This window comes from Moschus berezovskii, chromosome 9 (genome assembly GCF_049115385.1).
Source record: "Moschus berezovskii isolate FMDL1 chromosome 9, NW_MosBer_1.0, whole genome shotgun sequence".
NCBI lineage: Eukaryota > Metazoa > Chordata > Mammalia > Artiodactyla > Moschidae > Moschus > Moschus berezovskii.
In genome coordinates this window covers 98,814,395-99,050,567 of record NC_142468.1, presented here as the reverse complement: position 1 = coordinate 99,050,567, position 236,173 = coordinate 98,814,395, and the positions used below count along the sequence as shown (strand labels likewise).

The 236,173-nt window shown below is 40.8% G+C and overlaps 7 protein-coding genes, 2 non-coding genes and 1 pseudogene across 18 annotated transcripts in view; 2 read left to right on the top strand and 8 right to left on the bottom strand.

Annotated features, from left to right (window-relative positions):
* Positions 1–16,894: 16,894 nt before the first annotated feature.
* Positions 16,895–79,063, top strand: RPGRIP1 (RPGR interacting protein 1). Its single transcript, XM_088840020.1, has 24 exons — positions 16,895–16,931; positions 23,995–24,127; positions 26,761–27,038; positions 28,493–28,592; positions 29,100–29,231; positions 30,514–30,619; positions 34,192–34,215; positions 35,321–35,467; positions 36,545–36,618; positions 38,165–38,307; positions 40,288–40,448; positions 40,914–41,057; positions 41,516–41,633; positions 43,667–44,119; positions 44,273–44,424; positions 44,881–45,223; positions 46,435–46,616; positions 47,150–47,353; positions 47,873–48,011; positions 60,580–60,677; positions 72,181–72,373; positions 74,609–74,693; positions 77,783–77,913; positions 78,929–79,063. The coding sequence occupies exons 1-24, from the start codon at positions 16,913–16,915 to the stop codon at positions 79,039–79,041; spliced, it is 3,672 nt and encodes a 1,223-aa protein (XP_088696146.1). The 5' UTR covers positions 16,895–16,912; the 3' UTR covers positions 79,042–79,063.
* Positions 56,236–60,277, bottom strand: LOC148776639 (NACHT, LRR and PYD domains-containing protein 2 pseudogene; annotated as a pseudogene).
* Positions 79,064–79,306: 243 nt separating the features above from the next.
* Positions 79,307–117,009, bottom strand: SUPT16H (SPT16 homolog, facilitates chromatin remodeling subunit). The gene is made up of 26 exons (XM_055437498.2): positions 116,575–117,009; positions 101,718–101,810; positions 101,221–101,391; positions 100,440–100,592; positions 99,754–99,900; positions 99,199–99,350; positions 98,435–98,607; positions 97,308–97,398; positions 96,515–96,588; positions 96,269–96,381; positions 94,086–94,151; positions 93,881–93,976; positions 93,681–93,796; positions 93,437–93,590; positions 92,797–92,924; positions 92,144–92,279; positions 91,915–92,041; positions 91,545–91,663; positions 90,909–91,034; positions 90,286–90,398; positions 89,925–90,000; positions 89,342–89,511; positions 82,085–82,214; positions 81,480–81,609; positions 81,273–81,350; positions 79,307–80,634 (listed from the first exon to the last, which is right to left on the bottom strand). Exons 1-26 carry the CDS (start codon positions 116,638–116,640, stop codon positions 80,489–80,491), a joined length of 3,144 nt encoding a protein of 1,047 aa, XP_055293473.2. The 5' UTR covers positions 116,641–117,009; the 3' UTR covers positions 79,307–80,488.
* Positions 117,010–117,847: 838 nt separating this feature from the next.
* Positions 117,848–175,394, bottom strand: CHD8 (chromodomain helicase DNA binding protein 8). 8 transcript variants are annotated; one of them, XM_088840017.1, is made up of 39 exons: positions 175,280–175,394; positions 174,216–174,372; positions 153,787–154,844; positions 152,528–152,899; positions 151,407–151,792; positions 150,190–150,304; positions 144,545–144,727; positions 144,392–144,460; positions 143,966–144,021; positions 143,344–143,461; positions 140,527–140,610; positions 137,690–137,827; positions 137,160–137,281; positions 136,772–137,015; positions 135,672–135,848; positions 134,564–134,707; positions 134,164–134,419; positions 133,419–133,629; positions 132,974–133,169; positions 132,340–132,507; positions 131,969–132,148; positions 131,705–131,815; positions 131,166–131,362; positions 130,744–130,943; positions 130,483–130,663; positions 130,305–130,394; positions 129,748–129,851; positions 128,435–128,564; positions 127,427–127,502; positions 126,931–126,985; positions 126,557–126,764; positions 125,727–125,935; positions 124,915–125,634; positions 124,542–124,693; positions 123,253–123,555; positions 122,113–122,226; positions 121,746–121,925; positions 121,248–121,364; positions 117,848–118,827 (listed from the first exon to the last, which is right to left on the bottom strand). In XM_088840017.1, the coding sequence occupies exons 3-39, from the start codon at positions 154,627–154,629 to the stop codon at positions 118,261–118,263; spliced, it is 7,776 nt and encodes a 2,591-aa protein (XP_088696143.1). In that variant the 5' UTR covers positions 154,630–154,844; positions 174,216–174,372; positions 175,280–175,394; the 3' UTR covers positions 117,848–118,260. The 8 variants fall into 8 exon arrangements, with proteins under 8 accessions (XP_088696143.1, XP_055293467.1, XP_055293472.1 ...); XM_055437492.2 differs by having other exon boundaries at positions 130,483–130,639; XM_055437497.2 differs by having other exon boundaries at positions 154,797–154,844.
* LOC129563634 (small nucleolar RNA U6-53/MBII-28) lies at positions 122,424–122,532 on the bottom strand. Its single transcript, XR_008687377.1, has one exon. It is a non-coding gene; the product is annotated as a small nucleolar RNA U6-53/MBII-28 (small nucleolar RNA).
* LOC129563633 (small nucleolar RNA U6-53/MBII-28) lies at positions 127,868–127,977 on the bottom strand. Its single transcript, XR_008687376.1, has one exon. It is a non-coding gene; the product is annotated as a small nucleolar RNA U6-53/MBII-28 (small nucleolar RNA).
* A 2,173-nt stretch (positions 175,395–177,567) lies between the features above and the next one.
* Positions 177,568–192,702, bottom strand: RAB2B (RAB2B, member RAS oncogene family). Its single transcript, XM_055435484.2, has 8 exons — positions 192,401–192,702; positions 192,109–192,180; positions 189,023–189,090; positions 185,180–185,262; positions 184,876–184,968; positions 180,568–180,679; positions 179,895–179,963; positions 177,568–179,294 (listed from the first exon to the last, which is right to left on the bottom strand). The coding sequence occupies exons 1-8, from the start codon at positions 192,444–192,446 to the stop codon at positions 179,187–179,189; spliced, it is 651 nt and encodes a 216-aa protein (XP_055291459.1). The 5' UTR covers positions 192,447–192,702; the 3' UTR covers positions 177,568–179,186.
* A 27-nt stretch (positions 192,703–192,729) lies between these two features.
* TOX4 (TOX high mobility group box family member 4) lies at positions 192,730–208,629 on the top strand. The gene is made up of 9 exons (XM_055435482.2): positions 192,730–192,858; positions 193,056–193,124; positions 200,986–201,228; positions 202,073–202,333; positions 202,681–202,911; positions 204,329–204,409; positions 204,797–205,540; positions 206,690–206,853; positions 207,497–208,629. The coding sequence occupies exons 1-9, from the start codon at positions 192,853–192,855 to the stop codon at positions 207,555–207,557; spliced, it is 1,860 nt and encodes a 619-aa protein (XP_055291457.1). The 5' UTR covers positions 192,730–192,852; the 3' UTR covers positions 207,558–208,629.
* A 316-nt stretch (positions 208,630–208,945) lies between these two features.
* On the bottom strand, positions 208,946–221,737 carry METTL3 (methyltransferase 3, N6-adenosine-methyltransferase complex catalytic subunit). The gene is made up of 11 exons (XM_055435483.2): positions 221,496–221,737; positions 213,623–213,840; positions 213,127–213,531; positions 212,122–212,297; positions 211,350–211,566; positions 210,933–211,120; positions 210,526–210,564; positions 210,259–210,367; positions 210,055–210,120; positions 209,777–209,889; positions 208,946–209,169 (listed from the first exon to the last, which is right to left on the bottom strand). The coding sequence occupies exons 1-11, from the start codon at positions 221,593–221,595 to the stop codon at positions 209,058–209,060; spliced, it is 1,743 nt and encodes a 580-aa protein (XP_055291458.1). The 5' UTR covers positions 221,596–221,737; the 3' UTR covers positions 208,946–209,057.
* Positions 221,738–229,391: 7,654 nt separating this feature from the next.
* The window catches only part of SALL2 (spalt like transcription factor 2), a 13,903-nt gene continuing 7,121 nt past the window's right edge, over positions 229,392–236,173 (bottom strand). Inside the window, exons 1-3 of one of the 3 annotated variants that reach the window (XM_088840016.1) lie at positions 234,367–234,635; positions 231,184–233,992; positions 229,392–230,576 (exon numbers count right to left, since the gene is read on the bottom strand). In XM_088840016.1, coding sequence (XP_088696142.1) covers positions 230,330–230,576; positions 231,184–233,992; positions 234,367–234,433 — 3,123 coding nt within the window. In that variant the 5' untranslated portion in view covers positions 234,434–234,635 and the 3' untranslated portion in view covers positions 229,392–230,329. The other 2 variants (XM_055436983.2, XM_055436984.2) reach the window with 2 other exon arrangements.

The following is a 236,173-nucleotide window of genomic DNA, read 5'->3' as shown; positions in this document are numbered from 1 at the left end:
AGGCAAGAACACTGGAGTGGGTTGCCATTGCCTTCATCAAACACCCAACACTACTTTATGCTTTTTTACACTGATTGGGAGACCTTTCTGACTGTTGACAACCTATCTTCTACAGGCAACCATATTCTACCAGAAAAACGATATGGTATAGATATTACACAGCACTTTCAAGACCCTTAAACTTTGTATGTATCCTGTTTTACTATATTGAGTCTGTCCCCCAAGCTGATCCTGCAAACTGCTCTCATGATAATCATTTGAAAGCATTCACTTTTATTGTACCTCCCATACTAAAATCCTATAATAGCACTCTGTCCCAGTCCTATATTTTCATTGTTTCATTCACAGCTCTTTCCTGACTGCCCCTCATTACCTATCAGTTATCCCTTCCACAACGCCCTACGTCTGGCAGCCCCTGCTGTCCTCCAACAGGGCATAGATTCTCCAGAAAAGATGTTATACACTGCTAGTAATATTATTGGCTTATTGGTCACTTTGGTTGGATTATATATCCTTCTCAAGGTTTCTAGTGTTTTAGAGTTTTTTTCTATTTTTATTTTAAAGCTTTCCAAATGGAAATATCCTATTGTTTTTTTCTAATAATTCATGATTATTATAAAAAATTAAAATACAGAAAGAGTGAAAGCATCTATGTGCTCTTTCCTCCAAAAACATTCATTCTTAACTATTTGGTATAGATTTGACAGATTTTTAAAAAGATGTATATATGGATTTATTTTTACCTGAATATCCGGTAATCAGAGAACTTTCCAATCTTTTTCTAATAACCAAAACCTTGAGCTCAAAAATTTTTAAATAAGCAAAAAATCTTTATCCATAAAGCTTTAAAAAATTAGAAAGATTAAAGCAACTCAGAATCATGACATCTAGTGGTTTTGAGGTCAAGCAGTATCTGATTTTAAGTATTATTGGTCACATTATGTTAATAATAGGAAAAAAATCCCCATAACTTTTCTATAATTGTGTGTGAAGCACTTTTCATGTGGCAAGTTTATTATCCTCAGTTTAAAGATGAGGTAACTAAAACACAAAGAAATTATTTTTTTTTCTCCTCCTGCCCTCAATCTTTTATTTTTATTTTTATTGGTGGCCAATTATTTTACAATATTATATTGGTTGGTTTTGCCATACATTGACATGAGTCCACCCCGGGTGTACATGAGTTCCCCCTCCCGAATCCCCCTCCCACCTATCCTCCCTCTGGGTCATCCCCGCACACCAGCCCCGAGCATCCTGTAACATGCATCGACCCTGAACTGGTGATTCGTTTCACATATGATAATATACATGTTTCAATGCCATTCTCGGAAACCATCCCACCCTCACCTCTCCCACAGAGTCCCAAAGACTGTTCTATACATCTGTGTCTCTTTTGCTGTCTCATATACAGGGTTATCTTTTGCATCTTTCTAAATTCCATATATATGTGTTAGTATACTCTATTGGTGCGTTTCTTTCTGTCTTACTTCACTCTGTATAATAGGCTCCAGTTTCATCCACCTCATTAGAACTGATTCAAATGCATTCTTTTTAATGGCTGAGTAATACTCCATTGTGTATATGTACCAAAGCTTTCTTATCCATTCATCTGCAGATGGACATCTAGGTTGCTTCCATGTCCTGGCTATTATAAACAGTGCTGCAATGAACATTGGAGTACATGTGTCTCTTTCAATTCTGGTTTCCTCGGTGTGTATGCCCAGGAGTGCGATTGCTGGATCATATGGCAGTTCTATTTCCAGTTTTTTGAGGAATCTCCACACTGTTCTCCATAGTGGCTGTACTAGTTTGCATTCCCACCAACAGTGTAATAGAGTTCCTTTCTCTCCACACCCTCTCCAGCATTTATTGCATGTAGACTTTTGGATAGCAACCATTCTGACTGGTGTGAAATGGTATCTCATTGTGGTTTTGATTTGCATTTCTCTGATTATGAGGGATGTTGAGCATTTTTTCATGTGTTCGTTAGCCATCTTTATGTCTTCTTTGGAGAAATGTCTGTTTAGTTCTTTGGCCCATTTTTTGATTGGGTCATTTATTTTTCTGGAATTGAGCTGCAGGAGCTGCTTGTATATTTTGGAGATTAATCCTTTATCAGTTGCTTCATTTGCTATTATTTTCTCCCATTCTGAAGGCTGTCTTTTCACCTTGCTTATAGTTTCCTTTGCTGTGCAGAAGCTTTTGATTTTAATTAGGTCCCATTTGTTTATTTTTGCTTTTATTTCCAATATTCTGGGAGGTGGGTCTTGGAGGATCCTGCTGTGATTTATGTCGGAGAGTGTTTTGCCTACGTTCTCCTCGAGGAGTTTTATAGAATCTGGTCTTACATTTAGCTCTCTAATCCATTTTGAGTTTATTTTGGTGTATGGTGTTAGGAAGTGTTCTAGTTTCATTCTTTTACAAGTGGCTGACCAGTTTTCCCAGCGCCACTTGTTAAAGAGACTGTCTTTTCTCCATTTTATATTCTTGCCTCCTTTGTCAAAGATAAGGTGTCCATAGGTGCGAGGATTTATCTCTGGGCTTTCTATTTTGTTCCATTGATCTATATTTCTGTCTTTATGCCAGTACCATACTGTCTTGACTGTGGCTTTGTAGTAGAGCCTGAAGTCCGGCAGGTTAATTCCCCCAGTTCCATTCTTCTTCCCCAAGACTGCTTTGGCTATTCGAGGTTTTTTGTATTTCCATACAGATTGTGAGATTATTTGTTCTAGTTCTGTGAAGAATATCATTGGTAGCTTGATAGGGATTGCATTGAATGTATAAATTACTTTGGGTAGTATACTCATTTTTACAATATTCTTCCAATCCACGAACACGGTATATTTCTCCATCTATTAGTGTCCTCTTTGATCACTTTCACTAGTGTTTTACAGTTTTCTATGTACAAGTCTTTTAAAACACAAAGAAATTAAATCATTTGCCTAAAGTGGCACTTTCTGCCATAAGGGTGGTGTCATCTGCGTATCTGAGGTTATTGATATTTCTCCCAGCAATCTTGATTCCAGCCTGTGCTTCTTCCAGCCCAGCATTCCTCATGATGTACTCTGCATATAAGTTAAATAAGCAAGGTGACAATATACAACCTTGATGTACTCCTTTTCCTATTTGGAACCAGTCTGTTGTTCCATGTCCAGTTCTAACTGTTGCCTCCTGACCTGCATATAGGTTTCTCAAGAGGCAGGTCAGGTGGTCTGGGATTCCCACCTCTTTCAAAATTTTCCACAGTTTGTTGTGATCCACACAGTCAAAGGCTTTGGCATGAAGCAGAAATAGACGTTTTTCTGGAACGCTTGCTTTTTCCATGATCCAGTGGATGTTGGCAATTTGATCTCTGGTTCCTCTGCCTTTTCTAAAACCAGCTTGAACATCTGGAAGTTCATGGTTCACATATTGATGAAGCCTGGCTTGGAGAATTTTGAGCATGACTTTACTAACGTGTGAGATGAATGCAATTGTGGAAACAGTGTCAGACTTTATTTTTTTGGACTCCAAAATCACTGCAGATGCTGATTGCAGCCATGAAATTAAAAGACACTTACTCCTTGGAAGGAAAGTTATGACCAACTTAGATAGCATATTAAAAAGCAGAGACATTACTTTGCCAACCAAGGTCCATCTAGTCAAGGCTATGGTTTTTCCCGTGGTCATGGATGGATGTGAGAGTTGGACTGTGAAGAAAGCTGATCACTGAAGAATTGATGCTTTTGAACTGTGGTGCTGGAGAAGACTCTTGAGAGTCCCTTGGACTGCAAGGAGATCCAACCAGTCCATTCTAAAGGAGATCAGTCCTGGGTGTTCTTTGGAAGGACTGATGCTGAAGCTGAAACTCCAATACTTTGGCCACCTCATGCGAAGAGTTGACTCACTGGAAAAGACTGATGCTGGGAGGGATTGGGGGCGGGAGGAGAAGGGGACGACAGAGAATGAGACGGCTGGATGGCATCACCGACTCAATGGAGGTGGGTTTGAGTGAACTCTGGGAGTTGGTGATGGACAGGGAGGCCTGGCGTGCTGTGATTCATGGGGTCGCAAAGAGTCAGACACGACAGCGACTGAACTGAACTGAAAGTGGCACAGCTAGTTTTTGATGGAGCTAAGATTCTGACTCTAGGAAGTCTGATTCTAGAGTGTATATAACCATTACATAGTTATTAGTAATGTAAGATTTGCCACAGTTGAAATTTTACTTATTTATTGAACAAGTATTTATGAAGAAATACATGCTATGTAATAAGCAATTGTGCCAAGTACTGTAACAGGTCACAGGGACATAGAAGTAAACAAAATAGATGTAGTTCCTGATGTTTGGAACAGAGTCAAGTATTAATGAATAATTAGGCAATTGCTGATAATAAATTGCTACTAAATGTAAGTACATGATGCTGTGGAATCTATATAATATAGGCCCTAGCCCTTTCAAGGAAATGTTGTGAAAATAAATGACTTAAGAAGACTTATTTCCTCAGTTTCTTTTTTCCTGTTCCTACTAAATGTTTTTCTTCATTGTTTTCCTTTGTCTTCTTTGCTTCTTTTCTAATTTTCATCCCAGCAATGACCTAAATCTGGTCTCTTGCAGGTTAAGCCTTCTTTAACACTCTTGCCATCTGTTCTCCTTCTGGCTCTGCAGCACAAGATTTTATCCTCTGGTAGTTTTTCGTTAAGCTAATCTTTGTACAGCTTACAAAGTACTTTTCAGTTGACAAATCTTACATTTAACAATTAGCGCTTATTTTACCTATGATGGTAGAAATTGACCTTTTGAGAAAACATCTAAAGGTTATAAAAATACTATGTGAACTGACCCAAATCCTTTCAAGTCTGAAATTTTATTTCACAGTAATTGTTTCATGTGGTTGACCATTATAAAATTTACCCAGGAACTCTTTAAACATAATTTTGGAGAACTTTCTTCATGCCTGAGGAACATTACCATAGACTGATTCTTTTTTTAAATTTATTTTATTGATGTATAGTTGATTTGTAATGTGCTGATTTCTGCTGTACAGCAAAGTGATTCAGTAATACATATATTTATACTCTTTTTCATATTCTTTTCCATTATGGTTTATGACAGGATATTGAATAAAGTTCCCTGTGTTTTACAGTAGATCCTTGTTTATCCATTCTGTATATGATATGTTTGCATTTGCTGGTCCCAAACGCCCAGTTCATCCCTCCCTCATCCCTTCCACTTTGGCAACCACTGGTGTATTCTTTATGAATCTGTTTCTGTTTCATAGATAAGTTCATCTGTGTCATATTTTATATTCCACATATAAGTGATATCATATGATATTTGTCTTTCTGTTTCTGACTTACTTCACTTAGTATGATAATTTCTAGATCCATCCATGTTGCTGCAACTGACATTATTTCATTCTTTTTTATGATTGAGTAATATTCCACTGTGTATGTGTACCACATCTTTATCCATTCTCTGTCAGTAGACATTTAGGTTGTTTCCATGTCTTGGCTGTTTTAAATAGTACTGCTATGAACATAGGGGTTCATGTTTCTTTTCGAATTATAGTTTGTCCGGATATATGCCCAGGAGTGGTATTGCTGGATCATATGGCAACTCTTACTAGAGAAAGATTCTTACCTTTTATCACTGCCTATTGCACAACTCAACTCCCAGAACACTGCCTTCTTGTCATCCCAATTTATATTCAGATACCTAAATCCTAGGGCTTCCCTCATAACTCAGTTGGTCAACAGTCTGCCTACAATGCAGGAGACCCGGGTTCAGTTCCTGGGTTGGGAAGATCCCCTGGAGAAGGAAATGGCAACCCATTCCAGTATTCTTGCCTGGAGAATCCCATGGGCAGAGGAGCCTGGCAGTATATAGTCTATGGGGTCGCAAGAGTTGGACATGATTTAGCAACTAAACCACCACCACCACCACCTAAATCCTAGAACATACTCCCTTGCTCACTTTCTCATTGTTCAGAGAACCCTGACTACCATTTCCTTCTGGGGAGTGATAAAAACAGAATGCTGCTGCTGCTAAGTCATTTCAGTCGTGTCCGACTCTGTGCGACCCCATGGATGGCAGCCCACCAGGCTCGCCCGTCCCTGGGATTCTCCAGGCAAGAACACTGGAGTGGGTTGCCATTTCCTTCTCCAATACATGAAAGTGAAAAGTGAAAGTGAAGTCACTCAGTCTTGTCCAACTCTTAGCGACCCCATGGACTGCAGCCTACCAGGCTCTTCTGTCCATGGGATTTTCCAGGCAAGAGTAGTAGGGGTCAAAAAATGATATATTTGGGGAATTTGAAGAAATGCTGAATTAGGGGTAATATAGCACAAAGAAAGGTGGCATGCATTTGAATTGGTAGATCTGAGCAATAAAGGAAAGATCATTACTTTCCCTTTACCTGAGTACTGAAAAGCAAAAGAAAGGCTTGCTAACTTTGTGTAAGGTTTCTAATATCTAAATCAAGTGTCAGTTTTCAGTTTTAAATTTAAAATATATAACATTGGGGAATGAATATGTCCTGAAACTGATTTATGGTGATGGTTGCATTAGTCAGTGAAATTACTTTTAAAAAATCACTGTTTTACACCTGAAATGGGTATGTGAACAAGGAAACAAGGAGATAACACTAAAAACTCAGTCCTTTAGTCACACTAACTACATTTCAAATGCCTCATAACCACATGTGGCTAGTAGCTACCATTTTGAACACCATAGGTCTAATAGTATATAAAGCTTTTCCATGTTGTTGCAAATGATATTATTTAACTCTTTTGTCATTTTCAGTTTCAAAATACTTACCAGACATATAACAACCAAAATAGAAAACATGCAAAAAGTCTAATATCCTTAATACATCAGGGACTTGTAAAAGAAACATATAATGATAATAAATATTTTAAAAGTTCAAGGCAACTAGCAAGTAAAGAAATGTATTTTAAAAGGATAGTGAATTTGTATTTTTGACTATGAAATAGATTTTTTAAAAAAAGATACTCCTACTGTTAAGATGAGAAGAAATGGATACTGCTGACAGAAGTATAAACTAGTATAGCTTTTCTGAAAGTTGGTTAGACAATTTGGAAATATGGACTGAGGAGCCTGGTGGGTTACAGTCCAGGGTTCAAAAAGAGTCAGACATGACTGAGCAGTTAACACTCTCACATTCATCCAAGGCCTTAAAAATAGGCATTCAGTTTGACTCAGCAATTCTACTTTTAGTAATTCATCTTATAAAAATAAATATGGATGGAAGCAAGGATTTATCTATGAGGATTTTTAATGCAATATGGTTATAATGGCAAAAAAGCAAAAAAACAATCTAAATGCCCATCAATGGAGAATTGATTAAATTGATTATTATACATTTATAGACTATTGAACAGTCATTTCTAATTATACAATAGAATATTTAATAATATTTTTAATGTTCATTTTACATTATAATTAGTTATTAAAAAATGAAAATTTTAAAAAATAAATGACTCATAGAAACAACAAAGTAGAATGGTGGTTGCCAAGGGCTGGAGGGAGGGGAAAATGGGGCATTGTTAAATGGGTATAGAGTTTAGTTTTGTAAGATGAAAAGGTTCTGGAGATTGATTGTATAACTATGTGAATATACTGTTAAAAAAAAGACAACAGGCCCAAAATGGAGTTGCTTATCCTAAACCCCATGTCACCAAACCAAAACTTGACTTACAGTTTTGCCTCTTCCAAAAATGGGATCTTAAACTAGCCAGTCGGGAATTGCCTAATTCATACCCCTTAGGTAACCTGCCTGATAGACCCATCCCCGAAAGGATGCAATAACTAAGCCTCTATTCTGTCTAGTATAACTTCCTTGTTCCCATTGCCTTCTGCCTATAAAAGTCTCATTTTGTACAGCTCCTTGGAGCTCCTTTTTGTCTGCTAGATAGAATTCTGCCTAATTTGTAATTGTTGAAGAAAACCAATAAGATGTTTAAAATTTACTCAAGTTGAATTTTGTGTTTTAACAATACTTGACACTATTGAACTATACACTTAAAATTTTAAGATAATAAATTTTGTTATGAGTATTTTACTAAATTTTTAAGAATAAATTTAAAAAGAAATGATTCTATTTTTATTTTAATTATTATCTATGCCTTTATACGTGCATAAATCAAAATGATAATAGTAGTTATCTCTGGGTGTTACAATTACCAATACATTTAATTTTCTTCTTTTTATTTTTCTGTTTGTGTCTACCATGAACATGTGTTACTTTTATAATCAGAATCGTATTATTATATCTCCAACTTCTTGATGACTTAAATTTCTTTAACATGGAACAAAGCCTTATAGTCTACATTTAGAAGTATATTAAGCCTGGGGCTTCCCTGGTGACACAGTGGATAAGGATCTGCCTGCCAGTGCAGGGGACAGAGTTTCAATCCCTGGTCCAGGAAGATTCCACACGCCATGGAGCAACTAAGCCTGTGTACCACAACTACTGAGCCCGAACTCTAGAGCCTGTGCTCCACAGCAAGTGGCTGCAATGAAGCGCCCTCGTAGCACAACAAAGAGTAGCCCCCACTTGCCACAACTAGAGAAAGCCAGTGCAGCCAAAAATAAATAATTAAAATGATTGTTTTAAAAAAGCATATTAAGCCTAGTGAAAAAAATATCAAATAATATAATTTCATTCTAAACTGTAATGAGGATGTCAGGGGGAAAACAAGAGGTAACTTGTTATCCGAAAGGAGTAGGAGGAAACGTTTAAAAAATCAGAGATTCAGAAAAAAGAGAGCAAAATCACCAAACACAAACTTGGCTTACTTCAAAGTTTTGCCCAAACTAATTCTGGTTAGATAAGCCAAAAAAGGAGTGAAGACATATGATCCTTGAGAAATTGCTTGGGCAAGAAGTAATCTTGGGTGCCGAAAAAGCCAGTTTTTATAACTCTGACATTTAGACTTGGGGAAAATATTAAATTGGATTTTCTTGTTTTTCACTGGAACACTTACTGTGTTCTGAGTAATCTTTATACATCCTAATTGTCTCTCTTAGTTTATTCATAGGACATAGGGAAGTCACACAGGGTCCATTAAACATATGCTTACCCTCCTGGGAATCTCTTTTCAACATATATACTGAGTGTGCATAAGAAAGAACTTTGGGACTTCCCTGGTGGTCCAGTGGCTAAGACTCCAAGCTCCTAATGCAGGCAACCCAGGTTCGATTCCTGGTCAGGGAACTAGATCCCACCTACCACAACAAAACTGTCTGCATGCTGCAGTGAAGATCAGAGATCTCGCATGTAGCAATAAGACCCTGTGCAGCCAAATAAATAAATATTTTTTTATAAAAGAGAATTTCATATAACAGTTGAAACTAGATTTCACTTAATATATAGTATGAATGCGGTGACCAGCATGCAGAATTTCAAAGAACATCTAATTTTCAAATATCAAGTTCTATTGTTGCATAATTATATCCCAGTATTTGGTTTGAAAACTATGGTCACAATGATAAAATATATACATTCTTTTACTTGAGAGGGTCCTGGCACACATGGACTGAGTAGGCACATTTATCCCAACAATGGAGCAGAGTTTGTTACCTTCAAAGAAAGCTCAGGGCTCCAGAAAATCTTCCACTGTTGTTGCCCTTCAGGAAGTGATTCAAAGATCCTTCTCCCAACACCAACACATTTCTGTTAATCTCAGATCAAATAAATACTTTTCCAGCTTTAGCTTTAGTTGAGAAGTTGGTATGTTAAAGAATGTTTTAACTGCTCTTTCTCCAACCACAACAGAAACAGAAAAAATGCAGGACCTTCAAGCTCTGACCTGCAAAGAGTTAACATCTTAAGAGCTAACTGTATTAACTCCTCTCTTAACAAGCCAGGAAGACAAGAGGATTCTGCAGAACTGGAGGACACCAAAACAGTTAGAGAAAAGAATTAGAGAGAACTCTCTAGAGGAAGCAAGAACTGTAAGTTTGTATCGAATACATGTTTATAGTCTTCCATTTCTTTCCCTGGGGTTTTTGAGAGGAGTGAAAAAGGTTTATTCATTTTGTCTTGTGCCAGTCTCCCAGGCATCCAAACACAATGTCACTGGGCTTCCCTTGTGCTTCAGATGGTAAAGAATCTGCCTGCAGTGTGGGTCAGGAAGGTTTCCTGGAGAAGGGGATGGCTACTCACTCCAGTATTCTTACCTGGAGACCTCTGTATTTTTGTGCCAGTCTCCTAGACACAATATCACGAGGTCATCTTTAATCCTGTCACCTTCTTCACTCCATCCCACATCCAACTAGTTGGCAAGTATTTAGATTCTCCTTCCTCAGTGTCTTTGTAATCTATCCCAGTCTTCCATCTCCCTGCCACCATCCTTCCTAGTTCAAGGTCACTTTCCTGAACCACAGCAATATCCTAATGGTCCTCTCTGCCAGTCTCTTTAGCACACTTATTCCAGAGGAATCTACCTAAAGCCTTTCCACAGTCCTAACTCTATTGCTCTTGTGCTCAAAATGTGTAATTCTCCCCCATTCTCTGCAGAATGAATATAACTCCTCTAGTTTATATGCAAGGCCTTCCAACATAAGCTTCCTTTCCCTTGAATTCTCACAACTCTGTTTCTCAAAGTTGTCTGCCTACCTGCTTCTGTCGAAGACCACCCTGCTCTTTGCCCATCCCTGACTCTATTCAAACTCTCCTCTATCTGTATGAACGATTCTATATCTCCACCTGCAAAATCCCTCCAGACCCCAACAATCCTCCCTCTGTAAAGCTTTATCTGATCCTTCAAGTAAATGAGAATTTCAGTCTTCCTCTATACTCTCATTTTGCTTTGCTCTTTTCAAATTGACTTTTCCTTTATTTTTTTTCAGATTGACTTTTTATATTTCACCTTACAGCTAAGAATGTGCTTTTCTCATTCCTCCTCTCATCATTAATTATTCACTTCCTAAGAGCAAGGACTTTATTTTTCTTTCTTTTCTGTGGGAAACTACATGATTTTTTATTATTATAATTGACACTGTATAGCATAATGATTTTAATTACATACATTGTGAAATGATTACCACAGTTTAGTAAACACCCATCATCTTATATAGACACAAAATTAAAGAAATATAAATACAGTTTTTCTTGTGATGAGAACTCTTAAAATTTACTCTCTTAACAACTTTAACATATAACATACAGCAGTGTTAATTTTATTTGTCAAGTATATTACATCCCTGGCACTTACTTATTTTAGACATGTAACTGGAAGTTTGTACCTTTTGACTATCTTCATCCAATTCCCGTTCTGCTCACCCCCACCTCTGGTAACCACAAATCTGAGGGCTGTATTTTTTTCTCCATGTAGCAGCTGCACCAAATGGGCATTCAGTAACATTTGCCACATTAAGTTCAATCCAGATTCTAGGCGTTCCTGTCATCTTTTCAGAGCATTCACACAACTGACACGGCAGTTACAGAGCCTGTACTTTTCTCCAAAGCTTCTCTTTGTCTCTGCTCCAAGTTTCTTTTTCAATGCTTCCATCTCCCTTCTGTCCTCTTAAATAAGATCAGCTCCTCCTGAGTTCCCTCACTCGCTGTTAAATTATTTTCTCTAAGATCCATTCACAATTTGTCCCTTTCTTCCCCCAGATTTTCAGTTCGAAGGAGCCCAACTTTAGTGCCCCCTTTCAGGGACTTGTCTGTTTATCAGACCTGTTAAAGTTAACTTCTTATGCAATGGGAAGAGCTGAATTCCCAATCTATATTAAATTTTTTTTTCATGTTTATATGGTTTTTTTCCTTATTTTTTTTATTGGAGGCTAATTATTTTACAATATTATGTTGGTTGGTTTTGCCATACATTGACATGAATCCGCCCCGGGTGTACATGAGTTGCCCTTCCTGAACCGCCCTCCCACCTCCCTCCTCCCCTTATCCTCCCTCTGGGTCATCCCCGCACACCAGCCCCGAGTATCCTGTAACATGCATCGACCCTGAACTGGTGATTCATTTCACATATGACAACATACATGTTTCAATGCCATTCTCCCAAATCATCCCACCCTCACCTCTCCCACAGAGTCCCAAAGACTGTTCTATACATCTATGTCTCTTTTGCTGTCTCATATACAGGGTTATCTTTTGCATCTTTCTAAATTCCATATATATGTGTTAGTATACTCTATTGGTGTTTTTCTTTCTGGCTTACTTCACTCTGTATAATAGGCTCCAGTTTCATCCACCTCATTAGAACTGATTCAAATGCATTCTTTTTAATGGCTGAGTAATACTCCATTGTGTATATGTACCAAAGCTTTCTTATCCATTCGTCTGCAGATGGACATCTAGGTTGCTTCCATGTCCTGGCTATTATAAACAGTGCTGCAATGAACATTGGAGTACATGTGTCTCTTTCAATTCTGGTTTCCTCGGTGTGTATGCCCAGGAGTGCGATTGCTGGATCATATGGCAGTTCTATTTCCAGTGTTTTGAGGAATCTCCACACTGTTCTCCATAGTGGCTGTACTAGTTTGCATTCCCACCAACAGTGTAATAGAGTTCCTTTCTCTCCACACCCTCTCCAGCATTTATTGCATGTAGACTTTTGGATAGCAGCCATTCTGACTGGTTGAAATGGTATCTCATTGTGGTTTTGATTTGCATTTCTCTGATTATGAGGGATGTTGAGCATTTTTTCATGTGTTCGTTAGCCATCTTTATGTCTTCTTTGGAGAAATGTCTGTTTAGTTCTTTGGCCCATTTTTTGATTGGGTCATCTATTTTTCTGGAATTGAGCTGCAGGAGCTGCTTATATATTTTGGAGATTAATCCTCTATCAGTTGCTTCATTTGCTATTATTTTCTCCCATTCTGAAGGCTGTCTTTTCACCTTGCTATAGTTTCCTTTGCTGTGCAGAAGCTTTTGATTTTAATTAGGTCCCATTTGTTTATTTTTGCTTTTATTTCCAATATTCTGGGAGGTGGGTCTTGGAGGATCCTGCTGTGATTTATGTCGGAGAGTGTTTTGCCTACGTTCTCCTCTAGGAGTTTTATAGAATCTGGTCTTACATTTAGCTCTCTAATCCATTTTGAGTTTATTTTGGTGTATGGTGTTAGGAAGTGTTCTAGTTTCATTCTTTTACAAGTGGCTGACCAGTTTTCCCAGCGCCACTTGTTAAAGAGACTGTCTTTTCTCCATTTTATATTCTTGCCTCCTTTGTCAAAGATAAGGTGTCCATAGGTGCGAGGATTTATCTCTGGGCTTTCTATTTTGTTCCATTGATCTATATTTCTGTCTTATATTAAATTTAAAATAGTTAAAACACTACTTCTGTATTTGAACACATAGGTCCACTTAATCCATTAATTTTTAGAGGATGGAAGTATTTTTACATCATTTCCTATGCTCTTCTGAAATGCTACTGACAATCCTTTGAGCAGATTTCTCACCTGATTTTTACAGTTTTCTTCTTTTTTCTCTCTTCTGCTCATGTAAGTGACACCATTATGGCTCTCACTTCACTGTGTTCTTAGAGATGAGAAATAATTAATGCAAAACTTTGTAAAATTATTAAAAGCAACTCTAAAAAAGGAAAACAATTTCTATCACAACCCAATATAATAGTGATACATTAGTTGAAAAATTATGATGTATCTGCAGATACCAGGTACTCTGTTAGGAACAAAGATATCCTCAAAAGAACTGATAGGCTAGTAGAGAGACATGTGATGTTCCAATACTATAGAGAACTAACTTATACTAACCAACATATAAGAACATTACATATATATATCATAATATTAATCATTAACTTATACCAATAAATATAACTAGAATGATCAATTGACCAGAAATTAGTTCAGCAAAAACAACAAAAACAGCTAGCATTTAGCTAATATGGAGCCTATACTAAGTGCCAAGCATTATGCACACTTTTTATAAGCATTATTTCAGTTGACCCTAATCATAATCATATGAGATGAGTATTTCATCCCTATTTTATAGGTAAGGAAAATAAACAGAGTGGTTAAGTAACTTGTCCATGGTCACACAGCAAAAGAAAGATGTGAATCATGTCTTTCTTATTCCTAGGCTTTTGACCACATACAGTTCATTTTCTTCAACTTTAATCAGGGGTGAGTATAAAATCAGATTAAGCAGAGTTGGCTGTATAATTGTATGTCATCACACTGGTTTTATTCAGCAATAACTACGAATGAGTTATTCTTTGCCCTCACTCACCTACCCTTGCCCCAGGGCATTACAATTCTGAATGTCACTGCCACAAATTTATTTTTGTCTTTAATTCCATTGAGTGCAAAACAAGTGATAAAGTCTTTTTCTTTATATCTACTCTCCACTCTTTTTCTCCTGAGCTGTTAGATCTGATCACTTCATTGGACCTTCCCAGTCTCTCCTGAGTTTTCTTTTCTGGCATTCTGATAGCCTCCATTTCATTCTTAGAGCTTCTCTGACCACTTTTAGTGGTGCTTTTCAGTGGCTCCACTGTACTATACAGCTTTGGTGGTGTATTTTGGAGTGGCCATAAACCGGGACAATCTTCTCTGGGTCCAAATACTATTAAAGAAGCACAGAGTCTCTTCCTCTACTACCGCTTCATTTTTGTAAATGGCTTCAGGTGAGAGGGCAGGTCTCTGATGTAGTCAATCCTCCTTTCCTTTCACCCTGCTGCTGCTGCTGCTAAGTCGCTTCAGTCGTGTCCGACTCTGTGTGACCCCACAGACGGCAGCCCACCAGGCTCCCCTGTCCCTGGTGTTCTCCATTCCTTTTATCTTACTTTTCTACAATAGACTGGTTGAGAAAATGGGGTAATATAGAAGACATAAAAAAAGCTTTCAGTGTGAGGATTGACTTTAAAACAAAATGTTTTCCTTGGTTGCTTCCATTTTGTCCTTATCCTAGGACTACCGTCTAATGTGAAACTTTTGGGTGATTGTCAGCTTCCTTAATATAGAAATCTGTATAGATCCATTTAGAATTATGCCATTTGAAAGATATTCTCCACTTATTGTGGTTTAAAAAATGAAACATCACAGAACAGAATATGAATGATTCAATTCAAGTTAAATTGTCTGGAAAATAAATCACAAAATGTTAATGTTTTCTCCCAGTAATATAATTTCTCCATCATGCTTTCTACCTTCTTCTTTGTATTTCTCTGCTTGTTCAAAATAAGCTTATGACTAAGCTTCTTCAGTTGACAAGTCAAGCTAGTTTCAGCAAAAAGGGGAATTTGTTTTAAGGACATAATACTCTTGTGCAGAACCTAAGGGCAAAAACAGAGACAGGCGCTGGGGAAGACTAAAATCAGGGACAGGAAACTTTCAGTACCTTTTAACTCGATCACTCAGTGTTGGTCCATCTCTTGACTTGTTTACTCATTCACCTGTTCACTTACTCAGTATATATTTCTTAGGTACCTACTACATTCTAAGGACTTCCCAGGTGGTGCTAGTGGTAAAGAACTCACTGCCAACGCAAGAGACAAAAGAGACGCAGGTTCAATCCCTGGGTCAGCAAGAGGGCATGGCAACCCACTCCAGTATTCTTGCCTAGACAGAGGAACCTACATTCTAGGAGTTGTTCAAGTAAGAGGTTTTCTCTTAAAGCAGTATTCTGGTTTTGAAGCCCTTATGTTTTAGTAAGAGGATGCAATCAAGAAGTGTAAATAAATGAGGTAGCTTCTGGGTATGGTAAGTGTTACTAGTGAAATAAACAGGGCAACAGGATAGAGGAAGTAATCACTTTAGTTACAAAGTCAGAGAAAGTCCTCTTGGCAGATGAGAAGATGAGATAGAAAGGAACTAGCTGTGTGGAGAAAGGGAAAGATCATTCCAGCCAAGTACAAACGTTCTGAGGCAAATACTATATGTATATATAGTATTTAAAGCCAGGAGATTGGATATTACAATTCAGAAAAAGAGGTTTGAAGTGACTCTGCAGATGTAATTTCCACAGTTGTTTAGTCTACAGATCAGAATATGGCCATCCCAGAAATCCAGTTTACCTAATAGCTCTAGTCATCCACAGAGGCTAGATTTAAGTCTCTTAGTCCCATTTCCAAATGCCTGGAGAAAAGAATTTGATTGGCCCAGCTTAGGTCAGTTTGCTGCTGCTGCTGCTGCTAAGTCGCTTCAGTCGTGTCCGACTCTGTGCGACCCCATAGACGGCAGCCCACCAGGCTCCCCCGTCCCTGGGATTCTCCAGGCAAGAACACTGGAGTGGGTTGCCATTTCCTTCTCCAATGCGTGAAAGTGAAAAGTGAAAGTGAAGTTGCACAGTCGTGTCCAACTCTTAGCGACCCCATGGACTGGAGCCTACCAGGCTCCTCCGTCCATGGGATTTTCCAGGCAAGAGTACTGGAGTGGGGTGCCATCGCCTTCTCCAGGTCAGTTGTCTAATGAGCAATGACTGTAGGAACTGGATAATAGACTATAAATCGATTACTGATGTGTCAGTCCCTATCACCAATACATCCCTGTAATGGAGTAGTGAGGGGTTCAGAGGCTCATTTCCTTGAGAAGCGGGATGGTCAGTGGCTTCCAGGCTGAGCAGATACTTTAAGAATGATCCAAAATGATGTGGATCAATTCTATAATCAGAAAAATTGATTTCATTCTTAATAAATAACATCATTATTACTGAATGCTTGGTTTTATCCTTTAGTGTAGTGATTCACATCACTACAGAAAAGACTATGCCATGTTTTATACCATCATGAAAGTGTGGAGAAATTTCTGCTACCGCTTAAGTCTAGCCAGCAGAAGACATCCCCAGATTGCAAGTAATTGACTGAAGGTTTCCTTTATTTTAGTGTCCTGTGGTATCTCTCACAGCTTGGGAGATGATATGACATCTTAGCTTCTGGAGGACCATACAGCAAAGGACCTGACAGAGATATAGACTGGATACCTCTGATGAAACCAGCCTCGAGAGGTAAACTCGGTGCCTGAGGATGGATGCCTTTTAGAATGAAAATAACCCTCAGTTATTCTTGCCTAGAAAATCCCATGGATGAAGGAGCCTGGTAGGCTGCAGTCCGTGGGGTCGCTAAGGGTCGGACACGACTGAGCGACTTCACTTTCACTTTTCACTTTCACACATTGGAGAAGGAAATGGCAACTCACTCCAGTGTTCTTGCCTGGAGAATCCCAGGGACGGGGGAGCCTGGTGGGCTGCCGTCTATGGGGTCGCACAGAGTCGGACACGACTGAAGTGACTTAGCAGCAGCAGCAACCCTCAGTCTGTTATCGTGCGGCATCTTGCCAGTCTTCACAGTGACTGCTTTGCTCTCAGCCCTTTTCTTCAATCTTCTCAACGTTTTCTTCGTATGTTCTTATAATAAAAATTGTATTGTGTGGGTTTATGAGCACCACAAACACAAGCCAAGAACAAATGAGCGAGTCTCATTCATCCATGCATGTGATCAGCCCTTCACTCTCACTAAGCAGAGGTAGGCAATTTAAAAGAAAAGAGAGAGCACAGCCCCACTACCACTTCTTCCCCACTCACCTGAAGATATTTTTGTAACTTTGTTCACACACTCCCACTCCTCAGTCCTATTCATAGCTACTGTTAATTCTCTTTTCACCTGATTTCACTTCTGTAAGTTTTATTTCAAAGATAGGGCATTTTATGCACTGTTCATGGGTGTATAAATGGTGTGATCATTTTGGAATAAAAGCTTGGCATTATCTAGTAAAACTGAATATGCAGCTTTACTTCTGGGTATAAAATGGCAGAGGTTTTTGCATAGACAAGAGACGTAGATCAGAATATTTATAGCAGTATTGTTCAAGAGAGTAAAAAATGGAAACAGCATAAAAGTCCATTGATCAGAAAAATGAATATACATTGATATATAGTCCTACATTGAAATAATAAATTTGCTTTCTCTATAATAAATAATTTTAATTTTCCTTACAAAATTGTAAAGAAATACAAGGCAGTTATTAATACAACATTCAAGATAGTGGTCACTTATGGAGGAAGAAGGAAATAGTATGGGTGAAGAACTTACAGAGGGCATTAGTAATCTTTTGTTTCTTAATCTGGTATGTATTTTATGTGCACTTTATTATTACTATTTAAACTGTTCATGTGTTTTATTTCACAATTTATATGTGTGAGATAGATATAACATATAATAATATATGTATAATAAATGCTGTATATTATATATAATAGTTTTATTGGGATATAAATTACATACTATAAAGTTCACTCTTTTAAAATGTACAGTTCCTTACTTTTTACTATACTCACAGTTTTGCATTCATCTCTACTACCTAATTTTAGAACATATAATTACACCCCCCAAAAACACCCTTATAGCAGACATCCCCATCTCCCCACTCCCTGCTCCTGATAATCACTAATCTGCTTTAAGTCTCTATGGATTTGCCTATTCTCGACATTTGCTATAAATGTTATCATACAATATATGATTTTTTGTGTTTAGCTTCTTTCACTTAGCAAAATGTTTTCAAAGTTCATTCAAATTGTAGCATTTATCAATGCTTCATTCCTTTTTATTACTTTTATCACATTTTGTTTATACTTTCATCAGTTGATGGACATTTGAGTTGTTTTCACTTTTTGGCTTTTATAAATAATGCTGGTGTGAACATTCATGTACAGGTTTTATATACGCATATGTTTTCATTTCTCTTAGGTATATACCCAAGAGTGGGATTGCTGGGTCATATGGTAACTCTTTTGTTATTTCAAGGAACTGCCAGATTATTTCTGACAGCAGCTGCACATTTTTCCATCCCTACTAACAATGTATGAGAGTTCCAATTTCCTCATATCATCATATATAATACTACATGGTCCAAGATCACAACAGTTTACTTCCGTATTTTCTTCTAAGAATTTTGCAGTTTTAGCTCTTACACTTAGGGCTGTGATCCATTTTTAAGTTAATGTTTAATATGTGGTGTGTGGTAAGGATGTAACTTCATTCTTTGTTGTGTATGTAGATTACCTTGGGTAGTATGGTCACTTTAATAATATTCATGATAATGAATATTATGCTCATTCATGAATAATGTTCAGTTCATGAACACAATATATGTTTCTGTTTGTGTTGTCTTCAGTTTCTTTCATCAGTGTCTTATACTTTTCCAAGTACTGTCTTTTACCTCCTTAGACATGTTTATTCCTAGATATTTCATTCTTCTGATACAATGGTAAATAGGATTGCTCTCTTAATTTCTCTTTCTGATAGTTTATGATTATTGTATAGAAATTCAATAAATATCTGTATATTAATTTCATATCCTACAACTTTACTGAATTCATTGATGAGTTATAGTAGTTTTCCAGTGTTTTTAGGATTTTCTATGTAGAGTGTTAAGTCATCTGCAAACAGTAACAATTTTACTTCTTTCCCAATTTAGGTTCCCTTTATTTCTTTTTCTTCTCTGATTGCCATGGCTAGAACTTCCAAAACTATGTGGAATGAAAGTGACAAGAGTGGACATCTTTGTTTTGTTCCTGATCTTAGAGAAAATGTTCTCAGCTTTTTACTGTTGAGTATGATGTTAGCTGTAGGTTTGTCATGCTGCTGCTGCTAAGTCGCTTCAGTCATGTCCGACTCTGTGCGACCCCGCAGACGGAAGCCCACCAGGCTCCCCTGTCCCTGGGATTCTCCAGGCAAGAACACTGGAGTGGGTTGCCATTTCCTTCTCCAATGCATGAAAGAGAAAAGTGAAAGTGAAGGCGCTCAGTCGTGTCCGATATGACCATTATACGCAGGACCCTTGGGTTGGGAATCCTAATGTGGGTCTCAGACCTCTTACTCCTTTGTGAGAAGTGCATTTATCCTCCAGTTTGTGGGTTCCCCCTCTAGAAGTATGAGACTTGACAATACCTTGCCCCTACCTTGCCATCCCTGCTTTATCTCTTTGGTTGTAGGAGATCTTTTGTTGTTCTACAGATAGTTGTGATTTTGGTGTGACTGTAATAGGAGGTGAGCTCAGGCCCTTTCTACTCAGCCATCTTGGCCAGTCTCTGGGAGATATCTTTAAATGTCATCATTTTGAAGAAGAATTGAGACTTCAGAACTGGAACACAAATTCAGCAAAATTTTAAAGTGTGGTAGACTTGATGTAGACTCCATGAGGACAGGATTAGTATATACTTCCTGCTTAGCTTTCCATTGGTCCCAAAGATGAAAATATGCAGATCTTCCAAACCATCAGGTCCAGAAGCAGATGCCTGCAGGTTTGAAGAGAGGAGAAAGCTAGATCATAATATTTCAGTGAGAAATCTACTGTTTCTATTGTCCTTTAACAGTGCATAGTTGGAGATTTTGTGCTTCTTAAAGCTTTCATTGTTGCACGGATAAAGCACATGAAACATGAACTGGCTGAGATGGTTGTGAAAGTTGGAAAAGTCATGGAACTACTGACAGAAAACCCCTGTGCAGGAAATAATTACCTAGAGAATTCAGTCAGTTTGGAGACCATCCATACAACCAAAAATCTAAAAGAACTCAATATTTCTTCAGCACAGTAAAGGGAATATGGAAGAAGGTGCCAAAGTAAAGGTTTTACACTTTTGATTTATGGGAAAAGAAACATTCCTAGGTATCATTACAAATGGTGTCCAGTTTCCCTTCTGTTCTTTATAAAGCTAAATAGCTAAAAGTAAATCAAATAAAGTGTTTGCTATAAATGCAAGTTTCATAAAAGTTTCTGGTCATGTTACAAATTTTCCTCCTAGTGATCATACTTTCCTGTTAAGTGTCCCTAGCTATCAGCTGCATCATTTTTAACTTCATTGGTTTGGAAGTTGTATTTTTTTTTCATTCCAAGCAGTTTTGAATTTATCTTAGAAACTTTGCTTTGGAAGGAAAAAAAGTTTGATCACATACAAATAAAACCGCACTAATGGAATATCTTGTAGCATATATTTTAAAATTAATTTTTTAAAAGTTAATTTTAGGCACTTCCCTGGCAGTCCAGTGATTAAGACTTCGCCTTCCAATGCAGGGGGTGCAGGTTTAATCCCTGGTCAGGGAGCTAAGTTTGTATATGACTCACAGTTGAAAAACCGAAACATAAAACAGAAATGATTTCAGTAAAGACTTTAAAAAAATGGTCCACATCAAAAAAATAAATGCAACATATTAAAAAATTAATTTTAATATTTTTCTGATATGACCAATTCCAAAAGAAAATAAAAGTATTTATGGTACAGTTAAGCTGTACAACTAAAAATGTTGACATTATAATGTCAGCTACTTCCCTGGTGGTACAGTGGATAAGAATCCACTTGCCAATGCAGGGGACACAGGTTTGATCCCTAACACAGGTCCCGGAAGATTCCATGCACAACTAAGCCCATGTACTACAACCACTGAAGCCCTCGCACCCTAGGGCCTGACACTGAAACTACTGGGCCTGCATACTGCAACTACTGAAGCCTGTGTGCCTAGAGCCTGTGCTCCACAACAAGAGAAGCCATCGCACTGAGAAGCTCATGTGCCACAATGAAGAGTAGCTCACCGCAACTAGAGAAAGCCTGCACACGGCAATGAAGACCCAGTGCAGCCAAAAATAAATATATACATAAATAAATTCATTATAAAATTTAAAAGGAAAAGAATAGGACACAGTATAATATAAAAAATATTATTGGCTTGTACACTACCAGGGCTGGTGGGGTCAAAGTCTCTGCCATTGCAAACAGGTATGAATCAGTGGGTCACTCAGCTGGCAGAAGCCAGTGTGATTCAACAGTGCCATGGATAAAGACATAGCCCATGTAGTTGAGAGACTTGTTTCATTCAAGGGTATTGAGGACAATGGGAACTGATTTGTCACTGATTTATTCTGTGATTAAACCATGTGATTAAACAGAATAAACCATGTGATTTTGGATTTTATATGAAGGTATCAGAGTGCCCTCATAGTTTCTAGCACATAGAAATAGATATAGGTGTGTATGTGTGACTGTACACGTCTGTGTACATAGGGTCACACAGAGTCGGACACGACTGAAGCGACTTATCAGCATGCATGCACTTCCTGACTCTGTCAGCTGAGAGGACATAGCTATAAGAACACAAAATACCCAAATCTTGGTTTTTAAATACCTTCTCTGGTAACAGGTGCAAGAGGTTCTGGTAGGGAAAGCACAAGGTAAGCCTAGAATATCTTATTGTGCCAGAAAATAAGAAAGTTCTCAAAAAATCATGGCGATATTTTTAAAGGACATCAGAATCAGCTGGAAGTGCTCACACTGGCCAAATCTGGAAAAATTCGAGCATTAAAAGGAATGATATTGATGGATTATAACCCACTGAATAAAACAAATCTGTAAGATTACACAGATATAAATAAACAGATGAATTAATAAACACACTGAAGGAACATCTTTTATAGGAGAATGCAACTAACAAATGTAGAAGGAATAATGGAATGAAAAACTCACCATCTGGTGACCATGATAGTGGTAATTCAGGCAGGAATCATTAAACAATGCTAAAGCTAGTCGGTAAAAATTTCATAATGTCATATAACATGATGTCCTAATATACAGTGTCAAATTATTTCCCCAGAAGATAATTATTAATTAATGGGTTTTAAGAAGACTTCTCAATTAACTTCATGGTGACTCAGTGGTAAAGAATCCCCATGCCAGTGCAGGAGACACGGGTTTGATCTCTGGGTCAGAAGATGCAACCCACCCAGGTATTCTGTGCCTCCTGATACAATGCTTCAGTTCTGTGGGGTTTCTGTCCCAAATGAATAATCTGAACCCACTGTGAAGAAACATCAGTCAAACCCTGACTGAGGGGCATGCTGCAAAGGAAATGGCCTTTACTCTGTGTTCTTAAAATGACAAAGTCGTGAGAGACAAGGAAAGACTAAAGAACTGTTCTAGAGTGAAGGAGACTAAAGAGACATGGCAATCAAGTGAAACACATGATCCTGAATTTTGAAATTTGAATGGTCTATGGGTTAGATGGTAAAATTATATTAGAGCTAATTTCCTGATTTTGATGGATATACTGTATCCATCAAATATACCATGATTCTTTAGAAGTAAATGGACATCATATCTGTAATTTACTTTTAAGTGGTTCCAAAAAGTAATATGTAGAAAATACATGAAACAGATTCTGATGCTGGGAAAGGTTGGGGGCGGGAGGAGAAGGGGACGACAGAGAATGAGATGGCTGGATGGCATCACCGACTCTATGGACATGAGTTTGGGTGAACTCCGGGAGTTGGTGATGGACAGGGAGGCCTAGCGTGCTGTGATTCATGGGGTCGCAGAGAGTCGGACACGACTGAGTGACTGAACGGAACTGAACTGAACATATATCTGTAGAAAGAGAGAAAGAATAGGATAAGACAAATGAAGTAAAATTAACAATTATGAGCTTAAATTTTAAGCTCTGGGTTTTTCTACAAGATCAAAACTGATTCTAAACTAGTGAACACTAACACACTCATTATAGTGTACTGCAGTTTCCTCTGCTTAGGTCAAGCAGAGGCTCTATTCCAAGGAAGTAGATCTGGGGACAATTTCTCCATACCACAAAAACAAATGGTGACTCCTAGTACTCAAGAAAGGTTTCTATCCTTTTCCTTTGGGGGCTCTGAAGACAGTTAAGGGTACAATCCTTGTCTAAGTCCAAATTATCTAATTATTACGAGAAGGAAAAATAAAAGAGTGGATTAAAAATAAAAATTAAGTCGACTAAAAACTCTACATGCTACTTTTAGAAAGAGAATATACTTTCCTGATAAGAGGTTGAATCACATGCTGGAATGAAATGTAATGATTTTCCATATACGAGAATGACGTAGAATGATTAAGTGGTCCATTAGTGCACATTTCATATACTTCATGAATTTCCTTTTAAACACATGACTCAAAATAGATTCAAGCCCTCTGGACAAGATGCAGCCAGAGATATGATAGGTTAAAAACATTACATACAAGAATAATCTCTATTTACCCTCTCCCGGGGCTTTAGGTAAGAATATGAAAACTCAGCCACCTTTGAGCAGGATGACTCGGGATGAATTGGAGGACAGTTTGTTTCGTCTTCGAGAAGAGCACATGTTGGTGAAGGAGCTTTTTTGGAAGCAACAAGATGAGATCAAAAGGTACCCAGAGTTCTTACGTCTTTAAAAGCTGTGTCTACATCAGACCTTCACCGTAATAAACGAAAAAGAATGCATCTTCCTGAGATGTCTACACCAGAAAACAGTTCAAATGGCAAAGATGGTTAACTCCAAAAATTATTTTTGAAGAAATATTGCTTTATTTTGTTTTCTTGCCAAATGCATCAATAGTCTGTGGCCATTAGTCCATAAAGCATCATCAGAGCTATTCCAACCCAGAGAGCAAGAGACTGGGCAGGCTTCTGCCCTGGTCACAAAAGAGAGAATGGGGACAGGGGAATGGACAAAATTTCAAAAGACTGAAGACTACAGGGGCAAGTAAGAAAGGGGGTTTTTATTTATAAAACACAATTCAAAATTGCATTGATCATTTCTGATATGCAATCATGTAATATGTGCTTTATGTGTGTTAACTCATTTAATATAATGCAAGAAGCATTATCAAGAAGGAAAGGGAGCACAAAGAGGTTAAATAACTTGCCCAAGGTCATAGCTAACGAATGGCAGAGCTGAAAGCTCTTAACTCCAGAATATACCCTACACAGTGATTTTAGGGTACTGGCTTTCAAAAGTGTATCTTTTGGGTACAGACCTGGAAAGAAATCTGAGATGGAGAGTGGGTAGATAACTAGATGGGGAGAATAAGATGGGGAGTTCTGAATTTCTGGGGTTAATCTCTAGGACACATTTTAAAGATATTGGTGTCAATACCTCCCAGCCAAAGACCATTAGGAACACACCCATGGTTGAAGTTTGGTTTTTTTACTGTTGTAGCTAGAAAAAGTGCACACCATGGGCATCTCAGTAAGACTGTGTTAGAAAGAGTCTATCATAGGAATTGGGCTTCAGCTGGGTGATTTAGGGGAGGCTCCAAGGTAACAGAAATTTGCTCTAGACTTGGTACTGTCAGAAAGCAGGGACAATTCTGTTTTGATATCTCAGTAAGTCTTATCTACAGGGAGGCTAGACTAGAGTGAGGCTAAAGCTATAGTTGGGAAAGAAGCAGCAGTCACTCATGTTAGCCAGGAGAGAGTATGTTTGGTATTTTGTGGGTGAGACAGTGACCTTGTTTTTGTCTGAGCTGACACAGAAGTATGCAGGAGACTTCTTTGGTATCACTGTGTCATGGTCTCAGAGTGGCCATGTGTGATGTCGGTGTTCTGTGAGATTACGTCCAAAAGCACAATAACAGGGCCTAGCTGTGAATGTAGCTGTGAATGCCAGGCCACCTTCAAACAACACTAAGGACTAGCTACGTCACACCAGTTTCCCAATGTCAGAAGCAGCCTTTTGCTTTCTCGTCGGTAACCCCCAAGAGTGGTTCAGAGTTTTATTTAGAATTTACGAGATTGCAGATTTCTGCTGTATGCCATCACACTTCAGAGTTGGAGATTCTTTTATATTGTGGAGAACTTGAGAATCCCGTGAAGTCAGATGGTTACATGGACCAAAGAATCTTGTTTCTTGGTTGATAACCAAAAAGTACTTGAGGTTATAGATAGTAAGTGACTAAACTGGATACTATCCCCTCTGACTATGGGCAAGTTACCTAGCTGTTTAATGCCTTGATTTATTTATTTGGACATAATGATGCATAATAATAATAATTGCTAACTCCTCCAGGACTTCCCTGGTGGCTCAATAGTAAAGAATCTGATGGCCAATGCAGGAGATGAGGGTTTGATCCCTGGATCAGGAAGATATCCTGGAGAAGGAAATGGCAACCCACTCCAGTATTCTTGCCTGGGAAATCCCATGGACAGAGGAGTCTGGTGGGCTACAATCCATGGGGTTGCAAAAGAATGGGACACAACTTAGCAACTAAACAACAACCTACTCTGCTTACAGTGCACCATTGCTAAGTCCTTTATATATATTAACTTATTTAATCCTCATAAAAATACAGTGCATGCATGCGTGCTAAATTGCTTCAGTCATGTCCCACTCTTTGCAACCCTATGCACTGTAGCCTGCCAGGCTCCTCTGTCCATGGGATTCTCCAGGCAAGAATACTGGGGTAGGTTGCCATGCCCTTTTCCAAACAATCCAATGAGGCAGGTACCTGTATTTATAGATGAGGAAACTGAATACAAATGGTTAATGACATGCCGCAGGCAATGTAGTCAATGTCAGAACTGGCAGCTGGTGGGACCAGAGAATCTAATGGTAACATTTAAAAGTATGATTTCAGGTCAAGATAATAAATAGTGATTGACTATCCATTGTAGGTAATGCTCACTGTACCCAGGGGGACTAATACAGGAATAGTTTTTAGAGTGAGCACATATACAGGAATGTGTGAACATTTGGGACTGGAGAAGTAAATATTAAGATTTCTACTTATATTTAATTATCTCCTGTTAACTTAGTATTTTTGTTTATCGTTTATAATGACCATGATGCATTAATAGAGAAGACTCTACATATAATTTAAAAATAAATATACAAAAGTATATAGAGAGTCTTCTCTATTAATACATCATGGTCATTGGGGGCAAAAAATTAATTTTTATATCCGAGATCAATTCAGATTACTTGCCACCAAATAAACTGTAGAGATAATCGCTGTCATAGAAGAAGGAGGCACGATCGACCAGCATTCCTTTTGACCACAGGATGAGAACAGCCTTGCTCCGGTTAACCGCAGCAGGCCGGGGCCTGCGGGCCGAGGCGGCCGCGGCGGAGCCGCAGCTCCGGGAGCCCGCTAGACCGCAGCGGAACGCAGAGTGGCGGCAGCTCCCCCTCAAGCACCAGCGTCCCCCGCTGCACAGGCTCCAGCTGCACTTACAGCGCGTCGGCCCCCCTGCTCCCCGCCGCCCCCAGCCTCGCGTCCACGCGGGACACAGACAGCTCCACACCGCCGGGGCACCGGAGGCAGAGAAACCCAAGAGAGGTGAGGCTCGGGGCCAAATCCCTGACAGGGTCAAAACGCTGGAAGGACTGATTTGCCAGCCACATTTTCCTCCCACTGCTGTATTCCGCCCACCACCCCCAGTTTGCTCTTTTGTTCTCCTTCTCTATATTCTCCAAAATCTTTTTTTTTTCCTGAGTAGGATGTCAGGGCGGAGAAGGCAATGGCAAGCCAATCCAGTGCTCTTGCCTAGAAAATCCCATGGATGGAGGAGCCTGGTAGGCTGCAGTCCGTGGGGTCGCTAAGGGTCGGACACGACTGAGCGACTTCACTTTCACTTTTGACTTTCACACATTGGAGAAGGAAATGGCAACCCACTCCAGTGTTCTTGCCTGGAGAATCCCAGGGACAGGGGACCCTGGTGGGCTTCTGTCTATGGGGTCACACAGAGTCGGACACGACTGAAGTGACACAGCAGCAGCAGCAGCAGCAGCAGCAGCAGGATGTCAGGGTCAGAATTCTCACTTCACCATGCGGTTCTATTGAGAGGAGAATCAGACAATGGAAAAGGGAAAGTTGCTGGCCAAGTTTTGTAGGGATCAGAAAATAGATAACTTTCATGACCTGCTCAGGTGTGAGTGGCAGTGATCTAAAGACCTGCCCCTCTCCTGGGACTATGGGACTCTGGGCAGAGTGATTTATGCCTCTAAAATTGGGGTTCTTCATTTTTTTGGGGGGGGAATAGACTCCTTTGAAACCATGAGCAAAAGCTAGGCCTCCTCCCAAGAAAACTGCTCATACACATAGACAAACTTTGCATACAACTGCATGGGTTCAGAGATTCCCAAAGCCCATTCCTAAAGCCCAGGCCTAAAAGTCAGGCTGCTAATTGAGGAGCTGCAGTTTCTCCTCTTCCTGTATCCCAAGTGGCTAAGCATCTCTGACTGCTATGGAACCCAACATTGAATTAAACACAGTGCTATGTGTGCCTCCTTCACCTGGCTTACTCATCCCCTTTTTAGATTCATGGAAATAAGGTGTCTTGGCCCTGGGGACTCAGTGTTAGGTTTTGCTCAGCACAGTTCTATATTTTCAAGCTCCTTTCTTGAGCCAACAAAATCTTTGTGTAAACAGCTAAAAGGAGAAAAACTAAAAAATTTGTTTGAAGTTCAGCTCAGTTTAACTTCATACCAACTTAATACCAATTATATACTAGGCACTAGAAACAAAGATACATAAGAGTAGACATACAGTCCCTGCTCTTTCTGCTTCCCATTTATTCTTACTTACCCGAGAGCCTATAGTCCTGTTAACTTATTAAATCAGTAGTGCAAGAATAAAAACTGAGAACCCCCCTCTTCTGGGATCATTGGTCATATAAGGACATCCCCCAGGTCTCAAGTCTCCCTCCCTTCAGCACTTGGGATTCCATTTCTAGCCAGGGTTCTGGAGAAATCTCTTGCCAGAGGCTGCATCTTCTGTCTATAAACTTTCAGAGTCAAGGGACAGGCTGAGCTACACAGCCCCTCCCACATTCAAGGAACATGTGACAAATGAAAAAGCCAGAGGTGAAGTATCCCGTGAACCCAGCGAACTGTGAGTTCTCTTCTTTTATCCTGTGCTGTTACTCTTTCACCTTTAATTGGAAAAACCTCATTTGGGGAATAAGTGAACCCTGCCACTTTTGAGTCGTTCCAGCATTATCAGAGAAGATGAAAGTCATCCCTAGGTCAAATTCCAACTTCATTGCTTAAAAATGGAAAATAAGCACCTCTGTCTTCCAAGGAAAGGAAAATAAAGGCCCTTTCCTAAATTGAAGGTATTCCTCCTCCCTATATTTACCCCCTTAGGTCATAATTAACTTATATTTCTGTTTGACACTGGAAAGCTACACTTTGTAAGATTATCCTCCACACATGCCAAGATTACTAACCCCTCTAATTTTTAAAAAAATATATATGTGAGAACCTCGTTCTAAACCCCTATAACAGGGGTTTCTATTTATTCTTTTTGTGTTTAATGTTCCTAATTCTAACAGGAAAATCTCTTTTAGCAAAGTCGTATAATTATGACTAAGCTCATTGGTCTATGCATGCCTAACAGTGCCCACCTTATGACCAGCGATACTATGCAAGTGGAAGAACCACCCAAGTCTCCTGAAAAAATGTGGTCCAAAGATGAAAATTTTGAACAGAGAAGCTCTTTGGAGAGTACTCAGAAGGCCACAGAGCTGCGGTAAGAGTGTGGAATTCCATGTCCCAAATGAACCGAAAAAGATTCTTATTGGCATCTTTCACCCATCTCAGAGGAATAGAGAGAGAATGTTTGGGATTAAATTCACACTGAGAAGTAGACCTGGAGGCACAGGTGGATTACGGAATCGATTAACTTGAAAGAGATTTTTATGTATAATAAAAATTCTGCTGCTTCACTTTATAGAAGGAAAAACATTTCATCCTTATCACCAGATGGGGGTTCTCAGCCCCCATACTGCTTCAGCCCCTGAAAAGCTTAAAAAAATAGACTTAATTTTTCTAGAGCAGTTTAGGTTCACAACAGAGTTGAGTATAAAGTAGAGAGGTTTCCCATATACCTCCCTGTCTCACCTTCCCCTCCCTCCCCCACGCACCCAAACCTCCCTCATTGTCAACATCCCACAGCAGAGGGATACCTTTATTACAATGGATGAATCTACAGGGACACATCACAAAAATCACCGGAAGTCCATCACTTACCTTATGGTTACCCTTGGTGTTGTGCAGTCTATGGGTTTGGACAGATATTTAATCCTGTGTCCATTGTTACAGTATCGTACAGAGTAATTTCACTGCCCGAAAAATCCTCTGTGCTCTGCCTATTCATCCCTTCTTTCCCCCTTCCCCTGGTACCACTGCTCTTTTTACTGTCCTCATAGTTTTGCCTTTCCCAGAACTTCATCTAGTTGGAATCATACAGTATGTTGTTTTTTTTAGATTGGCTTCTTTCACTTAGCAATGTGCATTTAAGTTTCCTCCTTTTCATGGCTTGATAGTTCATTTCTTTTTAGCACTGAATCACATTTCATTGTCTGGATGTATCACAATTTAGCCACTCACCTATTGAAGAACATCTTGGTAGCTTCCATATTTTGACAGTTATGAGTGAAACTGTTGTAAAATCCACGTTCATGTTTCTGTATGGACATAAGTTTTAAACTTGAAGGCTTTTTAAAACCACAGATGCCTGAGTCCCACCCCAGAGACTCCCTTTCTATTAATTGGAAGTGGAGTTGAGGCAGTGTTAAGATTAAAGATTGCACCACATGATTCTAATAACCAGCTAGGCCTGGAAATCGCTGACACAGAGTCTAGTGAACCCAAATCCTCCCCCAGTGCCTTTCAAATAATAAAGAAAACATGGTCTCTTAGGTTCAGAAATAATGATCTTCCTTTGTGTCCCTGTCCATATCCATAGAGGGGAAAGGTCCTTAACTCTCTCCATTCACAGATGGTATTTGAGTACTGTCTTCTTTCTCCAGAGCTTCCATTAAAGAGAACATACAGCTGATTCGACTTAAGAAGCTCTTACATGAAAGGAATACCTCTTTGGCAGTGACAAAGGCACAATTAACAGAACTTCAGGCCGTGAGTTGCCATCTTCAGCTGTGCTTTTTGAGGGGTGAAATCAATTAGTTGAGAAAATTGTGTTAATTTCTCCATTTTACACATGGGAGACCAGAAAGGAAAGTAGCTGAGTTGCTTGTCAAAAGTCACGAATCTACAGGTGATGTTCAAATCCAAGCCTTACAACTCAAGCCCTGCCCACGAAGGTGGAATTAAGGGGGGACAACTTGTGTCAGATTAAGTTCCAAGCCAGAGACCACAACCAGAGTTTAACTAAACTTGGGAAGCCAAGAGCAGTCATAGGGGAGAGAAAGGAAACCAGGTTACTGAGCACATTCTGTGTGATGGACTCTGTCCTAGGTACTTAGAGTCATCTAAGTCGGACAACAACCATCAAGGTAAGTTTAACAGGTAACATTTAACAGGTGAGGGAACTGAGCCACAAAGGTAACGTTGAACAGGTGAGGGAACTGAGCTACAAAGAAGTTAAATAATTTCTCAAGTTATAAGTTAATAATAACTTATAACTTAATAACTTATAACTTGGTCAAGTTATAAAAATAGTAAGAGGAAGAGCAGAATTTGGGTCCAGGTTCATCTGGAATCAAGCTCACACTCTCCTCACTACCACGCAATAGAAACTTATATCTGAATGGTAGAAATAGGGCATGAAGAGTCTAAATAAAAAATTGACACCATTATTTTACTGAATGAACATTTATTGACTAGCAGGAACTATGCAAAGCACTGGATACAAAGGTTAAAAAGATAATACAACTCCTGCCTTCAAGGAATTTGTAAAAGTGAGAAACAAGATGTAGACAAGTACACTATCCCCAAGCAGGGCATGAGGGGAAGACAAAAGAGAGGGTTATTGGATCCACCAGAGGATGGGCTGCAGGATCTGAAGAGGATTCATAAGGGACTCTACTCCTGAGCTGAACCCTGACAGTTTAGCATGTGTTAATGAGTGTGCAAGAGAAAGAGAAGGGCTTTCCAGGGGTAGAGTGGTGTAGGCCAAGGCACAGAGGTGAGAAACATCGGAGAGCAGGTCATGGAGCTCTCAGCAGGAGTTTAGACTTTATCCTGTAGACAGTGGAGAGCTGCAGAAAGGTTTTAAGCAAGTTGATCATCAGTTTTTTCCCCCAAAGAGATCACCTTGCCTTTTTTTTAAATGTCCAAGATATTTTGAAATACATTTTAATAAAGAAATGATACTTTCAAAAAACCATTATAAAGTACTAATAATGATTAATTCTGAGCAGTGGGATTATCAGTTCAGTTCAGTTGCTCAGTCGTGTCCGACTCTCCGCGACCCCATGAATCACAGCACGCCAGGCCTCCCTGTCCATCACCAACTCCCGGAGTTCACTCAAACTCATGTCCACAGTACTTATACTTTTCTGAAATTTTGAACTTCTCAAAAATGACAAAACTACTTGGAAAGATGACCTGGCAGCAGGGTGAATGATAGGTTGGCTCATATAAGACTGAAGGCAAAGAAATCAGCAAAAAGATGAGTGCAGTCTTCCAGGGGATTCAGGATGAGCGTCCCAACCAAGGCAGTGAAAGAGGCTCACAGAGAAAGGATTGTGTTAGAGGTCCAGAACTAGAAGAATAGACTTTATCACCAAAGTAGAGTGGTGAGGGAAAAGGAGAAATAAGAGATAATTCCTGCATCTCTAGCTTGGGTGATTAAATGATGGTGGTGCCATTCAGTGAGATTAGCTACAGTTGGTTCTGCCCTTGGTATGTCTGTTTTGATGAGGACTAAAGGCATCTTTCCGGAGAAGGCAATGGCAAGCCACTCCAGTACTCTTGCCTAGAAAATCCCATGGATGGAGGAGCCTGGTAGGCTGCAGTCCGTGGGGTCGCTAAGGGTCGGACACGACTGAGCGACTTCACTTTCACTTTTCACTTTCACACATTGGAGAAGGAAATGGCGACCCACTCCAGTGTTCTTGCCTGGAGAATCCCAGGGACGGGGGAGCCTGATAGGCTTCCGTCTATGGGGTCACACAGAGTCGGACACGACTGAAGTGACTTAGTAGCAGCAGCAGCAGCAAAGGCATCTTTCAGAGAAGGCAATGGCAACCAACTCCAGTACTCTTGCCTGGAAAATCCCATGGACGGAGGAGCCTGGTAGGCTGCAGTCCATGGGGTCGCGAAGAGTCGGACACGACTGAGCGACTTCACTTTCACTTTTCACTTTCATGCATTGGAGAAGGAAGTGGCAACCCACTCCAGTGTTCTTGCCTGGAGAATTTCAAGGACGGCGGAGCCTGGTGGGCTGCCCTCTACGGGGTCACACAGAGTCGAACACGACTGAAGCGACTTAGCAGCAGCAGCAAAGGCATCTTTGGGGCTTCCCCAGTGTCTCAGCGGTAAAGAATCTGCCTGTAATGCAGGAAGCCCAGGTTTGATTCCTGGGTCGGGAAGATTCCCTGGAGGAGGGCATGGCAACCCACCGTAGTACTCTTGCCTAAGAATCCCATAGACAGAGAAGCCTGGCAGGCTGCAGTCCTTAGGGTCTCAGAGCTGGACACAGCTGAAGCAACTTCGCACAAAGGTATCTTTACAAGGTCAACCTCCAAAACTGCATTTTGTAAGAATGGTGCATATGCCTGTATTCTTTTTAGTTGAATGATTTTGGTAACACTGAAAGGATGGGAAATCTGGGAAGGAAGATATTTTATCATATGGGTAAATAGCTATATTTGTGGAATTATATATTTAAAAAATTCATTGCATTGAAGGAGAAAAGGGAGAAAGCCATTCTAAATTGAATGTCCTTACCCATATTAGTGGTAGTGTAAAGATGACCTAAAGTGGTGAATAATTTTTTTAAATGTAGGTTTTACAGTTTGTTTTTTAAAGCAGTTTTCATTTCTAGTCATATTTTATACTAAGATAAGTTTTCATCCTCTTAATCTCTGTCAGTGACTTGAGGTCAGTAGTGCAGACTCTGGAGTCAGGCTGAGGTATAGCTCTCCCTCAGTCTCTTGAAAGCTGTGTGATTCTGGGCAAGTGACTTAGCTCTCTGAACTTTGAGTTTCTCATTTTTAAAGTTTAGATAACAGTACCTCTCAGATTTGCTGTCAATATTAAATGACATAATATATGTGAATGAATTATGATGATCATAATATAAGAGATAATGAAACGCACGGTAACATGTAACACAGAGTAATTACTCAGCCAATAATAGTAGCTCTTGCTGTGAGTTTGGTTATTGTCGTTACTTCTGTTTCCAAAACAGTAAAGAGACCTTTCTGAAGCATGATGAGTAAAGAGATAGCACCTAGTTTGAAAATAAAAATACTTTTTCTTGGAAAATCTACCAGGTGCAATGCAAATTTGCATAACTGACCCTTGTAAAGAAACGGCATGATCTGTTATATTCACAGACTACCTGGCAAGCTAGATCAGGGAAAAGGAGCAACAGTTAGTAAACAGGCACACAGATTGATTTATGGGAAATGTTCATAACATCTTTTTAAATAAATTTTTCAACATTTGTATTACAGAGATAAACATGTAAATAAATATCAACTTGGTATATCAATAGAATAACATCTATTTCTTTCTTTCAGGCATATGAAACTCTGCTCCATAAGGTACTTAATAAAGATTCCTTAAATCTCAGTTTCTTGATAATCAGAGGAATGAAACTCAAATGAATCTTCATCTTCAAGTAACATAACACCAGAATTTAGCCAACTAAATCAAACATGTAATTTTTATTAAGACAAATGATACTGTCACTATTATCAGAAGATACAGATTGCATTGTTTTCACAAAAATTAAAATATAAGGTCTGAGTTAAGAAATATTTGAAACAGTATTTTTCAGCCTATTGCTACAGAAAATTTTAGCAGCGTGAGTTGGTGAGGAGAAGGCAATGGCAAGCCACTCCAGTACTCTTGCCTAGAAAATCCCATGGACGGAGGAGCCTGGTAGTCTGCAGTCCATGGGGTCGCTACGAGTCAGACATGACTGAGCGACTTCACTTTCACTTTTCACTTTCACACATTGGAGAAGGAAATGGCAACCCACTCCAGTGTTCTTGCCTGGAGAATCCCAGGGACGGGGGAGCCTGGTGGGCTTCTGTCTGTGGGGTCACACAGAGTCGGATACGACTGAAGTGACTTAGCAGCAGCAGCAGCAAAATTGTTGCAAACCTTCTCTGGTGTTATTAAATATTTGTACCTCTGTGAGCGGGGTGCAGGTGAAGCTAGGTAAATGTCCATGATTAAGAGTCACTAAGGTTGAGTTCCTTGCATGATCAACCACAGCTGTTCCTTTCAGAAGGATCCATCAGAAAAATGCATTTAACTTCTAGAGTTAACATGTCACTTTGCTAGGTGCACAAAGGGAAATATGTCATCATAAAAAGTATTTAAGTATCTTAGAAGATAAAGGCAATTGAGAAAGGTGGCACTTTACTTAGAATTAGGGTTGAGTTGGAACTTCAGGAAAATCAAAGCTCCAGTGATGAATTAGTTTCCCAGAGTGGAAAATCCTCACCAACAGGGAAATGATACTTTCTGAGAAATGCTAGGGTGAAAAAAGTTATTTTACAGTACAAAGGCACCATGCTTTAAATCAAAGCCCTTCTTTGAGACATCCATTAGGGAATGCTGATGCTGGGGTTGTTGGTTTCTTGAGACCCTCCTGCTGAGGGCTATAAACAATCCCAGAGAACTTTCCTTTTGCCCCAGAATCAGGGAATCCTGGGCGCAGCCCACGATGCCCTCCTCACCCAAGTGAATGAGCTCAGGGCAGAGCTCAAAGAGGAGAGCAAGAAGGCTGTGAGCTTGAAGAGCCAAATGGAAGATGTGTCCATCCTGCAGATAACCCTGAAGGAGGTAAATAACAATAATTGAAAGATACCATCAATTGTATGTTATATCCCAATTTCAAAGATGTTAAAAATGTATCTGAGCAAAAATATGGGTATTTTTATTTTTTTTCAAATGAGAAAAATGAGGTTCCAAGTGATTGAATAATTTGCTCAAGTTTACAGTATTGTAATGGTGTAAAACTAGAAAAAACTGGGATTTATGTTTACATCTGGCTTCCCTGGTGGCTTAGTGGTAAAGAAAACACCTGCCAGTGCAGGAGACACAGATTTGATCCGTGGGTTGGAAAGATCCTCTGGAGAAGGAAACGGCAACCCACTCCTGTTTTTCTGCCTGGGAAATCTTACGGACAGAGAAGCCTGGTAGGCTACAGTCTGTGCAGTCACGAAAGAGACGAACACAGCTTAGCGACTAAACAACCGTTCTCCAGAGTCTTTCCTCTGTTACAATGTTCTGCTGTTTCCCTAACAGTAGAAACCCAGATATCATGAAAATTTAATTCAATAGGAGGCCTCCCTCCTCATTCCCTGCCACAAGCAAATATCTCTTTATTTATCAGAGTTCTTATCCTGCCCTTCCCCAAGAGCTCACAGGACCGTGCTTGTTTTAGAAGCCCCATATGCACAGGTTTCCAATGACTCAGAATACTCTACTGCCTTTTATCTTTAAGAAAGGATTAAAAATACACTCCTGCTGTGCCCCACTTCCTTGCTTGCAACTCCTGCCTGTGTTTACATGGATCCCTAATCCTCAGAACCACTGTTGAGCTGGATAATACTGTCTTGTAAACCCCTGGGTAACTGTCAAGTCATGATGCAGGCTCAGGTTCTGTATAAAATGCAAAAGAAATGTTTATATTAACAATAAAAAAATTTAATTTGGGGAATCCTCATTAATTCCAATAATAATTTCTATCCCACCTTAAATTGCTTCAGGTCTTTCTAGTTGAATGGATCTTCACAGACATGGAGATGAACATTGAAAATCTCCCACACGAGTCCCACCCCACAACAGAAAAGGGAGAACTTGAGCAAGGCAATGGATTTTAAAATTTTATCTCAAGCATTCTATTATCATTCTTAGTTTCAGGAGAGAGTTGAAGATTTGGAAAAAGAACGAAAATTGCTGAATGACAATTATGACAAACTCTTAGAAAAGTAAGTACCAAATTTAGATCTCAGAACATTGTTTGTTATAAAAGACAGTTATAGAAAAGTGCAATCTGAATTTAAACAATAAAAATAATTCCTAGTCTCAATAAGGACACAGGGAAACTGGTACTCAACACAGTGAGAATATAAACTGACAGACTCTTTTAGGAAGAGAATTTGACCTTTATCTATCAAAACGTTAAAGGTACATCTCTTTTGTGCCAGATAACCCATTTTTTTGGAAACAAAAACTAAAGAAATCCTCTTGTGTATGTGCAAAGATACCTCTGTAGTAAGAATGTTAAATATTCCTGCATTGTTATTTTAATCTGTAAAAGTAAAAAAAAAAGGAAACAGTCAAAATTTCCTCTGAGAGGGAATGACTACATAAATCATGTTGCACCCCCACACTGAAATAGCATAAAGTTATTAGACCTATATGCCTAAGATATACTGTTAAAATACAAATTGCAAAATAACGTGTTGTGACTTAAACTATGTCATGTGTGTGGATCCACAAACTTTCAATGAGATGAAAGGACTGAAATAGGGCTTTTATTCTATATATATCTCTGAATCATTTTAATTTTTCACAACAAATATATATTCATTTATTTTGAAATTAAAAATACTATAAGTTTTAAAAAATTAAACGTTCCTTCTAACCTAAGGACAGCAGGGTATAGATTGGAGAGGTTGCATGGGAGCATCCTGGGAAGAACTGACACTCTTCAATTCAGTGAAATAAGATAGCGTCAGCCTTACCCACTTTGAAGACTCCCTGTGACAAACATTACTGTTGGCCTCTTCCCTTCATTATTCATAACATTATCTTCTCAGATCATCATGTAATGTATGGGCAGAAAGGGCCAAGAAATCTCAGTACTAGCTTAAACAAGTTGTTTTTAGACCGCATTTATTAAAATGATAAACAGGAAAAAGACATAAGTAGCAATAATTTCTTGATTACCAGTGTCAACTTCACTGTCTAAATAATCAGGAACTGTGTGTTTTACACTGAAGATGAGTCTGCCCTGTCATCTAGATATAGTGCTGTTCAGGATGCAGTCACTGAGAGTTTAGTTCCTGCCCTACAGTAGTAATTTACAGTCTAATTCAAAGGTGAGCGTACTCTAAACTAGCCACTGGTGAAGGTAGACAGAGGAGTAAGGGAAAAAGGAAATATTCTCTTCCTTATTTCTAATCTAACAGGCCTGAGAATGTCTTGGTACACAGTTCCCTGCCTAAAGCAAGCCTTCATGCTGGAGAAGTTCCCTGGGAAGTAGATAAGACTTGGGTTGTTTGCTCAGGGGGGTTATTTGAGACTTAAACAGAAGTGCTACTGAGCAGCTCAGTAGGACCTAAAAGTTCCAAGGCAGTTGGTAAATGACAGTTACAGAGAAAGCAGGAGCAGAAAAAAACATGCAGGGAAATGAATGATGAACTAGGCCCAGGAGATGCTGAAACTGTGTAATAAAGACGTCCTATCACCCAACTTTGAGAGTCCATCTGACAACTCTCCTCTCCCTCCTTGCTTGCTGCCCATTTTCAGCATGCTGGATAGCAGCAATCAGCCTCAGTGGAGCCGGGAGCTGGGAGAAGAGCTACAGCAGAAAGTCTCTCAGTTGCAGAATCAACTGGATGTTGAGATGAAGGAGAAGAGAGAAATCTTACTTCAGCTCTCACAAGAGAAAGGTAGGTCTCCCTCAAATGAGGCATCCTCTACATCTGGTAGGGGAGGAAGGAGCTTGGGCCAGCATTTCTCCAACCCCATCTCTTGATCTTATTTGTGTGTGGGGCGGGATACTTTATAACTAGACTAAGAACATTGGCAGTCAGATCAGATTCACAATCAAGAAAGCATGACACCTACCTCACATGTATACTTTCCCCTACATGATGACTTTCTGTGTGAGAGAATGCCACTTCTTAATTTGTAATGTTTTTAACTATTTATTGAAAGTATTGAAAATGAATTTTTCTGCCTTCTCATCTGTCACTTTTGGATGGTTGGAAAGTATTTTGTTTTCTTTTTTAGCATCTGATACCTGAGATTGAGAAGCGGATTATTGATCTTCATTACCACTTGCATTTCCCCCTGTCTTAATTCCTGGATCACAGTAGTTATTCTGAATATTTTTAAGTACTGTCAAAGAGACCTTTGTCTCCTCTCTTTTTGCTGGCCTGGACCTTGATATTTAGTCTTATCAAATTCATATTTCATCATATTCTAGTATATTCACATGACAGAGTGGAGGAAAAGAAATATGACATCAAGAAAAATAGAGGCAGGAACCATAAAAGAATAAAGCTTAGAAGTACATGCTAAGAAGCCTTGTAGTATGTATGAAGTATGAGTGAGGTCTTGTGGGTAATCTAATCTAACCTCCTCTCTAATGCCTGATAGTGAAATGATCAGTTTAAATGGTGATCACCTCCCTTCCCTGAAACACACATCAGTTCAGTTCAGTTCAGTTCAGTCGCTCAGTCGTGTCCGACTCTCCGCGACCCCATGAACCACAGCACGCCAGGCCTCCCTGTCCATCACCAACTCCCAGAGTACACTCAAATTCATGTCCACAGAGTCGGTGATGCCATCCAGCCATCTCATTCTCCGTCGTCCCCTTCTCCTCCTGCCCCCAACCTTTCCCAGCATCAGAGTCTTTTCCAGTGAGTCAACTCGTCGCATGAGGTGGCCAAAGTATTGCAGTTTCAGCTTTAGCATCAGTCCCTCCAATGAACACCCAGGACTGATCTCCTTTAGAATGGACTGGTTGGATCTCCTTGCAGTCCAAGGGGCTCTCAAGAGTCTTCTCCAACACCACAGTTCAAAAGCATCGATTCTTCGGCGATCAGCCTTCTTCACAGTCCAACTCTCACATCCATACATGACCACGGGAAAAACCATTGCCTTGACTAGACGGACCTTGGTTGGCAAAGTAATGTCTCTGCTTTTTAATATACTATCTAGGTTGGTCATAACTTTCCTTCCAAGGAGCAAGCGTCTTTTAATTTCATGGCTACAATCAGCATCTGCAGTGATTTTGGAGCCCAAAAAAATAAAGTCTGACACTGTTTCCACTGTTTTTCCATCTATTTCCCATGAAGTGATGGGACCAGATGCCATGATCTTTGTTTTCTGAATGTTGAGCTTCAAGCCAACCTTTTCACTCTCCTCTTTCACTTTCATCAAGAGGCTTTTTAGTTCCTCTTCACTTTCTGCCATAAGGGTGGTGTCATCTGCATATCTGAGGTTATTGATATTTCTCCCAGAAACACACATAGACATGTCCAAATGCCCAGAGTGGGTGCGGAGGTGGGTGTCACAGGGAGCCAACAGCATAGAAGTCAGACCGAGTTGGGGAAGCATTGAGGAGATACTGTCAAAAATTCTGGACTACCTAGTCAGTCAAGTGGCTCTGATTTTTGCTGTGGTGGTGGTAGTACTCCCTTCCGTATTCTGCTGATATTTTTTGTTGTTTTTGGAGTCCAGGTGTCAACTCAGGGTCAATAAGCTAGAATCCCTTTGTAGAAATCAGAGAAAATTACTTCTCTAAGGGCAAGTTTATAAAATGAATTAAAAATCAGTGGGAAAGTGTAATTCACATTTGGGCCAACTTTAGCGTGGTTGTTGGTAACACAGAGTTTCAGCTTTCTGTATTTTTTTTTCCTTAGCTCAAAACAAAGATCTGGAGCTTGAGGTCACCAACTTGCTTCAGAAGCATAAACAGGAAGTAGAGGATCTCCAAAATATAAGCACATTTTCCCAATCTCCTGACAGGCAATCTGCACCAGCCACTCACCCAGATCCATTTCAAGAGACCATTCAGATAGAGGTAAGAGCATTTTTAATCAAGCAAGTCTTCTCTACAGAGGGATCCCTGGCAAATATCTGCTAAAAAGATGAAGGGGCTAGAAAACTCACCGAATAACATTTTGTCCTGATTGAGGACACTGTTTAGAAGGGTATGAGAAGGTTGAGAGTAGAGACAGCCTCATGAACTGCACAGACTTTTCTCACACTGTACAGCTCATAAACTTTAGAATCTTTTCCAGATGAGGACTTGCAATGATCTGCTAAAGAGCAAACATCCATTGGAGATTGTATAACTTATTCACTGCTTCTGTTGAACATGAGTTCCTAGGGCAGAGAGCCTTGTGAAGTAACACAGGTTCTCCTCTACATTGTGAAATAGATTCTGCTGCTGGTACTTTATGATTACCAGCAGCTACTTTAGACAATAGTTATTACTATACCACCATATTTATACTCTGTTTTACCAATGCTTTTTCCTCTGTAGCCCTGTGAACCAAAAAACCAGGAAGAAAAAAAACTGTCCCAGATGTTAAGTGAGTTGCAAGTATTGCATGCAGAGACCACATTGGAACTAGAAAAGACCAGAGACATGCTTATTCTGCAGCGCAAAATCAACGTGTGTTATCAGGTGCAAGGAAAGATGGTACAGGAAGGGGATAGATAAATGGGCACACAGGAACTGCATACAAAACTGGGAGGGAAGCAAGACCCATGTTTCCAGGGCTGGTGCAAGGTGATATGCTGTCCTGTGCAAACACAAATGTGCTGTCTTTTGCACTTGAGGGCCTGCACGTGCCCATGGCACCTTGGCAATTGAAGCCAAAGGGGCCAGCTAATGAAAATGGCAAGTGGGAAGCTTCTGGGTTCAAATTTTGCCAGTCCCAGGAAAAATACTACCCCTTGGCACTAACAGCACAACTGGTCCTGGAGGGGTCTGTAAGGAACCCAAGCCTTTTTCTAGGGGATGAATCTGCCCTGCTAAGGAGGTAGTGGAGTCTCCTTTACCCACCAAGTGCCACCTTTCCATCTGGGCCCTTCGGTTCTGGGCCACTGAGACGGCAAAGTTCAGACATTGTTTCATTTCAGGAGGAACTGGAAGCGATGATGACGAAAGTCGATAATGAAAATAAAGATCACGAAGAAAAACTGGAGAGGCTGAATCAACTCCTAGACCTCAAGAACAAGCGTATCAATCAGCTGGAAGGTATTTTAAGAAGCCATGGCCTTCCAGTATCCGGCAAGTCTTAGTAGTTTGTTCATTTCATCTTAGGGTCTGTCACACGGCTGAATGCCTTTGCTGCCCTCTGCACCTGTCAAGAGGGCCCCCTCTGTGTCTCGGTATATGACTTACCCCTCCTGTTCTTTATCCTGTCATCTTTGTTATTTTAATACATGGCCAGCAGCTTCTTTTCCTGCATCATATCAGGGTATTTTCTCTGATTTCTCTGGAGATTTTCGACAGGGCCCAGAAATTGCTGAATCTACTCTGAAAATCAGTGTATCCCTGTTGGTCCTAAGGTGAGTGAGGGCCTTCTCTCAAGATTGCTTCTTGAAGCCAGGCCTAGATCACAGTGTTTGTGAGATAATAGAGCTTCATCACTCCTCTCTCATCATCTTTTTCTATGATTTCTCTCTGAAAGTTCTTGAATTATTTGTTGCAATCTGTGGATGTCTACAAAGCAGTGTAGGTGGCTGGACACGTATGCAAATTTTATAATGTGATGCTTTCTATGTTTAGTTCAGTTTACTGGCGACCAGGATCTGGTCTCCAGCCTTACACGTTGAGAAAATTGGCTTTGTTATTACACTCAGTGGTGAGATACCCGACTCATATTAACCAAATGTCCTAGAGACTGAGATTTACAGCAGAATGTTAATTTATTATTCTAGGACAGTGGCTTTTTCACTGCTGCCTTGAGAATAGCTCAGGGCAACCTTTTTCTGGGAAAGCAGAATCAATAAGGGTTCTGAGTGAGCGTGAACCAGAGCAAAGGGAGGAGGTGGGTCATTCGGCATGGTTCACGCTCAGCAGGGTAAGTCTGTAAAAGGTCTCTGCCGAGTAACAGAGGAAATCCTGTGGACTGACATTCTCCTGTCTTTCAGACTCAGGGTCTTTCTCCCAGGATAGTGCCGTGTAATACCCTTACCTACTTCTGAAGATTCATTTGCTTTAACTTATAGTTCCTTCATTACTGATAAGGCTAAAGAGTTTTTCATTTGTTTACCAGTTATTTGTATTACTTCTTTTGAGACTTGCCTGTTGCTGCCCTTAACCCTTTTCTTAATAGTGTATTATTAATTTTTAGAAGCTCTTGATATGCTAGAATTATTAACTTTGTATCATATAATGCAAATTTTTAATGGTTTATTTAGTTATATTAACCTTATCAATTAAGAAACTGCTTACCAGTGCCTGTATTCCACTTATTCTGGGCAGGAAGACGTTCTGAAGTACCCAAAATATCTTTCTTCTACTACTTTAACTCTCAAAAATAGGACCTTTATCATCAACACACTGTGACAACTCAGATACTCCAATTTGAAGCAGACTGTATATCATCTCAGGTTGGTTGGATATGGGAGGTAACGCACAGATTTAGTGGACTGTCTTGCATATCTTTATTTATATCCCATTGCCAATATTTTAAACCTCTTTCTAGTAAGTGCCTCCCTGATTTTTACTCTATTACTCTTTGATTTAAAGTGGATTTTTTGGCCTTCTTACAATGAAATCAAATTCTTAACAGAATGAAGAGTCTTGTGATTGATCTGACTGGAAAAAAGGAATCATATCGTAATGGAGCCCAGTGTAATGTAATAGACACTGACTGTAACTTGCTATTCTCTCCAGGGCCAATATCCCAATCTTTTGGAAACATCTGCATTTTGTGTTTCTCGTGCTTCTGTAATGAAATTATCAATTAATTCATAGGATCCTGCTGTAAGCCAAAACAATGTCATCTATGGATGAAATTGTGCCCCCAGTGTTAGCAGTGTAACCTCCTGAGGTTAGCATTTACTTTCCAATTTACTTAAAATAGGCATTGGATTATTTGGCCATCAGAATCCAAAGCACCCGGTTGTCATTCTGTTGCTTTTCTTTTAAAATCACATGGTTTCCTGAAATAGTCACAACCTGGACTTCCACCATGGTTTTTATTCTCTTTCTACCTTCCTTTACCTTAAGGAAGAAACTTCCTACCCTTTAACAGATAGGCAGTTTTCTTTCCCCTCTAGAACAGCTTAAAGACGTGGCTTATGGCACCCGACAATTGCCATTATGTCTGAAACCACTGCCAGCCCATGAAGACGAGGATAAAGTGGACATTTCTCCATGGCATCAGACTGAGAACCTTTTTGAACTGCACATCCATCAGGCGTTTCTGACCTCTGCTGCCCTGGCTCAGGCTGGAGACACTCAACCTACCACTTTCTGCACCTATTCCTTCTATGACTTTGAAACCCACTGTACCCCACTAGTTGTGGGGCCACAGCCCCTCTATGACTTCACCTCCCAGTACGTGGTGGAGACAGACTCCCTCTTCTTGCACTACCTTCAGGGGGCTTCAGCCCAGCTTGATCTACACCAGGCAATAGCCAGTGAGCACCACACCCTTGCAGCTGGATGGATTTGCTTTGACAGGGTTCTGGAGACTGTAGAGAGAGTGCACGGCTCTGCCACACTTACTGGTAAGTGCTGTCAACCTCCCACAGTTCACAGGATTAATGTGGCATTTCCCAAAGTGTATAGTTGATCTGGTTTCCCATTTTCCTCTCCCTTTATCCTTGATCCTTGCCACACCGTCTGTATCCTCTCTGCCTCTCATACTTTCTGCTACCCAGGAACTGGTGGAGAAGTCTTTGGGGTGCTAGAGTACTGGATGAGGCTGCGCTTCCCTATAAGATCCAGTCTACAAGCATACAATAAGCGAAAGAAAGCCCAGGCATACTTGGCAGCCAATGTACTTGGAGCCTGGGAGTCCCAGAAGGATGAGGTGAGAAAAAGGATGAACCTATGCATCTCAGAGGACACTCAGTCAAACAGCTCTTGGGAACAGCTCAGTCTTCCACTCTTGATAAGTACTTGTTGCGTGTGAATAAAAGACAAAAACTGTCACACCACAACTAGTCTAGATCCTTCCCTTGGTCAAGCTTGAGTTTGAAATGAAATCATACCCTTGGAGCTAGCTACATCTCCTTTCTATAAACAAAATGGCTTCTCTGTTCCCCTGTTTAAGATGAGGCCTGAGTGCCAGCATCTCCCCGAGAGGGTTATCTGCCAGAGCCAGTTTGAAGGCAGGTGAAAGTCATTGATTAGGCATCTCTGTTTCCCAATCAGGATCCAGCAGTTCTCTAGGTCATAGCTTTTCCTCATCAAGAGTTCTAGGCTTCACCTGCAATGAATCTCTCAGCCTGCCCTTTTCCTCAATCCAAGACCAACATCTTTTCAGTCCAGATCGGGGACCTGGAAGAATCAGAATGAGCTGCGGGTGGAAATCATTCGATGCCGTGGCCTCCGGAGCCGATCGCTGGGAGCCCAACCCAGTCCTTACGTCATGTATCGCTTCTTTACCTTTTCTGACCATGACACCACCATCATTCCGGCCAGTAACAATCCCTACTTCAGAGACCTGGCTCGATTCCCAGTGCTTGTGACTTCTGACCTGGATCAGTATCTGAGGCGGGAGGCCCTCTCTGTGTACGTTTTTGATGACGAAGACTCAGAGCCTGGCTCATACCTTGGCCGAGTCCAAGTGCCCTTGCTTCCTCTTGCACAAAACAAATCCATTCAAGGTGGGAGTTCAAGATTATTACATCTTTATGCTCTCTGCCCAGTGTTGTCTCCCTGTCCTAATTCTACTTTTCTTGCTTGGAATAGTCTCTCTTAAAACTCGCTGAAAGGATTTGAGAATACTGTGAAGAGCAGCAGAGTAGAAGGCTTAGAGCCTCACTGATCACATGGAAACACTGGCTTCTGCTGCTGCTCTTGAGCAACAGAAGGAAATTCCCTAGTGGGTAGACCCACCACTCTGCAGTCCGTACCTCTGTGTCTGAACCAACATTTTCCGTCTCTGTAGTGCTTTCCAGTATTTGTTTTTACTTAAGGTCTGTTATTTCTTGGCACATGGCTAGATATCAGATTTTAAGTTGTGTCTGTAACATTTCACCGTAATTCTCTTGCTTCCTTTAAACATTAAATCCAAATGAGTCTTCCATGCCACACCAGGACAAATTTCCTGGTTTCCCCCCCAACCCCAATATGAAGCTGAACTTCATGCTACCTTATCCTACATTCATACCCAGGGTTGTACAGGTTGTACAAGAAGGGTCAACTCTCTGATTGCAGTCTGTCTTCTCATTAGGAAGTGTGGATGGTTACGGCCAGTATTGACCATATTAAAAAAGCTTTGTTCCAGGAAGTATGTGAGGCCTCCCTTCTCCCAATATCACGAGTGCTTAAAAAAAGCTGACTCTTCTGCTCACAACTCATCCTTTGCCAAAGAGAGGCAATGTGAGCCATCTGTTAATCAGTGTTATAAAGCAGAAGTCTGACATTCAGAAAAAAGCCATTTTGCTTAAGTCTTCTTGGTTTTTGTTATTTCAGAAATAGGGGCCACGGGTGTAGATAATAGTTTTCTTAGTATGCCTCAGGTGTAGAAACTGTTTGGTGATAGTAGAATGTGCTCTTGTTTACTGACGGTGACTGACGATAAGCAAGCTATATCTCTCCATGCATCTTTGACTATCCCTTCCTGAACCTGGAGTTACCCATCTTCCCCAATAAATATTTTGAGTAGCAGAAGTAAATATTCTGAGTGATTATGGATATTCACTGATATTTTATGTTGCTTCTGAATGTATTGTCATCATGGTTATTTGATTGATGTTAATTACAAACAAAACGTGAAATTTAAACTGGGGAAGTTTATGGGTAAGGTTGTGATAAACACTCACGTGCCTACTTTCATGTGATCAGATTTTATTAATGTCTGTGTGTCTCTCAGGTGATTTTAACCTCACTGACCCTGTGGGGGAACCCAATGGATCTGTTCAGGTGCAACTGGATTGGGCGTCCTGCTACCTACCCCCGGAGAGCTTCCCAAAGCCAGAAGCTCAGAGTGAGGAGGACACCAGGGATGGTTTAGAGACGTCAATAGAAGAGAAAGAAGCTTCCTTTCCTCCCCAGGTAGCAGATCTCCCCCAATCCTGTGGGGAAGATTTGATTTGAGGAAGACAGTATTAAAACTGGGGTAAAAGAAATTCCTTCTGTGAATGCCATGCGTGCATGCTAAGTCGCTTCAGTTGTATCTGACTCTGCAACCTTTGGACTGTAGCCCTCCAGGCTCCTTTGACCGTGGGATTCTCCAGGCAAGCAAACTGAAGTGGGTTGCTGTGCCCTCCTCCAGGGAATCTTCTGACGCAGGGATTGAACCGGCGGTTCTTATGGCTCCTGCGTTGGCAGGCTGGTTCTTTAACACTAGCACCACCTAGGAAGCCCGTGAATGTCAGGCTCTGCAGATTTAATCGGCAGCATTCACAGTGCCATAAGGGTGTGAATGGAACAAAGTCCTGGGTTTTATTGCAGGGAGGGAAGAAATGGCATATCTCCACTCCACGGCAAGAGATAAATGAAGTCTAATGCTGGCTCACAAATCTCTTTCTTGGTTATCATGGCTGTTAAACTCATCTTGTAAATCTGTTTCTGATCCTTCTGTTTAGGACCAGATGATGTCTATTGATATTCCCAGTGAAGCTGGCCAATATCAAGCTAAAAGAAAACCTCCTCAGGTGGGAGAAAGAAAGGAAAGGGAACACCAGGTTGCCGGCTACTCAAGAAGAAAACATGGCAGAAAAACAGGCATCCAAGGAAAGAACAGAATGGAGTATCTTAGTCATAACCTCTTAAATGGAAATACACTACAGGTAAGGCCTTAGAAACCCCGAAGAACAAAAGTGTGGGTCGTAGTGTCCCCAGGTATATTATTCTCGGAGGTAGAAGCAGAAGCAGGCACACAAGATAAGTGATAATCACGGCTTTTTGTGGTGAGCATGTATTTCCACAAACATAAATAGTTTAATAAACCTCTGGAGTGTTCAGTTCTTTTCAATCTAATTTAACAGATTATACAGTCTGTAATTTATGCTTAGAGATATAGTACCACAGTCCTAACTAGGTCACTTCAACTGTAATCAAAATAAATTTTAAAACAAGTATTTATTGAATATATATGTGTTTGATTCTACCTCTTCTTCATAGGAAACTGAATTAAAGTTACTATGTGGTCTGAAATATATATAAACGTACATATATGAGGTTATAAATATATATTATATGACTATATATATTTATATTGTATGTTAATTATAATTACGCAATATTAAACATATTAAATTATTATAATTATATAGTACACTTATTTACAATTATAATTGTATCTGAAGCAGGTGAAGTACGTCGAATGGAAATTCTCAGGGCTTAAGATCTCCACAGATCATGTTTTAAAAAATCAGCAAAAGGAAGAGGAAATGAAATCATCCTATTCAGCACAGATACTAAAGGAAACCCCACATCCTGTGAATGGTATTGTCTTTTTAAAATATGACTTTCCTTTGTAATCACTGGATTATTTTATAAAGCTGGTTATTTACTTTCTTCTTTCATCTTCATTGCTAAACTTTTCATGATCAATTGTACTGGAGACCCTAGGCTCAGTTTTATGTTATAAGTGTGCTGGTTAGGCCAACCAAGCTGTCATTCTCAAAGAAAGTAGCTGTCTATGTATTTAAAACTAGCTAGCCAGTATAACTGGCTTCCCAGGTGGCTCAGTGACAAAGAATCCACCTGCCAAGTAGGAGCTGTGGGTTCACTCCCTGGAGAAGGAAATGGTAACCCACTCCAGTTTGCCTGTGTGGGAAATCCCATGGACTACAGTCCGTGGGGTCACAAAAGAGTTGGATATAACTTAGACAACAACAACAAGCCAGTTTAGCTAACTAGCAAGTATGAAATGTTAATTCACTCAAGTTTTGTAAATTATGGTTACAGAGAAATAGGAGAAGGGTGATCCGTTCATTTGTGATTTAAATCCAAATTTCTTTTAAAATAAAGCAAGACTTTTGGGTTACACAGAAAAGAAGGTTATGATTTCAGGTTATAATTATGCAAACTAGGTAATTCAGACCAACTTTCCCATTGATGACACCTAAAAAGTCAAAGTTAATATAGTTTTCTGGACTTCCCTGTTGGTCCAGTGATTAGGAATCTGCCTGCCAGTGCAAGGGACATGGGTTCGATCCCTGTTTCAGGAAGATTCCACATGCTAAGGGGCAACTAAGCCCATGCAGCACAACTACTGAAGCCCAAGTGTCCTAGAGCCCTTGCTCTGCAACAAGACAAGCCACCGCACTGAGAAGCCCATGCTCTCACAACTAGAGAACAGCCCCCACTCACCACAGCTAGAGAAAGCCCATGTGCAGCAACGAAGATCCAGCAACCGCCAAAAATAATAAATATAAATAAATTTTTTAAACGCATAAAAAGTTGAAGTTAATATATATATATTTTTAATTAATGTTTTTTAAAAGCATTAAAGGGCCAATAATTAGGGAGGGAAGAATCATTTAGTCTTGATCAGGGAGATGATTGGAGCTCAGAGAGGTGAGCTGGAATTAATACTCCAGCCCTGGGACATTGCTGGCCTGGAGGAAGCAGTGGAAAGACGGAACTGTGCTTTTGGTGGACTTTTGGGGTGGAGAAACAAGATACAGTCTGAGTCTCGTTTCTGTCCAGCATAGGCAAGTGTCTCCTCAGAGCAGAATTCCCGACTCTGGTCTTGCACCCTGATGGCAGCACTTTCTGAGTCTTTTATCCTCTGAGAGGCAGAACTGTGCTTTGGGCACTTTTAGGCTAGAGAGTCAGGAGCTGACCTGAAGGCCACCAGACACTGGAGTTATCAGATACAACCTGCATAACAACGTGCTTAGTACCTTCATGAAAGTGAATGCCGAACTTTAAAATTTTAGTAAGGAACTGGGACTGTGAAAATTGATATTTTAAGCTTTTTAACGGTTTTAAAATAATTTCAAACTAATATAAGAGCTACGTGAATAAGACAAAAAAGTTCACATGCAGATTCACCAAATTTTAACCCTTCTTCACATTTTGCTTTATCAATTTTTCCTTGGAGCAGTTGAGAATAATTTGCAAACATCCCTTTACTGCTATATATTTTAGTTAGAAAAAGGATATTATATAACCACAGTACAGTGATCAGGTTTGCAAGCTTGACACGGGTGCGTTATTACCCAATATCCAGTCCATTTGTCAGCTGTCTCAATAACGTTCCTTATAGCAGGCTGCCGGAGGCCGCCCCCCTTTAATCTGGGATTTTACATTGCATTCAGTGATGTCTCCTTAGTCTCCTTTAATCTGGAACAACCTCTTTCCTTTGTCTTTCATGATACTGACGTTTTTGAAGGATTTAGGTGAGCTGTTCTGTGGAGCATGCCTTAATTTGGATTTGTCTGAAGTTCCTTTGTTAGATTCAGGTTATTAATTTTTTTACAGGAATACCACAGAAGTGATATTCTATCCTTTTCACTGCGTCATGTTAGAAGGTACGGGATGTCAGTTTGTGCCGTTATTAGTGATGTTAACTTTGATCATTTGGCTAAGAAAACATTTTGCCACATGTTTTCATCATAAAGTTATCATTTTCCCCTTGGTAGTTACTAAGTAATCATGAGAAGGTATTTTGAGTCCATGTAAATATTCTTCATCAGATTTCACCTAATAATTTTGGCATTCATTTATGTGGATTTTTTTGCCTGAATCAAATTACAAAATGTTTGCAAAATATATTGCAAATTTGAAAATGAATCAATAGAAATTATAGAACTGCTAAATACAGAAATTTATGAGGAAAAGAGCTGGGTGTATCAGGTGAGTGTTTGCTCCCCGTTTTTTGTCTGATCGCAACAAAGATTTGGAGTGATGGACATTAAAGCCCCCTCAGCATGTCACAGCTCTCGGGTCTTGGACAGACCGTGTTTAGTTCTCAGGTCTCGAATGGACCGTGTTATAGCTCTTAGACAAATCAGTGTTACAGCTCAGTGTTACAGCTCTATTTTATTTAGAAGATAGCAGAAAAATCCATCTTCAAGGTGTGAGGGCACGTCGATCCAAAGACTCGAAGAGAAGGACGCCCCAGCACGCAGAAGAGAGAGAGAGAGAGCTAGCTTTGGCTCCTCTTTTTATATGCTTTTTTTCCCTGGGCCTGTCCTGTGTAAACTGGGCCAGCCAGGAGTGTTGTTTGTTTTACCTGAGGTCCGCACTCGGGTCCTCCGACCTTCCTTTGTTGTGTTTTAGCGGGCTTTTCCCTTCCTTGTCTTTTGGCCACTGCCATTTTGAACTCCTTTTCCCTACTCTACCTCCTTAACAGGTTGAAAGCAGATTAGACAGAATTTAGATGAGAATTGGTGAAATTATCCAGAAAAAAGCGAGAGACAACAAGATGGAAAATACTACAGAGGAGAAGAGAGAGCAAATGAGGTCTTAGCTGTACTTGGGTCTTCCCTGGGAGCTCAGTGGTAAAGAATTCGCCTACAAAGAAGGAGACACGGATTAAATCCCTGGGTGGGGGAGATCCCCTGGAGGAGGGCACAACAACCCACTCCAGTATTCTCGCCTGGCGAATCCCTGAAAGAAGAGCTTGGCAGGCTACAATCCATAGGGTTACAAAGAGTCAGACATGACTGAAGTGACTGAGCATGTGCGCATGCAAGCTATACTTAAATGGAAAAGAGAAAGAAGGGGGAACAAAGGCAATAAAGTGGTGATGACTTGGAATTTTCCAGAATTCATAAAAGGTATTAATATTCAATGAAATGAAACTCAAGCAGGATAAGTAAAAAATCAAAATCTAGACATATAGAGTAAGATTGTGGAAAATAAAATCAAAGAGAAAATACCAAAAGTATCCATTTAAAAGAAAAACAGCCATGGGTGCACTGTTGGTAAGAAGGACAATGACATCAAGAATGACATCCGTAGTCCCGCTTCTTATATTTCTCATAATATTTGCCTTTATATTTAGGTGCTCCTATTTGTATTTAGGTACATAAAGTGAAAGGAAAGTGAGGTCTCTCAGTCGTGTCCGACTCTTTGCGACCCCATGGACTGTAGCCTACCAGGCTACTCTGCCCATGGGATTTTCCAGGCAAGAGAAATGGAGTGGGGTGCCATTGCCTTCTCCAGGGGATCTTCCCAACCCAGGGATCGAACCCAGGTCTACCGCATTGCGGGCAGACGCTTTACCATCTGAGCCACATATCATTACAATTGTTATATCTTCTTGAATCGATCACTTAATCATTAGGTAGTTAATCTTTGTCTTTTGTAACAGTCCTTATTTTAAAATTTATTTTGTCTGATGTGAGTGATTTATTTATGTGATTTATTTTGCTACTCCAGCTTTCTTTTCTTTGTTTTAATATTTATTTATTTGGCTGCACTGGATCTCACTTGTAGCATGCAGAATCTTTAGTTGCAGCATGAGAACTGTTTCAACATGTGGGATATAGGTCCTTGAATAGATTGAACGCAGGCCTCTGCATTGGGAGCAGAGTCTTAACCACTGGACCACCAGGGAAGTCCCAACTCCAGCTTTCGTTTGATTTCCATTTCAATGGATTACCTTTTTTGATTCCAATGGAAAGACATTGAAATGGAAAGACACATTCCATTCCGATCTGCATGTGTGTCTCTAGATCTGAAGTGGGTCTCTTGTAGGCAGCATATATATGGGTCTTATTTTTGTGTACATTCAGCCAATGTATATCTTTTGGTTGGAGCCTTTAATCTATTTACTTTTTAAGTAATTGATTTGTAGTCATTGCTGTTTTGTTCATTATTTGGGGGTTGTTTTATAGCCTTTTTTTTTCTTTCCTTTTTTTTTGTTCTCTTCTTCTGTGATTGAATTAATATATTTAGTGTTATGTTTGGATTTCTTTTTCTTTCTTGTGCTTCTATCTATATAGATTTTTGATTTGTGGTTACAATGAGGTTTTTATATAGCAATATGTGTGTGTATGTGATTAAGTTGCTCATCTCTTAATTTCAAATGTATTTGTTCTCTCCTCCTCTTATTGTTTTTGGTATCATATTTTACATCTAATTGTTTTATATATACCTTAACTGCTTTGTTGTTCAGTTGCTAAGTTGTGTCTGACTCTCTGCAACCCCATGGACTGCAGCACACCAGTCTTCCCTGTTCTTCACTATCTACTGGAGTTTGCTCAAACTCATGTCCATTGAGTTGGTGATGCCATCCAACCATCTCATCCTCTGTCACCGTCTTTTCCTCCTGCCCTCAATCTTTCCCAGCATTGGGGTCTTTTCCAATGAATCTTGATTTCCTTTAGGATTGACTGGTTTGATGTCCTTGCTGTGCAAGGGGCTCTCAGGAGTCTTCTCCAGCACCACAGTTCAAAAGCACCAATTCTTCAGTGCTCAGCCTTCTTTATGGTCCAGCTCTCACATCCATACATGACTACTGGAAAAATCTTAGCTTTGATTAGACCTTTGTTGGCAAAGTGATGTCTCTGCTTTTTAATATGCTGTCTAGTTTTGTCAATAGGTTTTCTTCCAAGGAGCAAGTGTCTTTTAATTTAATGGCTGCAGTCGCCATCTGCAATGATTTTGGAGCCCAAGAAAATAAAATCTGCCATTGTTTCTATTTTTTTGACATCTATTTGCCGTGAAGTGATAGGGCCAGATGTCATGATCTTCATTTTTTGAATGTTGATTTTTAAGCCAGCTTTTTCACTCACCTCTTTTACCTTCATCAAGAGAGTCTTTAGTTCCTCTTAACTTTCTGCCATTAGGGTGGTGTCATCTGTATATCTGAGGTTGTTGATATTTCTTGTGGCAATTTTGATTCCAGCTTGTGATTCACCCAGTCTGGCCTTTCGCATTATGTACTCTGAATATAAGTTAAATAAGCAGGGTGGCAATATATAGTGTTGATGTATTCCTTTCCCAATTGTGGGTATATATGATTTTACTACTTCTGTTTTTAACCTTCCTACTAGTTTTGTGTATGGATGATTTCCTAACTTTACTGTGTATATTTTCCTTTACTGATGGAGGAGTTTTTCTTTTCATAATATTCATGTTTCTAGTTGTGGTCTTTTCTTTTTCACTTAAAGGAATTTCTTTACTCTTTCTTGTAAAGCTGGTTTGGTGGCACTGAACTCTTTGAGCTTTTGCTTATCTATAAAGCTTTTGATCTTTCCATCAAATCTGAATGAGAACCTTGCTGGATAAAACATTCTTGGTTATGTTTTTCTTGTTTGTCACGTTAAATATATCATGTCACTCTCTTCTGGCCTGCAGAGTTTCTGTTGAAAAGTCAACTGATAGCCTTATGGAACTTCCTTTGTATGTTATTTGTTGCTTTTCTCTTGCTGTTTTTATATTCTCTCTTTATCTTAAATTTTTCTAATTTTAATTACTCTCTATCTTGGTGTGTTTCTCTTTAGGTTCATCCTATGTAGAACTCTTTATATTTCCTGGCATTGGGTGACTATTTGCTTTCCCAAGCTAGGGAAATTTTCAGCTGTTGTTATTTCAGATATGTTCTCTGCCCCTTTGTCAGGCTCTTCTTCTGAAAGTGAAAGTCCCTCAGTTGTGTCTGACTCTGCAATCCCATGGACTATACAGTCCGTGGAATTCTCCAGGCCAGAATATTGGAGTGGGTCCCTTTTCCAGGGGATCTTCCCAATCCAGGGGTCGAACCGAGGTCTCCCACTCTTCTTCTGGGACCCCTATAAGGCAAATATTAGTGTGCTTGCTGTTGTCCCAGCTGCTGCTAAGTCACTTCAATCGTGTCCGACTCTTAGCGACCCCATGGACTGCAGCCCACCAGGCTCCTCCGTCTGTGGGATTTTCTAGGCAAGAGTACTGGAGTGGGCTGCCATTGCCTTCTCCGGTGTTGTCCCAGAGGTCTCTATAAATGTCCTTATTTCTTTTCCATGTTTTTTCTTGTTTCTGTTCAGTATCAGTGATTTCCACTACTGTAGCTCACTGATCCATTCCTAGGTATCATTTAGTTTACTGTTTATCCTTCTAGTATATTTTTCATTTCAGTCATTGTAGTCTTCATCTCTGAGGGGTGGTTCTTTACATAAATTCTCAGCCTACATTCATCCTCCTCCCAAGTTCTTTGATCATCTTTACAAGCCCTACCTAGAATTTCTTTTCATGTAGATCACTGATGTCTACTTCACTAACAACTTCTTCTGGGGTTTATCTTGTTCCTTTGTCTGAAACAAGTTCCGCTGTTGCCTCATTTTGCCCATGTTGCTGTATCTTGTAGATTGGCTATTCCATATTTACTGACCTTGGAGAAATGGCCTTTTGCAGTAGACATTGTATGCATCCCAGCAGCACACTCTGCTCTTGTCACTCAAGTGACACGCTCTAGGGTTTCCCCCTATGAGGGCTGCATGAGCCCTTCTGTTGTGGTGGGCTGACTATGTGGGCAATCTGGTGAGCTTGTTTTTCTCCTGGTCCACCTGCTTGCCCGGCTCTTCCTTTTGTGGAGGCTGCTGGCACCAGTTGGCAAGACCGAGTCACAGGGTGGCTGATTGTGGAACCCCAGAGGTCTTCAGGGCTACTGCTGGGCATAATCAGGGTCCAAAAGACTCCAGGGCTATAGCTTACTCACTGGTGGGTGAAGTCAGACTCTGGGGTTAGTGCTGGCCTACGGGCAGGCAGAGCCAGGTCCTGGAGTCTTACTGCAGGGCTTGGGTGTCCCAGAGCTGGTGTTAGATCACTGGTGGAGTGGGCCCGTTTCTGACACAGTTGTGTGTGGGGTCCCAGGTGTCCCAAAGCTTGTGTTGACCTGCTAGTGGGCATGGCCAGGGCCCAGCCAGTCCCGGGTCCGGGTTGGGCCTACTGCGTGATTGTGGTTTGCTTGTGTATGGTGTCTGCCCCCTGGTGGGTAAGGCTGGTCCGGAGGCTGGAGCAGGCTCTCTGAAGGGGTGGGCCGTGTCCAGAGTTGACTGTGGGCTCATGGAGTCTTGAGTCAGTCTGTCTGCTAATGGGTGGGGCTGTCTCCCCACCCAGTTAGTTGCTTGGCCGGAGACATCCCAGGACTGGCACCTACAGGCCGTTGGGCCAGTGTAGGGCTAGGTCCTGAGGCTACTAAATAGAGGGAAGATCCCACAGTGGTGCTTGCCAGCAGCAGTGTCTGGGTGGTAGAAGGAGCTCCCCAAGATGGCTGCTGTCAGTGTCCATGTCCCCAAGGTAAGCTGCACTTGCCTACAGTCTCTCTAGGAGATTCTTCAAGATCAGCAGGTGGGATTCCTATCAAGCTCCTCTCAGTTTATTGCTTCCTCCACGAGTCCTCCAGCATGGAAGATTTTATGTGCACACTTTAAACTGAAGTCTCTATTTCCCAGCCCCCTGGGATTCCTGATCGTAAATTTGTCTGGCCTTCAAAGTCAGATGTTCTGGGGGTGCGTCTTTCCAGTGCAGGGCCCCCAGGCTGAGGAACCAGTGTGTGGCTCAGATCTCCCTGTCCTCTGGGACAGCCTCTGCAGCTGTAATTATTCCCGTTTCTGGGTCACACACCGGAGGATATGGGACTTGACTGTATCCCAAGTCCACCCCCTACCCATCTTGTTGTGGTTCCTTCTGTATAGCTTTAGTTGAATTTTCTTTCTAGAAGGTTCTGGTTTTTTCCCTGATAGTTGTTCTGCCAAAAGTTGTGATTTTGGTGTGTTTGTGAGAGGAGATGAGCTCAGGGTCTTTCTGTTTCACCATCTTGGTTGATCTCCCACAGTGGTTTTTTCAAAGATTCACACAGAAACTTCAGTACAGTCAGTAATCCCTATGTAATTCAGCCCCAGATTCAAGTGTTCTGGGCTTGATTTTTATTAGAGAAGCTTTGAGAAACGATTGCAAACATCCCTGGTTATATTGCAGCACTGTAGCCTCAAGATCTAGGGTTTACACTGTGGGTAACTCAAGCCCTCGAACACAGAAGTTTCATCCTGTCATCCGTGAGGTCTTGCTTACCAAGAGCAATGAGTCGGCCTCTGATTGATGATCAAAGCAGAAGAGAGATCCTTGCAATAGGTTTTCTTAAGGTAACAATTTTCCAGTGTCAGCCTCTGGAGGAAGCACTTCAGGTTTCTCAAAGTTACATATAGCAACTTGACACTTTCATCCAGAAGCTCATTTTCTGTGAAGTTCGAGAATGCGAGTGAGTGCTTGGTTTCAAAGGGAGGAGGGAAGATGAACTCACTGATGAATGGTGACAGAACAAGATACCAGCATGAGACAGTACAGATTACATTTTGGGTGTCTCAAGGCCTCACACAATGGGGAAAGAACATAATTTTGGTCATTTCCTTTGAAGGCCAGATGCGTTGCCTTCTTATGCATTGCTACTTGTAGCCACCAAAAGTGAGGCAGAAGTTTCAATAAGCATCAGCTGAGGAAATAACTTTGAGAATCACTTTCTGCACGTGACAGGTAGAAGAGCCTAATTTCTCATAAAGAATCCTCACCAATGAAGTACTAAGAAATATCTGATGTCCAGAAATACTAGATTCTTGTTTGAGCCAAACATGGAACAAAGATCCATCCAGACAGGAAGCAATTATTGATCATTCTTGGACTGTCAATATCTGGTTTTGATACATTTTCATTCTCCAGAAATATCCCCTTTTGTAACTGTAGCAAACCTTTCTGAAAGTTTTGACAGTGCTTGAGGCAGAACAATTTGAGTTCATGATATCCATTTTATTTTTCAAATATTGGGACATCTCCGTATCATAGACCATTGCATCCTTCACAAGCTGCTCTTCCTGAGATTTGTAAAGATGGTACAAAACCACCTTTATGTTCATCGTTGAGGAAAAGGGTTTATTCTTTTCAGACTATGCTTTGTATTTCAATAAGTCCCATTTGATCTCTAATTGACACTTGGCAGTCAAAAATTCTCTCTGGTCTCCTGACTCTCTTTTCATTAGAGAGGCTGAATAAGTATGCTGCTTGGGTCAGTTGGGAGTTCTTCAGTCTTTTTTCCTCAAAAAGTAGCTTCTGCACATCCTCAGTGTCTTACCTGAGTCTATCCCTGTCTTCCTCGTCCTCGCTCTCCAAAATGTTGGATATAATGACAAGAAACTGCCAGCTACTGAGGTGGATGAAGAAGTAGCAGCCCTCACAGTCTGTGCCCCTTTGAAGGGTATCCCCATCCAGGAAAGGACAAAGATCAGACTCTTTTGACCAAAACCTCCTGAGGGCTTCTCCTTCAAACATAGATGTCTGCATCCACATGACCTCAGCACTAGGAGAAACAGAACCTTCATTAGAGCTTGGAGGTGTTGCCAGGCACCTGCGTGAACTGGTTGCAAATAAAACACAAGAACAGCAATGTGGTAGTTTGGCAAGCCAGGGCTGGGTCTTTCCTCTTCCTCCTCTCAGTTTCAGACAAGTGCAGACAATCCAGCACTCCTGTTTAACATTGTAGTGGAGGTTTTAATTATTGCAATAAGAAAAAAATTATTGCAATAAGGCAAGAAGAAGAGAAGTCGTACAGATGGGAAAGGAAGAAGTAGTGTTACCTTTATTTGCGATCAACATGATCCTCTATTTAGAAAATCATAAGAAACCAATAAAAATTTTTAAACAACTGAAACTAAGAGCACGTGAACAAGGTTGCAATATATAAATCAATATTTCAAAATTAATTGTATTTCCATATTTTATAAATGAACAATCTTGAAGAAAACAGTTACATTCACACTATCATCTAAACTTTAAAGAGGTTTAGGAATAAGTTTAATGGAAGAAAGGTAAGTCCTATATACTGAAATCTAAAAAAGTCTTTAAGAGAAGTTAAGGAAGATTCAAATAAATGAAGAAATGTACCATGTTTATGGATTGGACCACTCAAAATTATAAAAATGATGCAGTTCTACCCAAATTTTATATAGAAAAGCAAAGAATCTACCCGAAACAATTTAGTAAAAGAAAAAATTTGAAATTTTTGTACTATTTGATTTCAAATCTTACTATGAAGCTGCAGCAATTCAGACAGTGTTGCACTGTCAGTGTTAGCACAAAGATAGATTTATATATCAGTGGAACAGAATTGCTAATCCAGAAATAGATCCTTTTATTGTCAGTTGATTTTCCACAAAGGTTTCAAAGTCATTCAGTAGGGAAATCTAATCTTTCCAATAAATGGCTCTGGGACAATCTTATCCACATACAGAAAAAAAGAGAACTTAGACAAGACACCGTAAAACTTCTGTGCTTAGATGCAGAGTCATGTCCGACCCTGAGACCCCATCGACTGCAGTCCGCCAGTCTTCTCTGTCCATGGGGATTCTCCAGGCGAGATTACTGGAGTGGGTTGCCATGCCCTCCTCCAGGGGATCTTCCCAACCCAGGGATCAAACCCAGGTCTCCCACATTGCAGATCACAGACAAAACATTCTCTGACCTGAATTGTACCAATGTTTTCTTAGGTCAGTCTCCCAAAGCAATAGAATCAAAGCAAAAATAAACAAATGGGGCCTAATCAAACTTTACAAGTTTGTGCACAGCAAAGGAAACCATAAACAAAATGAAAACTAGAGAATGGGAGGAAAATATTTGCAAACAATGTGACCGACAAGGGCTTAATTTCCAAAGATACAAACAGCTCCAACAACTCAACAACAAGAAAAAAAAAACAAACACCCAATCAAAAAATGGGCAGAAGACCTAAATAGACATTGCCCCGAAGAAGACATACAGATGGCCAATAGGCACAAGGAAAGATGCTCAACATCACTAATTATCAGAGAAATGCAAATCAAAACTACAATGAGGTACCACTTCACACAGGTCAGAATGGCCATTATTAAAAAGTATACAAATAATAAATGTTGGAGGGTGTGTGGAGATACTCTTACAGTATTGATGGGAATGTAAATTGGTATAGCCATTATGGAAAACAGTATGGAGTTCCCTCAAAAAACTAAAAATAGAACTACCATTTGATCCTGCAATCCCACTCCTAGGCACATATCTGGGAAAATCATACTTCGAAAAGGTATGTGCACCCCAGTGTTCATTGAAGCAGTATTTTCAGTAGCCAAGACATGGAAGCAATCTAAATATCCAATGATAGATACATAGATTAAAAAGATGAGGTAATGGAATATTACTCAGCCATAAAAAGTGAAATAATGGCACTAGCAGCAACATGGATGGACTTAGAGATTATCCTACTAAGTGAAGCAATTCAAACAGAGAAAGACATAGAATATGATATCACTTATATGTGGAATCTAAAAAATTATACAAATGAAGTTATCTATTTACAAAACAGAAACAGACTCACAGACCTAGAAAACAGATTTATGGTTACCAAAGGGGAAAGCTGGAGGGGAGGGATAAATTAGAAGTTTGGGATTAACATGTATACACTGCTGTATATAAAATAGATAATCAACAAGGACCTATTGTATAGCACGGGAAACTCTACTCAATACTCTGTAATAACCTATATGGGAAAAGAATCTGAAAAATAAATACATGTATATGTACAACTAAATCATTTTGCCGTATATCTTATACTAACACAGCATTTGTAAGTCAACTATAATCTAATATAAAATGAACATTTAAAAATAAGTAAATAAAAATGCCTACCTTAAAAAAAGTTTTAAGTTTAAAGTTTTAAGTTTAAGTTTTAAGAGTATCAAGATCACACTGTAAGAAAGAGCATGTGGGATGAGAGACACTGTTTGATGCCAGTCTTTGTAAAATACAATCTGCTGCATCCTGATTATACTGTTTTTCCTCGCTTAGTAATTTTCTCCAGTCCCTGAAAGGACAAATTTTCTCTCTACCTACTATCTACCTTCCTTCCTTTTCTATTTTTCAGAAGTGAACCTTGTGTGTTTGGTAATCCTCTGAAGAAGTGAAACTTTAAAAAAAAGGGTTTGATTCTTAGTAACTACAAAATCTAGGTACTCAGAATTAATACCTAGATAGTAAATTGAAGATGTGGGTACTAAGTCTTTTCTGGGCTAGACAGCATGTTCCAAAACAGCTCTGTAACTCTAATTTTCTTCTCTGACAGATAAAGAATTCTGTGAACAAGCTTCTGAAGTCAGTGAATCACAAACTACAGACAGCGATGAGATAGTAACACCTGTATCTCAAAAATGTCCCAAGGCCGTAAGTACACTGGGGTAACCGCTGTGCATGAGCCAAGATCGTTAAGTAATGACAGTGTGCTTAATGGCCACGTGTGTGAAGTTCAAGTCCCGTTGTAATGAACCAGATGGGAAATTCAAATTATTTAGTTAAATTTACATTGCGATTGAATGGAAGTCTGTTGATACAGGCAGATGAAAGGATCATTTTCTTGATTTGGCATGAATACAGATGAGGACTGACTTCAACACTTGTCTCTCTTCTTTGGATCCCTTACCTACTTCCTTCATTGTAAATTGTGATTTACTCAGCCTGTGACACCCCTTTCTTTAAATCTACCTTAAGAGAGCAGGTTTACTTTGGGAGGTGGAGGCTGGACGAAAGGAAAGGATTCTTTCTGGGAGGGCTCAGAGAGATCCTTCAGTTTTTGAAGGTTTTTATTCAACCTTTAAAACCTGTAATTACAATTATATATTAAGCATTTTGGCCTCAAATCTCTTTTGGAACTAATTGAGGCTGCACACACACACACACACACACACACACACACACATACACGTGCTCACACACACACACATGAATAAATATTCACAGGTATATTCACAGTCATTTTACTGGAATATTGTGAAGTTATAAATGAGATAGAAGACAATCACTCTAGCTGCTAGAATGCTCTCTCGTACATTTGCAGGCAGTCAATAAGTATTTGTTGAACGAGTGAGTGAATGAAAGATTAAAATCTAGTTGAGAATTATGAACCTTATTAGAAACAATAAAGGGAAGCATAGGGCTATCTGGAATCAAGTGGGTAGATTATGTGATATAACTCTTTTAAGGTTTGTGAGAATTCCAAACAGGAAAATTACTGTTGCTCCTGTAGAGATCAGAAAACTCTTCCTTGGAAGTCAGAAATCGTACTGAGGTTTTATAGAAAAATGAAGAATATTGGAATGGGGAGAAACAATTCGAGTGCAGTAGACTCAGGCCGTTAAAATGGCAAATAGTTGAGTTTATTTTCTGAACTTTTATCTGTCACATCTTTTATAGACACTATGTAACTAATATCTTGAGAAATGTTTGTAAGACAGATCAGAGCCATAGAATTAGAACTAGACCATAACACCTTAGCCATCACAAGGTGAAGAAGACCAGGTGATGTGTCCAGGATTGTAGCAGTAGTTAATGAAAGAGGTGGAACTTCAGTCAAGTTTTCTAAACTGTGTACCTCTCAGATCAACCCAAAAAGCAGTCAGCTGATCAGCAGGTCAGACAGATGACATTAAAAATATTACCCTAGGACTTCCCTGGTGGTCCAGTGGTTAGGAACCCCCCTGCCAGCGCAGGGAGACAGGTTCGATCCCTGGTCCAGGAAGATTCCACATGCTGCAGAGCAACTAAGCCCATGTACCACAACTATTGAAGTCCATGCACCTAGAGCCTGTGCTCCTCAACAAGAGAAATCTCTGCAATGAGAAGCTGCACACTGCAACAAAGAGTAGCCCGTGCTCTCCACAACTAGAGAAAACCCACACACAGTAATGAAGACCAGTCAAAAATAAAAATAAAAATAAAGAATTAAAATAAAAATTACCCTAAATTAAATACTCTTAAATGAGGTCTGTTAGAAACCCTTTATGTACCCAAAAATGTTACTTGATAAACTAAACATGAAATCTGATCATATTTAGTAAAAATTAGTGTTGTTATCAAGTTAAACTTAAAACACAGATACACGTATACTTGATACCAGAAAAGCTTTATCCAAAGTCCATGTTTGGGAGTTCCCTGGTGGCCTCATGGTTAGGATTCCATGCTTTTACTGCCATGGCTTGGGTTCAATCCCTGATGGGGAAACTGAGATTCCACAAGCTACATGGGGCAGCCAATAGAAAAAAAAGTCCAGGCTCTTGTTCAACTCATCCATAAGAATTTAGATGGGTAACACAAAACACAAAGGGAAAAAAAAACAACAAACACCACACCAAGGGTAAGGATTAAAGAGAACAAAGGAGCAGGGGGAAATTTCTTAGTGGTCCAGAGGTTAGGATTAGCATTTTCACTGCTGTGGCCCCGATTCAATCTCTGGTCAGGGAACTAAGACCTCACAAGCTGTGCAGCATGGCCTGAATAAATAAATACAATTTGTTTTAAATAAAAAAGAAGAAGTTCATTGAGGCAGAAGTGAAAGTTACACACTCAGAGTGCAGGCCTCCTCAACAAGTGAGGGGCATGCCACAAGGTTTTTTGATCCCCCTTTTATCCTATTTTTAGCCCTTTGAATGGATGGGAGTATTTTTGATTAGGGGTGGAATATTCATTGAGGGAAGGGTTTAAGTATGGCCTGGATTGCCCCAGGTTGCATCACCTCTGGGTCTCATGCATTTATTTCCTGAAGACATTATACAAGTGCTCTAAGAACTGTTCTCCCGTACTAGTCAAACACCACAGGGGAAGGTCAAACAGGATTATCAGCAATCTGTACATTTTTACTCTGCATGTGCCATGGTTTTTGTGGTCAGTTTCTTGTTCAGATGCTAAAAGTTTCTGTTTTAGATGCCATTTCTCCATGTTCGTCATCTCATTAAGTGCAAAATAAAGAGGTATATAGGCTGTCTTTGGGCCCAGCCTTGTCTTTCCTGCCTCGTACTCAATCCTGTTTGTATTTCAGAATAGCTGGGCATGAAAGATGGAAGAGGTTGAAGGTCCAGAGACAGTGGTTGGTCTCTGTCCCTCTTCTGCCTGGAGTCAGGCACAGCAATGGAGGAGGCAAGAGAATGTAATGTTTAGGAACATGGAAATGTGGTTCAGACAAAAGTGGTTTAGATCCAGGCTCTGCTGTTAATATCTATACCATCTGGGGGGAGTCGTTTAACCTCTGTTGGGGTCTATTTTCTCATCTATAAAGTGGTAATATTTTTTAAATTGAAGTATAGTTTATTTACAGTGCTTCAGGTGTATAGCAGTGTGATTCAGTTATATATATTCTTTCTTAGATTCTTTTCCATTATAGGTTATTACAAGATATTGAATATAGTTCCCTGTCCTATATAGTAGGTCCTTGCTCTTTACTCACCACGTACTCCTAATTTATCTCTCCCTCCTTTCCCCTTTGGTAACCCTAGATTTGTTTTCTATGTCCAAGTCTATTTCTGTTTTGTAAATAAGTTCATTTGTATCATATTTGAGATTCCACATGTAAGTAATATCATATGACATTTGTCTGTTTCACTTCACTTTGTATGATAATCTCTAGGTCCACCCATGTTGTTGTAAATGACATTATTTCCTTTTTATGGCTGAGTAATAGGGGTCGGACACGACTGAGCGACTTCACTTTCACTTTTCACTTTCACACATTGGAGAAGGAAATGGCAACCCACTCCAGTGTTCTTGCCTGGAGAATCCCAGGGACGGGGGAGCCTGGTGGGCCTCCGTCTATGGGGTCACACAGAGTCGGACACGACTGAAGTGACTTAGCAGCAGCAGCAGCAGCAGCAATATTCCATGAGTTTGAGTGAACTCCGGGATTTGGTGATGGACAGGGAGGCCTGGCGTGCTGTGATTCATGGGGTCGCAAACAGTCGGACACAACCGAGCGACTGAACTGAACTGACTGAATATTCCATATTATATATATGTATGTGTTGTGCTGTGCTAAGTTGCTTCAGTCATGCCCAACTCTTCGCGACCCCATGGACTGCAGCCTGCCATGCTCCTCTATCCATGGGGTTCTCCAGGCAAGAATACTGGAGTGGTTGTCATGCCCTCCTCCAGGAGATCTTCCTGACCCAGGGATCGAACCTGTGTCTCTTGCATCTCCTGCATTGGCAAATGGGTTCTTTACCACTAGCTCCACCTGGGAAGCCCAGTGTGTGTATACACACACACAGACACACGATATCTTTATTCATCTGTTGATGGACATTTAGATTGCTTCCATGTGTCTTGGCTATTGTAAATAGTGCTGCTATGCATATTGAGATTGCAAAGTGGCGATATATATGCCCACTTTATAGCCATGTGGAAAGATTTAAGTAAGGTAATATGTGATAAGGGTTTAATATAGTGCTTGGGACAAATTAAGCACTAAATGATAGTGATGATGATGTTGATGGTGGCAGCAGTCTATCTCCTCTCTGAAATACTTTTGTTCCCCAATGCAAGCTTCTATGGTGTGGTAGTGGCCCCTACAAGGAAGGACAAAGCCCTAAGGGGAGGAGATCCAGACAGAGGGCTGTCATTTCCCTTCTAACTGCCAGGTCAGCTGTATAGGTTACAACTTTTAAGAACTTTCGCAAATGTCTTTCCCTTGTACTGATAAAAAGCAAAGCAGTTACAGTACATTTGGGTCTTTAATTCCCTCTCTTAAAGTCCAGAATTAAAAGAGTTCCTTTATCATAGGATGTTAGTAGGACCATTCCAGAGGAGGCTCTATTAATAACATAAGGTTCCTAAAGGTCTTCTGTACTTTCAAGAATCCCCAGGAAGGGATCTCAATCCAAACCTCATGGTTTCCTCCATATGAAGTTCTGTTCCTGATCTCAGGAGTCAGTCTCCTACTGAGTGGACCATATAATTAACCCCTGCCCCATCCTCTTATTAACATCTCCTAATGAGAAGGGAGCAATTATTTCCATTTGCTCTATGGCCTCAGATTACTGTCTCTTATCCATAGTGTATATAGGGTATATCAAGAACCAATAAAATAGAGGTTTATTCTATTTTCTTATACTCTTAAGTTCAGGAATTGAAGATTTCTTGACCCGTTATGTGTATTAATTAGTTTTAGGAACTCTGCCCTTCTCTCCCGTCAAAATTAGCTAGCACACCTGAATAAGCCAAAGGGAGCTATCTGTCTGTCACTAATGCTGAATAACTAACTGCTCTTAGGGGTTCTGCTCAGTTCAGTTCAGTTCAGTCTCTCAGTCGTGTCCGACTCTTTCTGATCCCATGAATCACAGCACGCCAGGCCTCGCTGTCCATCACCAACTCCTGGAGTCCACTCAAACCCACCTCTATCGAGTCGGTGATGCCATCCAGCCATCTCATTTTCTGTTGTCCCCTTCTCCTCCTGCCCCCAATCCCTCCCAGCATCAGAGTCTTTTCCAGTGAGTCAACTCTTTGCATGAGGTGGCCAAAGTATTGGAGTTTTAGCTTTAACATCAGTCCTCCAACACCCAGGACTGATCTACTTTAGAATGGACTGGTTGGATCTCCTTGCAGTCCAAGGGACTCTCAAGAGTCTTCTCCAATTAGCAAGTTCAAATGAGTTAATATATATTTCAGTTATTAATATGGTTAATACTACTAGTTACATATATAATATTACTAATTATATAAATGACATCAAACTATAGATCAACTGTACATATTATTCTTTTACAATGCTTTTTATCTTGAAATAATTATAGATTTGTAAACAGTTACAAAAAAAAAAAAATGTATGGAGAGGTACCATGTACTCATTTTTCCAAAACAGTTTTGGTCTGTATTATTCTGAAACATGCATTTTTCTTTTTTGAAAAAGTTTTTCTTTTTTAAAAAATAGCTCAGTTGGCAAAAAATCTGCCTGCAATGAAGAAGACCTGGGTTCGATTACTAGGTTGGGAAGATCCCCTGGAGGAGGACATGGCAACCCACTCCAGTATTCTTGCCTGGAGAATCCCATGGAGAGAGGAGCCTGGCGGGCTACAGTTCATGGGGTTGCAAGAGTCGGATATGGCTTAGTGACTAAATCACATCACCACAAGGTATAGCTGTATAATAGTATATATGTTTCAGGTGTACAACAGTGATTCACAATTTTTAAAGGTTATTATTCATTCATGATTATTATAAAATATTGGCTATATTCCTTGGCTTGTACAATATAATCCTTGCAGCTCATTTATTTTATACATAGTAGTTTTACGGCTTAATCCCCTACTCCTATCTTGCCCCTCCCTGCTTCCCCTCCCCACTGGTCACCACTAGGTTGTTCTGTATATCTGTGTGTCTCTTTCTTTTTCATATATTCACTAGTTTGTTTTGACTTTTATTTATTTATTTTTTAATTGAAGTGTAGTTGATTTACAATGTTGTGTTATTTTCTGTATAGAAAGTTATACATATATTCAGTTCTGTTCAGTTCAGTTGCTCAGTCGTGTCTGACCCTTTGCGACCCCGTGGACCGCAGCATGCCAGGCCTCCCTGTCCATCACTAACTCCCAGAGCTCACTCAAGCTCATGTTCGTTGAGTCAGTGATGCCATCCAGCCATCTTATCCTCTGTCGTCCCCTTCCCCTCCCATCTTCAATCATTCTCAGCAACAGGGTCTTTTCAAATGAATCAGTTCTTCACATCAGGTGGCCAAATATAAAAAAAGAATTAACTTATATGCAGAGTACATCATGAGGAACGCTGGGCTGGAAGAAGCACAAGCTGGAATCAAGATTGCCGGGAGAAATATCAATAACCTCAGATATGCAGATGACACCACCCTTATGGCAGAAAGTGAAGAGGAACTCAAAAGCCTCTTGATGAAAGTGAAAGAGGAGAGCGAAGAAGTTGGCTTGAAGCTCAACATTCAGAAAACAAAGATCATGTCATATGGTCCCATCACTTCATGGGAAATAGATGGGGAAACAGTGGCTGACTTTATTTTTTTGGGCTCCAAAATCACTACAGATGCTGATTGCAGCCATGAAATTAAAAGACTCTTACTCTTTGGAAGGAAAGTTATGACCAGCCTAGATAGCATATTAAAAAGCAGAGACATTACTTTGCCAACCAAAGTCCGTCTAGTCAAGGCTATGGTTTTTCCAGGGGTCATGTGTGGATGTGAGAGTTGGACTGTGAAGAACGCTGATCGCTGAAGAATTGATGCTTTTGAACTGTGGTGTTGGAGAAGACTCTTGAGAGTCCCTTGGACTGCAAGGAGATCCAACCAGTCCGTTCTAAAGGAGCTCAGTCCTGGGTGTTCATTGGAAGGACTGATGCTAAAGCTGAAACTCCAGTACTTTGGCCACCTCATGCGAAGAGTTGACTCACTGGAAAAGACTCTGATGCTGGGAGGGATTGGGGGCAGGAGGAGACGGGGATGACAGAGAATGAGATGGCTGGATGGCATCACTGACTCGATGGAGGTGGGTTTGAGTGAACTCTGGGAGTTGGTGATGGACAGGGAGGCCTGGCATGCTGTGATTCATGGGGTCGCTAAGAGTCGGACACGACTGAGCGACTGAACTGAACTGATACATACACATTCTTTTTTACATTCTTTTCCATTATGGTTTATCATAGGATATTAAATACAGTTCTCTGTGCTATGGCCTAGGACCTTTTTGTTTACCCTTTCTGTATGTAATAGCTTACATCTGGTAACCCCAATCTCTTACTCCATGGCTCCCCCGACCCTCTCCCCCTTGGCAACGTGAGTCTGTTCTCTATGTCTGTGAGTCTGTTTCTGTTTCCTAGATAGATTCATTTGTGTCATGTTTTAGATTCCACATGTAAGTGATATCACATGGTACTTGTCCTTCTCTTTCTGACTTACTTCACTTAGTATGATAGTCTCTAGTTGCATCCATGTAATCCTCACAGGACCCGTGTGAGTCCTTCAGCAAGTAATCATGGACTTAACCTGTCTTATTATTTGCCAGGCTCTGTGGTTACAATATGGTAAATAAGGTAGACTTAGTCCTTTCCTTTTTGAATCTTACGTTCTACTGAGTGAAAACAGATATAAATCACTGAACAAACAGATACTTGCTGATTCTAAATACTACAGAGAAAGCAAATTGGGTGATATAATAATAATGGGAAGAGTTGGGTTAAATGAGGTAGTAAGGAAAGAATTCTCTGAGGAGAGAACATTTCAGCTGAAATCTGAAGAATGAGAAAGGAATCCTTGGTGGGTAATTACTTCAGGTAGAGAAAATTCAAATGTAAATGCCCTGAGGTAGCAAATAGTTTGGTTCATCTTAGGCAGAGGTCTCCACCCTTTTTGGCAGCAGAAACTTGGTTTCGTGGAAAACAATTTTTCCACAGACTGGGGGTGGGAGTGGCATGGGGATGATTCAAGCACATTGCATTTATTGTACACTTTAATTCTATTATTATTACATCAGCTCCACCTCAGATCTTCAGGCTCTAGATCTCGGAGGTTGGGGACCCTTGATCTAAGGTACTGGAAAGCAAGGGAATGTTATATGTCAGTTTTATCTCAGTAAAGGTGGGTGGGGTGGAGTGCGGTTCCACTGTAAAATCTCATAGCCAGACTTTACAAATGAGCCTTGAGAGGAACAAATGTTTGGTGACTGCACCTAGCTTTTGCAGAGTTTGCCCTGTGTGCAGACCTTGTTTCTGTTTCTGTATAGCCAGGTATCTACAATGAAAGAAGGAAAGAGGGAGGAAATAATGCTGCAGTAACACCTTTGTTCACGTGTACTATTTTGTAAATGTCTTTGTGGAGTAGATTTCCTAGAAGTGGAACTGCTGGTTTCAAAAGGAACGTGCTCTTGAAATTTTGATGGATTCTACATTATCATCCCCCAAATGATACTAATTTACACTCTCACCCTGTAATGGCTTTTTTTTCCTCACAGTTTTATGAAAACTTTGCCCCCAAACATCCTCAGTTTAATGGAATGAGAACAACTGTGAGGGAAAGAGTCAAAAGTAATTTTTTAAAATTCAGATCTAGTTGACATGGAGAGAGAACAAAAGAAGTTAGTGGTATGTTAGATGCTAGGTCTAAAGGGGTTAGCAAAGCAGAGTTACGGTTCTAGAACCTGTGGAGCTTACAGTCTATGAAGTGCTGTCCAACAGAATTATAATGTGAGCCACCAATGTAATATAAAGTTTTCTAGTGTCCATGTTAAAAGTATAAAAAGAAAGAAGTGAAATTAATTTTAATAGTGTATTTTATTTAATCTCATATATCCAAAGAATCATCATTTCCACATGAAATCAATATGTAAAAATTATTGAGATATCTTATATTCCTTTTTAATGCAAAGTCTTCAAAACTGTGCATGAATTTTACACTTATAGCACATCTCAATTCAGATTAGCCACATTTCGAGTGCAGAGTGGCCACATGTGGCTAATGGCTATCATGTCATAACTGTGGTGCAGTGTTTTCCAACTGTGAGTTGACATCCTGTAGTGGAAAATGAAATAAAAATAGGGGATCCAGCCGACCCTGAAACAAATAAACCAAAAACTGAGATAGAATAGAATAAAAAATAATAGTTTGTATTGCATGTAGTAAGAGAGGACATTGGCCATGGCAGCAAGTCTGAAGCAGAGCTCAGAGAACTGGAGTGCAGGGTGGTCTGCTCTGTCTTGTACTTGGCAGGGTGTCGATGGGAGCCCAGGGAGCACTGGGCAGCCCTTTGCTTTAGTGGTTAAAACAGCCACTCAGTTGGCAGTTCTCTTAGGATCTAACTGTGGGAAAGAGCTGGATTGGTTTTTGTCAAGAAAGTTTAAGAAAACAATCTGTTTTCTCAGAAAGTTTCTTGATTCTTTCTGTCTGTGGTGATGGCTGAGAAAAGATGGTCTGGAGAAATGATTTTCTGGACTGGGAGACAGAGGACCTGGATTCTCTTTACCAGTTTCCCATGATTCAGTTCAGTTCAGTTCAATCACTCAGTAGTTTCCGACTCTCTGTGACCCCATGAATCACAGCACGCCAGGCCTCCCTGTCTATCACCAACTCCCGGAGTTCACTCAAACTCATGTCCACAGAGTCGGTGATGCCATCCAGCCATCTCATTCTCTGTCGTCCCCTTCTCCTCCCGCCCCCAACCTTTCCCAGCATCAGAGTCTTTTCCAGTGAGTCAACTCGTCGCATGAGGTGGCCAAAGTATTGCAGTTTCAGCTTTAGCATCAGTCCTTCCAATGAACACCCAGGCAATATTGATCTCGTTTAGAATGGACTGGTTGGATCTCCTTGCAGTCCAAGGGACTCGCAAGAGTCTTCTCCAGCACCACAGTTCAAAAGCATCAGTTCTTCGGCACTCAGCTTTCTTCACAGTCCAACTCTCACATCCATACATGACCACGGGAAAAACCATAGCCTTGACTAGACGGACCTTGGTTGGCAAACTGATGTCTCTGCTTTTTAATACGCTGTCTAGGTTGGTCATAACTTTCCTTCCAAGGAGTAAGCGTCTTTTAATTTCATGGCTGCAGTCAGCATCTGCAGTGATTTTGGAGCCCAAAAAATTAAAGTCTGACACTGTTTCCACTGTTTTTCCATCTATTTCCCATGAAGTGATGGGACCAGATGCCATGATCTTTGTTTTCTGAATGTTGAGCTTCAAGCCAACCTTTTCACTCTCCTCTTTCACTTTCATCAAGAGGCTTTTGAGTTCCTCTTCACTTTCTGCCATAAGGGTAGTGTCATCTGCGTATCTGAGGTTATTGATATTTCTCCCGGCAATCTTGATTTCAGCTTGTGCTTCTTCCAGCCCAGCATTCCTCATGATGTACTCTGCATATAAGTTAAATAAGCAAGGTGACAATATACAGCCTTGACATACTCCTTTTCCTATTTGGAACCAGTCTGTTGTTCCATGTCCAGTTCTGACTGTTGCTTCCTGACTTGCATACAGGTTTCTCAAGAGGCAGGTCAGGTGGTCTGGTATTCCCATCTCTTTCAGAATGTTCCACAGTTTATTGTGATCCACACAGTCAAAGGCTTTGGCATAGTCAATGAAGCAGAAATAGATGTTTTTCTGGAACTCTCTTGCTTTCTCCATGATCCAGCAGATGTTGGCAATTTGATCTCTGGTGCCTCTGCCTTTTCTAAAACCTGCTTGAACATCTGGGAGTTCACGGTTCACATATTGCTGAAGCCTGGCTTGGAGAATTTTGAGCATGACTTTACTAGCGTGTGAGATGAGTGCAATTGTGCGGTAGTTTGAGCATTCTTTGGCATTGCCTTTCTTTGGGATTGGAATGAAGACTGACCTTTTCCAGTCCTGTGGCCACTGCTGAGTTTTCCAAATTTGCTGGCATATTGAGTGCAGCACTTTCACAGCATCCTCTTTCAAGACTTGAAATAGCTCAACTGGAATTCCATCACCTCCACTAGCTTTGTTCGTAGTGATGCTTTCTAAGGCCCACTTGACTTCACATTCCAAGATGTCTGGCTCTAGGTCAGTGATCACGTTATCGTGACTATCTTGGTCTCGAAGATCTTTTTTGTACAGTTCTTCTGTGTATTCTTGCCACCTCTTCTTAATATCTTCTGCTTCTGTTAGGTCCATACCATTTCTGTCCTTTATTGAGCCCATCTTTGCATGAAATGTTCCCTTGGAATCTCTAATATTCTTGAAGAGGTCTCTTGTTTTTCCTATTGAGTGCCAATTCAGCCAAGTGGTCTCTTGGTGCCAGCTTTAGGTGCCTGTAAATTGATTCTCAAGGAGCAGTATGTTAGGTGGAGTGTGCCCGTGATTATAGAGAGTAATGTGTTCATTAAATGGGGTATAAACACTGCCACCACTAACTTACAGGAAATTAATATTTTCCCTGTCAGGTTTCAGAGAAGATGTGCATTGAAATCGTCTCCCTGGCCTTCTACCCAGAGGCCAAAGTGATGTGTGATGAGAACGTGGAACAGGTGTATGTGGAATACAAGTTCTACGATCTGCCCTTGTCAGAGACGGAGACTCCAGTATCCCTGAGGAAACCGAGAGCAGGAGAAGAGATCCACTTCCACTTCAGCAAGGGTGAGGTGTCCCTCCCGATCAGCGGGAGGGGAAGCTGACAGTTGTTTAGCCTGAGGGATCCGAACTGTTCTGGGCTTCTGCTGGGGTGGATCTAACTGTTTTCCTTTATTTATCAAAGTGATATACGCATATGGTTTTAAAATATAAAATAGGCCTAAAAAGCTTTTTGATTAAAATAAAGCAGTCCTTTGCTCCACTCATTCTCTGCAAATCTCTCCCCTCACCCCTCTCTGACCCCTGCCTCAGTCCAACACTCCACTTTTCACTTTTTCTGCTGTTTCTTCTTCCTTCTGTTATTTAACCCCATGTTTCTGAAGAAATGTTTCTTTTGCAGTTTCCTGATTCAGTAATTTTAGACCTTATCTGCTGACTTCCTATCTTGGCACATAAAATTTATCTGTTATATCACATCCACGTTCTCTTTCTTCCATACAGTTGGATCATAATTTTATTTATGTTTTAGGTAATTGTAATTGTTTCTATTATTGTGACAATGCAAATATTCTTACAGAGCCAAGTTGTACACCATGATATAATTTCTTTCTTGTATTATTGTGGTCTCAATTTTTCATTTTCTTTTTTTGGTTATACCTGTTGTGATTCTTTCTACATTCTCTAGCAGATTATTAATTTTTCAAATAAACAACCTATCATATAATTTATCTGTTTTTTTTTTTCTGAAGATCTCTCTTTATCTTCTTGTTCTTCTCCTCTGTTATCCCACTGCTGCCCCATTTGGAGAGTTTAATTTTCTTTTATTACTGTATTTCTTATCTCCTGGGCCCTATGTCACCCTCTATCTGATTTATTATATTCTAATGGATCATGTTTTTGAGTAGCTTTTAAAGAAAGAGTACATTGGAAGTAAATATTCTGAGACAGTCTTGCATGAAATCTCTATTCATGCAAATAAATCTATTCTCAAATAAATCCATATATTTATTTGATTGATGATTAGACCAAGTATAAAAATCTATGTTGAAAACATTTTTCAAAGCTGTTGGCCCATGATCTTCTAGGTCCAGACCTGGAGTCTAGCTCTTATATGAAAACTACCTCCTACCTCCCCAGAAGACTTTAATATTTTCTCTTTATTTTTAGTGTTCTTAAATTTCAGAATCATGTACATATATTTTCTTTAATTGTTCTGGCCATTCAGTGGGCTCTTTAAATCTGGAAGCTCATGGCTTTTAGTTCTAGGAAACTTGTTTTCCTTTCTCTGATAACTTTGTCCCCCTACATTTTCTCCTTTTCTTAGTAGAATTTTGGATCTTCCAAATTGATCCTCTAATTTTATCACTTTCCTCCTATAACTCTACCTCTGCTTTTTTCTTTCTCTTTTTTTTTGACAGGGTAGGAGATACTTCCTTAATTTTATCTTCCAGTCATTGACTAGGTTTTCTTTTCTTTTTAATTTCTAATAGCTGCTTCTCATTCCTTATTCTTCAACCCCTTATCCCACCCCCGACCTTTAAAAAAAGTGTATCCTATCCCTACATCATAGTTTGGCACATGACCCAAACTCCCATCTTGCCTTCCCTTCCCCCTTGAGTCCTTCTTTCATCCTTTCATTTGCCTCTCGGTCCTTAATAGCAGCTGCAGAAAGGAAGAATACCTCCAAGATTTCACATAGCCCAGTGGGCAGAACTCCATCATGTGGCCAAACCTAGCTAAACTAGAGATTAGAAAACATAGGCTAATTTATTTGAGGCTGCAATAGTCCTGTGTAAAAATGAGGAGGAAGAGGGGAATGGATGTTGAATCAGGCACCTTGAGTTGAACTTACCTCAAAACTCAAATTTCTAGGCAGCCCTAAAAAAAAAAAAAAAAATCAGTCTCCTAGAATTCTTCCAGTTGAAGAGTGGGGGAAGCACATTTATCTTGGTTTTTGGCAGAACAGCTTAAAACATGGATTGTAAGGCTTCCTTTCTATCAGGACTCAAAGCATTTACTTAAAGGGCCACATAGTAAATATTTTAGGCTTTGTGGGCCAAACAGTCTCTGTCACAACTCTTCAACTCTATCATTATAGTTGGAAAGCCACCACACAGGAAAGAGATGGCTGTGTCCAATAAAACTTTATTTATGAAAACAAGTAGCTGACTCCTGGGCACCCATGCTTGCCAGGTGTCTGGTTGAAATCACTGTTTTGCACATACCATTTATGAAAGTCTTAGTGCCCAAATAGCAAAAGTATATGATTCTTTCCTTTTTTCCCACTTACCCTTAATACAGTGATAGATCTGGACCCAGTGGAGCAAAAAGAACGGAGGCAGTTTCTGTTCACCATGCTGATTGGACAAGATCCTGAGCAAGGACAGTAAGCATCTGCTTCATATTTCTAAAGACAGGAGACATCACACAAGAATTCAGGAGTTTGAGTCTAGTTTTGTGCTGATGTGGAGTATTTTAATAACTTCTTTTATATTAATATTCTCCTAATGAATTTCCCATCAACTTGAGTAATTTATGCTTGTGACTGACTACCTGATAAATTATATAATCTCATAGGATTAGTTCATTTCTCACCTATGCCAGCCTCTGATAAGCACTTTTTTTTTGAGCAGCAATTGACATCAACACTCAGTGCCCCCTACAGAAAGGACACACTGCCTTGACTCTCTAGAATAATTTGATTCACTTCTTGCAAACACAGTACCATTGTTAGCTTACCAAATATTATGCCTTTATAATAACAACTTTGAGTTAAAAATGATTTCTCTACAGGAATACTTTGAAGTAAAATCTGAGTCTACTGTTAAGTATTAGGAAAGCCGACTGTCCTATTCCTATAATCTGAGGAGCCCTCCTTTTGGAGGTTCCAGAGGAAATGCATTGAATTTACATAGACTGAAAATTTTCTCATTGTCTAGCAGAATTTTGAAAGGCAAATTTATATGGACATCTATTTTTTGTTTGTTTTTGTCAGAGTCTGGCAACCTTACCTCCTTCCATGTGTGTAAGAACTAGTATGGAACTGGTGTTCTAATCCATTACTTTTCTAAAAGCCCAATGAAAGTGAAAGTTGCTCAGTCATCCAACCCTTTGTGACCCTATGGACTATACAGTCCATGGAATCCTCCAGGCTAGAACACTGGAGTGGGTAGTCTTTCTCTTCTCCAGGGGATCTTCCAAACCCAGGGATCAAACCCAGTTCTCCTGCATTGCAGGCTGATTCTTTACCAGCTGAGCCACAAGGGAAGTCCAAGAACACTGGAGTGGGTAGCCTATCCTTCTCCAGGGGTTCTTCCTGACCCAGGAATCAAACTGGGGTCTCCTGCATTGCAGGCAGATGCTTTACCAACTGAGCTATCAGGGAAGCCCATAGTGGATAGAATGTTGGTTGCCTTCGTAATCATACACACTTTGTTTTGAATCTTGACTCTTCCAGTTACTAGCTCTATTATGTTGAGATAATACTTAACTTGAAGGCTCCAGAGAGGATGCTGCAGAAATAATGTAGTTTCTCTAAGGCACTCGGTATTGCATGCAGCAAGTGGTGATGCGAGTTATCATCTGTTTCCTGGGAAAGCTGAGGTGGAGGAGTCAGCATTATCCCTTTGCATTGTTGAAGTTCTCAGTACTGATACAGAAACATAATTACAAATATATATTGCTTAGTAACCATAAATGCATCACTTTTGGAATTTCTTTTCAGCTTCTCATATTTAACTGTGATTTAAAATGCTTCAATTTTTGGTCCTATTCTTGTCCCTATAGAATATTTGCTTTTAAAAAATGAATAGGAATATAAAATATCCAGAAGAGGCAAATCCAGAGAGACCGAAAGATTAGTGGTCACCAGAACTGAGGGAGAGAATGGGGAGTGACTGGTTAAGGGTGTAGGTTTCGTGGTGGTGAACGTGATCTGGAATTAGATAGTGGTGATGTTTGTACATTATACTAAAAAACCCCACTGAATTGTACACTTTATAATGGTTAAAATAGTGATTTGTGTCATGTAAATTTTACCTAAAATTTTTAATAGGTCTCAGTTTCTGGAATTCAGTATCATTCTTTGCTAGACTAATACCGCCAGCCTCCTGTATCTGCAGGTTCCACATCCACGGGGTCAACTAACAATGGATGAAAAATATTTGAAAATATAATTCTAGATTCTAGGATGTTCCAAAAGGCAAAATTTAACTTCGCCATGTACTGGCAACTATTTACAACTATTTATAATAGCATTTACACTGTATTAGCCATTATAAGTAATCTTGCTGCTGCTGCTAAGTCACTTCAGTCGTGTCCGACTCTGTGTGACCCCATAGACGGAAGCCCACCAGGCTCCCCCGTCCCTGGGATTCTCCAGGCAAGAACACTGGAGTGGGTTGCCATTTCCTTCTCCAATGTGTGAAAGTGAAAAGGGAAAGTGAAGTCGCTCAGTTGTGTCCGACCCTTAGCGACCCCACGGACTGCAGCCTACCAGGCTCCTCCATCCATGGGATTTTCTAGGCAAGAGTATTGGAGTGACTTGCCATTGCCTTCTCCGATAAGTAATCTTGAGATGATTTAAATTATTTTCTATATGCAAATCCAACGGCATTTTATATAAAGGACTTGAGCATCTGTGGATTTTAGTATCTGAAGTGGGTTCTATAATTGTTAATTGCTCACTGCTTGGAAGGAACTGTGATATGTATGATCTTTACCGTATCATCTCCCAAGATTCACAACTCTTACTTTCTTATATTCATTTTGTAATTCTGTATTGTTTCCTTTACTCTGCTGAGGCTTGGTATAAAACTGTTATTTACAAATATAAAAATCTCTTCTAATTTCCATAATCTTTCTTGTGTGACACCTCCAACTGCCCATTTCTAATCTTTCAGCAAAGCTGTAAGCCATTTCACAAGGAAATGTATCTCTCAATAGTTTTGAGCCAATTTAACCAACTATCCAACCAGTCCATTCTAAGGGAGATCGATCCTGGGTGTTCATTGGAAGGACTGATGCTGAAGCTGAAACTCCAATACTTTGGCCACCTCATGTGACGAGTTGACTCACTGGAAAAGTCTCTGATGCTGGGAAAGGTTGGGGGTGGGAGGAGAAGGGGACGACAGAGAATGAGATGGCTGGATGGCATCACCGACTCTGTGGACATGAGTTTGAGTGAACTCCGGGAGTTGGTGATGGACAAGGAGGCCTGGCGTGCTGTGATTCATGGGGTCGCGGAGTCGGGACATGACTGAGCGACTGAACTGAACTGAACATGTCTTAGTTCCCTCCAAGCCTGTTACTTTTTAAGTCATACCAATTTCTCAGTCTTTTGCCATTGCATTCTTATAAGATGGAGGAAGAGTGATTCAGGAAATACAATGTATAATTTATGATTACTTTTATTCCTTTTTTTTTAAGCCTAAGTGTATCAGTAGTACTGAGTTAAATGGATATTTTCTCCTTTAGTTTAAAATTTACAGTAGTAAGTGATCCTATTGAGGAGGAAAAGAAAGAATGTCAAGAAGTAGGCTACGCATATCTGGAACTGTGGCCGATCCTGGAATCAGGAAGAGACATCCTAGAGCAAGATCTAGACAGTAAGTCATACATTTTGGTGGTCCTCAGTTCTACTTATGTCTAAGGGAATAATCCTAATAATGAATATTTTGGACCTTTAATACATAATTACTACATAGTTGATGAGACAATTTGGATTGAAACCCCTACTGCTGTTTTTCTAAATGATTCATCAGTTGTATATCTTATCCCATATACCTCCTGGCAACTAGCATCTATTATGAATCTCCAGTACTTGAGACAGGGAGGTTTTGAAGAGTTTTAATTTCAAGCAAATTTAAATATCAGCCTTTCTGACCTCCCTTAACCAATTTGTTCTGAAACTGTCTACCGTGCATTTCCCCTAACCCATCCAAAACGACCCTCTTTGATTCTAATGTCTTCAGTCCCAGTATTAAGTGAAATGAATCTGTCCCTACCTCCACTGTTGAAACTTCAGAATCCTTCTCTCCTGAATTACTGCAATAACCTCATTAACTACCTTCCCTGACTTACTCACGCCCGCTTAGAATATATTCCCCAGTGGAGTCACTTTTTTGGAACCCAAATAAAAAACTGTCATTTCTAGTACTTTCAGTTAAAACCACATTTTTTACAAGACAAATGGCCTGTTACGATCTAGATCCTGCTTATCAATATAGCTTCATTTCTGCCATCTCTTTTAGTTTTTCAAACTTGTTTTCAAATCTTGGTACATGCTGTACATGCTTAGAGTATCTTTTACTTTTTGAAGACAAAGGAATTGTCTCCAGAAGGCCTTTTCTGATTCTTCCATTCTGGATGAGGTGCCACGTCTGTGTTCCCAAAGCATCCTGAGTTTTCATCCCAGCGCCAGCTATACTATATTGTAATGATTGTTTTCCATCGTCTTCCATCAGATTGAGTCCCACTAAAATAGGAGGTAGTAACCTTGTGTAGTATCCCCAGCACCTAATGTGGAAAATATTTTAGTATTTAATATAAAATATTAAGTATTTAAGTATTTTTCAGTTGAATGATACAGATGTCTGGTGTTTCTTTTTCCTTTCCCAACAGTCGTTAGCCCTGAAGATCAGGCTACCCCCATAGGAAAGCTCAAGGTGTCCCTTCAAGCTGCTGCCGCCCTCCATGCTATTTACAAGGAGATGACTGAAGATTTGTGTTCATGATGGAACAAGTACTAGTCCATTCTAAACCCCTAGGGAACCATAGTAAAAAGTCTCTTATAAAGTAACTTGCTCTACCATGAATTTGGTTTACTGTAATGTCTCAACCTAATCGTGAAAGTTTAGCATGATAAAAGTTTCTTTTTGTGATACTAGCTGGATAAAGAGAATTATTCTCTGTCTTAGCACTTTTCTAGGAGAGAAGCGGGCTTGTTTTTAGGAACTGAACTGCAAAAGAACTGTCACAGAAGGTGAATTTATAAAAACAGAACAACAACAAAAAAAACCACAGTTTATTTATCTTTTAGTTTTTCCAAAATTGAAAATATCAAGTCCTACTGCTAAGGAGAAAATAAACAAACAAATGAACAAAAATCCGAGACCCCTCCCCCCTCTTCTCTTAAAGTCACAGAACACAGAAGGAACTGCAGTGGGACAGGTGGGTGCAGAGAACCAGGAGGGAGAGGATGGCAAGATAAACTCCCCCAATACTTAAAAAGCTTTTCAACAGAAACTGTGATAAATACAGGACAATGCAAGACAAGTAAAAACAAGGAGCAGCAGTGTGAGAGGCTGTGTTGTAGCTGCGGCCTCCCTTCCTCTTCTCTTCTCTCATCAGGGTATTCTAGACCCAGGGCATGACTTGCCCCTTCCAGATCTAAATGTGGACTCCTTTGAGCCTCCTCCTAGATTTCACTAGAAGCAGTACATGAGGCACAGCCATTCTTTCCTCATACATCAGAAAAGAAAACATTGGTAATTTTGCTTCCACCACTGTACCATGTGTGAATTTGTAAGGAAGATGAAACTGAGCCAGGGAGTATCACTGCTTCTGTCTTCCAAGGCAGTAGAAATACCTCAGAATCTGCCTGAGGCAAGAAAGCAGGAAAACTCAGACGGAGATACCAGCCTGATCAGCCTATCTCAAGTTGTATTGCTTACACCATTAGCAAATTCCAAGAACCTTTTCTTGAGTACTGCAAAGATGTCTCTTAAAGAGATGTGAGGAAGGTCATGGCAGGAGGGTAGGATGGAGGATCGAATCTGCTGGTCAAGAGCCATGGTACAGGCAGGCAAAGGTCACCCTGTACCAATGTCTTGGAAATATAGCTTTAAGACATCAAAGAATAAGATGTCAGAAGCCAACAATGTCCTGGCAGAAGGTGACAGGAAGAGAGAGGAATGAAACGGTATTTATTAACAGCGGAAGCCTCTGCCCTTCTTCAAGAACACCTCCTCCCTTGCCATCTGGATGGGGCCATTGGCACGTGTCCTGGTGGGCCTGGAATTCCCCGAGTAGCTTGGTCCACACAAATGGCCCCCTAAACCCATACACAAATGGCAAAACTTCAAAAGAAAAAAAAAAAGGAAAAAATACAGTTTCTATGTCATGTAAAATTTTCAGGGATTGGCTGTAGGAAGAATGGAGCTGAGGGCCAAAGTTCTGAAGTTACTTCCTCTTTTTCTTGGGAGGCGCAGAGCTGTGTCTGGAACCTCGGTTAGAGCCTCGGCCTGAACTGTGCACAGATGCCTTCCTCTTCCGGCTCATACTTCGACTCTGTTCTTCTTCTTCCTCATAGCGGCTTTCACGGTCGGCTAAACGGAAGAACGAGGCACTAGTTAGCTGGATGTTAGCTTTAGGTTTCTAATGCTACTGTACACAGCATGAAATAATGCAGAGAACGTACTCTGGAGTCAGACTTTTAATCTTTTCTCAGTTGCTTATTAGTTGTATGATCTTGGGCAAGTACTTAATCTTTCTGAGCCTTGATTTACTTATAAAATGGAAAACTGTTTTATGCTTAATCTATGCAAAGGACCTATCACCATGCTTGGGCTATATAGTACAGTAGTATTTAACTTACATTTGGTATTTGGTTTCAGAGTAGTTAAAACTAGTACTACAAAAACATTCTTAACCTGGAAGAGGGCCATAAAGCTAGACTACTATCTGACTTAGGTTTGGAAACCAAACAGCCTAATTTTGGAGTCTGACAAGACTATCCTGGCTAAGGACCCACTGGGGAGGCTGAGCAGATGAAAAAAGCCTCCAAGTCAGCAGAGTTGTGCCCCTTGGAGAGTATGGATGCACTCCAGACCTCATTTGCTCTTCTGGTCAATGAAGCTGTGGCTGTGACTCCACATCAGTTTTACACTGTTCTTATGTCACTTTTATCAGGCAAATAATATCTCAAAATACTGAAATTTATGCCTCAAAAAACAAAAAAATTTACCTTTTCGGGCTTCTTCCTCCAGTTCGTCCCAATCCTTTCCACTCTCTTCTTCACTGCCCAATGATTCCTTGGAATAATCTGGAATAATATTAAGCATGACTTACTAGACCGGAAATGGAACTGAATGATAAAATTATTCCCTTCAAAAGCCTGTTGAAATTGCCTAAGGTTGGGAAGTCATGAACACTTGTCCGTGTGAAGACTCACCTGATTCTTCAGCTTCTGATGAATAATCTTCATCACTGTCCTCCTCCTCTTCTTCATAGTCTTCCTCTGAAGGATTAAAAGTCTCATCTTCGATTTCAGACTCGGAATCCCCTTCCTCAGCATCACTCCCCTGGTGAGTTGGAGCATAATACTAAATACTGGGTGTTTTTTTTTTAATTTACTTCATTAATAACTTAAATCAATCCACTGAGTGCACCAGCATTATTTCTATTTTATATGAAAAATGAAATAAAAAAGACCTAAACCCCTGAGTAACCAAGAGATAAAGACTTAATTAAAATTACTAGTAAGGTATAATAATTAGACAACTTTTGCAAGACAATTTGAAGTATCTTCTCTGAAAACTAAGAAATTCATTCAAACAGTAGTTTTTGTAATTTCAAAGAAACCTTGTGAGTGGCTGCCAATGCCCAATTAATCTATCATTTACCTGTAAAACTAACTTGATGCAACAATACCAAGTTATGCTCAGAACTTATCCCATTTGATTGGTCCCTTATGTACTATTCATATAGCATTCTCCTAACTGCCCAAATGATAATGGGCAACACTATGCACAGAAAAGAAACCCCACACTCACGCACCTCACCCTCAGGTTCCAGGAAAGACCAGCCACCTTGTTCAAAGAAGCCCTCAGGGTCATCAACAATGGTCTTCATAATTTTAGTCCAGTTGAGGGACTGTACTCCTTCTGTGTATTTTAGGTCACAGGAACTAAAGAAAAATAACATGAAGTAAAAAAATCAATCCTCCATACTTGGCTTTTGGGTTTATTTTTTTTTTTGGTTTTGGCCATGACAAAAGAGCAGAGTCTTAGCCACGGGACCGCCAGGGAAATCCTACCTCTATACGTTGTGAGAACACCCAGTGTCATGCTGGTCATTAGCATTGTGGAAGAGCAGATACCCTTTTCATATGTGAGAGCAGGTACTCTGCACTATCCCACCAGAACATACCCCAAAACAGTTGATATCTGGTCTCCCAGAGCACTAGCCCTCACGACAGAACCCCATTTAAAAAAAAAAAAACAAAAACTACTTAACGTGCCTTGTGTTAAGAAATGTTCAAATGACATTTGTCCACTTCTGTTGAGGTGAACCATCAATACGGGTGGGGAAAAAAAAGAAAAGCAGAACACAGTAATGGTAAGGGCCATAAAAAGAAACCATTAGCATAAAACCTGAGTGTGTGCTTAGTCACTCAGTTGTGTTCGCCTCTTTGCAACCCCATGAACTATAGCCCCCTCCAGGCTCCTCCGTCTATGAGGATTCTCTAGGCAGGAATACTGGAGTGGGTTGCCATGCTCTCCTCCAAGGGATTTTCCCCAGGGATCAAACCCAGGTCTCCCATGGAGCAGGCAAATTCTTTACCATCTGTGCCACCAGGGAAGCCATAAAACCTGAGATTACAGCATAAATCCATTATGGGCACAATCATATACACTGAAGCTTTTGCTTCTAGCTATGATGGAAGTGACAAGGATTAGATTTACCTTTTCACCCAAACAAGCAGAAAACCGAACAAAGTATGGAACAACAGTTTTCAAACACTGGATAATAAGCAGCACTAGACTAAAATCCCTATGGAACTTCACAATGGAATGAACAGCAACGGGAATGGCTAAATATGTAAGACTTTCTCCTCATTTTGTAAATTAAGGAATAGCTGTTTTGAAGCTAAAATAATGACAACTGTGGAATTCACAACATATTAAAAGCAAAATGTATGGTAATAATAGCAGAAAGGATAGAAGAAGAGAAATGGAAGCATAAGAACCTTCCAACAGACATGGTATATTATCTGAACGCAGACTCTGACAAGTTAGAGGTGTAGCTAATCAGCCAACTAGGAAGAGGATCGTAAAGAATAATAAAATTAAAAGCAGGCATAAAAAGAAGAAAAGCTTATCTCTGACAAAGGAGGCAGAAATATACAATGGAGAAAGGACAATCTTTAACAAGTGGTGCTGGGAAAACTGGTCAACCACCTGTAAAAGAACGAAACTAGAACACTTTCTAACACCATACACAAAAATAAACTCAAAATGGATTAAAGATCTAACTATAAGACCAGAAACTATAAAACTCCTAGAGAAAAACATAGGCAGAACACTCTGAAATAAATCACAGTAAGATCCTCTATGAACCTCCTCCCAGAGTAATGGAAATAAAAGCAAAACTAAACAAATGGGACCTAACTAAACATAAAAGCTTTTGCATACGAAGGAAACTATAAGCAAGGTGAAAAGACAGCCTTCAGAATGGGAGAAAATAATAGCAAATGAAACAACCGACAAAGAATTAATCTCCAAAATATACAAGCAGCTCATGAAGCTCAATTCCAGAAAAATAAGCGACCCAATCAAAAAATGGACCAAAGAACTAAACAGACATTTCTCCAAAGACATACAGATGGCTAACAAACACATGAAAAGATGCTCAACGTCATTCATTATCAGGGAAATGCAAATCAAAAGCCCAATGAGGTACCATCTCACGCTGGTCAGAATAGCTGCTATCAAAAAGTCTACAAACAAAGGCTGGAGAGGGTGTGGAGGAAAGGGAACCCTCTTACACTGTTGGTGGGAATGCAAATTAGTACAGCCACTATGGAGAACAGTGTGGAGATTCCTTACAAAACTGGAAATAGAACTGCCCATATGACCCAGCAATCCCACTGCTGGGCATACACACCAAGGAAACCAGAACTGAAAGAGACACGTGTACCCCAATGTTCATTGCAGCACTGTTTATAACACCCAGGACATGGAAGCAACCTAGATGTTCATTGGCAGATGAATGGATAAGAAAATTGTGGTACATATACACAATGGAGTATTACTCAGCTATTAAAAAAGAACGCATCCAAGTCAGTTCTAATGAGGTGAATGAAACTGGAGCCTGTTATACAGAGTGAAGTAAGCCAGAAAGAAAAACACCAATACAGTATGTTAACACATATATATGGAATTTAGAAAGATAGTACTGACGACCCTATATGCAAGACAGCAAAGAGACAGATTAAAAGGCAGACATTCTCAGAATGGATTAAAAAAAAGCCAAGGCATGAAAGCAACCTCAATGTCCACCGACAGAGGAGTAGATAAAAGAAAATGTCTTACATATATACAATGGACTATCACTCAGCCATTAAAAAGAATGAAATAATGCTATCTGCAGCAACATGGATGCAACCAGAGACTGTCATACTGAGTGAAGCAAGTCAGAGAAAGCAATATCATATGACATCCCTTTATATGTGGAATCTAAAAAGACATGATACAGATGAACTTACAAAACAGACTCACAGATTTAAGAGAACAAATTTATGGCTGCCAGGGGGAAGGGATAGTTAGGGAGTTTGGGATGGACATGTACACACTGCTGTATTTAAAATGGATAACCAACAAGGACCTACTATGTAGCACATGGAACTCTGCCCAGCATTATAGGGCAGCCTGGATGGGAGGGGAGTTTGGGGGGCATGGATACATGCATAGATGGCTGAATCCCTTTGCTGTGCACCTGAAACTACCACAACACTGTAAAATGGCTACACCCCAATACAAAACAAAAATCAATAACGCTAGAGGTCTACAGTGGTATCATACTATGCAGAGTTCAAAACAAGGACCATTACCAGAAAAAGAAAGGACATTTCATAATGATGGAGAATAAAATTCAATAAAAATGGATAAACCTTTAGACAGACTGACCAACAAAAAGAGGAAACTATTAATATTAGGAATGAAAGGGGTAAAAGTATTGCACAAATACTAGAGTTGACAGCTTCGACTAAACCAGTTCATCGAAAGAAACAACTTTATGTAGAATAGTCAAAATAATAATAGCCAACTTTGAAAAGGAACAAAACGGGAGGACTTAACACTACTTGATTTCAAGATTCATTATAAAGCTACAATATTCACTACAGGATCAGTGTAAGAACACATACAGACCAACAGAACAGAAAACACTATCCAGAAATAAAGCTTCTCCTACACATTCTTTAAACAAACATGCCAAGTAATTCAATGGGTAAGGGATAATCTTTTCAACAAATGATAACTAGAATAACTGGCTACATATACACAAAGTACAAACCTTCATCCTTACACCACAGTAAAAAAAAAAATTAATTCAAAATGGATCACAGATACAAATATAAGACCTAAACCTATGGAACTCTAGAAAAGTTTTATGACTTTGGGTTAGACAAAATTTATTACATAAAGCTATAAAGAGCAGAAATTACAAAAGAAAAGTTGATTAAACATCTTACATGGAAAATTTACTTTTGATCTTCAAATGATATTTTAAGAAAACGAAAAGACATAGAAACTACTGGAAGAAAATATATGCAAAATGTATTTGATGAGGGACTTTATTTAGCCTAAAAAAGTCTTAAAATTCAGTAGTAAAGCAATATGATTCTTAACATGGGCAAAAAACATGAATATACTTCATCAAAGTATAGAATGACACACAGCATATGAAAAAATGCTCAAAATCATCGGTAATCTTGGAAATGCAAACTGAAACCACAATGAGAAAGCCACCCACCACAATGGCCAATAATGAAAAGACTGATAACACCAGTGTTGGTGAGGACGTGGAGCAACTACAATTCTCACATACTGCAGGTTTTCCAGCCACTCTGGCAAAGGATTTGGTAGTTTCTTACAAAGCTAAACATATACTTAACCATAAACCATATGACACAGCAATCCCACTCTTAGGTCATTTATCCAAGAGAAATGAAGACGTATGTCCATACAAAGACCTGTACATAGTGTGTACAGCAGCTATTCCTAAGAGCCCCCAAAGGGAAACAATCCTAATGTCTATTAACTGGTAGATGGATAAATAAAGCAGGGATTCTCCACTCAATGGGGTACTCCTCTAATAAAAAGGAGTATGCTAATGATATGCACAACATGAGTAAATTTCAAAAGCATTATGCCAAGTTTAAGATAGAAAAGATACAAAACACTACTTCAGATGAAGCAAACTGTACAGTGACAGAAACCAGTGACAAGGTTGAAGGCAGAGGACCGACTCTAAACGGGTAGGAGGACTTTGGGGAGTAAAGGAAACGTTCCATATCCCCATTATGATGGTAGATACAAGACTACATACATTTGTTGCTGCTACTGCTGCTGCTAAGTCACTTCAGTCGTGTCCAACTCTGTGTGACCCCATAGACGGAAGCCCACCAGGCTCCCCCGTCCCTGGGATTCTCCAGGCAAGAACTCTGGAGTGGGTTGCCATTTCCTTCTCCAATGTGTGAAAGTGAAGAGTGAAAGTGACGTTGCTCAGTCATGGCCGACTCTTCGCGACCCCATGGACTGCAGCCTACCAGGCTCCTCCGTCCATGGGATTTTCTAGGCAAGAGTACTGGAGAGGCTTGCCATTGCCTTCTCCGCATACATTTGTTACAATTCATCAAGTCATATACTTAAATTGATGAATTTTATTACATGGAAATTGTACCTCAATAGAGGATTTAAAAAAATCATACAGGGGCTTCCCTGGTGGCTCAGTGGTAAAGAATCTGCCTGCCAATGCAGGAGACAAGGGTTCAATCCCTCATCCGGAAGATCCCACATACTGTGGAGCAAGTAAGCCCATGCACTACAACTGCTGGGCCTGTACTCTACAGCATGGGAGCCACAACTACTGAGCTCACGTGCCGCAACTACTGAAGCCCAGGCGGGCTCCAGAATAAGAAAAGTCACCACAGTGAGACGGCTGCACACCTCAACCAGCGTAGTCTGCACTCTCTGAAACTAGAGAAACACCTGTGCAGTAACAAAGACCTAGCACAGTCAGAAACAGCCACACAAATCTATAAATATTTTTGGTACCATATTACTTACCTGCAAATGTTTTCAAGGAAAACCCTCATGGAAACTATAAAGTTGGATCTTTCTCACAGGCTATTTCTAAGCTCTCTCAACCATTTCTTAAAAGAAGTTTTATATCTGCAGTACCTCCCCCTACAGATAATTGGAAGGAGGAAGGAGGGCAGAGCAAACCGTACTCATGGACACACACGCCTCACACTTTTCCTATGAAGTGACATCTTCCTTTTTTGTTGGGGTTCTGGCATATCTATGAGGAATTCTTTTAGCTGAAGTGTAAGTATGTGAAAGGTAAAAGCTAAAATAAATATATATTCTCTCTCCTATTTTAGTAAAAATAGAGAACTAGTAAGAAATTTTATACATCCATCAAGTAGTCAAAAAAGATCTCAGATGCTGATTTTCAGTGGCGCTAGTGGTAATGAACCCACCTGCCAATGCAGGAGACCTAAGAGACACAGGTTCGATTCCTGGGTTGGAATGATCCCCTGGAGGAGGGCATGGCAACCCACTTCAGCATTCTTGCCTGGACCGTCCCATGAACAGAGGGGCCTGGTGGGCTATAGTCCATAGGATTGCAGAGTCACACATGACTGAAGCGACTTAGCATGAACGCACAGCCAGTGAAGATAATGCAGGGGCTAAAGCCACCCTTTGGCAGCCAATGACTTAAAAAGAGAGTGGTTGTTCAATTAATGCTAGTTCATTTGAAACTTAGTTGATCAACAACAGAGTTAAGCATATGCAAGGTCACATGCAGCCTCTTCTGTATCAAATGAACTTTCTGAGTACTCTCCATTTAAAGAAGGCAGTCTTAGGCAGAGACTTAGACTCTTAGTCCAGAGCAGAGCTAGGAGGAGAGCCCAGAGATCTTGCCCTTAATTCAGTGATTCTAATGCAGTGCAGAAAGTGAAGAACTAAAGAGCCTCTTGATGAAAGTTAGAGAGGAGAGTGAAAAAGTTGGCTTAAAACTCAACATTCAGAAAGCTAAGATCATGGCCTCTGGTCCCATCATTTCATGGCAAATAGATGGGAAACAATGGAAACAGTGACAGACTTTGTTTTCTTAGGTGCCAAAATCACTGCAGATGGTGACTGCAGCCATGAAATTAAAAGATGCTTACTTCCTGGAAGAAAAGCTATGACCAACCTAGACAGCATATTTAAAAGCAGAGACATTACTTTGTCAACAAAGGTCTGTATAGTCAAAGCTATGGTTTTTCTAGTAGTCATGTATGGATGTGAGAGTTGGACTATAAAGAAAGCTGAGTGCTGAAGACTTGATGCTTTAGAACTGTGGTGCTGGAGAAGACTCCTGAGAGTTCCTTGGACTACAAGCAGATCAAACCAGTCAATCCTAAAGGAAATCAACCCTGAATATTCATTGGAAGGATTAATGCAGAAGCTGAAACTCCAATACTCTGGCCACCTGATGCGAAGAACTGACTCACTGGAAAAGACTCTGATGCTGGGAAAGATTGAAGGCAGAAGGGGATGACAGAGGATGAGATGGCTGGATGGCATCACCGACTTGATGGACATGAGTTTGAGCAAGCTCTGGGAGTTGGTGATGGACAGGGAAGCCTGGCGTGCTACAGTCTGTGGGGACGCAGAGAGTCGGACACAACTGAGTGAGTGAACTGAACTGACTGAACCCACTGCCTTTGCTCCCCGCCCCGCCTCTGCTCCAAAGCTTGGTATGTGTGGTTTGTTTTTTTTTGATATGTGTTGAATACATGGGTTGCAAGGAGTCGGACATGACTGAAGTGACTTCATTTGCATGCATGCATGAACTACTGTTGGGTATTCAGGAAAAAGTGGCTCTATGTCTAACAGATCGCAAATTTTCAATTCCTGGTTGGTAACAACCCAAAGGCAGTTTCATTAAGTATACCAACAGATTTTACATATAACATTATCACACTCATTCTAGAAAACTGTGTTCATGGGACAGGAGATTGCTGGCAGGTGTACTTACTTTAACCATTCCTTGATGGGGTCAAGAGAGGCAACAGGAATCGCATTGATCATTGTCACTTTCTTGCTGTAGTCCTTGTAGACGATCACCATGTCAAAGTTCTTCAGGTGAAACTGGACTCGCTCAAAGTGAATCAGCTCCACTTCATCCAATGTTACCACAAAAGGTGGCTGTCAGGGAAGAAAGGAACTATTTTCATAAAAATATTTCCCACAAAACACTAGCATTTTCAAATGCTTTCAGGATCTATAAACTACCACACAAAGGATAACTAAACTTTTTTGTTTTTTGTGGCAAAGGCTAAAAGCGATAAAGCATACCAAGCAGCCCGGGGTTAAAGGATCTGCAAGATTGAAATCCTCCCTCAGGGAGAATTCATTTAAGGAAAACTATGCAAAGAAACTATCTCTAAAAGCTAAAGAGACTTTTAGAGAATCATTTGTTCAATTTTTATATCTAAGGTACGTAAATATAAAAAATTAAAATACTAAGATATAATAAGAACCTAGTTTTCAAAACATCTACCCTGTTGCTTTCTTTTCTCTAACAATTTTCTTCCTAGAAAGAGGTCAGAAGTACTCACCCATTCTGTAGCATTTACCAGCGCACTACTAGTAGGCTGAAGGAGGCAGGTACTCCTATAGGGAGCGCCATTAAATCTGAAAGACAGTAAGAGACTCGCATAAGATGGGGTTCACCACAAGAGAAACTGCTGCCGTCCCAACAGGCTTCTTTCCTTTCCCATTCCAAACAAAACTCCAGCACACTCGCTGGAGACTCATATCCAAAGGGAGCCTCTCAGTCTTAGCTATTCACCCAGCCCTTGAGCATTTCCAAGAGATAATGGATGTCCATAGGGAAAAGAACATGATATGTTATGCTAAGCTATTATTAAAGGAAGAATAACTAATTTTTCTGAAGGCAAAAAGAAGATGACACATTACCCCAAGTCCCTAAAAGGCACTTCAAATTCCAGTTCCTCCTTGGTTAGAGCCTCTACTTTTTCAATGAAATTTTTAAAGGCTGTTTTCAGTTTGTGCCTCATTTCTCTTTCCATCTGTAGAAGAAATACGAATTAACTATAGTTATCACTTTACTTATTAATAGTAATCCCTTCAAAAACCATGAAGTGCTTTTGTAGTCCTTAATTCTGTTAAGGACTTTATTACAGGCTGCTAAAATTAATTGTAGAGTTATGCCGACAAATTAAGTCTAATTCATAGTCAACATACTACAACATCCCAGCAGATACCTGAGAAGTTCTACATAGTTTCCGGAGTAGTTTATAAAATATAACAATTACTGAGCTCAGATCTGGGCTGAGTCCTAGCTCATGTTCAGTTGCTTCAGTCGTGTCTCTCTGCTTCTAAGCTCCTGTCCATGGGATTCTCCAGGCAAGAATACTGGAGTGGGTTGCCAGGCCCTTCTCCAGGGGATCTTCCTGACCCAGGGATCGAATTCACATCTCCGGTGTCTCTTGCTTTGCAGGAGGATTCCTTTACTGCTGAGACATCAGGGAAGCCTGAATCCCGCCTCCCTACCCTGCAAATAAAATACCAGATTTTACCTGCTCAGCATACAGGTCATCTCGGTCATGCATATGCTGATGTTTCCCCAAGTCTGTGGTGATCTCCCCTACTTCTGTGTAGAACTGCACATCTGTATGCCGCTTCTTGCCAAACATGATGGCATTCTAAAGACAGAAAGTAGAAAGAACAAGAAATTTTAAGACTTATTTCGCAAAGAAGTCTATTCAGGCAAAATAACAGCAAAACATGAAAATATTAAAATATCTATGCTAGAAATCATAGCATTTATGTAAGAATAGTTAAACCACTCCAGGTGTCATCATAAATAACGACATTTGGGAATATAAAAGAGTATAAAATTTTTAAAGTACTCCTACTTATTAGAATGGACTTTGGAGAGTACACTGATAATTGTCTAAAGCAAAAACTTTCTATTTCAGAAACAGGAATGTGGAACAGACCTATAGGTTTTGGAGATCATTATGTATCACACCAAGGAACAAACATGATTAGCATCTTTGAGATGTCAGGCACTGGGGGCTTTATAAGCATTTTATTCAGTGCCCTTAATGATCTTATGTGACAGGTGATATTTTTCATCATTATTTTAAAAGAAACACTGTGATAGTAAGATCTTGCCCAAGAGCTCACAGCTAGCGGATAGAAAGATATACCTTGAGGTGAAAGTGCAAGACAATAATCATTTCCCCATCACATGGCTGGAACAAAGCATGCTTGATGTTATTGTACAAAATATCCACTTTGTCTCCTCGGACAGACGTGAAACGAAAACCTGGGAGGCGGGGGGGGGGGGGAGGAAGCAGCTAAGTATCAAGGTACATCATCAGGTTAGCAAAGGTACTGCATCTTTTCTGGCTGATGTGAACAGGGTTGCCAACAAGGTACAGAGCTTTCCTTTCCTTCTGGCCACACAGCATGTCAGAGTAGACTCCTCCCAGCACTTCCTACTATGTTATCTGGTCTGTCATTACTAGAGATGTGCCTCCAAAGACAAAGCCCTGGCACATGAGCGATCATCCATACCATTGACATGGGCCTCCAGTGAGCCTTGCATCCTCTTTTGGGCAATGTTTGGGCGAATGTACAGATCTTTCAGTTTGGGATTACTCCGGTTTAGATTGATCACCAGTGAATCTTGTTTCACAATGCCCTAAGCAGAATGAAAATCAACGTGAATTCTCACATATCTTTCCATGTCCCCAAACCTTCATGTCCTTTTGCACAAAGGCACTTTGCAGTTGTTCAGGCTCACCTCCTTCTCCTTCTCTTCCGCTTCTCGAGTCTTATAACGCTTCTGCACTTCTTTTATAATTCGGAAAGCATTCTGAAGGTTCAAGGCTGGAACTGTCTGTTCTCCAGGTGCCTTCATATTTGAAGCTCGGTATGTACTACAGAAAAGGGGGAGCACTTATGTAATTTCTTTATCATGCCAGGTAACCCACACCCATTACTGTGTTTTACAACTGGCTTAATACCTTTTAGGAGAAAAAGGTGCCACTGAGTGGTGAAATAATGTCTGGAAAGATGAAAAAATCCTTCTCTCTTAAACAGATGATGTTATAAATAGCTAATCCACTGAGTGGGGGAGTCACACTTATGTTTCAAATCCTGCATAAACTTCCCCAAATGATCTTATTTCACTTCAAGAATAAACAGACTGCAGTGTGGCACACATCTGATATTTTATCAACAAATAATCAACAAAAACAAATCTTTATGAGGATTTAAATTAGGTTCCAACCTCAAAACAGTACAAGGTTAGTAAGGCGACCCTCCTAATCAAGTACCACTGAGGAAGGTGCTGCCATTCACTACGATATGGGAGAACACAGCACTCTCTGGGTTTCTGAGGGTACTGCTCCGGCCAGCAGGGATTTGAGGGTGGTTGTTTCCCTGGGAACTCACATTTCCTTGACAAAAGTGGCTTCTGGGTTGGGAAAGATGTTGCCCTCATTCCTGCCCAAAGCACTGCCTGGGCAATAGAAGTTGATTCTCAAGTAAGTATAATCTCCTTCCACAGACATACTTATATTCTGTTCAAAGAAAGGAAAAAGCATTAGCAAAGAAACCAAACAAATAGATTTCTTTCCTAGATGAAAGTAAGTAGCTACAGACATGCTAAAATTAAGTTAGTAGTTACAAACTGACAGCTAAACCTAGCCTGCAATCCTTACTCTAAAACTAATAAGCTACATAGTTTATTTTTTTATATGACCAAATGTGTGTTTCTAAAAGAATCACTGAGTTCCCAAAGTTCTTTTTCTGTGCCATGTTTATGACAACAGGTTAAAAAGTTCAAGTTCAAAGAGAAACAAGCAAAGTATGATTACTGAATAGATCATTTAACTTTCTCCAAAGTGCAAACAGGAAAGGAAGGAAAATGACAGCAGGAGATTAGGGAGCGGGGTGGGGGAGTCAGTACCATGGGAAAGGTAGAGTCAGTAGGAGCACAGAATAGGAGAGACATGCAGTCAGGACAGCCATCCATGGTAAGCACGATTATTTTAAGGAATTATTTGAATGAAACCTGATTCAGTGCCAGTACCTTGATTGTGGCAATGTGAAAAGGTGTCGCAATGCCAAACACAGGCATTATTACAGTCTCGTATTTTTTATCAATATAGATTTTCATTTCCCGAATGTGTGGCTCCTTAGGCATCAAAGATGGGTTTTTATAGGACACATTAGATTTACGAGCTCTGGAGTGGGAATAAAAAAATGTTCTTGAGAAATTTCTGCAAATCACATATAACCCTAAGTCAATCTCACTACTCCATGCAAACTCTTACTTCTGAATTTGCTGTTCCCCTTTCTGTTCAGTTAATCGCCTCTTTGCTTCCTCATTGAGTTGAGCTGCCAGTTCTTTTTGATGGGCTCTTCTCTTCTCTTCTGCAGTCATCTCATTCTAAAGAAGGGAAAACTGAAGTTAGCAGGACCTGTGAACCATGACAAACAGGAAATCAAAGTAGTTTTCAAATAGTAAACTTACTCGTGTTCTTTCTGTAAGTAAAGCTGCTCTGGAACCTCTTCCCAACAGGTCCTCAGCTTCATCTTTCTCCTCTTCCTCTTCTTCCTCATCCTCATTCTATAGAGAAAAATCATCATCAGAAATTCAAGTCTTAATTATTTTCACCATATTGTTTACTTCTTCATTGTATCTAACTTTTCACCACTCATTTTTATCTTCTTCCTACCTTTAGAAAAATCCCTACGTTCTTCACTTTCTTCTTCACAGAAGTGAGAACAGTAGCTGGGCCATCCTGGAATACAAAGAGGAAGTGAGACATCTCTAAGAGCATTTAAATGATATACTTTCACTTTCGAACCCAGTAACTAACTAGGCCACGCTTTGAATCTTCTGGCACTAAAAAAGTCTTTGACAACACATAAAACCAGTTATCTTGCCAAATGCACATTAGGAACTGCAATTTGGGAGGCAACAATGGGATAATGAGTAAGAATACTGGCTTGATTTGAAACCTGGCTCACTCGCTTTTGAGCTCTGTGACATCTGGCAAGGTACATATACTTTTTTATAACTCAGTTGCTTTATCTACATATTTGGATAAGAGTATCTACTTCATAGATATTATAAGGATTCAATGAATTAATATATAAATGTGTTCATATAGGAACACTGAAATATTTACTACCATTAAGAATCAACAGGGGCTCCGTGACGATATAGAAGGGTGGGATGGGGAAGCAGATGGGAGGTAGGTTTGGGAGGGAGGGGACCAGATGTACCTATGGCTGATTCTTGTTGATGCAAAGTTCTGTAAAGCAATTATCCTTCTATTTAAAAATAAAGTGGCAAAATAAAAATCTGCTCCTGCTAAGTTAAAGCAATCAGTCACAAAAAACCCACAAATGCTCAGAAAAGGCAAATCCTTAGAAAAAGACAAGTCACTGCCTAGGCCTGGAAGGGAAATGAGGAGTGACTGCTAATGGGCACAGGGTTTCTTTCTGAGGTGATGAAAATATTCTAAAACTAGACTATGGTGATAGTTGCATTAACTGAAAATAAATTAAAAAGTCACAATTGTACACTTTAATTGCATGGTATGTAAACTGTTAAAGCCATTACAAAAGAAAAAAAAATCAGCTCTGTTATAGAATCAGTTCCTGATATTATCATAATCAAGGTTCAAGTCACAATGTGATAATTTGTTTAAACAATCTGTATTCCTGGCTGTCAGGCTTTCGTAGGCATCTCTAATTCCCCTTAGATAGCATTTAACAAATGATAAAAAGAAAAAACACCACATTACATCAGTTCAGTTCAGTTGCTCAGTCGTGTCCGACTCTCTGCGACCCCGTGAATCACAGCACGCCAGGCCTCCCTGTCCATCACCAACTCCCGGAATACACTCAAACTCATGTCCACAGAGTCGGTGATGCCACCCAGCCATCTCATTCTCTGTCGTCCCCTTCTCCTCCCGCCCCCAACCTTTCCCAGCATCAGAGTCTTTTCCAGTGAGTCAACTCGTCGCATGAGGTGGCCAAAGTATTGCAGTTTCAGCTTTAGCATCAGTCCTTCCAATGAACACCCAGGATTGATCTCCTTTAGAATGGACATCAGTTCAGTTCAGTTCAGTTCAGTCGCTCAGTCGTGTCCAACTCTCCGCGACCCCATGAATCACAGCATGCCAGGCCTCCCTATCCATCACCAACTCCCGGAGTACATAGATAAGCAATAAATAGTAAATAAGTATTTACTATGTAGCACATGGAACTATACTCAGTATCTTTTAATAACTTAAAATGGAAAATAATATGAATATATATATATATATATAAAATGGGATCATTCTGCTATACACCTGAAACTAACATGATACTGTAAATCAACTATTTGTTGTTGTTCAGTCCTTCAGTCACGTCCGACTCTTTATGACTCCATGGGCGGCAGCACGCCAGGTTTCCCTGTCCTTCACCATCTCCCGGAGCTTGCTCAAACTCATATTCATTGAGTTGGTGATGCCATCCAACCAGCTCGTCCTCTGTCGTCTCCTTCTCTTCCTGCCTTCAATCTTTCCCAGCATCAGGGTCTTTTACAGTAAGTCGGATCTTTGCATCAGGTGGCCAAAGTATTGGAGCTTCAGCATTAGTCCTTCTAATGAATATTCAGGATTGATTTTCTTTAGAATTGACTGGTTTGATCTACTTGCAGTCCAAGGGACTCTCAAGGATCTTCAACACCACAGTGTGAAAGTATCAATTCTTCGGCGCTCAGCCTTTGTTATGACTCAACTCTCACATCCATACATGACTACTGGAAAAATCAACTATACTTTCATTAAAAAAAAAAGGGAGGAGGAACCACAGGGTTAAAAATGCACTTCAACATTCAGTTCATGAAAGAAGCAACATATACCTCATCCACAAGCACTGTGTCTCCAATGAACAGGGCATAGGTTTTCTCTTCTGGTTTCTTCCCTTCCTTGTTAGTCAAATCTGAGAATCCCAAATTGATGCTGAAAACCATCCCTAAACCAGCAAAACAGGAATCAGTGAATGACTGCGAAAGTTTGAAGTGTGATTTTATACAGAATAGAGGGAGATGAAACTAAGGGAAAGTATTTTAAAAGGTATTTTTCTAATGTATGAATGTAAAACTCACCTTTCTTTAGTTTGTACTGATTTTTACTATTAATTACTAAGGAACCTTCACGGAATTCAATGCCCATTCCAAACCTAAAAAAGAAATGAAGGAAACGTCAAAAATAGGCTAAAAGGCCTCTAACCTGAGTCAGGTACACTATATCCTATTTTAACTTTCCAGGTAAGGCAGGCAAACAAGCTGAGTAATTTGCCACTACTGATGAGTTATTAAAGGGCACCAAGAACGTATAGCAACTAGAATAAGAGATAATTTCTGGCAGAATGTTGATAACTGGATTTACTAAGTCTCCTAGGCCAAAACTCAGTATAGGTCAATGTATTTCCTCCATCACAGAAGTCCAGAAATAAACAATATATCCCAACTGGCTTCATCTAAGGAGCCTGCCTAGAGCTGTTGTTTCTCAAATGTCTTCGGTCCTATATGTTAGTAGTATATCTAGGTGTTCAATGATAAAGTACACTTGAGAAACACTAGAGTAAATAAAAAGTTTAAGAATTTAAATAGCTGGGTATCTCAGAGTGCTAATTTTGCAAATATGAATTGAGTTGTTCTAAGAGAGGAAATATTGTATGTAATGTCTCTTCACATTTGTAATTTAAGCCTGAAACATCTGCAACATTGGTCTGAAAAGATCTCCATGAACTTACATACATTCTCTGATAACATAATGTGTCTGGCACGCAGTTAGGTTGAATAGTCCACAAACACTGGTTGAATCATCTAAGAGTACTCTGCCTGACTGCCAGTCATGAAAATTGACACAGTGACAATGTATATCACAGCATCTTACCCTAGGTTTTTGGTAATTTTGTTCAACAGCTCTGGCTTCTGCTTTTTAACCACATCCATGACAGCATTATATACATCACATATCTTCACACCTAATGACAAGACAGATGGGACATTAAAGTATCTTTCAGGAAAAAACCACAAATCACATTTTTAAAATCAACATTATTTTTACTCGTTAAGTCACCTAAAGCAGGATTTCTCAAAACACACAATAAGGAATACAGTTGCAGGGCCGGTAGGGCTTAGAAATATACATTTTAAAAAACAATCCACCCAGACATTCTTTAGTTACATTGTTTGAGAATCACTCCAGGGGGACTGTGGAACCCTAGCTGGTCTCAGTGAAATAATTTAAGAGTTGATAAATGGCATTACATTAAACTTACTATATATTTTGAAGAACAAGACTACCGAACAGGTGAATTACTGTTGGAAAAATGTTGGACGTAACTTTTCAAGGTTTAGGATATGAAGATGTATTTCAAGCCAGAGTAGTTCAAATACTGTAGCCTCAGAGGAGTTTTTATTCATTGAACAACCTAGGACTATGGATTGCCAGTTGGATTTCTCAAGATTGACCTGAGGTATCAGGAGGGAATGGTGTCTGGAAGCTCTGAGAAACTTAAGTAGGTTTACAAAGTTGTTTAAAGGTGGTAAACATAAAGTCCCATTTAGCCAACTGGGAGTGAGGAGGTCTCAAGACAAAAAAGGTGCCAAATGCTCTCCTTTTAAGTAGGCAGTAGCTTGCTTAGCCGGGTTGCCATTAGTTCTGCTCTCAAACCAAGACTCCTGGTATTCATTCAATATAGGATTAACATTACATAGTCTGTTTGGAAGATACTACTTCTCAGAACTTTCTAAAGAAAAGTAGTAAGAGCATGAATTTTATGAAGATCTGAACACAGAGACCTAACCAGTCAGAGAGGTTTCTGTAAACATCAATAAAAAACCACAGCAACCATTCCTGCATAAAAGAAAAGTACATTGAAGAACTAAATGCTAGGATGATTGGAGGTTAGTAAAATCTATTTCTATTTACACTACAACAGCCTCAGGGATAAACAGTCCCATGGATGCTACATTTTTGTTACATAATTTCTAAACCTTATCTAAGGCACACATTACCGTGTCTTAGTTCCTTTAGCAGCTCCTCTTGCAGCTGAAGCAAAAAGTTGTAATTTTCTTGAACCTCCTGAGAAGGATCAACCATCAAAGTGCGAACTAGGTTGGAGCAGTAAGATTTGAAGCGAATACCCATGGCACAGGTAATGGCCCCAAAATGCATATGATTCTTGTCACTAGAGACCAAAGGGAGAAAGCATCTCATTACACAAACCTGTGAAGTCCTTGGCATACCTAGCATACACATCTGTAATCACAATTTTGACCCGCTATACCCTGAAGCTGAAGCAGAAAAAATGACCTAAACGTTTTGTTTTTTAAAAATCAAGTAGGTTTATAAAGGCTCTGGAAAGTTTTATCCGAAATATGCGAAAGTTATACTGAATTTTACGCATTATAATCTAACAGTATGATGGTAAGCCATCACCTTTCCACTACCGACAAATAGCATTCTTTACAGTATTTTTAAAAATTAGAAGGGGAATAATTATATCTAGCAAGATTATTTTTTTTAACATGTTTTGCATTTTTCTTGTCATTTTTAATCATCTGGAAAATGCTTACAATCAAATACTCAAGTAAGAAATGAATAGTGAAATAAAATTAATCTACACATAGAATAAGACAAGAAGATAATGCAGGACTGGCAGACTAATGGTTATTCTTTTTCTTCCTACTTTTTTGAATTCCAGAATGAGTCTCTAAGAAAAAACAGGCCAAAGGCTGAAGTGCTCTGACTGTTTATATTTTGAAATTCTCATACTCACCTCACCACACTGAACTTGAGGTTATAGTTGCCACCACTCTGAATGATAGGAGGGTAACACATTTCCACAGTAGAAGGGTCTGCCCCAGCTAGGTATTTTTTCTCTTCTATGGCCTTTTCCACAGACTCAGCCAGTTTGCTGTGTCGAACTTTCTATAAAAATACCCAATAAAATAAATAAAACAATATTTACTATAGGGTGGCAGAAGGGTACTGGGTTTTTGGACATGACCATTTGAAGACAACATATATCCTGATATCATATAGGATGCCAAAGAAGTCTTCTGAAGTGGTTTATGCACCAGATAACACACTGGTGTACACACAAAAGCAAATTTAGAGAACATGTAGAATTTGCAGCTATTCAAAGAATTCTCAAGTGACATACTGGGTAAGCTCCAGAAACTACAGTGGACATTTATAGTTATTCTCATAGAGAGCTGGCACAATTACACACCACCAACTTATCTACCAAAGGAAGCTGAACACAACCTAAAAAACACTGCATGAGAGGGACTTACTTCATTAAAACAGTAAAAAGACACTCCCAATTTACCTCATCTGCATCAACTATTTCCATGACTCTTTCCTTGAAGAATTTGTTGAAGACCTCAGAGGTGATGCTAGCTGCTTTCTTCATTAGATTGAGCTCTCCATCCTCCTTTACAGCAATGGTATAGGCCACAACTGCACTGATGTCTATCTGCAGTCAAAGGGATAAACAGTCCTAACATGCAGACACAGAATTGCTAAAGAAATCTCTCTCCCCCGGTTCAAATATTATCAGTAACTATGTCTGGTTATTTAGCAAACTACTCATCAGCAGTTTGCATAATATCTAAATATTCTCTTCTTGGATTGAAAAAACATCTGAAAGAACTCTTTACCAGGTCACTGGTGTATTCTAAGAGGCAATGAACTAACACATCATTTAAAGTGTAAATGTAAATGCCTCTCTTGAGGTTTCTGTAAAGGCTGAAGAAGGTAAACAGAAAAGAAAAAAATTTTTTTGGACAAGAGATTTTCCTCAATTTCCCTCTGGAGTAGCTGAACTGTCTCCTGAATGCCTCACTCCTAACTGAAAAGTGAATTGGTTTACCACTCAGCCACAGGAAATGAAAATGGAAATATGAATGAATATACAGCTTTCCCAAAACAAAGTCTCTGCACTATCAGTTGTGAAAGCCCCTCACAATTTTGTCTTCTCAACTCTCAATGTGCTTGTTTCCAGAATATTCTTACTTTGTCAAAGCCCTCTTTGTTGAGGCAGTCGTTCCAGCTTTTCATGAACTCTCCTGGAAATTTGTCTTTGCTGAACACTCCAATCTTCTTGCCATTCTTGCTTTCTTTAATGGCTTCAATCATTTTGTCGAAGCTGCTCTTGTTACTTTCATTCTGTCAGTGCCACAGGGAAATAAAAGGGGTTTAGTTTCAGAATTAGACATCTATGTTCTACTAGTACTAGGCAGAGAATATTCTAAACTATGGAAAGAAATAAATTCTATCTCCCCTTTCCTACCTATTTCTTTAGGGAAGACTGTAGTATACCAAAAGGTTACACAAAATTTCTTTGGATATATTTATATGCTTAAGTGAAGTGCCATATAAGCTGAGAAGACTATTCTTTACTTCAGGAAGAGCTAAGAAACTGAAATACAAAGGTGAACAACATTCTGAAAAGAAATCTTTGTCAGGTGGGCAATAAAAAAAAAATTACATTTGATAAAAATTGGAAATGAAGTATACCTTTCCTTAAGGATATTTAAAGATTTTTGTTCTAATTAAGATACTCAGAGAAGTATCCTCAAGAATGGATAAAGTTAGTATTCACCATAATTTCATTACCCATTTATGTTACTGCAAACTGATAGGATTATTGAACCCTTTTCTTTCTTTCTAACAAATGACAGTTGGCTAAAATCTTTTCCCCTTGTATTTTTGAATTCCTAGAAGGCTTTTCTGTTTACCATTTTTAAACATTCTTTCATATTTTTTTATGACAAATTCTTTTGTTAGTTCTGACCTTTTCTCGTACGAGTAGTGTGATGGCAGGGGCTCCGTTAGCATTCTCATTGCCCTTAGTGTTGGCAATCTGTTTCAAGAACTCCACTTTTTTCTTGCTGGCCATAAAGATGATTTTGTCATCGCAGAATACCATGATAGTATCAGTTAGTTCATAACCAAAAAGCCATGTCTATAGGAAAAGACAACAGTGTGAACAGACACAAAAAAATCAATGTACTTATGTATGAAATAAGGTATCTGGAATTAACTTCAAAATAATCTTGTAGTGTGAGAACCTGGAAATAGATTCCAATGAAATGAGATTAGTCAGTACTGTTCACTGAACTTTTTGTGAAAAAACTATTCCACACGTCCTCTGTTTAACATGATAGCCACTACAGAGTACCTGAGACTGAGGACTGAGGAGCTGAAAATTTAATGTGGCTAGTGGCTACCATACTGAACAGTAGCTGATTCAACGACTCTCAGGGCTAAACGCTGCTGTAAACTTCTTACCTGTAAGGCAGTTGATTTGGCATAAACAATTTCTTCATCAACACCCACTGATACAACAATGGCATCAACGTTGGCATACTCATCTTCTCCTTTCTGAAAGGCAGAGTAGATAATTTGGTCATTTTCTTTTCATACGAGCACAATAGGAATATACCCAAGATACATATAATTTTTTCCTAATGGAAATTCAAAGTTTAAGGTACATATATACTTGACAACCTTACAGTCATTACTTACTCTATTTTTAAAACAGCTTTCTGAGACAAAATTCATATACAATTCACCAACTTTAAGTGTAAAATTCAGTGGTTTTCAGTGTATTCAGTTACACAACCATCACAATCTAATTTTAGAACATTTTCATCTCTTCCCCCAAAACCCATTAGCAATAATTATCTACCTCCTCTCAGTCCTAGCAACCACTAATCTCATTTGTCCCTAAGTATTTGTCTATTATGGACACGTAATATAAATGGAATCATAATACATGGCATTTGTGTCTGGCTTCTTTCACATAATACTCTTTCATGGTTCATGTTTTAGTCTGTATCAATACCACATGCCATTTTATTGCTAAGTAATATTCCATTATGTGGATATACTACATTGTATCCATTCAACTGTTGGATATCTGAGTTGTTTCCATTTTTTGGCTATTACGAATAATGCTGCTATAAACATTAGTAAGTTTTTGTGTGCATGTATTTCTCGAGTATATATCTAGGTGAGGAACTGCTAGTTATATGGTAACTTATATTTAACTTTCTGAGGAAACATGACTGTTTTCTAAAGTGCCTGCACTATTTCACAAATTTCTTTCCCAAAAGTAACATGTGAGGGTTCCAATTTCTCCACATGCTGACCAACACTTAACTTTATTATAGCCATCCAATGGGTATGAAATATCTCACTGCAGTTTTAATTTGTATTTCCACAATGGTCAATGATCTTGACTGAGCTCCCAGTCACGTGATTCTGATGATTTGTATACCTATTTGGAGAAGTGTGTGTTCAGATCCTTTTCCCACTCTGGGTTATTATTACTAAGTCGTAAGAGTTCTTTTTTTTTTGTACAGTTCTTCTGTGTATTCCTGCCACCTCTTCTTAATATCTTCTGCTTCTGTTAGGTCCATACCATTTCTGTCCTTTATCGAGCCCATCTTTGCATGAAAAGTTCCCTTGGAATCTCTAATTTTCTTGAAGAGGTCTCTTGTTTTTCCTATTCTGTTGTTTTCCTCTATTTCTTTGCATTGATCACTGAGGAAGGCTTTCTTATCTCTCCTTGCTATTCTTTGGAACTCTGCATTCAGATGCTTATATCTTTCCTTTTCTCCTTTGCTTTTCGCCTCTCTTCTTTTTACAGCTATTTGTAAGGCCTCCTCAGACAGCCATTTCGCTCTTTTGCATTTCTTTTCCATGGGGATGGTCTTGGTCCCTGTCTCCTGTACAATGTCACGAACCTCCGTCCAGAGTTCATCAGGCACTCTATCAATCAGATCTAGTCCCTTAAATCTATTTCTCACTTCCACTGTATAATCATAAGGGATTTGATTGAGGTCATATCTGAATGGTCTAGTGGTTTTCCCTACTTTCTTCAATTTAAGTCTGAACTTCGCAATAAGGAGTTCATGATCTGAGCCACAGTCAGCTCCTGGTCTTGTTTTTGCTAACTGTATACAGCTTCTCCATCTTTGGTTGCAAAGAATATAATCAATCTGATTTCGGTGTTGACCATCTGGTGATGTCCATGTGTAGAGTCTTCTCTTGTGTTGTTGGAAGAGGGTGTTTGCTATGACCAGTGCATTCTCTTGACAAAACTCTATTAGCCTTTGCCCCGCTTCATTCCGTGCTCCAAGGCCAAATTTGCCAGTTACTCCAGGTGTTTCTTGACTTCCTACTTTTGCATTCCAGTCCCCTAGAATGAAAAGGACATCTTTTTTGGGTGTTAGTTCTAAAAGGTCTTGTAGGTCTTCATAGAACCGATTAACTTCGGCTTCTTCAGCATTACTGGTTGGGGCATAGGCCTGGATTACTGTAATATTGAATGGTTTGCCTTGGAAACGAACAGAAATCATCCTGTCATTTTTAAGATTGCATCCAAGTACTGCATTTCGGACTCTTTTGTTGACCATGATGGCTACTCCATTTCTTCTAAGGGATTCCTGCCCACAGTAGTAGATATAATGGTCATCCGAGTTAAATTCACCCATTCCAGTCCATTTTAATTCACTGATTCCTAGAATGTCGACGTTCACTCTTGCCATCTCCTGTTTGACCACTTCCAATTTGCCTTGATTCATGGACCTAACATTCCAGGTTCCTATGCAATATTCCCATCACTTCATGGGAAATAGATGGAAAAACAGTGGAAACAGTGTCAGACTTTGTTTTTTTGGGCTCCAAAATCACTGCAGATGCTGATTGCAGCCATGAAATTAAAAGACGCTTGCTCCTTGGAAGGAAAGTTATGACCAACCTTGATAGTATATTAAAAAGCAGAGACATTACTTTGCCGACCAAGGTCCGTCTAGTCAAGGCAATGGTTTTTCCCGTGGTCATGTATGGATGTGAGAGTTGGACTGTGAAGAAAGCTGATCGCCGAAGAATCGATGCTTTTGAACTGTGGTGTTGGAGAAGACTCTTGAGAGTCCCTTATACTGCAAGGAGATCCAACCAGTCCATTCTAAAGGAGATCAATCCTGGATGTTCATTGGAGGGACTGATGCTAAAGCTGAAACTCCAATACTTTGGCCACCTCATGAGACGAGTTGACTCACTGGAAAAGACTCTGATGCTGGGAAAGGTTGGGGGCGGGAGGAGAAGGGGACGACGGAGAATGAGATGGCTGGATGGCATCACCGATTCTGTGGACATGAGTTTGAGTGAACTCCGGGAGTTGGTGATGGACAGGGAGGCCTGGCGTGCTGTGATTCATGGGGTCGCGGAGAGTCGGACACGACTGAGCGACTGAACTGAACTGAAGAGTTCTTTTTATATGTAAAAGTCTCTTATCAGATACGATTTGCATTTTTCCCCTCCCGTTCAATAGAATTTCCTTTCACTTTTATAAACATGTTGTCTTCCGAGGCACAAAAGTTTTTTATTTTGAAGAAGTCCAAATTCTTTTCTTATGCTTTTGATGTCACGTGTAAGGTGGCTTTGCCTAACTCAAGGACACGAAGATAAAACTATACTTTCTTCTATAGAAGTTTTATAGTTTTAGCTCTTATATATTTATGCTTCATTGTGAGTAAAGTTTGTGTATGGTGTATGGAAGGGGCCTAACCTCATTTCCCGCCCCCAAATTGTCTTAGCACCACATCAAAAATCAAACGATGTAAATGTGAAGGTTTATTTCTGGATTCTCAATTCTATTCCACTGAGTTACATATCTGCCCTTACACTAGTACATTTCTTTGATTACTGCAGCTTTGTATTAAGTCCTGAAATTGAGATCTGTGAGTCCTCCAACCGTTAGCTACTCCTGAACTATTCTGTAAGACCAAAGCACTAGTAACTGTGCGCTATAAGGTCAAATCTCTGATTTCCCTATAAAGTCAAGAAAAATATCTACAGGGAATGCCCTGGTGGTACAGTGGTTAGGACTCTGAGCTTCCACTGTAGGGGCCTTGGTTCGATCCCTGGTTGGGGAACTAAGATCCTACAAGACACGTGGCATGGCCAAAACAAAACAGAATAAAATCTACATACATAATGCTATAAATCAATAATGTCTCAATTTTTAAAAAAATTATTTAAGATTCTTCCACATTTTAAGACTCATGGATGCCAATCTGGATCCAAATGAAATAGCAATTGAGGGTTCCGCTGCATTTCTCTAGCAAAACAAAATATATAACCCAAAACAAAGTATATAACAAAATATATAGCAACCTTATGCATTCCCTCACTGATTTTCACTGAGAAAATGTTTACCTTCAGGTTGGTAAGATTTTATCATTAGTTCCCACTGATGACGCAAAAGCAATGGTAATTAAAACTGCTAGTGCCTCAGCATAAATCCAGGTAGTGGCACCAAACTACGTTCATCACTACTACACACTCAATAGAAAGGAAAAAAAGCCAGTTTCACTTAACAAATGTCCTTGACGCAGAAAAATGACTAATATTATAAAATCCTAACCTTTGAGTATGTCTTTTTAATAGTCTGTGTAAAGAAATGGGAAGCACGTCCAAAGCACTTCTGTGTGTACACTGAAGTATGACAGCTGTCTCAAGGAAAAGCACCTGTATCAATTCAATTATTTCAGCAATAAATTAAACAAGCCATTTAGACAGACTCGGATATCTAGCATATACTTTCTTGAAAATGAATGAGGTGAGTCTATCACTTCAAGGAAAATGAAAGAAATGTGTTGTTAATGAAGAAATTTGAGCTTTCAAACAGAAATCAAAATTTGGAAAACCTTGTACTCACCATTGTGGAATGACAACTTCTCTATTTATTCAAGAACTTTTCTGATGATATCAGCAGAATATTAACATACACGATTCTCCAACATCATATAATGAAGCATGTATTTACCAGATGTATACAACTGAGGGAACAGTATTTTCCAAATAACCAGTGGATCATGTTACAAAATCGTAACTTGACTGTGAAAAGTTCACTGTTGTGGTTTTAAATTCCACGTTACAACTAACTTTCGAGAGAGAACCACTTCCAGGGAATTCCCTGGCGGTCCAGTGGTTAGGACTCAGCGCTTTTACTGCCAAGGGCTCAGGTTCAACCCCTGGTCAGAGAACTAAGATCCCATAAGCCGAGAGGCCAAAAAGGAAAAAAAGAGAGAGAATGATTAATCACTTCCAGAGTTCTAGTGCAGTAACAAAGAATATCCATAGTTATATGAAGAGTTTATTAAAATTTCTCCGTTTTTGAACTTTATGTATGTACGAAGCCAAATTTCTTTATATACTTGATCAAACCTATATAAAGATTTTGTGGGGAGCTGAATAATTTCAGACTGTAAAGGGGTCCTGTTATCGGAGTTCGGGACCACTGTCCTAGGATCCCTGACATGGATTAACACTAACTCTGGCATCAGGTCGTCTCTCCTCCCCGCTTTGCTAGGTACATTCCAATTCTTCAGTAAACATGGGACTCTGTGGCAACAGTATTACTAGCACCTTGATAACCCCCCAAAATTAGCAACAGGTACTCCCCTACATTTATGTGTTTTGGCTACCAATACATAAATTTTTTCCCTAAACACGTCTTCAAAAATACCACTGAAACTAACCAAAAAGTCCTTTTTAGTATTTTTTGATACTTAAAATCTTAGTCAAAATTTTTCCACATAGAAAAGGGTATCAACATGCACAAAAATTCAAAATGCACAGTAATAAATTTTTTAAAAGTTGTTGTTCAGTCACTAAGTTGTGTCTGACTCTTTACAATCCCATGGACTGCAGCACACCAGGCTCCTCTGGTCCACTATCTCCCAGACCTTGCTCAAATTCATGTCCATTGAGTTAGTGATATACAAAGAATATAATTACATAATTAATCATTAATAACATAGGAAAACCATAAAAAGTTATCTTAATATAACTGAAAATAGGAAGAGAGAAAAAAAGACTTATGTACTCAGCTTTTTTATGAGGATGTGGGAAACCAATCCATCAAATCTCAAGGATTTCCATTAATATAAAATGTCTGGTTTTCTATTATCCATCAAAAAGGTGAGAGGATGAATCCTAAGCTCTCTTGGAACCCAGCTGCTCTGACCACTTCATAGAATATTTTTGACTCATTCTTTATAAATAGCAGGAGAAATAAATGCAGAATATCTAAAGATAATAAATTTACATAAAGTTTTTTCTTAAAATGTGATTCAATGAAAAGGATTACAATAAAGTCAACAATTTTGACAGCAAAGCCTTGGACACGATTTTGTATTTTCAAATCTTATAAGGTGTATAAATACCTTATACAGAGTAAATGTGAAAACAGTCTTCAGAAACTGTGGGAGATTAATAATCCGCTTATAAAACTTCCATGATGGGAGTGGGGTTGGAGGGAGGCTCAAGGAGGGGTTATATATATACTTGTAGCTGATTCATTCATTGTACAGCTGAAACCAATGCAACATTACAAAGCAATTATCCTCCAATTAAACACAAATTAAAAATAACATGTTACCCACAGTAACATTTTAATAAATTATATTTTCAGATTAACTTATGCCTGGAATTTGTTTGTACTGGAATGGGAGACTTTCCTGGTGGTCCAGGGGGTAAGACTCCATGCTGCCACTGCAAGGAGCATGGGTTTGATTCCTGGTCAGGGTACTAAAATCCCACATGCTGCACAGTGTGGCCAAAAAATAAATGAATAAACACAAACAAATGAATAACAAGAAAATACTGGGAGGGGGTGGCAAAAAAAAAAAAAAAAAGACCACGAGGCTAGCTGCTGCTGCCCAGGACCTGTACAGTCAGTTCCAAGCACTGGCTATTCGAGACAGCTGGGGCTCAACTCTGCTGCTTAAACAGCCCCAGATTCCCACCTCACCTCTTCTGCTTGGGAGACGTTTAGGACTCAGACTTGGGCCCTTGTCAAATCTGGACTCAGGATTCCTGTGCTCACTTTTTGAGATGAACCATTTTTTAGCAGTGACTCCTGGTGTGCACACTCTCAACATCCACCCAATCCGCTCTGTCACCAAATTCTGCCACTTTCCAGGCTGTCTGGTCCACTTAACAGTCAAGTGTTGCTGAAACAGGTGTTTCGGATGGGAACAGTATTTACTGAGCAGGCACTTTCTGTATGTAATCTGTAAGCCTCATGATAAAACTTTAGCTGCAGTGTGCATCATCATATTCAAAACCCCCAATCAAGACCTAGCAAAACTCAAAACTCCCACACAAACACATAGGCAGGTCTCACACTAATGATGATTTAGGCTTTTAAAAAAAGAGGTTTTGAAAGTCTAATTAAAATACACAAACTAAGATGGATATTTTTCATTAGGATACAATTATTATAACAGTATAAAGATATACTTTTCTACCAGCTCTGTCTCTTTCAATTAAAATAACAGAGGCAAGAATACTTTCATTAGGGTCCTAAAAATAAAAATGAATTTCTTTGGGAAGTTCCTGATTTTTATCTACAAGGAGATCTAGGATCATTAGACTAACTTTCTGCCTTCTACATTTAGAGAGACAGTAAACCTACTGGGTGAGGGCTCACTCTGAAGCCAGAATGCCTGGGCTTGAAGCCATGACCTCACCCCTTATTGTGACCCAACCTTTCTGTATTCCAATTTCCTACATCTTCAAATCTATAAGTGTTGCCGTGAGAATTAACCTAGAAAATGTGTATGAAATACTTAGAACAGTGCCTAGCTCACAGTAACTACTATGTCTTTGCCATCATTATTATTAAAGACCAAAATGTAGAAGAAACACAGGCAAAACACTCTCACAGAAATTATAGCATTTTTTTTTTGGCTCTCTCTCCTAAAGCAAAGGAAACAAAAGCAAAAATAAACAAATGAGACCTAATTAAATTAAAAGCTTTTACACAGCAAACCAATGACAAATTGAAAATAAAACTCTTTAAATGGGAGAAACATTTACAAATGATATGATCAATATAAATATATATCCAAAATACATACACAGCTCACACAATTCAATATCAAAAAAAAACAAAACGACCCAATTAGAAAATGGGCAGAAGACCATTTTTCCAAAATAGACACACACATGGCCAACAGGCACATGAAAAAATTTTAACATCATTAATCATTAGAGAATTGCAAATCAAAACCACAATGAGATACTCTCACACCAGCCAGAATGGCTATCACCAAAAAGAACACAAATAACAACTGCTGGCAAGGATGTGGGAAAAAAGGAACCCTTGTGCAATCCATTGATGGGAATGTAAATTTGTTCAGCCACTGTACAGTATGGAGGTTCCCCAAAAAACAAAAATTAGAACTATCATATGATCAACAATTCTACTCCTGGGTATATAGCTGAAGAAAATAAAAATATTATTTGAAAAGATATATGTGCCCCAATGTTCACTGCAGAATTATTTACAACAGCCAAGCTATGGAAGCAACCTAAGTGTCTGTCAACAGATGAATAAAGATGTGGGGTGTATATATACACCCCATATACAATGAAATACTATACTCAGTCATTAAAAATGAATGAAAATTTTCCATCTCCAACAACACGGACAGACTTGGAAAGCATTATGTACTAAGGTTAGAGTTTTTTGTAAGAAGAGAGAGTGGTAAATGACTATGTTCCTGATAAGCCTTCTTAGCCAGAAGATACTGATGTTAAGTGTGTGTATCTCGTAAAGCCCTTATGGGCTCAGGACTCAGGAGGCACCCAGTATTAGAGAAGAGAAAAGGGACACAATGTACCTGGTAAGCTCAGGGCTACAAACAGAAGTCTGGTCAGCAAGCTTAAGTCCCTAGTTCATGGAAGCCCTGAGACAACTCCTAACCCTTCCATAACAATACTTAATACATTCTCTGAAGAAAGAGGCTCAAAAAGCTCTAGATACTAGGTCCAGCAGAAGGCAGTTAATAAATGCTGAGGAATTCAATGAAAGTCTGTTTTTTGTTTTGAGTCAATGATTTAATTGATTTTAATGTAAATTCTGTATTATCAAAACACAAATAGAGGTGGCTTCTGGTATTAAAACAGATAATAGCGAAATTCAAAATTATTAGGCTAGAACCTAATAATCATGTAGATATTGAGAATCATAGCAGAAATTAAATATTATTTTAGTTCTGAGACTCCCAGGAGACAAGACCAAAATGGAAGTAGTAGGTTAAATTGTTCTCTTAGTTTAATAGAAAGAATACAATTTTAATAGCAGAAAATTTTCTTGCATTGAATCCTAAGTGGACTTTTTAAATGTAGTTACTTTTAGAAATAAGAAGACAGAAGCTTAGTTCAAACACTGTTTGGTAGAAAATAGTCAATTGTCTTTCAATTGACCATTTCTTTCCCTCACCTTAATAAATGCCAAGAGCACATTTCCTGTGCATGCATGCAGTCATGTCTGCTTCTTTGAGATCCCTCCAGGCTCCTCTGTTCATGGCATTTTCCAGGCAAGAAAACTGGAGTGGGTTGCCATTTCCTCCTCCAGAAAGTCTCTTTTTTTGAATGACAATTGCTCCAAAGACAAGAAATGAGAGGGTTTTTCTTTGGTCACCACCAAATTCACAGAAAATATTTCAGGATACTGCCAGTATCTAGGCGGTTCTCCAAGGAATAAGCTAACCTATTTACTCCACCATAACCTCTACTAGTTGAGAGACCCTATTCAACGCAGAACTTCCCACCAGTTTCTTATTACCGTATTCTTAATACAAATGAGTAGCCAAGGCTCAATTTGATTTTTGTCAAGTGTTCAACACGTAAGAGAGAAAGCAAAGAAATCCAGAGGAAACAGACATGGCAGAGGACAGAAAGAAACACCCCCCCATACAAGAAATAAATATAGTATATCCATGAAACAAGAAAAAAATAGGGGATAAGAAAGAACTTAGGAAAAAAAATAATAAAATGTGATGAAGTTAAGAAACAGCATCTGGAAGTAGACAATAAAGAGATAGAAAATGAAATTAAAAAGAACAAATTTAAGCCAAAAGCTCTAAACCCCACTAAATAGGAATTTCTGGGGGGCAGGGGAGGAACAGATCACTGAGGAAATGGAGAGGAAAAATGATCAAAGAATGCAAAATTCCAGCACTGACAGATGTGAGTCTTCAGACTAAAATGGCCCCCCACTTTCCAACTCAATGCCAAGGGGTAAAAAAAAAAAGACTCATACCAATACCAAGGCAGTGAAATATCAAAACATGAGGAATAAAGAGATGTTTTACAGGGAACAATAGGCCATATATATTGGAACAGGAAGTAGAATCACATCACCGTTCTCAAAAGAAATACTGAATGCCTGAAGGCTGACAAATAGTTGACAAATTCTGAGCAGAATTCTCAGAGATTTTCAACCTTGAATTTTATACTAACTGAACTATTATTATTAACCAAAAGTAGAGACAGAATAAAACTTTTTAAGACACATAATGGCTCAAGAAACATCTATTCTCCATATCCTAAGACTCTCTTAGAGAAATGCTCTAACAAAACAAAGGAAAAAAAAAAAACAGAACAATCACGACATGGACTGCTGGATATAGGGGACACTGGAAGTTCCAAGGTTCAACAGACTGGAGAGCAACCTGCACAAACAGAGCAGAATAATGTAATAAGGTTGAGTGGATGGTGGTGGTTAGAAAACAAAAACAGAATAAAATATCTGTTGAGCATGAAAATTTTAGAATAAAAGACTGATGAGATTATGACAGATGTACAGGAAAAAATTAAGGCTAAGGACATTTAAAAGAGGAGAAAAACTGAAGTAATCATTAATGCCAGGAAAAATGAAAAAACTTAATAGGAACTTAATTATATCTCTATTACCTCACCCAGCAGTGAAAATAGTTACATGAGTATAACAATGTAAACTGATTTTACTAAAAACTGTGAAAAAAAAATCATGAGGGATGGATATGTGATAAAGTATGATAAAAATATTAATTGTATAAACTAGGTGGGGGGCACATGAGTTCTCACTGGAAATTTCTTTTACCTTTCTGTAGGTAGGCTGAAATATTTCATAACTATCTCAACAAAAAATTTACAGGAAGTATCAGGAGAAAGGGAAATTGAAATGTTATGGTATAAGTTAAATTTAAATCCTAATTCTACCGAAACAAGAGTTAATATCTAAAACTGATAAACCAAGAAATAATGATAGCAGTATATAGATATTACTTTAAAATATGAAAGGAAGTGAAGAACTGGAAAGTGGGTGCTTTTGTGGCAGGTGACAGTTTTTTTAGCTAAGGCTTTTAGAACTATTTAGTTTTTTAAAACATGTATGCATTACATGACTAAAATGGATTTTTTTTTTTAAAGAATGCAAGGTAAATAACAATTATGCAAGTGGTAAGGAATCAGCAAAAACTGTGACAGTAGTATCTGAATGATACAAGTTGGGAAAACACTGTAGCAGAGGAACAACTATCTTCCTTTGAAACCAAAAGGGTATTGCATTAAAAGAGGAAACATTTTTTAAGTCTCTAGTTACACCAAGGATACCAATCTAACTCATCACCCAAACTGATACAATTCTGAAAATAAAAAGGTATGCCATTAATTACACAGGGACAACAGGTAAAAAGTTTCAGAAAAGGCAAGACTTATGATCACACTAAGTACAGCCTCCATAAAAATCTCTTCAAACCAAGATGGGGATGCATGAAAGCTCAAAAATCAAATTATCAGCATTTAATGAGTGTCTACTACATGCCAGGCACTGCACTTGTAATAGTGGCAAAAAAAAATAAATAAAAATGAGTAAGAAAGAATAAACGAATCTCAACCTGCCCAGGCATTTACGTCTATCTAGCTTTCCTCTTTACTTAAGAAACCAAAGCACTATTTAAACCTTTCTCTAGTTCACTCCAGAGATAAGTGAGCAACCGAGATGGGTTAGAAGCAGACTGTCATCTAGTAGTATGAAAACTGCCCATATTTCAAAGAACCTTCCTAAGCCACAAAAGTCACTGCCTAGTCTTAGCAATCCAGAACAAGAAACTTGTCCACAAGAAAAATCAGCAAAGAGCCAGAAATCACCACTCAAGAGAAACATTGACATTATAGGTTATTAGTTTTCTCCATAGGCACAAACTTCCTTTTCAAGGCTGGGGCCACTCACCTCCCCAGTCCTGATGGGTAGTGTAGTGCCACATGAATGAATGCAATGGATCAGCATTCCACTGGAAAACAGCTACCATTCTGATTTTTTTTAATGGATTTCTTTTGGGTTAAAAGGCAGATAGATGACTGAAGTCAAGGTTCGCACACAGCAGCATGTCCCAACAGTTAGGTCTCAACTGAGTTACAGGTGTGCATGGATACAATCTCCCCTCAATTCTCAAAGCAGCTGGGATCCCAGGATGGTGGGTAACCTCCCCACTTGTATCCCCATGAAGTACTAACCTTATCACTTGGTTAAAAACAATCACAGTCATGAAAAGATTGGGAAGCTCTGAATAAGGGCCTGGAGAATCCCATGAACGGAGAAGCCTGGTAGGCTACAGTCTACGGGGTTGCAAACAGTCGGACACGACTGAGCGACGGAACGGAAGTATAAGACAGGGGAGAAGCTCATGCTCACGACCCAGTGTCACCACCTAGGGGTCTCTACTGCAGAGACAGAAAGGTGCTGCAAACTCTTCCTGCTGTAGCAGTTCTCATTAAAAAAAAAAAGAGAGAGAGAAAGCACCACTAACCTCAACCGTCCATAAGAAATACATTTCAGTCACGACGGGAGGTCTCCTGTTTCATTTCTGACTGAGCCCATTATCTTATCCCTAGAATGACACTATTCACTCAGGTATAAGGTTTGATGTTTGAGAAATTTCTACCCAAAAAAGGAAGTGTATGATAATCCAACTCTTTTGGGGACATAGTTATGAAAATTGTAATTAAGAGATATATCTTATTTACAAAATGTACCTTAAACTCAACTTGCAGATAAATGAAATAAGGAAACACATAATTTCCTACTCTTACTTTAAAAAAGAAAAAAAGCCTTTTCATGCTCTACAACGCTAGGTAGTTGTGAGAATAGCACTGGAGTGACCACAAGCAACCACACCATTCTCTAAGGCTAACACTTTAAGCGTATTTAAAACTCACAAGTGGGTATGGAGCCTAAGCCAGTTTTTTAGTTAATTTTTATCTTCTTTGAAGATGGGAGTGGACAACACAAGGTTTGGGATTTCTATAGTTAACTACAAGTTATTCTTATTTCAAGGCCAATTTTCTTACTCAAGAAAGGAATAAGTGTAGAAAAGCAAATATAGCTTGCACCTGTATATTTCACTATTTTTCCTGCTGCACCTAAGAGGATAAGCAACCAGAACTTATTCCGGAATCTACGATCGCTGGTTAAGCAGGTTGGAATGAAAAGTGCTGTAACCTGGAAAACACAATGCATAAAGCAATTCGACAGGTGGGGTCTAAGCACAGTTATTAAAACTTAGTTATAAAAAGGCAGGAAGTCTATTCAAATAAGATTTTTCATCATGACATGACAAATTCTGCTAAGTACATTTTTATATTGGCTTGTAATTTTGTAAGATCAGGATCTTATCATTTAACATGCTCCTTTCAAATGACAGAAGGGCCAAGATAAATTTTAGTATTTGAGAAACAAACGAAAAAATGGGACTAATAACTTAACTTTCATGGATTTAAAGACTGTCATCGACACTGAGTTTACCAGTGGGTCTTTAGGCCTCAAGTATTTCCCTAGTCTCATAGGTTGCATTTATCTGCCATGTATTGGAACTCTGAGCTCTAAATTAATTTTAGCATCAAGGAATGGTCTAGATAGGGTTATCTGATCAACTTCTGAATCACTGGAATTAGAAACAACCACTACAGCAAAGGTGTGTGACTTGGGGGCGTCTATGAGTGGAAGAGCAGGCATTTGATCATTACTCATATCATAGTACTCATTAATCTTCAGGAAATATCTGGGCATTTAGAAAAGTATTTCTAATATGGATCGTGTTCAAACTTTAAAACATGACAGAGAGAGAACTTACAAAAACATCTGGTAGAAATTAACCAATACGCTTTTTAAAAATAAATTTATGTTCAGCTTTTGTCTAGCACAGTCCTTAGTTGTGCTTATAAGATGCATAAAACCCATTTTATTTTCAACCATATAATGCATTTATGCTCAAAAGATAAAACTTGCACAGGAACCTTCAGTATAAATGGTAGGCAAATGATCAATTTTAATAGCTTAGTTTTAGGTAGATCAGTTGCAAAGGCAATTACAATGCTGAAGTCAGTACTGATTATTTTTGTCAGGACGCTCTTCAGGGTTTAAAAAGCCCTCTTTAGCTTTATCTTCTCTGAATGACAACAGTTCAGAGGTCATACTTCAGCTGGATAGCTCAAAAGACACCACAGGATGCAATCAAATGTTTGAACTGATAAATTACCATCACAAAAATAAAATTTTAATTGTGGACTTTTACAAGCAATCAAAAGTGCCCAATCCTGAGACTAGAAACGGTAACAGCTCTTTTTCTAAACACGTGCCCTGGATCCTCAACCACGGAGAAAACTAATAAGGTTTTAGGCATCACATCATTTTTCTGCATTACCAAAACCTGCAGGTTTTCAGCGTTAGATTTCTGTGTTACCCACGGCAGGGCCTAGAACAGGAGGCGGTTGCGCGTGAGCAGTATGTCTTTTTTTAACTCCAGCAAGAGCAACGCAAATGGTAAACGCCAAGAGCCCGATTCTCATCCTTCCGGCCCCTCCATCCATCCTTGACGAAATGGTTGTAATTCTGGCGGGACCTGGGGCACAACACTCTGGTTCTGGAAGGACAGAGCGAGTGCGTGGGTGTGTGTGAACACTGCAGGAGGGGGCAGCAAGACGTGATCACGGAGTGGGAGGGAAGAATGATGATGCCTCTTCTAGGGCGGGAAGAAACTACGAGAGGTGGCTGTTATGCATGACGGGGGCAGGCACGCGGGGAAGATGGTGGTGGCCGCAGGGTAAGGTGATTACGGGGGGGACTCCCTGCTACAGGGCGGCGCTTGGGGTCGCCTGCGGTGAATGATCCTGGAGCAACTAAATGGGCACGACCCCGAACCCGGGAATTCCTGACGGAAAGGGGAAAAAAGGCGCCGAGAAAGGGGGTTATTATGGGATGGCAAAGGGGGGCTCCCTGGGGAAATTACGGGATCTATCTCACCCTCCAATTGCTGTACAGTCTCTTCACTCGTCGATAATAAGCGTCTTTGTCGAGAGTTACAGCCATAGCCACAGACGCCGCTTCTCCTCGGGTTCCGAGAATCACGCGAGGTCCCGGCTCCGCCACCCTCTCTCGGCCCCGGAATCCCGCACTCTCCCAGTGACCCGGAAGTATCGAACTCAAAGATGCCCTTTCCGCTTCCGGGTCCCGGCAGCGAGCGGAATTCTTTTTTAAAAAAATCCTTCCTCCTGAGGTTAGCGGGAGGAGAGGAAGGAAGAGAGGGGAAAGCAACAAAACGTGTAACGCGGAGTCCAGATTTTCGCGGGGTTTTCTTGTCAACTTAGCAACAGCCGCACGCGAGTCGACGTCATCACGTGATGCTCTGCCCCCGCCCTTACTCTCCCCGGGGCCGAGGTCTCCAGGAGCTCCGATTCCGTGTCGAGGCGGCGGCGGCGGCGGCTGGACACTGAGCCGGCGGCGGGAGCCCTGACGTGCCGGCCCCGCCCCACACAAACTGCCGCGCGCGGGTGCAATGGCCCCACCCATAGGCAAAGGAAGGGGAAACGGAGAGCGAGATCTGGGGTGGGAGTGGGAAGCCTACAGCATAACTGGATTTCTCTCTCCTAGAAAATGTGGGCAAGCAAAAGCCTCTGCCGCTCCAGGCCTGGAAGGATCCTCCGTGCTAGGACGCTGGCTTTGGGGCTCCAGGCAGACAGGGAGCTCAAGCCGGTAAGAGGGAGCCCACCCTGCGGATAAATTGAACTTAAGCCGGCGCTACGGGGGAAGGACTTCGCCTTTGAAAGGGAAATTAAATGCCCAGGCTTCATTTGAGCGCTAGGACGGTAGGGGAGGGGTCATAGGAAACAAATACGACCCCAGGTCACGACAGCATCCTTCAAGTCAGCCAGTCCCCTTGCCACAGTTCATGAAGTGACACCATTTTTACGGCTTCCCCGAAACAATTTGAGTTAATTCAAAACAAAATGTACGTGGGTCTTGATGGAAATTTTTCTCATCTCTTCGAGAACTTGGGACTTTTGAATCTGGGAATATTTTGTCTACTATTTTAGCTTAGATCATTTGGCAAGGTGGAAAGCCTACGCTTATATATAAGCTTTTCACGGAGTACGGATGACTTGTCTGCCCTATCCAAGGTAAATTCACACATTAACAGTAAGGAACTTTAAGAAAGTGGTGTTAGAATTACATCATCAACATCAACTGGTAATATTTATATTGGGTTTGAGTAAATATAGAACGAGGGAAGAGTGGGAAAGGATTAACTTAAATTTATTAATGCCAAGGGGAAGGAAGGTAACAGTTCCTGACCCTCCAGCTGTATCCACAGTTCGGTCAGGAACAGGCTCTGCCAGAGGCTAGTGCCAGCGCTACATAGTCTGTGGTTAATGGAGGTGTCTAGGGAGGGGTGAGCACATTGGCTGCTCTAGTCTCCTTTCCTTCCCCAGAACCGAGGAAGTAATCATGTATTATTTTAGGAGTTCCCCTACCCACCCAATCCTCTCAAATTTGGAAGCAATCAGGTACAAGTGTTCTTTTTTTCCTTTTCACCTCCTGGAGTCCTGGGTCTCCCCACATCTCCCCTGCCCCTCCCACTTTTCCATAGTCCAAGGGCCAGAGTAAATGAAATACAGCAGCCACCCAAGCAATGGGGACCATGCTGGGTCTTCAGTCATCAGCATCTTCGCTGGAGTCTGAGTTGGCTGGCATCATAGGATCATCAATGAGTGAGAAGTCCCTTTCTGAGCTATCATAGCCCTGAGATAAATCATCATCATCATCTTCATCCTCATCGTCCTCATCCTCCTCAGGCTGCAGTGGTGGCAACCTCAAGGCAGTACCAGAGGTGGTAGTGGCTGGTGAAGAAGGGTAGCCAGTGGCTCTCAGGCCTGGATGGTGATGGTGGTGATGGTGGGGGTGGGGGTGGTGGTGGTGGTGATGAAGCATGGTGCTGGAGTCTACATGAGGGGATGATGCTGCACCACCCATCACAAACGGCATAAAAGGCAAAGATGCAGAAGTGGCACTGCTGTGACCCAGAGATGACACAGATTGCAGGCCACTACTGCTGTGTTGGAAGGTATTATGCAGAGACAGGGACCCAGTGCCTCCACCCTGCATCAGGGCCATCATCTTAGAAAGGTCTGGTCGCGTCCTACGGGCCCGCTTCTTGCTGCTGTCTGGTGCAATAGGCGCTGGCAAAACCCGATTCAACACAGTTTCAGCATGATGACCCTGGGAAGAAGGAACAGAAGATAGTAAAAGGAAGAAAAAACAAAATAGAAGGCAACAGAGTCCTAGCTTGCAAATGCTTTTTCACTATCTTTAGGAGGGGCAAAGTAAGTATAGTCCAACCAGACTTGATGGTAATGGGGATGAGGTAAAGCTGGATGGAGCAGGTTGGAACATTATGATGCTGAAGCTAAAAGCAAAGATTTGACACCGACACTCATCTGAACCAAAGCTTTGATTTTTTTCCCCACGACTACACTATACCTTTACTCTGGCCAACCATTTCAAAATTGCTTACTTTTGTTAATAAGAAGCCTGAGTAAGACAATGAATGAATCAGTACTTATACAGTATGCTCTCCTGATGGCAGACTGTTCATGTGATCTTACCATGTGAAGGACAGCACAACCATACTGACATATACAATATTATCCTTGATTATTGCATCAGAATGGGGTAAACTCAAGACAGACCAGATTAAGAGTCTGGATGTCTAGAACACCAAAAAGACTATGGGATAGCTCCTTAGCAAATTTACTAAAATAATTTTTTTCCGCACTATAATAAACTTACATATCCACTGAATTTTGAATTGCTTCATGTAAATGGGCTCACTATAAATTCTGGTTAAGTTCACTGAAGCTGGAACATTACTAGACCTAAGTACAATATTGAGTACACTGGAAATAAGCTCAGACAGTTACAAACATCTCAATACTTAATTTTTTAGGCTTTTAAAATGTAACTATAATAACTACCAGGGCTTCCCTGGTAGCTCAGATGGTAAATAATCTGCCTGCAATGCAGGAGACCCAGGTTCGATCCACTGGGTCAGGAAGAACCCTCGGAGAAGAGAGTGGCAACCCACTCCAGTGTTTTTGCCTGGAAAAACCCCATGGACAGAGGAGCCTGGCAGGCTAGTCCATGGGGTCAAAGAGAGTTGGACATGACTGAGCAACTAACACACTTTCACATAATAGCACCAAATCACAATAAGATGCAATAATAATACAATGCTAGATACATGATCAATTCTGCAATAAGAATATTGTACTAATCACATTATAATTTTCTGTGATTTGCTATGATCTTTTTCTTAGAGTTAACAAGTGATTATAAAGAAGAGCAAAAGTACTTGAGGTAAAAATAGGTAATCCTGGAGAAAAAGCCTTCTTTACAGGCTGCTCTATAATGTTAAATTCAACACATGGTATTGGCCTTCTTGCCATCAGCCTCCCATATCAGCCACTCTGCTTATTATACCCTTAGGCCCATGAAGGATAGGAGAGAAAAATAAAACATCCTTCCATGTTAACAATGTTTGTATGAAACAACTTTCACCCAGTATAAAAAACAATAAGCCTTATAAACTCACCTCACAAATAAATAAATACTATGGGCAAAATAATGTTCTCAGAATTTGTTAAATGCAAATGATATTTATTTTTCATTTGGAAATTTTGTTAAAAGATAAACCATGTGGTTTTATATGTGTGTGTATATATACACACACACCGCATACATATAAAGATGTATATAGAAGATCAAAAGGTGAATGATTAGATAAAGTGAGTATACAAAGTATTAATCCATTTAAATGTTTACCAAACGCTGATTTATATGTTTATATTTACACAACTATTGTCCAAAGTAAGGGAAACATAGCCAAGGGAAACTTTTGCAGTTATATTTTGATGGAAAGGATTATGGGTTCTTAATCCACCAAATCTATAACCATATAAAAGTATAAGTACACTTGAAAATCATGGAATAACATAATGACCAAAATTGTTGTTATAAATTATAGAACATGATTTCTCCTGCCTTTTTCCATTACTGACATGTTATTAATGATTCTCAACATCTTCTATGTTGAGAAGCCTATTAAAACATGGCTGTTTTAATAGGTTCCAGATCACTTCTTGAGGGGGGCTGTGCTGTGCAGCTTTGTAGGTTCCCCCATCAGGGATTGAACCCCAGGCCCTCAGCAGTGAAAGCGCAGAGTCCTAACCACTGAACTGCTAGAGAATTTCCCAAATCACTTCTAAAATATAAAACTTTTAAGAGATTATCAAACCTTCAATTTTTCAGGATATACAAATTGAAAAAGTTAAAAGGATTTGCCCAAAATCCCTTAGTCAGTAGAAAAGCAGGATAAAGCACTGAATTTTCTAACATGTCTTACTAATTCTTACATTTTAATATGCTTGAAGTGCTAAAGTTAGCTTTTAGAATTTCATGCTGTTCTAGAGATGAGGATACTACAGGACTATAGAAATATCAATAAAAATATTATGGCTTCTTTGTGAACTGAGGATAAATTTTCTCAAACATACAGGGGAAAAAAAGATAGACAATATTAAATAATTTCTCTAGTCATATCTAGTATGGGAACAGAGCAGTAATATCTCAGTTTCACTCACCTTTTTTCCATTCCTAGAGTTAGCTGTCTGTACTGGTTCTATTCCCAAACAGTTCAATTCTGCCTTATTATTTTTTTTATATCTCTGCCACTTCTGTTTTCTGCGATCCTCCATATACTATAAGAGAAAAGTTGCAGTTATCCTAAAAGAATAAAACTTCTCTGGAGTAATTATTAAGGTACTAGTGTCTATTCTGACCATAAATGCTTATTGTGTGAATAAAGGATTAATCCTAGTGGAAAACTGCCACTAAGTAGACTTTTCAAAAAAAAAATTAGGTGATTATATACTAGTTCAGTGCCTAGCATTTAGTTTAACAAGTACTGGAACATTATTTTGATCCTCACAACAACTCTGTGAAATAGGAAGACTGAGTATAATTACTCTTATTTTGCCGATGCAGAAACAATGACATGACATGGCATGCTTCTTCCCTCTCACACAGCTTAAATATCAAGGGAATGACTTTAAATTTTGCTGGATGGAACTGCCACTCACCGCTAGAAATCGGGGATCGACAGCAAACTCTGGATGACCCTGTAACCACATCTCCAGTTCAGCCCGGCGAGGGGCATCCTCACCCACGAGCAAAGTACCATCCACCTTATTGATGACAGGGATCCGGGTCTCCAGGTCCACATCAAGGTGATTAGGCTCTTCCATGCACTCCACCTCCAGCTGCAAACCCAGAATCCACCCCCATGAGCACATACTCTTCTTATGAGTAGGGAGGGAGGGGTAGCAGAGCCAATGGTAGCCATAAAATAGTATCTTCTACTCCCTCAATCCCAACTGCCTGCATCAATTACTGGGAACAGAAAGATTTTATCTAATCATCATGTTAAAGACTTTCTCTACCACTTACCTCAACTAGCTTCTTTCTGTTCCCTTTCTTCTTATGAAAAAGAGGATGTCCGTCTCCCATTACTCCGTTAGCCATCAACTTGTGCTTTTGGAATGTTAACTTCAATCCTTCCTCCTAGAAAGACACCCCACCCACCCAAGACGTCACATAGCATGTTTTTAAAATAAAGATTAACTTTAGAGGGAATTAAGTAAGGGTCATCCTCTGGTTCAATGATGGTGAGAAGGAAGGCCATCTGACTAATGGGTACAAACTAGAAATACAATAAGACATATATTTTTCCTTAGAAAGACTTCATTTCTTGACTCAGTGCCCCTCAGGTTGATTTAAGAGAAGTAGAATTTATCTCAGTAACACCCAACGCAGGGAAAAATCCCCTACCTGGTGTCTCAGAATTAGCATGGCAACTCATCACAGGGGCAAAATCTTGATATTCCTGTCACATAACTAAAACATTTTTCTTGTTGAATACTTAATGACCACCTGCTAGGGTTCATTAGGGAAGAGCATCAGGAAAAATAAAATTTTCCATCCATTTTCCAAACAATACTGATTTAATTTCAGTAGGAATAATTTCTTTTTAACTTAATAAGGCCCATAACACTTTAGTATCATTTTAATAGCTTTTCCACAATTTGATTTCAATTTTTAAAATCTAGGTTTCTAGGATCTACAAGCAAGCCACTCAAAAGAACCCTTTTAGTCTAGCCACTAGGAGGTACAAGGCCTTCCCTGGTAGCTCAGCTGGTAAAGAATCTGCCTGCAATGCAGGAGACCCCAGTTCGATTCCTGGGTTGGGAAGATCCCCTGGAGGAGGGCATGAAAACCCACCCAATATTCCTGCCTGGAGAATCCCCATGGACAGAAGAGCCTGGTGGGCTACAGTCTATGGGGTCACAAGGAGTCGGAGACGACTGAGTGACTAAGCACACACAGGAGATACAAGTCAACATAAAATCCCTTCCTTTACTTTAGTGACTTTTCCTCAACGGATCTTTGTGAGCTCTAATTTTTTTTTCTCTTCTGATTTTTAAGGTTAGCTGACCAAATGAGCTTAATATTAATGTTATGTTCATAAAACTAGTTAACAAGAATTACAGCCTCCTTCCTCACTTCCCAGTGCCTAAATGCTCAGCTTACATCTTTGATCTGAACAGTAAACTCCTTCTCATCCATGCCTCGGCGAAGTTTGGTGAACTGAGCTGCTGCTGTGGTGACTGCAGACACTTCCTCTTCTGCCATGGAAGCTGCGCTGCTACTTCGTGGTGTGGGGACTGGAGAGTCACCATATTCTCCTGGAGTCAATGAGGGACTGTCCAGCAAGTGGTTGCCTGGCCCCAAAATTCCTCCCGTTACCATTTCCTGGCTCCGGCGACTAGAAGGCCACTTCCCTGAGAGTACAGCCTGGCAGACGAGGTCAATACGGTTTATCAGGACACGATCCTGAGTGGGGCAAAAAGAAATCAATTAGTCATGTGATCCCGTGACAAGTAATATTGCCATCATTAAGATAAGTAAAAATTATATGTCAAAAATGAGGGAGGTAAGAGTATCAGATCCCAAAGTCGACTGGTAAGAGCTTCATGAAAAAACATGTACCACTAAACATAATCAAAGAAACGTAGAACCATCTACTTGTTCTCTGTATATGGCACTCTTTTTAGAATTTTATTTTTCATTGGAGGATAATTACTTTATAGTATTGTGACGGTTTCTGCCATATATCAACAAGAATCAGCCACAGGCATATGTCCCCTCCGTCTTAAATTGCCCTCCCACCTCCCTCCCCACTCTACCCCTCTAGGTTGTCACACAGCACTGGCTTTGGGTTTCCTGAATCATACAGCAAATTCCCACTGGCTTTCTATTTTATAGGAATGTACATTAACTAGTGTTTCAACACTAGTCTCTCAAGTCATCCCACTCTCTCCCTTCCTGACTGTGAGCAAAAGTCTGTTCTTCATGTCTGTGTCTCCACTGCTGCACTGGAAATCATTGGTTCCATCTTTCTAGACTCCAAATATATGTGTTAATATACAGTATTTGTCTTTCTCTTTCTGATTTAGTTCACTTTGTACAACAGGCTCTAGGTTCATCCACCTCATTAGAAATGACTCAACTCTTCCTTTTTATGGATGAGTAATATTACATTGTATATATGTAGCACAACTTCTTTATCCATTCATCTGTTGGTGGACATCTAGGTTGCTTCCATGTCCTAGCTATTGTAAACAGTGCTGCAATGAACACTGGGATACATGTGTCCTTTTTCAATTATGGTTTCCTAAGGGAATATGCCCAGTACTGGGATTGCTGGGTCATATGGTAGTTTTAATCCTAGTTTTTTAAAGAATCTCCATACTGTTCTCCATAGTAGCTATATCAAACCATATTTTCAGACTCAACATGTCCAGTAATGAGGCTGTTACCTTGGGCCACTCAGAAGCTCTCTGTCTTTCTTGTAGCAGCAGAAGCTCAGGGGTCATTTGTTCTCCATCTTCATTTGGGAATCCATCTTGGGACATAGGGAGGGACAGGAGACTCTCTTCATCATAGAGTTTTGAGTGGGACTGGTCAGCAGCTAGGGATCGATCACACAGAACATGTGAGCAAAGGTGGAAGAATAGAGTTTCATAGGAATGGTATTATATGGACTTTAAATAAAGGCCCTAAGAGTAACAGATCTCTTCTGATATTCTATCAAATTAAAATCTGAATCTTAGAAAATGCATTTAGGAAAGAAGGGAAACGCAGAGAGGGGGGAATGGGGAAGACGGCCAACAGCCTGTCACATGCACTCACTTAGCTTCTCTTCCTTCTCGTCCTCACTCTCATCAGTGCTGGAGCTGGAGCTGGATGAGGATGAGGAAGAAGAGGATGATGGTGACAGCTTGCTCAAGTCCAGCTCAGAGTCTGAATCATCCTCATCCTCCAGTTTGACTGGTGGAACACTTCGGGAGACCAGAGGGGTAGTATCAGAGGGGGCTACTCGCATCTCATAGTCTTGTGGGGTTGGTCGGCTCCTGGCCACCACCTCATGCTCTAGCTTTAAAGTCAGACTCTCCAGACTGGGGACCTGGGCAGCTGTCTCCTCAGGTGGCTTTTCAACAGGAGCATCTGGGCGCAGGGGCAGTGGTGAGGCAGTGCGCGAGGTGTACTGCTGGTGGAGCAGTGGCGTAGAGCAGCGTGACAGGGATGGAGCTGGTGCTCCTGCCTGATGGTTCTGCATGTAATTCATACGGGCAGCTAGGAAAGAAAAGTCTGGGTCCTGCATGATGTTGCAGTCTGTTTGGCTCACCCCGTGGCGGGCTGCCCCTCGTAGAAGCTCCCCGTCATGCCGAATGGGCTCCCACCACTTGGGCAATTCAGGACCTGGAGGTTGACATAATGCCAGCCGATCTTCCAAAAGAGGGTGGCATAAAACTTGTTCCCGTAAGCGCCTAAGCAATTCAATACGGTAGAGAGTCCGTGAGGCCCTTTCCTCAGTGATGGGCTCAATAAACAGATTAGGGTCCGGGGGTTCTGCAAGAGATAAGGGTAGAAGAAGAAATGAACCAAGAGTTGGTTCTGTCACAATCCATGCCCACTCACTCAAGATCTTCAGTCTTGCTTACCATCTCCAGCTGCTGGGGGAAGGCGGCACACTTGGCGGCACATGGCCACAAAGCCATGGAAATACTTGGTAAGGCTTTCATCTGTTTTTTTGTCCAATCGGGCAAAAGTACGGAAGCGATCCCAATGGAACTGCATGGTATCAGGGTCATACTCCACACCAAAAGTAGAAACCACTCGATAGAAATCAGTTTGCTCACGCCTTGTCCATCTACAAAGGGAAGACGAATAAGGCAATAGTGATCAGAACACAAGGACTGGTTACATCTTAGTATGGCTTAGAATATCTGAACACACAAAAAATGAAAGTTGGCGGGGGTGGGGCGGGGGGAGCCCCCAAAGAGCAGAAGAGGTAGTCTATAACAAGGAATAATTTAAGAATTAGCAAGCTAAGGGGGAAAATGATGCAAAAAACTCAATGAGGATGACTATGTATAAGACCTTCCCAGAAAATGGTTAAGTATGGTTTTATAGGGGTTAAGTATGGGTTGCAGGGGTAAAATAAAGGCAAAAGAAGTGGTCCCTCTGTGAAAAGTGAAAGTGTTAGTTGCTCAGTCATGTCCAACTCTTTGCGACCCCATAGACTGTAGCCCTCCATGCTCCTCTGTCCATGGAATTCTCCAGACAAGAATACTGGAGTGGGTAACCATTCCCTTCTCCAGGGGATCTTCCCGACCCAGGGATCAAACCCAGGTCTCCTGCATTGTAAGCAGATTCTTTACTGTCTGAGCCACCAGGGATGCCATAATCCTTCCTAAGATGCTTTTCAGTATAGTGCCCATAGTTGGAAGAGAAGTTTTCAACTTAGTTCAAATTCCCAGCCACGTTTTACCGTTGCTGTTTCTCCCGCCGTGCAATTTCTTTTAGCTTAAAGGCTGCCTCACAACGTCGCCTTCTCCGATCCCCACGCTCTGCAGCCTCGATCTTCATCTGTTCTCTCTTGTAGCTGCGCTGATAGGCTGTTACTAGGCGCCGAAGCCTAGCTGTCAAAGCAGAGCCTGGAGGCCAGAATAGATGGCCTGGCTGTTGGGTTACCTGGGCTGTGGGAAGCAAAGTAGAATAAACAGCAAGTACAGGAAAGATAGTAGAGATAACACTGGTATTTCAACCCACCCAAAGGCAAAGCTCTCAGAAATCCCAGTAAAGGAGAGAATTCAGTCAATTTCCCAATTCCACCAACCCGTACAATTTGACTTAGAAGTTTACCTTCATCGCCATCTATCACTGAGATCTCCTCATCCATCATCATCAAGGGATCACCCTAGAGAAGGAGATCCACCCCGCAGGATGGAGAGGGGAGGAAAAGGGGGTAAAATTGGCACTCTGAAATCATTCGTGTGTGTCCTTTTATGGCATCAAGATACTTTTTAATGAAAGGGACCCTCACAGAAAACTGAAAGCAATCAACTAAAAGAATAAGAAAATATAACCTGGAAAGTCAGTTCTTATCTATGTCTTGAAGACAGTGAGACTCAGAAATTAAATAGCCCAATAATATACTTCATTGTCCAGCTAAGTTCCCACCTCCTCCATAAAATCATCCCTGACGTCCCCTAGCTGGTGTTACAATCCTTTCCATTAATACTTTATATTCTAGAATGGTACTTTTCATTTTGCATCATCAGTTTACTTCATGATTCAGGGAATTGGAAAATACTGTTTGGTAATACAGAAAAGCTAGACTCAAACAAGAATTCCTCACCTCATCATCTTGGTCCTTTGGGGGACCTTGGAGTGGTTTGTATTCAGGATCTTCACAATCTTTATCAAAGTCAACCCTAAAATTATCCAGAAGTATGAGAAAATGACAAAATTGAGTTCTAAACTGCTTGACTTTAAAATGAAACACTCTGACCAGCACATTTCCTTTTTCTTAATAGCTTTTTATTATTTAACCCATTTTCCCCCTCTGTCCCAACTAGTATCTACTTTTATTATTTCATTGGAATGAATGATCTATGCCTGCTTATTTTTACTACTTTGCTCTACTGAGCAAAAGGATATTACATGATTTGCAATAAATAAATCTAATTTCCTCTGTGGGTCCTACACTAAGAAAATTGAGGTTGTGATCATCGAAGAAAAATCTTTCAATCATAAGGGACTGGGAGGGTATTCATGAATTAAGTCAAATATTTCACATGCCCCTCAGGTCTCCACATGAGAAGTTTTGTTAAACTCACTGGCACCCAAACCAGGGCAACACTGCCCTAGCTGGTGGCTCAGTATTAGCATGGCAACTCATCACTGAGGCATGCACTCAGGCAGGGTAAACACCTTTAAGTGTCAGCTGACACTGGAAGATGATAGACCAAGGCTAAAGTTTCCCAAGGCTCTATCACATAGGTGGCATGGGATTGCTGCATGGCTACTATCTTTCAGGAAAAGCAGTTATCCTCTCTGCTACTGTAGCTGAAAGCACTGCACAGAAAACTGAAGAGAACAATCAATAAGAACATCAAAAAAGCCATTTGGGGGTAATTTTCCCCCTTAGTTGCATTGTATGACAATGTATGGTTTTAGGCCAATTTATGGAGCCCTTTCTGCTGGTTGCACTGTTTGTTAAGAATTTATCATTTGTGAGTATAACCACCATTAGGAATCCCAATGGATTCAGTCAAGGCTAGAGTTATGTCATCTCTTAGCACAAGCAACAAATATCCTTTGTAATGTAGATACAGCTTTAAGAGAACTAAACATCAATGCTTACCCTTCCACTATGTCAGAAAAATTATCCAACACGCGATGTTCTGCTGCAATGGCTTTGTCATCTGGTCGGCCAGCCTTTTCCAGGAAGCATAAGGCTGGGTCTGCCCTCATAGTATTATATTTTTCATAGCCTTGAAGAAAAAGAACCATAATTTAAAGAAAATTAGAGACTCATTTTGCTTTTACGCTGACTTCATATGCTGCTGGAATAAAAATGTGGGCTACTTTGCTCATAGTGTAAAGTACTCTGAAAATGTTAATTTGGACAGCTATTGGATAATATTAAGATATTTAATATTTCCACTCCAATTTAGAGTCATAAAGAGTTTCATCACTGGTTACTGAAAATAGGAATTTAATCAGTGTGTATAGAGAATGGTGACAGATTTACATAGCCATTTAACCAGTAATTTATCATCATTCTTACTACACAGGTGAGGAAATTTTAAAAGTCCAATAATTTAGAGCTAGGTAATACACTTTCAAATAAAGGATAAGAAATTTGTACCTGCAAACAGGCACTCTGAATGGTGGATGAATGATGAATGTACTTCAGGATGTTTGGACTCTTCTGAAGCCTCTGCACCTCACAAGTAAATCTAAGACTACAAATGCTCACAGTTTTTCTCATCCAATTAAACTTGTCAAAATTGTGATTTAAGTGCCATTACTTTTATTTTATAGAAGTAAACAGAAAAGTATATTAAAAAAGAAATAATCTTCCAATTCACTAAGTCACTAGGCTGGAAATTAGCACTTATTGCTTTTTACGTGTGGAATTTGTGATGAGGCAAGACTGAAAAGGGAGTCTTCTCCCTTTTTTTACTCTACTTCAGGCCAGTTTTTCCCACTGGCCTAAAAAAAAAATTTTTTTTTTTAATTTTTCTTTCACTTAAGCATGGCTATTCACACCTACATAAGAGTGCTGAATATTTAGACAAACAAGATGCTATACAAGCAGAACATTTTCAGCAAGCCACAGGAGAGCTATGCAAAGTAAACATGTTTATTATTAACAAGAGCAGACATGCATCATCTCCCCTGATTTCAAACCTTAACTTGGACATCACTGCATACAGATTGGTAGTAACTGATTAATCACAGAACAGATGGGAGACACCCTACCTTGCAATTTAACTATCCATCTGGTCTTTCCTGACCATCTATTCATAGGAACTAACAGCTCTGCTCTATATTTCTGAGAAATAGTTTACCATTCAAATGTAATTATTGGTCTTGAGTACTTTGCAAAATATTCCCTCTGTGAACAAAACTCTGTAACAGGAAAAGAACAGACTAAGAGCAGACACCTACCATGCTTAAAGACTCCAATGAGCAGGGACTTATCAGCCTCACTGTCCCACCATGTTGTTGGAACCTCCAGCTGATCCACTACTGGGAACCATATGTCAATCTCACTGAAGGTGTAAGAGGCAGAGTCAGCACAGCAATGCAGGAAATAAAAGCAAACAATCTTTGGAAAGATTATTACAGGTATCTTCTTTTCTCTGTTAATTTACATAGTCCTACATCTGCCTATTTCCTTCCACTGGTATCAAGAACAGCTGTCCCCTGGAATCCGTAAGGGATTCGTTCCACCCCAGATACCAAAATCCACTGATGTTCAAGCCCCTTATATAAGATGGAATCATACAGTGAATACAGCTGGCCCTTGATATCCATGGATTTGATCAACTGTGGATCAAGAGGATGCAAAACCCAAGGGTACAAAAGGTCAACTGCATAGGATTGAAGACCTGATATACAGATTTTAATCATCAGGTATCCCAAGGATAGTTAAGAGTGAAATGAGTAAACCAATCTATTCTGGAATAAGGCATAGCATAAAGAAAAATAAAGCGCAACTTTACCTGGCAATTGCACCCCCTAACACCTTCTCTGCCTGGTCTCCAATAACCTCCTGTCTCAGATAATATAGCATTCGTACCCGCAACAGCACCCTAGAAGGGAGAGAAGAAGAACTGGCTCAGTAATAGTGCAGAAAGCTTGAGGTGGAAAATGCTTTAGTCTGCTGAATTCCATCCTTACTTGTTACACTGATGTTTCAAGTGCTTCTTATAACTTTCATCTTGAAACAGAGTATCAGGGTTATATTTCCGGATCCAATCTGCCTTATGGATATCAAAAGTGCTTTGTGACTTTACTTTTTTCCCCTTGCGTCCACGAGGCACAGGGATAGACAGACCTGGAGAAGGGGATACATCGAAGACTTGGATTGAGAAAAACCCTTGGACCTGAAAAGGATTAGGTAACCTACAGAAACACAAAAAGCGAAGACTTGATAATCACCTGAATGATTCTGCAATTCTTTTGTCTTGCCATTTTCAGCAGGGCTAATCAAGTCCCAAATGAAGCCTTTGATATTTTCATCCCCGCGATAGTGTAAGAGACAGTACACGAGGATGGCCCGGCAAATTGTTTCCACATCTCTTTCAGTCATCCGCCGCTTGAAGCGTCCATGAGACAGAATATCTCGCCATCGTCCCCAACTACAAAAAAAGAGCAATCATATGGATATTTTCCTAGGGACCCCAGTCCCTCAAATTCACACTTCCCAAATGGTGGGAGACAAAACGATCTTGGGAAAACATGGTAACAGAATAAATTTTTTCCCATTATCCCCTCTTTGATCATAGCTTCCAATTTAAAAAGCGAACGAGATGTCTATCAGGATGGAGATGCACTACCTCTGAGGCAAGGTGGGGTCTTACCCATATACCAGGAGGTGCTTTTCCACCCGGAAACAGTCAGTGCGCCCATAGGTATGATGACGGTCATGTCGGCGAGAGCGTGGTCGCTCATCATCTTCACTTTCCAAATCAGAGAATTCCACTAGGTCATCATCTTTCAGAGTGCTGAAGTGGCGGGTCTGTTTTCGTACTCTAGGTGTGTCAATCACCAAGTTATTCTATGCAGAGAACAGAGGGAGAAGTAACTCTTTTCACAATATAATCATGGGAAAGGAATTAAAGATAATCAGACTATAATAGCCTTGCATGTAATATTTGTAGATACTCAAAAGATAGATTCTTTTTTGGACATGCAAGATAATCTACAGGGACTCAGGAAGCAAACTTAAGTGACAGTTATCTAAGTATTTTTAGTGACCCTCTATGTAGAAAGCTTTTACAATGGCCTTTGATATACCATCATAAGCCAAGGTCAGCACTGAAGGATCAGACCAGTTGTAGACTCCAGAAAGTAACATGTTTCCTGCCATATTTCCTCCTTGAAGGAAAAGGAAGCTCACCTTGCTATTGAGTAGATCCATGTCCAGGTCAGCCTTTTTGGCCCACTTCTGCCAAAAGTTTGGGTCATCCAGTGAAATATCAGTCCTATTTTCAGAAGCCACAAAGCTTGCCTAATGAGGAACACAGAAATAGTAGGGTTGACTACACCACTTTTTTGAGTAAAGGGAAATCAGTGTATTTTAAAACTATATTTAAAAAAACTATTAAATTATAGAGATTCCTATCTCTCTGTGCTAAAAGCCTCTAGCACCGACAAAACATACCTTGGCAAAGGTAGAACCCTTCCCTTCAGATTCAATGGTGATAGTAGTGGTTCGTCTTAACAAGATCTGGTCAATGTCCTCTTCACAAAACTTGGAGCCCTCATCATCTTCCTCCATTATGGCTGCATACGCTCCTTTCCGTAAGAGGTCTTCAATCTCCTTCTTAGAGAACTGTTGGATCTACAAAATCCCACAGAAAGGTGAAAAAAAGTCAGAGAATATTATCTAACCATGTCATGACATTTTATTATATTTTAAAGAATAACCATTGAGAATCCAAACAAGGGGTCAGGTTCCTGTACAAAAAAATAGCTTTTGCCTCCCTTCATCACCATGACCTACTATAAATACAGCCAAAAATTAAGACTCACTCCAGTAATGTTGCCATCCCGACCACTCATGGACTGAAGCACAGCTTTATCCAATCCCAACTTGAGGCTAGCCTTATCAAACATCTCCCTCTCGTAAGAATTACGAGTGATGAGACGGTAGACCTTCACAGCTTTGCTCTGCCCAATTCGATGACAACGTGCTTGGGCCTGGTTTTAACAAATGGAAGGGCAAAGATAACAACATTAGAGGGGGTGGGAAGGAGAAGGATTCAAAATACCGATTTACATTTATAAAGCAGCCATGAGATCAACTCAAAATCAGAAAGTCAATTTCAAGATGAAATTACTGCCCCATCATCCAGACCAGGTGTCAGCAAATCTTGGTCATCTATTTCTAGAAATAAAGTTTTTGCTGAAACATAGCTCTACCCATTCATTTATATTTGCTTATAGATGTTTTTTGTAGTACAAGAGCAGAGGAGAACCATTACAACAGAGACTGGTTTGCACAGCCTAAAATATTAACTATCTGTCCTGGACAGAAAAAGTTTGATGACCTAACTACTTAAACAATTCCAGACTCTCGAAAAGATAAGACTTTCTAAGTGATCCTGATCCTGTTGCAAAACCTCTCAGGTTAGGTGATTAGTCCCTAAGACAATATTTCCTCTACCTGCAGGTCATTTTGTGGATTCCAGTCTGAATCAAAGATGATGCAAGTATCAGCAGCTGTGAGATTAATGCCAAGTCCACCAGCCCGGGTGCACAGCAGAAAGACAAATCGGTCCGAGTCAGGCTTGCTAAAACGGTCAATAGCAGCTTGCCGAAGGTTGCCTCTAACTCGCCCATCGATACGCTCATATAAGTACCTGCATGGGAGTTACAGGAAAAAGTTTAATCAGCTGAGCAAAAAAAGAGAATAAAAAAGCAGGCTGAGATCAATACCAGTACCCCTGTATTGCTAGTTCACCAAAAATTTTATCAGAAAGTTGAGAATGAGAGTCTTGAATACTTCTCTTCGCTCAGTCCTGGTCAACTTTAGTTAAACCCAGGCCTCCCACTCTTTGCAGCTTTATAAGTACAAAGTATACAGGCGAGGAATGATTTTTTTTTCTCACCTTCTCTGGATTAGATAATCCTCTAGTATATCTAGGCAGCGTACCATCTGGGAGAAGATCAGAACCTTATGGCCACCAGCTTTAAGTTTCGGAAGTAACTTGTCAATAAGAACCAATTTGCCAGCTGAACGAACCATGGCCTGCAAGTGGAAGTCATGAGGTATGATATGGCAAGCTTCTCGAAACTCTGTTAGGATTTTTTCTTCTGCACCTGCCAAAGAAAAATCAGACCTGATGGTGAGATCCAGAGAAACATACTAAGGCTGCAGTTTATTTAACTGAGATAAGGAAGCAAAGAAAATAACCTGACTTGATATCAATATTACTTGAAAACAGAATTTCAGCAACCCCCAAACCCTAAAATACCCTCAATTTTGTTAATACAAAATATTCCACGTAAGTCAGGCTTTAGAATTGGGTAAAATATGTAAATATGTGGACAAGGACTAGAATAGTACATGAAAACCACTATTACCACCAGACTGCCATCCAGAACAGAAACAGCAACATCGAGTATCAATGAAGACAGAACAGAATTCTTAACAGCTAATCCTTTTTAACTCTGGAGATTACGCAGAGTCAAAGGGTCAGAAAGAACTAGAAGATGTTCCACTTGAGAATGGTTTTAAAGAGAGAAATCCCCTCTATTTCCAAACTAGGATGGAGCAGCATCTATTGTTTCTGAGGACCACCACTTAGTAATCAAGGTAACACAGAAATGCAGGTGCTTCAGGAGTTCTCTCACCATTGATGAGATATGGGTGGTTGCAGCACTTGCGCAACTCCATCATCGTGTTGAGAAGATTTGGCATGTTAGTATGACCTGCCCCTTTGGAAAGAAAGGAGAAATTCTTCTCCAAAATAGCCCGGTAGTATTTCTTCTGAATGTTGGTTAGCTCTACTTCAATAATGGTCTCCTGTTTGGGTGCCAGGTTCTTTTCAACATCTTCTTTGAGTCTTCTCAGCATCATTGGTTTGAGAATGGCCTGTAGCTTTTGAACCTGTAACCAACACAGAGGAAAAAATAATAACATGAGGACAAACATTCTCACATTAGATGGAAACATGGATATCAATGACAGTAGCTATCTTCCTAGTACAAATTTTTTTATTCTGCATTAGTATCTCATCAGACAACTTCCTACCTGTTCTTCTGTTTTGAGATCCCCAAAGTCTTTGAGGAATTCTGATTCTGATGGAAACTGTGATGGTTCCAAGAAATGAAGCAGGCTAAACAGTTCCTCCACAGTATTTTGCAATGGTGTTCCTGTGAGCAGCACTTTGTGCTCCTAGAAATGGAGATCACAGAAGAATGATAAAACTCAAAAAGACTTCTGGAGTTTTCCATCAAGTATATAACTTTAGTTTCCATTTCTTTAACTGTAAAATTATGGAAATGGACCAGATTACTCTTACTTGCTGCCTCTTTTGATAAACAAAAAATACTCAAGAATATTCTTGATATTATTTAACATATTAATTTCTTAAATATTATAAGGCAATAAAGAAATATTCAGAACATGTTTTTTCCAATTAAATATGCCTCTCCACACTGAAGTCCCCACGGATATCCATTAATATGTCTCCCTCTAAGAAATGTACCTGTGTGGGATTAAATATGGCCATTGATTTTTGGTAGTTCCTCCTATCAAGATTCACCGCTTGAACATGGTCATGCCTTATAACTTGCTCTGACAATGAGAATGTAGCAGAAGTGGATACCATGTGAGTTTCAGAGGCTCAAAGGCCTTGCCTTCCACCTTTACCCTCTTGGAACACTACTCTGACTCTAGCAGGTACAGAAGCAGAGTCTGGCCCACAGAGGGGTGACAGACCACATGGAAGATGGCCTAGCCAACAACCAGTACCAATTGTCAGCTGCAGCTGTATTACTGACTCCGGGCAAGACCACCGAAAGAATGAGATCACTGAGCCCAGCCCAAGTTGCTGAGCTAAAGAGTCATGAGAAACACAGTTGTTTTAAGTCACTAGGTTTTTGGATATTTTGTTATGCAGAAATAGGTAACTAATTTAACATTCCACCGCTTCACCCAATTGAGAACCACTAACCCACAATCATCTTCTAAGTCTAAAATTTATATGAATTTTATGACTTTCAGGCTACCATTCTCATAGGCCATACCCACCACCCAGGACCAAGATTCTGATTCTTCTCTGTGAAATTAATTCACGTGGAATTAGGATTACTTAATTCTAGGTGTTTCTGGCCACAAGTCAGTGAGAGGAACTCACCAGGTCCATGTGCTTGAGACTATCAAGCAGTTTGCAATTACGGTTCTTTAGTCGATGGGCCTCATCAATGATGACACACCGCCATTCAATCTCACGAAGCTCAGGACAGTCTGACAAAATCATCTCAAAAGTGGTGATCAAGGCATCAAACTTGTATGCACCTGGGATGAGGCGCCCCTAAGCATGAAGGCAATAAAGTCAGAAAAGGCCTAAAATGTACCTAAATGAGAAGCTCTTCTGGACTACATAGTCTGCATTTTATATTTAGGCAGGCCTAATAGAAAACATAAATTGCACCACCACCCACCTCTGCCACTGTTCATATTCCTGATAAACAGTGTCAAATCATTGAATTACTGCCTTCTCAACACACTCAGCTTCTTGGGAAAATCACAGACCTTACTGAAAGAAGCTGGACATTCTTGACTTTGCTGCATGCCTACCTCATGTATTTCAGCCCTACATCTTCTGTTGGTAAACACTAAAATCCACAAATGTTGAGCACTGCTGAAACACACAAGATAAAACTAAAAGTGAAACAGCTAATGTAGTATGTGGTAATATCGGTTACTATCTAAAAATGGACAAAAGAATCCAATTATCTTAACAAAATTAAAAGCGACAAAATGACTTGAATAAACAGGTTTCGTAGAAATAAAAATGGGAAACTAATGGTATGAAAAAAACTCAAAATTCAAAGTTAAGAAACTTTTTCCAAACTTATACAGAAAAAAGAACTAATCTTGATGAAAACTTCAGCAGACTTAAAAAAAAAAGGAAGACATGTCTTATGTTCACCATTTTATGGATCAAAGAATTAAAAGTAACTAAATGAATTTCATTCTGGAAAATTATTTCTTGATGAAAACTAATCAATGCTGGTAAAACTCTATTTAAAACGTATATATTCATAAATAAAGTCAGAACTGCCACTGGATCAAAATAGCAAAGTTGAAAAAGTGTCCTACATAAAGTAGACAACAACGCCTTACATCACAGAGAGTCTCAATGAAAGTCTTTGACTCATATAAAAGCTTCTAAAATACCAGGAACTTTGGCCTACTCTCTAAGCCATAACATTTGCATTATACACAACTCACCCGTGAATCTTTGCAGTACATTTCATATTGCTGTATCATCTGCCGGCTGGCCAGACTGCCATGGTACACAATAGTGTTCATCTCTGTCCATGTGTTGAATTCCCGCTCCCAGTTAGTAATTGTGGACAGTGGGGCAATGACCAGGAAAGGGCCATGGATGCCCACATTATATACTTCCTGCAAGAAGGCAATGGACTGAATGGTTTTGCCCAATCCCATCTCATCAGCCAGGATGCAGTTCTGCCTGCCAATTCATCACAAAAAAAGAAAAGCATGTCAAAAGAGACCATCTTATAAAAAGTACATAAAATGAACCTGTTTCTACAGAAAATAAATAAAAATAACCCCAGACTAAGACTATATCTTGTGGTCCCACACTTTTCCTTACCTGTTATACCAATTAAAGAGCAGCCAGTTGACCCCTTCCAACTGATATTCCCGTAACTGGTTTCTGTTTTTATACTCATGTGACAATTCCAACTTCTTCCAGGCACTTGCCTGTGGACGATTCTAAAAAGTAAGAAATTTGAATAAATGGGGTAGAGGCACTAATGAAATTAGGTAAACTTACTAGGTAGTTCTAATAGGTGAAGTCAATTCAAAGACATTATTGCTTGGATTAAAAATGTTAAATATATTCAAATTCACGACTTCACAAAGACACTTTAATAACAAAAAGAGAGAGAGAGAGAGAGAGAGAGAGAAAACCCACTGAGCCACCAAGGAAGTCCAAGAATACTGGAGTGGGTAGCCTATCCCTTCTCCAGCGGATCTTCCCAACCCAGAATCAAACTGGGGTCTCCTGAATTGCAGGTGGATTCTTTACCAACTGAGCTATCAGGAAAGCCCAAACTCTATATGAGGAAAATTAAATCATTCCCTATATGGACTTTACACTCTAAATGCAGATGTACTTACCACCCTTTTGAGTTCTGGGTGCCTTGACTGGATACGTTTAAATTCTCGAATCTTGCCCTCATCAACATCCTCTTTGAGCTCCCACGTACTATCCTCGTAGGGCAGAGAGCACCATTTCACCAGGTAGTAAATTACAGGCTAGGGGAGAAGAAGTCAGAGCTCTAGTGAAATGATGCCGTGTTCTCTGCTGTGATTTGAAGATTAAGAATTTGACTAAGTGTCAATACCCAAAAAGGTGCCAAAAAAGTCAGGCTGAAAACACCAGCCATATAGGCTCACCTGCAGATGCATTGTACTATTTGTGCCTTTGATCATGCTTCCAGACAACTTATCAGAATCTAAAAGAGAAATTTCTACCCAGCACTATCTAGAACACTAATCACTGAAACATTAGGCTCACCAACCAATCAGATAAAAAAAAAAAATTCTATATTATGCTGAATTAGATTGAAATTAGAAGATATGGTAGCCCCATTCCATACTATCCTCCTGGCACCAAAGGCTGCTTTTAGAAGTGAGAAACAGGTTAAATCCATAGGAACAAAGCAGGGCTGAAACTACTGGGCTTCCAAGTTCCTGGAGCTCTGAATGCAGGTACTATTTCAAAGAGCAGTCACAGGAAAAAAAGAATAGTCATATGGTGGTAAAGAGATTTCCCTGTGAGTCCCAGGAAGCGAGGAGATAACTACAAGAGCTATCACTGAAGAGGGGCAGGAGTGAAAAAGGGATGCGGAGGCTCCAATCACACTGCTATGCTCTAAGCAGGCATTCCAGTGGTAATACTGCTCCTATTCTCAGTACTTAAGATGACTCCTGACTTGACTGCATTTTCATTTTCGGCTTATATGAAGCAAGAAGAATTAGACTAGGCCTAGGGTAATCACCAAGAAATCTCTAATAATCAACTGACAGAATACTCCTTAAAACAGCCAGCAAGAAGTGTGAAGATGCAAGTGTTTAAGAGACAGATCGTGGAAAAACTAGAATCGATGTAATTTCTCTTTAACCTTCTTCTTTATTGTAGTCACTCGGGTCACTTTCTACATAAAGACATTTGTCCAGGTCACACATTGCCAGCATTATAGCTTATTTTCCAAGGACTTTAATTAATATTTATTATAACACTTGTTTCCACTACTGTGTAATGTAATAAGGATGACAAATTAAGCTCATTTTGGGACGGGGGAAATGGGCAAAATTTCTCTCCAATATTAGAAGTGTAAATTAGGGTACTAAAACACTTTCATCTGTCATGCCAGGTCTAATATCATTCCAGAGGGGCCTAATCAAAATCTAATTACTTTTGGAAGATGAAAGTACAAGTATAGTGATAGACAGCATAACACTTCTAAGCCTAGGAAGGCTGAGAACCTGAAAGCCATGAGAATAATATAACAATGGCTAACCTGGCCTGACTGATAACTGGTCCATTCCACTCTCACACCCTACAAATGAACAATAAGCAGTAATTCCCACCCCTAATCGCAAAAGCAGAAATATGTGGTTTCTGAGGTATTCCTGTTAGGATTTAAAGACACTGTGTTATAATGACTTTGGATAGCTAAGGTTCTATCTGAGAAACCTTGAAAGCTTATTAAACAAACTTGGGCTTTAACAGATGGAAGACTTTGACTCTTAGGTTCTACAAGAATGACATATCGGAGCAAGTCACTTAGTTTGTGAGTGAAGCCAGTCTGCCATCTAGCAATGATGTCTTAACAAGGCTCTGCTGTTCCCTACTAGCCACTCTGTAAGCAAGAACTGTTTGAGTGATAAAATTTTGATGAAATGTGACCCTGTGATGTTAAACCAACAACTAAGACTAGAAGTGAGAAGAGTTCTAACAAAGTGCTGGTTCATGGTCCAAGTAAATCTGAATAAAAGACAGCAATGTCGAATTCACTGGTGGCGTAGATCTACATAACTCTTGGTTGGAAAATGAAAAAAAGTGATTAATGAAAAAGACATGTCACCAAATGTTTTAACATATGTAAAATCTGCTACCCAATCTAACGAAGCTTTAGTTCTGGGGTTCCTAAACCAAGCTATGCAGGAGAACCCCTTGAAGAACCAACTTAAAAATACAGATCTCTCGGTCCTACCCTAGATGTACTAAATCTGCACTTGTGGGAGCAAGATCCCACAGTCTGTATAAAAGTACTGATCCAAATGTAGTATACGTTTTAGTGAGAAATGAAAATGCATTTAACTGATGCTGTGCATGTGTGCTCAGTCGCTACAGTCATGTCTGACACTTTGCGACCTTATGGACTGTAGCCCGCCAGGATCCTCTGTTCATTGGATTTCCCAGGCAAGAATACTGGAGTGGATTGCCATTTTCTTCTCCAGGGGATCTTCCAGACCCAGGGATAGAACCCGAATCTCTTGCGGCTTCTGCACAGCAGATTCTTTACCACTGAGCCACTGGGGAAGCCCCAGTTCAGGAATAATTCTCAACATCATAGAGAAAGTCTATGCAAGTATTTTTATATTCATATATTTGGAAATCGATGAAGTATTCCTTTCGCTATCCCCACCTCTCACCCTCAACTGAATGTCAAGGGTCTCTCATATAAAATCTGACAGAAAATGAGACCAAGGTGAATGAGTCCTTGCAAATACAGCTTCCAGATATCTGACTTAAAGAGAATCTTTCTCTTTAGCCTCTCTCTGTACTCCTCTACCTTCCCAATTTCATTCTGAGGATGTCTCAGAAAAAATTCAAAAATACCTTTTCAATCCAAGAATTTTTCAGCTAGATCTGAAAAATAAAGGATGGGCAAGCAGACAGGCAGAAATCTTTAAGGCCTTTCATGTTCCTCCACATCCCAACTCACCTCCCCATTGTCCTTGTCAATACTGTGAGACTCATCCAGTATCCTATCCACCTCTACATAGTCTGGGTTGAAGGGCTCTTCATCCTAGAGGAATTATGAAACCAAACAATAAAACCAAAAAGATCACTGTCTAGGAAATTCACCCTTCCACCCAACCTTTAGTGGATATCCTTATTTCAAAATTTATTAAGAAAAAAGAAAGGATTCCCCATTTTCACCCTATCAAATCCTACACACTTACCTGTGTTTGTGCCTATCTTCTCATGTTACTAGATCAAGTGTCACTACTCCTAACAGTGGCTATTCCCTCCATATATGCTTTGGATTTCATTCCTTCCTACCTTCTTAGGAATCCCTCTCGAGTGCAACATTCCCATAATATACACACATGTTCTATTAGTTCACATCTTCAAAAGACCTCTCTGACTCAACATCCCCCTGCAACTATTCTTCTGTTCTGCTTTATACGTAAACTTTCCCAAGAGTTTTAAATACACAGTACACCTCCATGTCATTACTTCTTTATTTGTCCATCCATTCTACTCTTCTTTCTACTTCCATCACATAATGAAACCACTACTCAAGGTCATTCATGAAATTTCCAAATACAATGGAAACATTTCTGTACTCACCTTAATTTACAGCTACAAAGTATCGAACAATTCATCTTTCTCCCGAAAGCACTCTCTAGGCTTTTCTGAGACACCATATTCACTTTTGTAGCCTTATTTTGGTTTCACTTTTTATTTTGGTCAATTCTCAGTCACCTTCACTGGCTCTTTCTTTCCTAAGTCACTGGCATCTAACTTTGGGTGATATCCCAAGATAAATAACCCAAGGCTCCAAAGAGAGATCTCAAAGAAACCTTAGGGAAAAAAATTCTTCCTTCTTACAGCACTTTCCGACTGATTTTTGTGGCCTATCTTTTCCCTAATATTTCTCCTATCACTCTGGCATAGTTATTAAGGCTTTAATAACAATGTATATGCTGATACATTCCAAATTTTAACTGTAGCCTAAAAAAATTCAGTTTTGTACATCTATCTCCTTGCTAGACATGTTATGGAATTTTAAACTTAACATGGTCTAAACTAAAATCTTGATTTCCCCCAAATCAGTTGCTTCTAAGATCTTCCATTCCTTAATACCTGTCTATGTAAACTATATACCAATTGCTGTCAATCCTACTTTAAAGTATACTCAAATCTATCCCTTTTCTCCAACAACTGAAAGCACTGTGCTATAAAGCCGTGATAACTGCTCATCTAGAAAACTTCAATGGCCTCCTTACAGCTCATCCTGCTTTCATGCATACTCTTTTCCCATCCATTCTCCAAAGTCTAGATAATCTTTTAAAGGTGAAAACTGGTTTATGTCTCTGGCCTGTTTTAAATAGTCCAATGGTTTCCCCTTTTGCACTCAGAATAAAGACGAAACTAAAAGGCCTGTAAGCACCTGCTTCTATCGTGTATGAATACCACCGTGCTTTCAGTTCCTCATCCTTCCCAGGGCCTTCATATACTGCTACTTCCCGTGCCAGAGGTACTATTTACGGGTGCCTAGGGCCTTGCTAACTTCTCTTCATAATTCAATCCTCAGTGAAGGCTTCCCTGATTATCCAAAGCAGGCACTTTTTAATGTCTTCCTATGCTCCTTCTTTGCTGGTACTTATCACAATGTGAATTATTTTAAAATCTCTCTTTCCCTCCCCATTAGACAGTGAGCTATATGAGAACACGGACCATGTGTGATCTGTTAACCGCAGTAACTAGCACATAAAACAATGAATAAATGAGTGACTGATTTGGTTAAATGACCTACCTATAAAGGCAAATCTGACTGGCACACTGTCAGTTAGCAGAGCTTGGCTCAATGGCCACAAATTATGTATCCAGTATCAGCTGAAATGGGATTACAGTTTCACTGTACATTTCACAAATTAGGCTTTAAAAGAACATAGGCCAAAAAAAAAACAAACTCCACAACCCAATCATTATTTTATTTTCATATAAAAAGGAATCATAAAACCTACATGGTTCTACTTGCTCTCTCCAAGTGATGTGGAAAATAACTCACTTACTCACAAATCTGGTGATATAAAGTTAGCTTCATCAGATGTATTTGGCCACAACTGGCCTTTTTTTGCTGAAGCTACACATTCCTTCTTTCAGTCTTATTAGACCTCTTCCTTTTTAAGTCTTAAAAAACTTTGAAAAAGAATTCTTTTTCTCAAGGCACTTAGTATTATATATTAAATACAGATTTAAAAAATCCCATTTTGGAAAAGATACATGTACAAAAAGTTTTCAAAGAAAAATGGAGTGTTAAAATACAGCTCAAGAGATTCTCACAGATACTCCAGTACTTAACTAGTAGTAACACTGGATGTAAGATATTAAAGTTCCTTTATCACTATTTCTAGTTATACTGGATTAGAAATTTGAGAAAATAAATGTTCCCTCTTAATGATATGGTTGCTTATGTCTACAGATACCATCAGCTGCTAAAGACTGACAGTAGAGGGAGAAGAATGCCTGAAGTGGACCAGATAGTTAGTTTATCATCTGTTTTTAAAATACTTCATGAGTATCAAACAACTCAATTTCAGAACATTCTATAACTTATAAAAAGACCATATTTAGACCTGGTAAAACAAAGCACAGGCCAATTAAATAAGGAGAGTCCAATGATCAAAATGAAACTTATATACCCATATATATAAAGCAATTATAAGTCTTTTGAACAATCAGTCAGGGATAACCCCAGAAATTTATGCTTCTATGAAATAAATGATAAGCAATACCTATCCCTAATTACCTCATGGAAGAAGTGTCTCATCTGAGCCATTTTGGTTTTGAAGCGCTTTAGTTTTTGATGGATCCTCTTATCCTTCTCCAGTTGGGAGATGGTAGCCCATTCACAGTGCAGATAGGAGCTAAAGGAGATGGAAATAGTCAGCCATGATATGAGAAAGTGGAACTGGTACGCTAGTGTCTGAGATGAGAAGATTAGCCAAAAGCAGACCTAAGAGTATGTTGCTTCATCGGGGAGATAGTCTCTTCGATCAGTGTCTCTTAAACTTGATTTTGTATACCAACCACTTAGTCTAGGGTTGACTTGAAAGTTCACATTTCTAATAGACACCCAAATGATACTAATTCTGCTGGTCGATGGATCACAATGAGCAGCAGGTCTTAATGTCAGGGTTACAAGGGATTTTATCAGGAACTACCCTTACCCCACTTTTCTGTAGGCAAATATTAATCAGTCAATTTCTGAGCTTCTCTCTGAACAGACATTTTCCTCACTGGAAACAATCTGGGTGAGGAAAACTATTTAAAAAAAAGAGGAACACATTCCCAACCAGGACAGTACACAGGAGAACTTATTCCAGCCCTGTGGGACTTGGGGAGAAAAGCTGTTTGCACAGATCACGTACTAGTTCTTGTACTTGACAAAGAATTCTTCTGCTTCAGTATACTGTCCAGAAGGAAGCTGGGAAGAAAAAAATTACAGCTATTAATAACTCATTTGTCAAAGAGAGTCCTTAATTTTAACACATGTGGTAGACTTTCATACCAAGAATAAAATATATATCATCCAGGATATATCAGTGACTAAAGGACTGAAGAACTTAATCTGGCATTTCAATGCTAGAAGCCTAATAGCTGGAGAAAATAAGCCCTTTCTGGATTTAAACAGGTGAGTGAAAGAAGGGGCAATAACACAGTTTTTATTTTCCACCTAACTTTTCTCCACTATCTCGGTAACTACATTGTAGCGATACAGACTGAAATCCAAAGGTGCTCATTACATAAAGCCTGTAACTGTAGCATTATGGGCTAACATTGAAAATAGGCCTCACCTCCTTCTTCACAATACGCATTGAAAGCACTTTGTCTACAATGGCAGCATCTTCTTCACTGGGATTCTCCTGCAGGAAGAGATGCAGTCAGTCAAACAAAGAGATTGTGAGCAGCAAGACACACATCTCAAATTGCTTAAGTTCTCAGCTTACCACAAAGAACTGCATGGAAGGCAAAGTTTCGCCATCTGGTTCCTGCACTGGCTCAGGAAGGATAGGTTCAGTTTTGATTGGACCAGTTACATCCACTTCTTCTTCTTCTTCATCGTCTGTGATCTTTATATCCAGATCCTCTGTATATTTTTTCCGCTTAACTTGGCGGTTCGAGCGTCTCTTCTACAGGGGCAAAAACAGTCAAAATAACTGCTTAGGTCTCTCAAAGAGAAAACCTTTAAAACTATTTGCCTATAGTCACGTACTTAGATTTGACTCCAAATTCCCTAGAAAAAATCAAACCAAAAGATGATAAAGAGCTTATTTATCAAATTGTGTGATGTTAAACCATGTAACTTACTCTATGTACTGAGTAAATATTAATTTCCTGAATTCTTTCATTATAGTATCAGAATCCATCTGAAAGTAACCTGGGTACTATTGGCAAGAGGCTCTGAAAAACTGAAATAGAACTCTTTAAACTCTCTACCTGCAGGGTGCAAGGAACTTCAGACCAGGTGCAGCCCTGGAGTCCACTGGTACAAAAACATTGTTTCTAATTGTTAGTCTGTTTTAGTTCTAAAGTTTTGTTTGTTTAATAAATAGGATCACACTGCACATATTGTTCTGCTGCTTACTTTTTGTTAACATTTTTCTTAGAGATGTTTTCCATATCAGTGAATTTCAGATCTACCTCATTCTTTCAAGTGGTTGAGCGAAATTTAATTAAATAATCTCAGTAATAGGTGCAGCTCATGGTAAAAATTAGGAAGGATGGAGAGAAAAAATTATTTTTCAGTAATGATTATAACCCCTGGAAAATCCAAAATCAAATGAGTCATTTGCTTGAAGCAGAACTACTAAAATTGATTTGTAAACTCAATTTTAGTAGTAGTACAATTTAGTACAATCAATTGTACTAAAATTGATTTGATAAATTTGCATGGCATAAAGTTAAATCAACGGCATTCTTACACAGACTAAGCCAGAAAATACAATAAAAGAAAAGTCTTTCTATGAAAAAAGATCAAGTATTAAATTTAGTAAGAAATAATGAAATACATATATAACCTTCCCAATCACATAAATTTGAAAAACAAATTTAACAAAACTTTTAAATTAGATAAGTTGATTCTAAAATTCAACAGAGAACTAAACATCTAAGAATAACCATAAAAATATGAAAATGTATACTTGGCCTTATCAGATGTTAAAGCCAATATAAAGCTATACTGATTAATACAGCTTGGTACCTCTCCAAGGGGAGATAAACAGGTCAATGAAATAGTGTCCAAATATAGATTAAAATACTTAGGTGGATTTAGAACATGATAAAAATAGTACTTTTAATCAGTGAGGAAAAATTGGATTATTCTATAAATGGGATTGAAAACAAACCACTAGCCAAACAAAACAAATTTGTTTCTTATATCTAGAGGATATAAGAAACAAATTTATAAAAAGATTGAATAATTTCAAAGTTTAAAAAAAAGACAAAATTTCTAAAAGATGTGGAAGTATTTTTTCTTTAGATAATCCTGGAGTAGGAAAGGTGTTTCTGATAAAGTGACTGATCAATTTGATCTTATAACTAAGGAAAAAAAATCAATACAGTAGAAATATGAGCAAATAACATGAATAGACAATTTTTGTAGGAAAAAAACAAGAATGGTTTTCAACGTAAAATGATGCTCACGATCACAATAAAATTGTTACAACTGAAAACTAAACTGAGATACCTTTTTTTTTTTGCATCTAACTGAGAGGCAAAAATCTTGAGAGTTTGATCAAATATTTGAAATAGGAACTCATACACTGCTGGCATGAAGAAAATTTCTATAGAACAAAATTTGACAGTATCCACTGACCCAACAATTTCACTTCAAAGATATTATCCTACAGATAAATTTGTACATGTATACAAATCTCTGTGGGCTTCTCTGGTGGCTCAGTGGTTAAAGAACCTGCCTGCCAATGTAGGCGACGTGGGTTCAATCCCTGAGTTAGGAAGGTTCCCTGGAGAAGGAAACGTCAACCCACTTCAGTATTCTTGCCTGGGAAATCCCATGGACAGAGGAGCCTGGCAGTCCATGGGGCTGCAAAAGAGTCAAATACAACTTAGCAGCTAAACAACAACAACAAAGAACAACAAATCTCTGGCAGCATTATCTGTGGTAGTAAAAGACCAGAGAAAACCTAAATGCCCACCAACAGGGGTTGGAGTGAACAAATTATGCTATAGTCAAAAAATGGAATACTACAGAACTATGGCTCAGGGGGTAAAGAATACGCCTGCAATGCGGGAGACCCAGGTTCAATCCCTAGGTTGGGAAGATCCCCTGGAGAAGGAAAAGGCTACCCACTCCAGTATTCTGGCCTGGAGAATTCCATGGACTGTATAGCCCATGGGGTCGCAAAGAGTTGCACACGACTGAGTGACTTTCACTATTCACTATATAAAAAGAATGGGGTAGATGGACAAGAATGAACAGTAAAGATGTGGAGCTGGAACTCTCACTGCTGGTCGATGTGTAAAATGACAGTCACTTCAGAAGGCAGCAGATTCTTATAAGGTTAAAGGTCAAATGTTTAACTACCCCGTAGTCTATCAACTCCTGGCTATTTAACTACGAGAAATGAAAGCCTATGTCCACAAAGCATGTGCACTGACCGTTCACTGCATCCTTACTCAAAACAGCTCCAAACTGGAACAAACCAAATGTCTAACAGAATGAATAAAGACTGCAGTATATTCCTCAAGTAAAATGTTTCTCAAGAAAAAAAAAAAAAAAGGAATGAACTTCTGATACATCAACATGAATAATTCTGAATACCACTATGCTGAAAAAAGTGAGACCCAAGAGTATATACTATGTGATTCCATTTACATGCAGTTTAAGAACAGGCTAAGTTTAATCTATGGTTAACAGAAATGAGCACCATTGTTGCCTACGGGGAGGATTGCGGGAGGACGGTGAACTGACTGAAAACAGGGTACAAGGGAACCTTCTGGGATGATGGAACGTGGGCCCTCATTAAATAATTTCTCTACTTTGGTGGATATTTCAAATTTTTCACAACAAAAAAGAGTGTGAGGAAGAATGGGCTGGATCTATCTTTTCTAATAAAGAACTATATTCAAGATACACTGTTAGAGAAAAATGCACAGTACAGAAGAATCGGTATGGAACACTTATACTGAGTGGAAGTGGAATTAAGAGTGCTCGTGAAAGTAAAGAATATTTCTGGAAGGATACACAAAACTAATCACAGAAGTTACATCTGGGGAGGAGAACTGGGGGACTGTGAGGTCTCCACTGCCAAGACTGGTATTTGAGGAAACACAATTAGGTCAATTAATTGTGTTTCCTCAAATTCTTACTTAAAAAATCCTAACCCCCTAGTACCTCACAATGTGACTGTCTGGAGACAGAGCCTTAAAGAGGCGATTAAGTTAGGCTGGGCACTACTGGATCAGTGCCCTTAAAAGAGGAGGGAATCTGGCCACATGCAGAGACAACAGGGATATATGCACTGAGGAGAGACCATGTCGGGGCACAGTGAGGAGGTGGCCCTCTGCAAGCCACGGAGAGCGCCCTCAGAGGCAACCAGACCTCCTGATCTTGGACTTCTAGCTTTCAGAACTGAAAGAAAATAAATTTCTGTTCTCTAAACTGTCTGTGGTATTTTGTTATGGTAACCCTAGCAAATTAATATACCACTTTTTAAATTTTATTAATTCTTGTATGTCTTGTATTACAAAGATCTGCCTTCAGTTTGTGTTTTAATTTTATTTTAAATTGGAGGATAATTACAATACTGTGACAGTTTCTGCCATACTCACTTTGTGTTTTGATTATATAACACTTTATTTAACTGTTTATTTAACAAACATATATAACTCTTACTATGCTCTCTTACCTAAACACTGTTTTATGTGCTTTGTAAACATTTACATTTAACCTTAACAACCCTACTTAGCAGATACTACTATCTGTATTTTAGAGATGAAGAAATTGAGACACCACAAGGTTAAGTAAACTTGCCTGAAGCGACAATATTAGTAAATAATAAAGTTAACATGAGAACCCAAGAAATGGTCTTGGTCTTAAACACTATGCTATTTAGAGCATTTTTTGTTGTTGCTACATATGCATAGTTTTTATGTAGTAAATATATCAGTCTTTCCCTTTATGACTTGGAAATTTTAATACCCTCCTTAGAAAGATCTACCTGATTTTTTAATTATTTTAAAAAACTCATTCATGTTTTATAAAGGTCCATGATTTCAATTTTTACATTTTGACCTTTGATTAAACTAGAATTTGTTTTTCTTAAAGAGTAATGCAAGAAATCCAGTTTTATTTCTTCATAAATGAGTGGTCATCCTAACATAATGTGTTAAATAATCTTTCTTTCCACTGATTTTTCTTTTTTTTTTTTGCTGCACCATGTGGCTTGCAGTATCCTAGCTCCCTGACCAGGGATTGAGTCCTGGGCCCTCAGCAATAACAGTGCAGAGTCCTAACCACTGGACCACCAGGTAATTCTCTTCACTGATTTTAAATGGCCTTTTAACTCACATACTAACGTCTCAAAACAATCTGGATCTGTTTCTAGACTCTTGTTATTTTTCACTCTGATCTTTCTTCTTTAAACTCTTGGTAATTATAATTTCATAATATACTTTAATGTCTGTTAAATCTAGCTTTTGCATCACGCTCCTTTTCAAAAATGTCTTGGCTATCCTCACATGTTAATATCCCCCAGAAGAACCCAAGTCTCAGTTTGTCAATGCAGTGAATATATATTAAGGAAGAAGGGAGACATTTATAAAGTATTGATAGCTAGTGAGGCACCTGAGGTTTGTTTAGTCCAAACCTCCACTTTCAGGTAAGGAATTTAGATACAGCTAAGTAAACTAGCCAGTCCCATTAGAGCTACTCAGAAGTACTATGGGTATCCTGAATCATTAATAGCTGCTTCTTTCCATGGTTGGAAACTAGAGTCAAAGATGGTACCATAAGGCAAAAGAGAAAGAGGACTCAAGTTCTTTTGATACAGCTTTTTTAATTCTCTTCCCAATGTTTCTCATCTTTGCATGCTATGCTAAGTCACTTCAATCGTGTCCGACTCTGTGCGACCCCATAGACGGCAGCCCACCAGGCTCCTCTGTCCCTGGGATTTTCCAGGCAAGAACCCTGGAGTGGGTTGCCATTTCCTTCTCCATCTTTAAAAGGTAGCAAAAACACTGTGCCTTAAGCACCCCAGTTCACAGAGTCAAAACCGTAAAGTGTAGAAGAAGTAATGCACAAGGGACAGCTGGACTGTTCCAAGAAAGACCAAAGTACTAACAAACCCAAAACAACAACTGCAGCATAACTGCAAATCTGTTTAGTCTCCGAAACACTGAAATTTGAGAAAATGACTACTGTAGAGTAATATGCATTTTTAGAGTAATACACGTTTTGCCTAAAAAAAAATAAAACAAAATAAAATTTAAGACATGACCAGGTTTTGCCTCTTTTAGTTTTTAGGCCTACCTCTGGTTTAGAAAACCTGCTGAAATATGCATAGGCTTATGGTCTCTCACTTTCTATTCCTGGTCAGGATCTTTTCATGAAGCTTTTTAGGGATTCGTTTACCTGAATGCTGCTTTCTTCATCTTCCCGGGGTGATTGTGCAGGCATGACTTCTACATCTGAATTATCAGATGAGGTATTACGTTTTCTCTTCTTACCCACCACAGGAGTGATGGTGCTAAAAAGGAAAAACCAAATTCAGTTACAGTGAAGGCAAGGAAAATTTAGGAGCAGAAAATACAGTTAATCTAACCTATCACAAATGAAGCCTCCAGGCATGCTGCTGCTGCTGCTAAGTCGCTTCAGTCGTGTCCGACTCTGCAACCCCATAGATGGCAGCCCACCAGGCTCCGCCGTCGCTGGGATTCTCCAGGAAAGAACACTGGAGTGGGCTGCCATTGCCTTCTCCAATGCTCTAGATATTCAGTCTGGGGACACATAACTATTGAGTAGGGTGTTTGAAAAAAAAGAAGATATTGGGGTTTCTAAACTACCAGCTGGCTATTACACCAGATTTGACCAATTTTTGCTACCACTGTATTCACAAATACCTGAATGAAGGTAGCGTAACACAGCAGAACCAATTCCTGACTAAGAATTACAAGGCCTCATTTTAGTTCCAGTTCTGTCACTAGCTTGGCATTAGTTTTCTAACTAGCAAACACTGATGATAAAACCTAGCATGACAGCTGTTGAAGATCAAGTAAAATAACAGATATGAAACTTGCTTTTTTAAGCTAAAAAACCCTGTACAAATATAACGCATTATTATAATTACACCACAAAGCCTGAAGCATCTCCGGGAGTAGAAGCTAGAGAGAAAGGAGTAAAGCTACAAGACACGGAAGGGAGAGAGCATACTCAGTTGTGGCAAGTTATGTGGCAAGCCATGGTTCTGTCAAGACTGCTTAAGGCTGACAGTGGCTGCTGAAATCTTCTCCAGTTCACATATGGAATGCAAGAACAGGGCAGCGATGTCTGCAGCAGCTCTCTTTTACCGGCGTGGGTCGTAGAGGGCTAGGGAGAAGTCTTTCACACTACAGTGATACAAAATCAGGATGACTACAGCTTTTACACAAAAACCCTAACTCAAGACCGGCTGTCTTTCCCAGGCCTTGATGTTCACTTGGGACAGAGAAGAGAAAGGAGTTACTATTTTCTATGACAGAGCCCCTTGAACTCTGTAGCTGCTACATACAGCATGAATTTACAAACAGGAATTTAAACATGCATGCACTCTCCCCAAACATCCCATCAAAACAGCAAAGGGTAGCACTCACTTCAGCTTACTCTTGCCCTTGGTTTTGGAGGTACCAGATGTTTTGCTCTTCTTTGGCTTTTCTTCCTTGAGCCTCTCCCCACTGCTCTTCTTCCTGCGTTTCTTTTCACCTTCCTCCTCAGGCCTGACGCTAGGCAGCTCATCCTCATTCAGGACTCGAGGTATGTTCTGTTCGCCCCGAGCACGGGCCCTGGCAATGGCCTCTGCTACAATCCGATTTGCTTTCTCTTGCTTCTTTTGGTGTTCCAGCCTTCGGTTTTCCTCGATTCCTGTCTTGCCCCCAGTATGGGGAGCAGAACTTGCTGGTGAGGACAGAGCTGCCACTTCACTGGCACTGAGAACTTTAACTACGGAGAGCCCAGAAGAGGCCCCTTGGGAAGAGCCAGCCTATAGAAATAAAGACACTACAATTTCAACATGCTTATAGCTAAATAACCTGAATAAAACAGCTCTGAAGCACACAGGCTAGAAACGTTAGTTCTCTAATTCCTTAAGAATAAGGCTCATATCAAGTCTCACTGAACCGAGAGGCACGCTTTTTTTAAAAAAGTATTTTTTGGTGGGATGGGGATGAGAAAAGGCAATTGTGCCAAATTAACCTTCAATATTCTTTAGCCATGCTTCTAATGTCAATACTTATCTCCACAATTTCATAAAATTTCTAAACAATACAGACAACACTGGTATCTAGGCTAGTAAGAAAATTCAAATTCCGTTCTTGTCCTACCTTTATCTTCCTGGGGGGCGGTGAGGGGTAGGGTGGGGGTAGGGTGAGGAATGACAGATAAGCACTTGACCTCTTCAAGACTATTTATCTTTCAGATGAGGGGTTATTTTCAGTCATTTTCATTTCACAGGGATATCAGGAAAAGATTGTAAATAAAACAATTTAAAGACAAATACTAGAAAAATCATCCCTTATCCCAAACCCAACAATAACCCTCAAATCTTTTCATGACATAATTAAAATAAGTTCCCATGGGTGAAAGAAAGAAAAGCCTGCATCTCATTCAGAGATACGAATCTAGACTGGCCCCACGTTCAACAGAGAGTGGTTGCTGAGGATAATGTCACGGGACTAAGAGCGTGTTTGCCTTCTTAGCTTAACATGTTAAGTCTCACCTGTGGCTGAAGTACCACCTTGAGGGGTACTGAGAGTCTCTGTCCCGGGGCCTGTCCTGGTCCCATTATCTGAGCCTGCTGCACAGAGGATAGAGTCACTGGCTGGGTGGAGGGTGGCTGTTGGGGCTGTGGTTGCGATGATGGAGGCTGTGGTACAATCTGGATTTTCTGCTGTGGTTGCTGCACCTGCAGCTGTATAGTTACTACTTTGGCAGGCTGCCCCTGGGCATTCTTGGCTTGAGTCAGGGCTGCTAGCTGGTTGCCCTGTAACACTATCTTGCCTGGTAGACTCCCTAGCACGACATGCCGGTGTCCTTGGGGACCTCCAGACTGTGGCTGCTGGAGGACCAGTGTGATGCGTTTCGATTCACCCTAGAGTGAAGAGAGGAAATTGCAAGAGAGGTAGGACATTAAAGAAGGGTAGACCCCTTAACATTTACACCAGTTTTCCTCCTCCTAGAACTATAAAAACCGAGGATCAGAAAAGACAGTACAATCCCCTTTGTTCATCTTCCTATCTGTCCTGATAAATCTCTTCTATAACCTCTGCCAGTGGGTACCAAGTCTATTCTTGAAAAACTGCTGGAAGGCTTGCTATTTTTTAAGGCAGTCATTCCATTTTTTGGAAACCTATTAGAATAAAAGTCTTTACACTGAACTAAAATCCACCTCCTCAAAGCTTCTCTTCACCAGCCCTACTTATCTGAACACTGTCTTCCCCTCCTCCAATTCTTCTGGCCCTTGATTCAGAGGCTAGTCTTTATTTTCTTATAAAAGAAACAAGTCTTTTCACTGGGCAAAGTTGGAGGAGGACAATCTTAATAATAAGAACAGGAAAGATACACACAGTTTCTATAAGTCCTGCAAATATAAATACACATATTTTTCAAAAATGATTCTTTGTTCCCATTGCATCCTATAGTACTCGTATAACTTTATATCATCCACCACTGTGAGTTCTCGCTTAAGGTCTGTATTTCCTGGCAGATGGTGAGCTCTGTAAGGACAGAGACTGTGTCTATCTTGTTCAGCACCAGCTAGGCACAGTGTAAACATGTAGTAAGAGCTCAAGAAATGCATTACCACTAACTGCTTTCACCTCGTAAGTAACAAATAACGTGGCTATCAACACTAACTAATAAAAAGCAAAGATGGAATTTAAGCAGATTTCCTAGAGACAGCTCTTATGTGCTTGCTCTCACACAGTTGCCGGGCCCGCTACTAAACCAAAATTCACCTCCCCCTTTCACTCAAGTCACCTGGGTGGGTGTAGAGGTCAGTGTAACTGCAGGCTTCAGTGGGGGCCCTGTGGCCCCAGGGTTTCCAGCAGGAGCTGAACCCTTAACTGGCTGTAGGACCAGCTGCTTTACTGGTCGGCTGGGCTGGACAATGCGCTGAACTGTAGCCTGGTTCCCAGGAACCTTGGCGGCCAACACTGTATTACCAGAGACAATGGAAACACCAGGTCGAAGGGGAGTGCCAGTTAGCACTTTGGTAAAAGTGACTTTTCCACCATTGGCTGTGCCAGCCACGAGGGGCTGAGCTGTGCTGGTGATACCTTGGGCCTGAATTTGTGCCACATGGGCACCAGTGACTGAGGAGCTTGGTGGGGCTTTAAGGATAACAATCTTAGGGGCGGACTGAGGTGGTTGTCCTCCAGCACTACTGGAGGAGACAGCTGTGGCAGAGACACCCATGAAAGGATTCCCTTGGCTCAGGATCTCCTGGCTTTTGGAGACCTGCAAAAGTCCTGATGTTGGCGTTGGTGTCTGTAAGACAGGTTGGGCTGGCTGCTCTTGGCTGACGGGCTGAGTGGTATAATCATGCAAGGTTAAAGATTCTGGAGCTGGAGCTGTTGATTCTTTGGGAAGTTCTGTGGGGGCTGTTTCCTCTGGTGGGGGGACCAAGTCATTTGCTGATGAATTCGCCACATCACCACCTCCACCATCCTGGTTCATCTGATCCAAGGAGTCCAGAGAGCTTGGCAGTCCAAGGGCTTCTTCAATAGGGTCTTGTGTGACCTGATTGAAGCTGTCATCAGTCAGAGAGTCCAGGCCAAATAAATTTGGGTCATCAAACAGATCCATGATGGGGTCTGCCATCTTGGGAAAGCAATGGGGGTTACTTCCCCAAGGTTTGAGGAGGGAAGGGGAGGGGGGGTGCTGGCTCTCCCCTCCCCTCCCCTATTAAGAAAAAAATGTACACAATGGAAGAGGACTACTCTTCAGGTAAAGAGGCAAGAAACAAGTGCATGTCAGACTGTCCTGACCTTCATGGAGCAAGATGGCTAGGTCTTCAGAGGAAGATGATGGAACTCCTGTTGTAGAAAGACAAATGACAAGTAAGCAAAGGAGGTGACCTCAGGGAACATTTCTACCCGTAACATCAAATAGCATCAAAATAGTAAGAGAAGAGGGAAATGTGAGGTAAGCTGAGGACAGCGACACAGCAGAAAGAACATCCACATTTCTGCTTTGAAACCAAAAGAGAAAAAAAGAAATAAGCCAACCCCTTTTGGGGCTCTTACACCTACACACTTTGAAGCTTCTGTCTGTCAAGATCATTCCGCTGTCTCTGTCCATTTCTTTTCACAATTATCATTCTTAGGTACAGAACAGGAAACGTACTATTCATTCACTTTCTATTTCAGATTTAGTTGACAGAACTTAACAATATATCAGCAATACTTCAGTGAAAACAGATAGGCTTCTGGTTATACTGGATTTTGTAACTTTTCCTTATAATTCAGATACTTCTACTTACTACTGGCAAAAATAAACACCTTTAACCAAGCTCACTGGATAATCTTGCTAAGTTTATAATATAACTTTACCCAGGAAGATTCACAAACTTTAGTTCACCTATCAGTGAATCTATACATTGTGCTTCTGTTATGAAGTCCCCTCCCTGCTTTCTCATATTTAAGATCAAAACCTCCTCTGGCAAAAGATCCAAAGAACTCTACAATTTTGTCCCAGTTTACGTTTCCAACTTTCACTCTCATCATTTCCTGTATGCTCATCACTTCCTATATATACCCTAGCTTTCAGTCCAAACAGATAATCCAGTTCCCTTAATGACATTCCTATCTGCATGAGTTTACCTATTTTGCTATATTTTCTGCCTGGAACATCTTTATCACCCTCCCCACAAACACCTCTTCCAGCTAAACTCTTTATAACATCCTCAAAGGTCTTCTACTCGTTAAGGCGAGCCCTGCACCTCCATAAGGTGAGCAATTTGTGATGACTCAGTCCCTTCAGCTTCTTTGCTGTTGTTGTTTAATCACCAAGTCCTGTCTGACCCTTTTGCAACCCCACGGACTGTAACCCACCAGGATTCTCTGTCCATGGGATTTCCCAGGCAAGAATACTGGAATGGGTTCCCCGCCCAGGAATTGAACCCACACCTCCTGCGTTGACGGGCAGATTCTTCACTGATGAGCCACCAAGCAAACTCTCACCTTTAAACACCCACAACATTGCCTGCACCTTATTTAAAGCACTTATACTTAACATTTTATTAAAATGATGTCTCTTGTCCATTTCCTCTGAAGGCCCAAGAGGTTCCTTTGTGCAAATTATAAAAAGCTGCCTGCTCAAGATGCTTGTCTGCCATCTGCTGGAAAACTGTCATACTAAACATATTATCTGTGATGATAAGGAACATGTGCCACGCACACCCTGCACAACCCTGCATGGTGGCCCAGCTCCTCCTTCTCCAAGACAGAAGAGCTCCTGAATGGTGGGGACCACATCTTATTCACCTGTGGATCTCTAAAGTTCCAGATGAATATCACATACACAGTAGCTACTCAAAAAAATGTAAATGAATTAAAACACTGCTTGTGGTGTCTGAAATGAACCATTCTGTTCTTAGAGAAATTAACTGGCATCCCCTGATTCTAAGATGAGAGAGTAGAAAACTTCCTATCTTGAAAAACTGTCCTACAAATAACTGAAACTATGTTTACAAAATCCACATGTGGGGCTTTTAAGTACATAAAATGTTGGAAAAAGGAAAAACTAAGACAAGGAACTTTAAGCATATCACCATGTAACTATGAAAATGTAGTATTTGCTTTCTGTATATGATATCAATATTTGTCAATCCAGGAAAGCTTCAGTAACACCATTTCTCCTACTTTTAGAAGACACCAGAGAAGAAATTTGTCAGTGACACAGAACAGACTAGACTGAAGACTTTTCCACACAAACCCCAAGCTTTTTTCCCTCTTCAACTCATTCCAGTTATCCATGTAAAATTAATATAATGTGGGTAAGTAGCCCAGAAACTGAGACATAGATAAGAGAACAGACTCATCAGTAGTTGGCACATCAGTTTTTCAAAATTACAAACCATACATAGCATCTCCACCAATGTTAAACAAGATCTTTCTAGCTTCAGTAATTGTATCCCTTCATATCTCAACCAAGGTTCGCATCACTTCCCACTCCTGGCTAAAGTATCCCACAGGCTCATTCCAGCCTATCTAATGCCTGCCCCAAAGTTATTCAAAATGGTGATCAGAAGAGTTATAAATATTTAATTTAATGAAAATCTACTCAATAATTTTATAAATTTTTTTCAACACTTCCATCATCTTTTTTCTAGTTATGCCCTACTTAGCTACCTATTATCTTTTTACCTCCTATTCACTTAGTCAGAGAAGCTACACTAAATATCTAACAGTTAGTTGTCACACAAAAAATACAGCGAAAGTTCCCACTAACTAGAAGTTTACACTGATAATAGCTTATAACCTGCCTTTCTTCCATGGAGTATTCTGTCCTTTCCAGGACTCCTTGGTATTTGTTCACCCAAATGCTCTTTCTTCCCTCCGCAACAGCCCAGTCTCAAAGAGAGAGAGATCTCATTTTTTAACGGGAAAAACCAGGTTAACAGCTTCTGAAATATTTCCTTACTTCCATACGACTCAAGCATTAAGTTCTTAAAGGTCAATGTACTTATTTATTTCCCTTTCCAATTTTGGGGCCAAATTCCTGCTTCTCCTGGTTCAGTCAAGGTCCAATAATTAAAAAAATCTCACCCCTGACAATGCCACACCATTAAGTCTCACTACTTCTCAGTTCCACTCCATCAACTCACCCCTACCTGACCTAATTCATCGTATATGAATTTTTTAATCCTAGTCTATGGCTTCTTTTTTTAACTCACATATTTAAATCTGTCCTTGACGCTCAAAAAAATAAACCTCCAAATGTACCTCCAACTTTCTTACTCCCTCCTTCTATTCTTACTTATGGGTCACCCTGGCTATACCCATATCTGGCCTATTCTACCAAGTTCATCTACCTCATGAATTCTCTTTCCGTAATTCAAATCCTGATAACAAAAATAAATAAATGTTAAGCAGTCAAATATATGAAACCCTTAAGATAACATTAAGTAAAGCAACTCCCTAGATAAAGAAATCATAGCAGACTTTTGTCGTATTGAGAATGAAAAGCCAGCCTTCACCTTCCACTGACCCAAAGAGAAACATAGGCACATGCTCAAAAGACAGTTTGATGGCTCTACTTAAACATTTTCCACAATTCCAAACTAACAAGTAGACTAATGACAGAAAACTTGTGGGGTGGGGTGGGGGCGGGTGTGGGATATGGGGGAAGTAGAACTAACTAGTCAGTTAAGGTTAAAATTCAAAGCTATCCATCTACAATTTTCAGATAACAAGCCAGAGAGATTCTTTATATAATAGCCCTTCATCTCACCTTCTTTTTTAAGGAGAAACTACTCCTTCCACTTGAAATAAATAAATACTGATGTTTTCCTGCAGCTTTACCACCTTTAATATAGTTCTTCTGGGTTTTCTTAGAAATCTTGAGTCCCAACTCTCCCGTTTTCATTTTATGTGCCTCCTGGTACCCTTGCCCATTTTGAAAAACAACTTGTCTGTCCAATCATAAAGGACTTAATTTTAATTCTACTCTATACTTTTCAATCTCAATCTCCCCACATCTTTCAACAAAGCGGTGATGCTCAACTGGGAGATGGAAGGTATGTGAAGTTTGAAAATGTACATTTAATGTTATAATTTTATATTTGTCAAATGGAAACGATCTCACTGTTTACATTATTTATATTCAATAAAACTAGACCATATTTCTTGACCTGTGAGGATATGTAAAAGACAACATGGCATGGGGACGCAGAGCAGGTGTGGACAGAGAAAGAAGCATGTCTGGTTTGGAAAGATTATCAACATTTCTGTGATGGGATAAGATTTCTTATGGTCTCTCAAAAGGAAGTTCATCATTTTGTTCATGATAGATGAGAAACTGTAAGAAAAATTAGCCCAGTTGTCTAATATATAAAAAAATTACATAAACTGACCTACAGATATCCAGTCTCCATTTACAGATTTCTCTATACTGCCCATCCTCTTAGAAGATAACAGATGAATGGCATAATGACAACAAATGACCTTTTGGGGGAGGGGAAGGCTGCATCTTTACAAAAGACCAGCCATGACCACTTAACCTCTAACTGCTCAAAGAACAAATTATTTTACTTCAAACTATTAATCTTGTTATTGGAAACTGTATCCTTTCTAGAGGATCAGTGGCAGGCAGGCAGACATAAACACGTTATGGAAACAAAAGATAGAAGCATTCTGAAGAGATCTCTTGAAAATAAAATAAATCAGAAGGCTTAAAATGAAGATAGTCAATATAATTTTAAAAGAGAAGGATTTAAAAACTGCACCATGGAGACATCTGTGAGACCCAAAGGGTCTTAAGTCTTATAAAGAAACGGGAAATAACATCCTATGTGAATGGAATCACAACTTAGGGTCAGCAAAGGATCAGGATGGAAGGACACAGACGATAAGAAATGGAGCTATTAACTTGAAGCCACTCAGGAGATTTCCTCAAGAATATCGAGATCCTAGGCCATTTTCTCTATCTTCACCATTCTCACTGCCAAATGTGTAGCTGCTCTTTTTTTGTTTGTTTGTTTTCCCAGTTACTGAAGGAAAAAGCACTCACACCTCAATCAGGAGCATGGACATTTGGGGCAAACATGGCTGGTAAAGTGAGTCCTTCTGAATAAACAGGGAAAGCAAAATAGGCAACTATGAACGCTAAAATCATGTACGTATGTTCAAGGGGTAAAGGAGAAAGTACAGAAATTTTGTACTCATGTGGAAGAAGGGAAGGGGCAAGGTAAGGAAGTACGGAGTTGATGGAGAAGAAAACGCGACTGGAGGCGGGGGTGGCGGGGACCCGGGTACATTACCTGCTCAGACTGCCAGTGTTGGTGCCAGTAAGGCCCACACAGCAGAGGCGGGAGATTTTTGGCAACTGGAGCCCCCCAAATGGAAATGAAGTACATGCACTTGAGGGAGTGAGCTAGTGGGGTGCCCTCCAGGGTGGGGACGGCCAAGACGGGAAGATGCGGGGTGGGGGGGTGTGGATGACCGGGTGGGAGCAATGTTAGGGCGGAAGCTACAGGCGGGAAGGTCCGACAAGCCCTGAAGGAGAAAAGGAGCTGTGTCTCACCCCAGCAGGGTAATAGAGGTGCCTTTACCTGCAGCGGCCGTGGGGGGCCGGTTCGCCCCTCTCGCTGTCTCTCCAGCACCAGTTCCCCCTCCTCCTGCGCAACCTAACTTGATGCTCCTGCCCGCCCCACGTCCTTATTCGCTACACCCCGCTGCCACTCACCACAAGCGCAAAGACGCAAAACAGCACAAAGGGTGGGACTAAACAGAGCTTCCCCCTCCCCCGCCACCGCGGGGTTAGGTTGAGAGCGCACGGAGAGGCCTATCCGGTTTCCAGGGCCGAGGCGAAGCCTGCAGCTTGCTTGGAAAAAAAAAAGGAGCCTAGCCAGAGGAATGGTCTCAAGCTACGGGAAACTAGTCCTGGAGATTCAATTCCCCCACCACCAACACTCTCTTCTGCACACCAAAGGGCGTAAACTAGGGAGAGAGGGTTCCACACCAGGCCAACTCCGCCTCCCTCTGAATCCCCTGCCTATTAGTCCTGTCAGCTCCTCTGCTGTAGTGACTATCACTTATCCCACGACCCATTAAAAGGCCACATCTTCCATCCATCAGAGGAGTGAGTCAGCCCAACTGCTGGAACACGGGGCCCTTTACTCTTCAAAGATGAAGCGCTCTTCTGCCGCAACCCAAATTGCATTCTTGATAATCTAACCTTGAGAAGCAGTATCACTTTCTAGAAAGTAACCACAGGTACTCATGAACAATTCTCAAGCCCTCCCCCTCCAAAATACACATCTACTCTTAACCCCCAAACCTGGGCTCTGGCCCTCACCTCGCTGCTCTTGAAACTCAGCCCACCTGATATATGGGCCAGTGTCCAGTTTGCAGGGCCACTTCAGACCACTCTAATTCCGAGGGTTGGCAACCCCAGAATGATGGTACAAGCTTAAATCCCTCAAAGTAAACTGTTAATAAAAACAGCTGCTTACCTCCTGACCACTAATTTCCCCTGAAATGTAACTCTCAACACTGAAATCCTACTTTCTGTGCTCTATGATACAAACTAGGAAGATCAACTTGGCCTTAGATCTCCTATTTTTAAAGATCTTCGCCTTACCACTGATACTATGGACACCCAATCCCCACTCCAGGAAACAGCAATACTGTTCCCCCATTCACTCAGGCTGGAAACTTCAAAGTTGCATCTGAAACCTCCTCTTGTATCCACTTTTCAACCATTTGCCCAGTCCCATTGGCTCTCCTGAAAATGTATTACAGATAGTGGAGCTGGCCGGCTTCCCAATCACATCAAGTCAGTCCTCTTGTTGCACAGACCAGAAAAAGGAGGCTTAGAGTTGAGTGATACAACCATGAAACTAAGTGGCAAAGTTAGGATTCATGTTTCTCACTTTATTTCTGTTGCCACTTCATTTATCCAGCTCCTATAATGTGATTCATCGGGTCGCAAAGAGTCAGACACAACTGAACTGAACTGATAACAGAAAGAAACCTCATAACTGATGTCTCCCCCTACTAATTCTTTCTGCTGTCAGATTAGTTTCCTAAAACACAGGATAGCCAAATCAGTCACCTGCTTAAAACCTTTTAAAGATTCCCTGTTACTTAAGACATAATCCTTAAGACCACACTTTGCCTTTCCAGTCTTTTTTTTTTTTTTGGCCGCACCCCATGGACTTCAGACTCTTAGTTCCCCAATCATGGATTGAACCCAGAGCCAAGGCAGTGGCAGAGCTGAATCCTAACCACTGGACCACCAGGAAACTCCCTGCCTTTCTAGTCTTATTTCCCACTATTCTTCTATATATACATTTATGTGTTGGCCAAAATAGACAATACTGTCATAAATTTTTTTCCCATCTGGGCCTAGGCAGTACACTTGCCTTCAAATTATGTTACTCTTATTCCATTTCTTTGTTTTCTCAAAATCTTACTTATCCTTTAGGATCCGTATCAAATACCTCTTCATTATCTCAACATTTATTGAACAAACAATATACACAGTAATATGGTAGCATTAGAGAAAGAAAGATGAATCAGACAATCTCTACTCTCAAAGAGGCTTCCCTGATAGCTCAGCTGGTAAAGAATCCACCTGCAATGCGGGAAACCTGGGTTTGATCCCTGGGTTGGGAAGATCCCCTGGAGAGGGGAAAGGCTACCCACTCCAGTAGCTGGATGCGACTTTCACTCACTTCACCCTCAAAGAACTAAAACAGGAAGGAGTACATTTGTGTATACATGTGGGGAGACAAGAAGGGTAGAGACTATTTCAAGAGTGACAAATGTCCAATGAAATAAATGCCGGGCTTTATTTCAGGTAAAGGGACTTAATAAATTAGGAGAAAAGGCATTAAGGAAGTAGTTTCTTAAAGGATGAGGAGGAGTTAACTTGGGAAGGGAAGGTGAGCTAAAAGAAAGGGGTCTTCAGGCAACAGGGACAGCAAGAGGAAAAGCAAAACAAAGCAGGGCAGTGACAAACAGTACGAGATACATAGAGGAAGGTCTAAGCAGTTCAGAAGTTCAGTTGTGCCTGAGTGTAAATCACAAAGAAGAAGTCAGAGGGAGATAAAAATTGAAGGGGGAGGTAAGGGGCAGACCTTTCAAGGAAAAAGCCTTGAATGCCACACTGAAGCCTTTTCTTACAGGTGTCCAAGGAGCCACTGAAAAATGAAATGACATGATCAAATATGCATTTTAGTTAGCTAGCTCTGGCTGTTGGATAGAGAACAGATTTGGGGGATGAGGGGACAGAGGACACAGAAGTAGCTGGAAGGCTGCTATGGTAGTCCAGAAAAGAGTTGCAATGTGGATGCTTGTTGATTTTTTTTTCCCCTGCACCCCTGCCTTCCTATATTGGAGCCTAAATCAAGGTAAAAGTCTTCAATGGAAGACTGGCTCTTAAGTCCCATTACAGAGCTGGAGTGGGTGGGTGGTGGGTATTTAAATGAAGGGTGAGGTTGTACTTCCCTTTCCAGTTGGGGAAGAAGTACACACATAACTTTGCCCAGTTTAAGTGGACACTCCTGTGGAAAACCTTGATTTTGCAGTGGCAATACAAAGACCCAGAAACAACCAATTAGACAATACTCAGCAATGGGAGACACTGGAGTTCTGCAGCATCATAAACAGACTGTCAGTGCTTTGATCCTGCCCACATTCTCCATGTCTCCAACTTCCCTTGGTTCCAGATCATTTTCTAAATCAGATTCTCTAGCATTCTCATGTGAGCCACACAACATCCTTGGAATATGTTCCCTTTCAGCTTAGGTTAGTCAAAAGATGATTTCTGTGGCTTGCAACCAGGAATTCTAACAAGACGATGAGAACCGAATCATAGCAATGTGGTTCCAAAGGTAATGAAGGGAAGGAAGGCAGAGAGATTAGTAAAACTTAGGGGATAAAAACTGGTAGAACCTAGTTTACAGGGAAAGAGGAGTTCAGCCACTTAGTCTGAGTTGCCTATGGCATGTCAAGTAGTAATATTCAATGGGAGGTTGGATGTATAAAAGTTGACTTGGTGACAGATTTGGAATTATCAGTACCAAAATAGTAGTTTTAAGAGTGGGGAGCAGAAGCAAGTATATACAACACTGCACCGATACTGTTGGGAAGACCACAGAGAATGCTGGGGGTCTGGGAAGAACTGAATGTCCACTCCAAAGAGAGCAGCTGCTGTTCAGCTCTAGTTAAGTGTTGCCATATGGAAACACAAATCCAAGGCTGAGAGAGAACTTCAGGTTTTCCAAAAGCCAGAAATACAGAGCTTCATGTAAGTCTTCCAGGTTTTAAACAAACGTAACTAATTTTTAAAAATGTTTCAAACACTTTGCAGGCTAAACAAACACTTAGTTGGAAACCCCCAAATTTGAGATTTTGGGTATGGAGTGAGAAAAGCTACAGAGGAACCCAGGAGAGAACATCAGGATTTAAGAATCAGAATCAGTTCAGTTCAGTTGCTCAGTCGTGTCCGACTCTCCGCGACCCTATGAATCACAGCACGCCAGGCCTCCCTGTCCATCACCAACTCCCGGAGTTCACTCAAAACTCATGTCCACAGAGTCGGTGATGCCATCCAGCATCTCATTCTCGGTCGTCCCCTTCTCCTCCCACCCCCAACCTTTCCCAGCATCAGAGTCTCTTCCAGTGAGTCAACTCGTCACATGAGGTGGCCAAAGTATTGCAGTTTCAGCTTTAGCATCAGTCCTTCCAAAGAACACCCAGGATCGATCTCCCTTAGAATGGACTGGTTGGATCTCCTCAATAAGCCACACCTATTAAGCAGGTAGACAAGGCAAAGCGAGAGAAGCAGAAAGTGCAATGCAACCGAAGCAAAGAGAGCAGAGACTTGCAGGGGGGAAAGAGTGATCAATTGCGTTCAACAAAGCACAAATGTCCAATAACATAAGAACTTTAAAACTTGTCCATTGGATTTAACACATCTTGACTTTTCACTATCAAGCTAAGAGTAGTCAGTTCCATATGAGTTTTCATAGCATTTTTGTTAAGTACTTTTTTGGGATAATTATCTTCTAATTCCTTTTTTTTTTTTTTTCATTTATAATGACATCTTTTATTTTATTTTATTTTTTTTATGTAATTATTTTTTATTGGAGGCAAATTATATTACAATATTATATTGGTTGGTTTTGCCATACATTGATATGAATTTGCCCCGGGTTTACATAAGTTCCCCCTCCTGAACCCCCCTCCCCCCTCCCTCCTCCCTTTATCCTCCCTCTGGGTCATCCCCGCATGCCAGCCCCGAGCATCCTATAACACGCATTGACCCTGAACTAGTGATTTGTTTCACATATGACAACATACGTGTTTCAATGCCATTCTCCCAAATCATCCCACCCTCACCCTCTCCCATAGAGTCCCAAAGACTGTTCTATACATCTGTGTCTCTTTTGCTGTCTCGTATACAGGGTTATCATTTGCATCTTTCTAAATTCCATATATATGTGTTAGTATACTGTATTGGTGTTTTTCTTTCTGGCTTTATCTTCTAATTCCTATTTTAGTTATATTTGTATGCGGAAGCCTCATGGGCTTAAAGTCAGAGGGATGTGGGTTCAAATTCCTGTTCACGAAGTAAATAAACCTTTCTGAGTCTAGTTCATTCCTCTGTACAAAGGAGATTAAAGTGGTGGTGGTGTTCAGTGGCTAAGTCGTGTCCAACTCTTTGCAACCCCATGGACTGGAGCACACCAGGCTTTCCTGTCCTTCACTATTTCCTGGAGTACAAAGGGGGATCAAATTACATGGCCATTAATGAGGATTAATGAAACATCTCGCACACTTCTAATAAATATTGATATATAGTCACTGTTTCTAGGAGGTACTCAACAAATGTTCCTGGATAATAGTTGGGAAAAAAATTGTTTTTACCAGTGTCTCCACCTAATTTGGGAGATGCCAGTCAGCCTTAGAGGGGATCACCAGCCAGATTAATGGCCTTCAAGATAATTCATTAATTTCAGCAGGTTAATATCTATGAGCATGAATATGCACTGCAGCCATTGCTTCCTCTATATTAGATCTAATTTATAGCAAACAGGAATAACTACAGTTTAGATTCTAGAGTCTGAAGATCATGTTTAACTAACTGGCTTCAGTCAGCCTAAATCTGCTATAGATGTTCTAAGTCACTAGCATCTGACTTTTGGGTATTTAGAGACCTAAATTAAAATTCTCAGGGATACAAGGAAGGATGATAAAGATTTCAGAAACACCCGTCACCCCATCCCTCCAAGCACTTTTTTCCAGAACATCACACTTGTCTGATTTTCCTTCTACTTCTCTGGCCAATTCTCCTTTTCTACTCTTCGCCTCTACCAGCACTTAGTTCACCAAGCTTTGGTCCGAGGCCTTCCTTTTTTCTCCTTCTGTCCCTTCAAGGATGTCCAGTTCACATACAGGGTCTCAATTCATTATTTTCCTCAACAGACTACTTACATACTCGCCTCTCGTTTACATCTCTGGGCGAGGCGTAGGAACCCCAGGCCTGTTTACGCACGTGCTTACTCAGCGGCTCTTCCTGGTAGTCTCTACAGTCCCCCTGGCTGACCTTCGTGTCCAGCTCTCCCTAGAAGAGGCTTATTAGAGACTTGATTTCTTGGCGGTCTCTTCCATACCCACTACCAGGTGTGCACTCACAGAAGGTAATCACCCTCTGCTGCTGCTGCTAAGTCGCTTCAGTCGTGTCTGACTCTGTGCAACCCCATAGACGGCAGCCCAGCAGGCTCTGCCGTCCCTGAGATTCCCCAGGCAAGAACACTGGAGTGGGTTGCCATTTCCTTCTCCAATCACCCTCTAGCATCTCCTATTAATTAAGCTGTGGCTGAAGAGACCAGCAACTTTTCCTTACCACTCCTATCCAGGATTTCAGATTCCTACCTTCACCCCCTAAACATCCCTCAAATCCACCCACTTCGGCCTCTACTACCATTCTGGGTCAACTGACCATCCCCACTCCCCTCGACCACTGCTACTGCCTTCCAACTTGTTCCCCATCCGTTTAGCCTGTTTAATTCTTTGTTGTTTGCTGCTGTTTAGTCACTAGGTCATGCCTGACTCTTTTGTGATCCTCTGGATAGCTCCTCTGTCCATGGGATTTCCCAGGGAAGAATACTAGGGTGCGTTGCCGTTTTCTTCTCCAGGGGAATCTTTCCAACCCAGGGATCGAACTTGTGTCTCCCGCATTGGCAGGCAGATTCTTTACCACTGAACCAACAGGGAAGCCCATTTAATTCTTACTTATCCTTCAGATCTCATTTCAACACCATCATTTCAAAGAAAAGCTTTCCCTGACCTCCCAGACAAAAAAAAATCGCCAAACTTTTGAATGTACATTACACACATGGCCCTGTTTTAAACAATGAAAATATATTAGCCGACTGAACTTGAAATAACTGTATTTTTACAGATGAGGAAACTGAGGCACAAATCATAAGCAATTGACTCAACATTCCACGGTTAATGGAAAGTGGGGCCGGATTCAAACTTACGTAGTGTAGCTTCCAAAGTCACATTCTTAACAACCCAACTATATTATGGTGTAGGTTATATGCCCTCATTGTAAATTCTCTGTAACATCCACAATTTCTGTTTTGTAGGAGACTGATTAACTGACTATATAATTGTTTGCTATCCAGCCTCCCTCACCCCCTTATTAGAATGCAGGTTACACAAGGGCAAGGTCTGTGTATGGCTTATTACAATATTTCCTTTGCTTATCAGGTGGTAATGGGCACCCTGTGTACTTCTGTTGAAGGAATGCATTTTCAGCTTCTAGTCAAAGGTGTGTGGGAGTGGGTACTGGGAGGGGGGGAGCTGCAGAATACAAAGGTATCTAACCAAAACCACACACTTCTCTCAGACTGCTGAGACAGTGCACAGGCAGCAGCGCATTTCCCACCAGAGACATTCAAAAGAGGCATCAAAAGATCCTAAGCATCTTTACTCTTTAGGGCCTGTAGCAGACAAGAGATTTCACATGGAGCAAAAGAGGCGGCATTTAATACACATAACAGACTATTTTCTGCAGTGTGGCAATTACTATTGAAAGCTGTGAAATTTCAGTTATCTCCTTTAGGCCTGGGACCCTAAAAGCCTCAGGGGTAGGTAATCTAAAGCTGTGGCAAAAGTGAATGGATGAAACCATATTCACATGCCTCCAAAATAGGGCATGGATTCAGCCTCACTGTAGATTTCATTCCAGTGAAACCCTAGAGTTTTGGTCTAAATCTGAGGAGAGAAAATAATGCTAGGAGGGATTGAGGGTGGGAGGAGACGGGGACGACAGAGGATGAGATGGCTGGATGGCATCACTGACTCGATGGACATGAGTTTGAGTGAACTCCGGGAGTTGGTGATGGACAGGGAGGCCTGGCGTGCTGTGATTCATGGGGTCGCGGAGAGTCGGACACGACTGAGCGACTGAACTGAACCTTTAAGGATCAGTGCCCTGAGGTCAAGTTAGACTGGACCTGGGGAAGTTCCTCTTCACTGGTGCCTGTTGACCACGATGAAAGTTAATATTCTAGGTTCTAAATTAAGGAATATTTAACTGGATCAATATATTCACCTTGAATGACACCACTTTTGGACATCCAGCTTAAGTAATAATATATGCAATTTCTTCTTATTGAGGCAATACCAATTTATAACATTTATGAGTCTCAGGTGTACAGTTTTTCCCTACCTCTGTATACACTACAGCATGTTCACCACCAAAAAGTTACTTTGCATTTATTACCACACAGCTGATCCCCGTCGCTCACTTCACCTCCGCCCATAATATAAATAATTTGGGTGACAGAGTCAGGGTCCTCTTCACGCCCTCCCACACCGCCCCTGCACGCCCTACTTTAACTGGCCCAAGTATATACTGCTTCAGCCTAACAGAGAAATATAAATATTTACTTTATTTATTTATCTTTTGGTTGTACTGCACAGCTTGTGTGATGTTCCCCAATCAGGGACTGAACCCAGGCTGTGGCAGTGAAAGCCCGGAATCCTAACCAGTAGGCCAGCAGGGAACTCCCACTCAATTATTTATGAGGGACTGTTTTCATTGCAACATTTATGCTAAAAAAGTATGTGTGGCAGGGGAGGAGAAACACAGTTATTATCTCACTTATGCCTCTAGGCACAAAAAATGATCCAGCGACATGGAATGATGAAGTCAATGAGTTAGTTTCACTTGCACTGGCTAGAAAGTGAAGTTGTCTATGACTGACCAAGTGATTTTCCTCTGTAGAGCTTAAAGTATTTCACATAATCTTATCTTCAAAATAACAAAGTCAAATAAAAGAAACTATTATTTTTTTTTCCTTTTGACAGAAATGCAAAAAGAAATTTTACATTCTCAAGGCCCCACAACTGCTAAAGGTACAGCTTTAATAAGCTATGGAATGCCTACTTGTCTAATACTGTGGTCAAAGACAGTTCTCCTCCAGAGGCCTGCAATGAATTTCTAAATGGGGGGAGATGATAACGAATGAGGCTTTGAAGTCCCACAGACCAGAGTCCTACTCCTGGTTAAGTTACCAAACCTCACTAAGTCTTATTTTTTTCTCTTCTGTAAAATGAAAGTAACATCACACACATTTTCAGGGTTATCCTGAAGATTAAAAGATTATGTACAATGTTTGGCACACAGTAGCTCAGAGGTTAAAGTGTCTGCCTCCAATGCGGGAGACCCGGGTTCGATCCCTGGGTCGGGAAGATCCCCTGGAGAAGGAAACGGTAACCCACTCCAGTATTCTTGCCTGGAGAATCCCATGGACGGAGAAGCCTGGTAGGCTATAGTCCACGGGGTCACAAAGATCGGACACGACTGAGCGACGGAACAGAACCGAGGCAAACAAAAAGGAGTTTATTAGTCCCTGTCCAATAATTTAAGAGAGTACCGCTAAAGTTTTCTCTCAAAGCAAAATTACTCCTTAGAGACTTGGCTGAGCTGATCTGCTAAGCAGAAGGGTGAGATACTAAAGTAGATGCAAAAGTTTCATAATCAGAATAGCCGGACTGCTGGGCAGGATAAAAAGACCCGCACTACTGTGCTGAGAAAGCAGGATAACACTTTAACCTCAAAACCTCGGAACAGACTTCAACCAGCATGGGTGGCTAGGGCAACATGCAGGTAATTCAGTTAATCATTTTGTGTGTTTATAGGAATGATGCTGGTATCTATCTGTACTGTGCTTACTTCACAATGCTGCCTGTGGGAACTTACCAGTTCTGCAACTGACTCGGCTGTTCCTCAGGAGCTCACACACCCCTAGTCCCAGGTACCTCAAATTTTAACTCCCATGATTTTCAGGATAGCAGTGAATGGAAGTGACCATTACCCACATATATATTTAAGACCTCATGGAAAAGGTGCCCCCACCAAGAGGTACACCTGAAAAACAGGCAAAAGCACTACATATTTAGGACATTTAATGTGTAAATAAACAAAGAATGACTTGGAGCTGAACAGAAGCAATGAAGAATAAAACACTGAAAGTTCAGTGTTTATGCAACTTGGCAACCCCTATTCAAAAATTCTGAAAAATCGCACCTGTCATTAAGTTTACTTAGATGGATGAGTATCTGATATACATCTGATAATCGTAATAGGACATGAAAAATCACAGAATAAGTGAAATATGATTTCATGTTCCATTACAAAACACTATTACGACTTGGTTCTAAGTAGGCTGACAAATTACCGAAATCACTGTTTTTTCCTAGAATCAATCAAAAATAAATGCCTGTGTCACTAAGGGGACCATGTACCTCTGAATACCCACATCACTTAAGAATAATTCCCAAAGATATGCTGTATCCCCAAAGTATGTAGTGGAAGAGAAAATGGAGATGGGATATTCCAAAATTTTTATAAAGACCATGAGAGCCAATTTGAGAAATCTGAAAGACTTTACAGCTCTTGAATACCCTTCCTCTCAGATGAAATTAAGAACTCAACTAATATATATTCTGTTACAGAAAGTTACTGACATAGTTTAAGGAGAATTACAAAACAAAACAAAAAGGTGTTAGTACTGGAATACTGGGATATTACCAAACAAATCAGAACTATCAGATTTAGGGTGCTGACATACACGGGGAGAAAAAAACAGTCCTATTACTATCTAGTAATTTGGTTATTATCTAGTAATTTTAAGAAGTCTGTCATTTAATTATTTTTAAAATTTAAAAAACAAAAGCCTGGAAATACCGAATAAAAATAAGTCATACACAATAACTTTCTCTGGAAACGTACTGAGGGAATAAAATCAGGAATGCTTCATTCTTTCAATGACAAAGCCAATCTTTTAAAAATTACGCATAAAGGTGGCCTTCCCTAGTGGCTCAGACAATAAAGAATCTGCCTGCAATGCAGGAGACCCGGGTTCAATCCCTGGGTTGGGAAGATTTCACTAGAGACAGAAATGGCAACGAACTCCAGTATTCTTGCCCGGAAAATCCCATGGGCAGAGGAGTCTGACAGGCTACAGTCCACAGGATTGCAGTCAGACACACTGAAGCGACTTAGCACATGCACACACACGCACACGCACACACACACAAAGGTATCTAATATTTAAAATCCTCGCTTTGGTTTTGCAATTTTTTGTACTTTTGACTATGTTCTGAAAATTCTTTTCAAACAAACTAGTGAGAATATACTTGAAAAGTCTGAATAGGAAGCGGCTCGAATGTCATCTAGGTGCCCTACATTGTCCCATTGCTTGGAACACATTCCTGGATTCATCCCTGCTAAAGGTGCATGAAAAGTAACTATCTGTGCCAGTCTTTCTGCTAGATTTTTCATTATCATGTAACATACAGAGGAGTAGTTCAGTTCAGTTCAGTTCAGTCGCGTCCGACTCTTTGCGACCCCATGAATCACAGCACGCCAGGCCTCCCTGTCCATCACCAACTCCCGGAGTTCACTCAAACAGAGGGGTAGAAATTAGTGCTTTATTTTTCTAAAAAAAAACTTCTGCAGGATCTGAAGGCAACAATTAGATACTTTAAAGTTAAACTTAGAGGGCTTCCCAGGCAGTGCAGTGGTAAAGAATCCACCTGCAATGCAGGAGATGTGGGTTGGATCCCTGGGTTGGGAAGATCCCCTGGAGGAGGAAATGGCAACCCACTCCAGTATTCTTGTACCATGGACAGAGGAGCCTGGCGGGGGACAGTCCATAGGGTCGCAGAGTTGGACACAACTAAGCACACATGCAAAGTACAGCAAAATTGAATATTTTGCTTCATGTGACATTCAATAAACAAGAGTTCAGTGAAGGACAGAAAGTGATGGGTAATAAAACACCAAAAGAAATTGTTACTGACTGAACAGCTTAATGAGAACTCTCAGAGAGTAACATACTCTGTAGTTTAAATTTAAAATATCCAATAACTACAAAGAGGTGGACTTATTTTGCAATATAGAGAAACAATGAAAAATTTAAAGGCAATATAAATTAGTCAGAAAAACCAAAACAAAGAAAGAAAGAAAGCTAAACTATAACTTCGTATAAGAACCAACACAAAACAAAACAGAGGTTAAGGCTGGGAGAAGGGGATCCAGGATAAATCAAAATTTAATAAATGGTTAAACAAAGCTTTAGGCAATAGTAAACAGTTCACACGACAGCGATGCTACATAGAAATACAACTGTTACTTGGGTGCCATGCTGTGCTTAGTTGCTCCTGTCCAACTCTTTGCGACTTTATCGACTGTAGCCCACCAGGCTCCTCTGTCCATGGGGGTTCTCCAGACAAGAATACTGGCATGGATTGCCATGTCCTCCTCCAGGGGATCTTCCCAACGCAGGGATTGAACCCAGGTCTCCCGGACTGCACGTGGATTCTTTACCATCTGAGCCACCAGGGAAGCCCATGAACACTGGAGTGGGTAGTCTATCCCTTCCCCAGGGGATCTTCCCAACCCAGGAATGGTACCAGTGTCTCCTGCATTGCAGATGGATTCTTTACCAGCTGAGCTACCGGGGAAGCCAAGTTATTTGGGTAGAGGGCACCAAAGGAACCCCTTTTGAAAATTAGGGTCTCTTTGCATTCTTAAATGGTCTCAAGACAGATGTGAAAAGGGACAATGTCAGTGAGTCAAAATAAAAGGCAAAGTGAACAAAATTATAACAGAAGGATAAAAGGAAGACCACTCGCTCTGTGAGAAAAAGAACAGGTAATTAAAGAGGAGATGAGTAGGATCTGAAATGATAGTTTACCAATGAATTGAATGCTAAAAGTAAAAGAGTAAATACTAAGTTGGTTATAGTAGGTGCAAGGGTAGGTCAAGCAAAGACCTGTGGATCAGGGACTGGTTCAAATACAGCTCTAGAACTGGAGTCACTTCTAAGGCTGAGGGTGGAGGGTCCAGAACAATATTGTCTCGTTTACCCTTCAGTTATTAGGCTAAAGGTAAGCTCAGAGATAGCGTAACCCTTGCAGGACTGTAGACAAACAGTATCTTCAAAGCATTTAGCATTCATCTGAATGAATAGCAAATCTCATTCTTTCAGAAAACAAGTACAGAAATTGAAACCCACAAATTAATAAAGTGTTAGTTTTACACAGAAAAACCTCACCTTTTTCAAAGGAGACACGTACAATGGTTTCTTTTAAAGATCAATTCCCTTTGCCATCCTACCTTACCTATCAGAAATTTAACCCTTCTAATAATAAGTGGCAAATTTTTCCTGTTACAACCAAAACTCTGCAGTGGTGGTTACCACAATGCCAAGATTCTTTCACCCTATCACCCAGCGGGTGCTGCAGAGAAGACTGTCCTGAGAAATACAAGATCTGTATTTCCTGGTGATTCACAACCCGCTCAGCAGATTTCTATTTCTATCATTTCTATCCGCGTCTAAATGGATTTTGTCAATTTGGGAACTGACATACTCAAAAGGCCAGAGGCACAGGATAGATCAAACATGAGGAAAGCAAGAACTATGTGTCACTAATCATGCACTGTTTCATCAAATCTCTAATCCTAATCCATTTCTCCTTTGCTGCTGCTGCTGCTAAGTCACTTCAGTCGTGTCCGACTCTGTGTGACCCCATAGACGGAAGCCCACCAGGCTCCCCCGTCCCTGGGATTCTCCAGGCAAGAATACTGGAGTGGGTTGCCATTTCCTTCTCCAATGTGTGAAAGTGAAAAGTGAAAGTGAAGTCGCTCAGTCGTGTCCAACCCTTAGCGACCCCACGGACTGCAGCCTACCAGGCTCCTCCATCCATGGGATTTTCTAGGCAAGAGTACTGGAGTGGCTTGCCATTGCCTTTTCCGTCTCCTTTGCTACTACAGGTTTAAACCTTCCCCGAAGCCTGTCTTTCACACACACATACCTTCTCTTTGGCCAACATCCTTCATTTTGCCTTGCAGACCCACTGGCGTATCACTCTTACTACCAGTCTCTTTAAATGAAAAACGTTGTTTTTCTTATCATAACTCTTCTTTTCCTTTAAGGGGTGGGATAATCCAAAATATTTGAAATGAGAAACTTCCCATGTTCTCGCCCTAAGAGGTGGGCCACAGTTTGTTCTGAAACAAACTATTTGTTGATCAATACAAAAGAAATTCCTAAGCAGAAGATGTATCTAATGGACTAACAAGAGAATATTATTCAAATCACAAACTCACCTTCTAGTACCTAAAGTGCCCCACAGTGGATAGGACCTCACCTGATGCTAAGGATAACAGGCAGAGAATCTCCGGCTGAACTGATAGGTTCAGAACAACATGAAGAGTAAACAAGCTGTGGATGCTAGGGCGATGGTAGGATGCAGTAGACAGAAAACGCAGCTCCTCTGGTGTTTGGGGCATTCCACTATGTCTATTCTTTAAAAGAAAAAGACATCAAGTTCTAAGTCTTCCACTTCTGGCTCACGGTTCTCAGTCATTAAAAAGAGATCGGTCCAGCAAACATCTATATACCACTATTCACCTCTTCCTTGAAAACCTTAATCATTTAGGGCTGCCCCTTAAAAGGCAGGAGCTGCTGCATTTGCACAGCTGCCGCAAAAGCAGGGAAATTTCCTACGACACTGGAGACAGGTAAATAAAGAAACTGCTTTCGCTCCGAGGAAGGGGGAGGGGTCTTCTGCCACTGAAGAGTTTACATAACGCAACAGAAAACCAGGGAGCTCTGCGGACCTGTCAATGGAGATGCAAAGCTTGAGCTCCTCTCTTCCCACCACCTCTAAACACTGTCCAAAAGCCTGCTCCGCTCGCCCAAAGATCCACAGAAATTACACCTAATAATGTAAAACAATCGCACATGCTCACCTCATGCTCTCCTAACCACCTTTATTGCTAAAATACAAAAAAAAAAACAACCCAAACCCCAAACTCCCACTTCTGAGTCCAAAGTATGGAGTAACCAAACGGAGCCGGGGAGTTTTCCCTCTGAAGGGGCAAAGAGAAAACGGATCTGCCTCAAATCTACACGATGCCCAGTAATGCAATGACAAGGCCTGAAAACTTCACAGGGGCCGGGGCAGCCGGGTTCGCGGCTCAGCCCGGTTCGGGCCCCGCTGGCCGGCAGCCGCCCTCTCCCCCGGCCTCTCACAAAGGAGAATGGTTCAGTCCGGAGCATCACCCAGCACCTGATCCCGCACAACTGGGGGAAGGACAGAGGGCGGGGGAGCGAGGAGGAGGATGAGTTATGAAAACCAATCTAAGAGCCTCAGCTTTTGCAAAGACTCTTGGACCAGCACTGAGCGGCGGGCGTGTGCTGAAAGCCTACCTGAACAAGTCCCGGCGCTTCCTTTCCAGCCAGCGTTTCAACTCACCCTTTCGGAGAACAAGGCGCCTTCCGGCGGAGCATGGCCAGCCCTCGCCTCAATCTAGCTTGCTAGTAGTCCATGCGCCCTTGCTCCGCCCACCTGCGCTCCCACCCGCCAATGGCAGGGCCGACGCCCCGCCTCTTCCAGCAGGGTAATGTGAGCTCCATCCAGGAAGTCTCTTGAGGATGGGAGGTCCTAAAAGGCTGAGGCAACCACACAGATGCCTGATTGAAAATAAAATCTGGCGGTACCTTGTCTCTGACCGCTCTCCGTTCACGGGCTTTCGGATCTCTCCGCATCTTTCTTTTCTTGACCCCCGCCGTTGGGGGCGCTCTAAACTAAAACATTTAGTTTCCTGTTTCTGGGAAGCCATCTTGGATCGGGCTGGTGCCGGGAGGAGGAAGGGGTGCTTAAGGAATCTGAAGCCCTTTTCGGCGTCCGGTCCGACTGCTTAGGTTCAGCCCCAACGTACTCTCCTTTACGTAATCAGAGTACCCCTCGGCCAAGATGGGGAGGAAAGCTGAAATAATGCTGAGTGTGCCTGGAGGCAACCCCCACCCTCTCTCATACAAGTGAAGCGATCTTAACCAAATCAAAGAAGCAAAAATTAATTCTTGAAATGAGTGGATTGCCTGAGTTCCTGGGATAATCCTTTAGAGATTTCTCAATCCTCAGGATTTCAGCATAACATCAGCATAGGTTATGCATCTATTCTAGATGCTTCCAATCCTTATGTTTCGCTCGCAAGTTTTCCAGTGTTCTGATTTTGACAGTACATGGAAATGAACAGAATTCAGGAAAGAATTTCAACTTAAAAAAAAAAAAAAGGCATAAATTCATCAATAGACCCAAACTACTTGTGAATATGGATACAGTAAACGATGTAAGACTTAGAGGTGAAATTATATGCAAGGAGGGCATTAAGAGACTGCCTTATAAATATTGGCTGCAGAGTAATTTCCTAATGATAGTGATTGCGTTTAAACTGTTATGGAAATAATTTTACAGTAGGTGAAATTCTCTTGCCCTCAATGAGAAAGATTTACCCATGTTTTGTAGTTTGACTCTATCGCTATTAAAATTTGCTACAGGAAGTTTTTAATTTTTTGGAAATCCTGAGTGAAGGGTGTCTTTCCTTATCATTAAAGGAACTTCTCAAGAAGTAACATTTGCATGGTAGGAGCTCAGAGACCTTAAGGAGTCACGTGAGTCAACGTTTTATCAGAGGACTCGGCCAAGTACATTTTTCTGTATATTGAACAAAATATGTTGGCCAAATTCTTCCTTGACTACCACTGTCCTTATATCAAATTTGATGTTAGTATTAGGGCTTACCAGAATAATGTGTAAATGCATATACAGATATGAGCTTAATTATAGTTTCTAGAATGAGAACCTATTATCCTTCTGCTTATTTGGTACAAAATAAACACGCTATCAATGGAAGCAGTTATTAGGCACAGACAGAAGGGAATGGGTAGTCCTGCCCTATGCAATGACCTATGAATAGTAATGACTTAGACTGCTATAAGTAGTATGATTTCCAAGGGTCCTGGGCTTCAAAAATCAACCAACACTCATATTATCTTATAACCAGTATTCTTCACATGGGGGTGGGAGATGCATTTTCTGTAACTCTTCATGACCATTTCATTCAGAACAGCAGCAGTGATCAACAAAGGTCATGAATTTGCCCAGACAGTCTCATTTCTTATGCTTAAAACTGATGAAATACCTGAGTATAGAAGGTTATGAGTGGTTTTTGGATAATATGGGATTACCAATTCAAGAGATACTCCATTTGAGTTGTTTACCATGTTTAAAAAAAAAAAGATACTCCAAAAGCAGCAGCTCTAGACAGAATGCTATCTGATCAGTGTTCTGATTCATCCTGATCACTAAAGCTTTCTTTGACTGATAGAGGAAAACTCCTGTACAGAAACCATAAAGTTTTACTTTAATTCTGTCTCTGGTGTGAGCGGACCAGCCAAATTCAACAGCCTTAATCCTTTTCAGAATGAGGTAGGAGTTTTCAAAAACAAAACCAAACCAAACCTTAATCAAAGCAGTACTCCATATGCCTTCCAACTTCCTGTGGTACAGTGTGAACTAATACTACTGCTATGGGGGGCAGAATCCAGTATAAAATGAATGTATCTCAAGAAGGCTTCTTCCAATACCTTTGATACAATTCCCTAGAAGAAGAGTATCTACGTATGTTTGGGATGCAATCATAAATGACACATGAAATATGAGCAGCTTGGATACATGCATATATTTAATAATGAAACAATTTATCGACAACCAAAAAAAAACAAAGAGAAAAAATTCACAAGACCGCAGTGCTGTGGAAGAAAATGAGACATCAGTATAGCAACTGACCCAGAAGGCTGCATGATAGACTTGCAAAGACAGACTTGACTAGGATAGTCTTGTATGCTCTTCAAATGGAGAAGTATCCACTTATTTGACTGCTTGGAAGCAGGCAGCTTTATTGTATGCTGCATGGAAAGGAGGCAAAGAGCCAGGGAAAGGACAGAGGAGAAGGAGAAGAGCAATAAAGAATTCAGGGTAAGCAGATGGAAGAGACTGAGATAGAATTACAAAGAGATGACTGTAAGGCTTTTTGTTTCCTCTGCAGCCTAAAATAAACCTGTTCCAAGTCTTTGTCAGTCAAATTCAGTGATCACATGAGTAGCACTAGGCACTGTGAAGGAATGGTGGAGGAAGTGGTTTACAAAAGTAAAAGGATACCAGGGGTTCCTGCTCTCAGGGAGCTTACAACCTATATGGGGAGACAGGTTCCACACACAAAGCTACTATAAAACATATTTACAAAGTAACATAAATACAAATAAATATACATACGAATAAACAATATATGAAAGCTAAAAGGTACTGTGTCAATAATTGTTCAGAAGTCCCTAGGTCAAAGAAGGCTTTCCAAAGGAGAAAAATGTGGACTTTGAGTATAACAGTAGTGTATAGTACGGCTTGTGCAAAGGCATAGGAGTGGAAGCAAATATGTCATGTACAGTAAGCAGATTAGCTTGATAGAAAGTCTTAAATAGGTCTCCTTAAGAAGTGAGTGGGATAAAACAGTAGGAGTCTATTTTGTGAAAGATGCTGACCTACCAATGTTAGGTCTGGTCCTGAAAACAAAACAAACAGGGAAAGATGTTTTCTTTAGGTAATGATAGTAAGTGGCTACAAGGCCAGGACCAACGCTGCTACTCTCAAAAGTTTTGTAGTTACTCTGAAACAGAGAAACTAGAAATGGGATGGTGGAGCAAGGCCAGGACCAACGCTGCTACTCTCAAAAGTTTTGTAGTTACTCTGAAACAGAGAAACTAGAAATGGGATGGTGGAGAAGTGTTCATCATCCTTGAGCAGTTCAAGTAGAAGGAACTGACTTCTGCAAAAATTCTTATGTAGTGGCAAGTGAAAAACCTCAATGAAATCCCTAGACTGAGGACCTAAAACTCAAAGGGCAGCCAGATCCCAGTCACCTCAAGGGCTCAAGCAGAACGTCCTAGACCTTTGTTACTAATTCTTGGCGGGGAGTAGATTGTGTCTGCTTATAAAAGAATTTATTTTTAAACTACCATGACAATCAGCTTTGATCTTAACATCTTACAAATTAAAACAGGAGGATGAGAAGAGCCCTACTCTATAGGGAATGCTCACGTCCCTGAAGAAGGACAGGTCAATAAGGGCCCAAATTCTCCCCTGGTCTTTAAGTGGAAAGGCAAAACATCACACCTTGAAAAGAGGCTTTTCTCAGCCAAAGCATGTAAGACCTCTTTCTTTAAGCCTATTGATCTGAAGCTGTTCCAGGAAGGAAAACAAAGAGTCCAGGCCAGTTGTTCAGCAGCAGCCAGAGTCAGCCCCCATGTCATGAGAGCCCCGCTGGGAGGCACTGGGTCCCACTGGGGTTGAAATACACTGCTGGGGTCCAATCTTGATGCCATTTGCCTGTAAGAGAAAAGAGGCAATAGTTCCCACCTCAGTGTGAAAGGAGAAATCATTAATTACAATTTCTAGAAGCAGGTATGGCCTTGGCAGGTAACTATGCGCCTTAGCCAGACCCCTGTGGAACAATAATCTGTGAAGATAAGGTGACCAGCTGTGGTATTATAGATCACTGGAAGTGGCTTCTGTGCCCATTGTTAAAGCAACTGTTATACTTAAGTTTCATAGCTATGTGCAGAATCAGGATGTGATTGGTAAGAGTAGGTAAAACAGAAGTGGCAGCATATTAGCATATAATTCATTTTTCCTCCCAAATGTGCTTTATAGAAATTATAAGCTAAGAATCACACCTCCCCCATGCTTTGGAATAGTAAAAACCTGAGGTTGAGAAGAAAACCTCCCATAGTGTATAAACCTTTTAGATCAGCAATTAATAATCTCTTTAAGCAGTCTGGGTCTCAGACTTGAGAAAAAAACAGACAAGCTATGCCAGTTCATATAGCTTCATGTAGTATCTTGTTAGGAAGTGCCTATATTCTAGGAAGCATCCTCTCCTGTTTAAAACAAGGCAAAATTAATTGTCAGCCCCTCACCCTGTCTTACCTCATTGTGGACATCAAATAAACCCTGCTGGATCTTCCTATATATTTCTTTGGCTGTGTTAATGAAGGCCTGAAGGAGACATAAATCATAGTATTAGGCTCAAGTTTAGGTACAGAAATTAGGGAAAAAAAAATACAAATATTATTCCTATTTGGATTTCAAAGGTGAACTGGGAACCATTAGGAGAACTGAGTAAAAATACACAAGGTCCTCCAAAGGCCCTGTAAAAGCCATTCTAAACAATTTCAAATAGAAAAAAGAGATTCTATGGTACTTTGGTACTGACACAAGATGGACCTATATTGGCACAATCTGCAAATAAAACAAAGATGCTCTCTTCTGAGTCAGTTACTTACGACAGATTCAACACCAGACTTAGGAATGACTAAGATGGAATTCATTAGTTCCTCCAACTAAGATGATTTACAAATAACAGCAGTGTCAATCCACACTTACCAGTTAATGTTACTTAATATAAAAGTAAAGCCTTAGGAATCAAGGAAAAACAAATGGAACAATTCCCTTAAAGGGAGATAAATGGTTACTATGACCACAAGACATCCTTTTCTTACCTATGTTTTAACAGGGAAGGAGAATTCTGGGGGGGGAAAAAAAAGGACAAAGATACGGTGTAATCTCTGAAAAGCTTTCCCGACTTTTTCCCAAATAGTACCTCCTCAACATTGCAGGCTGTTTTGGCTGAAGTTTCCATGAATATAAGTCCATGTTCCCGAGCAAAGGCTTCTCCTTCTTCTCTCTTCACATCCCTACGAGACTCTAAGTCACTGCAAGAGATTAATCATTAATTGGGAAGAAAACTAAAAAAAGATCCAAGTGAAAGAAGAAATTTATTCTAAAAGAATCCCACAGCTGTTTCAACTGCCAGTTAATCCATAAAGAATGCAGATTCTGAATGGTGTCCTCTTGGACAGGGTTACTGATTTCTGTAGCCTCTGGGAAAATATTCTTCAGATCAGATTCTTGACAGCTGCTGCACAGTTGAGGATTCTGCCTTATCTCTTATTACAGAGAAAAGGGTTTATAAAAGGTTAGGCAAGCCCCATAGTTTCTCAACGTCTATGCTGTATTCTTCTTTTTTGAAGGAGATCCAGTTAAACCAGAGGAAAGAAGAGGAAATTCCAGTTACTGGGAAGTAGAAAAGTCATGGATGTCACACCACATAGTGCTAAGTGTCTTCCTCATCACTGGAATCAAGCCACAGAAGAGACAGCAAGGAATAAGGAAAACCCAGTTGCCTTAACTCACTAGTATCATTATTAACATGTATAATAAACAGCAGCCTGCCACCAGGGAAATGAAGGACTCAGAGGAAATGATATGGATAAAATTAGGAGATACTGAGGACGGAGCCAAGGACTGAGGAAGAATGAAGTGGCATGGAAAGACTATGAAACACAGGATTAAAGGACGCAGAATAAGACTACGGTAAACTGTGCAATTTTCATTTTTCAAACTGGAAATGTTCATTTGGGAGGATTCCAGTTTTTCACCATGAAAAGAAAAAATCCAGGAGTAAGTCCACCAGAGAACAAAACATCTGCAAAATGTATATTTATTTTTCACGAGCTGTGTGAAGACCAAGAAAGAACTAACCCAAAATGGCAACAGTCCTAAATCTGAACATCTAGCCCAGACACACCTCTGAGTTCCAGACCTGTTTGTCCATTTGCCTGTTCATTTCTACTCATGTGTAAAAGGTACCTCAAATGTGCATCAAAATGAAACATCATCTTTCCCCACCAACCCAACTCTGTCCCACACTTCCACATGGCACAAGCCAAAAACCAAGGTTATTATTAACATTTTTTCCTTCTTCACACCAAATACCCAATTCACCCCAAAGCGAAGTACTTGCAAAATGTACCTTATAATCATCCTTTCTCTCTCTCTCCAGTGTCAATGACCTAGTCCAACCCACCACTTTCTCACTTGGACTGCTGCAGCTGAGATCCACATCAACCCTTGCTCCCCTCCAGATCTTTCAAAAATCTGATCAAGCTACTTCTCTGCTTAAAACTCTTAAATGCTTCCTACTGTGTTTAGAATAAAATCCAGGTTCCTCACTCAGGTCTGTAAGTGTCACAAGATCTGGCCTCGGCCCTCTTTTCCAACCTCATCTTGTACCATTCCCCTTTGATTTAGTCTAACCACACCAGGTTTCTTTCAACATTATAAACTTATCAAGCTTCTTCCCAGTTTAAAGTTTTCACAGAGTTTCTTACCCCTATTTGACACCTTTTTAAAAACTCTGCCCAGTGAACTCTTGCCCATCCTTCAGATTCCAGTTTAAATTACAACTCTAAATCAAAAGTAAGTACCCTGGAGCTTCCCTGGTGGTCCAGTGGTACAACGCAGGGCACACTGGTTTGATCCTTGGTCTGGGAAGATCCCACATGCCTCAGAGCAAAGCAGCTAAGCCGGTGTGCCACAGCTAGCGAGTCCATTTGCCACAACTACTGAAGCCTGCATGCCTTAGAGCCCGTGCTCTGCAACAAGAGAAGCCACAAAATCGAGAAGCCTGCGCACTGCAACTAATGAGTAGCTCCCACTCTCCAAAACCAGAGAAAGCCTACAAGCAGCAACTAAGACCCCAGACTCATTTGTTCATGGGATTCTCTAAGCAAGAACACTGGAGTGGGTAGCCATTCCCTTCAGGGGATCTTCCCAACCCCGGGATTGAACCCTGGCCTCCTGCATCGCAGGCGGATTCTTTACCATCTGAGTCATCAGGGAAGCCCAAATAAAATTATAAAAAATAATAATTATCCTGCAATTCTTTTTTATGGTGCCCTTTTTTTCCCTTCACTATATTTGCCATAATTTGTAAACAGATACAAATCATTTTATATTTAATATCTATGTCCCCACTAGACTGTGAGCTGTGGGAATGAGGGCAGGATTTTGCTTTCACCTTGCCCACTCAGGGTCTAGCTCAATCTCTAGGCTGTAGTTAAGGTTTTTCACAAATCGGTTGAACCAACGAGTATAATCAGCCTGTGGCCACAGTTGTAGGTGCCTCAGGTTATTTTAAATACTCAACGGAAACACAGCAACACTCAACATCAGAACACCATATAAATTGTTGTTCAGTCGCTAAGTCATATCCGACTCTTTTGTGACCCCATGGACTATAGCCTGCCAGGCTCCTCTGTTCATGGGATTTCCCAGGCAAGAACACTAGAGGGGGTTGCCATTTCCTTCTCCAGGGGATCTTCCCAACCCAGGGATAGAACCCGTGTCTCCTGCACTGGAAGGCAGATTCTTTACCACTGAGCCACCAGAGAAGCCCCCACATAAATACAAGCTTAATATAATTGGCAGTGTCAAAATCAGATCATGATAGATTCAACATTCGCACTTCTCTGTGAGGCTGCATTCTTGGCAGCTGCTGTGACAAAAAGCAAACACTGCACAAAAATCAATTTGGAAGAGAAAAGAGAGTGGTAGTGGCCAATATTAACTCCAAGGTTTGACAAGCTATGCTGTGCCTGATAGGCATACACAGGTCATTAGCAAGTAAGGCAATGGCAAGCCACTCCAGTACTCTTGCCTGGAAAATCCCATGGATGGAAGAGCCTGGTAGGCTGCAGTCCGTGGGGTCGGCTAAGGGTCGGACACGACTGAGCGACTTCACTTTCACTTTTCACTTTCACACATTGGAGAAGGAAATGGCAACCCACTCCAGTGTTCTTGCCTGGAGAATCCCAGGGACGGGGGAGCCTGGTGGGCTTCCGTCTATGGGGTCACACAGAGTCGGACACGACTGAAGTGACTTAGCAGCAGCAGCAGCATGGTTACTTAAGAATGAAATAAAAAATTCTTTTCCTTTTAATTCATGTTTTTAATTTTTCAAACAGTTACTCAGTTGCTATGACAAAAATACCTGCTATTTTGTTTAGACCTAACTATTTAATAACAAAACTATCAAGCATGTCTTTTGGCTCATGGCTACCTTAGAAAATTCATTGAGAATAACAACTGTTTGCTAAGGATGTGGAGAAACTGGAATGCTTGTGCACTGATAGTAGTAATGGTAAGTAGTGCAGCCACTATGGAAAACAGTACAGCAGTACCTCAAAAAATTAAACAATTTTCATAAGATCTGGCAGTTCCACTGCTGGGCATATATCCTAAAGAACTGAAAGCAGGGGCCCAAGCAGATCTTCATACACCCACACTGACCAGCAGCATTATTCACAACAGCCAAAAGTTAGAAGCCACCGAAGTGTACATCAATGGATAATAAAGAAAATCCAATGGATTACTATGTAGCCTTAAAACAGAAGAAAATTCTGACACACGCTACAATATAGATAAACCTTGCGGATGTTATGCTAAACAAAAGCCAGGAACAAGAGGACAAATATTGTAAGATTCGTAAAGTAGTCAGAAGAGACCGAAAAGTAGAATGGTGATTGCTAGGGGCTAGTGGGAGGGGCATCTTCCTTGGTGGCTCAGCGGTAAAGAATCCACCTGCAGTGCAGGAGACACAGTTTCAATCCCTGGGTTGGGAAGATCCCCTGGAGAAGGAGATGGCAACCCCCTCCAATATTCTTGCCTGGGAAATCCCACAGACAGAGGAGTCTGGTGGTCCACAGTCCATAGGGTCACAAAAGAGTTAGACACAACTTAGCAACTAAACAACAGTAGTGGGATGGGGAAGGTGAAATTAGTGTTTATGGGAACAGAGTTTCAGTTGGGGAAGACAAAAAAGTTCTGGAGATAAATGGTGGTGATGGTTATATAACAATGTGAATGGACTTAACGCCACAGAACTGTACACTTAAAAATGGTTAAAATAGTAAGTTTTATGTTACATGTATTTTACTACAATAAAAAAACTTTTTTTAATTGAGATACTAACGAACCTAAACTAAAAAAGTTTAGGTCCCAAATAATTCAATATCCAAAGAGTACCTGTACGACATCTATACTAATTATTACACAAATAAAACTTTACCTCTTATTCCCAATCAGCATGATAACCATGTTGGAACTAGAGTGCTGTCGGGCATCCTCTAACCATGAGGTCAGGTGGTTGAAGGTTTCACGCCTACAGCAGACAAATTTCAAAAGCGAGTCAGAGGCCCATTTCAAAATGCCAAAGCAATTCCAAATGCATAGGAAAAGGGGGAAACTTACATGTGCAAAGAAAAATATAAAAGAGGCAATTCCTCTTTAGCATTCTTGCTAGATTCAGTGGATTAAACAGATTTTGAGAACAGAGGAAAGAGTCTCCCTCTCACCCAGCAGATCTGACCCACCTTGTAATGTCGTACACCAGCAGTGCACCGGCTGCCCCCCTGTAGTAGGAACGGGTGATAGAACGGAAGGATTCTTGTCCAGCCTTTTCCATCAACATGGCAAGAAAAAAAATCCCAACAAAAGCAGGTTATTTGCAGAGAAGTTACTTGATCAGATGGCACTCTAACACAAAGGAGTTAATTTTACAAAAGAACTTCTATTAAGAAAAGAGAATTGGCAAAAAGAAAACCTGAATGCCCAGGAAGAAGTCCAGGTGGGAAATAAATATCTTTCAATGGGAGTACAATTGATATTTTGGGTGGGTCAATTCTTCCTGGGAGACTGTCCATTTAATTGCTGAATGTTTAGTATCCCTGGCTCCCTGTCATGGAATGTATTTACCCTACAGTCAGTGTGACAAAGACATTTCCACACAATTATCTCCTAGGAGAGAACTGGAAATAGAACTAAAAACTCAGAGTATTTTTCAGTCCCATATGATGTTGAACGTATCACCTTTGTTTTTTGTTTCTATTTTTGTTTCCACTCCTTTGTCTTAGAAAATTATCTTGGAATGCCAATGCTCTATATAATAGAAGTTTCATTCCAATGGATCAACGTTGAAAATTATATACAAAGCACCTAAATTAGGCATATACTAACTGAACTTTAGTGACTGATAAAGGCAGGATGGGGCTTCCCAGATGGTGCTAATGGTAAAGAACCCTTCTGCCTCTGCAAGAGACTAAAGAGATGTGGGTTTGATCCCTGAATTGGGAAGATCCTCTGAAGGAGGGCATGGAAACCCACTCCAGTATTCTTGCCTGGAGAATCCGATGGACAGAGGAGCCTGGTGGTCTATAGTCCACAGGGTCACAAAGTGTTGGACATGACTGAAGTGACTTAGCACACACATACGCAAAGGCAGGACTACCAAGATGGCCCTTACTGGGATCTCGTCATAGCAGAAAGGAATAATGACTAGGGAAAGAAGTCCAGGGCCCAGGACAGAGCTGTCCTAAAAAAAATTCAAGTTTATTCTCTACTTCCATTTCCAATGGGAGCCAAGATATTAAGATTTATTTATAACTGAGCAATTTACTAATGCCCCCATATACAGGATACTTTTGCTTTCTTGATGGAATAGGTTTTTGGTTTATGGGGAGGACAGGTTTCATCAAAGGAAACAAAATCATCTAAATATGAATTCCCTGGGCACTGACTCTATTCTATCAGAAAAGTTTTCACATTCTTGAAATTGCTTATCCTTCTGTCCCTACATAACGATTAAGATGGGGGACTATTGTTCTTAATGATAGGGAAACTAAGATCTGGATATGGGAAAATAAATAGCTTTTACACAATATACCAACGATAACATTCATGATACTGACAGTTAACACAAATGTGAAAAATTAGGCTCAAAGGTCAGTTCAGTAACTGCTCAAAAGTTAAAAATTCTATAAACACCAAATCCATAATTTAAATGTAGGAGCTTAGTAAAATACTCCATAGCAAAAAAGTCTGTTTTCTTAAACATTATGTCACATAATCTAAAACCAGGTTTAAGGTAAGAAGACTGTTCTAGTATACTAGTTCTAGGTTACATTTCCAACAGTACAAGAATCTCTTACTACAACAATCATATAAGTGTCTTATTGCATACCTGTTAAAACATCAAAATCCAAAAGTAATTCTAAAGAACTTTGTTGGTAATATTAACCACACTTAAAGACCTAAAACGTATTTTTTTCCCTCCAAGAGCTCACTTAAATTTTATTTTTTTCCCTAATATTTTTATGTCTTAAATCATTTGATTCCTGGTTGGCTTCTAACTTACTTTTTTCCTCTTCTGCTATGGTTGAAAGCCCTCTCCTTCCTCAAGTCCTTCCAAGAGCTAAAAGGGAAAAGTCTGAGGGAGGCCTGTGTGATGGTTGAATCAACAGAAGCATTTAACTTTTGCAAATGAAAACACTTCCAGTGTGCAATCAAAAATGATTTTTGAAATCAAATCACTTTACTTCTTAATCTCAATCAATTTCCTAAACCAAAGTTTGTGAGGCAATAAGTTAGAAAGAGACTTCCCTGGTGGTCCAGTGGCTAAGACTCTGAGCTCCCAATGCAGGGGGCAAGAGTCTGATCCCTGGCCAGGGATCTAGATCCCACATACTGCAACTAAAGATCCTGCTGCTGCAACTAAGAGTCGGTGCAGTCAAATAAATGAGTAAAAATAAATATTAAAAAAAAGAATAAGCTAGAAAGAGTAAGCCATTCAATTTGGGTTGATCTGCATCAGTCTGAGGTATCTTTGTCCATCTCCTGTTTAAAAAAAAAATCCGAAGCAGCAAAGAATTAAGATGGAGATAAAGAGAATTAAGTTTTCTCATTTCCTTCAAATGGAAGCATCACATTATATGTAATTTCAAGATACATAAAGTATCCATTCCTGCAAAATCAGATAGGCTCATTTCTTAAGAATCAAAATGCATTCCAAAGTAAGATGCAAATGAATCTGGGACTTTTTTTTTTGTGGCCAGGCTGCATGACTTGTGGGATAGTAGTTCCTTGACCAGGGTCAAACCCTTATGCTGCCCTTGCAGTGAAAGCTCCAAGTCCTAACTACTGGACTGCTAGCAAATTCCTGAATTTGGGATTATTTAATCAATATATTTATCAAAGCAAACTCATACATACTTGGGTTATTCGAAACAAAAAGATGTGGCATTCAGAATTTGTAACTGTAACAGATGGAAGTGAAAGCTTGCCTGTCTCCTGGATTTCACTCAAACTCCTCTGACCTCTGTATGCAGGTCAAAAAGGAACAGTTAAGACCAGACATGGAACAACAGACTGGTTCCAAATTGGGCAAGGAGTATGTCAAGGCTATATACTGTCACCCTTTTTATTTAATTTATATGCAGAGTACATCAGGCAAAATGCCAGGCTGGATAAAGCACAAGCTGGAATCAAGATTGCCGGGAGAAATATCAGTAACCTCAGATATGCAGACAACACCACCCTTGTGGCAGAAAAGTGAAGAACTAAAGAGTCTCTTGATGAAAGTGAAAGAGGACAGTGAAAAAGCTGGCTTAAAACTCAACATTCAAAAAATTAAGATCATGGCATCCAGTCCCATCATTTCATGACAAGTAGATGGGGAGACAATGGAAACAGTGACAGACTTTATTTTCTTGAGCTTCAAAATCACTGCTTCTGGTGACTGCAGCCATGAAATTAAAAGACACTTGCTCCTTGCAAGAAAAGCTATGACCAACCTAGAAAGCATGTTAAAAAGCAGAGATATTACCTTGCCAACAAAGGTCCATCTAGTCAAAGCTGTGGTTTTTCCAGTAGTCATGTATGGATGTGAGAGTTGGATTATAAAGAAAGCTAAGTGCCGAAGAACTGATACTTTTGAACTGTGGTGTTGGAGAAGACTCTTGAGAGTCCCTTGGACTGCAAGGAGATCCAACCAGTCCATCCTAAAGGAAATCAGTCCTGACTGATGCTGAAGCTGAAGCTCCAATATTTTTGTCACCTGATGCAAAGAACTGACTCACTGGAAAAGACCCTGATGCTGGGCAAGATTGAAGACAAGAGGAGAAGGAGATGACAGAGGATGAGATGGTTGGATGGCATCACTGACTCGATGGACATGAGTTTGAGCAGGTTCCAGCTGTTGGTGATGGACAAGGAAGCCTGGCGTGCTGCAGTCCATGGGGTTGCAAAGAGTTGGACATGACTGAGCGACTGAACGGAACTGAACTCTGACCTCCATCCTTAGCTCCTCCGTCATAGCCCTTTATCCCTGCATCAGCCTTTACTGTTATATTTGGGACTAAAGCATTTCTGTTTTCTCTTACCGTATCCCAGATTTGCAGTTTGATTTGTTTTCCATCAATGTTGACCATACGGGCCCCAAACTCCACGCCTGTCAGTAAAAACCGAGAGAAAGAATGTGATTCTCATGAACAACAACCATGGTGACAAGAAGTTCACGTTTGTCCTCATCGTGCTAATGACTCATCCTCTGCACTTAGTTCCACTAAGCCCATTACGGTTCCCTATTTGCTCCAATTAATTTTGTGCTCCTTAAAGTTTTATCTTCTAGAATTAAAAACTGTGTTCCAGGTGACAACCACCTCAGGAATATAACTGAAAAGCATATATAGGGATAAAAATTAATTAAGAAATCAAATAGAAAAAGTGAATGAATTTTTAGAATTATTGTTTAATGCTTAAATTTGATTAAGAAATGTTTAACTTTGTAATTTTTTTTAAAACTTCTAAATTTTTTGAAAATATTTCTTAATATTTTCCCAAAGTTACTCTCTAGTCCTCTATATGAAACAATAAATACTTGCTTTTTGCAATTTTAGAATTTTTTTTAGAAAAGCACCTATTTAAGGTGCTGGAGAAGACTCTTGAGAGTCCCTTGGACTGCAAGGAGAGCCAACCAGTCCATTCTGAAGGAGATCAATCCTGGGTGTTCATTGGAAGGACTGATGCTAAAGCTGAAAATCCAATACTTTGGCCACCTCATGCGACGAGTTGACTCACTGGAAAGACTCTGATGCTGGGAAGGATTGGGGGCGGGAGGAGAAGGGGACGACAGAGAATGAGATGACTGGATGGCATCACTGACTCGATGGACACGTGTTTGAGTGAACTCCGGGAGTTGGTGATGGACAGGGAGGCCTGGCGTGCTGTTGATTCATGGGGTCGCAAAGAGTCGGTCATGACTGAGCTACTGAACTGAACTGAAGAATAGGTTCTCAAGAATGAAACATTTCAGATCTCCAATAATTCCAAGAGTTCATCAGAAAACAGCATTCCTCACAGGGGTTTGGAAACAGATAGTCTGAATAAAGGTTTTGGTTTACCTAGCATTCAACTTCTATCAAGGTAATGTCAGGACAAAACTTAAAAATCAAAGATCACTTACATTAAAAATACTTGATTGTAAGTCAAATAATTTGTCCTATTTTCTATCTTTAAAGTGAAAATGAAGTCCCTCAGTCATCTCCGACTCTTTGTGACCCCATGGACTGTAGCCCACCAGGCTCCTCCCTCCATGGGATTCTCCAAGCAAGAGTACTGGAGCGGACACAGTACTTAACTCCAGGACTTTACTGCAGGTAAGAAACAGCACTAATCTAGCTTCTGATATTCAGGGGCCCCAGGCACAATATATCCAGAACCTCTCTCAATTCTAAAGTTTTACAGTCAATAAGCAGATTTAAAAAATTGTTTCTTTACTACTCTAGACTGCATCATCAAGAATAATGATAGTTACTAAAAAAAAAAGTCATTAATTTTGTTTTCTTTCTGGACAAGAGGAATGGAATTTCAATGGTGAAGAATTAAAAAATACACCTTCTGTCCCCTTTTATGCAACTTCCTCTAATTATGAAGAAACCTTCAAATTTTGTGCATATTTTATAGCCAACTGCCTTGTTTATCTTGGTATAGAAGACTGAATTCAGAAAGAAAGAGAGCACATATTGGACTCTGGGGAAACCTGATTGATCACTTCATTTCGCTACTTTGAAACCTGTCCCTTGCTCCCATTACCTTTAGGTGTGTCAAAACTTCATCTCTCCCCTTCCCCACCCCAGATGTTCTCTACCCTTACTTCTTGTCACTCTTCACTTTAAATCCCATGGTCAAGCCATATTAAATTATTTTTAGTTTTCCAAATTAGCCTGATCTCTGTTATTCCTGAGCCTATGCACCTGTTTTTCCCTCCTGCCCTGATCACTTTTCTGTCATCTCCACAACCCCTTTGCCTGGCTAGTTCCTGCTCATGCTTCCATTTTCAGCTTTTCGTGATAGATGTGGCAGCCTCTCAGCCCCTCTGGCAATAGCAATTTATTCACTGGTATCTGCCCCCAGCCTCACCTTACGTCCTACACTGGAGCCTTCAATGCAGGCACCTTTGACTTGTTAAGCACTGTATCATTTAGCACCTAGCACATTGTGGTTGTTCACAATAGTCATTTACAAAAATATTTTCCTGTTGATAGAAAGTGAAAGTGAAGTTGCTCAGTCGTGTCTGACTCTTTGTGACCCCATGGACTGTAGCCTACCAGGCTCCTCTGTCCATGGAGTTTTCCAGGCAAGAGTCCTGGAGTGGGTTGCCATTTCCTGTTGATACTAAATCCTTTTCTAACCACTTTAGTTATTTGGCTCTGAATAAGTACTTTGGGATCAGTAGTAGCTCCAGATTTCCATAATATGGGACTTGGAAGTGGCGATATAGTAAGAATAGGAGCTAGGAATTTTATTCTGAAAGTGCATCTGCATGGCAAGAAGGCTAGTTTTATGTATATAATCTTTATTTGGGTTGGAGTTATGGAGATTATGGGGAACGGGTTGTTAAAACTCAGCAGGTCGTCCCATATCACAAATTTGTGGAAGATGTTCACATTTCCCACGATTACCAGAGTGTTTTTGAAACTCATGATTATCATATCTTTTCTTTAAAACAAAAGTTACCAGTTTCATGTACCTTTTATTCTAGATCTGGAATGGCTCTTCCATTTGCTTTCTGCTCTCCAACACACACACAAAATCTACGGTAGTGATTACTTTGAAAAAGTAATGAGGTTCACACTCATTTACCGCAGAGTAAGGAGAGTTTTTGAAATAATAGTACGTTTTCGTAGTATTTTACATAAACATACAAATCACATTTGTTAAAAAAAAAAAATCCTAGGGCAACCAATCCATACCTCATGATCATCTCTAAATCTAGTCACCTTTCAATTACTTACTCCCCATTACACTACTGCCCATTTCTCAGCATTGAGTCACTCTCCACTTGGCATAACTTTGGACTAACCCAGAATTAGGGAGACGTAACTTTCCTACTTCGAACACTAAAGCTGCTAACTTTCCACTTTAGTCAGATTTCATAATCTATTCTACGAGAGGTATATGCGCTTACCTATTGTGAGGTCGTGGACAGGTTGGAACCGCTTGTCTGTAAACTGCAGGAGGAGACATGACTTCCCCACACCTGAAAGAAGAGGACGCGTGCGCTAGGAGTTAGGCAGCGAGAGCAGCCCGGTGTCGGGGCGTCGGGGACTGGGGAAGGGGAGCCCCGACCCCGCCCCCGGCGGCCCGCCCCGCCCCGCCTCACTTAATCGCCCAGCCCACGAAATGAGCCCCGCCCCCAAGCCCCGATTTGGGTGTTTCGGATCCCCGCCCCAGCTTGAGGATTGCCGCCCGCGGGTTACCTGTGTCTCCGATGATGATGTACTTGAAGAGATAAGCATAAGTCATGGTCCCTTTTCCTCTGGATTCCGGGTCCGCCCGACTTCTACAGCCACTTACCTCCGGCCTCTCTAGCCGCTCACTCTATCGCCCTCCGGCCCCTCTAGCCCACTTAACGTCTCTATTGCTCTCCCTCGAAATCCCGTTTCGGTCGGAGCGACGGTAATACCCAGATACCACGTCCGGGGACGCCTCCAGCACTCCTGCATGCCATTATCCCACCAAGCTCCAGGAGGCGGTAGCTAGCCTTTCAGTCCGCTCGGCCTTCCCGGGCCTGACTAGCGACAGCCCCGAGGCGCTCCTTCCAATCCGCGGAGAGCGACGCACGACGTTGCGGAAGTGACGGCAGTTCCGCGTCCTGTGGGGGCGGTGGGAGTGATGAGTTCACTGAGACCCTGATAGTCGTTGTGTGAAGATGGAGGTAGGCTCCTGACCGTTGAGAAGGCTGGCGAGAGAGCGCGGCTGACGGGGTTGAAGCAGAAGCGGGAAGCCGGGCGGAGCGGCGGCAGAGGGGAGGGTTTGGGGGGTGTTGTCACAATGTCTGGGTCAGAATCCATCGCTCCGAGCTGACTCCCTGCTTCCCCTAACTTATCCCCGCCGCTTTCTTTTGGTTTCCAGTTTCCCGGAGGAAATGACAATTACCTGACGATCACAGGGCCCTCGCACCCCTTCCTGTCAGGGGCCGAGGTGAGCGTGAGTTACCGACGTTGCGCGGAGAGGGCGGGAGGCTGCGGTGGGGTAGGGTGATGGGCAGGCGAGCGCGGACGCCAGGGCCCGGGTTGGGAACCGGAGGCTGCGATTGATGTTTGGAGAAAAGTGGCAGCTGCCTTCAGAGCCTATGAGGACTACGCGGAAGGCCAGGAAAGCTGCTGTCATCAGAAAAGCAGGACGCTGGAAAAAGCGAACCAATTTTAGAGCGATTCTGATTGGAGTAAAGCGTGAAATTGTTTCCTTTCGTGGAGGAGAAACAAGTACATTAGTGGGAGATCGTAGTAGGGAGAGAATGTTTCAGCCAAAGAAATTTGGGAAAGGGCAGGAGTTTACGTAACATGTTAACTGTGGAATGTGTTCATTCTTAAACCGTACTCTGTTAAAGGGGTCTGTGTATGATTAACACTTCCTACCTGGCGATTTTTAGAAAAGTTAATGGTTATGTTTACTTACAGAGTGTTAGCTTGTTGCGCTAGTGAGAGACTGAAAGGAAATATTTGCGAGAAAACATGGAGTTGAGTAGAACGTGCATTTCTATTTGCCAGTGCCTCAGAGTTGGGGTAGGTTACTTTGCCCCTGTGTATCAGTTTCCCTAGCTGTCAAATGGTTGTAATAATAGTTTCTTACGATGTTGTGAAGTAGAAGTAATGATCATGGTGAGGTCCTTTAGTGTTCGTGGAAAAGGCTTAAGTGAAATGTTGTCATAAATATGTATGATTTATTTAGACAAGGCAAAAGAAAAGGATGGAACAAAAATAAATTCAGTCTTTGAGAAACTGAAATTTTGAACTTTCTACTGTCTTTTGAGAATTTTAAATTGTTTTCAAACTTGGCATAAACCATTTGATCACTTTTTTTGTATCAAGAATTCTCAATTGCTGTTGAATGAACTTATCCATGGGGTCGCAAAGAGTTGGACAGACTGAAGCATCTTGGCAGACAGACATGAACTTATCCTGTAACAAACCTTAATGCTTTCATGTATAAGAATTAGATGGGCAAGGGGCGTTTTTACTAGTTTTAAGGAAATGGCAACCCACTCCAGTATTCTTGCCTGGAAAATCCCACGCACCGAGGAGCCTGGTAGGCTACAGTCCATGGGGTCGCAGAGTCGGACACGACTAAATGACTTCACTTTCTTTCTTTCTTTTTTAACTTTATTGTGATTACTGTTTATTTTTACACTCCTAAGTAAAGTGTGAATCAAATGAGCAGCAAATTTAGAAATAATATAAAACTAAAATCTGTTTGATGCTTTGCAATCTCATTGTTAGTTTCTTCTGAGTGATATCTTCATGGTTTAATTTCATTATTTGGAGTGTTTTATTTAGTGTCGTGAATTTCACATTGGCCTCATCAAGAAATTTTCCAGGTTTGAGTCTGTCCTTTGTGTTTGCTTTTATTACTTTAAGAAAAAAAATTTTTATAGACTCTTTTGCCAAGAAGTTCATAACTAAATTTCAGTGGCTTCGTTTAGCCTAGGGCCCTGTCATTGTTACCATTTCTCCTTATCCATTACAACTTCTTCACCTTCGTTTCCCCTCTTGTGTGTTTGTTTTCCTTTATTTCAATTGGTTTGTGGTTTCTGTTGTTTCTGGTCTTACTGTGTGCCACCCCAAATATATATTAAAACAAGATGAAGGTAATTTAATTTTTTTTTCTTTAGAAGAGTTATTTTTAGTTTCTTGTAAGGAAAAGAAATGTCCACAAAAATACTTATCATAAAAAAGTTGAAAAAATTGGACTTCTTTCAAATAAAGTGTTTTGTTTTGTTTTTTTGGCCATGCTGTGCAGCTTGCCAGGTTGTAGTTCCTCAACCAGGGACTGAACCCAGGCCCAAACAGTTGAGAGTGCCAAGTTCTGACCACAGATTTCCAAAATTTAAGAGCTTTTCATCAGTAGACATCATTAAGAAGTTAAATAGGGACTTCACGGACTGGGAGAAGATATTTTATTACGTATATCTGGCTCAGATTCAGAGTATATTCAGGTACTTCTGCACAGTGAAATGAATCCGATTTTTAAATGGACAAAAGATTTAAACTTGCACATAAGAAGAAAGGGTATCCAAATTGTTACTAGGCATATGAAAAAGTATCATCATCACTTATCAGGGAAATGCCAATTAACAGTGAGGTACCATTTTATACCCATCATAATGGTGAAAACTTGAAAGACTGATCATTCCAGGAGTTGGCAAGGATGTAGATAACTCTTAATCATTGCTGATGAGAGTGTAAATTGATTCAGCCTCTTTGGAAAACTAGCAGTATCTGCTACTGCTACTGCTACTAAGTCACTTCAGTCGTGTCCGACTCTGCGTGACCCCATAGACGGAAGCCCACCAGGCTCCCCCGTCCCTGGGATTCTCCAGGCAAGAACACTGGAGTGGGTTGCCATTTCCTTCTCCAATGTGTGAAAGTGAAAAGTGAAAGTGAAGTCGCTCAGTCGGGTCCAACCCTTAGCGACCCCATGGACTGCAGCCTACCAGGCTCCTCCATCCATGGGATTTTCTAGGCAAGAGTACTGGAGTGGCTGAGAGTGTAAATTGATTCAGCCTCTTTGGAAAACTAGCAGTATCTACTACACATAAAATATAGTTATCCTGTGACCTGGTAATTCCACTCCTTGATATATACATAAGAGAAATGAGTGCATATACTAACCAAAAACATATATGTCCATAGCAACCTGATTTATATAGCTAAACAGTAGAAACAAATGTCTATAAACTGATAGGTTTGTTAAAAGGAATACTACACAGCAATAAAAAAATAATGAACTACTAATAAATGTAACCTGAGTGATCTCAAAAATATATTATTGAATAAAGGGAGCCAAATAAAAAAGAGTAGACACTATGGATTCATTTTAAAATTAAGATCAGGAATAGACAGCACTAAACTATACTGATAGAAATCAGAATAATGGTACCCATTGTGGAAGGGAGGGAGTATTGACTAGAAAGGAGCATGAGAAAATCTTTTAGAATGATGGAAATGTTCTGTATTTTTATCTGGGTAGTAGATAATTGGGTGTTAACGTATGTGAAAATTCATTGAGCCATACACTTAAAATTTGTGTGCTTTACATAGTTATACATCAATAAAATAAGAAATAATAATTTTTAAAGATTAAGTGTCCAGAGAGGCAGGCTTAGCATTTATAATAGCGTTGTTTGAGCTCAGAGAGCTCTATAGTCGGAAGGGAGTTTAATCTTTCTGTTTATCTTGTTTAGGTTGGCACTTAAATAATGATATTGTATTTTGAGCCCTCTGGAGAAATTAGTCATAAAGATGCATGCTTGCATGTTAAGTCGCTTCAGTCCTGTCTGATTCTTTGTGACCCTATGGACTGTAGCCCGCCAGGCTCCTCTGTCCATGGGATTCTCCAGGCAAGAATACTGGAGTGAGTTGCCATTCCCTTCTCCAGGAGATCTTCCTGATCTAGGGATCAAACTGTCGTCTCTTGCATCTCCTGCATTATTGGCAGGCAGGTTCTTTACTACTAGCACCATCTGGGAAGCCCCAGTCATAAAGATACCTGTTCTTAATTTTCCTAATTTTCTAAGTAATCATTAGAACCAGTTAATGATTTCAGGCTGAATAGTTAAATTTTCATTACTGTATCAATTTTTTTTAAGAACAATTGAACTATTTCAATAATCCATAGGACCAGTGTATTGTTGAATAAACCTGTGTTTGATTAAAAGAACTTTTCCTTAAGATGAATAATCTACACAAGAAATTACTTAAATACTGGATTGTGTGTTTTGGTATGGAGGAATGTGAAAAGGTAGAAAAAATGGTATTTTTAAGTTTTTTAGTTCTCTAGATAGCTAACGGAGAAGGCAATGGCAAGCCACTCTAGTACTCTTGCCTAGAAAATCCCATGGATGGAGGAGCCTGGTAGGCTGCAGTCCGTGGGGTCGCTAAGGGTCGGACACAACTGAGCGACTTCACTTTCACTTTTCACTTTCACACATTGGAGAAGGAAATGGCAGCCCGCTCCGGTGTTCTTGCCTGGAGAATCCCAGGGACGGGGGAGCCTGGTGGGCTGCCGTCTATGGGGTCATACAGAGTCGGACAGACTGAAGTGACTTAGCAGCAGCAGCAGATAGCTAAACCTTTATAATCCTTGCTTATAAACAGTAATTCCCAAACTGCTTTCTTCTTCATAAAGCCCCAGGAATTTAACAGAAGGAAATGAAAATTGAGTTGAGAAGGCAGAGGAATCATGTTTCTGTTTCCTCTTTCTATGCCCAGGTCATTTAGTTTTACTTTAGTATTTGCTACAGTTTTATCTGTTTTATATTTGACAAGCTAGAGTTTATGATTTAGTTATATAGTGAATCCACTGAAATAAAAGAACTTTAGATGTTCATTATCTAATAATCTTACCAATAGTTGGTGGTAGTAAAAGCTTTAGAGTAGATCTCTGTTTTAACAGGTGGTTTCCCCTTCTGTATTCTTGATCATTGCAGTTATTTTACTCTTCCTTTTTAAAGGAAGAAACAAAGTAACAACAAAACACCATTAAAGGCACAGATGCAGAATAACAAAGCTGTTTCCACATTCCAGTGGGTGGTACATAGAAAGAATGCCTTGTTAATTTAATACAGTGAAATCTCTGCTCCTTTGGTGTTTACTGTAGTTCATGAGAATACTCCAGATGGTTTATGAGGGCTAGTCCTTTCTAGAACACTGGTCTTTTGTATGAATTTTTATTCTTTTTTCAGTTCTCAGTAACAAATAGTTCATTTTCATATCAGCAGAGTTACTTTTCTTATTTGTTGTGGTAAGCAGAAAAGGATAGTCATCTTTTGCTTTATCAAAGCAACCTGTGTCTTCTTAAAAAATTGTAAACCACTATTTTACAACTGTTGATCTAATACAATAAATGTTTCTCTGGATCCTTCCTGTCACCGTAACTTTTGTTTGTTTACATCAGAATTTGGTAAAAATCATTGTACTCTTTTTCCTGAAAAATGCTCACACGTACTTGAACTGAAATCTCAGAGTCGTGGACCGAAGTTAAGAACTTCCACACGATAAGAAAAATTATGATTTGTGTCCTGAGGAAAATTCAGTTCTTAGGGAGAGTTTTAGTTTTTCCTCAATTGTCTGCTCCCGGGCTCTTTATGCTCCCCTCGTGTTAATATTGCAAATGTTTACCATGCTGAATAGTAAGGTTCTTGGAGGAGGAAAATATAGAAATGAAGCTATATACATATCTTTTTGTCTTCTAGGAAACTTTTTTCTGTTTCCCAGTGTGATTTCAGAGAAATTTCACAGACACACTCTCTCCCTAGTTTTAATAGCTGGAAATATTCTATCAAAATAAAAAATGGTGATATTGGTGAGATCCTTTCTAAGTCTGGAAAAACCTTGAGGAATTCTTAAAGAATGTTGTTATTATTGTTCAGTTGCTCAGTTGTGTCCACTTTTTGTGACCCTGTGGACTGCAGCATGCCAGGCTTCCCTGTCCTTCACCATCTTCTGGAGCTTGTTCTAACTCATGTCCATCGAGTTGGTGATGCCATTCAACCATCTCATCCTCTGTCTTCCCCTTCTCCTCCTGCCTTCAATCTTTCCCACCATCAGGGTCTTTTCCAGTGAGTTGGCTTTTCGCATCAGGTGGTCAAAATATTGAAGCTTCAGCTTCAGCATCAGTCCTTCCAATGAATATTCAGGACTGATTTCCTTTAGAATTTATGGTTTGATCTCAATTGATCTCACACTGATGGCAATCTTGTTTCTAGCTTATGCTTCATCCAGCCCGGCATTTTGTATGATATACTCTGCATATAAGTTAAATAAGCAGAGTGACAATATACAGCCTTGACATACTCTTTTCCCAATTTGGGAAAATTGTTCCATGTCCAGTTTTAACTGTTGCTTCTTGACCTGCATACAGGTTTCTCAGGAGGCAGGTTAGGTGGTCTGGTGTTGTCTTTTTCAGAACTTCCCACAGTTTGTTGTGATCCACACAGTTAAAGGCTTTATCATAGTCAATGAAGCAGAAATAGGTGTTTTTCTGGAATTCTCTTGCTTTTTCTGTGATCCAGTGGATGTTAGCAATTTGATGTCTGGTTCATCTGCCTTTTAAAAATCCTACTTGAGATACGTTACTTAATTATGGAAAAGAAAAAAAATACCTGTGGATATCTACTGAATTTCATCTGAATCAGTTGATATTTACTGTGCCACGTGACAGGTTGATAAAATTTAAAGTTTCTAAAATTCCAACAATCTGTGATAATTGGTTGGGGTAGGTAACAAGCTAACAATTAGGATATTAATGTTATCACTAAGTAATTATGTATGTCAGGGCCATGTGACAAACCTTTGTGTAGTAAATCCCATTAGTCCTCCTAATGGCAACCCACTCCAGTACTCTTGCCTGGAAAATCCCATGGACAGAGAAGCCTGGTAGACTACAGTCCATGGGATTGCAAAGAGTCGGACACGACTGAGCCATCAATCACAACCACAACCATAACCACAACCACAATAACCATATAAGGAGATTACAACTTTGATTTTATAAATGAGGAAACCCCATTTGAGGTCATATAGTAAGTGGCAGAGAAGGGACTTGAACCCAGATCTCTATGACACGAAAGTCTCTTGCTTTTATTTTAATGCTCTATCGCTGTTGTTATTAATGCTCTGTTGCTGCTGATGTTGCCATTTTTAGTTTTTTAGTGTCAAAAGAAACCATAGCATTTAATGTATTTTAAGTCAGACATTGATCTGTCACCTCCGTGAATGGTGGTCTCGTTCAGAGTGCATGCCTGCACGCTCAGTCACTCAGCTCTGTCTGACTACTTGTGACCCATGGACTGTAGCCTGTCAGGCTCCTCTGCCTGTGGGACTTCCCAGGCAAGAACACTGGAGTGAGTTGCCCGCCTGATTTCCTTCTCTGGGGGATCTTCCCAACCCAGAAATCGAACCTGAGTCTCCTGCATCTCCTGCATTAGCAGGCAGTTTCTTTACCACTGAGTAGAAAGAGTATATTATTATTGTAGTTGGATTCAGAGGAAGCGATTGGGTCTTCCAGCTGGAGTAATCTTTTTCTTCCTCTCTTGCAGAAAGGCTTGTTCAGAGCAAGACAGGAATGTGTTTGGGAACTGTTAGAGAACCAGTTTGCCCTCTGGCTATATCTCTTATGAAGGTTTTTTCTCCTCACTGTTACCCTTATTTTGGTTGGCATTGTTGGGTTTTCTGAAAATCCTGTACATATGGGAATTTTGTACAAATCATGATTTCTAAAATGGAAAAGAGGTAGGAAACTCTCAAGTGCATATATTTTAGAAGTGCATAAGGTCCCCCTGACAGTTCCTTTTAGGATCTGCTTCAGAGGACCCTAAAACAACAAAGTCTAATTGTCTGGTTGACAGTGAATTTCTGTGGTCTAACAGTTCAGGTGTAGTAATTATGAAATAACTGCTGTATCCTAGAATCTTCAGACAGATTTTAAGCATCATAACAAAACAGGTTATAAAGGTTGGGTCCTTACTAATGGTTCTGAAAGACTCATTCATTAGACCAACAGGCAAAATAGTTTAGGACAACCAAGATGGTAAAGGTAGAAAAGAGATAAATAACTGTGATTCATATTGGCAGCTTTGTACATGACATATGGCCAAAGATATGAGGAAGAAGAGAATTATTTTTAAAATTAAATAAGTCCTAAGATATTGAGAACAAAAATGGGATCCAGACTGAAAAGAAGTACACTAAGAAATGTCTTGTACTCAGGCACGTTCTTTGCTTAGCAGTATGCAATTCCTCCTCTTTCCACTAAATCTTTTTCCTTTTTTTCCTCCCTACAGACGTTCCACACACCAAGCCTGGGTGATGAGGAATTTGAAATCCCACCTATCTCCTTGGATTCTGATCCCTCACTGGCTGTCTCGGATGTGGTTGGCCACTTTGATGACCTGGCAGACCCTTCCTCCTCTCAGGATGGCAGCTTTTCAGCCCAGTATGGGGTCCAGACGTTGGACATGCCTGTGGGCATGACCCATGGCTTGATGGAGCAGGGCGGGGGGCTCCTGAGTGGGGGCTTGACCATGGTAAGGGGCAAGACATTATCAGGCTTACCCAAGCTCATGGGCATGGTGTTAGGGGAGATACAAGTGACTCTGTATGCCCTACTTAATTCCCTTGGGTATTACTTATTTTTCATTCTTCTGACTAAAGGCTCACTAACAAAGACCTCACTTCCCCTGAATGAGTGAGATTTATCATCTGAATCAATTTTACTTGAAACATGTTTTAAAATTGTAAAATGTCCAGTGTTAACCCTGAAATGAAAATTATTTATTGGATTTTTGAAAGAAAAGTTTTTTCCCTATTACGTTATGGCTTTCACATTCTACGATTCAAATGAGTGTGATTGCTGGTATATTGAGGGGTGTATTCAAAACCTGTCTGAACCATGAGTGGATTAATATGTGTTGTAAATCAGTGTATTGGGCTTCTCGCACATCTCATCAGCACGTCAACACACACTACACTTGATGCCAGACATCTCTTCTAACATTGGCTCTACTCTGATTTGCCTGTGCACTGAACTTTAACAGCCTTTATTTAGGAGGGTATGTCATCACTGTCTCCAGATTACTGGATGATTTACTTGCTCTGAACTTGCCCAAAATTAAGACTTTGGCTGTTTTTAGTTATTTTGGAATAGGCCTTTGAGTACAAATAAGTGACTTAGTACTCAACCTGTAATTTCTGTACTTATTAAAAAGCATAGTATGTTTTATATGTAGATAAATTATTTGATGTTTGTTTAAGTGATGATGCATTCTGGGTAAGCAGAGGGTTTATAAACTGTCCTGAATTCAGGTGCAGGGAAGGGAAAGGTGGTGTTTTTTATATTTACTGTTTAATTTGTTCTTCTGCTTCTCTCAGGATTTGGATCATTCTATAGGAACTCAGTATAGTGCCAACCCACCTGTTACAATTGATGTACCAATGACAGACATGACATCTGGCTTGATGGGGCATAGCCAGTTGACCACCATTGATCAATCAGAACTCAGTTCTCAACTTGGTCTGAGCTTAGGTGGTGGCACCATCCTGCCACCTGCCCAGTCACCTGAGGATCGTCTTTCAACCACCCCTTCACCTACAAGTTCACTTCATGAGGATGGTATTGAGGAATTCCGGAGGGTGAGGCATTCTTTGCCAAAATCAAATCTGCCATGTTACACTGGGATAAAACCCTTGACATACAGATCCTACTAAGTTTTCTTTCCTACTGCCCTGCCATCTTCTCTGTTCTCTTCGGGTTATGGGGTCCTGCCTCTTAATTTACAGTTTACAATGCTTTTTCCAACCCCCATACTTAATCAGTCCTCACATACTTTACTAAAGCCTTAATCCTCTTGCCTCTATTTTTATTTAGCATTTCTGAAAATTCCATTCATATGACTAGTTTACCCCATATAAAAGTCCTTTTCTGTCAGTTCTCCAGATGTGATACTTCCCTCATAATTCTGTCTCTTTTCTCCTCACAGCAACCTCCCAGCCAGAAGACAGTTGTGGTGGAAGCAGGGAAAAAGCAGAAGGCCCCAAAGAAGAGAAAAAAGAAAGATCCTAATGAACCTCAAAAACCAGTTTCAGCATATGCTTTATTCTTTCGTGACACACAGGCTGCCATCAAGGGACAGAATCCCAATGCCACTTTTGGGGAGGTTTCAAAAATTGTGGCTTCTATGTGGGACAGTCTTGGAGAAGAGCAAAAACAGGTGAGCAAATAATGAACAAGTGGATAGTGAATGTTATAGAAGTTCTTAAGAAGAAGGGGAATAGGGACTTCCATGCTGGTCCAGTGGCTGAGACTCCATGCTTTGGATGCAGTGGGCCCAGGTTCAATCCCTGGTCAGGCAACTAGACCCCACATGCCGCAGCTAAGACCTGGTGCAGCGAAATAACTTTTTAAATTTTTTTTTTTTTTTTAAAATAGGCAAGGGGATTAAACCTAAGCTTTAACTTTCTCACATGTTATTTATTATCAGCTCTGTTAATGGGATTCAAGACCAGCTGTCTTAAAAATTGCAGCCATACACTGAATCCAAAATACCTACATAAAAATTATTATAAAAAACACTGAATCCACAGCCAAGTTTGGATTTTTTCATTGGCCTCATATAAACTTGAGAACTATAGTTAACCTCCCTAAATTTAACCTTAAACAAATGAAAATTGTGGTACTACATAAATATACAATTGAAATTAAAGATGAGTGTAATTATCATTACCCTAGACTCCACAGGTGTTATATCAAAGTAAGTCTACTTAATCATTAAAACAAAAACTGAATTTATCACAGATAATTTATATCAGTTATCTGTTGCTCAGTAAACCACCACAAATTTAGTAGCTTAAGACAGAAGTAATTTATTACTTATTATGATTCTGAAAATTGTTTAGGTGGTTTTCCTGGTGTTCTTACCTGGGTTTATTCCTGCAGTTGTACTCACAAACGACAGCCTGATATGGCTGATCAAGATGACCTTGCTGCTATGTCTGGCCGTTGGTGCTCCCTATTGGCTTAAACGCCTTGGTTCTCTTTCGCATGGTCTCTCATCCTCCAAATAGGCTAGACTGACTTCTTTACACTGGCAGACTTAGAGCGGTGTTCCACGAGAACAAAAACAGGTGCCCCCAAATTCTCTTTGTGTCAATTCAGCCACATTCTAATGGTTAAAGCAACTCAGAGCTAGCCCAAATTCAAAGGAAGGGGAAATAGGTTTCACTCGTTAATGGAAGACTAGGCACAGAGCACAGGAAGAATTGTGGCCGTCATTACAGTTTACCACATTCTTTAAGAGGGAGAGTATACTGACTGGGTAGACATGATCCCAGACTAAGCAGACTACTTTGTTAGGGGGTCAGGGTTTGTTTCGGTTACAGAAGCGTGGGCAGTGGTTGCTATTAGCTTTAGAAGTGTAGTTATTCTGCAAGCCTACCGTTGATTGCCTGGCTTTCATATATAAGTCTGCCATGGAGGCTGTCTTGAGTACTAGTTTTCAGAAGTGTATTCACCTAAGAAGGGTTGTCAATATTTACACTAAGATGAATTGTCTTTCATTGATGAGTAATACAGTATTATTTGTCTTTTCTATGAGTATGTGGACTTTTTAAGCAGCTTCTTTCATGCAGGTATATAAGAGGAAAACCGAAGCTGCCAAGAAAGAGTATCTGAAGGCTCTGGCTGCTTATAAAGACAATCAAGAGTGTCAGGTAAGAGGACTGGGATAGACGTATATTTAAACCAATAAACAGATTTTTGAGCTGCTTATTAGCATTTATTAGAAGTAAATACCACCAAAAATCTATGGAATCTATTAATACTATGTAGTACTAAAGCTTAAAAGTATGTAACAGGTTTCCCATTTCCATCATAACTATCCAAACAGTCTGTCTTTCTGCGTTTGATATTGTCATTGTTTCCTTTATCAAGTAGCACACATGGCTGTCCATTTTCCTTTCTTCCTTCATCCACCACCTCCACCCCTCCAAACCCTCTACCCCTATCTGCAGTGTATTTTTTTCTTGGAAGGTGATTAGGGTGAACATACCCTGGGGAAGAGGATAAATCTCCTGATTTTTTTTTTTGTCTTCTTTTAGGCCACTGTGGAAACTGTGGACATGGACCCAGCACCACCATCACAGACTCCTTCTCCACCTCCTGTGGCTGCTGCTGACCCAGCGTCTCCAGCACCAGCCTCAACAGAGCCCCCTGCCCTGTCTCCTTCCATTGTTGTCAATTCCACTCTTTCATCCTATGTGGCAAACCAGGCATCTTCTGGGGCTGGGGGTCAGCCCAACATTACCAAGTTGATTATTACCAAACAGATGTTGCCCTCTTCTATTACTATGTCTCAAGGCGGGATGGTTACTGTTATCCCAGCCACAGTGGTGACCTCTCGGGGTCTCCAACTTGGCCAAACCAGTACAGCTACTATCCAGCCCAGTCAACAAGCCCAGATTGTCACTCGATCGGTGTTGCAGGCAGCAGCAGCAGCAGCAGCTTCTATGCAACTACCTCCACCCCGACTACAGCCCCCTCCACTACAGCAGATGCCTCAACCCCCTCCTCAGCAGCAAGTAACCATTCTCCAACAGCCTCCCCCACTCCAGGCCATGCAACAGCCTCCACCTCAGAAATTTCGAATCAACCTACAGCAACAGCCACCTCCACTGCAGGTCAAGATTGTGCCTCCACCCACTCTGAAAATGCAGACTACCTTAGTTCCACCACCTGTAGAAAGTAGTCCAGAGCAGCCTGTGAACAACAGCCCTGAGACCCATACGGTGGAGGAAACCACTCCTGAGACAATCTGTGAGATGATCACAGATGTAGTTCCTGAGGTGAGACTCTGTTTTCAAGTATTTGCTCTAGACCAGTGAAAGCATTTTGGTTGATACAATAAAAAGCAAGAATTGCTACTAGCATTTAATGCCTGATGAGGAATACAAAATATCCTATAGAGGACAGTTGCTTACAACGGATTTGTCCCACCCAAGATACTCTGTAGTGTTCTTGAGAAGAAACATTAAGAGGGCCTCCTGCCCTAGATTATTCCTTAACTCAGCAGAAGTAATACTGTAGTTCAAGTACAGCCTAAGCATAGTTACTTTTCAAGTGTCTACCCCAGGATCCAAAGCTTTAGAGACAAATTCTTCCATTTCTCCCAAACTTTGACTGCTTGGCTTATGTTTTAAGTAAAGGGCATATAGGTAGAAAAATTCAGTTAGTTTGTATCGATGAGTCTTTCCAATGAGACAGATACCAATTTACCCTAGTTTTAACTTGAAATATGGGTCTATTTGTGATGCTAGCTTCATAACTAATGAAACAATGTTTTTTCGATGTGGGCCATTTTTAATTGGAGGATAACTGCTTTACAATATTGTGTTGGTTTCTGCCATACATCAACATGAGAAACAATTGTTTTGAAAAAAAAAAAAAAATACCACCCTGCCCTGCAAAATCAGTAACTATGGATCTCGAAAGTTTATCTTCTTAGTCCCTCTGATCTTAGTTGAGGTGACCCAACCTCAAATAACATTCTACTTTTGAATTGATATTTTCAGAGGAATATTATTCAAGTGTAGAATAAAGTTAGTGATAGGCTGGATGGCATCACCGACTCGATGGACATGAGTTTCAGTGAGCTCCGGGAGTTGGTGACGGACAGGGAGGCCTGGCGTGCTGTGATTCATGGCGTCGCAGAGTCAGACGCGACTGAGCGACTGAACTGAACTGAGGTTAAGATTAAACACTAGCATTATGACCAGCATTCCCCTGATGGGAAGCATCATGTCAGTCTGGATGGCAAAATTCTAAAGCTGGATTTGGAGTGAGACCAAGAATTCACCTTCCTTTGGAACTTTACCCCTACCTGTGAGGGACTGTAACATGGATTGCTCCACTGGATTAGAGAGTTAATTTGACTGGCTGGCTGGCTGGCTAGGTAGCAATCTAGTCCATTCTTTGATGTGCTCTTCCTCTCATAGGTTGAGTCTCCTTCTCAAATGGATGTTGAATTGGTGAGTGGGTCTCCCATGACACTTTCACCCCAGCCTCGATGTGTGAGGTCCGGCTGCGAAAACCCTCCCGTTGTGAGTAAGGACTGGGACAATGAGTACTGCAGCAATGAGTGTGTGGTGAAGCACTGCAGGTGAGCTTACAGTTCTCTCCTTATAATTAACGTATGGCTAAATCAACTGTTGGAATAACACAGTATCTGAGCAAGTAATCAGTATCACCTTACCTTAGGTAAAGTAGGTTGCTATGTATGTCTGATTATAGAAGCTACTCGAAAAGTTTCCCTCCTTAAAAACAGCTTACCTTTGCCATATAGACAAAGATGACATAATTAGCACTTCACACTTTTCAGTTACCACGTTACCTCTACGTGTTCATTTTGAAACTATGACACATCAAGCTGTTGGTGACTGAATATTAGTATAGTTTATCTCCTTAGTGCAAACCAGACCACTTAGGTAATGAATTAGAATTTGAGGATGGATAGGTGGTAAGTAGCACAATAAACTGCTGAGTATGGGGCCAAGGGAATAAGTTCTGAAGATTCTGCCCATTTCCCCAGTTTTCCTGAGATTGACCTACATCCTTGAAACAAGGCATTGGTATTTCCTGTCTCAAATCCTTTAAATTAGGATTGCCTATACTTCTGACTTTTAGGCCTATTGCCCTTATGTTATTATTTAGGTGATATCTATCAACCTATTTGTTTAAGACAGAGTTTTTAAAAAACATACCTAGGCTGTAATTCTAAGTTTGTGTATCTTTTTCTTTCATAGGGATGTCTTCTTGGCCTGGGTAGCCTCTAGAAACTCAAACACAGTGGTGTTTGTGAAATAGTACTTCCTGTTCTCCAAGCCAGTGAAGACTTACTGCTGGGAACATGTTCACCGAGCCTATTTTAAAAAGACAAGCGAGGCTTCTGGTAGTGCCTGATCTCAACCCATGATGATCCTTTATGTCTTTCACTTTTCTCCCCTTCTGTCCCTCTTCTATAGGGGCTATGGAGCAGGGCCACTGAGTTTGCTGCAATCTGGAATTGCTTTTTACTTTCAAGTACAAGCAGAGATATCAGTGATAATAACAGAGGAAAGGGTGACGGGAATATAAACAAGTAGAACATAGGGGTGATGGCTGGGTGGGGGATTGTTTGAGGAAATTTGTTGGTATAATTGTCATAGGATTTACCTAAAAGATTATTAAAATGATAGAGTACTCAGCTTTGAGCCTAGGAAAAAAACATCACTGTGTGCATCCCTTCTAAAGGGGCTAAAAGGTTACATTAAAGGTTACCTCTCAGAGAACTATTACTATCACATCTGTACGTTCATTCTTAGTTTGAGAACGAAGGTTTTCAACACAGTAATAATAAGCACACTGGACTGTAGAGAAAATTACATCACCTCAGTTCAGTTCAGTTCAGTCGCTCAGTCGTGTCCGACTCTCCGCGACCCCGTGATCACAGCACGCCAGGCCTCCCTGTCCATCACCAACTCCCGGAGTACACTCAAACTCATGTCCACAGAATCGGTGATGCCATCCAGCCATCTCATTCTCTGTCGTCCCCTTCTCCTCCCGCCCCCAACCTTTCCCAGCATCAGAGTCTTTTCCAGTGAGTCAACTCGTCGCCTACGAGCTTCTTATTTCTCTGCAATTATATTTCTGTATTCAACTTTCTGATCATATCACAGTTTGAGTGTAAAAGGCAGAACTCTACATCCTTAATATAAGAGGTTTCGCCAAAGTTTAAAGAAATTGTGTTCACTTGTGTTTGATGAACTATCTTTTAAAGAATAGGCCCAAAGTGTTTTCACTTATATAGGCTAATTCTCTGCATACCCTAGGCACTTATTTAATGTAAGATGTACTTATTTCATTTTTCTTGGAATTAAATGAATAAAAAACTAGTAGAGCCACAGTTGTAACAGAATAAGCAACTATTTAAAACATGACAGCTCTAGTGATGATAATCTTAAGTGAAACTCAGATCTTACCTTGAGAAATGTCCCAGAGAACCCTTTCTTATCATGTTTATAACACTAACTGCTGATAAAATCAACGAACATTTTGATGCTTCCCACACATGCATTTAGTTTGAAGCCTTATAGCAACCCAATAAGGCAGGTAATATTCCCAGTTTACACTTATAAGCAATCATACTAAATTGAGTTACACAAGATCACACACTCTTGAGTGGCAGAGCCAGAATTTGACCTCGAAATCCCAACTACAATACAAACTTTTATTTAAATAAGGGGGAAAAAAACTATTATACAAATATTACTCTTCAGGTGCAGCCTGCAGAGCCATGGCTATGGACGCTTAGGTTCAGAAGTACTTCTATAGATTCTTAGGTTTAGAGATGATACCATCTGGATATCTTTGCTTGAACCGGGCAACCACATCTGGGTCTAGTAGGTGGATCCCATCCAGTTGGTTTCCAAGGGTGATCCTGAAGCAAGGGGAAAGATGGGGCAAGCCAAAAACCCTGGAATTTAAAGGCTTAATACTGTTAAAAGATGTGTTCTTCTCATTAAGTCTGCCTATCATCTCAATAGGCATCTGAATATCTGTGCCAATTCTTTTATAAAGATAGTATATGGTACTAAGGCTGGGAAGAAATTGGGCAGATTCTGATGTTAAAGAGGCTAGATCTGTACTAATTAAGGGTTAATAGCTTACAGTTAACCAGGCCTACATCACAAAGTTGCTGCTGCCAGTGACTACTCTGGATGAGTGACATGCTAGCAGCCTGTCTTTTAAAGCTCTACTTACAGGATGAAAGACTAATATTGTTGACAGATTAAATAGGTTCTCGGTAACCACCAGGGGGCAGATTCAGTACATCCAGTAGAATAATGAAGAGCTTTAGGGGTGGAGACCTTAAGAGCAGTGTTTAAATCTTAAAAACCTGTTGGTTTTCCAGTGAATGTTGGTGGCTTAAAAATCCTCTGAAGCCCATTTACAGACTTGTGGAATGTGAGGTGATGCTCTACTAACATATATTAGACCATAAACAGTGTGCCTTTGGGGGCTAGCATGTTCTCTGGTCTCCTTACCAGTTGGGTTGCACATTGTGTGGTCGTCCAAATAACTCAATCTTGCGAGTGCCAGGGGACAGTCTTTCAATCATGCCATAGATTTCATCTGGTTTATGACTAGTGGAACGAACCTAGGAAATAAAAGCTCTAACTACTTTTAAGTTACCCAAGATCGCAATTCTAGCCCTTTCCACTTATGTTTATGATCCCAATGAGAAAACCTGGGATAAGAATATACCTAACTAGAATAGCCGATTTAAAATGTGGCTCTTTGGATGCCTGGGGAAAGCACATACCTCAGCTACGATCACATCACAATCCAGACCCTGGTTGAAGCCTTGGGGATTTCCTTTGACACCAACCTGCTCACCAGAGAACAGAATCATGAAAAATTTATGAAAGTTTTATGAAGCCCCAGTATTTGAACTGTTTCTCAATAAGAAATCAAACAATTCCTATTTCTTGCTCCATCTAATGTACTGGGCCCCACTGCTGCTCACCAAGCAGTGTTCCTTCCCATGGTTCAACCAGTGACCTGTACGGCCTGTTCGAATGATGCGCTGCAGTTGATTTGTCTTCACCCAGATAATTTCATCTACCCGCTCATAACTGTGGGATATAAGAAAAAGAATCAGAACTTTAATCAGGCTTTCACGGTTTAAGGATGATACCATCTACTCTACAGAGGCAACAAAATACTCTGGAAGGAGGAAACCCTATCAACTACATATTTCCCTCAGAGGAAAACAACAGTGATGGCTACTTACCCCCAGAGGTTCAGACATTCTCTGCCCAACTCCATGGCCCTGGAAAGAAATAAGGGTTAAACAGCTACTTCCATGCCAGTATTTTTTCTCCCTTCAAGATATATGTGTTGTTTTCAATAGACATTCAGTGAACATTTACATGCAAGACACCATTGGGGCAAGAGGATGGATCTAAGAATGAAAAGACAAAATTCTCAATGGTCTTACCTTTCACAAGAAACAAATGTAGAGTTAAACAGAATTCATGGTATCATTTGTGTTACAAACAGGCATCAGATCTCAGTAGGTAAGAAAGGCTGACTGAGTCATAAGTTTAATAGAGCTAGGAAAACCCAAGATTTTATCCCCTCCCAGTACTCACTCTGTACTATATCTGCCCATACCTACATATCTTTGAACTGCATTACCTGCCTGTGACCCAGAGGAAGAGAAAGCCATCATCCTGCAGTACTGGTATGTTGAGCCTGCGCATCTCATCATCTGTCAGGGTCCCATAGGGCAGCTCCATGTGAATATCCCAGGGTGGGTCAGCCATCACAACTGCAAACTTGCCCAAGATACTGACGTCCAGGTAGCGGATATCACAACAGATCCACTGCATGAGGTGGTATTTGGTCATCTTCCCTTCCTTCACTCTCCGATTCATGGCCCCAAGTCCCTCTTTTTCCATTGGATTTTCCTGTTCCCTCGTATGCTATCTATCCCGCTCCATTCCCAATCAGCAAGGGAGATTGCTGACTATGCCTTGCTTTCCTACATGTACAGCTGCTCTACTGAGATAAACGTCCTTAAGTTGAGGTTAAGTTTTCTGAGCAGACAGGTACCTGAGGTGGGAAGAGTCGATCTGCATTGGAGTCACCTCCAACGCTCTGTGTAAGGGCAAGCTCCTGGCTTGGTGTATGGTCTTTGCTTCCAGGAGCCTCAGAATCCATGCAAGCATCAATTTCATAGTGAACATATTTGCAGGTATCCATGTGGAAACATGTGTTAAGGAAAGAGCAGTCTCCTAATGACTCATCAGTGTGTTTATTGATGATCCGTCTAGGGAAATAGTAAGGGACAGTTGGAATCAAGATGGTGTTCCAGTTAGATCCCCCAGTTCAAGTTCTAAATTGTTGCAAAATCTGCAGTCTTTCACTATCATCAGAGCTTCCTCCAAGATTTTTCAGATAAGGAAAGCAGGTGATATTAAAATCTGTAATTTACACTAAAGAAATGTTTTTTAATTCCTGAGCAAAAACTTAACTTCCTTATGACAGGAATAAAGCTCTGACCTAAAGCCAGGTTCTTGTTTCTCCTAAGACTGTCCTTCTAGAGAACTTTAACTTTCACTGGGGATCAAAGACAGAGATATTGTGCTATTGCAAGAAAAAAGCAATTTTTTTTCACTCTCACATCTTTTGGAGAATGCAGCCTGTATTCCCTCCCATAGAACACTACTTCTGAAAGTGTACCTTCAGAATCTCGAAGTCTTAGACAAACTGAATTAAAAGCACTTAATAACAGTGTTAAAGACAATCCCAATGAGTGGAAGGACTGTGCTTAAAAAATGACTGCTTCTAGGAGACCCAGCCAACCCTCTTCCCCTCAAAAGACCTGAAGTGCAGCTTTCGACAGGGCCGGTCAGCATCACTGGCTTTCATACACTCCTCCTTGGTTCCATAGTCACAGAACTCTTGAACTTGAGCCCGACCTCGTGAACGAAACTTTTCAACAATGGACTGTTCCTTGGCGGTTGTAGTATTTAATAACTCTAGGATCTCCTGACTAACCTGGGTAATAGAAGAAACCTCTGTCTGGAAAGACTTCGTAGATAAAATTAGCTCTTAACCACCTCTGCAAATTCTACTTGAAATCAATGTCCTATGAGGGGCCAATAAACTACATTAATAAGAGAAAACCCAGGAGAAGAGATTTTTCATGGATTTAGTCCTTTCTCACAAATCTGTATTTGGGATGAAATTTAAATATATGAAGACCAGTTACTGCTGCTAAGCATTAAGCTAAACTCCCCTCCCCAGGAAAACATTCTTTCCAACCAAAACCACTTATATTTAATACTTACTGAAGCAAGACACAGTGCTGATAAGCACTTTACTGGTTGGTTGGTGGATGGTAGGGACAGGTGGGAGGCGACACTCTAGTCTCACAAATGAGAAGACTAAGCATCAAGAGAAATTAACTGTTCAAATTTATACAGCTAGAAATAGGAAATGGCTAATTCACGTGGGTCCGAAATATTCTTCCAAACAGACCCAGTGAGAAAAATTCTCTAAATCAAGTTCTCAGCATTTGGTACACTGATGATGTTTTGGCCAGATAATTCTTTGTGGGTTATCCTACTAAGATTGTAGGATGCTTTGCAGCATCCCGTGCCTCTCTACCCAATAGGTGTCTGTAGCACTCCTGTGCTGTGACAACCAAAAACGTCTCCAGACTTTGCAAAACGTCCCCTGGGGGTTAGGAGGGAGGGTGATATCATCCTCATTTGAGAACCACTGCTCTAAACCCTCAATTCTAAGAACTGCTCTTTGCCCCTAGGGGTAAATTCTCAACCAATGCTAAAATTCAAAGTGTGAAAGCACTTCCATCTACCCCTACCTTCTTGCTCTGTTGTTCCTTAGTAGACTGTTGGTTAAGAAGGCTCTCTATCTCCAGATCAACATCTGAGGCAGCATGTTTTCTTGATTTCTTGGTTGGCTCCTTGGCTACTTCTGATGCTGAAGAGGCCAGACCAGAGGCCAAAGAGCTAGCAAAGGCAGCTGCTGTGGTGGAGTCCTGCTCTGCACGCCGCTTCTGCCCTGCAATAGTCCCCGCTACCTCCCCAGGGCCCTTCTTTTCTGCCACAGCACCCATCATGGCAGAGAGCTTGGAATGATCAGCATAGGTCACAAGAGTGGGATGTGCATCATCTTGTAGGAGGCTTCGTTTTACTTCGATCAACTCCTGGGCTGCAAACTTCTGGAGGAGGCTTTCTACCCCGTCCTGAGTGGCAGGGGCATCTGGCTAAGGAAGGAAGGCAGGAGGGAAGGTGTTAAGAGCCTGACCACAAACTGATGAAAAACAGTGGCAGATCCCAACCTTAGCATGTTATTACCGTGGAGATGGCAAGACGGATGGACACAGCATCAGTGGGCAATGTTAGTGACAGATCAGAGAGGTGGTGTAGCAATTTCTTCTCTAATTCAGGATCTGTAGCTAGTTCAGGAATTGTTGAAGCTGTACTGGGCTTAGGGCCACCAGAAGTGGGTGCAGCAGGCACTGGGCTGTCGCTACGGAAGGTTGGAGACAATGCTGCCTCTGGATTCCGAAGATCTAGGAGTGAAGAGACGTGAAAATGAAAAAAGGCAACCACTGTCAATCTACACATTCCTCAGGAATTAAGATTTCCAGCATTTACAACACAGTCCTTTCATTTCATGCAGAAAATTCTCTGACCAGATTTATCACTAAAAAACCTCTTGATGAAAGTGAAAGAGGAGAGTGAAAAAGTTGGCTTAAAGCTCAACATTCAGAAAACTAAGATCATGGCATCTGGTCCCATCACTTCATGGGAAATAGATGAGGAAACAGTGGAAACAGTGTCAGACTTTATTTTGGGGGGCTCCAAAATCACTGCAGATGGTGACTGCAGCCATGAAATTAAAAGACGCTTACTCCTTGCAAGGAGAGTTATGACCAACCTAGATAGCATATTCAAAAGGAGAGACATTATTTGCCAACCAAGGTCTGTCTAGTCAAGGCTATGGTTTATCCAGTGGTCATGTATGGATGTGAGAGTTGGACTGTGAAGAAAGCTGAGTGCCGAAGAATTGATGCTTTTGAACCATGGTGTTGGAGAAGACTCTTGAGAGTCCCTTGGACTGCAAGGAGATCCAACCAGTCCATTCTAAAGGAGCTCAGTCCTGGGTGTTCATTGGAAGGACTGCTGCTGAGGCTGAAACTCCAATACTTTGGCCACCCCATGCGAAGAGTTGAACTCATTGGAAAAGACCCTGATGCTGGGAGGGATTGGGGGCAGGAGGAGAAGGGGACGACAGAGGATGAGATGGCTGGATGGCATCACCGACTCGATGGACATGAGTTTGAGTGAACTCAGGGAGTTGGTGATGGACAGGGAGGCCTGGCGTGCTGCGATTCATGAGGTTGCAAAGAGTCGGACACAACTGAGCGACTGAACTGAACTGAACCCTTTATTAAATCACACCCAAGCATTCACTGCTTTGCCAAGATAAATTTTATGGGATCTGCTTACCCTTTCTATGTTGGGTGAGAGGTATTTCCTAATTTCATTCCTTGCTCTGCTTCAAAGGAAATAAATTAGCAGCTTGGTAGATTTAAATGTCCATACCACCTCCCTTCAGTCACGCTAAATGACAACTGATATAATCAACCTGAATTTATAAGCCAAGAATATTTTCAACAACCTAAACTGTGATGAGATCTTTTTGAAGAACTGAGTTTGAGTTTTAATGAATTAAGGCCACTGGACATCAGAGAGTATAAAAAATGACAGTGTTGGGGGTTATAACTCAAACACAAAAATTTTATAGAACTGCTGAAGCCCTGGTCACCAATGATAGTTCCTGACTATATTCTTATAACCTACTCTAGTACTACACAAGCTGGGTAGCCATCATAACCTTAGTAACATTTAAGAAACTCAAATTAGGACAAAATATTACCTTAGGGAAAGCCTAATATCTGTGATTATTTATTTAAAATACAAGTGAAATATTAAACATTCAGGATCTATATTGGAATTCTGTTAAATACTATCTAAGTGGCCACTAGTTTACATTTACAGATATTTTGGTTACTTAGAAATTTCCACTCTAATGGAACTGGCTTCAAAAAATTTAGCTCAGAATTCCAAGGAAAATGGAGTCAAACCATACTGAACACCTTACTGAACAGTTACATTTTAGGAAAATAAGTTATACCCTATGTGGAAAACAGACTCCACAATTTCATACTAGCTGAAAACGTTAAATAATTGACAGAATTTTTTTCACCTGGCTCACTGATGATTCTTTTATGTTGTGCTGAATCTCAGACTAGAACAAGTTCCGTGTTTTGTTTTGGCAAGGAGGTGTTATACATATAGAAATCATAGAAGCACTTTGAAGGTCTGGATGGGAAAGTCTGAGAGCAAGTGATCTAAACTAAAGATAACGTAAGAAATTTAAGTGACAATTACTATTCAGCTTATTTGGAAGACTACAGGCGCAATTCTTATACTGAATAGGATTGAATTGGTAACTACTAAAGTCCCTTGCAACTGAGAGATTCTAATAAATCTAGGCTAAAAATACCCCAATTATAATTTACACCAGTTTCAAACTCTGAGGTTTTTAAAAAATCAGTCAAATTTAAAATTTCTTCAGACGAAACCAAAAATTTCTTTCATTAAGTAACCTAACCTAGCACAATTAATGATGAACCTTATTATTATTGCAGAAAAAATACAAAGTATTTTAAAATTAGGATTTCAGGCATTACATGCACAGTTTTATACATTATGTACTGACCATTTTAACTCATGATGTATGCTAAAGGGAGCAAATTATATAAGATGTTAAAGAGTTTGAGGGACTTCCATGGTGCTCCAGCGGCTAAGACTCTGTGCTAACAATGCAGGGGGCCTGGGTTCGATCCTTGGTCAGGGAACTATATCCCACATGCTGCAACTAAGAGTTTGCATGCCACAACTAAAGATCACACATATTGCAACATGCCGCATGGAAGACAGAAAATACCAAGTGCCACAACTAAGACCCAGCAGCACAGCCAAATAAATAATTTGATAATAGAAAGAGCTGTGCAGTTTTGAAACTTTTAATATTTTAGATAAACTACATAAATTATCCATATCCCCCCTTTATATTTAAACTTTATTTGCCAGGCACCTATTAATACTCTTTTGCCATTACTATGTTTTATTTTGTTAATAAAGAGCTAAGCACCCTATAGACAATCTCTGTTATGTCTTTTTTTAACCACTTAATTATGATTAGTATGTAAAAAGTTGTATAAATTTAACATATATAACTCAGTGAGTTTGGAGACAGTATACACTCATTAAATCATCACCACCACCAAGGCCATAACCATATCTATCATTTCCCAAAAGTTTCTTTCTGCTGCCTTTATTATTATTTTTGTGTATCTGGTAAGACCACTTAACACAGGATCTACCCCCTTAGAAAATGTCAAGTACACAACACAGTACTGTTAACCATAGGTACTATACACTGTATGAGATCTCCAGAACTTATTTATCTTGCATAACTGAGATCCTGTACCCTTTTACTATCACCTCTCCATTTTTCCCCTTCCCTAGGCCTTGGCAGTCACCACTCTACTTCGATGACTTTGACTATGTTAGATTCCACATGTCAAATACAATGTAAGTGAAACCATACAGTATTTGCGTCTGACTTAGTTCAGTCATCATCATGTCCTCCAGATCCACCCATGCTGTCACAAATGGCATGATTTCCTTCTTCTTTTGGCTGTAAAATATCCCATTGCATGGATATTTCATGTTTTCTTTATCCACTTACCCATCCATGGATGTTCAGGTTGTTTCCATATTTTGGCTGTACATGAACATAAGTAATGCTACAATGAGCGTGGATGTGCAGGTATCTCTTTGAAATTCCCATTTCAAATCCTTTGAATTCCTAAAAGTGAAACTGCTGGATCATATGGTAACTCTATTTTTTCACTTACTGAGGAACATCCATGCTGTTTTCCATAGTGGCTATACCAATTCACATTCCCACTATCGATGAATCAGGATTCCCTTTTCTTGCTAACACGTGTTCTCTTTTTTTAACAATAAGTTTGAGGTGATACGTTGTTATGGTTATGATTTGCATTCCCCTGAAGGTTAGTGATGTTGAACAAGTTTTCAGACACCTGTTGGTCATTTGCATGTCTTCTGTGGAGACCTATTACCTCTTAAATTGGCATATTTTGCTTGTTTCTTGCCCATCTGACTTAAGTGTTGTCACTGATTAAAGTAAATAGTAAGCATTTTCCATAATTTCAATCAGTGTTTCGTTCTTGTTAATGTAATCTAACCCAAATTCTGTTCAGGAACGTACTTATTCACTGTCACATTACTTTCCTTTTTGCCACAATGGTTCTTGAGATGCTTGGCTTAAATATGCAATAATACCACATTATTTCCATGATAAACATTTTGTCGATGGAATTTATTTTAAATGAAGTCCAGAATCTAACAGTTCAAAGAATAAAGCAACCTACTTGACATTATTACATCTCCTAAAATAACAATGTATAAATTTCGTTAGATGTTAATGCTGGTTATATGTTTGGTTAGATGTTCATTTTCTACCAACTAAATAGTTTATCAAACTTTTCATTCAAATGTTATCTGCTGTTTCTAAAATATACTACACGTTTTTTCATGTAAACTTTCAACACCCTAGCAGACATTATCTCAGTGAGGAAAAGCACTGACTTTGTTCCGATGTTAATGTCATTAAGTTGAAAATGTACTTTTTATAATTCAACTAGTGATACTACAAATACTGTAATATAAATATTTCCTCTTACAGTTTTTGCTTTCTCTGGTAACTAAATTTATACATTCTTTGAGTTTAATGACTTTTTCTTACAGCAAAAACTCTATGATAAAGAACCACTTTAATATATATTTTCAATCCCTAGAATTGGATACAAACTTTTTTTTTCTTTTTGACAATTTGACCAGTACTTGTTTTAATACAGTTCTGTGATTCTGGTTATGAATCCTTATGTTAGTAACACTTCCTGGCAGTATTCTTTTCATTACATTCAGGACATGGAGCTGAAAATACCTCTTTTAAGGTTACTGGGAGGAGGAGGCTCACATTTAATATTTTGAACAAAATTTAACAGCTGATTAATGTAACTGTCATTTATAGATGGCCTTGAGCCACTCTGAATTCCCTGAAGTCAAACACAAATTTGTGCACAGATACACAAATTTGGGGGAAAGACTCCAACACTTTATCATTCTTAAAATGGGTTATGGGCAGAAAATAATTAGGAATCCCAGAGTTTCAACTCCTTCAGAAAGTATTCATTCAGTTATTAATTCAGTACATTTATTGAGCACTTCCATTATGCTGGTAACTATGTTGATTCTCCACTTCTAATCTAATGAAAAATGTAATGTGTTGGGCTCAGCAAAGGAATATTTAATACTTGAGTTTTAAGAGCTCAATTGAAGATAAAATACTAGCTTGAAGACATAAAAATATGGCCAGACTATGAACTTGCTAACCTCTAAAATATGTCAGTATCCATATTCACATCTTCAATTCCATTGATGAAATACATTGAGCAGTTCACATATTTACTATGTGCTAAGCTACGCCAAGTTTATTTTGTTTCAATTAATGAAAAAAACATCTATTGAAAGTAATAAGCCTCATTTCAAAAATCTACTTTATTCTATGGAAAACAGTGTGGCAGTTCCTAAGAAAATTGAAAACAGAATTACCATATGCTCCAGCAATTCCACTTCTGTTATATGTCCAAAAAAGTTGAAAACAGAATCTTAAAGAGATAACCTGTACACCCGTGTTCACAGCAGCATTATTCACAATAGCCAAAATGTGGAAGCAACCCTCAAGTATCCACCAAAGGATAAATGGGTAAGGAAAATGTGGTATATACATACAATGGAATATTATGCAGCTTTAAAAAGGAAGGAAATTATGACACGTGCTACAACATGGATGAACCTTGAGGATGTGCTAAAGGAAATCAGTCAAATACTTCATGATTCCATTTTCACAAGGTATCTGGAGTAGTCAAACTCACAGAAACAAAGTAGAATGGGGGTTGCCAGGGACTGGGATGAAGGGAGAATAGTGAGTTTCAGTTTTGCAAGACAAAAGAATTTTGGAGATTGGTTGCACAACAATGTGAATATACATCACACTATCAACTATACATTTTAAAATGGTTAGATGGTATTTTATGGTATGTGTACTTTCACCACAATTTTCTTTAAAGTTATACCTTAAAAATGCCAAGCTAACAAAGGTCTCCCAGAGATTCTTTGCTCATAATATTTTGCATTTATTAATGACATGGATACATTTTATTTATTTAAATATCCTTGTCTTTTAATATTGAGCTCAGCAGTAAATAATTATGAGATTTCAGTAACCCTATAAAAACATAGATGTGGTGAGAACATTTTTATTTCCTGTGAGAAAATAACTAAACGATCTGAATTTTCCTATAGCCTTTGGTTATATCTTACATGACAAACTGGTTAAGAGAGTGTTTTACAATGTTTTCCTAAGAATCCTGACCCTTAAGGAAACATATTCTTTGGAATAACCAAAATAACTGAATGGAAGAACAGTGATAGGCTGGCTGACTTAATTTGTGTGTTTCCTCTCTACCTATCCCCTAAAGACCAAATAGGCCCGTCAAAGCTCTGGGCTAGGAGGTAATATATGTTTAATCACAAACCCAGAAATAATTTTACAGGAATCTTAATTATATCATGAAGTGGCTATACTAAAAGTCTTAACCATATTTTATTAAGTGGATGTACAAATCAAGAGATATTTATATCCCCAAAAGAATATTTAAGTTCAAGGGAGAATAGATCTTGCTTTCAAAATTATTAAACATGCTTAGTAAGGACCCTGATGAAATACCCAGACTTTAGTCGTTGGATTTGCATACAGCACAAAGTCTGGTTAATACCATGGAAAAGTGAAGCGGAATTTCTATTAATTAATCCTTGATAATATGACTTGCAATTCTTCCTCTACTTACTCTGCCCTCTTACCATCTCTTTAGTTATCTAAGTCCTATATAGCCACTGAGACCAAATTCCAAGTGTCAACTCTTCCATGATGCCTTCACTGACTAGACTGACTCTTGTTAGTTCTACCTTCACTGTGCTAATTGTGGAATTAATTCATTTCGCATTTTACACATATCATCGTGTATTTCTGACCTTTCCTTTATTCCCAACTAAATTTCAAACTCCTTGAGGGCAGGGACACTGTCTAATTTCTGTCTAACTAGACTCATGTAGATACTCGATAGATGTCCACTTACTATGGTGTAAGAGTCCTGCCAAGGCATCTTTTAGTTTCAAGGGCCAGAATACAAGTGCATAGACCTAATATACTTCAACACAAGTTTTAGAAATGGACTCGAGTATACTGATAAAACAGTGCAAGCTGCCACAAGAGAGGTATGTATTCACTACCTTGTAGATCTTTAACTGATTTGCCTTAGATAATTCAGGGCTTGTGTAGGGGATGTGATATGGGTAGACAATCTTTTGAAGTTCCTTCAAGTTTTAAGACTGTGACACGGGTCAATAGGAGGGGAGAAAAAGTTTCAAAACAAATGTTTTCAGATTCCTGCTCGGTGTGTAAACGGCTAAACGAATGCCACTTCCTCTACTCATTTAGCAACATCGAGTGACAACTCTGTGAGGGCCACTGAACTGGGCACTGTGGATATAAAGGCTCGGTACTTGTTCTCACGGTGCCCAGAGTCGCAAAGAAATGACCAATCAAAGCAATTGCTATAACCAAGGGAAAAACAAAGTGCCAAGGGAGTTAATCATAAAAAGGGACTTGCTGCTTCAAGGGATAGGGGCTGAAAGGTCTAGCAAACGGGACGCTCTCGTAGACTTAAGAAGAGTCAACGAGATGGGGGGACGCGGAGATGGGAAGGGAGCTTCCGACCTGGGAAAGAGAACTGGAGGAATCAGAGCCCAGGGTGAGAAGAAACCGACTACCTGCAGAAGATGAAGCATCTGTGCTGCTGAGGGGGAAGAGAACCGGAACCAATGTATGAAGCGTTATAGAAACAGACGTTTGAGGAAAGGCACCAACTCGGGAGCTCTTTCCTCCAGGGTTCCCTCCAGCCCTCTCTAGCTAAGCATCGGCCCCAACAACCCCGCGCCTCACCCAAGTGCCCCGAGTCCTGCTTCCGCCTCCGCTGCAGCCTCTCCCGCAGTGAGTCCAGCTGCTTTTTGTGGGCCTGGATAGAGCTCCACGTGTCCGACATTTCAGTCTCGTGGCCCGGCCACGTCTCCAACTAGGCACGGCGGACTAGCGCTTCCCACCTCTGGCTCCAAGAAATTGCCTAACTCTCACGCGGACACCCCAAGGCTAGCCGGAAAGAGATCCCAGCCGATGCTATGGAGGGAAAATCACTTCCGGTTTCGCTCTCCCTTTGAAGCTGAAATGAGAGCCACCATAAGTGCTGGCATAGTAGCGGATATGTTTTCTACACGCGCTCTTTCGCGCTTCCGGGTGCGTTGAGGCTGTGGTTGCCCTGTTGGTGTCTGGCAAAGCTGCCATGTTGCTTATAGCCGCGCATGCGGCCATGATGAGTATTAGGAAATGAGTCCGAGTGCGTTAAGGCGGCGCTCTAGGGCAGCATGTGTAATCCCGATTTTTGAAATGAAGGATCAGTAATTCCTTTGGACAGTTTGACATTAACATACCTTTGCCACTAAAGATGTAAGTTCATGTTTCCGTGCACTTGTTTACAAAAATACACCACTACGCATGCTTGTTTGAGGGAAGAGGACTGATGGAACCGAGATACTATAAAGAGATTCAGTTCAGTTCAGTTCAAGTTCATTCGCTCAGTCGTATCCGACTCCATGAACCGCAGCATGCCAGGCCTCCGTGTCCATCATCAACTCCCGGAGTCCACCAAAACCCATGTCCATCGAGTCGGTGATGCCATCCAACCATCTCATCTTCTGTTGTCCCCATCTCCTCCTGCCCTCAATCTTTCCCAGCATCAGGGTCTTTTCAAATGAGTCAGCTCTTGGCATCAGGTGGCCAAAGTATTGGAGTTTCAGCTTCAACATCAGTCCTTCCAATGAACACCCAGGACTGATCTCCTTTAAGATGGGCTGATTGGATAAAGAGATTACAAATACATATTCTTACTATTATACCAAATCTACAAGTATCATATGTAATACGTTAAAGTAGAGCCTTCAGGGAACTCAGGCAATCCAGTGGTTAGGAGTTCACACTTTCACTGCCCAGTACCCTGTTTGATTTCTGGTGGGGGAATTTAAGATCCCACAAGTTGGGGAAGGTGGGGGCTGAGGTTGGGGGGGAGGCTAAATTAATAAAGTAAGATCGACTCCTCAGAGGGGGTACTAGGGGGCTTCTGAGGTTCTGGTTGTGCTGGGTTTCTTATTGGGACATGAACACATGGTTTAAGAAAATCATCAGAGCCAAACAGTTTGGCATGTGAACTTCTAGAGTAAACTTAAAAACTTTTTTTGTTAAAATGGGGTCCTCTGAATGGAAGTATTTGGGAACCATTGATTTATCAACTCTATGGAATGCCAAACACTGCCAGAAAGAACAGCTTCAGAAGGCATGGCCCCTGTTTTCAGAGTCTCTGGTCTGGTAAAGGAGCAAAAACCCACCCCCTTTACTGATATTGAACCATCTTTGCAATGTAAGGCAGCATGAACATAGGCTTAAAAAACAAACGTGACTGCAAAGAAGGGAGGACACTCCAAGCCCAGATGATCCAAGATGGCATTGGAAAGAAGGTGACATCAAGGTTCAGGTTTGAAATGACAGCTAGGACTTAAGTAGTTGAAGCATAAGAAAAAATTCCAGACTAAGAACATGATAAAAGTGAAGGTCTAGACTCGATGTAGGAAAGCATGGTGTATGCCATGTTGATCCAGATTAAGTTTTCTAGAACATAGAAAATTATATTTGGGAATTTGGGGATTCTCCATTTGTTTCCATATTTGAAGCTAGATTGCAAAAGGTACATGTTATCTTGCAATTTATTCAGAATACAACAGGGGACATTTTAAGATTTGCATATAGGGAATATTTTAGGGGAGCTGACATTTTGGTTGAATTGAGATGGGGAAAAATGTTTAGAGATAGGGGAAATGATTAGTAGCCTATTGTAACAGATTCACCATAGAATCTTTAAGTCAGAAGCCATCTATGGATAGTAATGGAAAGGAAGGGATGAAAATGAAGAGGGACTACTAAGAAGAAAGATGAACTTATATTGGATCTTATATTGGAATGTGGCGTTTTCAGTCATTTATTCAGCAGATATTTACTGAGTGACCACTATGTGCTAGGTACTGTGCAGATTTAGTAGTGATCAAAATATTCATTTCCATCCCATTTTCTGAATTTAATTTGCCTTGTGTTCCTTTAAGCATTGAAATGCAGGACACGGAAATGAATATGGGCTCATATGAGCATCTTTGGACATTTAATTTTCAGGATTATACTTAATTAGAAACAAAAATGGAATTTCCATGACAGCCATGGTTAAGAATTGGCCTTCCAATGCAGGGGACACAGGTTTGATCCCTGGTTAGTGAATTAAGATCCCACATACTGTGGGCAACCAAACCCACATGTGGCAACTAGAGAGCCTGCATGCTGCAACCAAGACTCAGTGCAGCCTTGAAAAAAAAAGAAAAATGCTATCTTACTCAGTAGAAATACTCTTGGTGGAGTTGGCTGATCACAAGAGACTACTTCTAAGGGACTGCTCTACCTAAGGGGTTTTCTTTAATAAACGTGGTTCTAATAACGACCCTCAAGAAAGTTGACAAAGGATGCTTTTGCACTTTCACTTAGGATATATTCTGTGTGACTCTATGTTTAGACGCATGTATTATTACTAAAGTAAGATACCATTATTGCTATATTAGAGAACTGTTAGAGTTAATTGTTCACAAATCTGAATCCCTCACTGTAAGATCACTGTTTCTTTCAAGGTCCTTAATATGTAGAAATGAAATATACCGTTACTATATGGCAGTAAAATGAAATAGTCCTGGGGGAAAAAGACAGTATTGGATATAGCTTTGCAGAAGTTGAAGAGGGTTGATTCATCTCAAAGACAGATTTCCACAGGTCAACCCTTAAACTTATAAGTATTTTTGTCTAAGAAAGGAAGAATTTGTCTAGTGGAAGAGATTCAGGCTCTGGTAGAATTCAGGATACCCATGACCTGAATTGCCTCCTCTCACCTAGAGAGGAAGCCAAAATGGCAGTACAGGTACTCCTGAAAGTCAGCCAAGTTAAGGGGAGCTCCCAGAAGTCTTTGCTTTAACATTCACTTTTTAAACTATTATAGTAATAATCCAGACAAATTTTAGGAGCACAAGAGGACCACTTAGCATGATCTGCTTATGGAGGGATTTTCTTCTAGAGGCCTCAGGACCAGTTTTCAGCTCAAAAGAAAGCCACTGCTTTCTTATCTGGGCCCCCCCTTAGCCAGTCTGCATACAACAGTGAGCAGTGCAGAGAGGAGGACTGACTCTCACCCAGACCTCTTCTAGTCCAAAGACTGAAAGCCTAGTTGTGAGCAGATGATTGCTGCGTGTGCTCCATCTCCAAACTTTCCGGTAATCTCCTAATCTGCTCTGGTAGAGCGTTCAGAGTTAGCCACAACAGTAATGGCTCCCATCCATCCCACATACTCTTATGCAGTGTGACTCTGTCACTTTTCCCAATGAGGTAAAGCTTGTTTCCTCTCTTCTTGAATCTGAACTGGCCTTTTGACTAGCTTTGGCCAGGAGAAAGTGGCAGAGATGATATTCTTTGAGTTTCAGATTCTGGGCCTTAAGAAGCCTTGCAGCTGCTTTTGTCATGTTAGAGACCTGGGCCTTTATGGAAGTCCATTTATCCTAATAGCTAGACCACTTGAAGAGAGAGTGAGGGAGAGGGAAAGGGAGAGGAGAGGGAAAAAAAGAGAGAAATTCTATCGATTGAAAGAAGTCATAAAAAAGATTCTGGAGAATGAAAGACTCGAGAGAGGTTCCAGCATTCCAGTCATTCATCTGAGGGGCCAGAAGTGAGTGAGGCCATCTTGGATCTTCCAGCCCAAATTGAAGCTGCTGAGTGAGCTCAGCCCTGACCACTTGGAACACAGGCAAGCCATCCTAGCTGAAGCCTGTTCAGACCCATGGACTCACATGCTAATACATAATTATTTGTAAGACCCTAAGACGCTTGCTCCTTGGAAGGAAAGTTATGACCAACCTTGATAGTATATTAAAAAGCAGAGACATTACTTTGCCAACCAAGGTCCGTCTAGTCAAGGCAATGGTTTTTCCCGTGGTCATGTATGGATGTGAGAGTTGGACTGTGAAGAAAGCTGATCGCCAAAGAATCGATGCTTTTGAACTGTGGTGTTGGAGAAGACTCTTGAGAGTCCCTTATACTGCAAGGAGATCCAACCAGTCCATTCTAAAGGAGATCAATCCTGGATGTTCATTGGAGGGACTGATGCTAAAGCTGAAACTGCAATACTTTGGCCACCTCATGCGACGAGTTGACTCACTGGAAAAGACTCTGATGCTGGGAAAGGTTGGGGGCGGGAGGAGAAGGGGACGACGGAGAATGAGATGGCTGGATGGCATCACCGACTCTGTGGACATGAGTTTGAGTGTACTCCAGGAGTTGGTGATGGACAGGGAGGCCTGGCGTGCTGTGATTCATGGGGTCGCGGAGAGTCGGACACGACTGAGCGACTGAACTGAACTGAACTGAACTGAAGTTTTGGATGGTTTGTTACATAGCAACGGGTTACTGAAACATTCACAGTATTGACCAAATACTACACTTCTTAACTGGTTCTTTGGTCAAATGTTTTCTTTCTTCAGTCTTGTCCTTACTCAAATTTTAAAATTATATAATCAAAAGCATAATGTCCATTGGGGTTAGTAAATCTGTCGTTCAACATTAAGAAAGACAAGGAAATGTAAAGGGAAGTCAAAGTTGGGTCTGAGGGAAAGTCATGTGAGAAGTCTCTTCTGGGAATCAGGAGATAGATGTTCCTTTGTTTACTAAGAAGTTCCAGGGACAGTAAACCAGAATCCTAGGAGTAGAAATTGTGAGAGACGAAAATATGCCAGTAGAATTGAGACCTTTCTGAGGGGTGACACAGGTTGAAATCTGGGAGAAGCTGATGCTGAGACAAAGTCAGGAGTGCAAAAGTTTTATTGAGAAGTAATATTTGTTTAAAAAAAAAAGAAGTGGGGAGGAGGGGTGAAGAAAGTGGGATTGGGTTGGGAGAGCTGTCCAAAGCTATCAGTGTTACAGCTGTGATAGTCGCTGCCAGACCACTGGGGAGTTCCATGGTAAGAACTGTTCATTAGTCCCATGTTCCCTGGCAATGGCTAAGCCCTATACCACCCACCACCTTGCTTAGTCTTTGACCAGGGGCTGGAGAAGAGGACAACTGGAGGCTGTCCAGGCTTCTTTTTCTGGTCACTCCGTGAAGCTTGTGGGATTTCAGTTCCTTCAACCAGATATCAAACCTGGCCCTTGGCGGTGAGAGTGCAGAGTCCTAACCAGTGGACTGCCATGGAATTCTCTAACCAGGTTTCTTGGAGCTAGGTAGCCAGTTCTTTCTTGAAGGGATATCTTGGAAGTAGCACTTATCTGTTTCTGCCAAAGGGGACTTGGTGTACCTTATATAGGTTTTCACATGGTAATTCCATTTGTCCTTAGGTCATCGTATGGATTCAGTTAATTTATTTCAGCATGGTTATTATGAAAGCTGAAGTTAAGAGAACTGTATGTCCCCTCCCCTTTGCCTGTTTGTATCATCAGTTAGTCATTTCCCTTTCTGGAATCCCACAGGCCACTGTGTACTACCACCATATAAAAATATGTTTACATTTTTCCTCTGACTGAGCTCCCTTCGAGGCAGAAGTGTGTCTTCTTTACCTTTGTACCTACCCAGCACTTGGTCTCTGAAACAAATCCTCAAAACTGAACTGAATGAATGAGCTAAGAAACTGTCTCTTGCTTCTTATAATAGTCATCGGTTTACCCGTCTAGTTTGAACTGAATCCATGATGCATATTTCAGGTAAAGTGTTTTGCAGGCCACATTTATTTACATATTCACTGCAGCAGGTTAGAATTAATTCCCTTTCCAAAGAAATGGTCAAATGAGAAGTAATTGAGAGTAAGAAAGGGTGGGGTTGAGGATGGGGATTGGAGTGGGCTTCCAGGAGGCTCTAAAAGCATAAGAAGATAGAAAGGAAACAAAAGCTGTCAGGGGTCAATGAAAGAAGAAAAAGCAGGGGAGGAAAAGAGTGAAAAGTAGATAGAAGGGAAAATAAAGCAGAGCTCTGAAGGAGGAGGGTGGGGAGTCAGGCTCAGGGCTGACCTGTCCAAGGAAGTATCCATTAGTAGGAGCCTCACTGACAGCTGTTATCATAATGGGAACTGGCATCTAAGGAGAGGGCAAGTCTAGTGTAATTAGTTAAATGGCATTATCTATGTCCAGCGGGGGTGGGGAGGTAAAGGGAATAGGATTGGTGACCCACCTCCTTCCATAGGCTGAAAGGAAAAACAGATTCATAAAGCTTTGGTAGGGAATTAAAGAGACAGGAGCTGTTTCTTCCCCAGCCTACTTCACAAGATTGTCATGTCCTATTCATTGAAAAGTGAAGTGAAGTGAAGTCGCTCAGTCGTGTCCGACTCTTTGCGACCCCATGGACAGTAGCCTACCAGGCTCCACCGTCCATGGGATTTTCCAGGCAAGAATACTTGAGTGGGCTGCCATTTCCTTCTCCAGGTGATCTTCCCAACCCAGGGATCGAACCCGGGTCTCCTGCATTGCAGACAGACGCTTTACCGACTAAACCACCAGAGGAATGGGTAGGGCTCCAGGAGGCCATTGTAATCAAACCTCCGTTCAGGAACAGGTTTACTCATCTCTTCCCTTCAGTCTTCCAGCCAGCCTCACTTTAGGAGTCCAGTGATGGATCTGGAAGCAAGTACCACCCCTGGAAGTTCCGTTCCGTCGCTCAGTCGTGTCTGACTCTTTGCAACCCCGTGGACTGTAGCCTACCAGGCTTCTCTGTCCATGGGATTCTCCAGGCAAGAATACTGGAGTGGGTTACCGTTTCCTACTCCAGGGGATCTTCCCGACCCAGGGATCGAACCCGGGTCTCCCGCGTTGGAGGCAGACGCTTTAACCTCTGAGCCACCAGGGAAGCCCCCACCCCTGGAAGTAGTAGCAGTGAAACTGAGTTTCTGCTGACCTGGGTTCTTAATCCACTTATGCAACTGATTGGCTACATGTCTTCAGGCAAATCATTTTACCAGTCCTATCCCTTTAGCACATGGTTTCAATGATATCTTACAAAAGCAAAAATAAAAAAAAAAATTCCAGAGAGTTTTCTTTAGGAAAGCAAGGTCTAAGAGTCTGAACCTTACCATATTGTGGAGACAAAACAAAAAAGAAAAAAAAAAAAAATATATATATATATACACACACACACACACACACAGACACACCTACCCCAATGTACTTCCTCTGCTAAAAATTCTGCTTTATATTATCTTGTTGGTAGAAATTATTAGGGTTGAATTATTTTTTAAAGTTGTTTATAATATTAGACCAAGGATCATAAAGATGAATTCACCTTCGTTCTGCAGATTAACTGATGTCAGCTAGGCTGGCTTAGGTTTCAGGAAAGACTGATAGCATTCAAACTCCAAACAAAACAAAAAACAAAATAAAATACAAAAGCCTGGTGGTGGAAGCATCTCGGCAAAGAGAAAACCTGGACAATGGCTGTAAACAGTGAGCAAATCCTCTACATTTTGAGAACACAAACACCATTTCAACAAGGAAATTACATTCAGTGGAGGTTGTTTTAAGACAAGGCTAAGCAAATTAAATACTTCACCATCATATGTTTAGCTTTGGCAGGAGATATAGATGGTAAGGGAATCTCAATGTTAGGGAATGCCCATATCACACCCCAGCTGGCTATTGAGTCATGAAATAAGGAGAAACACACAAATATTTGGTTAAAATACCTTTAATGAAAAGGGAAAGACACTAGTATCTCCCTTGTCTGCTCTTCACATTTTACTATGTTAGGAAACTCTGGAGCCTATACCTTTGGAGGAGGAGCCATCACTCACGTCAGTCAATAGCAGAACCTCCACTCCCTCCTCCTCAGAACTCCTGTTCCAGATGATCCTATGTTAAGAGTAAATACTACATCTCATTACAAGACAGACAGGCAGGGAGGACAGCACCTGGGGCTCCTCTCCCAAAGTCTGGGACTCTATGAACCAGACAGTGGCAAAGGCACAAACCCAGGTCCATGGACAGGCAAAATGGGGAGGAAGTGGACCTTGAGAGAGGAAGATAAGGAAAATACAAGGGGCTAGGGAATAAAGGAGGAGTTATCTAAAACTAGAAGCACACTAGTGCTAGGAAACCCCCTGATCCACGGTGCTCTGTGGCACACTAAAGTCACCATGAGTCCAAAAGAACATTCATGAGACCCATCGACCCATCCAATTAAGAATTTGAGGTCTTCTCCTTTACATCTCGCCCCTTTATTAATCATACAAGTTTGCAGCAAGCCTTACGCTTTACAACACTCAATCCTCCATTAGTCCTTCAACTACCCTCATCAACAATGCTTGCTAAAGATATGAACTTCACATCTCCTTCCCCCAAATAGCCATCCCATGGGAGACCTCTCAGCAAGAAATCCACTTGTTTCCTAACTGCGAGAGGCAAAGATGAAGGATATGAGAAGCTCAGAATATCTTGGCATATTAACCAGCCAACACCTTTGCCTTAATGTGACTGAGACATGAGTGCCTTAGTTAAAGCAGGAAGAGTGTCCTGTGCCTTTCATTTCTCCCTACCCCCTGGGGCTGGGCCACGAGAGACAGATATTGTTGCATTTTCATTGTTGGCACGCAGAAGGAGAAGGAATGTACAATCTGCTACTTCTCTTCTATGATGGGCTTCCCAGGCACTGTCTTGGATGCAGGAGGCCAAAAGAGGGAAAGGGGAGCTCTCTTCTCCTTGGCTTCTCTGGATCCCACTGCTGGAGGCAACTTCCCAGCCTCAGTTCCTGGGCCAAACAGCACTGGTGGTGCAGGGCCTGAAGTGGTAGTGGAGATGGAGATGGAACTGGAAGTCTGGGGCTTGGTGGGCAGGTCACTTGACAGGAAGGTTGTGTCCTGGTTCCAAAGAGACAGTGGGCCCATCCTCACCAGCTGGGAAGGAATGCCCTGGGACAAGCAGTCATGCAGGTTGACCTGGTCACCAGAGAGAAGTGGCCCCAGGACCCCCAGGGACAGCTGCTGCTCCCTTTGGGGTGGGCTGTAATTCCCTATGTCAGTGCTCAGGTGCATCTACCAAAGGCAAGCGAGAGGAGAGGGAAGAAGGGTCATTCTCGGGGAAGCTGGAAAGGGCTCTTGGGAATGTAAAAGCTGTAGCCAATCTATCTTCCTCAGGTACAATGAATGAAGAGGGAAGAAAAGTTTCTCAGGGGGCAATTGCCATGAGCACAGCGATTTCGAAGCTCAGGGATTAGAGAAAAGTCATTAGGGACATCTAAGAACTGAGAGAAACAGACAAAGGCTCATAGATCTGGGAGGTCCTTCTACAGAGCTCTCAGTTCCTGCTCCTTGGTCAAGGGGCAGCAGGTACAGAAAAACTGGCTCATGGGATGGTGGGATCATCTTTTCGGGGAAAGGGAGAGAGCCCTGGGGAAGTGATAGAGGGTGAGCAGCCTGGGACCAAGGAAAGAGCAGCAATATTCTGAGGGCCATGGGGGGCAAAGGGCTGTACCTGGTGGTGGGCCAGCAGCATGTGCTTCTTGAGGGTAGCCCGCTCGAGAAAGCCCTGCCTGCAGAAAACACAAGTGAAGAGCAGCCCCTCCTTGGGGTGGGTTTTCTGATGCTCCTCCAGAGCTGCCTGGGTGGGAAAGGTCTGGCCACACACCTCACAGGGCTTTCGGCCACTGCTCTCCCCGGGCTCCTTTCTCATCACTTCCTGCAGGCTCAGCTCCTCCACCAAGGGGGTGCTGCTGCCTTCCCCCTCAAGGGCCAGCGCTGACCCCGGGCTGGAGCTCCTCTCCAGTTTTCCCCCTTCTTCTGTGCCTCCGGCAGCATCACTGCCTCCCTGCTCCATTGGCTGCGTCTGATCCAGGCTGTCAGGTGGTGGTGGTGGTGGCAGCAGACAAGGCTGTTGAATGGTCTTCTCATTAGTGTCCATCTCCTTCCCAGCTGTGGCCACTGCCGCCACATTCCCCACCTCCTCCTCAGTGCCGGAAGCCTCTTCTGAATCACCTCGCACGGATATGGCCTTCTCACCTCCACTTTCAGAGCCTCTTCCGGCCAGGGAATCTTCATCGGTCACATCTTCTTCCTCTTCTTCGTCCTCTTCCTCTTCTTCAGACAACTCCTCCTCTGGGGATGGCTGCTGGGATGGCTGCTGGGGGAAGCCCCCCGCTCCGGAAACTGTCGATTGCTCGGAGCCATTCTCCTGGGCAGCTCCCCCCACTTCCGGGAGTGCAGTGCCACCATTGGGGATCTGGCCTCCCAGGTGCATCCGAACATGCTGCTGCAGAGTAACAGCGTTGGTGAACTTCTTCTGGCAAATGGGGCAGGAGTTCTGGGCCCGGGCAGCTGGACTAGCCTTATGGCCCACGAAATGTGCACGCAGATTGCCCCGGGTAGAGAAAGCTCTGCCACACACTTTGCATTTGAAGGGCCGCTCACCTCCATGCTGGCCGTAATGCAGGCGCAGTGCCCGAGGACAGCTCAGCACCCGGAGACAAATGACACACTGGTTGGGTCCAGATGAGGCTGATGATGAAGCTGCAGGGGCAGAAGTGGTGGGGGCACCCGAGGCAGTAGAGGCCACTGCCACAGCTCCTTGACGGTCAATCTTTTCTACCAGCTGCTGAAGCTTGGAGGTTTCAGAGGGTGAAGCCCCCAAGGGCTCCAGCACATAAGGGAAGGGGAAGCTACCAGTGGACTTCAAGTGGTTGGTAAGCAGGGCCCAGCTGGGTAGCGATGTCACCAGCTTACTTAGCTGCATGCGGGTTGCTGCGCCACTTTCTGCCACCCCGGCGATGGCTGAGCCCTCACTCCCCGGCGGGGTGTTTTCATCCGCTTTATTCTTTGGCTCTACCGCTTTCATGAGCACAAACTTATTGAAAGCAGGAAGCGCAGGGGCCGTGGTGGTGCCTGCACCGGTGGAGAGCAGCGTGAGGCTCTCTGTGGCACTTAGGGCGGCAGTGGAGGCCACCAGAGGCTTGCGTTCCACACCTCCACCCGGCACAGCTGCCTCCTCCTCGGCCTTCTCTGGCGGCACGGACATACCATAGGGCAGGCCGCTGCTGGTGATAACGTAGTCTAGATGCTCTGGCACCGGGTGAGGGTTCATCTGCACATGTGGGTACTTCTCCCGATGCCGGTGGAAATGCACTTTGAGGTTGCCTCGCGTGGTAAAGCGGTTGCCACACACATTACACTTATAGGGTCTCTCACCTGTGTGGGAACGCAGGTGGATCTGCAGGGCACTGTCACTACCAAATACTTTGGCGCAGAAGCGGCACTTGTGCCTCCCACCTGGCTTCTCCAAGGGGCCCATCACTTCCCCATAAGCCAACTCTCCACCTCCATTCTTTGGCTTCAGGAGCCCCGGGGAAGCAGCAGCCTCGAGGCCCCGGGCTGCCCCAAGACACTGCGCTGCCAGGAGTCCCGTGGTGCCTGGGAATGCCAGGTGAGGCGAGGCGATCAGCTGATCTGTGCTGCCCGACAGGGCTGGGGAGGCGGCAGGGGTGGGTTTGTGGCTTCGCCCGACCGCACCAGCAGAAAAAGGGTGCTGTGATCCCAAGGGGTGGTAAAGGTGGAAGAACGCCTGCTTGGGTGCTTCTGCCCCTGAGGAGGAGGTGGAGGAAGGTGCCAGTGTCTTGCCAGTTTGGACAGGCTTGATGGGGCTGAAGAGGGGAAGCAGGGGCTTGGTGGAGGACGCAGTCCCTGTCCCAGGTAGCTCGGAGGGACTGGAAGGGGTGCCCACTGTCTGGCCTAAGGAGCCAAGCAGCAGCACCTGCCGGCAGATTTGCTCAGTCATCTGCATCTGATGAATCTGGCGCTGCTGCAGCACCCGGAGTTCTTCCAAGATCAGAGGGATGTTCAAGTGGCCACTGCCTACCCCTTGTAGGGGAGGAGGCGGAGGAGGGGGGGGTGCAGGGGTGGACTCCGGCGGTAATGGAGTTGCTCCCAGCTTGGGGCTGGCCAAGATCAGGCCCCCACCTCCCCCAGCTGCTGTACCTGTGGCAGCAATGAGAAAGTGCCCGGAAGACTCCTCTCCCCTCCGCTCTGGGCCCCAGGTGGGATCTGCGGGTACAGAGGACGCGCAGTCCGAGGGGTTGCTTTGCTCGCCCTCCATGACCTGCGGACTGCTGTGGCCCTCAGGCCGGGGTTCGCAAGAGGCCGAAGAGTTGTTGGGGTTCTCCTGGCCCCCAATTATCACCATTACAGGGGGATCAGTAGAACATGCATTCTGGTGGGCGAGGAATTCAGCTGGGTCAGTGAATTGTGCGCAGCACTTGGCACAGACTTGGGGGTGGTCGTCCTCGCTCACATCACCTAGGGGAGAACACAAGGAGAGAGCGTGGGTGGTGCGGTTGGGATGAGTATACACAGGCTGTAATTAACAACGAGCCCAGTAACCGCTAGTGGGGGTGGGGAGATGAGCTCACCATCAGGCCGTACAGAAGGCTAGAGCTCAGGGCTGACCCGCCTGGACACGACACGCCAGCACCGGGGGCCAGGAAGGAGAGGAGCGGGCATGCATAAGCTACTGTCCCCCTTCCATCCCCCCCGCACCCCGGATCACCGGCGGGCGGAAGGACTAGCTGGGAGGACGGGGTCCTGGGCAGAGAATCGTGCGTTTTATCTCGTCCACCGAAAGTCCTTCCCCTCGCCCCCTCCACCCCTACCGCTGCCGGGCCCTACCGCACCTCCAAGCTCCGCCGGCTCCCCGCAGGGCCCCCCGAGACGAGAGCTCCTCCCGGCTTCGTGCGCCATGGTTGTGCGGGAGGTGCAGGGCCGGGTGGAGTGGGAGACAATGGGTATCCGGATTGGGGGAGGCGGCAGTGGCCGCCCGGGCTGCAGCAGCCTCTGCACCCAGCGGCCCAGACTGCAGAGATGGAGATCGGCGGCGGGGGCAGGGCGCAGCGGAGAGGGGGGAGGGGAGCGAGGAGACGCGGAGGAGGGAGGAGCTGGAGCCAGAAAGCTGGGAGAGGGGAGATGGGGGAGGAGCTGCTGGGGAGGGGAGTCTGTGGGGAGGAGCTGCTGGGGAGGGAGGCGGGAGCTGGGGGAGAGAGGGGGGCGGGGGATGGGTGTGCGGGGGCGGGAGCCCAGAGCACAGGAGGGTTTCCGGAAGGTTCAGTGACAGGTGCTGTGGGGCCTGGTGGGGGTCCACCTATCCTAGTCCTCTGCTAGCTCCCCCCATCTCCAGATGTCTTTGCCCAGACCGGCCCCCCCACCTCCCCAGCAAGCTCAAGGGGGCACAGTAGGAAACACAGCCTTGCTCAATAGAGCAGAGCGATAGGCTTCTCTTATTTTCCTTCGGATAAAGGATCCGCTGAGCCTGGAAAACGTGGACTCCAGAGAGGGTGGTCTGAGGGCCAGAGCAGGGCGGGGGGTGTCCCAGAAAATCCACCCCTTATCTATCCCACCGCCCCTTCAAATGCCCCAAGTTTTGTCCTGTTTTCTTCACCTCCATTCCCACCCTACCCCCACACCCCCTCCACAAAAGAAGCTTCTCAGGGTGGGAGGCTGCGAGGTAGAATTTCCAAGGAAGTCGATTCAGGACTCTTCTCTGCGGAACACTAAGCCCCTTTACTCCCCGCCCCTCCTCCCCCAGAATAATAGCTGAATGCAAGTTACTCCACGGATCACCCGGCCCACACCTCATTTAGAGTTCATGCTTATTTAAGGAGCCATCTCCTATTTAGTTTCCTCTTCTCTATTCCTCTATTCCTCTTTCCTCTTCCTCCGTTGTCCTTCTCTGGCAACGCAGACACTATTAAGGACGTGTGGTTTTGGGGAGATGCTAGCCTGCAGAGGCCCACCTAGCTCTAACCTGGGGGGAAGGGAACTCCTCCCGAAACAATGGGGAAAATGCAGTAGGAGGGAGCTACCAGGCAGCCTCTCGGGGCCTAAAGCCCCTTTTAGCCCCAGGCTGGGTTGAATGCCTAGAAATGACTTAACACCTGCTCACCGCACAGAGGTGGCCTCCTATTCAGAGAGAGGATTAAGGGGGTAAGATGCCTCCTGGACCAGGTACTCTGCATTCCCTTCCTATCTTGAAATGAGCCTTAATGGCTTTCCCACTTCCTTAAAAGAGCTTATCTTACTTATAGGAGGTGACAACAAGTCCTTAGTTCTGTGGTTTGCCATAACAAGTCCTTAGTTCTGTGGTTTGCCTGGGCATCAGTAAATCCACCTTGTTCTAATCCCAGTTCTGTTCTTGCCTGGCTGGTAAATCGAGGCGTGGAGGGGGGTCACACCATGGCTACACTGCCATTTCATTTTTTGTAAAGTGGTAATATTGTAGCTGTGTTGGCTTCATCAGAGAAATATGGTGGGGATAAAATAATATGTATATATAGGACTTCAAATTTGGGGAGGAGTCCCAAATATTATGAATTAAAGAATTTATATTTCGGTGGCAAAAAAACCAAAATAAGCTAAAATACATATATATTCAAGTTAGGTCTGTTTTCATGTTGCCTATTAATTTCTTTTATTTTTGGCCAAGCT

Excerpts from the sequence above, each read along its gene's own strand:
- RPGRIP1 (XM_088840020.1), top strand. Across the intron at positions 27,039-28,492 it reads GGCAGAGAAACCCAAGAGAG|AGTCAAGGGACAGGCTGAGC; the intron begins GTGAGGCTCGGG and ends ATAAACTTTCAG. Across the intron at positions 34,216-35,320 it reads ATGAAACTCTGCTCCATAAG|AATCAGGGAATCCTGGGCGC; the intron begins GTACTTAATAAA and ends CTTTTGCCCCAG.
- SUPT16H (XM_055437498.2), bottom strand. The coding sequence starts at position 116,640 with ATGGCTGTAACTCTCGACAAAGACGCTTATTATCGACGAGTGAAGAGA. Across the intron at positions 96,589-97,307 it reads AAAATTACCAAAAACCTAGG|GTTTGGAATGGGCATTGAAT; the intron begins GTAAGATGCTGT and ends TTTCTTTTTTAG. Across the intron at positions 94,152-96,268 it reads ACACAGTGCTTGTGGATGAG|GATGGCCCAGCTACTGTTCT; the intron begins GTATATGTTGCT and ends TTTGTATTCCAG.
- CHD8 (XM_088840017.1), bottom strand. The coding sequence starts at position 154,629 with ATGGCAGACCCCATCATGGATCTGTTTGATGACCCAAATTTATTTGGC. Across the intron at positions 144,022-144,391 it reads TGCGTATTGTGAAGAAGGAG|CTTCCTTCTGGACAGTATAC; the intron begins GTGAGGCCTATT and ends TTTTCTTCCCAG. Across the intron at positions 140,611-143,343 it reads TGAGACACTTCTTCCATGAG|GATGAAGAGCCCTTCAACCC; the intron begins GTAATTAGGGAT and ends TAATTCCTCTAG.
- RAB2B (XM_055435484.2), bottom strand. The coding sequence starts at position 192,446 with ATGACTTATGCTTATCTCTTCAAGTACATCATCATCGGAGACACAG. Across the intron at positions 180,680-184,875 it reads ATGCTGATTGGGAATAAGAG|TGACTTAGAGTCTCGTAGGG; the intron begins GTAAAGTTTTAT and ends AATCTCTTGCAG. Across the intron at positions 179,964-180,567 it reads CAGCCTGCAATGTTGAGGAG|GCCTTCATTAACACAGCCAA; the intron begins GTACTATTTGGG and ends TGTCTCCTTCAG.
- TOX4 (XM_055435482.2), top strand. Across the intron at positions 201,229-202,072 it reads TGAGTGGGGGCTTGACCATG|GATTTGGATCATTCTATAGG; the intron begins GTAAGGGGCAAG and ends TGCTTCTCTCAG. Across the intron at positions 206,854-207,496 it reads TGTGTGGTGAAGCACTGCAG|GGATGTCTTCTTGGCCTGGG; the intron begins GTGAGCTTACAG and ends TTTCTTTCATAG.
- METTL3 (XM_055435483.2), bottom strand. The coding sequence starts at position 221,595 with ATGTCGGACACGTGGAGCTCTATCCAGGCCCACAAAAAGCAGCTGGAC. Across the intron at positions 210,565-210,932 it reads TTCCTCTGGGTCACAGGCAG|GGCCATGGAGTTGGGCAGAG; the intron begins GTAATGCAGTTC and ends ATTTCTTTCCAG. Across the intron at positions 210,121-210,258 it reads ATGGGAAGGAACACTGCTTG|GTTGGTGTCAAAGGAAATCC; the intron begins GTGAGCAGCAGT and ends TCTGGTGAGCAG.